The 288,358-nt window shown below is 39.2% G+C and overlaps 6 protein-coding genes and 1 pseudogene across 16 annotated transcripts; 2 read left to right on the top strand and 5 right to left on the bottom strand.

Annotated features, from left to right (window-relative positions):
• Window positions 1–6,614: 6,614 nt before the first annotated feature.
• Window positions 6,615–6,751, bottom strand: LOC136692991 (5.8S ribosomal RNA; annotated as a pseudogene).
• Window positions 6,752–29,545: 22,794 nt separating this feature from the next.
• Window positions 29,546–39,353, bottom strand: rsl1d1 (ribosomal L1 domain containing 1). Its single transcript, XM_066666678.1, has 9 exons — window positions 39,169–39,353; window positions 38,189–38,325; window positions 37,251–37,389; window positions 35,512–35,660; window positions 35,130–35,231; window positions 34,796–34,889; window positions 34,305–34,430; window positions 32,812–32,991; window positions 29,546–29,838 (listed from the first exon to the last, which is right to left on the bottom strand). Exons 1-9 carry the CDS (start codon window positions 39,205–39,207, stop codon window positions 29,695–29,697), a joined length of 1,110 nt encoding a protein of 369 aa, XP_066522775.1. The 5' UTR covers window positions 39,208–39,353; the 3' UTR covers window positions 29,546–29,694.
• A 19,778-nt stretch (window positions 39,354–59,131) lies between these two features.
• LOC136691376 (uncharacterized) lies at window positions 59,132–66,923 on the top strand. Its single transcript, XM_066663934.1, has 9 exons — window positions 59,132–59,204; window positions 63,391–63,489; window positions 63,578–63,628; window positions 63,755–63,802; window positions 64,508–64,546; window positions 64,623–64,720; window positions 65,535–65,586; window positions 65,786–65,889; window positions 66,858–66,923. Exons 1-9 carry the CDS (start codon window positions 59,132–59,134, stop codon window positions 66,921–66,923), a joined length of 630 nt encoding a protein of 209 aa, XP_066520031.1.
• Window positions 66,924–74,907: 7,984 nt separating this feature from the next.
• On the bottom strand, window positions 74,908–180,078 carry gspt1 (G1 to S phase transition 1). 3 transcript variants are annotated; one of them, XM_066663344.1, is made up of 14 exons: window positions 179,508–180,071; window positions 159,937–159,978; window positions 131,074–131,304; window positions 130,870–130,903; window positions 130,671–130,748; window positions 130,076–130,256; window positions 99,599–99,753; window positions 99,053–99,193; window positions 95,421–95,514; window positions 94,262–94,342; window positions 89,722–89,895; window positions 89,537–89,626; window positions 89,265–89,433; window positions 74,909–75,714 (listed from the first exon to the last, which is right to left on the bottom strand). In XM_066663344.1, exons 1-14 carry the CDS (start codon window positions 179,668–179,670, stop codon window positions 75,662–75,664), a joined length of 1,686 nt encoding a protein of 561 aa, XP_066519441.1. In that variant the 5' UTR covers window positions 179,671–180,071; the 3' UTR covers window positions 74,909–75,661. The 3 variants fall into 3 exon arrangements, with proteins under 3 accessions (XP_066519442.1, XP_066519441.1, XP_066519443.1); XM_066663345.1 differs by lacking the exon at window positions 159,937–159,978 and having other exon boundaries at window positions 74,908–75,714; window positions 179,508–180,072; XM_066663346.1 differs by lacking the exon at window positions 74,909–75,714 and having other exon boundaries at window positions 89,294–89,433; window positions 89,537–89,589; window positions 179,508–180,078.
• Window positions 180,079–239,054: 58,976 nt separating this feature from the next.
• Window positions 239,055–260,757, bottom strand: dmc1 (DNA meiotic recombinase 1). Of its 4 annotated transcripts, none has more exons than XM_066664566.1 (14): window positions 260,712–260,757; window positions 259,811–259,868; window positions 259,650–259,694; window positions 251,129–251,275; window positions 250,916–250,998; window positions 249,464–249,516; window positions 249,344–249,385; window positions 249,064–249,136; window positions 248,881–248,972; window positions 240,532–240,605; window positions 240,272–240,386; window positions 239,965–240,025; window positions 239,635–239,751; window positions 239,055–239,511 (listed from the first exon to the last, which is right to left on the bottom strand). In XM_066664566.1, exons 2-14 carry the CDS (start codon window positions 259,865–259,867, stop codon window positions 239,442–239,444), a joined length of 1,029 nt encoding a protein of 342 aa, XP_066520663.1. In that variant the 5' UTR covers window position 259,868; window positions 260,712–260,757; the 3' UTR covers window positions 239,055–239,441. The 4 variants fall into 4 exon arrangements, with proteins under 4 accessions (XP_066520663.1, XP_066520661.1, XP_066520665.1 ...); XM_066664564.1 differs by lacking the exon at window positions 260,712–260,757 and adding an exon at window positions 260,125–260,263; XM_066664568.1 differs by lacking the exon at window positions 260,712–260,757 and adding an exon at window positions 251,975–252,109.
• Window positions 260,758–262,923: 2,166 nt separating this feature from the next.
• On the bottom strand, window positions 262,924–274,985 carry tomm22 (translocase of outer mitochondrial membrane 22 homolog (yeast)). Its single transcript, XM_066665872.1, has 4 exons — window positions 274,683–274,985; window positions 271,579–271,697; window positions 271,329–271,446; window positions 262,924–263,373 (listed from the first exon to the last, which is right to left on the bottom strand). Exons 1-4 carry the CDS (start codon window positions 274,758–274,760, stop codon window positions 263,299–263,301), a joined length of 390 nt encoding a protein of 129 aa, XP_066521969.1. The 5' UTR covers window positions 274,761–274,985; the 3' UTR covers window positions 262,924–263,298.
• A 2,940-nt stretch (window positions 274,986–277,925) lies between these two features.
• Window positions 277,926–285,295, top strand: LOC136690811 (sterile alpha motif domain-containing protein 3-like). Of its 6 annotated transcripts, none has more exons than XM_066662836.1 (10): window positions 277,926–278,171; window positions 278,837–278,927; window positions 281,855–281,984; window positions 282,145–282,327; window positions 282,452–282,539; window positions 282,636–282,803; window positions 282,901–283,116; window positions 283,202–283,367; window positions 283,863–283,942; window positions 284,028–285,295. In XM_066662836.1, exons 2-10 carry the CDS (start codon window positions 278,840–278,842, stop codon window positions 284,322–284,324), a joined length of 1,416 nt encoding a protein of 471 aa, XP_066518933.1. In that variant the 5' UTR covers window positions 277,926–278,171; window positions 278,837–278,839; the 3' UTR covers window positions 284,325–285,295. The 6 variants fall into 6 exon arrangements, with proteins under 6 accessions (XP_066518933.1, XP_066518935.1, XP_066518936.1 ...); XM_066662838.1 differs by having other exon boundaries at window positions 278,837–281,393; XM_066662839.1 differs by having other exon boundaries at window positions 284,006–284,212.
• Window positions 285,296–288,358: the final 3,063 nt, after the last annotated feature.

Below are 288,358 nucleotides of genomic sequence, written 5' to 3'. Positions count from 1 at the left end.
TTTTTTTTATAATGACCGTATAAGCACAGCATTAGAGGTGATAGAATTATGTGGAGAAATTGCACATTTGTCTAAATTCACTGGATATTATCTCTTTATTTTCAAAGTGTCTCAAAAATCTAAAAGGCTCATTGAAGACACAGTATTACAGCCTATAAACATCCTCAAGAATAAGAAATTTTACTGTGGAATTTCTTTTGTAGTGGCCCTGTGAATATAGCATTTGACATGATCTAATATGGAGAAATTGCGCATTTTTCTAAATTCAATGGATATTTTCTCTTTATTTTCAATGAGTCCCAAAAATCTAACAGGCTCACTGAAGACACAATATAACATACTATAAATATCCGGAAAACAGCGACTACCAACCGAGCAAGACTTCCCCTGCCGAATCCACCTCGGGCACAGATTCGGAGACCGAGCTTGCACGGCGAACCTCCCGGGGGAAGCAGCTTGTGGTCCCGCATCGGTTTCGGGACACCTACGCCAGCCGTTTGGTAGACGAGTTCCAGGACTTCTACCTCAGGGCAAACGCATCACCGACAGACGTCGAAAACTCTTGCCAGCGACGGGGCCAAATTATCCGATTCCTGCTTCACTGCGCCCCAGCCGGCTGCGAATTCACAGACCTGTCATTTGTCCATCACTCCAGAGTCTCGACTTGGGTCCAGAGCCTGCAGAAGCTGGGATACACATCGACCACCGTCAAGTGCTATCTCCACAGCGCCAAGGCATTCATCTCGCATGTGGGCGCCTTCAGCCCGGAGATCTCTGGGCTCAGCCCCGAAGAGCTCCAGAGGATTCATTTGACCTTCGCCAAGGCAAATAGGGACCTTGCTCGCACGATTCTGGGCCACATTCAACGCGTGAAGCGGGCCAAGTTAAGTCGCTTGCCACCACCATCGGATTTCAGGGTCTTTCTAAGCCACGCTAAGACCCGAATCCCTCAGCTGATCGAAGAGGCCCGGACGGGGGACACCGTCCGCCGGTCGCCACTACGGATGCTCCAGTGCTACCTCCTCGGGCTGTTGTCCGTGCTAACAGGACATCGGTCGGTGGTATTTCGCAACATGACCGTGCAGGAGCTGAGGCAAGCCAGCGCCACGGATGATGCCGGCTTTGTGATCTACGTCCTCAACCTTAAGACCAGTGCCTCATTTGGTGATGCTCCGAGTGGGTTGTCCGCCACCGAGCTGTCTTGGTTGACTGCTCTCACCGACTTACACGGGACCCAGGACGGGTTCGTGTTCTTGGACCGGGGGGGGGGGACCAGCTGCATAATGCAAACAACCTTCTTTGGCTCGCGTGGCAAGATGCAGGCCTTGGAGGTGTGGTGGCCTTCAACCTCATCCGCACGACTGTTTTGAATCAGGTGAGTGTCGCACTTATGTGGCTCTTGACCCGGCCCTGCCTTCCTATTTTTCTGACTCCTCGTCTCTGTTCCAGATTTCGAACCTGCTGGTCGACGATCGAGATCGAGTGACTACAAGCATGTGTCATTCCAACATCACCGCCTGGGCCTTCTACTGAGCCGGCCTCTCTGCGGCCGATGTGATGCGGGCTCGTGAGAACCATCTTTCCGCCCTCGAAGTGCCCTGAACCGGACCTCTTCAAAGCGCAACCCAGCCGGGATTCACTCCGTGTTTCTGCACCCCCATTGGGCTTTATGTTTTGTGCGAAATAAATAAAATTTATTTCTTAATCTACAACCAAAGTGTTCCCATGTGGTACTTGCTTCGATTGCAGACAGAGGGGGGGTGGAGATTGGGTGATCCTCCCAGAGGGAGACTTTACGAGGTCCGACCGACCTTGTCCGAATTAAGGCTGTAACGATCAGTGGTTAAAGGTTAACTTTGCCGGCGGGCGGCCCGTTCCACCGCCCCGCAAGTGGGAAGTGGTCGGAGGCCTATCGACCTTAGGCAGTCCCCGGGGGTGGGTAAACTACCTTTAGGCACCCGTCGAATTGAAGTAGGAGACCATTCGGCTTTTTTGGCCCCGGAAACCAGCCACTTCTCTGGGCATATATAGAACCAATCCCCCCGGGAGGGGTTGGAGCTATGGTCATTGAAATTAAATGGGTTTAAGAGTTAACTTTGCCGGCGGGCGGCCCGTTCCACCGCCCCGCAAGTGGGCAGTGGTCGGAGGCCTATCGACCTTAGGCAGTCCCCGGGGTGGGTAAACTACCTATAGGCACCCATCGGATGGATGTAGGAGACCATTCGGCTTTTTTGGCCCCAGAGAACAGCCACCTCTCCAGGCATATATCGAACGAACCATCGGGGGCTAAGGGCAGATAGTCAAGTCAGTTCTACCAGTGTTAAAGCTTTGGCATTTGTCGTTGGGACTTAGAGGTTTTTTTTTTTTAATAAAGAGGGGAGGCTGGGCTTACCTCCACCTTAAGCCCAGAGGGTGTCACTCCTCGGGCTTGTGTATTCGCATCACCGGGGTCCATGGAAGTCATTTTAGACCTCCAGAGGGGAGGCAACCCAAATCATCCCCTTAGGTGTTCCACTCCTCGGGCTTGAAATACGCATCACCAGGGTCTACGGATGTCTCGACTTAGGTTTTGAACACTTCCAGAGGGTGGGGCCGGTCTTACCACCACCCTTAGCCCAGAGGTGTGTCACTCCTTGGGCTTGAAATACGCATCACCGGGGTCTACGGATGTCTCGACTTAGGTTTTGAACACATCCAGAGAGTGGGGCCGGACTTACCACCACCCTTAGCCCAGAGGGCGTCACTCCTCCGGCATGAAATTCGCATCACCGGGGTCTACGGATGTCTCGACTTAGGTTTTGAACACATCCAGGGAAGTTGAGCGGACATTCCCATTATTTCAAGCCCATCTGGAAACCACTCCCTTGGGCATAGCATTTCGAATCATTGTTACCCAAACTTATGTCTGATTTAATGCCTTAGTAATATCCCGACGGGACCAGGCTGAGAAACCATATGCCCACAGAATTCAAGGCATCGGAACCTCGTTCGTGTGACCGACAACGATGAACCTCCCTTGGACTCACTACAAGGCTTGAGGGGGTCATGATTTTTCTTAAAATCTCAGTTGCAGGACTTAGAAAATTTTCGCTTGAAAACCAGAGACCTCCAGAGGAGAGACCGGGCTTATCACCACCTTAGCCCAGAAGGCACCACTCTTCGGGCATGTCACTTCGCATCGCAGGGGTCTACGGATGTCTCGACTTAGGTTTTGAACACATCCAGAGAGTGGGGCCGGTCTTACCACCACCCTAGCCCAGAAGGCACCACTTTTCGGGCATGAAATTCGCATCACCGGGGTCTACGGATGTCTCAACTTAGGTTTTGAACACTTCCAGAGGGGGGGCCACGCTTACCACCACCCTAGCCGAAAGGGCATCACTCCTCGGGCATGATATTCGTATCACCGGGGTCTATGGATGTCTCGACTTAGGTTTTGAACACTTCCAGAGGCGGGGCCGCGCTTACCACCACCCTAGCCCAGAGGGCGTCACTCCTCGAGCATGAAATTCGCATCACCGGGGTCTATGGATGTCTCAACTTAGGTTTTGAACACTTCCAGAGGGGGGGCCGGGCATACCACCACCCTAGCCCAGAGGGCGTCACTCCTCAGGCATGAAATTCGCATCACCGGGGTCCATGGAAGTCATTTTAGACCTCCAGAGGGGGGGCCGGGCTTACCACCACCCTAGCCCAGAGGGCGTCACTTCTCGGGCATGAAATTCCCATCACCGGGGTCTACGGATGTCTCGACTTAGGTTTTGAAGACCTCCAGAGGGGGGGCCGAGCTTACCACCACCCTTAGCCCAGAGGGCGTCACTCCTTGGGCATGAAATTCGCATCACCGGGGTCTACGGATGTCTTAACTTAGGTTTTGAACACTTCCAGAGGGGGGGCGCACTTACCACCACCCTTAGCCCAGAGGGCGTCACTCCTCGGGCATGAAATTCGCATCACCGGGGTCTATGGATGTCTCAACTTAGGTTTTGAACACATCCAGAGGGGGGGCCGCGCTTACCACCACCCTAGCCGAGAGGGCGTCACTCCTCGGGCATGAAATTCGCATAACCGGGGTTCATGGAAGTCATTTTAGACCTCCAGAGGGGGGGCCGGGCTTGCCACCACCCTTAGCCCAGAGGGCATCACTCCTTGGGCATGAAATTCCCATCACCGGGGTCTACGGATGTCTCGACTTAGGTTTTGAAAACCTCCAGAGGGGGGGCCGGGCTTACCACCACCCTTAGCCCAGAGGTGCGTCACTCCTCGGGCATGAAATTCGCATCACCCGGGTCTATGTATGTCTCAACTTAGGTTCTGAACACTTCCAGAGGGGGGGCCGCACTTACCACCACCCTTAGCCCAGAGGTGAGTCACTCCTCGGGCTTGAAATTCGCATAACCGGGGTCCATGGAAGTCATTTTAGACCTCCAGAGGGGGGGCCGGGCTTACCACCACCCTTAGCCCAGAGGGCATCACTCCTCGGGCATGAAATTCCCATCACCGGGGTCTACGGATGTCTCGACTTAGGTTTTGAAAACCTCCAGAGGGGGGGCCGGGCTTACCACCACCCTTAGCCCAGAGGTGAGTCACTCCTCGGGCATGAAATTCGCATCATCGGGGTCCATGGAAGTCATTTTAGATCTCCAGAGGGGGGGCCGGGCTTACCACCACCCTTAGCCCAGAGGTGAGTCACTCCTCGGGCTTGAAATTCGCATCGCCGGGGGTCTACGGATGTCTCGACTTAGGTTTCGGGTCACTTCCAGTGAGATTAGGCATAAAACTCACTATATTCATGCCCAGAGACGAACCAGAGCCTTGGGCTTGTCATAGTTACATAGGGTGTACCCAAACTTTCATCATTTCAAAAGTAACCCTAACGTCCTAACGGCACCAATTTGGAAACGCCCGTGCCCTCTGAATTTTAGCCTCTCGAAGGTGCTCCTTTTCGGGCTTGCTACACCTTTTCCTGGGCTTAGATAAGGCTTGCCCCCGGTCACTACCTCCGGGGGCTTATTCACCTAAATGCTCTGGTTCTCTGAGTCGGCCTGAATTTCACTAAGGGCCCCCTACCTCCGGAGCTCCCTATCGGCCAATACATTAAAAACACCTTTTCCTGGGCTTAGATAAGGCTTGCCCCCGGTCACTACCTCCGGGGGCTTATTCCCCTAAATGCTCTGGTTCTCTGGGTCGGCATGAATTTCACTAAGGGCCCCCTACCTCTGGAGCTCCCTATCGGCCAATACATTAAGAACACCTCTTTCTGGGCTTAGGTAACGCTTGCCCCCGGTCCCTACCTCCGGGGCCTTATTCACCCCAACGCGCTGGTTCCCTAAGTCGGCCTGCATTTCAACGAACACCGCCTACCTCCGGAGGCTTTCCCCGCTCTGTCAACATTCCTTTAAGTCTCATTCCGCCCACTGCGAGACCTGAAGTTTTAAACCCGAATTACGGTTCTCTATTGCCCCAGGCTCGGAGCACTTTTCTCGGCCATGGGACCTCCAAGGGAGGCCCTTCTTGACTTTTGAAGGATCAAACGGCGATGTCGCTATGAACGCTTGGCCGCCACAAGCCAGTTATCCCTGTGGTAACTTTTCTGACACCTCCCGCTTAAAACCCAAAAAGCAGACGGAAGGATCGTTAGTGCACCAGGGCGGGCCGGACCTCCGTACGCCCGAAGCTGCCCGAAGTGGAAAGCAAGGCACGGAGCAAGGGAGCGGGGTCACCCCCTCTCCACCTCGCCCGGAGATGCACTCCGCTCCCAGTCACGGAACCCTACGAGCGTGGGGCCGTCCGCCCGGCTGAATCCCCTGAGGCAATCTTCGCGGTCCCCGAACGTTTACTTCTCAACGGTTTCACGCTCTGTTGAACTCTCTCTTCAAAGTCCTATTTCAACTTTCCCTCACGGTACTTGGTTTGCTATCAGTCTCGTGCCGGTATTGAGCCTTAGATGGAGTTTACCACCCGCTTTGGGCTGCATTCCCAAGCAACCCGACTCTGAGAAGCCCGATATACCTGGCGGAATGCGGGACTCGCTACCGGGCTTTCACCGTCTATGGGAAAAAGCCACATTCGCGAGAACTTGGTCCCGCGTCCGCACCGAGACGGATCTTCGGACTTCCGTACGCTACATTTCCCGGCCCACCCCGGTCAGGGGAAAGTGGGATTCAGTGCTGGGCTCTTCGCTCACCGCTACTAGGGGAATCCTTGTTAGTTTCTCTTCCTCCGCTTACTGATATGCTTAAGTTCAGCGGGTCGTCTCGTCTGATCTGAGGTCGCACTCAGAGGCTGTTTTGCGGGGCGAGGACGAGGGGTGAGAGCCCGGTACTCGACCGAACTCCGCACCCCTCGGCCGCTCGCTCACTGCTTTTCGGTGCTTGCCACCCCGCTTCTGACAGCGTGGAGCCCGCTCAGGGAGAGACAATAACGGATGTGGACCCGGACCTACTTGGCTCTCCCTCCGTCCGTACGGAGCTCTCTCGCAACATGGGGTGTGGGTGGCTTGGAACCGAGTCTGCCTTAAGGAAGACGAAGGGCCATTCCGAGGGGGAAGGCCCTGCAAACTTCCAGCCACGGTCTCTCTCAGGGGGGGTGCGGAGACCGATCGATGGGTAAAGCGACCCTCAGACAGGCGTGGCCGCGGGCAATATGCGTTCAAAATTTCGATGATCTGTGTCCTGCAATTCACATTAGTTAACGCAGATGGCTGCGTTCTTCATCGAAGCACGAGCCGAGTGATCCACCACTAAGAGTCGTATTTGTTTTTGCCCCGGCCCTTACGGACCGGGTGAAGCAAGCCTTTGGAACATAGTGAATTTTTCAGTCGGGTGCCTCCCCGGCTCAGGCCTAGGCCGGGCTGGGAGGTCTTTGAACCTGAGCGTCGGCACCGGACCGAGATACGGCCCGGGACGATCGCCCGAGTAGGTGCCCAAGTTTCGGCGCGTCGCGAGCGACGGCCTACGTGCTTTAGAAGAACTGTTGGCTTATAATGGGGGGTGGGCCTCGCCGTTTCCAGCTGTTTCTGATTTTATATCTATAAATTGGACCAATAAAATATGTGTATCTCTGTGTGGACAGTGAGTTGACACAGGTGTTGAAATCTCCAGCAGCACTGCTGTGTCTTATCCACTCATAAGAACTGAGAGAAACTATCATAGTTTCATCATGTTCCTTATTTCCTTGACCATCACCCTCATCACACCTACCCCTCCTCTCACCCCTATTCTTCCTCCTATCCCTCCCCTGATTTCCATTTTCTCTCACCTTTTCCCCCCTTCCTCTGTCTTACACGTTCTTCATCACCCTCATTCTACATACCCCTCCTCTCACTCCTCGTCTTCCTCCAATTCCCTTCCCCCATTACTCCAATGTATATAAGGCCCTCCTAAAATATTTGGTGTTAGACTGGATTGGGAACAGACTGGACTGGCAACAGTCACAGTCTGAATCGGGATCAGACTGAACTGGTGACAAACTGATGACCAAGCTGTGCCCGTGCTTTTCTGCATGCACGTGAAGGAAACCTTTGAACCTCCAGTTTCCAAAACTTCAGATCATCCTGAGATAGACTGAGATCATCCAGCTGTACTCATACATGGTCCTGTGTATGTGTAAATAAACTCCAGTCAACGCCGAACTCCAGTCTCCTGACTCTTCAATGCCGAATTTCTCACAGTTGGTGCCGTGACCCAGATGGCATACTGAATCCTTCTTGGTGAGTAACGCCATCACAAACTAAAGAGAAATTCTGGCAGAACCTTCTCCTATGCAGACTACGATATAAGGAATAAGAGTCAGTAAAATTATCCTGAAATTTTAACTGTGCTGTTACTGTTATCCCCTCAGGTGAGGGAAGACCAGTAGTTTGTAACTGTTATTACTGTTATCCCCTCTATATGAGGGAAGACTGGTATTTTATAAGTATTTAGATTTTCTGATCAAAAGAGGCCTGTTTGTGTTTTGTTGAAACACTGGTGTGTTACTGGTAAAAACCTAGCGTTTTGTGGCTGTTTTATATTCTTTGATCAAGAAAGGTCTGTTTGTGTTTGTTGAAACAGTAGTGTGCCACTGGTAAAAACTTACAGTTTTGTGGCTGTTCTCATATACTTTGATTAGGGGAAAACAATACTTAAAGTTACTGTTAGCTACTGAGGGAAACGTTTGTTTTGTTTGCTTGTTTTGTTGTGTTGCCTCACCATGACTTCAAATGGCCAAAATATTGTAAAGTCTCCTGGAAGCCTATTAACTATAGAAATAGCACATTAGTTAAGGGGGGGACTGAAATGCTTCAGTGGACTGAACCAGATTTTGAAAAGGTAATAGACAGCATAGTCAATAAGCACATCAATGAGCAAAAGAGCAGTCAGTACTTTTTATCTAAAGGCTTTTCTGCAGACACAGAATGGAATCTTGAAGAATGTAGATCAGCTTTAGGATATGGTATCAAACATGACTCTGCTAAATAGTGCCTTTATGTCATTAAGCAGTACTGGAAGTACAAACTGAAGTCCATGGAACATAAGCTAGGAGAATCTGAGGAGAAGGTCTCTGAACTAGCTAATGAGTGTAAAAAGCATAAACAAGCTGCTATTAATACACAGAAAACCTGTGAAAAACTTCAGAGATCACTGAAATCCCTTGAACTGAAACATGGCAAATGTAAAAGTCAGTCTTGTCCTTCACCAATAGGCCATCTACAAAAGAAGTCTTGTTACTCAGATTTAAATCCTCCAGCAACAGGCCGATTGTATCCACAACTGGTTGCAACCAGCATGGGTGAAGAGAGTAACTATTCTGATGGCAGTGACCATTCATCTTCTGAGGAGGACTCAGCATGGGTTAAATACGAGCCATGGTAAAGTGATTGTCAGAAGGAAAGCTGAAATGAGGCCAGTTACAATCACATCCACTGAGGTACTTCACAAGAGAGGTGAAGTTAATAAAACCAGGCTAGACATTGGCCATGTTCCTTTAGATGCAGCAACCCTGGACAAACTGTCCAAGGAGTTTAAACCTCCAAAGCATATGGGTCTTGAATTTATAGATCTCATGCAGAAAAAAAGAATGCTGTACTCTTTGCACCCCAGTGATGCTGTGGCCATAGCAAGCCAAGTCCTCAACTTAACAGACAGCAGACATCTTGCTAAAAAGGTGTCGGATGGTTTGGGTGACAAAAGTCAGAACATTGAAAAAGGCTGGAAAGCTTTCAATGACTGGATTAGCAACAAATGCCGCAAAACTACTGATTGGGGCCAAATAACTAAATGCAGGCAGAAAAAAGAAGAATCAGCTGCAGATTTCTGTGAAAGGTTTGAAAGAGTTTTCTTGCTTCACTCGGGTATAGATACATACAATAGTGGCAACTTTGATGATACAACTGAAGGTCCTCATTTTACACAGCTGGTAGAATCTTTGAGACCAGATCTTAGACAGGCCCTGGTGACATCACTTCCCAACTGGCGTAATGTTAAATGGGGTCAAATTAAAAGTGAACTTGACAGGCTGGACCTTGACTTAGAACCAGGCCATGTGACAGCTTCCATACATGTCCTCTCAGAAAAGAGTTCTAACTCAGGTTCCAGTAAAAAGTTCCCTATCCAGAAGGAGTGCCATTATTGTCATAACAATGGCCATTTTGCAAGAGTCTGTCGCAGAAAGCAGGCAGATAACTCCAAAAAGGGTGTGGGGGTGAATATGAATCTTAATGGTTTTTCACAGGGCAGCACAGCAGGAGCTCCTTTTGAGGGAACTTCACATCAGCAGTTGCCACTGATGATTAAGATAATGCTTGGAGTCACCGAGCAGTTGTCTTTGCAAAACTCTGCTAGGAGTCACAGGGATATCAAACTGACCAACAACAGCTTAAGATCATCTGTGTTCTATAAACTTTCCAGAATCTTTACATTACTTGAGGACACAGATGAAGAGTTCACCATGTTTTTAAACAAACATGCCGTTAATGACCTTCAAGTTAATGATTCCCTGATGATGTAAACTATTGTTACCTGAATAAGTTTGATATATTTAGGGCCTTCGTAGGTCTTGAAAATTTTCTTACACTGATATTTCCAAAACCACTATACGATCTGCTTAACTTGGGTAACATGATATTGTACACTTTTAGTGCAACAAATTTTTTCCATTTGGTCCTGGTGTCTGAACCAAAGGGGGATCATTATTTAAAATAAAGGCAGGGCTATAGGTAGCCATAAATAAATACTGGTCAAGGGGTTATGGTGAAGCAACATGGCAAGCTGTTTTAGAATGTTTTTACTTACTCTAGATGGATAAACATTTTGCCCCAGAATTGAGTGCTAGGGAACGCTGTAGAGGAGGTGGGTGAAGCACAGAGCCTCAGGGAAGATCCATAGTTTTTAGGCTGTGGTGGCTACTGTTGTAGAAAACAATTTTATTACTTTGTGTTTGTTGACAAATATCCTTAAATGATGATTAGTTAAATTAGCATTTATAACTGCATACTCATTGTGTGAAATCCTGTACCCTATATGCATTTATATGAATGACTAACCAGCATTTACATTATGAATTACTTACACATGTAGTTAAACATTTTTGCTTGATTCTGTACTACTAACTCATATGATAATTACTCCTAAAGACATATTATAAGCTAACTTCACTATATGGCATGATAACTTGATATTTACACATTTTTAATTCTTAACGTCTAACCTTGAACAGATGTGCACTCCAGGATTGTAACACACTGACATCATAGTGTTGGTCACGGAGGCGCTGATTTGTAGCTTCTGTTTGTGGCCTTGAAGTGTATATTTCTGACTCCCTAAATTTTAGTTTCTTGGGAAAAGAGGACTGGGAAGAGAGGCCCATTGTCAGCCTGGCCAGATAAAGAATGTCTTCAGGGTCACAACAGGCACCTGAATATTGCATGTGAAGAGCTGAGTACTAACACGTGAAATTATGCATATTAATATACGCTAATCAGCCAGAAAACGCCTCACCACCAGGCTATACGTCATCTGGGGTATAACTGTTGGAGTCAGATCATGTGAGGTCAGAGCTTCACTTGGGAGGGGTATCACACTGTTCTCAATGTGTTAGTTCTCCTGGATCAAGTATTGTTAAATAAATACTTTGATTTGCTTTGAACTTCACTCGACTGGTGTCTGCGATTCTCTCGTGACGGACACGCCTCCCCCGAAGAGGGAGGGTGTATCTTGGACCTTTTTGTTATTTTTTCATGAGTTGGTAAATATTAAATACTTTGAGAACGGTCCAAAGAAACCTTTTTATCTTCACTACCCCTGTTGGTGAAGATTTCAACACACTGTGTGGAACCATACCAGCCCCCTCTGAGGGACATATTGTGGGGCAGAGTATAATTTAATTACAGATAAACTTCTCACCTGTGAACAGTTTACTGTGGAAGTATCTCTTTTGTGTTGGTTACAGATAAACCAGAGCCAGACAGTGCTCCTGCCTACCCAGCATGGTCTGAATGATCTTCACACTTCTGACCAAAACTACAACGGCTGATGAGCTGAGTGACTACAGCTTCAACCAGACCTTAAGATCTCTCATCAAATGATGTTCTTCAAGGCATTATGCACACATCTTGGCCATTTAATGCTTACAGAGCTGAGGGGCTGTAGAGGCATGCGCTACGAAAAATGGACTGAAGGGAAACAGTGTTGAAGCATTTGACCATTTCATACTTGTAATGATGATACAGTTTTGTGATTCTCCATTAAGAGAATCAAAGGGCGGATTGAGAGAAACTATCATAGTTTCATGTCTCATCATGTTCCTTATTTCCTTGACCATCACCCTCATCACACCTACCCCTCCTCTCACCCCTATTCTTCCTCCTATCCCTCCCCTGATTTCCATTTTCTCTCACCTTTTCCCCCCTTCCTCTGTCTTACACGTTCTTCATCACCCTCATTCTACATACCCCTCCTCTCACTCCTCGTCTTCCTCCAATTCCCTTCCCCCATTACTCCAATGTATATAAGGCCCTCCTAAAATATTTGGTGTTAGACTGGATTGGGAACAGACTGGACTGGCAACAGTCACAGTCTGAATCGGGATCAGACTGAACTGGTGACAAACTGATGACCAAGCTGTGCCCGTGCTTTTCTGCATGCACGTGAAGGAAACCTTTGAACCTCCAGTTTCCAAAACTTCAGATCATCCTGAGATAGACTGAGATCATCCAGCTGTACTCATACATGGTCCTGTGTATGTGTAAATAAACTCCAGTCAACACCGAACTCCAGTCTCCTGACTCTTCAATGCCGAATTTCTAATAGAACGCTACACACACTGACCTATGACCAAAATGTCAGTGTCACTGCAGTTCTGAGAATAATCTAAATCTTCTCTGCTTTGTGGGGCTCCTTAACGTCGGGTTAGAATCCAGTGTGAAAGTCCAGAGTGAGTTCTGTGCTCTCTGCTGTCTCTGTAACACAAATCCAACCCTCACCTGTCTGCAGACCAAAAATTCACCCACTCATTCACTACCACTCCCCCTTAAAATCCTGCTCTGCTGAGACAACAGAACACCAAGGATCACATTTAAAAGCACTACAACATCTATCCTAAAGTGTGGCTCCTGTATCAGGAAATGTGATATGCTAACCTCTTGCTCTGCAAAGACTGCTCGCTTTCACCCTGATCTTCAATGGTCAGGACTCCCATACAGCAGGTATGACTCTAGGTGTTGGAGTTTTAAATCCTTCAGCATCACTGCTGGACTGGGAATAGTCCACAATCTAACACATCCAGCAGACAGTGTCCTGTATCCACTAATGACGGACTCAAGTACAAGCAACTCCACATCATCAGCTGTTTGGGGGTCCTGAACATTAGGGTGAGAAACCAGGATGCAACTCCAGAGGGACTTCTGTGCTCTATGCTGTCTCTGTCATCCGCTTGTGATGGAAATTTGTTTATAGAAATGATTCATAATCAATAGAGATATTTTTAATCAGCAATGACCACGACTGCTTGTATAAACTGAAATTGTTTTATTCCTAATTCTCTGTGTGAGACAGCAGACTTATGTTTGTGTGTGAGTGTGTTTCAAATAACATATCGACACCTTCCGTCATCAATCAACTCCCTTTGTCCCCAGACCACAGAGGGGAGATAAGTGAAACCAAAGGGGTAGAGGGGGATGCACAGGGCACGTCTGGAAAGGTGTTAGAAATACAGGAGAGAGTGGAAAACAAATGATGGGAAACTCAGAGTCATGGGAACAGGATACATTGAAAGGTGATTGAAATGTAAAAGAACGAACAGATGGTGAACTTCAAAGGGCTTTCCAGGTATAAGAGACGCTAATCAAGAAACAGTCAGTAGTGTTGTGTGCAGCGTTCCTCTCTCGAGATAATAAAATGCTCTTTTATTTGATGCCAACTCAGAGACTCAGCTTTCTTATTTCTGTCATAAATTTCCACCATAATTTGGCATAGTCGGCGGGATGAGCAACGGATTGTGGCGGAGAGAGGAGCAGTGAACGCGATTATTAGGCCTGTAATTAGACAGTGTACTAGCATCAAGATTTGGTTTCTTGACCATAGGTTTAATAACTGCTAGTTTAAAAGCTTTGTGTACATGGCACAGGCTAAGGGATGAGTTTACTATAGTTAAAAGAGGATTGATAATAGCTGGTAGTACTTCTTTGAGTAATTTTGTGGGAATTGCATCAAGTGTGCAAGTTGTGGAGGTGATAATCTTCTCTAGTTCTAACTGTGGGAGTGGGTAAAAGGTTTCAAGTCTTTGTTTTACAATTACATTATGTTTTATATCAGTCACATTGGGTGGCAGCCAGGTCGGATTTAATCCTGTGGCTTTAGTCTGTTGTCTAATATTCTCAATTTTATTATTAAAAAAGTCCATAAAATCTTTACTGGTGAGAGTTGCTGGAATTAGTTGTTCGGAAGCTGCTTGATTTTTTGTAGTTCTGGAAAACACACTAAATAGTACTCTCAGATTATTTTTATTATTAGAGATCAGCGAGGCCAGATATGCTGAGCGAGCTTTAGTGATATTTCTATACTCTATAAGGCTGTCCTTCCAGGCAGAATGGAACACTTCCAGCTTGGTTGATCGCCATTTCCGCTCTAGTTTCTGTGACGTTTGTTTTAAAGTACAGGTTTTATCATTATACCATGGTGCGAGCTTTTTCTGTCTTATACTTTTATGTTTAAGTCGTCATAGAAGCCCACGCTAAACACCACAAAGGACTTCTCAATACTCTGGAAAAAAGGAAAGAAAAAAGTGGGCAGACACTTTGGACAAAGCCATGCTGACGATTGTACAAGTTGCGACCCTCCCCACCAGCGTTTCACGTGAAGGAGGCCGAGGAAAAGGACAAGGGCGGGGTCGAGGGCGAAGCAAAGGAAGAGGATTGGCAGGCAATGGGCCAGCTTTCCAGCCAAACGTGTTTCAGAGAGATACTTGGACGAATCGGTGTTACAATTGTGGCAAACAGGGACACTTTGTCAGAGACAGCCCGGAGCATTATGCTTAGGAGGAAGAAAAGCCAGAAACAGCACACTACGAGAAGTGTCAGGCCTTGGAGGGGCTGGATAGTAAGATTGAACCCACTGACGCAGCAAAAAGGGAAGTACTCTCTTCTTCTCCCTATTTTTCATTAGTACAACAAATTACGACATGCCCATTAAGTATGCCTAACATAACTTTAAATTTAGAGGGTAAAACTTTGACATTTCTGGTAGACAGTGGGACGGGCCATTCAGTAATAAGAACTAATGAATTTTATTGTGAAACACAGAAGGGAAAATCTCAAGCATTAATGGGAGTAGGGGGAGAAGGTGTCTGTGCCCCTCCAATGTTCTTTAGATGGGAAAATTTTTTCGCATTGCTTTCTGATGTCTTCGGTTTGTCCTGTGAATTTGCTGGCCAGAGATTTGATGTGTAAACTGGGATGTACTCTGATTAGTTCCCCTGAGGGTTTAGCTATAGATTTTTCAGAACAACCATGCATGGTACAGGTAGCGTCAGGAATTCCGGGGTACACTTACATGTGGCGCAGTGTTGATGAACAAGGGGAAATTGTAAAATATATTCTATCAAAAGCTGAGAAAACGGTGCTAAATCCTTTACACTGGAAAAAGGGCGATTTACATTGCACCTCACATATTAGCCTGATTATGATTACGAAAAACATTTTCTCACACCGGGGATAGAACCTCTGTCAATTACAGCACTCATATGGAGCGATAAAATGTTGGCTGCCCTAATTTCACTAACAAAACAACAAGATGCGTCATTCACAGTAGGAAATTCACCCACGTCTTCCTGGCCAGAATTAAACCTACCCTCCCATGGCATGACATCGGACCATGGGCCTTGAGGGTGGCCAGGGCTAATGATTGGGCTGATACACAGGGCCCTAACGTACAGTACAGCTCCTCCACAAAAACATGGAAGAGGTCTTTTCAGTACAGATTGAGAGCTTTCATTTCATCTTATGCTGAAAAAGAAGGTCCCCTGAGAGACATCATACCCAAATAAAGTACTGCAAGACTGCAGTGGACAGAACAGGCAGAGGAGGCTTTCACACAACTTAAGGTCGCATTACATAACATTCCAGCCTTAGGCATACCTAACCCAACTAAGCCCTTCGTCCAGATGGTGGACACCAAAGGAGTGTACATGACATCAGTTCTCAATCAAAAACATGGGGATAAGTTACGCCCAGTGGCGTACTTCTCTGGCAAATTAGACCCCGTAGCTCTAGGCCTACCAGTGTGTCTTAGGGCAGTGGCAGCAGCCGAGAAAGCTCTAGTTGCTTCTAGGAACATTGTAGCATATACTCCCCTCACTCTCAAAGTCCCACACTCAGTGCACAACATTTTACAAGATCAAAAGTTTGCACACCTCTCAGCAAAGAGGTGGCTGCGCTATCACACAGCCTTGTTAGACATGCCAAATGTCACAGTGCAGCATTGCACCATTTTGAACAGAGCCCACCCCAGAAGATGGGGAACCACACGATTGTCAGTTGCTAGCAAAAGACAAAACACTCACGCTCTATACGGATTCCAGATATGCATGGGGTGTGGCTCACGACTTTGGGTACATGTGGAAACAACGTAATTTTTTAACAAGCTCAGGCACAAAAGTAAAACACTACAAGCTAATAAACGGGCTTTCTGCCCTACTACTACCATCTCAGATTGCAGTTGTTAAATGTGCAGCACACACATCAGCAGATGATCCCATCAGCAAGGGAAATGCCTTTGCAGATCATATAGCTAAACACACAGCTTGCACAGCTCCAGTCGCCGCCACACAACTTCCTGTAACAGATCAAGAGAAACCCGCTCTGCAGAATATTCAATCAACTGCCACTGGAGCAGAGCGAGCTCAGTGGTCCAAATCAGGGTGCATTAAGCAAAACAATGTATGGATACACACTGCAACGAACAGACCATGTCTCCCAAAAACATACATGAAAGTGTTAATTGCTATTGCTCATGGGAGAAGTCACATGAGCAAAGGAGGGATGATAAATAAGCCAGACATTGGTATGCACGCGGACTCTCTACACTCACCCAAAATTTTTGTTCAGCATGCCTCACGTGTGCACAAAACACACACAGGCACAAACAAACGCTGTTGCAACAACCTGTAGGTCACCCCCCAGCGACAGAGCCATTCCTACACTGGCAGATAGATTTTATGGAACTAACACTAGCAGAAGGGAAGCAGTTTCTCCTGGTCTGTGTATGCATGTTCAGTAAATGGGTTGAAGCTTTCCCCACAGGTATTCAAGATCGCGAAGCAGTAGCCAAAACATTCCTCAGAGAAATAATCCACAGGTGGGGCCTGCCACAACACGACTTGAGTGATAATGGCACTCCATTTGTACATACAGGCCTAATTAGTCGAACTAAGTACCTAGGAATAGACATGAGAAAATATTGCAGCTACCACCCCGCCAGTGCTGGGGCAGTAGAAAGGGTTATTGGAAGCATTAAAAATGATCCAGCAAAAATGACACAACAAACAGGCCTTAATTGGGTTAAGTGCCTCCCTCTGGTCCTCTGGCAAAGAAGAACCAGACCACAGAAAAGAACTGAAGTGCCTTTAAGATGGCAGGCCTCCCAACACGGGGTTAGGTCCACATCCACTTGACAATCAGTTGCTTGATCTCTCTCTCACAACATATTGCGTCTTATTATATGAGACACTTCTGTCTGTATCTAAGCAGGTGAAAGCAGTGCTACTGCAACCAGCTGACCAACCCTTCCACGACCACAAACCAGGTGACTGGGTGCTGATACAGGACCTCCGCAGATGAAGGTGGAACCAACCCAAGTCGACTGGACCACTCCAGGTGCTCCTAGTGACCCACACGGCCGTGAAAGCGGAAAGACAAGGGATGTGGGAACATCATACTCACTGCAAGAAGGCTCCAACCTCACCTGAAGAAACAACAACTTAAGAGTGATAATAATGGTCAACCCCAAAGGACTAGTAATGATGGCAATAGGACTGGGCTCTCTGCTGGCCATCATAGGGACACTATGTGTTTTAACCACTAAACATGACTTTAATGGCTCTGATGAGGTGTACTTCAGACATCCAGGGAAGAATGTTTTTTGGCAGTATGTCAACTTCACAGCCCATACATCAGTTATAATACTTGTTATGCCTGTGCTCTGATACCACAGGCTGCAGCTGACCCGTTTGTTCTTGAAATATACACAGACAAATATGACACAGTGAACGAAACTTGGCTCAATGGTGTTCATAGGAATGCTGAGGCTTTTCTTAGAGGGAAGCGAGGACAGCCAGAAGCTGATGTTCAGCTTAGAATAACAGACAACAGGGTTTTCCCAATTTGTTTCAGATGCTTCAACAGAGAAAAAAACAGACACAGATTCAGAAATACAAAACGAGTGCATCGAATTGGAGGGTGGGGGTGAAAACTGTACCAGACTAGCAGATAATCAGACTAGTAGCTGGCAAAGGGGTTTAGAGCCTAGTCAAAGAAACAGCACAGTGCATCTGGTGAGAGATACTGGGGGATTAACCACTTTTACACGGGACAGACCCATTTGGATACCTGATTGGTATTGGTATTGTGGCCATAGATTTTTGTTATATCTGCCCAAATTACAGCGGGGTTCGTTGCGCTTTAGTATGTTTGAGTGCACACGTAACATTGTATTCCATACACCCCCGCCTCCGCACCCGACGCGACTCATTACATGACTTAATCGTGCCAGATGAACACAAACTAACTACTGAAGGTGAACGATTTGCTGAAATATTATTCCCAATGTATGGAGTGGGAGCCTTACGCAGGGATCTTAACAGGGTCCACTGGCTACATTTGTGAACCAAACCATTAAAGGACTAGGAGGAGTAAGATCTGACCTAACAGCATTACGGTTCATGACCACACAGGACCGTATGGCACTCGATTTACTCTTGGCAAAGGAAGGCGGAGTAGCATTATTGGTGAACATTGTTGCACGTATATTCCTCCTAACGATGCCCTGGAATGTAATATCAGCACGGTTCTGCGCCAAATGCGTACTGTGGCCGCCCACCTCAGGGATGAAGAGCAGGCAGTTAGTTCATGGTCTTGGGTTAGGGGCTCTATGTTCGCTAGTTTACGGAGCATATTCTTCATGATTTTGCCTATTCTCACACTGCTGGTGTTTTTGCTTTGCTGCGGACCATTGCTATGCAATTGTATTGTCGAAACTTTATCTCATCGTGTTCAAGCAAGATACCAGCTCCTGCAGATCACAAAGGACTCTAAACCTGATGAAGTAGATAAAGACCTGGGGCTGGAACATTTGTTTGATGAAGATAATCTGTAAAAATGATTGATTAAGAATCAAAGGAGGGAAATGTGATGGAAATTTGCTTATAGAAATTATTTATAATCAATAGAGATATTTTTAATCAGCAATGACCATGCATGCTTATATGTATAAACTGAAATTGTTTTATTCCTAATTCTCTGTGTGAGACAGCAGACTTATGTGTATGTGTGCGTGTTTCAAATAACATATCGATACCTTCCGTTCAATCAACTCCCTTTGTGCCCAGACCACAGAGGGGGATAAGTGAAACCAAAGGGGTAGAGGGGGATGCACAGGTCATGTCTGGGAAGGTGTTAGAAATATAGGTAAGAGTGGAAAACAAATGGTGGGAGACTCAGAGTCATGGGAACAGGATACATTGAAAGGTGATTGAAATGTAAAAGAGCGAACAGATGGTGAACTTCAAAGGGCTTTCCAGGTATAAGAGGCGCTAATCAAGAAACGGTCAGTAGAGAGGAAAAAAACAGTGTTGCGCGCAGCGTTCCTCTCTCAAGATAATAAATTGCTCTTTTATTTGATACCAACTCAGAGACTCAGCTTTCTTATTTCTGTCATAATTTTCCACCACACACTACTCCTCCATCTCATGCTACATCTCCAAAGAGATGCCAGAACAGCAAGGACAACCTTATAAACACTACACAAACTTCCCTAAACATCCCCTTCTATCTCAGGACAGCTATAACATTGTTCTTCTACCAGCGAATTTCAGCTTGGAACCCGGGAATTGCCGCTTATTCAGTTTTTTATTTGTTAAAAAAGTTTGACACATCCAATAAATTTCATTCACCTCACGATTGTGTCCCACTTGTTGTTGATTCTTTATGTTTGAAGCCTGAAATGTGGCAAAAGGTTGAAAAGTTCAAGGGGGCCAAATACTTTCGCAAGGCACTGTAAGAGCACAGTTCAAAGTCCCAAACTGAAAATTTTTATAAATATCTGCAGTATCTGACGTATCTATCTTACGTCATTTTGTGGATTCCCTATATGGGGCAAACAAATTCCGTAGGGAGCTGATACATATGGAGAAGTTTTTTATCAAACCAGATTGTTTCCAGTGTAAAATCTCTTTTATATAATCTATCCTAACTCCACTAAACTAAGCTACAATTCGAGCGGCACAGGTAGAGTCGCTGTCAGGGGTTGTGAGTTCGAACCCCACTCTGGGTGACGTTGAGGAGTTTGGTGTGTTGTCTCCGTGTCTGCAACTGCTCCAGTTTCTTCACATGGTCCAAAAACATATGTTGGTGGATGGATTGTCCATAGGTGCGTGTCTGTCTGCGAGGACCTCTAGGGTGTGCTTCCTCCTTGCGCTCAGTGATTCTAAGTAGGCTCCACCACTCTGAATTGGATAAGCGGTTACAGACAATGAATGAATGATAAGCTGCTATTTTTTAAGGTATGTCTGGGAGAGTGATAGTTATATTAAATCTGATGATGATGCATGGAACAATAAAATATTTCCTAAATGTACCTCTGATAATTTTCAAAAGGGGAATATCACTTTTTTATTTTATTATTATTATTAATTATTATTTTTTTTTAATATTAACTAACTCCAATACATTTTCATAAGATGTTTAAAAATGCATCTTCACTTTGCCTAAATGCAATACTGCTGAAGGCAGATTTATGCATATGTTTTGGAAATGTATAAAAATTCAAACATTTTGGAGACATCAAGCTGTTATGGAAATATTGGATAAAACTTTAATAATTGTTTAGGGACTTCAATATACCTAGCAAGACATGCATCTTGCCCTTGTGGATATATCTAATGTTCCCTTACGAATGTGGTTGACACAATTTTTAGATCTCTTCCCGTTAGAGAAGATTACCTTTGAAATTCATAACAAATACATTTTTGTGAAATCTGGCAATCAGTTTGGAAGATATTAGGTGACAAATGAGTTTTCCTTGTATCATGTCTGTTATACTGCTCTGTACATTATTTTGCACTACTATTATTATTTATTTTTATTCACTTTTATGTAGTATGTATATTTTGTATGTAACCTCACTCTGTTATTGTTGTAGCAAGATACTCAATCTTTGTAAAGCTCAATAAATATATAATTTAAAAAATAAAATAAGACCAACTAAAGTAGATTTACTTTGAATTATTTTATTTGGTTTTGTATGGACATTTATAAGCTGTGTAAATTTACTGATTCAAATTATGAAACTTGGTAAGTGAGGTGACCAAGAACCCAAAGGTCACTCTATCTGTGCTCTACATCTACGAATCTGGGCTTTATTGCATGGAAGGAAACACCATAAAAGACACATGAAAGCCTACATGAAGTTTGCAAAAAAGCACCTAAAGAACTCTCAGACTGTGAGAAACAAGATTCTCTGGTTTGATGAAGCTAAGACATAATGTCCGGAGGAAATCAAGCAATGCTCATCACCTGCAAAATAATGTCCCTACACTGAAGCCTGGTGGTGGCAGCATCATGCTGTGGGGTTATTTTTCAGTGGCTGGTCAGAGTTGAGCAAATGATGAACAGAGCAATGTACAGATCTACATCCACAGCACTCAGGGCATTAGACAGGACCAATTTTCTTTTTTAGCACAGTTAATTCTTCTCTTCTTTTGAGGTTCTCTCCACTATTATTACAAATCCGGTCACAAAAAAGGACGCATTTTTATTATGCAACATTTACAGACCACCAGGGCCTTACTTAGAATTTCTGAAAGAATTCAGCGATTTTGCTACAAACCTAGCGGTGTGCAATCATAAAGTTATAATTGTAGGAGATTTCAATATCCATTTTGAGAAGGAAAGTGACCCACTAAAAAAGGCATTTACCTCAATCTTAGACTCTATTGGTATTACTCAAAATGTAACAGGGCCTACACACTACTGCAGCCACACTTTAGACTTAGTTCTGACACTAGGTCTTAACATTGACAAAATTAATATCTTACCGCAATCCTCAGCAATCTCCGATCATTACTTAATTTCATATGAGCTACGTTTTATCCATAATATATGTAAGAACCCTCGCTATTCTACAAGGCGTATAATAAAACCATCTACCGCCCTACAATTTATAGAAAACCTACCAGAACTATCGACCCCAGTTCCAACTCCATCAGACCCAATAGACCTAGATGTACTAGCTGATTACCTAGAAAATACCTGTCGATCTACTTTAGAAAAGGTAGCACCACTTAAACATAAAAGTATAAGACAGAAAAAGCTCGCACCATGGTATAACGATAAGACCCGTACCTTAAAACAAACATTACGAAAACTAGAGCGGAAATGGCGATCAACCAAGCTTGAAGTGTTCCATTCTGCCTGGAAGGACAGCCTTATAGAGTATAGAAATGCCCTCACTAAAGCTCGCTCAGCATATCTGGCCTCGCTGATCTCCCATAATAAAAATAATCCGAGAGCACTGTTTAGTGTGTTTTCTAGAATTACAAAAAATCAAGCAGGTTCTGAACAACTAATTCCAGCAACTCTCACCAGTAAAGATTTTATGGACTTTTTTAATAATAAAATTGAGAATATTAGACAACAAACTCTAGCCACAGGATCAAATCCATCCTGGCTGCCACCTGATGTGAATGAAATAAAACATAATATAACTGTAAAAGAAAGACTTGAAACCTTTTACCCACTCCCACAATTAGAACTAGAGAAGATTATCACCTCCGCAAACTGTACAACTTGCACACTTGATGCAATTCCCACAAAGTTGCTCAAAGAAGTACTGCCAGCTATTATTGATCCTCTTTTAACTATAGTAAACTCATCGCTTAGTCTGGGCCATGTACCCAAAGCTTTGAAACTAGCAGTTATTAAACCTATGATCAAGAAACCAAATCTTGATGCTAGTACACTGTCTAATTACAGGCCTATTTCTAATTTGCCATTTCTGTCTAAGATCTTAGAAAAAGCTGTGGCCCAACAACTTAGTTCATATCTACATAAGAATCATATATATGAAAATTTCCAATCTGGATTCAGGCAACATCATAGTACAGAGACAGCTCTAGTCAAGATAACAAATGATCTTCTTCTTGCCTCTGATCAAGGCCACGTATCCCTGTTGGTGCTTCTTGACCTAAGCGCAGCCTTCGATACAATAGACCACAATATTCTCATAGAAAGGTTAGAAAACATGGTTGGAATCACAGGGACAGCCCTATTATGGTTCAAATCTTACTTAACGGAACGTTATCAATTCGTAAAAGTAAACAATCTAAATTCAAATTATTCTAAAGTAAGATTTGGAATTCCACAAGGCTCTATTTTAGGACCATTATTATTTACATTATACATGTTACCGCTAGGCACAGTTATAAGAAACCATGACATTAACTTTCACTGTTACGCAGACGACACACAATTGTATATTTCAGCCAAGCCCGATGACAAACACAGATTATAACAAAGAAAATAGAGGACTGTGTAAAAGACGTGAAAGGCTGGATGTTGCGTAACTTCCTCCTTCTAAACAGCAACAAAACAGAGGTCCTGCTTTTGGGTCCAAAAGTGACAAGAAATAAATTATCAGACTTAATTTTAAATCTCGCTGACTTTCCAGTTAAACCTGGTTCAGCAGCAAAAAATCTTGGTGTCATAATTGACCCGGATTTATCATTTGATCAACACATAGGTAGTATCACTAGGACAGCTTTTTTACATCTTCGCAATATTGCTAAGATTAGAAATGCCTTATCCCTCCAGGACGCAGAAACATTAGTACATGCCTTTATTACTTCAAGGCTTGACTACTGTAACGCACTACTGTCAGGATGCACCAGCAGCAATTTAAGAAAACTTCAACTAGTTCAAAATGCTGCAGCTAGGGTCCTCACTAAAACTAGAAAATTTGAACATATCAGCCCAGTTTTATCATCACTTCATTGGCTGCCTGTTAAATTCCGCATTGACTACAAAATTTTGTTATTAACATATAAAGCTCTACATGGGCTGGCTCCTGAATATCTTCAAGATACAATTTCCTATTATGAGCCTCCACGTTCACTCAGATCACAGAATACTGGATTTTTAAATGTTCCCAGAATTCAGAAGGCCTCAGCTGGGGGAAGAGCCTTTTCTTATAAAGCCCCCCAACTCTGGAATGATCTTCCAGAAAATGTTCGGGACTCAGACACAGTCACAATCTTCAAATGTAGGCTAAAAACTCATTTGTTTAGTTTATCATTTGGTAGCTAATGCTCCCCCATAGATAAAGGCGGCAGATCCGGGGGGTCCATGGACACAGGGAATTATAGTAAACTGAGACGCTGGTGCTGTCGTCCCGCCGCTTCTCGCGATCACTCAGGTTTGTTGACGGTGGAGCGGAGGGATGCCAGTGTTTCAGGATGCTCCCGTGTCTGTGTGTCCTCCTGGTTCTCTCCTTTTAGTTAATGCTGTCATAGTCAGATCTGCCGGAGTCATTAGCCACACTCTGGAAATTTTCATATTTTCTACTTTACAAACACAAAACAGTTCAAAACTAATTCCATCCCTTTACATCTTTCCGAGTAAACGACTGCCCACCTGTCTGTCTGGACACTGATGGATGACTGTCGAGATCCTCCTCCACGCTTCAGACCAGCTGCCCACGCTCCAGCAACCACCAAGTGCCTTGAAGCTGTCCCTACACTGAAGTTCTCATGGACTACTAACTATCATCACCAGTAGATTGACCAGAGGAGGATGGGTCACCCCTTGTGAGCCTTGGTTCCTCCCAAGGTTTCTTCCTCAGCTGGGGGAGTTTTTCCTTGCCACTGTCGCCCCTGGCTTGCTCACTTGAGGGTTTTACATTTGTCTTTACATTTCATGTGAAATCTTGTCTTACTGGAATTCTGTGAAGCTGCTTTGTGACAACATCAGTTGTGAAAAGCGCTATATAAATAAATTTGATTTGATTTGATTTGATTAATAAAAACATTTGAAAAAAAATTGAAGGGGCTGAAATATTTTATAATGCATTGCATGTGTGCATGCTTTTGTTCCACTGAAGTACAAGCAACAATTAATTAAACTCTTGAAACTCGTTTTTATTTGCTGAATTTCTACGTTTGGTCTGCATTATTATGGTGAAACGAATGAAAATGTAAAAAAGTGAGTGTATTACAGCCAGAAAATACACAAAACGTGTTAAAAATGTAAGTAACGTAAAGTAATATACCTTATAATTGATTTTTCAATATTCAGTACAGGCCAGTTGTCAAGTTGTCCTTGAGCTGAATTATGATTGTTAGCATAGCAAAACCACTGGACTATGGAGCAGTGGTCCTGCATTCTCTAGAATTATGGAGCTTTATCCAAAATCTTGAGATGAGCTGGGGTGGATTTATGGATTCAAAACTAATTATCAAACATCAGTATCCACCCAATAAGATTACTGAGGGAGAATTGCATCACATCTTCAAAGAAATATTCCAGCATCAAGTGTAAAGTAATTTCACTCCCTATTAATATACTTTAAGAAAAAATGTCCACAAACTTGTCCACAATTTATGTTTGGCCATACAGTTTATGTTTGCTTTGAAATTATATAAATTACATTTCATATGAAACATGAATATAAATCCAACATATATTACATATAATAAAATACATAACAAAGTACACTGTATTATACCTGTGCAATTCCAAAAAAGAGGAGCAATACATTTAATATGAATTTCCAGTCTGGTGCATTCTTAACAGTGTAAGGGTGCAGTTTTCCAGAATCACTTTTCATGATACCACTGAAAAAACAGAAACAAACCAGCAAACAGGTGAGCATTACAAATGAATAATAAACTCTGATATAGTTCAAAGTCTACAAAGAACATTGTAAAAGATAAGTTTTATTTGATCTTCCCAAAAAGCCACTTGCAGCCAAAGGTGCACTGTGTAATTATTAACAGCCTGCAAATAAAAAATCAATCAAATAAATAGAATGAAAATTTTCAGTCTGAAAAATAAAGGTGCCTAGAAAGGTTTCTTTGGAGTGGGAGAATATATTTTTTTCCATTAAAAGAAATCCCCACACAACATGTTAAAGTTTCCTTGAAACATGAATTGCATAAAGAATTGAGACACCTATATTTATTAAAGTGTAGTGGCTGTCCAATTCTAGCTTTTAATGTCTGATATTCTGTTACCTGTTAGTTATATTGATAATGGGTCTCTGCTCAAGTTGTTGGACATGTCTACTGGTTGTATATTCATATAGGAGACCATGGAGATAGAAGGCTGCCCTGCTGGAAGTGTCTCATTGATTTCTTTTGGCCAAGAATGTCCACTGGACCTGGCACTCTTCTGAAAGGAATTTCTCAGTCCATTCGAAAGGCAGCTGGAGACTTTATGTACAACACCTGAAATCCCCTTGTTCTTTTTATACAGCAAAACATCATCTTCCAACTCCACAGGAGGCACTTCAATGTTACCAGTGTACCAGAACACCCACCATATCAGGCTCAGAAAAATTATCACAGAGCCTGCATAAATCAAAAAGTCATGGAAGAAAATATCCCAAAATACACCAGACATTAGGACCAGGAGACCAAAAACGTCATGGAAAACAGCAAACCAAAATGCAAATTTACAACGGCCAACTCCTTGGCTACTTTTTTCCATAGTGATCTTTCCTCAGAGCTGAATATTCCTCCACTTTCTACAGATTGAATATAGATTCCACCTTTAATGTACACAAATTATCTGCTAGACTGCAGGTCCACAGCTGTCAATGGCATACTAAGGCATTCGGAGGAATACATGGCAGTAAAAAAAAAAAAAAAAAAAAAAAAAAAAAAAAAAAAAAAGATCAAAGTGCACTTGAAGTAATAAACCCTTACCAAATACCAGCTGGACAAATAATCTTGTATAGGACATTACAATATTCCTACATGTAGTAAGCAGGTAGTAAGCAGTCAAATTACAGTTGAAAGAGTAATTGAAATTAAGTAAAAAAATTAAGTAAAATGCTCCATTCAAACTGTTTAATGCAGGTTAATGGTACCAGGTACCAGGTACCAGGTTAATGTTTATGAATTTGTTACATGATTGTTTTACAACAGCTTTGGTCCATGATACATATGTTCATTTTTGTAAAAAAAAAAATAGTACAAAAAATACATTTACTAAAAAATCATTTATTGAAGACAATAAATGGCCCTGTGTGAAGAAGTAATTGCTCAGTTACATAATCTATTAATCACATTTAATTTATAACAGGGATGAGTTAAACTGAATACACCCTTGACTTTTGTCATCCCTACTGAATATGAATATCTCTTAAATATAATAAATAGTACGTTTCCCTGTAAAGGAGGTTACATAAAAAAATTTAAAAAATAAAAAGAATTATCACACTGTCTCCAAACTAGGTGACCATACATGAGTTGTGTATCAAGAACCTAAAAAAGCCCAAGGGCTCATATGTTTTTTGAATAGTGTATTCAGTGGTCCCATGTGTTGAAATTGGAAGTTTTGGGGGGAGCATAATATAATAAAAAATGAAAACATGACACCAACAGAAACACATGAGTATCTGTACACAATTTTTTTTTCTATTTTCAGAAATTAAATTAAAACAGTTTGAATGCTTTTATTTACATGCCAGTAGCTGATTGGCCATGTGGGTTTACAATGTGGGTAAGCTGAGTATTACAGATTTAAAAAAACAAAAACAAAACAAATATAAGTTTGAGGTGGTACGTCCAGAGTAGACAGTGTATGGGGTCCTGTACATGACCAAAGAGACTCTGAAGATATGTCACTGAGGAAAGCATTCTTGAGAATCTCTTAAGACTCCTTTCTGGAGTTACCTTTAAAAACTGCATTACTGGATGGAAATGTGTGTTTAGAACAGAACATTAGCTCTGAATGGAAAAGTATAGATAACTTTTGGACTACCATATTTAATTCACTAAAAATCATGTAAAAATTTGTGCCCATTGTGGACAGAGGTTCAGCTGTGCACACTGCTCTGGAGCAGCTTGCATATATTAAGACACCATTTAAGTAGATACTGACACTGTTCAAAAGGTTTTTGTCTGTGTTTTGGCCTCGCGTCCATACAAAAATGGCATTTCAGGTAACTGAAATAACTCTCTAAGTTAGAGATTTTTTAAAATGCTGTTGTCACTGTTCTCATGTGGTTGAGGACCACATGAGATTTATATTTTCAGAAATACTGACATCCCAGAGCATGCTTGTCCCTGGCTAAAATTCAAATAGCTTCTTCTTCCCTATTTAATTAATTACATACATCATGGAACATCATTCAGATATTAATAGATTTCTGATTTGTAAAAATTCATAAATATAAATGATGTTGTATTAGTAACTGTGTTTCTCTCATGTTTTTTGATGTTTTGATGTCTATTTTGAAGGGTTTCTATGGCCCTCTTAGGCCCTGACCACATTGATCCCGATATTTTTAAAAACCGAGGTGGATCATAAAGTGGATATCCTCACTCCATCTTTGCTTGTGAATGACTGAGCCCTTCAGGGATGCTCCTTTTATACCCAATCATGACACTCACCTGTTTCCAATAAACCTGTTTACTTGTGGAATGTTCCAAACAGGTGTTTTTTGCTCATTCCTCAACTTTCCCAGTCTTTAGTTCCCCCTGTCCCAACTCTTTTGGAACATGTTGCAGGCCTCAAATTCAAAAGGAGTGTATATATGGGGGGAAAAACAAAACAAAACAAAAAAATTAAGTTTATCTGTTTGAACATTAAATCTTGTCTTTGTAGTGTATTGAATTGAATATAGGTTGAAAAGGATTTGCAAGTCATTGTATTCTGTATTTATTTATGTTTCGCACAGTAAAATTCAATTTTCACGTGGACAGGAGTCCAAAACGTAGACAAAAAAAAATGGTCTCTCTTGAACGATAACATAGAAATTGGGTTAAAAGTCCTACAGAGTACTCCATAGTTGCACTGCCGCTAAATTGGTAAACTGGATTACACCTGAAATTCATATGGAATATTTTTTTGGGTTGTTAATGTACTTAGGAAAACTTGTACTCCTGCACGATTTAACCATGCTAAGCCCATGACTGTGGAAACATGGCAAACTTTTGTGACTCATATTTTGGATTTTTTTTTTCAAGTTATGAAATGAATATGTACACTTCCTCCTTTATTTAATCTGTTATAATTGTACCTGTGATCACTTTTGTGGCATGTTTTTTTTTTATTACTTTTTTTCTATTTTTTTTTTTTTGCTCCCCATCTCATTTTATTTTGTGAAACAACATGTACAACTGTAACTCAGAAATGTTTTCCCTAAAATGTGCAATATTTTATGCATGTATTCTTAATGGGACTAAGAAGAGATAATGAAATGTTAAGATTATTATAAATGTTAGTCCATAGTCCAAGTCCCTATGGTTTGGGCTGCCCATGGTGTTTCATTGGAGGAAAAAATAATCAGTAATCCCCTAATAAATCCATAAATGTTAATGGTATTCACATGAAGAAAAATTAATTGTTAATTCTTTATATAACCTACTTATTCTAAAGGACCTAAACTGACGGCATTTAACAGCCTGTTAAAGCTGGGCCAACAGATTTGAAGCTTCTGTCAGCATTACAAAGGCCAATAAACACTGAATGGTCTACGGAACAAAATGCTACATTACTCGTTCTGAGTTGGCATCAGCTAAGGATGGAAATCATGTATAAACATTATACAAGCAGTCACAAGAGGCATAGTGAATAGGTTTATTGCTTTCACTTCTACAAATCAACTTGTAACAGAATACAGGAATCCTGAAACCTAATTATACAAAGTCCTGCACCTTCATTGTCATAAACAGGAGAATGTGTGGTGGGAATGTAGTAATAACTAAAGCTTTTAAAACTTTTTAAACAGAAGGCAGCTTAGTCTGCACGCTGCCCTTTTGTGCATTTTTGCCCAGATTTTTCTGTCCTCGTTTCTGTCCATGTTTCAAGTTTCTGGTGCTTGCAACAAGCTTTGGTGATTTTGTTGCTCCTGCAGTGTTCAAAGTCTGAAAATATATATAAAAAAATCAATTAATTTTATAAATAAATTGTAATTAAAGTTTATATACATGAAATGTTAAATGTGCAATTACTGGAATTTATACAACATAAAATAAAATGTCTGCATTTAACCCATACGCCTTAAATATGTGCGTGTAATATTTACCAAGGCAATTCATAAAACATAATTTGAAATTTATAAGGAATTATAATTTTCTTATATCTTAAAGACTCTGAGCAGTATTGTTCATTTGAACCCGGTCCTACATTTTTGGAATCAATTTTATTTTTCCTGATATTCAGTATTTGACAAGAGTTGATATTTCACTGAATAATTAAAGATAGGCATATGGAGTCATTGGGGTCACTGGCATGACTCTCATATGGAAAACAGTTAACAATACAATCCATTCCAGTATGAGAGCTATTCACGAAGAGGCAAGTGTCACCACCTGAAAAAGTAATTAGAAAATGGGCCTACCTCTCTGAAAAGCTAAATTTAACTGGTATTTGTATAGGCAGGGATTTTAAATAAGTAAGGGATTTTGCGCAAGACACCTTGATAGCATTTATTCTACAAGAGGGAGAGAGCCATCCACGTAGACATTCACCTTGGCCAAAAGATTTAAATAAATCCCCTAAATCAATGATTCTTAAACTTTTTAGCCTAAGTACCACCCATTATCCAACCAAAACCTCCAAGTACCACCTATGAGGGGTGGGGGGAGACTCCCCTCCAAAAAACTCCCGTAGCTCGAAAACTTTCTGGAGTCCAAATTGAACAAAGGCAATCGAGTTGGTGTAAAAAGAATTTAAGTTTGAGCGAGACTTTATGGTGTAATTATGAGTTGAACACAGGAGAGATTTGTAAAATTCTGCTTTCTGAAAATACATTGAACTCTATGGGAGCCAAAACACTCCTACTGCCGAATAAACCTTCATAACTCAAGAACCATCCCCCGTGGTTCCTCGCAGGCCAAAAGAGTCTTAAAAGCATAAAAAGATGTCAATACATTTTAAATACCACCTTAAGAAAAATTCCACACCCCCATTAAAAATGACCACTTGAAATAAAGGTTAAAATGTTAAAAAGACAGCCAACATATTTTGAACGCTGTGTTCTAAAAAGTTAAGAAACACTGGATAATTAAGACATCCCCCTTAAAAATGTAATTTAAAGTGTTAGAGACTGCCTATGTATTTCTGTGTCCTTCACACCAGGGTTGAACGACCATATTTGTTTAGGGTTCAAGAAAAATTAGAATTTGGACGTTTAGAAGCTGTAGGCAAGGCCGCCCCGTTAGCCATTTTGTTTTAGCTATTGAACCACTGGCTGAGGACATTAGGAATAACAGTTTGATTCATGGATTTCAAATTGGCTCATTTACCCATAAATTTTCACCATTTGCTGACAGTATTTTTACTATATTTATCTAATCATGTAAGGTCTTCGTCAAATCTACTACCACTCGAGTTGATACAGTCTCTTTAGCGAATATAAAATTAACTTCAGCAAATCTGAAATTCTTCCATTTTCTCATATAGACTATAACAATTAACCATAAATGGAGGGGGGGGGGGAGAGACAGACTATTACTGGTATTAGATATTTAGGCATAAACATAGCTAATAATTTAGGGCAGTGTTTCTAATACATAATTATGACCCAATGAAATCCATTTGTGTTGTTGAAAAATGTGCTACTCATACAGCATTGTTGATTCGTCTGTAAGGAAACAGCCGGTGGCGGGGACAGCATTCCTCCGCTTTTTTGCCCAGGTTGGGAATGCAATTCACCAGTTTTTTTTTTTTGTTTTTTTTTTTTTTAAAGAAATCTGTGTAAAGAAAATCCAGCCTGAAAAACACTCCAGAGTCCAGAAGAACTAAATCCAGAGGCAAAAATAGAGAAAATCTAAGCGTGAATTTTAAGCTGTTCTTAGCATGATTACAGCCCTAAAACAAGGTTTAACCCAGCACCCCCCCTCTTTTACCTACTGGTACAAACCAAGAGAGCCGATGTGAGCACTTGTCACAAGTGTCACGTTGTTTTCACTTTTAGCCTAAAAAAAGCACATAACTGATTAAATTAACCTCTTCCGTTTATTTCTTTCAAAACACTTATTGCCCATAAAATTTGTTCTCATAAATGGATTGTGTTTAAAAAAAATTGTTTATGCCTAGTTATTTGTATTTTCTCTATAATTTGTAGAAATTATTTAAAACAATTGTGTTAAGCATGCAAATTTCAAGTAAATAAAAAGCAACAAAAACATGAAAATTTTCAAGCAATATTTTCCGTTATGCCACTGAACAGAGGAAGAACCAAATGTGCACATGTTTTGTGGTAAAAATCATAGGTGGTACTTTGAGGTTTTGGTTGGATAATGGGTGGTACTTGGGCTAAAAAGTTTAAGAATCATTGATTTAGGGGATTTATTTAAATCTTTTGGCCAAGTTTGATGAGATGGATTGCTCTCTCCCTCTTGTAGAATAAATGCTATCGAGGTGTCTTGCGCGAAATCCTTTACTTATTTAAAATCCCTGCCTATGCAAATACCAGTTAAATTAAGAAGGTTATTTTTTGGCATGGTATAACTTCAAACCTCCTTGGTTAAATATTGAAGAAGCCACTCTCTGTGTTGTTTCCTCCTCTGATCTGGTATACATATGGAATTTAAAAATCAGCCAAAAAAAAAAAATAAATCTATTCTTGGGATACAATACCAGATCCTCTTGGGCACAGGGGGTTCTTTTCCTCCAAAATCCATTTATTTATGTTTTACACAATGTCCCAACTTCATTGGAACACTGCTGCCTATATTTGTATTATTTATATTTATTAGACTTTTAATTTACCCTATTGTTTTTTTGAAAAAGCAAAGCAATTTTTTAAAGAAACATTTGAGCTATAGAAAAACAATGCTATTCCCTGCTGACTCAAAGCATTATAAACTGGTGATTTAAAAAACACCCCAAACCTTCAGCTTTCTCTTTTTGCTTGGGAACTCAGCAGGCATAAATTGCAGAGTTTCATCCTGCTCCTCCACTTTTTCCACAGCTCCAGCTTCTATGGCCAGTGTTTTCTTCAGAACTTTTTCTGTATTCTTTTTCTTCGAAAGAGTTTCTGTGTTCTTTTCATTTTTCATTATCAGGGCACCCTTCAGAAATGAGGGAAAAAAATGCTACAGGGTTAATGTGCAAAATAGCATAGCCCAATAACACTTGACCACATTCAAGACTTAATTATTCTGTATCCCAATAAACAGAGCACTACAAGTTGCATTAGCCTTATTTCAATTAGTGATGAGTCACGTTTTCACAGTTGTCGATACAGACATGAGCTATTTTTTACTTTTAATATTGTTGTTGGTTTTGTTTTTAATATCACAAGAGTGAAAGACTGCACAGCACCTCTTAAAACAGATATGCACCAATTTAAAAGCAGTCCTGAAGAATGTTACACTTAGAGGTGTATCTCAATAACTTTGAATTACTGAAGTTAACTTTTAATATTCTATTTAAAAAATTGAAACTCATTATATAGATGCATTACAGTGATCTATTTCAAGTTTTTATTTCTTTTAAGGCTGATGATTTTGGCTTACAGCCAATGAAAACCCAAAATTCATTATCTCAGAATATTAGAATAATTAACACAAAAAACACCTGCAAAAGGTTTCCTAAGACTGGGAATTTGTTACCCACCAGCCCAAGGAAAATATAAATCTCTTCAAAACACTGAGGCAAAGTTATGAGCTGGCTTTGTGAGTCTGATAAAAATAAAATGTGAAAGCTTCTGTAACTTAGATTTTACAAGCAGCATGTTTGTGCAGTGGAAAAGCGCCAACAGTGGAGTCTTCAAGTATAATGAACTTGGGCAATTTCTCTGTAGTCCTTGTAGCTTTTGAATCGTCTGCTGAGGTTTACAGCATTTCTAGACAGCCCCAGCAAAAGTGTACAAGCCTAGTGGTGTCTGTCTGTTAGCTTCTGCTACTCCATGTGAAACCTCTGCAGGAGCTTTATTAAAAGCTCCTTCTATACTTCCACCTGTTGGTATGCCAGGATTACACACAAGTAGCAGTTTTGCTTTTCAGCGAATCCAGACATCTCCAAACAAAAAACATTTTAATCAAACCAACTGTTTTTTCCTCACTCAGATACAGGCTGCAGTTACACTGTTTATGAAAGATATTCAGTGGAATCTGGAGTATTGAGGTCTCACTATGTTCTAATAATTCCAGCAGAAACTGGATCAGCACTGTCTGCCCGTTAGCTGCTGAGCAAAATGTCAACATCAGACCCAATACATATACAGGGTCTGAATACTTTGAGTACTCAGAATTTTCAAAACTCTTGAAACAAGAGGATAAATCATTAATACATTTATTTTGAGAAATCATATTGCATACTTTGAGTTATTACAACAACTAAAGGATGGAGAGCTACCAACAAACTTTTAAAACAGACTTACCTTTGCTAATCTTGCTTTCTTCATCTCCTCTTCCAATAAGGTTAGATGACTCATGTCAGATGTATAGATGGGAAGAGCCACAGAAGTATGACTTTTCAAATGGATGACTTTGATGCTTTTTTCTTTCTGTAAGAAAAATAAAATCAAATCCTATGGCCAGGTAATTTTTTTTTTAAGACCAGTTTTATGTACACATATTCCTGATAGGAAATGGTTAGTATCTGAGCAAGGCATATTTTCATTGATAGATGTCGGCCATAACACTAATTCAAACAAAAACTAACACTGGTAAGATCCACATCATGTGATGGTAAGGCAAGGATTAAGTCCAGCCCTAAAGGGAGGTGTGTGTGTATATATATATATATATAATGTATGTATATATGTGTATATATATGTATATACATATATACACACACACACATACATATATATATATATATATATATATTTTATTTTTTTTTTATTTTAACAAAACTGCACCAACTCACCATATGCAACTTAGATGAAGTGGTGTTAATTGCTGTGACTATGTTTTCAATGATTTCGTCTGTTGTCATTCCCGTGTGGGCCACACGCACCATACTGTGATATTAAAAGAAATTCTGTTAACCTAGACAACAGCTGACAGCAAAGCACTAAAATATGTTGACGGATGATGTTTCAAAAAGTTGCAGAGACAAGCTCCAGTGTCCATGAGGCTTGTCTGGATAAACTCTGGGTTGCTCTGGCAGCATATTAAACCTTTTCCAACACTGGAGCAGCTGGAAAGAGTCTGCAGGTCTGCCACCAGTTGTCAGTAAAACAGAAAATGTTTGGATTTACCAACAGGGGCCTTTCTTTGTTACATTGAGGGTAGTGCCCTGAATAAGACGCTCCATATCTCTGGCTAGGCGTTTGCTTTCTAGGTCCACAGAAAGCGGAGCCCTTAGACAAACAGAAAATACAGGACAATTAGGCAAGTAGTAAAACATAAAAGCTTTCTCACAAATGCATTTGCTTAAACCATAAACAGCTTGGCTTTTTTTTTTTTTTAAACGATGTGGTACATCAACCATTGGTCCCTCACTTAAAACATGGTTTATATGGTCATATGAAATCGGTGAACCAGCTAATTCAATTGCTAAAACCATATCATGTGATAAATTGCTGTTAAATGCTAATACATTCTCAAAATGAAGATTTAAAGCAAGAACATGCATCTTACTTCTTCCGCTCATAAAAATGCTTCCCTATGTGGGATGGTAAACGTCGGCGAATGCGTGCATCTGCGAGAAAGACATCAAAGTTGCCTAGAAGCCTTCTCTTGGCTTCAAATGGCTTATATTCAGTCTTCAGAACATTGAAGGGAATCACCTTATAAACAGATCAGCAATTATAGTTCAAATTAGTTATTACATAGTTAATTATCAATATACACTACCGCTCAAAAGTTTAGATCACTGAAATGTTCTGGTTTTCAATGGAAACACATGAGATTAGGAAATATAGCAAAGAAACAGGACATGCAGACACTGTCAGGGTAAGTAATATTGAATTTAATGGAAAAGAAAACTGGGTACTTCAAATATTGCCTTTATCATAAAAGCTACCTTTTGCAGCAATTACAGCCTGGCTGACCCCAGGCGTTCTAGCAGTCCATTTTTTTTTAGGTAATCTGACGAGATTTCACCCTATTCTTCCTGGAGCATCTCCCACAACATGGATTGACTTGATGCAGTCATCCGCCGTACCAGACAGTCAAGCTACTCCCACAACAGTGCAATAGGTTTCAGATTCAGAGACTGTGCTCACTACTCCTTTACAGTGAGAATTGACACCTTTTGAAAAATCTTGTGGTAGCCTTCCTTCTTCATGGTCCCTCCAACTCTATATAAATCTCCTTTTCTACCACCCTGAAAGCATCCCGAGACCATTATGTTGTCTCCACCATGCATGACAGATGGCATTAAGCATTGGTCTTGCATGTTCTCTGTTTCTGCGCCTCAAACATTCTTATTTGATCCAAAGACCTGAAACCTGGACTCATGTGTACACAACACCTTCTTTCAATCTTCCGGCTTTTTCTTGGCAATTCTGCCATGAATTCCAGCATCCTGAAGCCGCCTCTTCACTGAAGATGCTCACACTGGTGACGGGTTCCATTTAGTGCAGTGGTCGGTTGAAAACCAGTGAGGCATCTTTGTCTCAACCTGCCCACTAAGGTATTTATCTTTTTACACAGTTGTTCATCAGGGCCACCCACTCCTTTTTCTGTCCTTATTAGAATGAGTTTGTACTACTTGCTGAAGGGAGTAGTTAACAGCATGGTAAGATATTTTCAGCTTCTTTGCAATATCTCACATTGAGTAGAACCTTCCTTGTTTCTTTCTGGCCATTTTGAGCCTGTAAGCAAGCCAACAACTGTTGAAGCTTGATACTAAACTAACCTAGAATGTCATGCTCCCTTTTATGTTCCTTTATTAGTACAGTGTTTTTCAGCTGTTCAACCAAAAAAAAAAAAAAAAAGTGTTTCCTGACAATCAATTAGCATAACATTCTTAACTTAAACTGGCAGCCATACTAGGAGACAGGATTTAGAATAGGGTCATATACAAAATAGGTCTTAATGCAAACATTTTCATTCTTTAAAAATCATTTAATACATTTAAATTAATTGTGTGATAGACAAATCGTTTGTGAATTGCATGAAAATGTGTTTGCCTTTGGAAAAGAGGGAAAGTTGCAAGTGTTCTAAAACTTTTGAATGGTAGTGTATAGTAAATTCTGTTATGTTCATAATAGATCTTTTTTTTTGTAAGAACAAGATCCATCTAAGGTAGGTGCTTATATACACACATTCTGTATCACTTGCAGAGTTTTCACATGTTCCACTACAGACAAAAGGACAGGGCCTGCTAGAGTGCCAATACAGCAAACACTTCAATGTAAATTAAACACACATACCTCAGGGATGTTTCTGACTCCACTCTGTCCAAGTAATTTTTTGTAAAACCTTTCCGTTTGGTCTGCAGTCATGTTAGGTTCATCACGGGTGAAGAGGCACACCTCAGCAGACTCTGTACGTAGCCCATGAGGCAACGGGCTGAAGAAAATTACAAAAATATAAAATAGGCCTAGAAAAGCAAAGAATGTCAACATCACCTGGCTGGAGCATAAGTATTTGAATCAGAATTTTAAATATTTATATCTGTCAGAATTTTTTATTTAAACAATACATTAATTTTGAGGTGGTGAAATATTCATATCTGACAATTTCAATCCCATGAATTCAAGTCTTAAAAATTAAGATAGCAAAACCACAAAGCTAGGCCAGAGGTCAAGCAGTAGACGAATTAGGAAAAGTTAACCACCAGAGAGAAATCAAATGCAACATTAACCAATCACTGAACTCTCTCCTCACAGCCACCAATCATACTGCAATATTCCAATTCTGTACTAAACCTTTCTTGAAGTGAGGACATTAATTATGTTGTAAGTAGGAGCAAAAGGGGCACAAGATAAACATTCAACATAAAAAATGTCCGTCCACCTACTAACCACCACTGTCATTGCATCAATGCAACATGACATTACGTTTCTGGAGGTGTGCATCAGGCTACACCGCAGGGTTTGCGTTGTCATCTTGCCTAGGGCGTAGCTTTGACGCAAAATATAAATCCGGATTGGAAACTTGGAGGTGGTGGAGATAGAGGCAGGGAATTATTTAATATTTATTGATATTAAAAGTAATAGAGTTACTTTTAAGCCACATATTTCATTAGGTGATTTCTTCCTAGTAATAGCAAAAATACACAATTTAAAGGGTTTAATGACAGAAACATTTTAATTAGCTTAAGGAACAGTAAGGCTTTCTGTGGCAAAGGAAGGCATGTAAAACTTACACACGTATTGTTTGATCTTTTTTGGGGACCTTCCATAAAGTGATGAGCAGACAGATTTGCTGACTTTTGTCCAGAAGATGATTCTGGCATGAGGTGTTGTCCAAAAAGGCCTGCAATGCCTGAACAGACTTTTTCACCTGTTAACAATTATGCAATTGTTAATGCATACATCTTAACAAAATTGAGACTTTCAAACCATGACAAAAACAGTCTGCTTGACTTTTCCTTTCTAGTGAACAGCTCATATTCACAAATAATAGCTGTTCAATGTAAATAATAATAATAATAAATTATTATTATTATTCTCCAAAAATAGCAACTTTACTAGAGAAGGAAAATCCTTCTTTACTTTCAATGAAAGTCAATGTAAAAAGTAATTTGAGTATATCTATTGAACCATTCATCATGAGGTTCTCACACAATGTGAAGGCCAGCTAGTCCTCAAATCATGTAGTAAATACGTTTTTCATTGGACAACAAACGAAAGGCAGATCTATCCAATGAAGGTCTTTCTGGGAACCTGTTAATCAGCGAAAATCTACAGATTAGACCTTCGGGGCAGTTAAGCCTAATTTCGACAGCGACTCCTCTTTCTACTTAGCAAAACGTGTTTGCATTGTACCATTTAGCCAGTTAGCTAAATTGTACAATGGTGGCCAGGCCTGGAGGCTTCAGGACTACCTAAACGAAAAATGAAAAATAAATTCAAACGTACATTCTACTTGTTGAAATGAAATATCACTGACACAAGAAAATTAAGTTACCTTTCGACGTAACTAATAGTTATATTAATCTGGAAATTACTATTTTGTTATACTTTGGCTTATGCCTCTCACATAAGCAAAGCCATTTAGCCGGTATGCTACCTCGTGGCAAATAAGGTTTAAGCCAAGTACATTTCTCAAACTCGATTTCCATCAGTTAATCAAAATTAGCATTCGCACAATCACGAACAAAACAGAAAAGTGGAGATAAATTACCTGATAAATGTCGAGATTGAACTCTGTTTTAGGCTCCATGGTGCACGTGTGAAAGAACTGAAGCGCGCTAGTTTCGTCCACAGACACTTGGACTGCTATGAAGAAAGGTCCTGTCCCTATAGGGCGCTCTTTGAAATGCACGTCATCGTGAATTCAAAACGGGGGAACAGATCACCCCCGGTTTAACTTCATGACGTTACATTTTTTAAGGCTAGAAGATACAGATCCCTTAAAGGGACAGGAAATAGATAAATAGAGAAAAATATATTCCCGCGATAAATAGAGAAAATATTCAGGTGATTGTTCAGGCAATAATAAGGAGAACCTTACGCGTATTCCCAGCAAACACAGCTACGTATTCACAACGTGGTAAAAACCACTACATTAGTCATTTGGAACGTTGTGTAAATATTGTCAGAAAGTCAAAATGAAACACTTTATAGGGTTGTCACAACGTTTTTGTGCAACATTGCACTACCATTCAGCAACAGATTTGCAACATTCCAGAAGGCCCCTTTCCTGTATTCTGCAACATTCTGACAACCTAAAATGTAATTGCTCATTTATAGTCACAAAGTAGACATAAAGCTACATCACATTATGCAAATACTGTTCTATATTTCTCATAGTAACATTGTCAGTGCATTTTTCCTGATCCACATCATCAATCATTTTTAGTCTGTTACAAAATATGGACATTACTGTGGCCAGAACAGAGATACTTAAAAAACGAGATATCATAATTTAATCTATGTCATCCATTTTGTTTTCATATTTCAGCATAATTACATGATAATGTACTTGTCATAGTTTTGTTTCCAAAATTGCAATGATGCAAAACATAACTACAAGCATTACACAAACATAATAAATATCAGACAATCACAATAAAATTCAGAATGCAGTTTAATCAAAAATAATTTTACAAAAAGAGTATGCACGTTTATACACATTACACACAAACACAAACATACACTCTTTACAACAGTTAAGCTCCATCCACTCGCATTGAAGTTAAGAACAAATTTTAAACACAAAGCACAATAAACAGGAGTCAGTCAGAACAAAGTTAATTTATTCACACAACAAAAACAGTCTGTTGAATTCTAAGGAACAGTGAGGTTGGAAAATGTTCATGTAGAAGTAAAGAAATTATAAGATGGTGATTTAGATTCCACTGGGTCTGAGTTCGCCAAAGGCTGTGGAGGGGAGGAAATGAGACAATTCAAAAGTGATGAACATTGCTTGTATCCCTATAATTGTGCTACAATTGCCATATAAGGAGCACTGTGTAAGATTTAGTGACATGTAGCAGTGAATTGGAAAATCCCTCCCTTCTGGTGCATCCCCATCTTCTCTGCACCTATCCAAGTTTTTAGTGGGGCTCATTCTTTCGTTTTTTTTTCTACTGCACAGATATAAGATATAAGTTTGGTGCATGTACTGAGAGCAAGGCGGAAAACGCATGTCTCGAGCTGCAGCACCTGCATGGCCAAACATCATCATCTATGAAAATGATCACTGAATTCATGTTCTGTGACTCTTGAACATAACCATCTAAAAAACTTTTATCTAATTTTTTATTGCTTTGGAGAGCGGCTCCTTGTTTGCACGTGGTCATGCACTGTGAAATGCCATGCATCCCAAAAGCCCCTGAGTGTTTATATCCAACAAAATATAATGGAAATCAGCATGAAGCTTCCTGTCAATTTGCAAACCTACAGAAAAGTGATGTATGAAATTACGAAATCAATCCAAGGTTCAGATGGAGTTTTTGTATGTGAAAGTAAACCAACTATGAGCTTCTTGCCCAACCAATTCCAGAAACGATCCTAGGTGAGGATTTGAGTATATGGGACTGGAAGTATGAAAGGTTAACAGTAGAAGTGACTGACATCTGACTGGTACAATGATCTCATGCAAGCTGTGCAGTGTTTTTGCCTCCTTAAAGTATGTTTTACTGTCAAACAAATGTTGAAAAAATAAAAATCGGTGCATCCCTACTTCTAATACCTAATGATGCTTCTCATAATGCTTCTAGCACACAGATTTGTAGTTACAGGTGATTATACTCTAATAAGCATATGGTTTTATATTGCATTTCTGCTAATTACTCCCCTAAATCTTACACACTGCATGTTTCACTAGATTTTTACTTACATTCCCTTTTCGTCGTGCAATCCCTGGTGCATGCTTCAGAGTTTCAGCTATGTGAGCCTCAATGTCTGCTGCGTTTGATCCTGGTTGGCTTCTCATCACTGCTTCTGCATAGATGAAGCATACATTTTTAAACCCAATCAACATTGATTTTTTTCCATAAACATCTAAGCTCGCAAGTACAGAGAAATACACTCACTCATTATTACTCTGTAAATGGTTAGATTCTGAAGTGAGATTTTCCCTTTCCTTCCTTTCAGACTAAATGAAGCCCATATTCTTGAGGATGCAATTGTGCGCATTGTACGTCTTACTGAATCTCCAAGGGAATGCCCCCCTAAGGTGGCAAGGTACCTGACCTATGAAGAGAATTGTATAGTTTACAGTTTTAATTTTCCTATTTATTGGAAATATTTCAACTTATAAACAATGGATTGATGGTGCGTATGAGAGGGTTTGATGGTGTGTGTGAGAGAAAGTTTAATGGTGAGTGTGAGAGCGTTTGATGGTGTGTGTGAGAAGTTCAATGGTGTGTATAAAAGGGTTTGATGGTGTGTCAGAGTTTGATGGTGTGTTAGAGGTAAGTTTGAAATGGTTATTTAGTAATGAAAATGGTTTTATATTTACATTGATAAGTCAAAAAAAAAACCTTTTACAGATTAACAATTAAATGGTTCTTTGCATCATGAAGGGTTTCTTCAGATTGATTGAAAATGTGCTATAGATGGTTTCTGTATAGTGCCTTTAAGAGAAGAGTTCTGTATGGCACCAAAAATGGTTCTATTGTTACAAGCTTAACATCATAACAATAGAAGATTACTTTTCTGAAAAGAACCATCTATAGCACATTCTCCATCAGTCTGAAGAACTCCTTCATGATGCAAAGAACCATTTAATCATGCAAAAGGTTCTTCGAGTGTTCAGGGTTCTATACAGAACCATTTCCCTTAATAAAGAATCCTTATAAAACCATCAATTTTAACTGTGTAGTTGTCTATGCTGCATTTAAATTGGATTTGTAATTATGAATTTATTTTATATCATTGGATTAATTGAGCTTGTCACCATTTTTCTTTCTTCTTCTTCATCTTTCAGCTTAATTTCAATCTTATTAAAACCCTCCATATCATCCACAGTGACAAACTCCATATCCATTGGCACCTCACTTCTAGCATTAATCAGCTGTTTAAGGAGAAGGCTTTGTTCCTCCTGCTTCTGCAGTAGCTGGTCAAGTTTCATGAGGACATGCATTTGAAAATCTATGAAACAGAATTTTGTCAATATAATTTCCAAACATAATCAATAACATTAATGAACACTTACAAAGAAACTTACTGTCTCTTTGAGGAGGGCGCTCTGGTTGAATGGGTGGTCCTAAAATAATTGCAGAAAACATTTATATTCTTAATATTCTGTTAAAATTCCAACAGGCAAAGGCTGTGTAGTAAATTATTATTTTACTGGTTGTTTTCCATATAAACAAACATCACTGTCTGAGGGCTAATGCTTCTCATAGTCACAATTTAGCAACTGTTGAAATGCAACAGAGCCATTTCCACAGTATTTGCTATAATGTTTAAAAGTACAAACAAACAATTTTTTTGTTTTTCAGATATCAGCAGCCTGCATTTCTTGTCATTCATGCATGTTCTAAATCATTCCAATCAATGCCCACTCTTAATTATTCTAACTAATGCTGCTCTGTGTGTGTGTATGTATGTGTATTTACTGCCCCTAATCCCTAGTATGAGAGTGTGTTCACTGCCATGAATGAGTTAAATGCAGTGGTCAAACTTTGTTGTACTATTGTACAATCATAAAGCATGTAAGAAGTAGTAAGATGTAATGCTTCAATCAAATCAGCATTTTGGCTTCCAATATTATATTAAGATTCTTCACTGACAAATATAAAAGTCACAATAAAGCCTTAAAACTAGTCAAGTAAACTAGAAAGGGTACACGAAACAATAATAATAATAAAATAAATAAATAAATAACAATGTACATTTTCCATACACGAAAACCAATACCAAACCTGCATCACAGAAAATAAAACAAAATGTATTCTCTGTAACTCACTTTGGGCCATTTCCAGTTCTCTACCCACAACCACAGGAATCTCGGACCCTATAAGTAACATAATAATGTCTACATTATTTCATTTATTTAAACATGCCAGATTTTTTTCCCTTCTATTATTGTTTGTATGTATATGTGCATGTGGCTGTTTGTTATAAAAAGAAAATAACTCACAATTCGGCAAACTTGCTGGTTCTCTTGCCATATCCAACCCTCTTTCCATATCTAACACAGGCAATATAAACATTACATATACATGAATGCATTCAGACATACAACAGTTTTAATATTGATCAAATAAATAATGCCTTACCTTGGTAGAGAGCACATCTTGTTTGTGCAAGAAAGTCAGACAATCTAGGTGGAGATCTAGCTTGAACTTTACGACCCTTGGTAGGTTGGAAACTATCATCTGCAGCACACAGTTAAGTAATATTTACTGATATATTGAACACCAAATTCTTAATATATTAAGACACATTGCCCTTTAAAATACATGCATCATATTAAATATTTACCATCCTCACTGGCAGAGGTATAACACAAATAGTGTGATGGTGGCCTCTTTTCCCTTAGCTTCTTCCCACTCCCATCTGACTCCTCTAAATAAGAAGTGTTCTCTGCCTTCCTCATTAGCTGATGAGCTGTTTTATAATCAACTTTGCAAAGAATTGGTGCCCAAGAGTTAAAATATTTGCTTCTAAACAATTAACAATAATGATTACAATGAGCCTTCAGAAATTGATACACACCTGATGATTTAAAAACTCTGACTTCAAGTTTTTTCCACAACGCTTTGTCGGGCAAAGATCCACGTTGAATCAATTTTTGTTTATTTTTAGGTGGCCAGTAGCAAAAGTGTCCCTAAACATATAAGTGAAGTTGAATTACTTTGATGGGCCTCAACCTTTGTTTTGCAAACTCTCATATTTGCTGCTTTCTAGATTTAATTAAGCAGCGATTTTCTAAGTCATTCAAGTGAGTGTGTTTAAGGAAAACATCAAAATGTGCATGTAAGGGCTACTCTAAAGCCAGAACAGGAAGCCATAAAATTTACTAGCATTTCAAGTTTACTAGCAAGTAAGATCATGTTACATACTTTCAATACTACTCTTGAAACACTGGACAAGCTTTACAGACTGGTGACAAAAATCCAATTTAACAAAATAGTAAATTGCAATACACATGTCTAAAAATGTAAGGAGTATTGTTAATTTCATATTAGTGTTATATATTGAATGATCCTGGGATCAGGGACTACCTACCTTAAATCTACATTCACTGTTCTTTTATTAGCTCCACTGACCATACAGGAGCACTTGGTAGTTCCCCCTGTTATTCAATGGACAGGACCCATACAGGACCCCCACAGAGGGTATGATTTGGGTGTTGGATCATTCTCAGTGCTGCAGTGACACTGACATTGTGGTGGTGTGTTAGTGTGTGTTGTGCTGGTATGAGTGGATCCGACACATCAGTGTTGTCTGAGCTTTTAAAACCTATGCACACATATAAAACCTATGCACACAAAAAAACATATATAAGTTGGTTATCTGATATTCTATTACACGTCATCAACTTAACCTTGAATCCAGTTTCTAGTCCTGAATTTTAAATAATTATGTTTTGCGCTGCCTACCAGTGTTTAGTCTAGTCATTTTAGAATTCAGGAGCAGTAAACTGATTCAGGATTTGGAGTCGAAGACCTGTGCTCTATTATTGATGCTGAATGACAAGCAAATGTAAATATGAGGTACCTGACTTTTTTCTTGGCCACGAAATTTCACAATTCCATTTTACAATTATTGAATTCATTATTTATTCCTTGTTTGTTCATTTACATATATACATAGTTCTTGTTATTGCTGGGACGGCTAGTTACTGAATGCAGTTCATTCATTCACTCCTTATGAAGAAGGGTGAGGTACAAAATATGATTTCCTCTGTGAATTTTGATTGCCCTTTTCATGATTTTATTTTTTGGCACCATCCTTATGGTCATGTCTCCACAGTGAAATGTATATGCTCCAATGAATGTTGAATCACATGGCTCCACAAATATTGGCATTGGTTGGCTATAAATGCGGCACAAATATCCATTCTTTGTGTCATCAACAATTTCACAACACTGTCCATCTACTGACAGAAAAGCATTATCTGGTGTGTGACAAGTGAATGTTTCTCCTCTTTTTTTGGTTTGTAATGCCATTCCTGTCTCACTCTCCCAAATTCTTTTTGCAATCTGCACTAGTGGGTTTTTAGGGGATCTAACCATTTTCTTCAGTGTCTGCATGTAGTTCTCAAAAGGAAATCCAGAACAGTTATCCAGAGAATCATGAATGATTCCATCAGTTGCTATATGTAGCAAAGAATGCACATTGTATATTAAAAACTGAGATCCATATAGGTCCCTGCCTTCAGCTACAAAGTACTCCAAAAGACTTTGTGCATACATCCCATATTGTTTCACGTGGTCAGGACTTAACAAAATGCACAGTGCAACACTGAAACAAAGAAAATGCTCATATAGGTCTTGTCTAAGTACACCAGGCAAAACAACTTTACCTGTATATAGCATAAACTGTCTAAGTTCAGTTGCCTTCCATCTATCTAGGTGTTTCAGACTCCTGGGTCTTCGGGCAAAACATGTGGGAATGTTTATCTGGAGATCTATGAGCCTAGTACTAACAATTTCAACCTGTCCTGCAGACATCATTGTCTCCCTGCTTCGTCCTCTTTCTCCTCTTGTCCAGATGAGTAGTAATTTTTTCATGACACCAAGACAAGTCTGGTGCATATAATCAATTGGAAAAGCTTTTACCATGTCAATTGGTAGTTCACAAAATGGTGTACCACCATGATGGTGTTCAGCTTGGCTCTGTGTACGGAATGTCCTATCTGTTCTGAGAAATAAGTGATCTATTTGTTGGTATGTCACAGTATTCTGCCAGGTGCCTCTCTGGTGACATCTATCACACCCATAGTAAGCAGAGTATTGCTTGGTGTTTTTAACCATTGCACGTGCAGGTGCATCACAGACAACACATTTTATTTTGATTTTGATATTCTTTCCTCCTATGTCAAAACCATTTTGTAGTACATCTTTTAGATCAGAAATGGCATCTTCAAGAAAGGACAAGTCTGTTGGTCTATGGTTTCCTGAGGTTAGAGTGAGAGGGAAGACCAATAATGGATCTAAATGCACTGCGCATAGCACTGGCCACAAGCAAGTTGCTGAGCTCTTAAATAGTGGCAGCCCATCAATATTTAGGGAAAGCTCCAAATACTCTAATGATGCTATTTTGTCCTGTGAATAGCGTTCCATTAGTCTTGACAGTTGGTGTCTTAATTGAAAATGTACATACTGCATTCCAGATTTAATTGTTGTTTCTACAGATCTAGCTGTCTTCAGAAGTGTGCGGGTGGTTAAAGGTACTGTTAAACCAACAGAGCTAAGGATTTTCAAAAGATCATCAACAGCCCTATGTGAAACACTGTTATCATTCACCCAGCATGCAAGCTGTTTCTGTATATCTTGTTTCAGCTCCTTTTTCCTCAGACTTGACTGAGAGGGAGTTGTTGCATTATATGTACATGTGTTACATGCAACACTGCAGCCAATCTCAACAGTGGCATCTTCGCTGTTTGCCTCAAATAAGGAATAATTGCAGTCAGTCTCATTGTCTTCCTGGCTGTATTCCTCAGACAAGTAAGGACTGCAAATTGTCCCTACAATAGGCTCCTGGCTGCTTGCCTCAGATATGAGAGAAGAAATTTTTATCATATTTTTTTCTGTTTTGTTTTCTGAGACCCCTAATCCTCCAAGAATTCTCCTGGCTGATCTCCATCTTTTGAGGTAGTCTTTCCTGCTCCATCCTCTTTTAACCATCCTTAAATATTAAGAGGTCCAATTTAAAGTCAGAAACTCATCAACTGTTATCACAAATCCATTATTATATTGCTGTAAAATAAGAGTGTAGGAGTGACTGGGTCATTAAATAATTTAAAATATAATTTACTCTGACATGCCAAATGTCGTAGAATAGCAGTTTGTGAATTGATTATTAAGTGATGTTACCTTAAAAGACTGTTTGAACGACGTGATAGTGGGTGCCAGACAGATGGGACATAACATTTTCAAAGTTTTGTGGCCATTTAATATTACTCAATCCATTGTACAGGGAATACATCATAGAAGGCATTACCACCCACAGTTTATAGCACAGTGTCCACCCACAAGAAGACCTACCAGAGTGCCTCTGTTCAAACCATGAAACCAAACACCACATTACATGGGCTCAGAAGGTTGCTAAAAGGACGCTAGAAGACTGGTAACATGTGGCTTGGTCCAATGAATCGGTTGTTTTGGACTGATTGTACAGTGTGTATGTGACCCAGACCCCATGAAGACATGGACTGGTGGACCTTGTGCTCCCATATCCTGCTAAAGAACATTGCACTGACCTGTGATCGCTTGTCTTGGTAAAGTCTTCGATTATGTATTCCTTGCACATGTTATACTATAGATAGAGGAATGTTAAATGCCCACTCAACTTTGGAAGTGGAACATGCCATCTGTATGACACATGCTCTCTTGCCTTTTCCAAACTCTGATAATATATGTCGCCTTGACATTAGCATGCAGGCCAATGTTCAACCTCACTCACAGGATAACACCTCACAATGTATACAGGTACGGGCATTGCCAAGTCATCCTCTGAGGTAACACTTGATAATCAATTTACATAACGCTACTCCATGACATTTGGCATGTCACTGTACATTAATAAATATCGCATTGGGAAAATAAATATTCGTGTAAAGACAACATCTCTTGTAGCATACCAAGACGATAACCCTGACCTATATCTGGTACCCAATTTGCTTATGTGCACACTCACTAAAGACATTCACTACTTGTGCCCTAGCAAACCTTTCATTCGTGACAGCGCAAATGGGATCTGTGGCCTCAAGCCTATGATGAGTAATACTCAATGCCCGGTAGTCGTCACACCCCGACGTTTGGTAACCAGTACTCAAGCTGAAATTGTTGGTTGGTTAACCCCCCCTTTAGAGAGGCCCTACTAACATATGATCAACATGACACCTCAGAAAGGGTACTCCTTCCTAGCCAAACCTTCTGGGTAGACGTCCCCGTAAACGCAATCTTACATGTAGGAGACCTGGCCCTGTATCACCTGAACCCTGACCAATATGAGAGCGACATAGAAATCTCAGAGTTCTTCTCCAAACACACCATCGAGCTAGATACTAAAACACTAACTCGCCTAGAATATGAGGGAACCCAAGTCATTGATCTAACCCCCATAGATAACACCCTTGGAGAGTTGTCGTCTCAACCCCTATGGCCAGTTCAGCCTGTCACCTATGCATGGTCCACTCCCGACACCTTACTAGTTACCCTGGTAGGATTAGGATATCTCTTGACATTTAGTATAGCCTGGTTCTATTTCAAACGCACTCGAGCCCTCCAGAGCAGGTTAGAAACTTGGTCTAATAAAATGGTCAAATTCGTTAGACATAAAAGAGCCCAGAGAGGTGAACCCCCAAGTTTTAGATATGAAGCCGAAGGCCATGTCGAAAAATCAGCTCTCGAGGTTGCGTTTGAAAAAGATCTACCCCTAAATAATTAGAATTCCTTCAGCATGCAAACATACACACTCCATATGCACCCATACACTAATAGGAATACATCAGCTCTGGAAATGTGTTTGAATATGCTTGCTGATCTCACCTTCCTCCACAGCAAAAGTTCTTTTCAGCCCCATGCTCCCTGCCGAACCATAAAACTGAAAAGAAAGGGGGGAATGTAGTGGAGTATGGATCAGATAACGAGATCAAAATGAAGAAATGAAAAGTTTTGAATTAAAACTTTCCATTCTGACCAGGATTTTCATCTGCAGCAGAATACAACATTCCACAGGTTGTGTGTGTGTGTGCCTGCGACCAAGTCAGCATTCCACGAACCACAGGGATGCAAAGACCCTGCAGCCCCCACACATTTACATCAAAGACACTTCTCAGAACACATGACCCCGACCCCCTTTCTTTCTTCAGGAACTAAAAGAGATAACCAGTTTATGATGCTTATGAGAAACAGGAACCTAGAACAAAGAGGAGAGTTTTACTGCCCCCTTTTACGACAGGGGCGCCTCCGGGTCTCGTCGCTATCGCTTACAGGATCAACAAATGGTTAACAAAAATGACCTCGGTTGAACCCCCTTTGACTCATCTACACGACAACCAACGCGTTCTCTTTGTTCTTTTCAAGCTCAACCTCTCCAAGCGAGACACCTATCTGTTCTTCACGCCGACGAAGAAACAAAGAAGAACCTTAAAGACTTCATCAAAGCTCACAAGAGACATCTTGAATTAGCTAGAGTATGAAGCCTTACTAATACGTCGAGTGATTTGAATATCTTCTTTTCTTTTAATCGTGTTTATGTTTTATTGCCCCATCTAAGTTTAATCTCACGACTGATCAAAGCAGGTGAACTTATTCGTGGCCAGAGTGAGAAAAACACCGCAGAGATAAAGAAAGTCATAGAATAAGTAAGTTTATTGAATCGATTTTCAGTTCTGGATCTGCAGTAACTAGCGTAGCATATTACCTTTATTACTTTTGGCGCCCACGCGAGGCCAGGAAAAAGGCTTTTTAATGTACAAACTGTAAAACACTGAAACAATCTCAGCTTGGGTTTATGAAATACTTTCCGCTGTTTGTGTTGCTGAATAACGATTGAGATTCAAAGCTTGATGTGGGCAATTTCGTGTTGTGTTTGTTACTTTTGAAAAACTGTTCTGTGGTATATACCGTTGAGAAAAATAAGCTTAGTTGTTTTTGAAGAGCCATTTTGTATGCATTAAATTGAGGCCTGGGTACAACCCCATTACGCGGAACTCCGTTCTGGGATAAGTACCGTCGGATTCGACCTCCCGCCGCGAAATTCCAGCGAAGTGAGACCACCGAACCAAACACCTCCATTCGTTTTAAACTGGGTCGCTACCAGCGTTAATAACGAGATCGCGCACTAGGCGATTGGGAGCTTATTAAAAGAAGCAGCCGAAAATACGGCCTGTGTTAAAGAGCGATCTGCTCTTGTCAGCTGTTCCAGTTAGACTGAACGCAGTTTCAGGAAAGGAACGACCCCTCTGAAGGGGCGGAGCTGAAACTAAGGAGGGAAATTCAAAACGCCCCCAAAACAGAGGAAGACTAATTCCCTCTTGTGGTATAAGCGCGTAATTGCAGGGAAAACTACTTCATAACTAGCGTCTATTGAAGCGTGTCCTCCCGTGCTCCTCCTTGTGGTCAAGTGTGGTGCTACCCTTGACGTTTGATTCCCGTACACCCTCCAGTGGTTGGGAGGTTGTCCGCCGAGGCAACATAAGTGTTTAGCAGCCCTCTGGTGTTTAAAAGTTGTCATTACAGATGAAATTCTTTTAAAGTATCTTAGAGTAAAATCTCTGTTCCCCTTTTAAACTTTTAATTTTAATTTTTGATAACGCCCTCTAGTGTTGAAACTTCCCGCTACAGTGGAAATTCCCATTTGTGTTATATTGTGTCTGCTCGTGCCGTGTTTATTGGGATTTCCACCAGTGCCGACTGGTGTCCATTGCTGCTATTGCATTACAATTTGCTTGTCGCCCTCTGGTGTCCCAGTCTGGTATTACAATTTAAGTTCAACCTAAATACTGAAGCTTGCTGTTGCCATTCAGACTTACCTTCAGTACCCTCTAGTGGAGAAACTTGCTATCGCAATTGAAATTGTCGACCAATTCACACTGATAAGACCTGGTATTACAGCTCTAGTGGCTGTCTCTAAAACTCTGCACATCTGAATAATTACAAGTAAAGGCTTGGAAACATAATAAGTTGATACAACTATAGCAGACAGTGTGCAGTAATTAGAGATTGACACTTTAACTTGATACCAGATCACAAACGCAGTTAAAAGAGAGTCTTTTAATTTTGCTATTCTTAATAATTCTTTAATTCGGAAAATCCTTTTACTTTCATAATTCTTTAATTGGAAATTATACCTAGTAATAAATCTTACTTAATTTTAAAATTCTTTAATCCAAATTTTTCGACAATTCTTTAATTCGAAATTTTTTAAATAATTTTAATTATTGAAAAAAAAAATTTTTTTTTCCTCTCTTCTTTTGCTCACTTGCGTATAGCAACTTTCACTCCACCCTCTGCTACTAACAGACTTCCCTTAGAGATTCACAAGTGAACTCTAACACCATACAGACTAGCAGTTACTCCTAGAGAACGCGGTACAGGTGAATTTAGTTCGGTTTAGTTAGAAAAGGGATTAACGGAATTAATCCTAATTGAATAGAAGAAAGTTACACCTCGCAGGTTAAAACACAGCTAACATGGCAGATAGGACATTTCCCTCGGAAGTATATGTAGAAGGTTTGTGGGATGAGGCATTCTCTGTTCTGACCAGCATCACCAATGATGTGATGCCTGGACTCGCAGAGACGGTGCAGAAAACCTCACAGGCCCATCGTGACCACATGGTGGCTAAGTGGGTAGAGAACCACTTAACCGACATCCTCAAGGGCAAGCCCCGAACTGAGGCATTAGGTCAAATAGCCCTCCTCGCTGTAGTACAGTTCAGGGCCAGTGAACGTGAGCTCGACGTATCACGGCGACAGCAGGCAAAGGTAGAGGCAGAGCTAAGTCGACTTCAAAGCGAAATAGCTGAAGGGAACACACTGCCCCAGGTCACTCCTGACGTGCCACCTAGTGCCGCTATAGGAAGACAGGACCAGCAGGAAGATAGTGAGGATCAGGAACCAGACTCAGGGACCGTAACCTTTAGAGCTGCTGCAGCACCTCCTCTGGTATCAACGGGTATTTCACCTTCCCCTGTGTCTCCTGTCAGCCGTCCCTTACAACGCCCTGCTAGACCCAGAGGACTGCAACCCAGTGTCTGGTCCCCTCAACCTTTACCCTCTCATGGTCCCTCATACAAGGACCTAGATAAAATCGCGCGTAATATAACCCGCTTTAATCCCAAACCTGACGGTTCTAACGATATCTTTTCTTACCTAAAAGATATTGACTTCTACCTCCAAAGGTTCCCCGGGATCACCATAGATGACAGACTATATGTGATTAAACTGACCTCCAACCGAGACGTCAGTAACTTCATTGAACGTCAGCCAGACTATGCAAAAGCGCGATACGATGTGCTGTGCCAAGCATTGGAGGAAGAATTCTCCAATCACCTGTCACAGACCGGACTGGCCGCTGCTTTGAACATAAAACAGCAACGCCAGGAATCCCCCCAGCAATATTATAACCGACTCAGACAGGCGTACTTCGGACCTAGAAATGACTCCGGAATGGAGGAAGAGTTAAATTTCAAATCACTATTTATCCAAAACCTCCATCCCCACACCAGTCATCAGCTGGGAGTCTCAGCTTGCCCTCGCACCCTGTCTAGCAGACAGCTGAGTGATTTAGCACTCAGGGGTTTCCTAAAATCCCAACAAATTCCCAACAGACGGTCCGAAACACCCCAAGTCTTTAATGTCGACTCCAGCTCCCCACATTTAGAGTTGGAAGGTGCCACCCAGGCCGATCCACCAAGATCACCTGGACCCTTCCTCCACTCCGTGGACTAGTGAGGGCCCGAAGCCTCATCTGCCCTCACACCAATACAAGCGCTACCCTCCTCGCAGGCCAGACAGAAATCACGACAAAGATTTCTGGAACCCTCGGGACAGGGCTGGGTATGGTCGTGACTATTACCCTGCAGAAAACCGCAGTGCGGGCCGTGGAAAACCATCACATCCCCATAAGGGATATGAGCGAACAGCTCAGAACCAGCTTTCTGATTCTAATAGAGAAAAGAAAGAGAGATACTGGTATCAAAATAAAGAAAATCACACCAAAGACAAGCTTAAAGGCAAGGAATTCAGCTCTAAGGAGTTAGAGGACATCCGCCGAATGCTTGCAATGATTTGCAAAGAGAAAAAGAAAAAACCTGACGTTCTTTCTATCACCTCTCTGCGGTCCAACCCAAAGCCATCCTCTAACACCCCAGAAATGTTAGAGAATTATTTAGGAGAAGTGACAAGCGAAGCTCCGTCTTCTAGCGCACCGTGCAATCTCCTTGTGACCCAAACAAACACTGAGGACCCAATGATACAGGGGGGTGACTCGCAACCACCCTCCAGTGCTGTTTTGGTTGTTCAGTTAGACGGTAAAAAGGTCTAACACCAAATGACCCTTCAGTCATTGAAGGCGACACACCCGTCCGACAATTCATGGGACACTTAACTGAGAAAGGAGTTGCACGCAAATTCTATTTGTCCACCATTGTGGAGAGAAGGCTAGTACATGAGGCCCTGTTGGACACTGCATCAGATGTCACGCTCATGTCTTCCGCCTTGTTCCACCAGGTTCGAGCCATTGTGCGGCGTGAAAATCGCGAGATACAGCTCCAAAACTGTTCTCTTAAAATTCAGCCGTATTCAGATGCAGGCCTCACTATCCAATCTATGGCACTAATACGCTTAGCCATTGGACCAATGACTTTAGTGCATCCAGTTCATGTGTCTCCTCTCGAAACAATTCCCTTTCTCATCGGTAAAGATCTCCTTAATCGCTTCGAACCACTGATTGACTTCAAAAGGTCAAAGGTCTGGGCACAAGTGCGTGAGCCTTTGCCCATCTGCACCCCACGCCACCGGGAAGCTCAGTGTTGCCGTCTCGAAATCCGGCCTGAGTCAATAGGAGATCCACCAAGTCAGATCCCTCACTTTGAGGAAGAGGAAACTGAGCCCATGGCGGCCACGCCAGAGACTACAGTCTCTCCCTGGCCCCCTAGTGCCATGTTAGAACAACGGAACACATTCCTGTGCACTTTCACTAAACCGTCCACAACAGACGCTCCCGGCCTTCCCATCGTGAATGATCTCACAATGCAGGACTATCATGTGGACAATGTAGTTCTGGCTCTATGGACCGACAAGTCCGCCATCAGCCAAACCCTCTTTAACACTCTGCGCCTCACTCAACCAAATATTCCTTTGGTGAGCAGTCCTTGTCGTTTTCCTCTTAACCCGACATCAAAAGTAATGTCACCCACTGATGGAATTTGCGCTTTAACTATCCAGTGGAACAAAAGGGTAATCACCCATTATTTCTTGGTTGTCCCTAACTTGCCGCACGACGCTTATATTGGAAGTGACTTCTTGGTGCGCCTCGATGTCCACGTAGACACCCTCAATAGTGTGCTGTGGACTTTGACTGATGTTTCAACGGAAACCTGGTCCTCGGATCTCAACAACCTAGGCTCAGGACAAACTATTCCCGAGGTATGTCAGGTCACTAACCAAGGTTCACTTGTGGTACCTGCAAACACCGCAAATGTACCCATCCGCTTAGTCATGCGACCTGGCCAACACTTAAGCCACGGGCATGCACTTTTCCAACCGTCACCTCAGTTCTTCGAACTAGGCCTCACCCTCGAAGCCACACCTTTGGTGGAAACATGAGCAAGATCCACCTATCTGTTCCTACGGAACGAAACCACTCAACCCTTGACGATCCCTCACTCATCTCCTCTGGGTTGGTTAGTCAGTACGAAATTCCATGACTTCGAGTTGCGAATCCCGATCATAGGACCAATGCCTGAATCCCTGCTTCTTGATCATCCAGAATCAAAGGTGTTCTACACTCATCCGACACGAGCTGTTGCTCTCTTCTCAGCTCTGGACATGAGTAAAGACACCATTTGCAGGATAGATCTCGCTGACGACAATCAAATGACGATCATGGTTCTTTCCTTAGATTCATCCCCGGAATCCTCCCGGGAATCACCTCCTCCTCCCGAAGCGGGAGCAAACACTTCAAATTCACGTACTTCAAAAGAACTATCTGACTCTGAATTCCGTATCCAAGTCGAACAAGTTCTAAAGGAGGCCGATGCCCTCCAAAGCAAAGAAGAACATGAGAAACTCTGTGAAGTGCTTCTTAAATATCAGAAATCTTTTGCCAAAGATTCAACGGACTGTGGTCTCACTGATATTCATTCAGTGCGCATTCCCACTCGTCCAGGAGCACCACCCACGTTTGTCCGCCAATACAAAATTCCGTTGGCATCCTATGAACCGGTACAAGAAATCATTGATGACTTGCTGGGAAAGGGCATAATTCGACCCTGTAACAGCACGTACTCGGCACCATTATGGCCCATCATAAAACCAAATGGTAAATGGCGCCTAACCATCGACTATCGGAAACTAAATCAACAGGTTCCCTTGTCTCTGTGGCCGATGACACAATTGGAGCAAGAACTTCCCTCGGTCCAAAACGCTAAATACTTTTCCACCATCTATGTAGCCTCTGGCTTCTGGACCATCCCGGTGCAAGCAGAAGACCAACACAAGCTCGCTTTCACCTTTGCAAACCGACAGTACACATTCACTAGGTGCCCTTTTGGATATGCCAACTCACCCGCGGAGTTCAACATTTTCTTAAACAAAGCATGCCCTGATGCCCGCGAGCGAGGCACCCTCATATATGTGGACGACATACTCATGCGTAACCACTCCCTACAGGCACACATTGAAGAGATTGATCATGTTCTTGACCAGCTTACAACAGCAGGTGCGAAAATATCACTCTCCAAATGTCAGTGGTGCAGAACAAAAGTGAATTATGTCGGTCTGCTCATAAGCACTGATGGTGTTGAACCACAAGTGAGTCGAGTGCAAGGGGTAACAAAGCTCGCAGCACCCACCAATCTTAAGGAACTCCGCAGTTTCTTAGGAGTATGCAACTACTCACGACAATTCATAGAAAACTATGTGGACCTAGCTCGTCCACTTTATGACCTCCTGAAAAAGGATACTCCGTTCACCTGGGGCGAAGCCCAGGAACACGCCATGCAGGCACTGAAATCGAAACTGTGCACGGCTCCATGCCTTGCCTATCCTGACAGTAGCAAAGAATTCTACCTAGAAGTAGGGTTCTCGGACCACTGTCTCAGCTCCGGTCTGTATCAATTACACGACAGAGACAAACGTGTCATAGCCTACGCTAGTAAAACTATTCTGGCTGCCGAAAACAAATACAGTGACTGCGAAAAAGCAGTACTAGCAACAGTGTGGGCAGTCAAACATTTCTCCAACTACCTAGGTGGTCAAAAGGTGATTGTTGAAACTCATCATCAGCCAGTCACTTTCCTAAACTGCCAACGAATTCGAGAGGGTGTAGTAACTAACGCTCGAGTAGCATCCTGGCTAATGGCTCTCCAAAGCTTTGACTTAGAGGTACGTTACGCACAAAACTACAAGAGCCCCCTAGGCACAGGCCTTGCTTCCTGCAGGCGATGCGAAGGAAACGTTCCTTCCCAAGTGCCACAAACTCCAGAAACCCTCTTACCTACCATGGCTAACCACCACTATTTCGATCCTAACACATGCAAAGACCTTGTCACTGCGTATGTAGATGGTTGTTCGCTCTGCCGAGAACACACTCTGATGGCAGGGGTGGGTATTATCGGAATAAACGGATGGCCTCACGAACCCCTAAGTTTCAAATTGGGTGCTCAGTCCTCCCAATATGCTGAAATAGCAGGAATTCTCATCACAATCCAGTCTGCGGTCCAGAAAAGCATAAAAACGTTGGTGATCTGCACAGACTCCAACTACGCGCGCCTAAGCTTCACATGCCACTTGGAAAGACTGTGGAAAACCAACAACTACACCACATCAAACAAAAAGCCAGTCAAACACAAAGAGCTTTTTCGCGGCATGCGAACACTTGGTAGACACACATGACCTGCAGATCTACTGGAAGAAAGTGAAGGGTCACTCCCGAGTCCCGGGAGATGACAAAGAATTCAATGATCAAGCAGACAGCTTAGCCAAACAAGGGGCCGCGAAGGCACATCGTGGACATTTGATCCCTCCCTTTATCCAAACCCACCCGACATCGAAGTCCTAGCTGTCACACGGTCTCGAACTGTAACGAAGGCGTCGCCTGACAATGCTAAACCTACCATTGTCTCTATTAACCCTGCTTTTTCGGACGCTGACTTAGTTACTCTCCAAGCTCGAGACCCATCCATTTCTAAAATGCTTAGCCATGTCTCTGACCCATCTACATATCCCATCACAGCACAAGATCTTGACACCATACCAGGCCTTAAAGACCTATACAGCGCCAGAGCATCCCTCCAAGTCGTCAAAGGCTTGCTAGTTCATGCCACTGACTCGCACACTTCACCTACGTTCGTGGTTCCTCAGTGCCACAGGGGGGTGATGCTGATGCACGCCCATGACTCCCCATCTGCAGGACACAAAGGGGTCAAAGCAACACACCATGCGCTCAGGCAGGTGGCATATTGGCCCCACATGGTAAAAGATGTGGCTGACTACATTAAAGGCTGTCTGGTATGTTGCCAATTTCAACCCTCAAATCCTCTTCATAGAGCCCCCTTACAAAAGAAAGGATTATCCTTTCCTTGGTCAAACCTCCAGATAGACTGGGTTGGACCACTCACTCGAACAGTAAGAGGTAACAAGTACTTCCTCACAGTCACGTGTGCATTCACTAAATGGGTAGAATGCCTCCCCGCACCGAATGACACAGCACTAACCACTGCATACTTACTGATGAACCATGTCTTCTCACGGTTTGGCCTACCCAGCCGTGTCGACTCCGACAGAGGGACACATTTCACAGCTGAGGTCATGCAGCAGCTCTGGCAACTCTTAGGAGTAAAAGCCAGCCTTCACATTAGCTACCATCCTCAAAGCTCAGGTCAGGTAGAGCGAGCCAACCGAACTGTTGTTAGCATACTGAAAAAGTACGTAGCAGCAAACCAACAACACTGGGATGTCAAACTACCCCTTGTACTGATGGCCATACGGGCGAACCCACACGATGCGGTCGGGGTCTCACCCTTTGAATTGATGACAGGGAGACAGATGACTCTGCCTCTACATCTGTTATATCAGCCAGGTGAAGCTAGCATAGCCGTAGCCTACACCACTCATCAGTATATGGAGGATCTGCAGAAAGACCTCAAAGCCACTTTCGCCTTTGCCCAGCAGAAACTGGAAAAAAAGTGCAGAAGGTCGCAAAGCGTACTATGACCACAAAGCATCCCACGAAGAACTCCAAATAGGGGACAAGGTATGGTACTACATCTTTGTCCAACCTGTTGGAAGGTCGCGAAAAACGGGGGAATTTGGCCCGCAAATTCCTACCCCGATGGTCCAGTCCCTATAAGATAACAGACAAACTGTCCCCCGTTGTTTACAGGATCAAAATAAACAAAGCTCAGGACAGCACTGAACTCAAATGGGTCCACCGAAACCAGATCCGACCACACACAACCCCCATGGGACTTGTAGGGGATACTAACACTTGTGTTAGATCATAAACGACAGAACCAAAGGCAGGAAGGGTGTTGGTTAACAAACAAATACAACCTTCTACTCACACCTTAGTTCTCCTATCCCTTTTCCCTTTTTCTCTCACTCTTTAGCAGGCAACGAGCTTCTAACCAGACTGAGGACACTCAGGGTGCAAGACCCTAGTCTCTCATCGTCGATTATTGTAGAGTGTTTACCCTAGGAAACTTTTATCAAAAGGGGGATATCGTGAAAATATTTTAAACAACTCGCCGTCAATACCCTAAGTCTAACCATGAGCATCTCTTCCGGTAGGATGGCCCCGCTGCTCATTCTCCTGATCGTCGGCTCCCTAGGAACCGCCGTACTCCCTGAAGTGATTGAAACGGGTATGACTCAGGAATAATACTGAAAGACCAGCCGGGACTGCTAATTACTAATTGCCGCCTCCATACCCAGAGAGTATTCGTACGGTTGAATCCCGCCGAAGCGTGTAGCAAAAACCTACCAATAACCACTCTGTAGACTGGCCGGAATGGAGTTAGATGGACTGAGGAAGCTATCAGCCATGCTGAAGCCGACGTAACTCATATGCTCCGCCAGCTACAAAAGTTTACCGTGACGCAATCAGAACTAAATGGTTTTAACAAATGACCTAAACGCTTCATAGGCGGATTGCTAATGGCAGCTGCAACTGTGGGATCACTACTGAGTCTCGGAACGTCCGCCGTCAATGTAGCCACTGTTAAACGTCAAGTAGGGGAATTACAAGCTGAAATTCCAAACATTAAAACCCAATTAAACAAACAGCAGCAGCACCTGCAAACAATTGGGCAAACCCTACGTGGTACCGTCGTAGTGCTCAACGCTCACAGTGTCGCTTTGAACAAAACGCTCCAGACGGTTAACTCTATGCTTTCAGTAGTGCAACTTGACCTTGCCCACATCCAGCTTGTGAATATGTTATTGTCTGATATGCTACAAGAAATCAGCTCCTCTGTAGATAGCCTAGCCATGGGGAGAATTCCTCCCTACCTGGTGCCTCTATCCTTAGTACAGGAGATTTTGTCTACAGCAAATCGAGAAGTAGTTACTGATCTCCAGGCCCACCTAGCCTATACCTTTGGTAGCGCCATCCCAATTTACGTTAATCCTCAAGACCGAGAATTAGCATTCATCATTAACCTTCCCATAATGGTGCCTGAAAACATATACCGTTTGAAAGATGTTGTCAACGTTGGCTTCTGGCAAGATTCTGCCTACGTTCGTGTAAAGACAACATCTCTTGTAGCATACCAAGAAGATAACCCTGACCTATATCTGGTACCCAATTTGCTTATGTGCACACTCACTAAAGACATTCACTACTTGTGCCCTAGCAAACCTTTCATTCGTGACAGCGCAAATGGGATCTGTGGCCTCAAGCCTATGATGAGTAATACTCAATGCCCGGTAGTCGTCACACCCCGACGTTTGGTAACCAGTACTCAAGCTGAAATTGTTGGTTGGTTAACCCCCCCCTTTAGAGAGGCCCTACTAACATATGATCAACATGACACCTCAGAAAGGGTACTCCTTCCTAGCCAAACCTTCTGGGTAGACGTCCCCGTAAACGCAATCTTACATGTAGGAGACCTGGCCCTGTATCACCTGAACCCTGACCAATATGAGAGCGACATAGAAATCTCAGAGTTCTTCTCCAAACACACCATCGAGCTAGATACTAAAACACTAACTCGCCTAGAATATGAGGGAACCCAAGTCATTGATCTAACCCCCATAGATAACACTCTTGGAGAGTTGTCGTCTCAACCCCTATGGCCAGTTCAGCCTGTCACCTATGCATGGTCCACTCCCGACACCTTACTAGTTACCCTGGTAGGATTAGGATATCTCTTGACATTTAGTATAGCCTGGTTCTATTTCAAACGCACTCGAGCCCTCCAGAGCAGGTTAGAAACTTGGTCTAATAAAATGGTCAAATTCGTTAGACATAAAAGAGCCCAGAGAGGTGAACCCCCAAGTTTTAGATATGAAGCCGAAGGCCATGTCGAAAAATCAGCTCTCGAGGTTGCGTTTGAAAAAGATCTACCCCTAAATAATTAGAATTCCTTCAGCATGCAAACATACACACTCCATATGCACCCATACACTAATAGGAATACATCAGCTCTGGAAATGTGTTTGAATATGCTTGCTGATCTCACCTTCCTCCACAGCAAAAGTTCTTTTCAGCCCCATGCTCCCTGCCGAACCATAAAACTGAAAAGAAAGGGGGGAATGTAGTGGAGTATGGATCGGATAACGAGATCAAAATGAAGAAATGAAAAGTTTTGAATTAAAACGTTCCATTCTGACCAGGATTTTCATCTGCAGCAGAATACAACATTCCACAGGTTGTGTGTGTGTGTGCCTGCGACCAAGTCAGCATTCCACGAACCGCAGGGATGCAAAGACCCTGCAGCCCCCACACATTTACATCAAAGACACTTCTCAGAACACATGACCCCGACCCCCTTTCTCTCTTCAGGAACTAAAAGAGATAACCAGTTTATGATGCTTATGAGAAACAGGAACTTAGAACAAAGAGGAGAGCTTTACTGCCCCCTTTTACGACAGGGGCGCCTCCGGGTCTCGTCGCTATCGCTTACAGGATCAACAAATGGTTAACAAAAATGACCTCGGTTGAACCCCCGTTGACTCATCTACACGACAACCAACGGCATGGACCAACAGCGACCCCAAATGGACACTGGCGAAACTACGCCTCGCTCGGGGTCGCCTAAACAAATAACGGAAATGAAATCAAATTCTGATTAATGTGCATAAACAATATGTATTAATGTCACTTTAGTGTCCTCCGATGAACGCCCCCCTTCTAATGAAATGATGTGTATTACTGTTGTCAACCATGAAAAGAAGTTCTGTCTCTGATTAGAAAAGTGAATTAACACCAGAATTAATACTTCTAACGTATCATTGTAACTGGGACGTAAACACAACGTACCCAGGATGAAATCTTATGTAAATGTTTGATATTAATAATTCAGTACGCTCATTGTTGTATATTACTAACATGTATAAGGAATTTCAATACGCGAAATTTACATTTCGTTTCTGTGAATCGCTGATTCAAACTCCCCCTCCTCTCTCTCTCTCTCTCTCTCTCTCTCTCTCTCGTGAGAGTCACGTGAACCTGAACTCGCATCCAATCGGAAAAGGACGCCTCCCATTAGGGCGTGACCGCTCTGGCTTTGAAAAACAGTTCAGCTCGGCACACAGACAGTGAAGTGAGTTGAAAAACAAAAGGAGAGTCGAGTTGGGACAGCAGGAGAGAGAACAACACAATTCAGCGGTTCAGCTCAGAAGATCGACTCATCTCAACTCTTTGTCTCGCTCTGACTCTCAATTTCGCTTCCGCGCTGAACGCCTGCACGCGTTCTCTTTGTTCTTTTCAAGCTCAACCTCTCCAAGCGAGACGCCTATCTCTTCTTCACGCCGACGAAGAAACAAAGAAGAACCTTAAAGACTTCATCAAAGCTCACAAGAGACGTCTTGAATTAGCTAGAGTATGAAGCCTTACTAATACGTCGAGTGATTTGAATATCTTCTTTTCTTTTAATCGTGTTTATGTTTTATCGCCCCATCTAAGTTTAATCTCACGACTGATCAAAGCAGGTGAACTTATTCGTGGCCAGAGTGAGAAACACCGCCGAGATAAAGAAAGTCGTAGAATAAGTAAGTTTATTGAATCGATTTTCAGTTCTGGATCTGCAGTAACTAGCGAAACTTCTCGTCCAAAACGTCCATATGGTTGGACGCTCCTGCTCAAGACCGTAAGCCAAAGAGAGGATCCTGCTGCCTGCGTCATCAAGCTCCGAGTACGCCCGAGGCGACTCAACCTACGAAGAAAAACCTCCACGCTGACTCAGCCTGGAAACCTCCGCGAGAGAACCGCGAAACTAAGTGAGACGCCTTCACTCCCAGGACCTCAGAGAGCCTCGGCATTCAACGAGTGGTGAGAATCGACGAAAAAGTAAGCTAAACTTACGCATCTCCAGAGCTGAAAATTGAATCATATCTCTTGATAAATTTTTATATTAATTAAACCCCAGTTAGCAACATTTTAGTCACAAGCCAGAAGTGCCTAGCTCACCTTTAAGGTCAAATCGGTTTCCCCTGCGGTGAGGCCGTGAGATTACAAGGTCATGATATGTTAATTAAATATCTTTATTCTTATTAATAAAACCTTCATTATTTGAAATTACAGTGTGTACAGTTTGTTCATTAATTTTCCTGAAAATCCTGAAGTACTCACTTAGCTTGACTATTATCCATTCTCAAACTAATTATCAACGTTTTAATTACTTAAGCTAATTATAAACTTTAATCAATATCATTAAGTCAATATCAGAGATCATAAGAGTTTGGATAAGGTTAACGCTATAAACACAAACTATAAATATAAATATAGAAATATATTTATATTTATCGACATATGACCAACATACGCTACATATATTAAGAATTTGGTGTTCAATATATCAGTAAATATTACTTAACTGTGTGCTGCAGATGATAGTTTCCAACCTACCAAGGGTCCTAAAGTTCAAGCTAGATCTCCACCTAGATTATCTGACTTTCTTGCACAAACAAGATGTGCTCTCTACCAAGGTAAGGCATTATTTATTTGATCAATATTAAAACTGTTGTATGTCTGAATGCATTCATGTATATGTAATGTTTATATTGCCTGTGTTAGATATGGAAAGAGGGTTGGATATGGCAAGAGAACCAGCAAGTTTGCCGAATTGTGAGTTATTTTCTTTTTATAACAAACAGCCACATGCACATATACATACAAACAATAATAGAAGGGAAAAAAATCTGGCATGTTTAAATAAATGAATTAATGTAGACATTATTATGTTACTTATAGGGTCCGAGATTCCTGTGGTTGTGGGTAGAGAACTGGAAATGGCCCAAAGTGAGTTACAGAGAATACATTTTGTTTTATTTTCTGTGATGCAGGTTTGGTATTGGTTTTCATGTATGGAAAATGTACATTGTTATTTATTTATTTATTTTATTATTATTATTGTTTCGTGTACCCTTTTTAGTTTACTTGACTAGTTTTAAGGCTTTATTGTGACTTTTATATTTGTCAGTGAAGAATCTTAATATAATATTGGAAGCCAAAATGCTGATTTGATTGAAGCATTACATCTTACTACTTCTTACATGCTTTATGATTGTACAATAGTACAACAAAGTTTGACCACTGCATTTAACTCGTTCATGGCAGTGAACACACTCTCATACTAGGGATTAGGGGCAGTAAACACACATACATACACACACACAGAGCAGCATTAGTTAGAATAATTAAGAGTGGGCATTGATTGGAATGATTTAAAACATGCATGAATGACAAGAAATGCAGGCTGCTGATATCTGAAAAACAAAAAATTTGTTTGTTTGTACTTTTAAACATTATAGCAAATACTGTGGAAATGGCTCTGTTGCATTTCAACAGTTGCTAAATTGTGACTATGAGAAGCATTAGCCCTCAGACAGTGATGTTTGTTTATATGGAAAACAACCAGTAAAATAATAATTTACTACACAGCCTTTGCCTGTTGGAATTTTAACAGAATATTAAGAATATAAATGTTTTCTGCAATTATTTTAGGACCACCCATTCAACCAGAGCGCCCTCCTCAAAGAGACAGTAAGTTTCTTTGTAAGTGTTCATTAATGTTATTGGTAATGTTTGGAAATTATATTGACAAAATTCTGTTTCATAGATTTTCAAATGCATGTCCTCATGAAACTTGACCAGCTACTGCAGAAGCAGGAGGAACAAAGCCTTCTCCTTAAACAGCTGATTAATGCTAGAAGTGAGGTGCCAATGGATATGGAGTTTGTCACTGTAGATGATATGGAGGGTTTTAATAAGATTGAAATTAAGCTGAAAGATGAAGAAAAGAAAGAAAAATGGTGACAAGCTCAATTAATCCAATGATATAAAATAAATACATAATTACATATTCTAATTAAATGCAGCATAGACAACTACACAGTTAAAATTGATGGTTTTATAAGGATTCTTTATTAAGGGAAATGGTTCTGTATAGAACCCTGAACACTCGAAGAACCTTTTGCATGATTAAATGGTTCTTTGCATCATGAAGGAGTTCTTCAGACTGATGGAGAATGTGCTATAGATGGTTCTTTTCAGAAAAGTAATCTTCTATTGTTATTATGTTAAGCTTGTAACAATAGAACCATTTTTGGTGCCATACAGAACTCTTCTCTTAAAGGCACTATACAGAAACCGTTTATAGCACATTTTCAATCAATCTGAAGAACCCCTTCATGATGCAAAGAACCCTTTAATTGTTAATCTGTAAAAGTTTTTTTTTTTTTTTTTTTTTTACTTATCAATGTAAATATAAAACCATTTTCATTACTAAATAACCATTTCAAACTTACCTCTAACACACGCTGTCAATCCTCATACACACCATCAAACCCTTTTATACACACCATTGAACTTCTCACACACACCATCAAACGCTCTCACACTCACCATTAAACTTTCTCTCACACACACCATCAAACCCTCTCATACACACCATCAATCCATTGTTTATAAGCTGAAATATTTCCAATAAATAGGAAACTTAAAACTGTAAACTATACAATTCTCTTCATAGGTCAGGTACCTTGCCACCTTAGGGGGGCATTCCCTTGGAGATTCAGTAAGACGTACAATGCGCACAATTGCATTCTCAAGAATATGGGCTTCATTTAGTGAAAGGAAGGAAAGGGAAAATCTCACTTCAGAATCTAACCATTTACAGAGTAATAATGAGTGAGTGTATTTCTCTGTACTTGCGAGCTTAGATTTTTAAACCCAATCAACATTGATTTTTTTTCCATAAACTTCTATGCTTCATCTATGCAGAAGCAGTGATGAGAAGCCAACCAGGATCAAATGCAGCAGACATTGAAGCTCACATAACTGAAACTCTGAAGCATGCACCAGGGATTGCACGACGAAAAGGGAATGTAAGTAAAAATCTAGTGAAACATGCAGTGTGTAAGATTTAGGGGATTTATTAGCAGAAATGCAATATAGAGTACAAAACCATATGCTTATTAGAGTATAATCACCTGTAACTACAAATCTGTGTGCTAGAAGCATTATGAGAAGCATCATTAGGTATTAGAAGTAGGGATGCACTGATTTTTATTTTTTCAGCATTTGTTTGACAGTAAAACATACTTTAAGGAGGCAAAAACACTGCACAGCTTGCATGAGGTCATTGTACCAGTCAGATGTCAGTCACTTCTACTGTTAACCTTTCATACTTCCAGTCCCATATACTCGAATCCTCACCTAGGATCGTTTCTGGAATTGGTTGGGCAAGAAGCTCATAGTTGGTTTACTTTCACATGCAAAAACTCCATCTGAACCTTGGATTGATTTCGTAATTTCATACATCACTTTTCTGTAGGTTTGCAAATTGACAGGAAGCTTCATGCTGATTTCCATTATATTTTGTTGGATATAAACACTCAGGGGCTTTTAGGATGCATGGCATTTCACAGTGCATGACCACGTGCAAACAAGGAGCTGCTCTCCAAAGCAATAAAAAATTAGATAAAAGTTTTTTAGATGGTTATGTTCAAGAGTCACAGAACATGAATTCAGTGATCATTTTCATAGATGATGATGTTTGGCCATGCAGGTGCTGCAGCTCGAGACATGCGTTTTCGGCCTTGCTCTCAGTACATGCACCAAACTTATATCTTATATCTGTGCAGTAGAAAAAAAAACGAAAGAATGAGCCCCACTAAAAACTTGGATAGGTGCAGAGAAGATGGGGATGCACCAGAAGGGAGGGATTTTCCAATTCACTGCTACATGTCACTAAATCTTACACAGTGCTCCTTATATGGCAATTGTAGCACAATTATAGGGATACAAGCAATGTTCATCACTTGTGAATTGTCTCATTTCCCTCCCCCCACAGCCTTTGGCGAACTCAGACCCAGTGGAATCTGAATCACCATCTTATAATTTCTTTACTTCTACATGAACATTTTCCAACCTCACTGTTCCTTAGAATTCAACAGACTGTTTTTGTTGTATGAATAAATGATCTTTGTTCTGACTGACTCCTGTTTATTGTGCTCTGTGTTTAAAATTTGTTCTTAACTTCAATGCGAGTGGATGGAGCTTAATTGTTGTAAAGAGTGTATGTTTGTGTTTGTGTGTAATGTGTATAAACGTGCATACTCTTTTTGTAAAATTATTTTTGATTAAACTGCATTCTGAATTTTATTGTGATTGTCTGATATTTATTATGTTTGTGTAATGCTTGTAGTTATGTTTTGCATCATTGCAATTTTGGAAACAAAACTATGACAAGTACATTATCATGTAATTATGCTGAAATATGAAAACAAAATGGATGACATAGATTAAATTATGATATCTCGTTTTTTTAAGTATCTCTGTTCTGGCCACAGTAATGTCCATATTTTGTAACAGACTAAAAATGATTGAGGATGTGGATCAGGAAAAATGCACTGACAATGTTACTATGAGAAATATAGAACAGTATTTGCATAATGTAATGTAGCTTTATGTCTACTTTGTGACTATAAATGAGTAATTACATTTTAGGTTGTCAGAATGTTGCAGAATACAGGAAAGGGGCCTTCTGGAATGTTGCAAATCTGTTGCTGAATGGTAGTGTAATGTTGCACAAAAACGTTGTGACAACCCTATAAAGTGTTTCATTTTGACTTTCTGACAATATTTACACAACGTTCCAAATTACAAATGTAGTGGTTTTTACCACGTTGTGAATACGTAGTTGTGTTTGCTGGGATTCAAATAAGTAGTCCACACAACCATCAGATATCAGTTCAATGTTTAACATGTACCTTTGAAATTTGAAGTGCATTATTGTATAGATTTTGATTAAATCGCATCCATTTTCCATTGTTTTTAATGAGTTCTGTTTACTGTTTTGTTCATTACATGGTCATTTTTAATAAGTTAATCTGCTCAGTATTTGTTTATCAACAACTACTACAAACATGTTCTTACCAGAAAAGACGAAAGAACTGCACAAGCACTTAGTATTTGAACAACACTAATAGGTTTAGAACTCACCAGTGTTTTGATTTGAACAGCTGAGTCAGTGATTTCCAACTCATTTTACTCCGGAGCTTTGACTGTGTATGGGGAACTCAATTTAGTTAATAGTGAAGTGCATTTTGAATATCGTGGTACTTGTTTATCTCATAAACACAGTTAGAGAAGTTTAATGAAGTACATTGCAACACCTGTACCAAGAAGGTTTTGTGAAGAGAACTCTCCTTAAACATCTCGAGATTCTTAATTACATGAATTTACACTAGCCGGACAATAGGCCATAGGTGGGGAAATGAGAAACAAACGTTTTTGTTCTTTATTGTCTACACTAAGAAGGGTATACTGAACAAGAAACGATTTTTTAAACATTGGTTTGATATGTGACAGGGCCAAAGCTGCTATCCAACGACAACTAAAACGTAATATTAGGCCAACACAAGCCACCCACACTAGTGATGGGAATTTCAGCTCTTTTTGGGGAGCCGGCTCTTTTGGCTCGGCTCTTCATGAAGAGCCGGCTCTTTCGGCTCCTAAATGGCTCTTTGTTTTACCACTTATTTCCACTGGCACATAACAATATTACCTACATTTTACATGACTATATGGACAAAATATTATTGTTCAATATTAAAAATAATAAATAGTGTTGCAATGGCCAATTGTTTTTATGGCTGTCTTGTAATAACTCACTGATTGCACTCACACATTCAATTGTATAAATAACTGGATTTTTATTTAAACATCTTAATAAAAAATCACTTGTAAACTCTGAAATATAGCCAATGGAACCCAAGAGGTAGGTATTACAAAATAGCTTTTTAAATTAAATAATCATCCATTTCTGGGTAATAAAATAAACAAATACTCTGCATTATTGCACTGCAATAAGTGCAAAACAGCAGCATTCAACGGTAGTGATTAAAACAACCACAGCTGTCAACAAACATTTAACTGATTTAACATTTTCTTCACCTATTGTTTGGAAGGCAGATTGGCATTCAGGAAAAGCAAGTGTCTCAGCTTAGAGGTTTGGAGCTTGCTTGTTGTTCTTTGATTGGTTGAATGACAAGCCTTGGCTCGGTCTTAGACGGGAACCGGCTCTCATCGTTCACTTACAAGAGCCGGCTCTTTGAACCGGTTCGTTCGCGACCGACACATCACTAACCCACACCCATTCACTTTGATCAGAAAATCTAAACAGCTGCAAAATACCAGTCTTCCTTCATTTATTTAGAGGGTATAACAGTAACAGCAGTTACAAACTACTGGTCTTCCCTCACCTGAAGTTATAACAGTAACAAAACAGTTACAATTTAAGTATACACTTATAGTAAACTCCAGTCAACATTTGGCATTGACTGGCATTTATTTACATACACAGGATCATGTATAAATACAGCTGGATGATTGCAGTCTATCACTCGATATTATGGAGTTTGGAGACTGGAGGTTCAGAGGTTTCTTCATGTCTATGCAGAAAAGCATGGGCACAGATTGGTCATCAGTTTGTCACAAGTTCAGTCTATAACCAGTCAATTCTGTACCCAATCCAGTCTGTGGCAGTTGCCAGTGCAGTTTGTTCCAAATATTTAGGGAGGGCCTTATATACATTGGAGAAGTGGGGGAAGGGTATAGGTGGAAGAAGAGGAGTTTGAGCAGGGGTGAGGAGGCGTAAGTGGGATGATGAAAATGGGAATACAGTAGAGATGCAGTGGTAGAGATAAAGTGTGATTGGTGGGAATGGGTGATGGGAATATGAGGGGGGTAACAAAAAGACACACAAAGCTACAAAAAACAAAATAGTTTCTCTCACCACCTTGATGTGTGGATTGCTCCACAGAGAGGAACAACGTTGACATAGGTGCGAAATCCCATACTTTATATGTCATGTTTTTATCATACCATATATAATCCTTAACCAGGATCTTATGTTGTTTAAGTATGTTTAAGTATTAGGTATGCTAATAGGAACCATTTCAGAAATATAGTTAAATTGCGGTGACACTACCATTTTTATTACATTCACGTTTCCCCATAGAGATACGCTTACTTTTCTCAAGTTCTCCAATTTAATCTTTATTTTTTGTAATAAGGGTTCAAAATGTATTGCCATAATGCTTGTCGTATTCCTAAATACCTCATTCCATCTAACCGAGCTACGATAACAAGATTTAGATATGGGCATAGCCTCTGATTTATGCCAATTTATTTTATATCCCACTAGATTAGAATATAAGCCTATAGTATTAATAGTAACTATTAATAATATGTCATCCGTGTACAGAAAAAGTTTATGCTCCCTCCCGCCACCATACACACACTTAATTCCTGTATTCTCTCTGATTTGACCTGATTTCTCAATTGCAAGTGGTTCCAAAGCAAGAATAAACAAAAATGAACTTAAAGGACAACCCTGCCATGTGGATCTAGACAGGTTTAAATATGATGACATCATCTCATTGGTTATTACTGCTGCTTTAGGATTTGCATACAATACTTCAAGCCATTTAATACATTTTCAGAAACCAAATTTGCCTGCAACCCCCCCGACTCTATCCTATCAAATGCCTTTTCGGCTTTGAGTGATAGTGATGCAACAGGACTCAAATTTGATTGACTCATCCAAATAAGGTGCCATAACCTTCTCATATTGTCCATCAAAACATTTTTATTAAATCCAACTTCATCCCTATGTACAATATTTGGTATTATGCTCTTTAGTCTAGTGTCCAATGGCTTTGTCAATATTTTTAATTTACTGTTTCATTTAATTTGTCAACTTACCTTTAACAGATTACTTGGATGAAACTTAGCTGGATCTATAATTTCTCAATACGCTTTAGATATAACAGATATTAACTGAGCTTAATTAAAAGTATCAGGCAATATGCCCTGTTCCAAAATTTCTGATTAAACCTTTGTTAATATTGGGGTCAATATATCAATATATATTTTTTAATAATAATCTATAGTGAAGCCATCAGAGCCTGGTGTTTTTCCAGATTTCATGGACAAAATCGTTGTTCTAACTTCCACTTTAGTTATTGACTCATCTAAATATTCCTTTTCTTCGGCGGATACAGTAAGCAAATGTATATCAGAAAAGAAGCAATCCAGTTTGTCCTGGCTTGGGTTAAATTCTGACCTATATAAGTCTTTATAATACTGGTAAAATAAATCATTAATGCCTTCATCAGAAGTGATCAATAAGTCTTCTTTCCTAATAGGTAATAACATGATAATTGATTTGTTGGATTAACTGTCTAGCAAGACGTTTACCTGCTTTTCACCACTCTCAAAATAAGTGTTTTTCAGCCTGAACAACGCATAGTGCATTTTGCAAAACTCATGTAAAATCAATTTTGCTTGACAGATTTCTCTAAAAATCTCATCTATATAATGCTGTGCCAGTTTTTCTAGTGTACAAATTTTTGTCTCCAAGTCTTTCACAATATCAATGCATTTCCCCCTAATATACACTTTAAAAATTTGTAAAAATATTTTATGGCAATTTGAAAAGAATATGTACTCCCTTTCTCTGGAGTTGATCAGTCTTCAAATGTCAGTCAATCCACAATTCTCAGCTAAAGTATGTATGGTGGCCCGATCCCTAGGATTGGACATTATACTTCTTTGATTTTTATCTAAAATACCATCCATAGTTTGATTAATATCAATAATTTGTCATTCAATTTATCTAATCTCATGTTCACTTCATGAAAAAACTCTGCATCCTTCTTATTTGGGGCATATATTTTGCACAAGACCCCTTTAGTACTATTAATTTTTGCTCCCACACAAATTATTCTGCACTTTTGGTCCTTATCTTGATGTAAGAAAGCAAAATATAGATTTTTTATGAAGTGTTTCTTGAATAAAGGATACCAAAGTATTTTCTTCCTCTTACACAACCATTTAAATTCCATGTAATAATATTCATGTAACTAATACTCATTGTATGAAAAGTGGGAAAGTGAGCCCCCACACTTAATGAAAAGATATGGAAAAAATTTTGTAATATTAAACTCAAAACACTGCCGCTAAATGTGTTCTGGAAACCTGTGCTAGCATTTCTCCTGCAGTGTTGCTATCAGTGTGTGAAGAGTGGGAGAAACGGGTTGCATTGACAATCCAACACAACAGGCAGCACTTTGAACACCATTGTTTTTCTTGTGAAATTCCCAATAAGTTTGATGTGTCACATGATCCTCTTCCCATTGCAAAAACAAAAGTTGGATCCAAAATGACAGACTTCAAAATGGCCGCCATGGTCACCACCCATCTTGAAAAGTTCCCCCTTCCCATTTACTAATGTGACACAAACAGGGAGTTAATATCACCAACCATTCCCATTTTATTAAGGTGTATCCATATAAATGGCTCACCCTGTAGATTCAAGATAAGGCCCCAACAAAAGTGTTTTCAATAGCAACAATGGAAAGCATAACAATTCTTCAAGAAAGAAATTGTTCCGAAAGAAAGATGGTTATTTCAAGTGAGTAGTGTCTAAAATTTGTTGGCAATACAAAACTAAATGGAAAAGCTATAAATGAATGGAAAGGTTATAAAAGAATTGCAATGAAAGATGAGTTTGATTTAATTTAGCATCTCCACATGGCAGCTAGCTGATATTACATGGTTTAATTAAGAATTGGGTAAAATTACATGTTTTTCTGTGTTAACATATAATCTTTCATATTGCATCCTAATTACGCGATCTCAAATGTAATCAACTTGTTCTACGCTAGTTTGAAATACCTACACTCATGCAAGAAACTTTTGTTTGGACATAACTGCAATGGTATGATTCAGAGATGTATCAGTTCTGGCCATTAAATTCTAAGGTACCCAATATATCTTTTTCTTGTCAAATGTCATAATTAAATGTCTAATTATATTTGAGAAAGAGGCATGGATTCTATTCCCTTGGTCACAATCAGTCTCTGTAACACAGAGAAGTTACAGAAGAAGCCACAAAAAAGATAAATGTGGACAAAGAGAGAAGAAAGGGGTAAAAAGGGTTATAGTAAAAGGCAATAGTAAATCAGCCAAAGATAATTTTTCTGTTTTTATATTAGCTATTTAGGAAGCTTTTGTTTAGTCCAATGACGCCCGATGACACACCCTGGGCATGAAAGAAACATCTGACTTCTAAACCTTGAAAGTTTTGGAACAAGGCCTTCAGGCTGGGACAGACATGCGTGCCCATGATTTGCCAACGAATGCAGATCCAGCTATGGAGAACGCCACAGACTCCCTTAGAGTTGTTGTCCCACTACTGCTTTGTCTCTGACCAAAGCCCTGGGAAGAAGGGAAACAGCAGCATCAAGGCCAATGGCTACAGAAAGCTCTGTGCGTCTGGGAAGACCTCTGTTCACACGATCTCCAAAGTCATCTCCAAAAAGAAAGTAAGGTCATGTTAATTTCATAACTGAGAGTCAAGTGTATTTCTGTGGTAAACTATTGCTCCCTTTTAGAATTATGTTAGTTAACATAGAGAAATTCCCTCATGTATTATTCTTCCTCCTTCCTCGTGTATTGCTGTAGTCCAATTTATTGTATGTACCATCAATATTCAATATTTGATATTAAATTTAATACAGCTGTAAATTTAATACAGCTGTCCTTGGTTATTTATTTGTGTGCACACTATTCTTGTACGGAACTCTCACTCTGATCAGATTCAATTTGGTGGCAAAGAACCATTCAGCAGATCAATTATAATAAAATAACAATAATTAATTATAACAAATCCTGCTACAGAATAAAGAGGTAAACCATTGATGATGTCAAAAAGCCAGGACAGAAAAGTCAAAGGAACATGAGATTTACATATAGACAAGCCTAAGCACTAAGCTGGAACATTTCTAAGCAAACTACCAGAAAATAAAAATATTTTATCAATAATTAATCTGTTTTAAGGACCAGAGAAGATCTCCATCACAAACAGTACAACATTTTCAATATTTCAATATACAGTGTGAGTCAAAAGTCACAAATGTTGTATTTCTTTGACCACGTTCCCATTGGAAAAACTTGGCCTTGATTCAGTATGGCAGCTTTCAAAATGGTGGCCATATTCCAAACATAGCCTAAAATATAGGTCTCCTTAGCCATTACTTGCTGGGGTATTTAGATAAAAGCGTGTCCTGTGACTTTTGACTCATCATGTATATTATTTACTGTATCTGTCACTGAGTGATGTTGATAACAATGCATTTCTGTTAGTTCATTACACTTATTAATTACTTCAAAATAAGTTATTTTGAAAATAATAATACCCATAAAACCAAGAGGTTCTAATTTAATGTTTATATAATGTTTCTTGTTTGTTCTTGCCAGTTCTTCAAAATTTTTTAATGCTAATATCAATATTGGAATTGTATCATATTGATCAAAATGACAAAAATTGTAATATAAGTTTTGGCCATATCGTCCAGCCCTATGTCACCCTGCCATTTTCTATACTTCTCCTTAATCTTAAATGCATTGCTATCCCAGCAGTTGGTGCTGCAAATAGAAAGAAAATGTAGATTTTGTTTTGGATTGTTAAATGTATACTGACCATATTTCACTAACATGTCTAGATGACAATTTTATCGCAATGCTGTTAAAGTTGAAATTTGAATAAAGGCCAACTAAGTAGGGTGAGATGACCAATTTGTGATTTATTATTTAAGAGGTTTAATGCTGACATCTTAAACAGATAATTCAAAAGTTTGGGCAACTGAAACACAACAGTTAATGTGCATTAGAATGTGTTGTTTTTTTTTTTTTTTTTTATTTTATTATTATTATTTTTTAGTGAATTATATATATATATATATATATTTTTTTTTTTTTTTTTTTTTCCCCCATTAGATTAACCAGTCATTACTTGTTATGATGTGCATGATTTCTGTCCTGTTTGGCTATGTTTAGACAGCAGTCTATAATGAAAATTAACCATTGACTGAGTTAACTTTTTCCTGTTATTGATTGAAATGCATGTGTAATCAAATTTAGCTATACATTTTTAAGTCAGATGCAGAGAGAACAGAGAGATATTAAAGATGTAAAAAGAATTTAGATGAAACTAAACACAACTTAAATTTTCCATGCCATTTCTCTGCTCACTGTCCTCAGTCAGTTTGAAGGTGCCCATCTTCTGGAAATAGAAGGCAATATCAATCATTTAAACACATATGGAACTAATTTCTATTTATTGTCATCAAGATGAGATTTGATTTTTAATTAACAGTACACGTAAGATTTTTTCAGTAACATTTACATTGTCATTTTCTGTATGTATATAGGCCGCTAGCTAAGAAACAACTTAAATCTATCAAACAATAGAGGAGCTAAAAAGCCAAAAATTTAAAACAAGATTGCATCAATTATACTTTTTATTATTATTTTTTTTTTAATCACAGGCCAGTGGAGAGGGGCTGACTTTAAAAATGGGGCTACATGAATGGCATAGATATGCTCTCAATATGAGAAAGCTATCACATTGATTTTTTTCTATAATATCATTCTTTCAAAAACATTTTCTCATATTGTCCTTTTTCAAATATATTTCTCTTGTTTCCTTTAGATTTATCTGTAAATAAGAGAATGAAGCTTGGTGGACAAATCCGGCAGTCCTCCCCCTTATTCCACAGTGCAGTAGAACAGTCCTTCTGTCCTGAATTAGTCCTTTTCTGGTACCAGCTTCAACACCTTGCCAATAGCAATAGTTTTACCTGCAAAAAACAAACAAACAAAAATCCCATAATGACTCTACCAAGCCATGCCCAAGGTAGTCTGACATGACTTGACATTTTTAAACAATAAGCAAAAATAAATAAATAAATAAATAATAATGTGAGAGCAGTAAATATGTCAAACTTTATTTTTTTTTTGTTTAAATCAACCCTAAATTTCACAAAAGTCTATTTTCAAATGTGCTAAAATACTGTGAATTTGTATAGCATGTTTTACAACCTGATGGTGTCACAAAATTTTACAGAAATAGAGAATTAAAATAAAAATCTAATTAATAACCTCAGGTGAGCAAACCAAAGGAGACAGTAGCAAAAATAACTTCCTTGAAGGTAAGTGTTCCAAGGGGGTCACTGCTCTGGTCAACCAAATTATAAACTATAGAGTTTTAACATAAACTGCAGATAGAAGCAGCTATGGAGTCTGTATAAGCAATGGAGGACTTCTGTAAATGTCTGTGCTGAGCCAGTCCTATCAAATTTCCAGGAGCTGCTGCATTGGGACGACAGGAGCCACAGATGTGGTGTGAAGGTATGGAGCCTTCCATCAGTATCCCACCAGACAGTAGGGCAGTCATTAACTCGAAGGGAGTAGGTAGGTGGCTTTCAGTGGCGATTGCTCTAAGACTGCAAGGGAAGCTCAGCTTCCCCTAAAATGTAAAAAAAAACGCGCTCAACTTTTGTTCAGATTTAGCTTCTTATCACTGGTAAAGACGCGGCTTTACTCTCAATCCCCGCAGTTTCACGGTGCTTTAAACAGTGTGGACGCTGAGCATCCACAGAGTCCAATAGCGAAGCAGCGAAGTGCAGCGAAACGAGACGAGTCATTGGATAAATGCTAGGCTTTGTCCCGCCCATCGGATGCTCAGCGTCTCTGGGGGTCTATGGGGCAGTGGGCTGGCCCGGACGCTCAGCTTCTGCATGATGATTGGATGATGTGTCTGAGGCTGAATTCCTTTTTGATTGACAGCGAAATGAGCAAATCAGCGATCCTTTGGTGTAAAGATCCGTGGGAGCACAGGACACACTTCACATGGGCCAAGGCCGTTTAAGCAGCCTAGCTCTGCTGGCCATTGAGAGGACACTAGCCAAGTCCCTGGAAAAGACGCCTTGTTGGTACGACAGGGTCACAGATCATTTTCTTAAAAAAAGGAACGGAGGGTAGAATTTACGTATAAATAAACCAACACATTTTATGATGTAGGCCAAAACTGAACTTCCCCTCCTTGAAAGACCAGCATCCGCCACTGGTGGCTTTAGTTCAGTCTGTATATCTGGATTATAGAGAATATGAACGTTGTCAGCTGTGGCGAGAGACTGGCAGATCTAAATGCCACAGCCTAACTAAAAGGAGATTAAACATACAAGAGGGCAACCGGAAACGCTGGCATCCCCCGCTCCACCGTCAACAAACGTAATCGCAGTTTACCACAAAAATAAATAAAGAAATAAATATTGTAAAAAAAAATAATAAAAATAATTCATTTTTCATTCATTCATTCATTATCTGTAACCGCTTATCCAATTCAGGGTTGCGGTGGGTCCAGAGCCTACCTGGAATCATTGGGCATCTGGAGGGGGTGCCAGTCCTTCACAGGGCAACACAGACACACATTCACTCAGACATTCACACCTACGGACAACTTTGAGTCGCCAATCCACCTACCAATGTGTATTTTTGGACTGTGGGAGGAAACCGGAGCACCCGGAGGAAACCTATGCGGACATGGGGAGAACACACCAACTCCTCATAGACAGTCACCCGGAGCGGGAATCGAACCCACAACCTCCAGGTTCCTGGAACTGTGTGACTGCAACACTACCTGCTGCGCCACCGTGCCGCCATATTAAAAAATAATGATCCAACAAAATAATACAATTTTAGCTTCATATGAGTCCTGGAAAAAAATATATTTTTAAAGCATTCATCTTAGCCTTAAAATTGCAGTAAATCAATAAATAGAAAAATATGGAGAAAACGTAGAAAACATATCAGCCATAATGTGACACAATATATAACGAATGACATAATACCAGCTTCGGGTGAGTGTTTAGAACAGGGGTCTTCTAACTACGACCCTATCGCATGTTGTCTGGCCAAGGGTGTTGGTCTCTATAGCAATCCAGCGACTACTGAATTGTCCATAACAATTATTTTTATTTTGGATGAAGTACAAAACAACGGTCTGTCAGCGTTTTGGTACAAACAGTTAATATCTCATCCTCTACTCTGAGTCCCGCCTCCCAAACACATGCCGTTTCTCCCTGAAGTGTGAGAGGCTGTAGTTATTGGGAGACAGCGCTGTAAATACGCTGCAGCATAAGAAAGGCCGTTCATGTTCACAGTTCACGTCTCGTATTAGAACAGCGCGACCAGCTACGTTTGTGTCTTAGGGCCACTTAAATTCAGCTTTTGATTATCTGTTTTTCAGCGATACGTTTTCGCTGTGCGCTCATTCACGTGTACTGTGAAACTCCATATAATTTAAGTACATATCTCTGCAGGCTATGGCGTTATTTTTGTGCCACAATTCTGCGCGCGATATTTCGAACGAGCAAGAAGGTTTCTGCGCGCGCGCGGATATTTTTGAGTGAGCAAGAAGGTTACTGCGGTCTCTGACCTGCGCGCTCGCTACACACTTACAGCCATTACAAAGAGCCTCAGATTCAGCCAATCAGAAACGTCAAATGACAAAGGTAATTTCTGATTGGATGGTTTTATCCTTGTATTTACCTTGATTAACTGAGCCAGCAACGTAGCTGATATGCTAAAAGCAATGTACATAGCTGAATCTGAGGCACTTTGTAATGGCTGTAAGTGTAGAGCTATCGCGCAGGTCAAAGACATCGCGCGTGCAGAAACCTTGCTCCCTCGAAAATATCCGCGCGCGCAGAAACCTTTTTGCTCACTCAAAAATATCCGCGCGCGCGCAGAAACATTCTTGCTCGTTCGAAATATCCGCCATAGCAAGTGGGCGGAAACCAGCATGTGGGAGGGGCGTACGCAGCAAGTGGGCAGAAACCAGCAAGTGGGCGATTTATGTTTTGTGGGAAGGCGAATGTAGGAAAAGCAGCCTTTGTGATTTGAAAAAAGGGCATAGTTTCTCTCCAACAGTACTAGATACCCTCTACTAGTTATATAGTTTAAAATATTAGGTTTCAGTGAAAACGAAATACATAGCACTTCTGATATTTTAATTATATAATTTTGGTAATCTGATTATGGGGTGAACTGCAAACTTATGATATGAAATCCATTAGGTCTCTCATGTCTACAATCATTATTTTAATTTGATTACAGAACTATATGACTGTATTATTTGTTTTGTACTCAGCACAGTATTGGATTATAATCAGTTTAAATGTGTAAAACCTTAAGTAACACTATAGAAAATGGCCCACTATTCAAATAAATATTTAAAGCAGCTCCTTTCCATTAATGGACATGGTAGAAATGGTGCTAATAATTTGCAAATAATCATAATATTCAGCAAGCCTACCATGAACACTCAGTCATAGTTGGTGTATATGAGATTATAGTCAGTGCATATAGATACAAGTTAGGTGAACTTAATAAGATGGAAATTCACTGTAATGTAGTTATGGTATAATGAATTCCAAGATAGTGGTGCAACCTTTCATAAAATTTGGCTCAACTTAAAACTAAGGATATAATTAGACATTCAGAGAAGTTCACTGTACTTCATCTAGTTCCTTTGCATGGTTTTATATGATTCTTTATAGAAGTATGTCCTTGTTGTAGAGTATTATGTATTACTCTTTGTGTTCAGATGATCACATATGCTTTGATATGGCATCAGAACCAGGTCCTGGAACACCCTACTCACAAAATTAGTTGAATCAAGTTTGTTTGAACAGGTAGAATAGGATCAGAGTTGGATAACACTGGCTTAGACTGTCAGAAAGCCTCCCTTTCTTCTTACCTGGATTGTGCATGTGAATTTGTAGAAGGACTACCATTCATTCATTCATTGTCTGAAACTGCTTATCCAATTCAGGGTCGCGGTGTGTCCAGTCCGGAGCCTATAACCGGAATCACTGGGTGCAAGGCAGGAACACACCAGTCCCTCACAGGGTGACAAACACACACACATTCACTCACACTGAGTCGCCAATCCACCTACCAACTCCTCACAGACAGTCACATGGAGTGTGGCTCAAACCCACAACCTGGAGCTGTGTGACTGCAACACTACCTGCCACACCACCGTGCCACCCGAAGGGCTATCGATTTATTTTAATATAGTTAATTTATTCAGTTTCATTTATTTCAGAAACACACCATATGTACAAATAATTTAGGACAAATTTGTAATGAATGTATTCTACATTAAAAGTTGCAACCGTCACTAACACAGATGTGCAGACGTGCACACACTGACTCTCTAATCCCTGTAGAGAAATACTGACAATAGAATTGGATTCTCTGGAGTAGAGAAACATGAACCTGATGCCAGGTGAAGAATTTATAGCACCCCAGCACTAAGCTGTGCTGATGAACCCATATTTACTGTCATGTCTCTTGTGAGGAAATGAGTAGTAGCCTATATGTAAGCAAACATCATCATTCTCAGCACATGTGGTCTCAGTTAAATGGTTATTCTCTTTTTATTGCAAGAATTTCACATATTAAGCCAACCACAAACAAGTCTGTAAATTACATAATGCTGAAAATGTACTCCATATAATGTACTCAATGTTTACAATGTACAATATTAACAATGAAAACAAAATAGTTATTACATGGTCACCAGGCAACACTCAAAGAACTCACTGACATTCTCTTAAACTTCCAAACAATGCTCAAACAGAGCAATTTGAGCTGCATTAGTTATAGAAATTTGTTAGAAGAAAGAAAATATCTAGGATACCTATTTTGTTCAAGGGCATTTTACACAAAGCAGGACATCACAGTTAATCAGACAGCCTAGGCTTCTAAAAGTATCAAACTATACACACTGTCTGAACTGTGGTGAATAAGGTGCACTGCAGTCTAGTATCCGTGCCTTAAGATTTGAGGTGAGGGGCCCTACAGTCCAGTTTACATGCCTTAAAAATTCTGGGGTGAGGGGCATGGCGTAACCACAAACATTGACCCTGAGACCCTGCTCATCAACACAAGCTTTTAGAAACAGCTCCATATCAGCCCTGTTTTTAAAAACAAATAAAAAGGGTTCTTTAGCTTCTGGGACATCTCCAGAGCCTTTATGTCAACTTCATATCTCAAAGCCAGCGACGTGCTTGAGTCATGCTTAAAATGTTGTTCCGTGCTCACTTGGAGCTGTCTCCGGCCTGCAGAGATATCCTTCTCATATAAATGCGCAAGCAGAACGAACTGGTGTATCTGTAAGTTTTTATTCACTGCTTGAATTAAAACAGTAATTAATATGTAACTTGAGTTGTTTAGCTTTATACACCTAAGTAGCAAAATTTTTATCTCCATTCATGCTTTTCAACATGAGGAGTTATCTCCAATAAAAAGTCCAGATGCTTTGCTCTGCAATAAGAGTCAGAGGTACTGGGCTGCGCACAAGCCAGTGTATCCATACCGGTTTCAGGTTGCTCTACAATACCTCTGCACCCCAGACTCATGTGTCATGTGAGATAGTTTTCTCAAAGGCTAGTGAAATCGTGAACCAGAGAAGAAAAAAAACTTAAACCCAATGCTGCTGAGAAACTTTTATTCTTAAATAAAAATTTGTCAGCATAACTGTTCGTTTCCTTTTCTGTATTATGTTCAGTTACCAGTTAACCACAAGCACAATCAATTAAATTCCACAGTCACTATACCCCAGCAATATGTTTCCTCAGATCATTTTTATATTCCCTATAAAATCATGGTTTCATGATTCACAGAAAAGTGGTTAATTTGTTGCTAATATGACTGATATAATATATAATTTCCATAGACTATAGAATAGTCCTTTTTCAGAACAATCGGGAAGAAGCTCCTAAAGCTTCAATAGGGCTTCATCCACCCATCAGTACTGTAACAACTATTTTAGTAGCAGACCTATTTTATAGTTACATGGAACTCACTACACCTTCCTGTAAATAGTTTCCAATTTCCAACTCTTTTTCTTTCTATTTTTATCTTTTTAGACACTGGCACACTTTTTACTAAATAAACACCCTTGCACTGAATACGATATTGTGGTCTAACTCATTAATGGATTTCTTTATGCAACTTATAATCTTGTTGAAGCACACTTCCCTCACCAGTAAGCAAGGTGTGACATACACACACACACACACACTTTCTGAGCCGAGGGATATTCACATTTGTCACGATTGGCTCTCTGGGCCTCTACATACACCCTCTGTCTTGACACACACACACACACACACACCTTGCTCTTTCTCACTCGCACACAAACACAGACACACACACACAGTGTGCTTATCTGGTTAATGTTAGCATGCGCCACCACTGGCCCTTGTTCAACATTAACTCTCAAAAACCTGATTATTACATTGTGATCAACAACGCTTCAGTTCCACTGACACAAAGTTTAACTCTGGTCATTACAACCACACAGCAACTACAGAAAAGCACTTTTCTACAAGAATCAATGTCTAAGTCTAAAAAGTTCATTAATCAGGCAAAATTTTGCATCAACAAAGCCTGGCTTTGTATCTCTCATAACACCTTTGTCACCAAAGTTCCTCATTAACACATCAAGAATATTATTGCTTACTAGTCCATGTCCTCATGTCTCTTGCAATTCACTCCAATTTGTAAAGTAGGTCCATTATTAACTCTTGTACAGCTGCTCTCACTCTCTCCTCCTTGCTTCCTCTGACAGTTCCGTCTCTTCGCAGCCTCTGCCTTAATAGCCAAACCCAGAATACTGAGCTAGATTCTTCTTGTAGCAAGCTAAACATCCGGGAGAGGTGTGCAATAAAGAATTATGCAGTTCTCGCAGTTCATTACCCCATTATTCTGAAGTTGCATAGTGCAGTTTTTAGAGAGTCAGTCCCAGAGAGCAGAGAGAGGTGCTAATTCTCGCTATTTTCATTTTTGTAAAGCTGTAAAATGTTGTTTACAAACAGATTTCTGAATAATGCAACTCATCGTTATCAACAAATTTCCAGAAAGGAGAATTTTTTTTAATACACACCCCCCTACTTGCAGGCAAGTTAAACATCAACCACAAACTAGGTACAGTTGGTTTCTTCTGTTCCAGACATTGTGTTTAATAAATGAAAAGACAATAATTTATATTGTGCAATTACATTTTTAATGAAGCTGTTACATTTTTCTAGTTCCTGGCCGTAGGCCAAAACCACAGTGGAATTTTACTCCTTAGATACAGGGCTAGTTACAACTGTTCCAGGGTAATACCCACTTCAACTTATTTTCTGACTGAGAATCACACCAGAACATGAGGTTTCCCATCTTTTATTCAGTGTCAAGCATTTAAGGCAAACGTAACTCCAGAAAGTGTAAAGAACAGAACATAGCTTGTTTACAAGCATTAGAGTGTGCATACTAGTGACCGACCGATATATTGGCCGGCCAGTCTCTCCGTCAAACTGTTCGTGAGTAATCCTCATGTTTGTGTCAAGAGTACTGGCCGAAAAAATAGTACACATTTTCAAATATTTAAATATAATATATATATATATATATATATATATATATAATATAAATATTTAAAATATGATCCCCGTGGACCCATGTCACACAAACCGCCGCGTAGCTTAGGCTCTCAGCTTTCCAACGACATGTCAGTCAAGTCTGTAGACCAATCAGGGGCAGAGTTATGGCGATGTGCACCCAAGGAGGAGGGACAAACACGCAGCAGAGTGCATGTTTTCAGTGCCAGACAACGCGAGAGAGACTCAAATGGTTCTATTTGGCAGCCACAAGCTCCACAAACAATAATCAAGTCAATAAACATGTTTCAAAGCTTAGAAGTCTTTTACTAGTTACATTTCCCCCCACTGAAGACATTTAAATGCAGCAGGGGTGTGGGGGAGGTTCCCTTGCTCTACAGCCAATCAGAGTGCAGCTCTCGCCTTTTAACATGTCAGTCATTTAAAGGAACACTGTACTCGGTGAGAAACAAGTGTAAACATCAGAAATAAACTCAGTACATCAGAATAAAACACACCATACCTAAGGGTTGTTACTGTTTGGTGAGGGTAAATGGCCACTTGGTGAGGGACAGGAGACGAGTTTCTCATGGAAAGTAAACAAAAACACTAAGATGTTGACATTAGGTCTAGACAAGATATATACACTATATATAGGAGGTATCAACTCCAAATTTTACCTGATGAAAGTAGACCCCTGGAGAGACAAATTTAAATAGGAAAAAGTAATGGGACTCATGAACTCTTCAGTTTATAGTCACTAACATTTTTTTTCAAAAATAAGACAAGTGCCTATTTATTTGTGGTTTTCATAAGCCTTTGACCACTTCATATATATTTTAAGACCGCTAAATTGTTTCTTTTACAAATTTGAAGGGTTTTCTGTAAAAATAAATCATGATAATGCCTCTAGTTTATTCACTGCCTGAGGAATAGGAATATCAGCCATCAGCCACTACTGTTGTCTAAAAATTGCCATTGGCTATCAAAAAACCCATGTCGGTTGATCACTAGTGCATATACGCACATACAAATTCATCCTCTATCTCTTCTCCTTCTCTCAATGCACATGACTTTTTTGTTATTGGTATAGAAAGATGCATGTTACTTTTTTTTTTTTTACTCATTTATGGTAAGCAATATGTAATATGGTCGTACTGTAATTTCTGTTTTACTAATTTATTTAAGTCATATTCACAGGTTTTATTTTTAATATTGCTTGAGGCAGTAAGTGTTTATTTGCTCAAAACAAGCAAACAAACAAACAATAAATAATACCCAACATTAAAATACAACCAAATATCATTATTTCAGTAAATGTGATATTCTGTGTTTGTTGGTTTAAATTTTTCCAAAACTTTCCTCGTGGCAGTCCATATTATTTGAGGTCATCATCCAATACCCCAAATCTGGAATGATCTTCCAGAAAAAGTTTGGGACTCAGACACAATTGCAATCTTCAAATCTAGGCTAAAATCTCATTTGATTGGTTTAGCTTTTGGTAGTTAATGCTTCCCCTTAGATAAAGACGGCTGACCCAAAGGTCTATGGACACAGGGAATTATAGTAAACTGATCTCACTGCTTCGCGTGATCACTCATTTTTACATTCTCACATTTCATGTCAAAACTTTGTCTTTACTGGAATTCTGTGAAGCTGCTTTGTGACATCAGTTGTAAAAAGTGCTATACAAATACATTTGATTTGATGATTTTACTGGTTAATAAATAATGATTTTAAATGTGTGTTGTTGATTTAACAAATTCATGCAATCAAAGTTTAAATAAAACACAGAAGTTTCTCACTCGCACTCGCTCTCACCAACACATCACACCTATTCTCCAGCATCTTCACTGGCTTCCCATAAAGTACTGTATTCAATTCAAAATACCTCTTCTCACTTACAAGTCTCTAAATATACTTACTCCTTCATAGCTGTCTGCTATTCTCCATCCCTACAAACCCATGCGCACACTCAGGTCTTCCTCAGCCGGGCTGCTCACTGTTCCTCCTTTCAGCCTTCACAGCTAAAGTGATCACGCTTTCTCTAGATCTGCTCCGCGACTCTGGAACTCTCTTCCCCCTTCAGTCCAACATTCTCCAACACTTTCTATCTTCAAATCAAACCTCAAAAAATATATTTTCTCCTTTGCGTATAATACTCCTCAAACTTAATCTTTTCATGCTTGTTCTGTTTGATAATGTTTTTTATTCTGTATTTGCTCTGTTTTGTATGTCTTTGAATGTGTTCTAAGTATTAACTACTGTAAGCATCTTTGAGTTCTTGAAAAGCAGGACAGAACTGATTTCCCACAATCATAGACATTCGCTTTAATTGTTTAATTGAAATATTGATAGAGGACCTGTGCCATACCGGAATCTGTATGATTATGTCATTAATTAATTAATATGCCTTTACTGCACTTGGTTTTGTTATTATATAGTATAGAGCTGTTAATTTTTTCGGCTCCATATGGTTTGTGATGCCCCATGAGAATTTTAATATTTGTGATGTTAAAGTAGACCTTTGCCTTTCACGGTTCTCTTATTCCTGGTTCAAAATTTGTTTTATTATGTTTTGAACAAAGTGGTTATTTTAAAAATAAATTGTTGCATTGTCTATGTTTAGGGCTGAGCACCAGAGGTGCAAAGCCCCCTATTGTTTTTCATGCTGATTATTAGGGGTTCAGGCATGTTGTGCTTTAAACCCTATTTTAACATGTTTGTTTCTTTTTCTGCGTTTAAATGAATCGCACAGCCCTGTAAGGCTTAGAGATTTAAGACTTGGTCAATAGGCATCCCGCTACTCAGGCGCAAAGAATCAGCCACATTGGTCTCAAGAGGGCACTACAGCGAATTTAAATTATTATTATTATTTTTAATATTATTATTATTAGGCGTAGAGACAATTTTTATTCCCCCAATTCCTTGGGTCCTGCCAGACCAAAAAGGCTGATACAACCACTAAGCTCCACCCACTTAGACTTTTTGCTACTTTTTATCAAAGTCTTTACTGGAATTCTGTGAAGCGCTTTGTGACAACATCAGTTGTAAAAAGCGCTATACAAATATATATGTGATATATATTTTTTTTAATTTGACAATATATTGTAAAATCAGTTTGTATGCCATCTATGCACTGGCACCAAAATTAAATCATGCCATTTGATCCTCATATTGATCAAGCATGTAAAGTTTTAGGAAGTTAGCTGAGTTACAGCTGCATTTGTGCGATTTGTGGAATGCATGCTCCAATAATGCTATTTGAAGGTGCCTGGAAGGCACACACTGTTGAAATTCCAATCGTTTTTGATAATTATTTAAGTTCAGGTTATTGGGATTCTGCTGATACAGCTTATGTCCATACTGGGTTAAACCCACAAAGTAGTTTGTGCTCAAAAATGTCTCTCTACATTTCTATCCTAAATTACTATAAACTTATTGCTCCATCTTGTGGCCAAAAATGCTTACAGTTGAATTACCCTGAATGGCTATAACTAGTCAGCAATTAAACATATGGATACATCTTGTGACCAAAGGAATTATTACAATTAAATGCATATCTAACCTGAATGGCTATTAATGTTCACCAGGGCATGAAATAGTATTTAATTCTTCTGCTCCATCTTGTGGCCAAAAAAAAAAAAAAAAATCGGGAAAGATGGCAATACAAGACTTATGATAAAATATTTAATTGATCTAAAATATTGTGCTTAGTTTCATTATCTGCACATGTCAAGAGGTCATAACATATGAACATAAATATTTATCATCATTAAGACCAACAATCTGTAGTTATAGCATGTTCATTCATTCATTCATTCATTATCTGTAACCGCTTCTCCAATTCAGGTTCGCGGTGGGTCCAGAGCCTACCTGGAATCACTGGGCACAAGGCAGGATAACACCCTGGAGGGGGCGCCAGTCCTTCACAGGGCAACACACACACACATTCACTCACACCTACGGACACTTTTGAGTCACCAATCCACCTACCAACGTGTTTTTTTTTTGACTGTGGGAGGCACAGTCTCCCAAACCGGGGCAAACCCACGCGGACACGAGGAGAACACACCAACTCCTCACAGACAGTCACCCGGAGCGGGAATCGAACCCACAACCTCCAGGTCCCTGGAGCTGTGTGACTGCGACACTACCTGCTGCGCCACCGTGCCGCCCAGTTATAGCATGTAACTTGTAGCTTATGGCCTCATTGTGTGGATACTTGCAAATACGCACACTTCGTCAATTAATTAAGTTAAAAGTTATGTTATGTTTTAGGATACCATTTGATCTGACATCACAATTTAGCATAGAAGGCATCTCAATGATTCTATAGTGCCACCTATGATTTAAATGCAAATATGATGATTTACAATGTCGAAAACTCTCAGCAAACTTTTTTTGCAATTTTTTTTGCAGTGGATGTGGACTCCATAGCACCCCCTACAATTCCAAAATGATTTTTATCACTGTGAGTGACTTTAACTAGCGCACACAAATTTATAAGAACATTTTCCTCATTATGATGGAGGTATTAGCTCCACCCAACAGGAAGTTCAACATATTGGAATTTGTGAATTTTTCCCTTTTTTTTATTAACTCTTTGAAACTACTTGAATAGTTCACTGGATTTCCTTAACATACACAGGAAACAATCTAGACATAAATGTCATAACAGTGAAGAAATAATCTCTAACAAGACAGGCAATAGATTTACTTAAGATGCAACTCGAGACTAATTACAAAAGTCCTCACTGTCAGAACCTAGTTGCTTAGAAATTAATTACATTTGGGTTGAAAATAACTGACATTATTACACACATTATAAACATTATAAGTGACTCAGCCCCACAGAAGTCACACATTTTTGAATTTGTGCATTTTTTAAAAACCTCTTTTGACCTCCTCCTTGACAAAATCTGGTTTGAAATTGCAACAGGTCCCATAGTACCTCCTAGTTTTTAAATGCACACTTAAATCCCAGGACAGCTGTGAATCTTATCACCATCTGGATTAACTGCAGTCTGTCCTTCACTCAAAATACCTGTGGCGTAAGGCAATGGAAAAGTTGACATTGACAGCATTCAGAATCAATGCTCATTTATGTACATAATTTACATAATGCCCTTTATGTACATAAATTAATATGTCCCGTCACTGCCCACACACCTCTATTTAATTAGAGTAGATGTTAAGCAATACATCTAATATAGGGCAGTTCAGAGTGAAAAGTCAAACGACAACAATAAACATAGCGACAGTGAACGTCCTGATAATGTAACTTTAATTACCAAAAGTCAATCACTACTCTGCTAGGCTATTAAATACATTAAGACAAGTGAAATTTTCACTTCTCACTTATTTTAGCAGTGGTTGTGTTTTGCTTGAACTATCAGGTAAACTGCCCCCCAAAGTTTTCAGTGGTACTGCTCCAGTCTGTCAATTTATACAGGCGTAATGAATGCATAATATGGACAGAAGTCTCTGTGCATATCTGTATCCATATTTAACACTGGGTATAAATGAGCTTTTATTATGAGCTACACAGAGCAATGTTAGATATAAAAAAAATTAAGTAAATGCTACATTCATTTTTCCAAAACACTATTAGTAGTCAGATTATTATAATATTGATTTGTTGAACATATGTTTGTGGTTGTGTTCTTTACATAATCAAGCTTTCAAGCAGTGTCAAACTTTATCCTAGAGGCACCCTGCCCTGCACATTTATTGCTTTCCTTTCTCCTCAAGTCCTTTGTAGTGGCTGTGCTAAAGCTTGGAAATCACTAAAATGGGCAGGGCAGTGTGCCTCCAAGACCAGGATTGAGAAACCCTGCTTCTGAGAAAAACACCTCTATGTGACCAAAGAGGAGACTGAAAAAAAAACATGTTTAAGTTAGAAATCTTACCCTCATCTCTAAGCGTGAAACGCCCCATCTGTGGGAAGTCTTTAAATGTCTCTAAGCAGATGGTTCCTGCTGTTCTTAGACGGGCAATGCATACTTGGTCTTGTTTGACGAAGCGTGGACGCATCTTGCTCTTCTCTCCTGTTTTCTTGTCCACCAGGCAGATTAAGGCCTGCGAAAATAATAGGTTAAAAAGGCGAAATATCCTCTTACTAATGAAAGAAGTATCAAAAAATTTCATACATTTTTAAAGGAGACAAGCATTAGCTTCTTACCGTTATTTGCACTTCCTCTATGCAGGTATGAATATGTAGGACTGCATTGTAACCTGGACATATAATGGATTTATGTTCAATAATGACAATCTGCAGAAAACAAGAACAAAAGAGAAAAAAAAATAACATGAGGCAAACACATTACAATATCTTCACTCGGCATGTAACTATAGGCAGTGTTCTACCTGGGCATCAAATGTGCGTCCTGAGTGGCAAAGGTTTTCAGCATTGCATAGTATAAAGCCAGGCAAGATCTCCTCCTCTTCAATGCCTTTGAGGCGCAGTTTTAGGTTTTCTCCTGGCCCAACATCATCTGTCTCCATGTCATCAGACAGCAGGCTAAGCACCTCCACTGTGTGCTAGTGTAATTAATGAGAAAAGTTAGGGTGATTGGTGACCACAGCCTATTAACGAGTCACAAGTAAGATGGACGTAGTGTTAGTATCTATTTCTGATTACAAATGAAGTTATGTAAACATAGGACCACGCCCGAACTCCTCCTCTCAGTCCTATATATACCCTGCAAATTCACGTCATTTCTGCGTCGGACAAACTCGCCTCACTTAGTTCAGGACACGGATCTCAACTCGACTGCTCCACGACGTCAGCTCGCTCCTCCGCGCTGGGTCATTCCTGCTGATCCCCATATTCGGAGCCGTGTTCGGCATTAATCAAGCCCACTGAGCTTCCTGTTTTAAACTCGCTCTGGCTAAACATCCATGGGACTGCCCGGTATCTGAAGTTGCGTACGGCCGTTGTCGCGCCTGCAACCGCTTCAACTGTTCTATGCTCTGCTGTCTTACCCGCTCCGGATCGGTGCTCTGTTCTCCTGCTTCTCCTCCGGCTGCATTCGGCTTCCCTAGTGACCCCCCGCATCTGTCTCCGACGCTGGCGCAAGGCTTCGAGCCTCCCCTTAACTTCATCTCCGGCTACGCTGCTACAGGACTGCCTCGTGTTTTGGGGAACGCGAATCTACCGTCGTCACGGCTGCTACTCCACAACTACGAGCTCTACAGAGCCTTGAGACTACCATTTCCTCCTCTCCAGCAGAACAGCCTCGGCGTTCCAGCAACGTGCTCCGAAACAACGGCGTCCCCTTCGTTCACTCACCTAAGAGAGAAATCCGTCTGCCGGTAAGGAGCCCCTGCGCAGCAATGCGATGACGTCACAACCTTCTATCTCCGACTCAACGCCCCCTGCTGGAGCATTCTTCGTCTTCTTGTTACCGTTTCTGGTTGTGTCTAAGCTGGAGACATTAGCCTCAATGTCTTATTGCCTTTGCTGTATCACAGGTCGGTGCCTTAGAGGGCTGTTTTGATAATAATATAATTATCTGAGCTGAATTGGATAATGGCTTAGAATCTGCAATATTTATGCACATCTCCAGGGCAGTAGTTTACCTACACTGCTTGCCAAGATGGTCCTATCTGAAATGTTGGAAAAGAAAGCAGGCAGCATGTTTAAGCCTCCATTCCAAATCGGCTCCTCTTTCCATCTGAACATTGCTTTGATTGACAGTATTGCACCCATTTAGACACAGCCCTCCAAGTTTGTTTTGTTCTGTCTTATCCTCTCTACGCATCATCCCACCCCTCCCTTTCTCTTCCTCTACATCTGTCTCTACGCATCATCCCACCCCTCCCCTTTTTCTTCCTCTACATCTGTCTCTATGCATCATCCCACCCCTCCCTTTATCATCCCACCCTTCCCTTTCTCTTCCTCTACATCTGTCTCTACACATCATCCCACCCATCTCCTTTTCATCCCACCCCTCCCTTCATCATCCCACCTCTTCCCCCGTTGCAGCCGCAGCTGCATGCCTCAGACCTTCTAGCACGCACCCCTCTGTAGGTGCTGCAGTGTGCCTGTCTCCTGTCCAGCGCACTGAGCACTCGACACGGTCTACTCTACGCATCATCCCACCCCTCCCTTCATCATCCCACTTCTTCCCCCATTGCAGCCGCAGCTGTATGCCTCAGACCCTCTAGCCCACACCCTTCTATAGGTGCTGTGGCGACCTGTCTCCTGTTCAGCGCTCTGGGCACTCGACGCGGTCTATTCTACGATCTACTCTACACATCATCCCACCCTCCCTTCATCATCCCACCTCTTCCCCCATAGCTGCATGCCTCAGACCTTCCAGCCTGCACCCCTCTATAGGTGCTGCGGCGGGCCTGTCTCCTGTTCAGCGCTCTGTGCACTTGATGCTGTCTTCTCACTGCATGGCTTCCTCATTGCTGATTTATTTTCTTTCCACCCTCTACCCCTGCTGCTGCTCTATGCCTCCTACTTTCCAGCTTGCATCCCCTCTACAGGTTGCTGTTGCGGGCCTGCCTCCTGCCTGGTGCTCTGGGCATTCTATGCAGTCTCCTTGCTGCACAGCTTCCTCACCCTAGATTCGCTCTCATCCAATCGTCTCATTCTCCCAGCCTCTACATCAGCAGCTTGCATACTTCATGGACGCTCATCCCAACCTCTTCGATTTGCGGCCACTCCATACCCTGCCTCTAACATTACAATTCTCATTTTTCTATTTAGGTGCTGCTGCAGACCCTCATCCTGACTCCTCTGCTGACATGCTTCTCCCACCCTCTGGCTTCCAGTTTATACTCTCTTTTCAGATGCTGCTGTGGACTATCGTACCGGACCCTCCTCTGTGCTGCCTTGCTGCTCACACTCTACAGTTTCTAGCTCCTGCTCTGTTTTCAGGTGCTTCAGTGGACCTTCATCCCCCACTTCTTGCTGCTGCACTACTCCGAGTCTCTGACTTTCCAGCTCATTGTCTTCCCGGGTGCCGTTACAAGCCATGTCCTAATCCTCCCCTTTGCGGCTGTCCCACACCCCGCCTCTTCCTTTACAGCACACCCTCTCTCCTGATGTGAACTTTCATCCTAATCCACTTCCCCTCATGGTTTTGCTGCATCCTGCCTCTTCCTTTACAGCCCTCCTCTCTCATGCCACAGACCTTCGTCCCAACCCCATAGCTTTGCGGCCGCACCACCCACCTCCAACTTCTCAGCTTGCACTCTCTCCTCAAAAACCGCTGTGGACGCTCATCCCTATGCCTTGCCCTCACAAACAAACGGTGCCCTGCGTCCACTGTACGGTTTGCACTCTCTCCTGCTGGATCTTACCTTCAGCTTCCGCTTGCAGCTAAGCTTCTCCTAGCGACTGCACCTCGTAGTACTGTTCGTACTAATTCTTCCAGCAGCTGTGGGCTTTCAACCTGACCTCTCCTCTTCGCGATCATGCCGCTCCGAGCCCCTAAGTTCCAGCTTATGCTCTCTTCTCAGGCATGGCCTTGGACCAGCCCCCCTACACAGCACTCAGGCCCTTGACGCCACCTCATATTCAATTCACCCTCTCACATGCAGCCTTGTCGCTCTCAGCTTCTAACTTTCCAGCTCTCTCCCCAGGATACTTTGGACCAGCACTCAGGCACTTGACGCCACCTCTGGCACCTGTTTTTTCAACACCCTCTAGGCATCTTTGTTATCTTGTAGTCAACTTTCTACCTTGCCTCCTTGCTTGAGCTCCTCAGCACCTTTTGGATTTTTCTCTTTCAGAGTTTTCTCCCGTGTGACAAAATGCCTTCTCTCTCTAACCTTTCCTGTGGTGCTGACCTTTTTGGGCTTCTTAACTGGCCTCATCTGTCATCCCTCTAGATCACCATTCTGTTCTCAATTCCCTCTATGCCATTGGAAAGGCACCACCAGGGCACACCTGCCAACGAAGCATATCTCGCTTTATTAAAGATGCCCCTCTGTAGTACTTGACTTCAAGGCTGCTATTAATCCACTTTTCACCTATTGTTGCCAGCCTCAGACCCCTCACTATTACCCAATTACCATCAATTACACTGAAGTAGAAATTGGACTTAGCAACACTCTGTCCAGTGCATTCCAGCCTGATGCACTATCATGGTGGCCCCAGATAAATGTCACTATTATTGTTACACCGTAGCTTAATGACATTTAGCTGGTGATACTTTAAGATTCTATTATTAGTTGATCAATTTGATTTCTGCCGATGCGATGATCTTGTCCATCTTAAGACCAACTCTGACTCTATATCACTTTTCGCAATCATCACCCCTTTACCGCTGCGGCATCTGAATACTTGAATTACCAGTCACGCTAGAATTTCCGTTATCATAATCAATAAAGGACATTCAACTTACTCATGCTATTTCTCTACCGTCTCACATGACACTCAGTCATGCACCAGTTTATTAAAGGTAGTTCATTCAAAGACTCACTAACCCCTTGATTCACCTACACACAATCAGGATCTGGTCTGGCTTCTTACACATTCATAAGCTGCCCTGAACTCTTCCCCACAAGACTTCTGAGTTCACCTCCCTGTTTCAGCTTCTACGGGCGTGGTCTGTACTAGCAAATTCTATTTTATAACGGCCTATATTTTAATACATTTTATGACAATGGCAATTTACATATGAATATTCGATTTTAGCTAAGTAAAAATCAAGTTGTCTGTAATGATACTCCTCAGTGTACACTGTAGCAAAATGTTTTTCTTCAGGCCTATGCGGCAACAAAGAACAGCAGAATATACAACAGAACTTCATTAAGCTCGATGCATTTGAGGACTGTTGCATAAGGGAAAAAATTCTGTTCAAATTAAACAAAATTCTTCTAAATGTATACATTTCTGGTTTCTTGTTAATAGATGGCTTTGAGTGGTACATTGATTTAATAACCTTACTCTATTTGGCATCATGATGAGCTGCTGTGTTTTGCCAATGGTCCCTGATTCCAGTTTTCCAAGGACCACTGTGCCCATATCCTGCATTGAAAAAAAAAAAAACAATTGGGGGAAAAAATCCAATGTCCTTCTGGTTTTAAGCACCAAAGTAGTGATAATTTTTATGATCGTTTTAATAATTGAATGGTTTCTGAAAACAACCCTAGTTTTAATAATATTTATTGAAACTCACTCAAAATCTAAAGAGTAGTATCAGCATACACACTGTATAAATGGGTCTAAGCCAAATGTGCAGTCATACATTTTAGGGTCAAAATGACTATTAGATTTTGGATTATTTCTGTGAGGACTGGATTTCATTCAGCCATAAGTGTCTACAAACTCAAGTAACTTGATGAAAAAATGGGCTTGATTTGCAACTTAGTTTCCATGTATGGACTGTCTGAAGTGAAGTATTCATGAAGATGTATCAAAAATCTTTTTCCAAGATTAACATACTAAAAATAAACCTACCTATATGGGGAATCCACCAAATATTTGATTAAAAAGTAACTACACCTTAAAGGCATTCATCCATCCAGCCTTAATTAAAATTTGAAAATGTATTTCCAAATTGTCAAAAATATTTTTTGTCATTGTTCCATTTATAGATCATCAGGTCCTAATATACTTTTAACGGACCTATGAGGACATGATTCAGTAAGCAAATTTTTGTAAGTGTAAACATCCACGCACAAAAAAATGGGAACAAAAAAGGCATGCATAAAAAAATAGAGACACACAAAATACCAAGAATAAACAGAGATGCTCAAACAAAGAGAAAAAACAACCCATACAAAAAGTGAAACAGTTAACTAAAAATGGAAACAATAAGTCCTTATGTAACGTTACATGTTTGTTACAGATTAACTCCCAAAGAGCCTATATTTCAGATTCAGGATCAACTCTTGTTTCTCTGTCATGTGGAAATTAAATAAAGCCCCAACCCCATCTACAACACCCCTCACAATGGCCCCTCTCACTTCAGTGTATTTTTTAAAGTTAACCCAGAAGTAGGGTAGCCAAAGCAACAATTTGTAATTATCCATTATTTTAATATTTTAATTACTGGGAAACCTACATAGAAATATTTTACATTACAAAAGTGTTAGTTCCTTACCCTGTATTTATCTACAATGGGCAATCTGACAGGACCATCAGTTGATCTGTTAAAGTTTGGCAAGCTGTCCAGATGTGGAATAAATGGTAAGCCCCTAAAGGAGAAAGCAAAAGCACACACAATAGAAATACATTTTGTATGCTAACCCCTATTTTGTCTGCTAACTGCATAAAGTTAATGACAAACCCTATTTCTGGACATGTTCGTAAGCTGCAATAAATACAAGGATCTGTGATTTTAACTGACAAAATTACATGGAAAATTTTTACAATATTTTTCATAAACCAACTTGAATGTTAGATATTTTAACATTTTTGTCAGTCAATGGTTTAAGAGAATAGAAAAAAATATATAATAATAATCAATCATCACAGGTGCATTTTAATTGCATTTAATTTTAAATATAAGAATCATCTCCAAAATATCAGAATGTTCTCCAAAATGAATAAGGAACAGTAATGTGTTCATTCAGTATCAGAAATGTGCGTGTATCATGGACTAGAATATCAAATTAAAACTCTCTCAAGTTAATCAGACACATGGCCCTCCTAACAGCTGAAGATAATCTAATCAATGAAGGTTTGAAATTATCTGATGGCGTAACCTCTGAAAAAAATCTAAATCTAAAGTTTTCCAACATTAAAAATTAAATCTGTTCAATATGGATTCGATATTACATCCAAACAACGAGACTTCACGTGACAACTGACACCAAATATATTCCTAAAATCAAGAGGAATAGGTTTCATGATTAAAGTTTTAAGAGCCGTGGCGCCCTCACGTGGAACAAGAAATACAATGACATGTGACTTCAAAGGACCTGCTGTTCCTATGCCTGCTAAAATCTCTTGTATATTTTTCTTTTGTATAATGATTAACTTTTAGTTTATCCAGGTTGTATGATCTTACGTCGATCTCTTATGTGACCGACCAGATTTGTAAGATTGAATGTGTTGTTTTTGTGTTTACTGGCGATTCTTGGTCGTCAAGCTCCCCACAGGGGACTATATGAGTCAAATTACTAAAACGTAACTTAAACTTGTTATATTTAATAAGACTAATGACTCAATCAGTAAAATAAAATGTTAGACTTTCATTCTGTAGCCATGTGAATTGAGAAGTCCCCCCTTTTTATTTCACATATTATTCTGTATTTGGGTTAAAACTGTTTTGTTTTTATGCTGTATGTAACAGACTGGAATAATAATAATAATAATAATAATACCCCCAGAAAACATGTTTCATTCCAATATTTTTCTTTTAAGAGAATGAATCGAGACGCTATCTGAATGAAATGTCTTTTCCTGATCCCCGCTGTATTCCTGGTGGGTTCTTAGGACTAAGCCCCACCCTGAACCCCTTTAGGGGCCATTCACCAGCAGCTTTGCAGAATCCTCAGGATCCAGTCAGAGCACAGGCTCCACCCCTGGGAGGGAACAAGAGACCACTGAAAAAGCCTCTTACTGACTGAATGAATTTTCAGTAACATTCAGTCAATAAGAGTAAGAGTTCAGTTCAGATTTAAGGTCGAGTAGAGTTTGGATCTTCAGTTCCAGCATGGAGGATCAACTTCAGAATTGATAAACGAACAAAGGACAATTCACTCCACCAAAGAAAATCTCTGAAAAGGAACTGACACCATTTTATGTATTGGACTTTCTGCAGAAAGAAATAATACTTTTGAGTTAATTATTATTTGTTTTGTTTTATTTTACTTAATCATTCTTTTTCTTTATTGCTCCACATTAGAACTAATGGCCAACCAAGTAGACCACCCTAGATTAGAGATTATAATATTCACTTCAAATCAAGTCACTGAATCTGCCTCTATAATTGTCTACAACCACAGCCAGCCCAAAATGAATACGCCGGTGTCCCCAAGGCTTGAGAAATCTTCTCACCACCAAGACCCAGCTACGCTTTGAGAACTCATTGGATTGCCAATTAGCCCAGTCTATGAAACTTTAATAATTAATCCCATGTTATGAATGTTATTGTTCCAAATAAATAACTTTTCTATATTATACGAGTGTTTTCTGTTTATGTATGTAATGTGCTCATTTAAGCTGAGTGTAAATCTGAGACAAAGACCCCATTCTCACCCAGATAAAGTTTAAATACGGTTGTATTTGTTACGCGCTCAGTGAATCAATCATAATCAAAATTATCAAATTACTAATTAATTAATGACTAATTACACTGCAACATGTGCTACCTTCAAAAGTCAACAATGGTGTGCTTGGTTTTAACATAACTTTATTCTTTCATGAGTTATTTACAAGTTTCTCTTTGTTTACAGCCATTGACCTTTTGCAGAGGTTAACAAGTGAGGAGCGGATAGAAATTGTGTTGATGTCTGGTGACTGGGCGGCATGGTGGCTTAGTGGTTAGCACGTTCGCCTCCCAGCGCTGGGATCTTGGGTTCAAGTCTTATCTGAGTGGAGTTTCCATGTTCTCCTCGTGTCTGCGTGGGTTTCCTCCCACAGTCCAAAAACATGGAGGGTAGGTGAACTGGCTTCTCTAATAACTGTCCTGGTGTGTGAGTGAATGAGTGTGTATGTGAATGAATGTCTGTATATGTGAGTGAATGTGTGTCAGCCCAGATATGGATTGGCACTCTATCCTGGGTTAAAACCTAGTGCCCGATGCAGTGCTCCAGGTGGACGGTCATTCCTGGTCGAGAGTACGCTGTGCGCGTTTGGCTGCTGCTTCTCACCAGTGTGTATGTGGATTGAGCGTTCTGAGCAGTGTGGATTGTAAAGCATCCTTGGGTGTCTAGAAAGGCGCTATATAAGTGTAAAGATACATTCATTGAAAAACCAAAAGTTGGATCCAAAATGGTCACCACCCATCTTGAAAGGTTTCCCCCTTCCATATACTAATGTTCCACAAACAGGAAGTTAATATCACAAACCATTCCCATTTTATTAAGGTGTATCCATATAAATGGCCCACCCTGTACACATTTATTTCTACAGTAAAATTCATTCAATTATTCATTATCTGTAACTGCTTATCCAGTTCATGGTCGCGGTGGGTCCGGAGCCTACCCGGAATCATTGGGCACAAGGTGAGGACACACCCTGGAGGGGGTGCCAGTCCTTCACAGGGAAACACACTCAATCACTCACACCTATGGGCACTTTTGAGTCTCCAATCCACCTACCAAGGTGTGTTTTTGGACCGTGGAAGGAAACCGGAGCACCCAGAGTGAACCCATGTGGACACGAGGAGAACACACCAAACTCCTCACAGACAGTCACCCGAAGCGGGACTTGAACCCACAACATCCAGGTCCCTGGAGCTGTGTGACTGCGACACTACCTGCTGTGCCACTGTGTTGCCCCTACAGCACAACATTGTTTTTCTTGTGAAATTCCCAATAAGTTTGATGTGTAACATGACCCTCTTCCCATTGAAAAAACAAAAGTTGGATCCAAAATGGCCGACTTCAAAATGGCCACCATGGTCACCACCCAAGTTTTCCCCCTCCCATATACTAATGTGCTACAAACAGGAAGTTAATATCACCAACCATTTCCATTTTATTAAAGTGTATCCATATAAATGACCCACCCTGTACTAAAAATGCACAGCAATAAATTAATGCACTACAGTCCACATATACTTACGTAAACCAGGGACACAGCTCAGAAGGTTCCTTTAAGTTGGCTCCAGTCAATCCAGAGCAGGGCAAAAACTGGATGTCTTTCTTTGGGTTAAAGCCCACCTTCTTTAGAAATGGCACTAATTTCTCCTTACATTCCTCATACCTGCAGAATAAACAAAGTATTTTAGATTAGATTAGAGTTTAGATTATTGCAAAATGCTAAAAATAACCAATGAGTTGATTTAAATTGACAAAAAAAATTATTTATACAATATTCTTACTTCCCATCAGGTTGATCTGTCAGGAAATGTTTTGATATGACAGCATGAGAGTGCTACTGTTTTGCTTAGAGTACTTTTTTAGCTATATAGTTTACATTTGTCCATTTATTATATAATAGGATATACTATAGTGCCTGAATGTGACAATTTGAGGCAAGTTTTAATAATTTAGGCATGCAGCTTGCACTGAGATAAATGTTTAAGCTTTTTTTTGGGTGCCCAGTTATTCATTTCTGCCCAGTTATTTCTCTAATTTCATACTGAACATTATGTAAAACTCTGTTTACCTATCCAAGCTCCAGTCCACAGTAGGATCATCCATTTTGTTGATGAGAACTATCAGGTGTTTGACTCCAGCAGTTTTGGCCAACATAGCATGCTCACGTGTTTGGCCCCCCTTTTCAAAGCCTGTTTCAAACTCTCCTTTTCTTGCAGATATAACCTAGCAAAGAAACAGAAAGAGAAAACTATATATAAACCAAAGAAAAAGTAGCTTAAAAAATAAGAAAAAATAAATAAATATCTATTACAAAAATGTATAAGCTGGAAGATACTAAAATCTACTAGTGAATACAGTTTCTATAGAACCTGTGTGTGACTGCAGCTCACCAGTGGTAGATTCCGCTTACTATTACACATACCTTACATGGGAATTAAAGCAGTGCTAAAGCCAATGTTATCCTAAAAAAATCCTTACACTGATTATAGCAAAAGTAAAAATATACCCAATATGTTTTTTTCAGGTGGCAATAATAATAATAATAATACATTGTATTTGTAATGCATTTTTCAGTTGCCAAATCCATTACATTTCACAATAAGTATCTATGTTATGATGGCAAATTTGTAGGTGTGAGATTCTGTGTACTGTGTGAAACTGACTGGCAGTGTCTGTCTTGTTTCTGGCAGTTAAAACTTGTGTCAAACATTCAGCTGGTCATTTTATGTAAACCATTTAATAATATTTGAACAAATGCTGTACAAAAACCATACACTGGATCACTGAGAAAAACTTAGGCACAGTATTTACAGTGCCTTGGGAAAGTATTCAGCCCCCTTGAACTTTTCAAACTTTTGCCACATTTCAGGCTTCAAACATAAAGATATAAAATTTTAATTTTTTGTGAAGAATCAACAACAAGTGAGATGCAACCGTGAAGTGGAAGGAAATTAATTGTATGTGTCAAATGTTTTTAACAAATAAAAAACTGAAAAGTGGGGCGTGCAATATTATTTGTCTCCTTTACTTTCAGTGCAGCAAACTCACTCCAGAAGTTCAGTGAGGATCTCTGAATGATCCAATTTTGTCCCAAATGACTGATGATGATAAATAGAAATCACCTGTGTGTAATCAAGTCTCTGTATAAATACACCTGCTTTGTGATAGTCTCAGGGTTCTATTCAAAGCGCAGAGAACATCATGAAGACCAGGGAACACACCAGGCAGGTCCGAGATACTGTTGTGGAGAAGTTTAAAGCCGGATTTGGATACAAAAAAAATTCCCAAGCTTTAAACATCCCAAGGAGCACTCTGCAATCAACCATATTGGAATGGAATGAGTATCAGACCACTGCAAATCTACCAAGCCCTGGCCTTCCCTCTAAACTTTCATCTCGAACAAGGAGTAGACTGATCAGAGATGCAGCCAAGAGGCCCATGATCACTCTGGATGAACTGAGGTGAGAGAGTCTGTCCATAGGACAACAATCAGTCATACACTGCACAAATCTGGCCTTTATGGAAGAGTGGCAAGAAAAAAGCCATTTCTCAAAGATATCCATAAAAAGTCTCGTTTAAAGTTTGCCACAAGCCACCTGGGAGACACACCAAACATGTGGAAGAAGGTGCTCTGGTCAGATGAAACCAAAATCTGTTTGGCCACAATGCAAAATTATATGTTTGGCATAAAAGCAACACAGCTCATCACCCTGAACACACCATCCCCACTGTCAAATATGGTGGTGGCAGCATCATGGTTTGGGCCTGCTTTTCCTCAGCAGGTACAGGGAAGATGGTCAAAATTGATGGGAAGATGGATGGGGCCAAATACAGGACCATTCTGGAAGAAAACCTGTTGGAGTCTGCAAGAGACCTGAGACTGGGATGGAGATTCATCTTCCAACAAGACAATGATCCAAAACATAAAGCCAAATCTACAATGGAATGGTTCACAGATAAACATATCCAGGTATTGGAATGGCCAAGTCAAAGTCCAGACCTGAATCCAATCGAGAATCTGTGGAAAGAGCTGAAGACTTCTGTTCACAAACGCTCTCCATCCAACCTCACTGAGCTCGAGCAGTTTTGCAAGGAAGAACAGGCAAGAATTTCAATCTCTCAATGTGCAAAACTGATAGAGACATACCCCAAGCGACTTGCAGCTGTAATTGCAGCAAAATGTGGTGCTACAAAATATTAATGCAAGGGGGCTGAATAATATTGCACACTCCACTTTTCAGTTTTTTATTTGTTAAAAAGGTTTGACACATCCAATAAATTTCATTCCACTTCACAATTGTGTCCCATTTGTTGATTCTTCACAAAAAAAATTAAATTTTATTTCTTTATGTTTGAAGGCTGAAATGTGACAAAAAGGTTGAAAAGTTCAAGGGGGTCGAATACTTTCGCAAAGCACTGTAGGTATTTTCATTTACAATCTTGCAAAGTTAAGTGTATCTATCTTAAAAGCTACAGGAGAAACGTTTAGCGATGAGTAATAAAAAATCAATATGAACTGTATACATGTGAACAATATAAACTAATTATAAACTGCAAAATCCTTGTTCCAGACAATTTTCCTTGCTACATACAAATTCTCAAAACTCTGACATAAGTCACTTAACCAATAATGTTATTTAGGTAAACACAATTTGTCAAATCAATTTGATGCATACACTGTGCAGACTGAGCATAAATTGTTTGTTTTATTTAAATCAACAAGTACATTTTGCAAATGCAACTGCTCACACTTAACAAAATTGAAAATTTTGTTGAAAATTGAAAATTAGCAACATTGAAATCTATGAGGATTTGTACTCTCATATCAGCTGAACAAATGCTCATATCTCAAAATTATATGTTACATATATATAGCGCCTTTCTAATACCCAAGGTCACTTTACACAAAGAGGAAAATAAAAAAGTGCAGAAGTACTGAGAAAAGAGATAGGTCTTTAAAAGCAGGAAATGAGGAGCAGAGGCGAAGACTTAGCGGTAAAGGATTCCAGAGCTTGGGTGCCATGACACTGAATGATCTACCTCCAGCAGTAACTAATTTGAATTTGGGTATGACAAAAGACTGCTCTCAGAGGACCTCAATGATCCTGAAGGACAGAAGGGGGGGAAAAAGTTCTGAAAGGTAGAACTTGCAGAGCTTTGTATGTGAGCAGGAGAACTTTAAACTGAATACGGAACTGTGGTGTTCCAAAAACACAGAGATAAATTATTTTATTCATTTGGAAGATTTTAAATGCTAGGAGACTTTTATTTTGGTGTTGATCTGTGGTGAGGTCTTTTGGAGTGGGCTTTTGAAGAGTCCGTGGGAACTGCACCCTTGAAAGTGGAAGGCTCACGCCTTAGCGAAAATGTTCAATAAATTTCTGTGCTGGGTTTACTTCTAAATTCTGCCATTGTGTTCTTCCAGTTGTCTGCTTAAACAGTCCTGAACATAGTGGTGGATAAATACACGACAGTTTTGGCGACAAGGATGGGATGTTTAAGTTGGAAGACACTGTGTTAGTATGTCAAGCGACTCCGAGGCATTAGAAAATCCAGAAGAGCCGGAGAGACGTTCGTTGAGTGAAAGGACCGTTGAACAGAAAATGGCATTTGGGAAGCCTGAAGATTTTCACTTCAAGGAAAGTGAAGAAAGTTTTGATAGTTATCGTCAGAGGCTAGAGCAGTATTTTGCAGCTAATGGTCTGGATACCAAGGAAGGGAGAAACCAAGGCGGTTTTTCTTACGGTGGTAGGGAAGTGGGCGTATAGCTTGCTAATGGATTTGTGCGTGCCAGAAAAGCCTTCTGAAAAAAAATTATGAAGATTTGGTGTAACTGCTACAAAAAACCAATTTCATCGCTGAAAGATGCAAGTTTCACAGAAGAAACAAGAAGGAAAACGAAACAATAAGTGAGTACATTGCTAGTTTGAGAAAGTTAGCTGCTACATGTAAATTTGGGAAATTCTTAGACGAAGCACTGAGCGATCGGTTCGTGTGTGGTGTTAAGAGCGCTGAACTGAGAGATCGTTTGCTCAAAGCAGTTCACGCTAAAGACTTAACGTTGCTGGGTGCAGTTGAAATGGCGCGTGCATTTGAAGTAACAAAAGACAGTGCGCAGCAGTTTTCACAGAAAACCTACAAAGCTAATGTGGTTGATAAGAAAGCTAAAACGAAGCAGAGTGAGGCTACGGGAAAGCCTACAGCTAGTGGAAAGCCTTGCTATCGTTGCTGTAGTAAAGGACACAGGCCAGATGAGTGCAGATTCAAGGATGTGGATTGTCACGACTGTAAATAAAAAAAAAGGACACATCACAAAAGCCTGCCGTTCACGCAAAACAGGAGGCAATAAAAGTGGAAAAAAAACATTTGGAGAACAAGATGCATTGCAACACTCTCAAGCAGGCAGCCTACAGTGGCAAAGCTTCCCAGCGTGAGAGAGACCCTGATTTCAACGCTCGCCAGCACAGAAATGATCAACCACTACAGACAGCTTGTGGTTTTAGACAGCTACAGCTCTCTGATGACCAAGAAGTCGGTTGTGTGCCATCCAGGTGCATGGCTGATGCCCCGTTTGACAGTGGAGGTGTTGATCTTTTTGCAGTGGACTCAAGTAAAAGTGACATTGTGAAACCATATTATGTGTATGTCAGTATAAATGGTTCCAAGGTAAAAATGGAGGTTGATACTGGCGCAGCTGTGTCAGTGATATCTGAAGGTCTGTATCAGCGTAGGTTTAAATCAGTGAAACTTAGCCCAGCTAACTGTGTCCTGAAAACTTACAGTCAAGAGTCATTGCAACTGGTAGGTAAATTCACAGCAGAGGCAATTGCTATAAGACTGCAAGGGAAGCTCAGCTTCCCCTAAAATGTCAAAAATAAGTGATCAAATATATACTGTTGTGTATACATGTCATTGAATAAATTTAGCTTCTTATCTAGTTTTTTAAGGGGTAATTTCACCAACTAACTACAGTGAATGGGCAGCTCCCATAGTTTGTGTACCTAAAAAGGATGACAGTGTACAAATATGTGGGGACTACAAGGTCACCATAAATCCTTGGTTGAATGTGGAACAGTATCCACTACCCCGAACACAGGATCTATTTTCTAAATTAGCTGGGGGTCAGCAATTTACCAAGCTAGACTTATCAGCAAGTGCAGTTAGAGGAAAACTCAAGACGTTATCTAACTATCAACACGCACAAGGGCTTATATCATTACAATAGACTACCATATGGTGTCGCCAGCGCCCCTGCAATTTTTAAAAAAATAATGGATCAAGTACTTCAAGGAATGGATGGTGTCATCTGCTATTTAGATGATATCTTATTAACTGGAAAAGATACAGACAGTCACCTAGCTAACTTGGAAGAAGTTCTTAGGAGGCTAGAAGCTTCAAATCTCAGGGTAAAACGAGAGAAGTGTGAATTCATGAAGAGCAGCGTGTCATACTTGAGACATGTTCTAGATAGTATGGACATTCACCCAATGAAGGAAAAGACAGATGCTATCCAGAAAGCTGCAGTTCCGAAAAATGTGACTGAACTCAGGTCATTTCTAGCACTGTTAAACTATTATGGGAAGTTTATCCCTAATCTGTCTACCTTGATTCAGCCCATGACAGCACTACTTCACAAAGATGTCGATTGGGAATGGTCAGAGAAATGTCAAGGTGCATTTGAAAATGCAAAGCAATCTTTACAGTCTGACAAATTGCTAGTTCATTATGACTCTGATTTACCTCTCATTTTAGCCTGTGAAGCCTCTCCGTATGGGGTTGGTGCTGTAATTAGTCATAAAATGAAAGATGGAAGTGAGAGGCCGATTGCATTTGTTTCGAGGACGCTGACAAAAGAAGAGAGAAATTATTCACAAATTGAGAAAGAGGCTCTTGGTCTGGTTTTTGGTGTTATGAAATTTCATGACTACCTATATGGTAGGACATTTCTGTTAGTGACCAATCATAAGCCATTGTTGAAAATCTTAGGGCCTAAAACTGGGGTGCCAACACTCGCTGCAGCAAGAATGCAAAGATGGGCTATAATTTTAGCAGCATATACATATGAAATTCAATACAAGAGGTCAGAGTAGCATAGCATTGCTGATGCTTTATCGAGATTACCTGTGAAGCCTAGAGGGGATATGGTATGAAATCCAGTGTACAGAGTTGCCTATCTTGAAGATTTGCCTATCACAGCGAGAGAAATTGCCAATGAGACAGATAAAGATCCTGTCATGAAAGTAGTTAAGCAGTTGGTTTTCACAGGTTGGCCTAAACATGTGCAGGACGAGGCACTGAAGCCTTATTTTCAGAGAAAATATGAACTGACAGTGGAAGATGATTGTCTTTTGTGGGGGTTACGAGTGGTTGTTCCTGAGAAACAGACTACTGTCTGAACTACATGAACACCACTGGGGAATAGTTAAAATGAAATCCCTGGCTAGAAGTATGTTCTGGTGGCCTGCATTAGATGAGAGCATTGAGCGTGAGGTGAGTGTGTGTAGTATTTGCGAGCAACAGCGCAGTATGCCTGCAACTGCACGAGTACATACATGGAAATGGTCATCATGTCTATGGGAGAGAATACACCTTGATTTTGCTGAGGACCACAATCAGATGTTCTTAGTAGTGATGGATGCTTATGGTAGATGGCCAGAGATTATTCCCATGCACACTACTACATCAGCTAAAACAATAGAGGCACTGAGAACCTTGTTTTCAGCTTATGGTTTACCAAAAGAAGTAGTAACAGATAATGGGCCTCAGTTCATATCAAAAGAGTTTGAGACATTTCTTACTAGAAATGGAGTGAAACACATTAAATCGCCGGCATATCACCCTGCAAGCAATGGGTTAGCAGAAAGATTAGTGCAGAACCTTAAGAAATCACTTGCAAGAATAAAGCAATTGGTGGCATGACACTGCGTAGCAAATTTTCTTTTTGGATACAGAAATGCACCCCACACTACAACAGGTAGCTGAGCTGTTTTTGAGAAGACAGATATGAACCAGATTGTCATTGATCAAACCTGAGTTTTCACATAGAATGCAAAATGTGCCTGAAACAAACCTTCCTCAGGTTAAATTTTTTACTACGGGTCAACAGGTCTTAGTAAAGAATTACAGGGGAGGGGAGAAATGGTTGAATGGTGTCATAAGTGAAGTATTGGGTCCTGTGACTTACAATGTTGAAGTAAATGGAAAGTGTGTGAAAAGACATGTAAATCTGATGTTGAGTACTAAGGCAAATCCTGCTCAGTTGACACAAGTGGCCTCTTGTGCAGAATCATTTCAAGACTTTTTATATTTACACAAGTAAAACCCATCTATAAAGCTTGACTTCTAAAGAAGTTATAGTGACCTCGTATATATATATGTGACTAAATGTAACCCAATTTTAATGTAAATTAATTTAAATTAATGACTTAATTGATGTTATTAAATAGACAGTTCAGACACCAACATTAGACTTGGCTTACTGTTCGTTAATCCTCAGGCCTCAGTCGGCTAGCGTTGATGACGGTTCCGCTGGTCTGTGATGAATGGTGTGCCTTCGGCACCACATGGGTAGATGGTGATTCGGTCACTCCTTCACCCTCGCGCCTTAGATAGAGGGGGAATCGGGACCGTAAGGGTGGAAACGTTCAGGGGGCCATCGTCCACAGTGATGGGTTGAAAAACCAGAGTTGAGAACTTTGCATTTAGTGTAGGCTGGGTCCGGAACGGGCCTCAGGTCTAGTTCAGAGATGGTGCCTTGTGTCCCTTCTCCCTGATGTATATACTAATCTTAAACAGTGGTTCCCGTTTTTTGGCCACAAAAATGGGTTTCACACGCTTTAATCCTGGTTGGCAAAATTTAACTTGTGTAGCAATAAACAAAAACACATCATAACTCGTTGCATGTTGTGTATTGTTTTATGTTCTATGTCTTTTGCACTTTAATGTGTGTGCACTGTTTTATGTTTTGCACTAGTTGCACTTTAATGTTGTGTATTGTCTTATGTAGCACCTTGGTCCTGGAGGAATGCTATTTCGTTTCACTGTACTGTAAACACTGTATACTGCTGAAATGACAATAAACTTCTTGAACTTGAACTTAACTAACGAGACACTCAGCAAGACTGGGTAGTTTATATTTTAGTCTCTAAATCAGGAAAGACGTCCCTTTTCCTGGTCAGTTAGGATGGAAAGAATATGCAGAGCCTCTTCAGTTAGAATTTAGCATGCCACATGGGTTACTTAGTTGAGTGTTCTGTTCGGCGTTAGTAGGCACTTCTCAAGAGCATCTCAAAAAAAAATGCGTGTCTCAGAAGGCTCTAATTTAACTCTAAAAATGAAAACCAAAAGAAACAAACTAAACAAAACAAAAACAAATAAAAGACATTTTCAAACAAATGACTGAGCTCAAGCCTGGGCATCAGCAACTTCTTCATATTTCGCGCCCTGCTTTATACCAGATTGGGACTCCTCCCTCTGGGCTCCAGCGTAGTCTCTGGTTGACTCTTGCGCTCAGGGGCATTTTATATCACTTGATTCGTGCTCATGTGAGTCAAATATTATCATGCGCTTATAATACTTTAATTCCTATTGTGTAAAAGAATAGAAACGTCTTAATGCCAATAGATTTGGCAACTGTCAGATGAGTATGTCTCAGACAGAGATTAGTTGTTACATGTTGTTATAACAAAGACATATGCATTAATATGAGAGTAAAGAATCAAGTTTCCCTGGGTAGATTAAAACAATTCATATAAAGATATAGATATAGGCACACTTAGATTAGACTAGACAATTTATATTTCTTTAGGTTTATCAATGTAAGGCACAAATTACACTTTGTGGATAGAAAAGACATTCAGGATATATAAGTCACAAAATTCTGTGTGCGTGCTTTTGGAGAAGTGTTGTTATCTCAGCCATCCATCGGGGCACTGTTGAGCCATGCTTGATTGTTTCTCTGGCAAGCTGAATAAAAATCTGATTTCGGTGTCTTTTATGAGGCAATGGAACAAGTGTAGTGGAGTATGGATCGAATAAAGAAATTAAAAGTTCTGAATGAAAAACTCTCCACTCTAATAAGGAATTTTGTTACCTTATCGTATGCAAGATCAACAGATGGCTAACAGGATTGACCTCGCCCTGAACTCCTGTTAACCCATCCGCACAGGACGATCAGCATGGACCAACAGCGACCCCAAGTGGACGTTTGTGAAATCACGTTTCGCCCTGCGGCCATCTAAAAACATTAAGGACTTAATCGAATTTTAATAAATATTTTTATGCAATATGTATGAATGTGACTCTCTGTTGTCCTCAGATGAATGTCTACCAACTAATGAAGTGATGTGTATTACTGTTTCAATCATGAAGGAAAGTTTCTGTCTCCGATTAGGAAAACGAATTAGTATCTAACCTCTAACATAATATTGTAGTGAGATATAATCGTAAAATACCCAAGATATATATACATAGATGTTTGATATTAATAATCCAGGACACTCATTGTGCTATACCACAAATATGTACAAGTAATTTTTGTGTATACGTGAATCTTTTCTCTCTCTCTGAAACGTGAAATAAGTCACTCACTCGCGACTTCATTCTTCCTTACGCCGACGAAACGACTCAAAGACTCTAAGAAGGACCGCACTCAGCTCCAAGGGACGCCTTGTGCCAGTTAGCAGTGTGATACAGAAACTACAACGTAACGTCGAGTAACTCTAAGTAATCTTTGTGTAATCGTGTTTATGTTTTATCGCCCAATCTAAGTTTAATCTCACAACTGATCAAAGCAGGTGAAACTTATTCATGGCCAGAGTAAGAAACACCGCCGAGATGGAAGAAAATCGTAAAATAAGTATAAGCCTATTGACTCGATTTTCAGTTCTGGAGACTGCAAGAACCAGCGAAACTTCTCGTCCAAAGCTTCCATATGGTTGGAACCTCCCACTCAGGACAGTGAGCCAGAGGGAATCCTTTCGTCTACGTCACCATGCTCGGAGTACGCCCGAAGCAGCTTGACTTGCGGGTGACTAAATCCACGATGACCCAGCCTGAAAACTTCCACGGAAGAACTGCGGGAACTAAGCGGAACTCCTCTCTTCCATAACCTCAAAGAGCCTCTGTACCTGTCGAGTGGTTGAGATCGGCCAAAAAGTAAGCTAAAACTACGCACTTCCAGAGCTGAAAATTGAATTAAGTCTCTTGATAAATTTATACGTTAATTAAATCTCAGTTAGTAACACATTAGTCACAAGTCATATCACCTAGCTTATCTTTAAATTCGAATCGGCTTCACCTGCATTGATGCCGTGAGATTTTGAGATTATGCTATGTTAAGTAAATATTCTTTTTTCCTTTTAATAAAATATTTCCATTATTTGAAATAACAGTGTATGGAGTCTGTTCATTAAAAGTCTGAAAATCCTGAAGAACTCACGTAGCGATGACAGTATTCATTCTCTAACTACTTGTTAATGTTTTTGTCATTTAAGTCAATCATAACAATAAACAATTATTACCATTAGTCAAAACGTCAGTAACCAGAGAGTTTGAATATGGTCAAACGCTACAACCACAATATATAAATGTATATATTATATATATATATTACAGTGTATACACAACATACACTACATATATTATTTTTGGCGCCCACGCGAGGCCAGGAAAAAGGCTTTTTAATGAACAAACTGTAAACACTGATAAATAATCTCAGCTTGGGTTTATGGAAATGCTTTCCGCTGTTTATGTTGCTGAATAACGATTGAGATTCAAAGCTTGATGTGGGCAATTTCGTGTTGTGTATGTTACTGTTGAAAATCTGTTCTGTGGTATATACGGTGAAAAAAAATAAGCTTGGTTGTTTTTGAAGTGCGCGGCTCTGCGCGATTTTGCATGCATTAAATTAAGGCCTCGGCACCCCCATTGCGCGTATTCCGCGAAGGACCACCGAACCGAATTCCTCCATTCGTTTTAAAACTGGGTCGCTACCAGCGTTAGTAACGAAATCGTGCACAAGGTGATTGGAGATTAATAAATAGAAAGCCGAAAATACGGCTTGTGTAGAGAGCGGTCTGCTCTTCTCAGCTCTTTCTGCCGACTGAACGCGAACCCCTTTGAAGGGGCGGAGCTGAAACTAAGGAGGGAAATTCAAAACGCCCCCAAAACAGAGGAAGACTAATTCCCTCTTGTGGTTAAAGTGCGTGATTGCAGGGAAATCACTTCATAACTAGCGTCTATTGAAGCGTGTCTTCCCGTGCTCCTCCTTGTGGTCAAGTGTGGTGCTACCCTTGACATTTGATTCCCGTACACCATTTGGGGTTGGGAGGTTGTCTGCCGAGGCAACCTTAAGTGTTTAGCAGCCCTCTGGTGCTTAAAAGCTGTCATTACAGATGAGATTCTTTTAAAGTACCTTAGTGTTTAAAATCTTGGTCCCATTTTAGATTTTAATTTTGATAAACTACCTTAGTGTTTAAAATCTTTGTCCCATTTGAGATTTTAATTTTGATAACGCCCTCTAGTGTTAAAACGTCCTGTTACAGTGGAAATTCCCATTTATTTTACATTGTGTCTGCGCGTGCCGTGCTTATTAGAATTCCCACCAGCGCCGACTGGTGTTCATTGCTGCTATTGAGTTATAAACTTGCTTGTCGCCCTCTGGTGCCCCAGTCTGGTAGTACAATTTAAGTTCAACTTTAATACTGAAGCTTGCTGCTGACATTCAGATTTACTTTCAGTACCCTCTAGTGGAGAAACTTGCTATCGCAATTGAAATTGTTTGACCAGTTCACACTGACAAGATCTGGTATTACAAGTCTGGTGGCTGTCTCTAAACTCTGCATATCTGAATAACAACGATTAAAGGCTTGGAAACATAGTAAGCTGATACAGCTATAATAATGTGCAGTTATTAGAGATTGACACTTTAACTTGATACCAGCTCATAAACGCAGTTAAAAGGGAAAGTCTTTTTTTTATTTTCGTTATTCTTAATAATTCTTTAATTTGGAAAATTCATGTACTTTCATAATTCTTTAATTGGAAATTTTTATGTAGTTTAATAAAATTTGAATTTTTTTTATTATTCTTTAATCAGAATTTTTGACAATTCTCTAATTCCAATTTATTGATTTTTTTATAACTCTTTAATTACTGAAAAAAAAAAATCTTTTTTTTTTTCGCTCACTTGCATATAGCAACTTTCACTCCACACTCTACTACTAACAGACTTCCTTTAGAGATTTACAAGTGAACTCCAACACCATACAGACTAGCAGTTACTCTTAGAGCACTCGGTACATGTGAATTTAGTTCGGTTTAGTTAAAAAGGGATTAACGGAATTAATCCTAATTAAATAGAATTAAGGTACACCTCGCAGTTAGACACAGCTAACATGGCAGAAGGGACTTCTCCCCCAGAAGTATATGTAGATAGCTTGTGGAACGAGGCATTCGCTGTTCTGACCAGCCTCACCAGTGATGTGATGTCCGGATTCACAGAAACAGTGGAGAAAGCCTCACAGGTCGGTCGTGACCACATGGTGACCAAGTGGATAGAGAACCACTTAACCTACATGGTCAAGGGCCAATCCCTAACTGAGGCATTAGGTCAAATAGCCATCCTCGCTGTAGTACAGCTCAGGGCCAGTGAAAGTGAACTTGATGTATCACTGCGACAGCGGGCAAAGGTGGAGGCAGAATTAAGTCAGCTCCAGCATAAAATGGCTGAAGGGAACACACTGCCCCAGGTCACTCCTGATGTGCCACCTAGTGCCGCTACAGAAAGACAAGACCAGCAGGAAGATAGTGAGGATCAGGAACCAGACTCAGGGACCATAACCTTTAGAGCTGCTGCAGCACCTCCTCTGGTATCAACAGGTATTTCACCTTCCCCTGTGTCTCCTGTCAGCCATCCCTTACAACGCCCTGCTAGACCCAGAGCACTGCAACCCAGTGCCTGGCCCCCTCAACCTTTACCCTCTCCCGGTCCCTCATACAAGGACCTAGACAAAATTGCGCGTAATATAACCCGCTTTGATCCCAAACCTGACGGTTCTAATGATATCTTTTCTTACCTGAAAGATATTGATTTCTACCTCCAACGGTTCCCCAGAATCACAACAGATGACAGACTATATGTGATTAAACTGACCTCCAACCGAGACGTCAGTAACTTCATTGAACGTCAGCCAGACTATGTGAAAGCGCGATATGATGTGCTGTGCCAAGCATTGGAGGAAGAATTCTCCAATTACCTGTCACAGACAGGACTGGCCGCTGCTTTGAACGTAAAACAGCAACGCCAGGAATCCCCTCAGCAATATTATAACCGACTCAGACAGGCGTACTTCGGACCTAGAAATGACTCTGGAATGGAGGAAGAGTTCAATTTTAAATCACTATTTATCCAAAACCTCCATCCCCACACCAGTCATCAGCTGGGAGTCTCAGCTTGCCCTCGCACCCTGTCTAGCAGACAGCTGCGTGATTTAGCACTCAGAGGTTTCCTAAAATCCCAACAAATTCCCAACAGACGGTCCGAAACACCCCAAGTCTTTAATGTTGACTCCAACTTCCCACATTTAGAGCTGGAGAGTGCCACCCAGGCCGATCCACAAAGATCCACCCGGGACCCTTCCCCCACTCCGTGGGCCAGTGAGGGCCCGAAACCTCCTCCGCCCTCACACCACTACAAGCGCTACCCCTCCTTGGAGGCCAGACAGAAATCGCGACAAAGATTTCTGGAACCCTCGGGACAGGGCTGAGTATGGTCGTGACCACTACCCTGCAGAAAACCGCAGTGCGGGCCGCGGGAAACCAGCACATCCCCATAAGCACATCCCCATGAGCGAACAGCTCAGAACCAACTTTCTGATTCTAATAAAGAAAAGAAAGAGAAATACTGGTATCAAAAATAAAGAAAATCACGCCAAAGACAAGTTTAAAGGCAAGGAATTTAACTCTAAGGAGTTAGAGGACATCCGCCAAATGCTTGCAATGATTTGTAAAGAGAAAAAGAAAAAACCTGACGTTCTTTCTATCACCTCTGTGCGGTCTAACCCAGAGCCATCCTCTAACAGCCCAGAAATGTTAGAGAGTTATGTAAGAGAAGTGACAAGTGAAGCTCCGTCTTCTAGCGTACCGTGCAATCTCCTCGTGACCCAAGCAAGTTCTGAGGACTAAATGGTACAGGGGGGTGACTCATAAACACCCTCCAGTGCTGTCTTGGTTGTTCAGTTAGATGGTAAGGAAGGTTTAACGCCAAACGACCCTTCAGTCATTGAAGGCGACACACCCGTCCAACAATTCATGGGACACTTAACTGAGAAAGGGGTTGCACGCAAATACTATTTGTCCACCATTGTGGAGAGAAGGCTAGTACCCTGCTGGACACTGCATCAGATGTCACCCTCATGTCTTCCGCCTTATTCCACCAGGTTCGAGCCATTGTGCGGCGTGAAAATTGCGAGATACAGCTCCAAAACTGTTCTCTTAAAATTCAGCCGTATTCACATGCAGGCTTCACGATCCAATCTATGGCACTAATACACTTAGACATTGGACCAATGACTTTAGTGCATCCAGTTCATGTGTCTCCTCTTGAAACAATTCCCTTCCTCATCGGCAAAGATCTCCTTAATCGCTTCAAACCACTGATTGACTTCAAAAGGTCAAAAATCTGGGCACAAGTGCGTGAGCCTTTGCCCATCTGCACCCCACACCACCGGGAAGCTCAGTGTTGCCGTCTTGAAATCCGGCCTGAATCAATAGGAGATCCACCAAGTTAGACCTCTCACTTTGAGGAAGAGGAAACTGAGCCCATGGCGGCCACACCAGAGACTGCAGTCTCTTCCTGGCCCCCTAATGCCATGTTAGAACAGCGGAGCACATTTCTGTGTACTTTCACTAAGCCATCCACAACAGACACTCCCGGCCTTCCCATCGTGAATGGTCTCACAATGCAGGACCATCATGTGGACAAGTAGTTCTGGCTCTGTGGACTGTTGACACCCTGCGCCTCACTCAATCAAAAATTCCTTTGGTGAGCAGTCCTTGTCGCTTTCCTCTCGACCCGACATCAAAAGTAATGTCATCCACTGATGGAATCTGTGCTCTAACTATCCAGTGGAACAAAAGGGTACTCACCCATTATTTCTTGGTCGTCCCTAACTTACCGCATGACGCTTACATTGGAAGTAACTTCTTGGTGCGCCTTGATGTCCACGTAGACACCCTCAATAGTGTGCTGTGGTCCTTGACTGATGTTTCAACGGAAACCGGGTCCGCAGATCCCAGCAACCTAGGCTCAGGACAAACTATTCCCACGGTATGTCAGGTTACTAACCAAGGTTCACTTGTGGTACCTGCAAACACCGCAAATGTACCCATCCGCTTGGTCATGCGACCTGGCCAACACTTAAGCCACGCGCATGCACTTTTCCAACCGTCACCTCAGTTCTTTGAACTAGGCCTCACCCTCGAAGCCACACCTTTGGTGGAAACACGAGCAAGATCCACCTATCTGTTCGTACGAAACGAAGCCACTCAACCCTTGACAATTCCTCATTCTTCCCCTTTGGGTTGGTTGGTCAGTACGAAATTCCATGACTTCGAGTTGCGAATCCCGATTATAGGACCAATGCCTGAATCCCTGCTTCTTGATCACCCAGAATCAAAGGTGTTCTCAGCTCTGGACATGGGTAAAGACGCCATCTGCAGAATAGATCTCGCTGATGATGATCAAATGACGGTCATGGTTCTTTCTTTAGATTCATCCCCGGAATCCTCCTGGGAACCATCTCTTCTTCCCGAAGCGGGAGAAGACACTTCAAATTCACGCGATTCGAAAGAACTATCTGACTCCGAATTTCGTATCCAAGTCGAACAAGTTCTAAAGGAGGCCGATGCCCTCCAAAGCAAAGAAGAACGTGAGAAACTCTGTGAAGTGCTTCTTAAATACCAAAAATCTTTTGCCAAAGATTCAACGGACTGTTGTCTCACTGACATTCATTCAGTGCGCATTCCCACTCGTCCAGGAGCTCCACCCACGTTTGTCCGCCAATACAAAATTCCGTTGGCATCCTATGAACCGGTACAAGAAATCGTCGATGACTTGCTGGAAAAGGGCATAATTCGACCCTGCAACAGCACGTACTCGGCACCATTATGGCCCGTCATAAAACCCAATGGGAAAGGGCGCTTGACCATCGACTATCGGAAACTAAATCAACAGGTTCCCTTGTCTCGGTGGCCGATGACACAATTAGAGCAAGAACTTCCCTCGGTCCGAAACGCTAAATACTTTTCCACCATCGATGTAGCCTCTGGCTTCTGGACCATCCCGGTGCAAGCCGAAGACCAACACAAGCTAGCTTTCACCTTTGCAAACCGACAGTACACATTCACTCGGTGCCCCTTTGGATATGCCAACTCGCCAGCGGAGTTCAACATTTTCTTGAACAAAGCATGCCCTGATGCCCGCGAGCGAGGCACCCTCATATATGTGGACGACATACTCATGCGTAACCACTCCCTACAGGCACACATTGACAAGATTGATCATGTTCTTGACCAGCTCACAACAGCAGGTGCGAAAATATCACTCTCCAAATGTCAGTGGTGCAGATGGTGTTGAACCACAAGTGAGTTGAGTGCAAGGGGTAACAAACCTCGCAGCACCCACCAATCTTAAGGAACTCCGCAGTTTCTTAGGAGTATGCAACTACTCAGGCCAGTTCATAGAAAACTATGCGGATCTAGCTCGTCCACTTTATGACCTACTGAAAAAGGATACTCCATTCACCTGGGGCAAAGCCCAGGAACAAGCCATGCAGGCACTGAAATCGAAACTGTGCACGGCCCCATGCATTGCCTAACCTGACAGTAGCAAAGAATTCTACCTAGAAGTGGGGTTCTCTGACCACTGTCTCAGCTCCGGTCTGTATCAATTACATGACAGAGACAAACGTGTCATAGCCTACGCTAGTAAAATTATGCTGGCTGCTGAAAACAAATACAGTGACTGCGAAAAAGCACTACTAGCAACAGCGCTTTCCTCGCCTCGTCAAGTACTTCATCACAGTCATGTGTGCATTCACTAAATGAGTAGAATGCCTCCCCGCACCGAATGACACAGCGCTAACCACTGCATACTTACTCTTCTCACGGTTTGGCCTACCCAGCCGAGTCGACTCTGACACAGGGACACATTTCACAGCTGAGGTCATGCAGCAGCTCTGGCAACTCTTAGGAGTAAAAGCCAGCCTTCACATTAGCTACCATCCTCAAAGCTCAGGTCAGGTAGAGCAAGCCAACCGAACTGTAGTTGGCATATTGAAAAAGTACGTAGCAGCAAACCAGCGAGACTGGGATGTCAAGCTACCCCTTGTACTGATGGCCATACGGGCGGACCCCACACGATGCGGTCGGAGTCTCACCCTTTGAGTTGATGACAGGGAGACAGATGACTCTGCCTCTACATCTGTTATATCAGCCAGGTGAAGCTAGCATAGCAGTAGCCTACACCACTCATCAGTATATGGAGGATCTGCAGAAACACCTCAAAGCCACTTTCGCCTTTGCCCAGCAGAAACTGGAAAAAAGTGCAGAAGGTCCCAAAGCGTACTATGATCACGAGGCATCCCACGACGAACTCCAAATAGGGGACAAGGTGGGTCCACCGCAACCAAATCAAACTACACACAACCCCCATGGGACTTGTAGGGGATGCTAACGCTTGTGTTAGGTCATAAACAATAGAAACAAAGGCAAGAAGGGTGTTGGTTAACAAACAACTACAGCCTTCTACTCACACCTTAGTTCTTCTATCCCTTTTCCCCTTTTCCTCTCACTCTTTAGCAGGCAACAAGCTTCTAACCAGACTGAAGACACTCAGGGTGCAAGACCCTAGTCCCTCATCGTCAATTATTGTAGAGTGTTTACCCTAGAAATTTTTTATCAAAAGGGGGGTACAGTGAAAAACTTCATAACTTGTCTAAAACGACTCGCCGTAAATACCCTAAATCTAACCATGAGCATCTCTCCCGGTAGGATGGCCGGCTGCTCATTCTCCTGATCGCCGGCTCCCTAGGAACCGCCGTACTCCCTGAAGTGATTGAAACAGGTCCTGACTCTGGAATAATACTGAAAGACCAGCCGGGACTGCTAATCAATAATTGCCGCCTCCATACCCAGAGAGTATTCGTACGGTTGAATCTCGCTGAAGCGTGTAGTAAAAACCTACCGATAACCACCTTGCAGACTGGCCGGAATGGAGTTAGATGGCCTGAGGAAGCTATCAGCCATGCTGAAGCTGATGTAACTCATATGCTCCACCAGCTACAAAAGTTTACCGTAACGCAATCATAACTAAATGGTTTTAACAAACAGTCTAAACGCTTCATAGGCGGATTGCTAATGGCAGCTGCAACTGTGGGATCGCAACTGAGTCTCGGAACGTCCGCCGTCAACGCCATCAATGTAGCCACTGTCAAACGTCAAGTAGGAGGATTGCAAGCAGAAATTCCAAACATTAAATCCCAATTAAACAAACAGCAGCAGCACCTGCAAACAATTGGGCAAACCCTACGTGGCACCGTCGTAGTACTCAATGCTCACAGTGTCGCTTTGAACAAAACGCTTCAGACGGTTAACTCTATGCTTTCAGTAGTGCAACTTGACCTTGCCCAAATCCAGCTGGTGAATATGCTATTGTCTGATATGCTACAAGAAATCAGCTCTGTGAATAGCCTAGCCATGGGGAGATTTCCTCCCTATCTGGTGCCTCTATCCTTAGTACAGGAGATTTTGTCTACAGCAACTCGAGATGTAGTTACTGATCTCCAGGCCCACCTAGCCTATACCTTAGGTAGCGCCATCCCAATTTATGTCAATCCTCAAGACAGAAAAATAGCATTCATCATTAACCTTCCTATAATGGTGCCGGAACACATCTACCGTTTGAAAGATGTTGTCAACATTGGCTTCTGGCAAGATTCTGCCTATGTTCGTGTAAAGACGACATCTCTTGTAGCATACCAAGACGATAACCCTGACCTATATCTGGTACCCAACTTGCTTATGTGCACACTCACTAAAGAAATCCACTACTTGTGCCCTAGCAAACCTTTTATTCATGACAGCGCAAATGGAATCTGTGGCCTTAAGCCTATGATAAGTAATACTCAATGTCCAGTAGTCGTCACACCCCGACGTTTGGTAACTAGTACCCAAGCTGAGATTGTTGGAAACCGTTGGTTGGTCAACACCCCCTTTAGAGAGGCCCTACTAACCTATGATCAACATGACACCTCAGAAAGGGTACCCCTTCCTAGCCAGACTTTCTGGGTAGACATCCCCGTAAACGCAATCCTACATGTAGGAGACCTGGCCCTGTATCACCTGAACCCTGACCAATATGAGAGTGACATAGAAATCTCAGAGTTCTTCTCCAAACACACCATCGAGCTAGATACTAAAACACTAACTCGCCTAGAATATGACGGAACCCAAGTCATTGATCTAACCCCTATTGATAACACTCTTAGAGAGCTGTTGTCTCAACCCCTATGGCCAGTTCAGCCTGTCACCTATGCATGGTCCACTCCAGACACCTTACTAGTTACACTGGTAGGATTAGGATATCTTTTGACCTTTGGTATAGCTTGGTTCTATTTCAAACGCACTTGAGCCCTACAGAGCAGGTTAGAAACTTGGTCTAATAAAATGGTCAAATTCATTAGACATAAGAGAGCCCAGAGAGGTGAACCCCCAAGTTTTAGATATGAAGCCAAAGGCCATGTCGAAGAACCAGCTCTCGAGGTTGCGTTTGAACAAGACCTACCCCTAAATAATTAGAATCCCTTCAGCATGCAAACATCAACACTCCATACGCACCCATACACTGATAGGAAGACATCAGCTTTGGAAATGTGTTTGAATATGCTTGCTGATCTCACCTTCCTCCACAGCAAAAGTTCTTTTCAGCTCCATGCTCCCTGCCGGACCATAAAACTGAAAAAGGGGGGAATGTAGTGGAGTATGGATCGAATAAAGAAATGAAAAGTTCTGAATGAAAAACTCTCCACTCTAATAAGGATTTTTTTTTTGGAACAGAACCCCACATTCCACAGAATTGTGTGTGCGCGTACAGACTCTGCTCCCCTCCCCACACACACACACGCACACACCTAAGGTCTGCATCAAAGGACGCCTGGCTATGACCCCCTCCTCTAAAGATAACACACCCAGTTTATGATGCTTTTAGGCAAAAAGAAAATCAAACAAAGTGGTGAAGACTAGGATTAACAATCCAGTTTTATGACGAGCGGCGTCAAGATGGCAAACCTTATCGTATGTAAGATCAACAGATGGCTAACAGGATTGACCTCGCCCTGAACTCCTGTTAACCCAACCGCACAGGACGAACAGCATGGACCAACAGCGACCCCAAGTGGACGTTTGCGAAATCACGTTTCGCCCTGCGGCCGTCTAAATACATAAAGGACTTAATTGAATTTTAATAAATATGTTTATGCAATATGTATGAATGTCACTCTCTGTTGTCCTCAGATGAACGTCTACCAACTAATGAAGTGATGTGTATTACTGTTTCAATCATGAAGGAAAGTTTCTGTCTCTGATTAGGAAAACGAATTAGTATCTAACCTCTAACATAATATTGTAGTGAGATGTAATCGTAAAATACCCAAGATATATATACATAGATATTTAATATTAATAATCCAGGACACTCATTGTGCTATACCACAAATATGTATAAGTAATTTTTTTGTATACGTGAATCTTTTCTCTCTATCTGAAACGTGAAACAAGTCACGTGAGCCTCAGACCCAGGATCCAATCAAAGGAAGGATACCTCCCAATTGGGCGTGACCGCGCCACCTTTGAAAAGAGAGTGCCCGGCTCATGTCGTCCTCTCTCGCTTCCTCTTCTCGCTCTTCTAACTTCCGCTCTTCTCAGAGCTCTTCTGCCGCTCTCCAGTGACCTTCTCACGTTGCGCTCACTCTCTTCAAGTGCGACGCTTTTCATTCTTCGAAACGACATTCTTCGAAACGACAACGTAACGTCAAGTAACTCTAAGTAATCTTTGTGTAATCGTGTTTATGTTTTATCGCCCAATCTTTAATCTCACGACTGAAGCAGGTGAAACTTATTCGTGGCCAGAGTAAGAAACACCGCCGAGATGGAAGAAAATCATAAAATAAGTATAAGCCTATTGACTCGATTGGCAAGAGCCAGCGAAACTTCTCGTTCAAAGCTTCCATATGGTTGGAACCTCCCACTCAGGACAGTGAGCCAGAGGGAATCCTTTCGTCTACGTCACCACACTCGGAGTACGCCCAAGGCGGCTTGACTCTTGGGTGACTAAATCCACGATGACCCAGCCTGAAAACTTTCACGGAAGAACTGCGGGAACTAAGCGGAACTCCTCTCTTCCATAACCTCAAAGAGCCTCTGTACCTGTCGAGTGGTTGAGATCGGCCGAAAAGTAAGCTAAAACTACCCACTTCCAGAGCTGAAAATTGAATTAAGTCTCTTGATAAATTTATACGTTAATTAAATCTCAGTTAGTAACACATTAGTCACAAGTCATATCGCCTAGCTTATCTTTAAATTCGAATCAGCTTCACGTGCATTGATGCTGTGAGATTGCTATGTTAAGTAAATATTCTTTTTTCCTTTTAATAAAATATTTCCATTATTTGAAATAACAGTGTGTGGAGTCTGTTCATTAAAAGTCTGAAAATCCTGAAGAACTCACGTAGCGATGACAGTATTCATTCTCCAACTACTTGTTAATGTTTTTGTCATTTAAGTCAATCATAACAATAAACAATTATTATCATTAGTCAAAACGTCAGTAACCAGAAGAGTTTGAATAAGGTCAAACGCTACAACCACAATATATAAATATATATATATATATATATAGAATGAACGCTGATATATATGGAATGAAAGTTGATATATATAGAATGAACTTTGATATATATAGAATGAAAGTTGATATATATAGAATGAACTTTGATATATATAGAATGAACGCTGATATATATAGAATGAAAGTTGATATATATAGAATGAAAGTTGTTATATATAGAATGAACTTTGATTTATATAGAATGAAAATTGATATATATAGAATGAACGCTGATATATATATAGAATGAAAGTTGATATATATAGAATGAACTTTGATATATATAGAATGAACGCTGATATATATAGAATGAAAGTTGTTGTATATAGAATGAACTTTGATATATATAGAATGAAAGTTGATATATATATAGAATGAACTTTGATATATATAGAATGAAAGTTGATATATATAGAATGAACTCTGATATATAGAATGAACGCTGATATATATAGAATGAACTTTGATATATATAGAATGAACGCTGATATATATATAGAATGAACGCTGATATATATATATAGAATGAAAGTTGATATATATAGAATGAAAGTTGATATATATAGAATGAACTTTGATATATATAGAATGAAAGTTGATATATATAGAATGAACTTTGATATATATAGAATGAAAGTTGATATATATAGAATGAACTTTAATATATATAGAATGAACTTTGATATATATAGAATGAACGCTGATATATATAGAATGAAAGCTGACAGGGGTTGGACAATGAAACTAAAACACCTGGTTTTAGACAACAATAATGTATTAGTGTGGTGTAGGGCCTCCTTTTGTGGCCAATACAGCAGCAATTTGTCTTGAGAAAGTCCTGTACAGTGGTCAGAGGGATTTTAAGCCATTCTTCTTGCAGGATAGTGGCCAGGTCACTACGTGATGCTGGTGGAGGAAAACGTTTCCTGATTCGCTCCTCCAAAACACCCCAAAGTTGCTCAATAATATTTAGATCTGGTGACTGTGCAGGCCATGGGAGATGTTCAACTTCACTTTCGTGTTCAACAAACCAATCTTTCACCAGTCTTGCTGTGTGTATTCGTGCATTGTTATCCTGATACACAGAATCACCTTCAGGATACAATGTTTGAACCATTGAATGCACATGATCCTCCAGAATGGTTCGGAAGTCCTTGGCCATGATCATTCTATATATATCAGCGTTCATTCTATATCCCCCATACTCAAATAGCGGCCTCCATTGGGCATCTAGTTCTGGCACGAGAGCTGTTTTGAAAAAATTTTTTTTTATTATTATGATTTTTATTTTCAATCGCACTGTCCGCTCTTATTTTGAAATCGCGCACCGCGAGGCTGGTGATTGCCTCCATGGCAACAATAAACAGATAGCAGTAAAGCCTTCGGAAACGAGACAGTCAATGTTCATTCTATATATATCAGCGTTCATTCTATATATATCAGCGTTCATTCTATATATATTAGTGTTCATTCTATATATATCAAAGTTCATTCTATATATATCAAAGTTCATTCTATATATATCTAAGTTCATTAAATATTTCCTGTTTGGCTTGCTATATATCAAAGTTCATTCTATATATATCAGCATTCATTCTATATATATCAGCGTTCATTCTATATATATCAACTTTCATTCTATATATATCAAAGTTCATTCTATATATATATCAGCTTTCATTCTATATATATCAGCATTCATTCTATATATATCAAAGTTCATTAAATATTTATATATATATATTACAGTGTATACACAACATACACTACACAAGCCAAACAAGGTATCATTTTAATCGTCATTTCAATTCCCATTGTCTGATGTAGGTGGTACTTTTGATTGATTTTGAATGAAAAATGAATTTCAGCATGGAGTCCTATTGTTCTCTGTGAGTGTTTTAGTGAGTGTTTGAGCAAAGGAATTGTAGAGATGGGAAGCTCATTTGTTTCCGAGAAGGGTGATTGCTGGGGGGAAACAGCATGTGACCAGGCATTAAGGTTCCGCTTTACCAATGATCATCCAACAGCCTATTAGACTATTGATCAATGAGTGATTTGAGTTAAGTGGGGTGCAAACGGCTTTTGGCCATTACTTCTGGTGGCCATTGACCAAATATGGTGGCTAGAGTCTGTGTGTGTCCGCATGTGTGTTTGATGTCCCAACAGAAAGAGGGGGTAGTTTCTCTGCCTTGGTGAGGGGCAGAGCTGGAGATCAAGGGTCAACTGTAGTTCATTCTTGATTAATGCCTCTGTTTCCAGATGAAATAAATAAATGGTTACTCCTCCTGACAATACAACACCATCACATAAAATAAGCTGTTTGGCATTGGCAGAGAGGATTTGGCAAATTTCTCATGGGCGCAACCCTCATGCTCTACTGCTCATCCCACAAATGCATGTTCCTTACAAATGTGGCAACTGACTGAAGAAGGGCAGAAAACAATTGAAGTTCAATAGATTTGATATTACGGAAGGAGACAGTAGATGTACTGCACTGACGTGCAAACAAGATGATAACAGATTCTTTAACAAGCTTGTGGTCAGAAATACCAACAATAGAGCCAGAGACAGAGGTAACAGATTAGACCAGAAGAACAAATTAAATCCAATGTGTGTGGGGAAAATCAACATGTGTCAGGCTAAAATAGTCCAACAAAGACTCAAATTCAGTTGTCAATTAACAGATAGCATCAACATGGGTGGTTAAAATCCTCAAGCATGTTCAAAGTTCTGTGAAGTCGTCAGAGGAAGCCTTTGTGGGCAATAGATTAACAGAAACTGCACAGGGGTTGAGCAGAGCAGTTTCAGAGCCATGTATTCAAATGACTTTACCTCATGAAACTCACAGTGACATACATTAAGTGAATCATCAAAAATAACATCGAGACCAGCCCTTCCCCTGTGGCCTGGGCTTAGCTAAATATCTACAATCACTAGGTGCTAACAGATTAAGATGTTCACCAGGTTTTTGCCATGTCTAAGTGAGGAAAAACACACTGATGTGGTTCACAACCATGAGATCATTAAGTAAAGGAGATTTTTCTGTGATACAACAAGAGTTAAGTAGTCCAAGTTTGACGTGTTGGAGCAGTTCATCGATGGCAGTGGGGTGGCTCGAGGGACAGACTGTAAGGTGTTGCGAAGTGCTGGTGCCCACTAGATCATATGACAGGAATAGCAGAGTCCGAAGAACAATACACGGTAAGTCGAGGTCTTGGGAGCGTTAATGTAGCGTGGGTGCCAGATAGGCGTGGCCAATATGGCCCTAAAATAATAAGATGATATTTCAGGGTATTTTGCTGATAATGATATTCTTGGCGATAATGAAAAGCATACATTTCCAGAACACACTATTGCAACAATTTTTTTATAATATTAATTATATTCAATTAATAATATATTTTATTTATTTAATTATGTACAACATTTTGTTTTCATACATGTCTAACAATTTCATACGTTCAGAAGGGACAACAAATAAATGTGTAAGCATTTGCTTATTTTGTAAAGAACTGTAACTTACCAGGGTTTTGACATTGTAACAAAAAATAATATATAGAATATGAATATATTATATCCAAATCACCTCCACACGACTGAAGTCACTCGTCTTTTGGAGCAAATTCTTTGAACGCAGAGCAAATTTCAATCTTACCTGTTGCTGTGCCTAAATTACATGTAACTGCACAACGTCATTACGTAAACAAATCAGAATGACGATAATCATGATAGATTTTTTTATTATTTGACAATTTGCGATATTATTGCGCACAATATGATACAGCACAGCCCTAGTGCCGGGTTATGCCAAGTGACTGACATAACTTATATATAGAACTGTCCAGCTGAGACTCGAGCAGTGATAAGCAGATAGACCAACCACAGCTAGCCCAATATTTAAAAATAATAATAATAAATAAATAAATAAATAAGGAAAAAGCAGTGATCGGGGAAACACCATTTGTAGATCATTTTGTAGGGGAGGCAGCCAGCCAATCAGAATGTCCAAAAAAAAAGAAAACTTAAGTGAGAACTCCCGTGGGAGACACTCAAAGCTTGCCACGTTAGCCAGCCCGCAGCACCAGACAGCCACGACGCTGACAACAACCATACAGATCTATAACTAGCAGCCAGAATCTTACAGAATGAGTGGAGACTCACCCAGGAGAGAAGCAGCTACAAGTGAAAAACAGAGGGAAGAGAGCTCGCAGCAGAGGTAAGGGAATGCACGTATATAGCACAATGCATTTCAGCGCATCAATGTAAACAAAACAGAGTCCAGAGGATCCACTGCAGAAGCAGCAGTAGTAGAAGTTAAACAGTTAAATGGTAAATAAATAACCGGAGGTGCAATGTGTCCAATGTTGCATTTGAAATTAAACACCATCCCCCCATTATGTCCCCATATTAGATATATATCATTTCTTCATCATTTGTCATGACATGTTTATTTCAAGAAAGCCTAATTAACTCTGTTCAGGTAGGCGACCACAGTTATAAATTAAAAAATGGCCTCACTCAAGTTAAATGACAAAAGAACTGCACATTTATAAGAAAGTTTATTATAGGTGGTTCTATTGTGTCCCTTCAACACCGTTAGGCTAAAATATTATGTCAGATAAAGTGATGTCCTAGAAAACATGCATGTGTAAAATTTAAAAGAGATTTCGTTCATTGTAAGACCTTCAAATCACCAAGCATATTCAAGATGTATAAACTTCTTGTTTGCTGCCCTCGTTTTCATACGTCATCATTTGAGTAATTGACTATTCCTTCTGAATTTATCATTATAAGTGTATCCTGACCAAATTTTGAGGTAATCTGGTCAAGATTTTGAATGAGTTGGCAAAAAATAGATCAAATTCCAATATGGCTGACTTCCGGTTGGGTGGAGCTAATGGAAGCCAATAAATATATTTGCAATAGGTTCCTACAAAACTTGGTAACAACAACTAAAAAAATTATTTGAAATTTTGGGGGGCGCATAAAGTAATCTAGCTCCACACACAGGAAAATATCAAGATCCTCAAAATGCCATGTGAATTTTCAAAATTGAAGCATTCCACCAACTCCCTGATGAGCAGTCTCTCAAACAAAACAAAGTGATTTTGTCTTGTTTGGTAAGATTTATAAACTTAATATATTTGATGCTTATTCGACCAGGTTAATTCCCATTATTGTCTGCATTTGGGGTAGCTATGCCCATCCTCTAACCTTTAGATTTTTTTGGAAGCTTGATTGATACCCATGTTGTTGTTTGTGCTGATGATGAGTTTTGTTTTTCCTACATGACAGCTGCAGCAGTAGCCTCCCTCTATCTTCTCTGTGTTTACATGTGTGCCAGACAGCGCTCTGTCCTCCTCTTGGTCATTGTCAAGGAATGTCATAGGATATGTAGGATTTGTCAGAGTAGGCGAAACAATCCTAAAAATTCTAACACGCTAGACGTTTCATTGTGTTGTCTAGGGTTGTCCCAGATGCCACATCACTGTTCTTTGATTATGTCATGCTATATGACTGCTACTTGCCCGACTCTCAAATTCAGTTCCAACATTGGAAATTTGTCCGATACGACAAAACTGTGCCAAAATTGGGCTAAATTCATGTAGTGTATGTCACTGGTGCTTATACCTTTGAAATCCTAGATGTTGACATAAGAACATTTTGCAAATCATTTCTGGTCATGATAGACATACTTAAATGTGAGATAGGTCTAATCCTTGGATAAGAAATGAGATACTCAAACCCAAATCCAAAATGAGATACTCGCTCCAACCCAAATACTGTCCAAACTCTGACAAGCATTTAAAAACCATTTTGTAGCTGCTGGACATTTATTTGACAGTGCTAATACAATAGACCCCCAAATGAAATTACATACTCCACTTGCTGTAAGCCATGGTCTCTAAATTGCACATAGCCTCTCCTCATATGGTTGCTAAAGTCCTAAGCATTATCAACATTATAAAAGTCACAGGTGAAATTTTAGAACCTTATAGACCTGTGACAAATAAAATCAGAACTGCTACAAATCACTAAGGGTGTCCCATAAGGATCAATTCTTAGACAGACTCTTTTTAATCTTTATATAAATGATACTGGCACTTCCATTGTTGACTGCAAAATACATCTATTTGCTGGTGACACTATTTTATATTGCTCAGCTGACCACATTAATAATGAAGTGAATGAACTTACTGCCTAACAGTCTGCTTTTTCTAATCATGAACTTGCTGAGAAATATGCTGAGAAAACAAAATTTATGCGAGTTTAAATCTTGTAAAATCATAACCCTAAAGGGATCTGACATGGAAACAGTTAGTGCATAAGTACCTTGGTATATGGCTATATGATAAATGTATTTTTTTCAGTTTGTAAACAAACACAGATAAGCTGATGCAAAAACTTCTTTATCTGTGGCTTCCTTTATCAAAAACAAATCATGTTTTCAAACACACAAGGAAAAAGATGCTGTTTGTACTGGGTTATGGTGAAGCCATTTACAGACAAGCATCTACAGCTACATTGAAAACATTAGATTCTATATAACATTCGGATTTAAGATTCATTACTGGTGACCCCTATAGCACACATCACAGTTTATTATTTGAAAAGGCTGGCTGGTCTTCTACAGTTGTGTGCCGAGAAACACACTGTTATTTATTTATTTATTTATTTATTTATTTTTAATATTTAAAGCACTTTCTGGCCATATGCAGTCATATAATCTCAACAATGCTCACTGAAAATAACACAAATTACCAGACAGACTCCAGTGATAGGATCAACCTTCAGGTACCAAAAGTTTTTACTGAACTGGGAAAAAGTGCTTTTATCTACAGTGCACCAGCGAGCTGGAATTCACTACAGGAAATACTAAAGCTAATCTCAGTGGTGTAATTTAGTCATTTTAAACTCTTAATTTCTAATCAACTCTACACATGTTAGTGGTTTGTTTGATTTTAGTTAACATTTGTATGATATGCGGTATATTTTAACTTTTTACATTTTCTTTTACCTTTTTTTTATTGTATTATAATTATTATTTCATTTTTAGTTTTTTTATTATTATTTTCAGTTATTACTTCGTTTAATATTTTTAGACATTACTTCTGTTTTTACTGCTGTTGGTCTTAGGTTTTTATGTTCCACTCTTATTTATTAATTTATGACTTTTTGAGATTTTTATTCTGACTTTAACTTATATATATATATATATATATATATATATATATATATATATATATATATATATATATATATATATATATATTAATTAAAGTCAGAATAAAAATCTTTAAATAAAAAAGTGTTTTCTGAGGTCCAAGGTCAATGCAGCCATCTACCAGGAAGTTTTAGAGCACTTCATGCTTCCTGCTGCGGACCAACTTTATGGAGATACAGATTTCATTTTCCAACAAGACTTGGCATCTGCACACATTGCCAAAACTACCAGTACATGGTTTAAGGACCATGGTATCCCCGTTCTTAATTGGCCAGCAAACTCACCTGACCTCGTATTGTGAAGAGGAAGATGCAATACACCAGACCCAACAATGCAGAAGTGCTGAAGGCCAATATCAGAGCAACCTGGGCTCTCATATCACCTGAGCAGTGCTTCACTGCTATCACTGATTGACTCCATGCCATGCCACATTGCTGCAGTAATTCAGGCAAAAGGAGCCCCAACTAAATATTGAGTGCTGTACATGCTCATACTTTTACATGTTCATACTTTTCAGTTGGCCAGCATTTCTAAAAATCCAATTTTTGTATTGGTCTTAAGAAATATTCAAATTTTCTGAGATACTGAATTTGGGGTTTTCATTAGTTGTCAGTTATAATCATCAAATTAAAAGAAATACAAAAAGTCATAAATTAATAAATAAGAGTGGAACATACATACACACACACACACACACACATATATATATATATATATATATATATATTCTTTCATTAGTTTTTGTTTTATTCTTGGTTTTATTTTTTTATCATTATTATTTTATTATCCATAATTTTTTTTTCAATCCCTTTGTTGTAAAATTGTAATGCTTGGCTACACTGTAAATGAGGGTTTCCCCTAAATGTACATTTTTTACAAAATTTTACAAATGGACTTGTTGCACAGGTTGAATCCTATCACTGTACCATGCTAGGATTCACTAAGCTCCTGAGAGTGACCCATACTCTCACAAATGTTTATACAAGCAGTCTGCATGCCTAGGTGTTTGTTTTTATACACCTGTGGAAATGGAAGTGATTGGAACACCTGAATTTAATGATCTGAATGGGTGAGTGAATACTTTTGGAAATATAGTGTATTTCAGCCTCATGGTGTAACCTTAAATACAAAACCTACTAAAATAATGATAATATTACAATAAAAAGAACTCTTGTATTGGAACCTATATCAGTATCTGCAGTTGTGTATCTGAATCAAACTTAAACTGAAAAACCTGGATCTGCCATCACTATATGCTAGGACATACATACATGCATACTGTTACAGCCATCTAACTAAAGGTTAAAATGTCACCTACAATATTAAGCTATTAGCAGAAAACTAAAATAATATTTAAAAAAAAATCAAAAACAAACCAGCACAGCCAAGTCAGCCTGCGAAGCACCACCGATCATGTTGGGTACGAAGCTCTTATGACCGGGTGCATCCAAGATGGTAAAGTGCTTTTTTTCTGTTTCAAAGTAGGCTCTTCCCACTTCTACAGTTTTTCCTTTGTCTCTCTCCTCCTGGTTTGTGTCTAAAGCCCAGGAAAGATACCTGTAAAAAATAAAAATAATAATAGTAATATTACTCCAAAACTCAGACTAGATTAGTTTTAAAAATTAAAAAACGTTAAAACATGGGGAAAAAAGCACGAACATGTTACTGTCATTGAAACAGAGATTCCACATTTAATCTATCTGTAGCAACACACACACACACACGTGAGCAATCTAGCCAGTACAGTGTCTAGGAAATAGCTGGAGGTCGGTTGCCTTGCTAATGGGCACTTAAGCAGTGAATGCTGAAGGAGGAGATCTGTACTGATCTGTCACTCCCTAAGCTTCCATATTTCCTACCATTCTAGGGGATCATAATGGCAACCCTTCAGTCCCAGTATTTAGTAAAGAAATACAACTTAACAATGTGTTCCAAAAAAAAAAAAAACAGAAAACATTAAAACATTCCTACCACGTCTCTCTGTTCTTCTCTTTTGCTTCTTTTTCATATTTTTCAAGAGTTCTTTTGTCCACCATACCAGTCAAATACCTGAATGAAACATTTTAGATGTTGTATTTTGTTTACAACATGCATCAACATGAAATATTTGATTTATCATTAACATGTATGAAGTTTCAATCATATCTGAAATAATATACAAATTACTCACATAATCTGTCCACCAATTGTTGACTTGCCAGCATCTAAAAAATAAACAAAAAATAGTAAAAAAAAAAAAAAGAAAAGAAAAGAAAAAAAAGGAAGGCACTAGTCAGCATAATGTTAGCCATACAAAACTTCTTTGTGATCAGATTAATAAGTGTGTAAATAAATTATAGAGTGCCAGTGGTGAATGCTGCACACACTAACGCACCTACATGTCCAATGAATACCACATTAACATGCTCCTTTTTTGGGGCATCTGGGGGAAGAGGTGGCAGTTTAGGAGCAGGCATCTCTTCGTCTTCCTCCATCATCTCATATTGGGCCTCATCTCCAAGGCCTCCAGCTTCTTCCATAACACCATCTCCAGGCTCTGTCTCATCTGTCTCCTCCTTTCTCTCCCATGTCTCCACTGTGTTGGTCTCTCCATTTTCCAAAGCAACTATGGGGATTAAGCAAGCTCCTTAAAAGCAGTTTCAACCTCATGCATTTATCTCACATCAAAGAGTCTAGTCTCTGGTCATGAATGTGAAACTACAAATACACATTTTCCATCCATCTACATATGCAGATAGCTGCATTTCACGGGATAAAAAAAGTAATGTCTGAAGTGGGTTTCACAAAGTTGGATTTCTCAATTTAGCTGGATAACACAAGTTGTCCAAAAGAAATGTCCTTTGTCACTTTTCTTACTGGACAGAACTGACTCTGGGTACATGTATTCAAATGAGAAGCACTTTCATAGATCCTGCCCATTTGGAAGTAATGATCAGAAGCAAATAGAAACATACTTGTAAAAACCACTGGCCAGATAAAGGCTCCATATAAAAAAATGCATTTCCTGAAGGAAAACATGCTAAGAAGCAATGACATCTGTGCTGCAAGCAGTATATTCCCCTGTGAGGAGTGCCCGTTACAGAGCGGAACTCTATTGGTGATTCGGCCTGTGATCCTGCCCTCTGGCCGATCACAGTAAATTTTACATAACCCGGGTTGCCAAGTATGACACACAATGTCAGACAAAAACAGTGTAATAGAGCAATGGAAGTGGATGAGCAAACAGACATAATTTTAGATAATCTAGATCTAAAAGGCCTCAGGATCCTTCTATGAAGACCCATGAATAGAGACAGAAAAAAGAAAGAAAATACTGGCAATGTATAAGAATAATGGAGGCAGCTTAGAGCCCAGCAAAACAGATACAGATACAGATTTGGCTATTTCCTCCTTAATCAAATCAAATCAAATTTATTTGTATAGCACTTTTTACAACTGATGTTGTCACAAAGCAGCTTCACAGAATTCCAGTAAGACAAAGATTTGACATGAAATGTAAAAAAATGTAAAAACCCCCAAGTGAGCAAGCCAGGGGCAACAGTGGCAAGGAAAAACTCTCTCAGCTGAGGAAGAAACCTTGGGAGGAACCAAGGCTCACAAAGGGTGACCTATCCTCCTCTGGTCAATCTACTGGTAATAATAGTTAGTAGTCCGTGAGAACTTCAGTGTAGGCGCAGCTTCAAGGCACTTATCCTTAACAGGTTATCAAGTAATTTCCAAAAAACTACAGAAAAAGTACAGACAAAAAAGTACAGACAAAAAAGTACAGACATACATATTTGGATAAAAGGTGTCAAATAAGTGGTTTGGTTGTTTTACACAAAGTCAGTATTGAGAGCATATAACAAATGTAAATTCTGCACTTTGTGTTTTAAACAAATAAAATGAGTAATAATGGCAGATAAGGGATGTAAAGTCCATGGTTTGTGTGTCTTAAATGAATAAAAAATGTAGAATTGAGAGCAGATAATTGGTGTTAACTCTGGGGTGTGTCTGTTTTAAACAAATCAAGTAAATTATGAGGGCAGGAAAGTAGCTAAACACAGGTTTGTGGGGTTTAAATGAATATTTAAGTGAATAACATGAGCAAATTAAAGGGTACATCTACAATTGTGGGGAAACACTGTTCTCTCTGGCTTATATATTTTCAGAATCCCTGTGTTTATTTTTTAATGTGAAAAAGTTTACCTGAGGAAAAAAAATCAATGTTTGAATTACCACAAAAACGCATTTGTAACGCAAGTTATATGGTTTTGTAGCACTTTGCAGTAATGCAGTTAGCCGTCTCTTGAATTTAGACATTTCCACCTTAAGTAATCTGAAACAGCAAAATTAAGTCAATATTACCCACCTATGAATGCCTTTCCTTTGTAGTGAGCCAAGAGAAAGAGCATACTGCATACTGAGGCAGTATGTTGTTTTGCCTATTTACTGACACCAGGGCTTCACACAAGACCCGTTTCAAGCAGGCATACAGACTAGAGAGCTAGCACATGGTGAGGAAACATTCTCAGAATTTTATAAAATGGGGGTTTTGTTTGTTTGTTTTTATATTTAAATCATGGATGTCATTTTATGGACTTTTTAGCTGTGACTGTCCAAAGTTTCCGCATGAGCTTTACTTCTGGTGAGGAGGGGGCAGACACCTTTTTGAATGCGAGATGCAATAACCTTTTTTACATATGAGTATAGAGGAAAAGTTCAGGGAAACATAGGAAGTATATGTACTACTATATACGAGGAGAATAGCCTCGACTGACCTGTACGGGGGGTTGGCCGTGTTAGTTGGCGCTCCTTTGAGGAACGGAGAGGGCGGGTGCTAACATATGGTTTTAAGAGTCCATTGAGGTAGATGGGAGCAGAGCTAGTGAATACTCTGTAGACCATCATTAGTGATTTAAATTTGATGCGAGCAGCTAAGGGTAGCCAATGCAGCTCAACTAATAGGGGGGTGACGTGCTCTTTTTGGCTAGTTGAAAACCAGACGTGCTGCAGCATTCTGGATCATCTGTAGCGGTCTCACAGCACAGGCCGGAAGACCTGTCAGGAGGGCGTTGCAATAGTCAAGACAGGAGATTACTAACGTCTGAACAAGGAGCTGTGTTGCATGTTGAGTTAGGTATGGCCTAATCTTCCTTATGTTGAATAGGGAGAAGCGGCACGATCGAGCTACAGCGGTAACATGATCTGCGATGGTCAGCTGGTCATCAACCATGACACCCAGGTTTCTTACAGTCTTGGTGGGAGCCACTGATAGGGACTCTAGCTTGATGCTGATGTTGCGGGGAATAGCTTGCTTGGCTGGGAGGACCAGCAGTTCAGTTTTGGATAAATTCAATTGGAGGTGATGTTCCTTCATCCATGTAGATATGTCAGAGAGACAGTCAGAGATTCGAGTTGCCACTGAAGTGTCACCTGGAGGAAAGGATAAATAGAGCTGTGTGTCATCTGCATAGCAGTGATAGGAGAAGCCGTGTGAATGTACGACTGGGCCTAGAGAGGTGGTGTACAAGGCAAAGAGGAGGGGTACCCGCACTGAGCCTTGGGGCACACCTGTGGTGAGGTGGTGTCGCGCTGATGTTTGTCCAAGCCATGACACACTGAAGGATCGTCCAGTGAGATAAGACTCAAACCAGGAGAGGTCATTGTTCTTAAAGCCCATGTTAGTAAGTTTGTTTAGTAAGATGTGATGGTTGACCGTATCAAATGCTGCTGATAGGTCAAGCAGGATGAGAACTGAGGACTGACCTGTCGCTTTGGCATCTTTAAGAGCTTCCATTATTGACAGAAGCGCAGTTTCCGTCGAGTGGCCGCTCTTGAAGCCGGATTGGTTAAAGTCAAGGAGGTTATGTTGGGAGAGGAATTTTGTTGCCTACTTGCTTGCTTGAAGGTGTTTGGAAATATTCCCGAGGTTAGTGAAGAATTGATTATATGAGTGGCTGCGGACACAATGGACGGAGCTATGGTTTGCAGTAGGGTGGTAGGAATGGGATCCAGTGGACAGGATGTAGGACGGCTGCCTCTAAGAAGATTTGATACCTCGTCTTCTGTGAGAGGAGTGAAAGAAGGGAAGGAAGCAGCAGGTTTAGGAGGATTCGAAGGGAGAGCTGGAGGCTCTGTAGAAGGGTCAGAAAACCGGCTGCTAATCGCAGCAACTTTGCTGGTGAAGAAGTCAGCAAATGCGTCAGCAGTGGGGTTGGTTGCAGGGTGTGGAGGCGGTGGGTTCAGTAGAGACTTGAATGTTGAAAACAGCTTCCGGGTGTCAGTAGCGTTGTTGATTTTGTCTTGGTAGAATTTCTTTTTTGCTGAGGTGACGTTTGATGAGAAGGCTGAGAGCAGAGATTGCAGTTGTGTCAGGTGTGATGGGTCTTTTGTTTTTCGCCATCTCCTCTCAGCAGCTCTGAGGTTAGCTCGCATTGATCGAAGGGAGTCAGTAAGCCACCGGTGGGGCTGCATGGGTCTTGCAGGTCTGGTGGTCAGAGGGCACAGGCGATCCAAGCAGGAGCTCAGTGTTGTGCAGCGTGACTCTGTGGCGTCATTGACCTCAAGAGATGAGAAGGTGCTGGGGGGTGGGAGAGCAGAAGTCACAAGGGCAGAAAAGTGGGTGGGAGATAGGTTGCGGAGATTGCACCAGAAGGGGACAGAGGGAGCGGACACAGTGGGTTGCTGAGGGAGACAAGCATTGAGCTGAATACAGTAATGGTCAGAGAGATGTAGAGGAGTAACTTTTACAGAGTTAATTAAGCAGTGTTTGGTGAGAATGAGATCAAGTGCATTACCTGCTTTGTGAGTTGAAGTGGTGCATACCTGCTGTAGCTCAAAGGAGTGGGTCAGAGAGAAGAAATCAGCAGCGGCCGGAGTGTCTAGGTGGATGTTCATGTCACCGAGAATGAGCATGGGACAGTCATGTTCAGGGATGGAAGAAAGCAGGGTGTGTAGCTCTTCTAGGAAATCGCCCAGTTGCCCTGGGGGACAACAACCACATACATTTTTACAGGTGCAGTCATCAGGATGGCATGGTATTCGAAGGAGCTGTACGAGACTGATGATTCAAACTGGGTATATTTCCATGTGTTGGAAATCAACAGCCCCGTACCACCACCTCGTTTAGCAGGATGTGGGTATGGGAGAATCTGCGTGGGGTATGGGAGAATCTGTAGTTGATGGAGAGAGCAGGGGGGGTAGTGCTGTTTTCCAGTTTGATCCAAGTCTCAGTGAGGGCTAGGATATCTAGCGTAAGATGGTTTGCATAGGCAGAGATGAAGTCTGCTTTGTTTACCGCAGACCTATAGAGAAGGAATTGGTTATGTGTGGGGATGTGTGATATAGAGGGCGATGGTTGTCGAGGTTGTGTTTCCGTCTGTGGAAGTAAAAGCGCCTGTGAGTTCCAGAGAGAGCAGAGATGGGGACACATTGTGGAAAGAGAAAAATTAGGCTTTGTTTGTTTGTTTGGTGGCCTCGCTTGGGGGACACGTTATGTCTTTACCCCATAATGTCTTCACACCAGAAAGGCTGAACACAAAGGCTGACGCTTCAGAGGGATCACTCTTTGTAATGGAGATCTCACACAGCTGTCCTGTGTTGGTGATTGATTATCTCGGCTGAGACCGCCCGCTGACAGTTTGGTAGAGAACAAAAGGCCTGAGGGAGTGGTCACAGCTGAAACTCCCTCGAGCTGATTGTTTCCCTAATTGAATCAGTAGTGCTACTTAACACCTTTATAATGGGTTTCAGTTGAGACTTACAGTCAGGTGACTGGAGCCACAACACAGGAAGTCCACAAGATCAGTTAAGTTGGTAAATAAATACAGAATGCACAAGCATGCACTTACTCAGGTTATGTGCCTGAAGTTCCTCTCAGACGCAGAAGAGACATATTGTTTAGACAGAGAGATTGATAGTTGTTCAGGCAGACAAGTAATTGTTCAGACAAAGTAAAGAGACAGGAGCCCCTTTCATATATGCACTCTAAAGAAACTCTAGAGAAACTCCAGAATATCAGCTCTTAAGATGTCCCAGAGTGCTTCTATGGAAGCTCATCCTTGGTATCCCGGATGTGTACTCTGAATTTTTTGTAACTCGTATTTTGGTATCTGAATTTCGTCTACCAAATTTGAGCAACTTGAAAATATATTTTTTGAAATTTTTTGAGCTTGATTTTTTTTTTTAATTTATTAACCTTGAATAATAACAGTGAAAACATGTTATTTAAAATTCACGAGTTCTATTCAAGAGCAATTATATTCAGATGCATAATTTCAGTGCAAAAAAAAAAAACAACATTCAGTGCTACAAATTCAAAGGTGGTAATATTTCAAAGTCTGATGAGACAGATTTGTATCCACATGCTACTTTTACACATGCAATGCACAATGTGTTCAGACCTCCACCGACTCTGACTTCACCCCAACCACAACCCACCCAACTACAGCACTAGGAGGATCAAGCCCACAAACAATGTTGTGGGTGTAAACTTCAGAATAGTTCTAGGTTATCATTCATGTGTGAAAGGGGCTAAACAGAGACAAAAAGACAGTTTTTCAGACAGACAGTTGACAAATAGAAAGACAGACAGAGACAGGCACATAGTTATTTAAAAGACAGACACTGTGATTTTGGGTCAGTTTCCCGGAATTTGACCACCAATATGAAACAATATACATACTTTACATACCCAAGACCTGTGGCTTCCTACTAAGGCAGTGAATAAATTAGAGGCAGTTTCAAGATGTAAAGTTATTGACAGCCCTTCAAATTTGTAATATTAAATGATTAATTTTACTGTAGGGGCAGCACGGTGACGCAGCAGGTAGTGTCGCAGTGACACAGCTCCAGGTACCTGGATGTTGTGGGTTAAAGTCCCACTCCGGGTGACTGTCTATGAGGAGTTTGGTGTGTTCTCCCTGTGTCCGTGTGGGTTACCTCTGGGTGCCCCGGTTTCCTTCCACGGTCCAAAAACACACCTTGGTAGGTGGATTGGAGACTCAAAAGTGTCCGTAGGTGTGAGTGATTGAGTGTGTTGCCCTGTGAAGGACTGGCGCCCCCTCCAGGGTGTGTCCTCACCACCTTGTGCCCAATGATTCCAGGCTCCGGACCCACCGTGACCATGAACTTGATAAGCGGTTACAGATAATGAATGAATGAATAAATTTTATTGTAGAAATAAAAGAGTATAGGGTGGGCCATTTATATGGATACACCTTAATAAAATGGGAATGGTTTGTGATATTAACTACCTGTTTGTGGCTCATTAGTATATGGAAGGGGGAAAACTTTTCAAGATGGATGGTGACCATGGTGGCCATTTTGAAGTCTGCCATTTTGGATCGCTTTACAATCCTTACTGCTCAGAACGCTCAATCCACACACACACACACTGGTGAGCGCCAATCCATATCTGGGCTCACACACATTCACTCACACATACAGACATTCATTCACATACACACTCATTCACTCACACACCAGGAAAATTATTAGAGAAGCCAATTCACCTACCCTCCATGTTTTTGGACTGTGGGAGGAAACTGGAGACCCCGGAGGAAACCCACGCAGACATAGAGAGAACATGGAAACTCCACCCAGATGGGACTTGAATATGGGAAGAGGGTCATGTGACACTTCAAACTTATTGGGAATTTCACAAGAAACAATGGTGTGCTTGGTTTTAACATAACTTTACTCTTTCATGAGTTATTTACAAGTTTCTGATCACTTATAAAATGTGTTCAAAGTGCTGCCCATTGTGTTGGATTGTCAATGCAACCCTCTTCTCTCATTCTTCACACACTGATAGCAACACCGCAGGAGAAATGCTTGCACAGGCTTCCAGTATCCATAGTTTCAGGTGCTGCATATCTCGTATCTTCACAGCATAGTCAATTGCCTTCAGATCACCCTAAAGATAAAACTCTAAGGGGGTCATTCAACTGGCCCACGGGAGATCTTGGGGGCCATTCAACTGGCCCATGACGACCAATCCACTTTCCAGGAAACTGTTCGTCTAGGAATGCTTGGACCTGACACCCATAATATGGTGGTGTACCATCTAGCTGGAAAAACTAGATGGAAAAGGGAACATGCCAACTTCAGTGCATAAAGAGGGAAACACATCATGTAGCAATTTCGCATATCCAATGGCCTTGAGGTTTCCACTGATGAAGAATGGCCCCACTATCTTTGTACCCCATATACCACAGCAACTGAAACTATGGATACTGGAAGCCTGTGCTAGCATTTCTCCTGTGGTGTTGCTATCTGTGTGTGAAGAGTGGGAGAAGAGGGTTGCATTGACAATCCAACACAATGGGCAGCACTTTGAACACATTTTATAAGTGACGAGAAACTTGTAAATAACTCATGAAAGAATAAAGGTACATTAAAACCAGCATTGATTTTCCTTGTGAAATTCCCAATGTGTCACATGATCCTCTTCCCAATGAAAAAACAAAAGTTGGATCCAAAATGGCCGCCATGGTCCCCACACATCTTGAAAAGTTTTCCCCCTCCCATATAATAATGTGCCACAAACAGGAAGTTAATATCACCAACCATTCCCATTTTATTAAGGTATATCCATATAAATGGCCAACCCTGTATATTTCTTAACATCTAGTATCTCACAATGTTTTTCTTTATCTTCCATAAGAAACTAGTGTAAAGCACTTCTCAAAGTGGCCTTTTACCCTGAGCAAACAGGAAAAATCGTTTCTTTTATTATATTTTATTCGGAGTTCCCAAGTTTAATTCTGACGTTTACACTTGCTTCTAACCCAGTATGGTGTCCCTTTAAATGCCAGATGTGTTGGACGGCGGGAGCTTCATAGGACACCTTAATATTGAAAATCATTAAAATATATGAGGATGTTGCTCCATTTCTGCACTCTATGTTGGTAATATTGACTTATTTTTGCTGTTACAGGTTACGTAAGGCAGAACTGATGCCAAGTTCGGGATGCTAAGTACATGAAAGTAATCACATACGGAAAGTGCTACTAAACTGAACAGCTTGAGTTACAAATGAGATTCTGTGATCATTCAAACAGTGAATATAAACTAACAGAAAATTAATGTTTATCCACTAACAAGGTGCAGTCCATTTCTTACACAAACACATTGTTTCATGAGATATAGCACTTCTGAACAAACAAAAGGGGGAGTTTGTTTTGTAGTGAGAATTGTAGCTTTAAAGAATCAACAATGTTGACTTTAAAAGACCCATTTGTCTGAGCAGTGTTTATCTGCTCAAAAATAAATAAATTAAAAAAAAATAAATAAATAAAGACAATATTACAACAAACTTTTGTTGAGATATATACATATATTTGTTGACATTGAGACAAACACCAAGATGTTTAGACACAGACAGACAGAGACACTTGTTGAGATAGATTTGTTGAGATATAAATAGATAGATAGATAGATAGATAGATAGATACTATCTATCTAGCAACTTCAACCGATTTGGGAGACTCTCGACTACATTAAACAACGAATGGATTCTCACTCATAAGACATATCTGAACTGCATGCATAAGGGATGAACAGTGACAGACACTTCATGCTGCTTGCAAGAAGGGATGGGCAAATATTGAATTTTTTTGGGATGAAATCATAACCAGTAATTAGCACCTTGTTGTAGGTGATAGCTGATCTTATTTTTAAAGCAAATTCACAATGGATTAAAGCAAAACAAATACTTTATCACAGGTTGTTTTAGGACAAACAAGCATTTCTATAGGTTTTAAGTGTATCTAAAATTGTTTAGGTGTAGTTCATTTATACTGTTACTGACTTTTACTGATGGGAACCACAAGAATGGTTTCTAGAGTCTCAATAATATAAGTGCAACAGTGCATAGCTGATATTTTACATTAGTTTTATTTACACATTTTTAACCTCAAAACTACCAGTAAAACAGGAATCTGTCCCTGCCCCCACAATTTAAAACAAATAAATTTATCAACAGTTAAACTGGGTCAGTCCAGTTTTTCACTCAGACTATAATACAAGAGCTTGAGGTGTCTCCATCGTTTTTAATAAAAAGATACAGTTTATACCTATGGATACTATTTCCAATCAGCACAGAAGCTATATCACTACTTTTTCAAACCCCTGTGCTGTCAGATAATTTGCCGTTGATGGATAATAAGGTTCTGTTTTGTTGCAGTGTGAGCTTTAATATCTTAGGCGAAGGTATAAATAACAAGCAAACATTTGCAACACCTGCTTGCAGAAAAGAAACATACTAGTTAAACTAACACTAATACATTACTTATAGTTAAACTAGGCCTATCAATGCCACAAAGCCTCCTCATTCTCCCCTTCTGGAGCAAAGCTTCAGGTTCATAGTTTTACTGCCAAAACAAATGCAATTTGTATAGCAATTAAATTGAAGATGTTATTTAATACTGCTGGTGTTGGTAGTGTTTTGAGGTATTGTTTTCTTCTCTGGTTATTAAAAAAACATGCACTGTATTGAATTGTTTCTTTTCTTCTATCTGAATTGAACCATTTCTAATGTAACATTTGGACTGTTTTAGAGATCACACATTCTCTGTCTTAAACACACCTCTGAACAGCTGTTAACTTTACGACAGTGCACCAGGAATTCAGATGACGTTTATGGCCTAGGTTGTTTATGGCTTGTTTACTACAGTGATGTGTTACAACAGTTCCTGGTGCTTTCAGATCCTGTTTAGTTTATGATCAATCCTTGTGTAAGGTTGTAAATTGGGTATAAAGATGTGTGCCTCTTACAAACCATTAGATCAGTCTGAGATTCAGCCTGTGACCAGATCAGTCTGAGGTTCAACCAGAGCACTCAATAAATAGCATTTTTATCGAGACTGGTCTCCTCTCTTCACTTTGAAACCACCAGAAGACAAGTTAACAACAACTGGAAAAGTATGTAAACAGTTTATTTGTCAAGCCACATTTACTTCACAGATTTAAAACAGCATTGAAATCACATATTGGCCAATAATAGAAAAGCGTTTTGAAAGCTTGTTCAAAAATATTCTTCCCATAAAAAACAGTTGGTACTTGTGTTTTAAATAAAGTGCAAGTTAAAGCCTTTTACAACTTGATGGTTGCTTTGGGAAAAAATGTTGTGTGGATTGGTGCATAAATATCTTAATTGACATCACACTGTTTCCACATTTTACATAAAAACCTTTAGGAATTCAGAATCGTATATCAGAATCCTATATCAGAATCAGAAGAATTTTTTGCTTAAACCCATGTGATATACATTTGTGGTCATGGCTACAGAGAACAAGTCAATAGCCAAAGCACAGGTATTTCATTCAGTGAAGCATGAACACATAAAATGCAGTGTTAATTCCAGAACCGCTCAGAGAAAGAACAGGCACCTCTTTCTTTTCTGATGCAGTGGAATATAAAAGACACTGTGAGCTCCAGTTAGTGTGTCAGTTCCCAAGAAGTAATTTATTGAACAGTTCAGTAAAGATTACACAGAATATTTTTTTAACATCATGCAAGTGATACAGTAATACTAGGATTAATAGCCAATATCAGTTTTTCTGTTTACGCTTAAAGAGGAATTTTAAAATAAGCTGTGTGGGGGGCGTGGAAGTTTTTTTTTCTTTTGTTACTCAGGTACATAGAAAATATTCCCATATAGATAACTTGTGTGGTATATGTGGAGTGAGTATTGGCTCAGTTCACATATAGTTACTATGCTAGTTCACAATTTGTCCATGTATAGTTACTAAGTATCTAAGCAATTGTTGTAAAACAAAAATGTAATTAATTTAAGATGAACTAATAATGGGAGCATATGATTCTGTCTTAAGTCTGTTCATAGGCATAACAACCTACTTGGTATCAGTAGTTACTGTATTTGTTCCTTGTATAGTGGCTAGGTCATTACAATATCCTTATTGTAAAGTGTTACTTGAGGATCTATTCCATACTATAAGTTAATGTTTTCAGATTTTATACATAAACACAATGATTTGTAGTGGAAATGGATATGCACTACATAGCGGAGTCAATGATAATTAATGGTTAATAATAATAATGGATAATTATTTGGTTAATAATTATGTCAGGAGCGAGGGGTGGATTGAGGGAGGCGGACACACTCGCTAAAACACGGTATATTTAATAAAGGAAAACAACAAAACAAAGAGACTTTAACAAAACGAAAACAAACAGGGAGCCAAGCAGGCTAAACTAAACAAGGGGAGCTAAACAGGGCAAACGGGACTGACAGACTAAAGAGTAAACGAAGGCACGAGAGAGGAAAAGAAACTACGACACGAAACAACGACTAGGGAAACAAACACGGAGAAACTGTGGAGACAGACGGACAGACTACAAAACACGACCGACTAGACATAGGATAAATGTGAAATGTACGACCAACAGGACGTGAAACGAGAGGGCTTAAATACAGACACAAACGAGACACACCTGGACAGATAACGAGGACGGGTTAACACATGACACCGACGAGGAGGCGGGACGAGGGCAGAGACAAGGATATAAACAAAACATAGCCATGTGCTAAAAGCACATGGCCGGGGACAACAGACATGACAGGACAAAGGCGTGACAGATGCCCCCCCCCCCAAGAACGCTCGCAATTCCCGGGCGCGTACTCCTAAACCCCCCAGGAGCTGGCACAGGAGAGGGCACGGAAAACAAGACAGGACAACAAACCAACGGGTGACAGGACTCAGGACAATACGGGAACAGACACTGGAGCTGGGGACACAACAGAACCGAATATACGAGACGGGACATGGGACATGACAGGTGACTGACAAAGGGAGGTAATAAAAGACTGGAACGGACTGGACATGACGGGAGTGGACACATGAGACTTGACAGGGTTTTTGACATTGGACATGACACTGGATGGAAACAGGGACTGGACAGAAGACGGGACAGGTGACAGGACTTGGTGCTGGGACTGGACGGGAGCAGAGACTGGTGACAAGACACTGGACAGGATAGGAACGTTAGACTGGACAGGGGTACATGACTGGACAGAACACAGACAGGTGACATGACACTAGACTGAAACGGAGACGGGACTGGAGACTGGATAGGGGATTGAAAGGGAAACTGGACCGGAGACAAGACAGGTGACTGGACATTGGACGGATACGGGAACTGGACGTGAGACAAGACAGAGGGTTGAAACGGGGACTGGACAGGACTAACAGGGGACTGGACAGGAGACAAGACAGAGGGTTGAAACAGAGACTGGACAGGACTAACAGGGGACTGGACAGGAGACAAGACAGAGGGTTGAAACAGAGACTGGACCGGAGACGGGACTTGAGACTGGACAGGGATTTGAAACAGAGACTGGACCGGAGACAAGACGGGTGACTGGACATTGGACGGATACGGAGACTGGACATGACTAACAGGGGACTGAACAGGGGGTTGAAATGGAGACTGGACAGAACTTGACAGGGGAACAGGGACCAAGACAGTCACAGGGACTGACACAAACACAGTGACCGGGACAGGGACAGAGACAAAGGCTGACACGGGCACAGGGACAAGGACAGAGACAGGAACCAAGACAGGGACAGACAGGGGAACCAATATAACAGGGGGGTGCCCAGGACTGGCTAATGTCTGTGGGGCAGTCTGAGGAACCAGCCTGGGCACAGTTCTGGGGATCGGCCCTGAAGTCCTTCGGGCCGACCTACGGACATGGACAGGAGCGGCCGTAGCCACAGTCACGGGTACAGGAGCGGCCGTAGCCACAGTCACGGGGACAGGAGCGGCCGTAGCCACAGTCACGGGGACAGGAGCGGCCGTAGCCACAGTCACGGGGACAGGAGCGGCCGTAGCCACAGTCACGGGGACAGGAGCGGCCGTAGCCACAGTCACGGGGACAGGAGCGGCCGTAGCCACAGACAAGGGGACAGGAGCGGCCGGTGCCGCCATCACGGAGACTGGAGCGGCGGGTGCCGCCATCACGGAGACTGGAGGCCCTGCAGCGACGTCCACGGAGGCAGGGGAACCTGCGACGACGTCCACGGAGGCAGGGGAACCTGCGACGTCGTCCACGGAGGCAGGGGGACCTGCGACGTCGTCCACGGAGGCAGGGGGACCTGCGACGTCGTCCACGGAGGCAGGGGGACCTGCGACGACGTCCACGGAGGCAGGGGGACCTGCGACGACGTCCACGGAGGCAGGGGGACCTGCGACGACGTCCACGGAGGCAGGGGGACCTGCGACGACGTCCACGGAGGCAGGGGGACCTGCGACGACGTCCACGGAGACAGGGGGACCTGCGACGACGTCCAAGGAGACAGGGGGACCTGCGACGACGTCCAAGGAGACAGGGGGACCTGCGACGACGTCCAAGGAGACAGGGGGACCTGCGACGACGTCCAAGGAGACAGGGGGACCTGCGACGACGTCCACGGAGACAGGGGGACCTGCGACGACGTCCACGGAGACAGGGGGACCTGCGACGACGTCCACGGAGACAGGGGGACCTGCGACGACGTCCACGGAGACAGGGGGACCTGCGACGACGTCCACGGAGACAGGGGGACCTGCGACGACGTCCACGGAGACAGGGGGACCTGCGACGACGTCCACGGAGACAGGGGGACCTGCGACGACGTCCACGGAGACAGGGGGACCTGCGACGACGTCCACGGAGACAGGGGGACCTGCGACGACGTCCACGGAGACAGGGGGACCTGCGACGACGTCCACGGAGACAGGGGGACCTGCGACGACGTCCACGGAGACAGGGGGACCTGCGACGACGTCCACGGAGACTGGAGAACGTGCGACGACGTCCACGGAGACTGGAGAACGTGCGACGACGTCCACGGAGGCAGATGAATCTGCGACGTCGTCCACGGAGACAGATGAATCTGCGACGTCGTCCACGGAGACTGGAGAGGCTCGCGTCGCGCTCACGAAGACAGGAGAGGCGCGCGCCGCGCTCACGTAGATAGGCGCGGCTAGAGGTGCCGCGCTCTCGAGGACAGGAGTTTGTGCTGCTCGCCGGGCTCACGCTGGAGCTGTAAAGGGTTTAGGGGGTTTCACAGGCGCACCCATTAGATCCCCTCGAGGTGCGCCCCTGTTAGCCTCACTTCCGTAGCTCTGAGGTCGGAGGCTAACAGCCCCTACCCTTAACGCCCCCCCAAAAATTTCCCCGGAACTGAGGGGGTAATCCCCCAGCGAGGGGGGGACTCCAGCACGCTTCTTCCGCCGACTCTTTCGACTCCCGCTGGCGCAACTATTCGATTCACGAGTCGACTCCTCCGGTATATGAATCGGAACAGCGCCAGGCAGGAGCTGGAGCCGGCGACTCCATTCCGAGGCCGCTTTCAAAGCCTCCCCCACAGGATCTTTGGGGCCTGTGCGGAATGGAGTCCGGCGAACGGCACACCCCTTAAGGTAATAGTCCGAGCTAGCTGCGTCCTGGGAGTTCATACATTCTGTCAGGAGCGAGGGGTGGATTGAGGGAGGCGGACGCACTCGCTAAAACACGGTATATTTAATAAAGGAAAACAACAAAACAAAGAGACTTTAACAAAACGAAAACAAACAGGGAGCCAAGCAGGCTAAACTAAACAAGGGGAGCTAAACAGGGCAAACGGGACTGACAGACTAAAGAGTAAACGAAGGCACGAGAGAGGAAAAGAAACTACGACACGAAACAACGACTAGGGAAACAAACACGGAGAAACTGTGGAGACAGACGGACAGACTAGAAAACACGACCGACTAGACATAGGATAAATGTGAAATGTACGACCAACAGGACGTGAAACGAGAGGGCTTAAATACAGACACAAACGAGACACACCTGGACAGATAACGAGGACGGGTTAACACATGACACGGACGAGGAGGCGGGACGAGGGCGGAGACAAGGATATAAACAAAACATAGCCATGTGCTAAAAGCACATGGCCGGGGACAACAGACATGACAGGACGAAGGCATGACAAATTACTTATTTAATTCATTTTGCTAAGCTCCATGTTTGGAAGCAATTAAATAATATGTAGTGTCTTTATAATAATAATTTTTATAAATTTTTAAATAATAATAATTTTTTTATTTGAAAGCGCCTTTCAAGTGACCCAAGGACACTGTACAATAGATAATAAAAATAAAAAATAAAAATGAAAATACCTGTCCAATTTTAGCTTAAACAAGTAGGTCATCATGTTAGATGACTTTACATATTATATAGCAGAATTATTAATGAATTATGCTCATTGACCCACCTTAGGTTCTTGACTCTGAAATTGAATCTGAACTAGAAGTAATAACTCTATACAAGAAAGGTGCACACACAAGCAAATAACCAAGGATTGGTTTTATCACACAACTGGTTTATTATTTGTATTATCAAATAATGAATACTGATTATACATTCATATAATGAAATGGATTACAGCGATACATGAGGTAACAGGGAAATTAATATATGAAATCTCTATGATAATGATTCTAAATTCTAGAAAAGGCTATTGTTGATCAGAGCAAGCATTCAGCACCAACCCTGAGCAATGAAAGAAATGAGACCATGTGACCTTATGTATCCGTGGAGATGGACTGGAGATAGCTGGGAGTATGTCGCTGACATGCGGTGCTTTCCGGCACGACTTCCTGGAGAATTGCAGCGGGCCTTGTAGTTTGCAGCCGTGGGCGTTCCTTTTCTCCCCCTTTTCAGACACAGCAACTTCTCCATCTTCTGAAGTTCTCTGTGGGGATTCTCCGACATCGCTGATCCACTGCCTTGTGAGACACTTCCAGGCCTGTCTCTCCTGGGCAGGTCTCTCCTCATCTCAGAAGATCATTCTGAGGGTGCATGTGGCCGTCTTCATCGTTGCTGATCCGGAAGCTTTGTCGTCCTTTTTAGGGTCAGAGGTCTAAGGTTTCCTTCATGCTCTGGGTGTGGCATTGAATTTTTGCTAGAGTTAAACTATAGATTTTCTTAATCTATAGTTTTCTATCTGGACCATGCTTGAAGGACCCAAGACTGTTTAAGAAAGCCACGAGTCTGACACCTGCAGAGGAGCCTGAAGAGCCATTTCAAAACGCGAGTAATTTTCTTCTTTAGCCTTGAAAAAGGCTAAAAGAGAAAAAGTGTGAAGTGAAGCGAAGAAGCCCGAAGTGTCTGAAACCTTGAAGTTGAAGTGTAGAGAATGGTACAGAAGGGAAGAGAAGGGTGTGTCATTTGGTGCCACTGGGTTTTAACCAGAGTTTAGAAGACCCGCCTTTAATACCGATTGGATAAGATTGGAGCCTCTCTTGCTCCTGATTGGCTGTTTCCCTGTACCTTGGTAGTGACATCACATAAAATTTTGACTCTTAACAAGGCAAAGACTTGAAGACCACCCCCTTTTTGAATGAATGTCTCAGGATTCTGAATCATACTTTGCAATATAAAAGATTATATGTTAACACAAAGTAATATCATTAAGACAACCATGTTTCATAATTATTAAGCAAATACACACATAATATGTGGCTACCTTGGTTCTACATAAATTCATATAAAACAAAAATGACTGTAAACCCATGTATATTAATCCCACCCATTTTGATTGTCCAAATGGAATTAATTTCAAACAGTTGTGCACATATGTAACTTCAAATTGTTTTAAACCAATGGGAATTAAGGTCTAATTCTATAGTTTGAGAAGTTCTTCATTAAGCAGTTTCATACAGAGCATAAACTGATCCTCAGAAGTGTCTCCCAAAAGATTCTTTTATTGACCCTGTGGGTCCTTGGGTCATAAAAAAAGGTTCTTGGAGAGTGATTTACGAGCCTGCTCTGTGTTATCTGAACATTCCATCTGGGCTTGTGTGGCTTGGAGATGTCTCTGAAACCAGCTGAAGTTTGGGTATTTAAAATAAACTCTCAAAGTCACAATTTCCTATTAGAAATGAATACACATTCATCATATAACACTACAGATTTGAACATTGACTGGATAAATTCTTCAAATAAAAGCATATATGAAACAGTGAGTGATGAAATGTATGGACAGAATTTTGAGTTTAGAGAACTTAATAAACAGGAAAATAAAATATGTTTAAAAAATATACGTAGCAAAAATATATCTGAGACAATAAGAGATACAACCTGGTTAAATGCAGTAAAGAGATTGCGCGTTAGACTTTTAGTTAAATGGAGTTGTTTTATCAAAACCATAAAATGTGAAAATGCCTTTGTGTCAAGAGGAACAATCTCTGGAACATTTTTATTGGTGTGTTACAGGTCTAAAAAAGTGTGGGAAAACGTGAAGGATATTAGTTTAACTTTGATGTGAATATTACATGTATATATTATGGATTTTTTGGTTAAATGCAGTTTTATCTGGTACATGTCTGGTAAAATCTAAGTTGTGGAAAACGACCACAAATGACCACAGAACAGTTTTTTGTTTCTACTGATGTAATTATGAAGAGCATCAGGACTGAATTAAAAAGACAAGACTATTAATGTACTTTTTAAAGACTCTTCTCTGGGACAGTGGCGATTGCTCTAAGATTGCAAGGGAAGCTCAGCTTCCCCTAAAATGTAAAAAAATAAGTGATCAAATATATACTGTTGTGTGTACATGTCATTGAATAAATATGCACTACAACGCGCTCAACTTTTGTTCAGAATCAGCTTCTCATCACTGGTAAAGATGCGGCTTTCCTCTCAATCATTCCCGCAGTTTCACAGTGATTTAAACAGTGTCCACAGAGTTCAATAGCGAAGCAGCGAAACGAGACAAGTCATTGGATAAATGCTGGGCTTTGTCCCACCCATCGGACGCTCAGCGTCTCTGGGGGTCTATGGGGCAGTGGGCTGTACTCGGCTGGCCCGGACACTCAGCTTCTGCATGATGATTGGATGATCTGTCTGAGGCTGAATCCCTTTTTGATTGACAGCGAAATGAGCGAATCAGCGATCCTTTGGTCTAAAGATCCGTGGGAGCACAGGCGGACACACTTCACATGGGCCAAGGCCATTTAAGCAGCCTAGCTCTGCTGGCCATTGAGAGGAACTAGTCAAGTCCCTGGAAAAGACGCCTTGTTGGTACGACAGGGTCAAAGATCATTTTCTTAAAAAGGAACGGAGGGTAGAATTTACGTATAAATAAACCGACACATTTTATGATGTAGGCCGAAATTGAGCTTCCCCTCCTTGAAAGACCAGTATCCGCCACGCTCTGGGACATTCTAAATATATGAGAATATGTGTGTTTATGTATGCAGTAAATGCCTACGTGTATGTGCATATATTTTATGTAAGCTGGATTTGAAAAAAATCTGTACATGAATTGTACAATAATGTAAAATAATTTTTTGTACTGATTAATAAAGTTTATTTAAAAATATATATTTTTATGAGCATTCATTAGTGTCCTTGAGTTAAAATGTAACTGGAAAATAAAACTAAATAGCAGCTAATCTTACAGTTCAGTTAAAAATCTGTCTCCATTAAATAAGCATCACCCCCACATATGTCGTGATGTATTTATTTGTACATTTCTCTCATATTATTGCCTAAATTAACACAGGACATGCTCCTCAGACAGTCTCCTCCATTCCATTTTTTTTCCTCCCCTCCATCTGGGATTTGTGCACCAAAGGAACCATGTGAGTGAAACTGATTTCCTATGGTAAACCACTGAAGTCACTTAAGGCAGTACTTAGGACTTAAACTATTCAAATTCTTCTTTAGGAATAAAATGAGGCATAGGCAGTTTGACTCCTATTCCATGGGGATAGTGGATCTTGATAGGATAATATCGGAAAAATCTACCTCTGAATGATTATTATCTTACTTAGATCTCAGAGCACAGTTTAATTTACAGTCCACTAAAGAAGCAGAGGCCCTTATTCAAGGCTTAGATATAAATATGGGGATAAAGGTAGTCAACTTTTGGCCCATTAGCTTCAACAAGCTGCTAGCTGATACCACAGATTATGGATTCTAACAGCAACCTAATATCAAATCCGAAACAAGTGTTTATGGACAATTACTCTCAATTATATTCATCAGAACCCCCTTCTGACCCTGTTATATATTCCTTTTTAGATAGACTACAAATTCCCACAATAGATCCAGCCATTGCGCAAAGACTTAAATTTCCTTTCTTCAAAAAATTTCAGACATTATCAGTTCTATGAATAGTCACAAAGGCCCAGGCAGATTTCAATGAGATTTTTATAAAGAATTTCAAGCTAAATTGTCACCACTCCTGTTGGCTGTCTATCGTGAGTCATCTGAATGGGTCAGCTTCCCCCATTGTTTACTCATGCTACTAATTCACTTCTGAGGAGAAATAAAGTCCGGGTACTTTGTGGCTCTTATCATTCAATTACTCTCCTCTGTAACAAACATAATATTCAATTACAAATTGGTTGAAATGTTAGAATTAGTTTTGCCCCTTCATATCTCAGATGATCAAACCGGTTTTGTTAAAGGACGCAACTTATTTCAAACATTATTAAAACTTAATTATAACTCTTCCTCTTCACAAACTCTGGAAGCATTCTACACGCTCAAATGACTTTTCCACATGTAGGTAGATGAATGGGACTATTTATTTGCTCTTTTGGATAAATTCTGTTTCTGAACAAAATGTATTTTTGGGATCAGACTCATATATACTTTACCCTCATTTGCACTAATTTTTTCCTCTTATTTTCCACTGTATCGCAGTACTCGTCAATGTTACCCAATAAGTCCAGCCTTGTTTGCACTAGCATTGTAGCCCCTAGCATTGTTGCCCCTAGCATTGTCGGGGGCAGCCGTGGCCTTGAGGTTATAGAAGAAAGCTGGAGGCTGGAGGGCTGCCGGTTCAATTCCTGGGACCAGCAAGGAAATATTCAATCACGGCTGAAGTGCCCTTGATCAAGGCACATAACACCTAAACTGTTCCACGGGCGCTAAGTTGGATGGCAGCCTGCTCTGGTTGTATGCATGTTCACTGCCCCTAGTGTGTGTAAAGAATTGCTTACTAGTGTGCATTTGTGTGTCCACTACCACGAATGGGTCAAATGCAGAGAAGTAAAAGTGTTTCTTCTTGTTCTTCTATAAATTGCCCTTAGTCACAACTCCTCATGGCACAGAAAAAAAGGGTGTTTTAATACAAACCGGATTCCAAAAAAGTTGGGACCAATTGTGAATAAAAACTGAATACAATGATGTGGAGATGGAAAATGTCAATATTTAATACATAATAGAACATAGATGACAGATCAAAAATTTAATCTGAGTAAATGTAACATTTTAAAGGAAAAATATGTTGATTCAAAATTTCACAGTGTCAACAAATCCCAAAAAAGTTGCAATAAGTGGCTGGAAAGGGGAAACTGAGCATATAATGAACAGCTGGAAGCCCAATTAACACTAATTAGGTCAATTGACAACATGATTGTGTATAAAAAGAGCTTCTCAGAGTGTCAGTGTCTCTCTGAAGCCAAGATGGTAAGAGGATCACCAATTCCACCATTGTTGCGCAGAAAGATGCAGCAATACAAGAATGGTGTTACCCAGCGTAAAATAGCAAAGACATTTATGTTATCATCATCAACCGTGCATAACATCATCAAGTGATTCTGAGAATCTAGAACAATTGCTGTGCGTAAGGGTCAAGGCCAAGGCCGTAAAACTCTACTGGATGCTCGTGATCTCCTGGCCCTTAAACTTCACTGCACCTCAAACAGGAATGCCACTGTCAAGGAAATAACAGAATGGGCTCAGGAATACTTCCAGAAAGCATTGTCAGTGAACACAATCCACCGTTGCCAGCTGAAACTCTACAGTGCAAAGAGGAAGCCATTTCTAAGCAAGCTCCACAAGCTCAGACGTTTGCACTGGGCCAGGGGTCTTTTAAAATGGAGTGTGGCAAAATGAAAGACTGTTCTGTGGTCAGATGAGTCACGATTTGAAGTTATTTATGGAACACTGGGATGCCATGTTATCCGGACCAGAGAATGACAAGGATAACCCAAGTTGTTATCAACGCTCCGTTCAGAAGCCTGCATCACTGATGGTATGGGGTTGCATGAGTGCTTGTGGCATGGGCAGCTTGCATGTCTGGAAAGACACCATTAATGCAGAGAACTATGTTCAGGTTCTAGAACAACATATGCTCCCATCTAGACATCATCTCTTTCAGGGAAGACCCTGCATTTTTCAACAAGATAATGCCAGACCACATTCTGCAGCAATCACAATATCATGGCTATGGATACCGGATACTGAAATGGCCAGCCTGTAGTCCAGATTTTTAACCTATGAGAACATTTGGCACATCACAAAGAGGAAGGTGCGACAAAGAAGGCCCAATACGATTGAACAGTTAGAGGCCTGTATTAGACATGAATGGGATAGCATTCCTATTTCTAAACTTGAGAAACTGGTCTCCTCTGTCCCTAGACGTCTGTTGAGTGTGGTAAGAAGAAGGGGGGATGCCACACAGTGGTAAAAAAAAAAATGGACTTGTCCCAACTTTTTTGGGATTTGTTGACGCCATGAAATTTTGAAACATATTTCTCCCTTAAAATGATACATTCTCTCAGTTTAAACTTTTGATCTGTAATTTGTGTTCTATTCTGAATATAATATTAGATGTTGGCACCTCCACATCATTGCAGTCAGTTTTTATTCACAATTTGTTTAGTGTCCCAACTTTTTTGGAATCCAGTTTGTACACGGTCTCTCTAAAAGCATTGGTTTTCTCTTTGTGGTCTTCTTGACACACTCCAGAGCCGCACTCAATGTATGGACTCAATTCTGTCAAATGTTTAATTTTCATAAAACTTCCATTTTGGGTCCTATATGCAATAACCATTTATTCTCTCCCTCTTGCTTTGATAATATTCATTCATCTGTAACCGCTTATCCAGTTCAGAGTCGCGGTGGGTCCAGAGCCTACCTGGAATCATTGGGCACAAGGCGGGAATACACCCTGGAGGGGGCACCAGTCCTTCACAGGGAGCTTTGATAATATTTTTAAATATAATTTGTGGAAGAGCAATTTTAGAGACATATGCTAAGTTGATAACTGTACATTCCACACTAAACAACTTATATTTTTAATATTTTCATTCTGTGCTTTTGCCTTCCACACTACATGACTGATCATTGACATATAGTCACGGATGTCTGTCTGGTATCTGAAACCATAATTATAAAACACATTATGAAAACACACTTGTGACATTTTTTGATGCCAACTTGAGTGTTTTCTTTTAAAAAAAACACACATTTTAAAAATAAAAAAAAATAAGGCATTTATTTATTTATGGTTGGAGTTGATTGTATATACTCTATGTTTTTCTGGATAAACAAATAAAAAGAAAGGAAAAGTAACAATTGGTACAGATCTATCCTTTGACAAACACAGGTAACATTACTAGGACAGCTTTTCTTCATCTCTGAAGAAATATTGCTAAAAGCCTCATCCCTGTAAGATGCAGAAAAATTTGTACATGCATTTATTACTTTATTACACAGGTGTGTTTTCATAATGTGTGTTAAAATGTCAGATGTCCCATCTCCCTCAACACTTGCTGGTGAACTTTTACAGAGCCACCATCGAGAGCATCCTGACATACTGCTGCACAGTGTGGTTCACCAGTTGCACAGCACAGGACAGGAGAGACCAAAAATTATAGGAACTTCACTACCCCCCCCTCAGCGACATTTACAACAGCCGACTCCAGAAAAAGGCTACCAGCATTTCAATGGACATCACTCACCCTGGACACACACTGTTTTCTCCCCTCCCCTCCAAAAAGAGATTCAGGCAATTAAAAGCAAAGACAAACAGGTTGAAACACAGCTTCTTCCCCCAGGCTGTGAAAGTCATCAACCCATCAGCCATCAACCCCCCCAACTACTTTAACCAACCCATCCTGATTGATAATCAGTAGTATCAACAGACAACCACCCATTCTAATGGACAAGCAATTGCACATGGTACTTTTAAATTATGCCTGTACATCTCTTCTGTATTAATGCCTCTGAACAACCTGCAATTTTGCACATGTATAGATTTTATATTTTAACTGCTGCCTGAGAGAGGATGCTAAAACTGTATTTCACTATTTTAACACTGTTCTGAACATCGTTTTCTCAGCGACAATAAAAGCTATTCTATTCTATTACTTCAAGCTTAGATTACTGTATATATATATATAATATATATACAGTAATCTAATGTCCCAAAAAAAACAACAACATGCATTACATAACTAAGCTATGCATTTTGTTTTTAAATCAAAGCCCTTCTGTTTCTGTTAGTGGCAATTTTTTGTGACTACATGGTTGGGGTGGAGGTGCATATTCTGGTAGTGAAAATCAAACCAAGTACCTGCTACCAAAAAAGTGAATACAGTGATGTAAATACCATGCAATGGAAAAACAGTAAACTTCAGCTGGTTAGAAAGTTGCAGCCAGGGTAAACTAAGCCAAAGCAATCTGATATATCAGCCCAGTTCAATCAAACCTGCAATGGCTTCAAGTTAAATAACATTAATTATAAAATTATTTTATTAATACAAAGCCCTGTATATCCTTACCCCTATAAACCTGCAAGAACTTCAATGGTACACTTCAAAGATAGCTGGTTTACAGCTAGTTCCAATACATCAGAAAGTTTCAGTGGGGGAAAAGCCTCTTCATATTTATTAAATGATACATATTTATTATTTTTTTTTTTTTTAAGTGTTATTGGAGGTTATCTTCCAATAAATAGGTTTACCAGTTAAAGGCGATGTTCATGATTGTACAAACCGGATTCCAAAAAAGTTGGTACACTAAACAAATTGTGAATAAAAACTGAATGCAATGACGTGGAGGTGCCAACATCTAATATTTTATTCAGAATAGAACACAAATCACAGATCAAAAGTTTAAACTGAGAGAATGTATCATTTTAAGGGACAAATATGTTGTTGCAAAATTTCATGGCGTCAACAAATCCCAAAAAAGTGGCATCCCCCCTTCTTGTTACAAGACTCAACAGACGTCTGGGGACAGAGAAGACCAGTTTCTCAAGTTTAGAAATAGGAATGCTCTCCCATTCATGTCTATTACAGGTGTAAATTAGTGTCCCAACTTTTTTGGAATCCTGTTTGTAATTACTTTTTATAAAATTCAGATGTTTTCTCACCATTTGCTAGCTCTCAGGTCTCTCTGCATGTATGAACCGGTATATTGTATTTGTGGAGCCCTGGTGTAAATGGCTTGAAAAATAAATAATTAATTAATTTTTAAAACATTTTAAAAAACATTTGGTCTGGTATGATATGCGTTGTAGTGGAGATGAACAGAGTATTAATTTTTAATAAAAGAAATGATACTTTTTTGGACTTAATATGCCAAAAGTCATCTAATTATGCTGAAAGACCTCTCTTCACTCAGAGAGATCTCCTTACACAGCTCAGATCAGAATGTGAGATAACACACCCAGAGAAGAGTTGTAAACCACCCTCCAGGGACCTTTTTTTTTTTTTTTTTTAAGTGGCACAAGGTCTCCTCTGGAATGCAAAGAGGCACACGGACTCAACCTTGATTAAAACTGTCCTCTTACACATTTGAAAGTCTGTTAAAACACACATTCCTTAATTCCTAAATTTACCTGGTGAACAAGTTGTATATGGTTACCACTGTGTGAAATTAATTCCCTTTGGACAATCAAAATGGGTGGAATTAATTTACATGTGTTTAAAGTCACTTTTTTTATATGAACTTATGTAGGAACCAAAGTAGCCACATACTCTGTGTGTTATTTGGTTAAGAATTATGTAAAACATAGTTTGTCTGAATGAATTTACTTTGTGTTAACATATAATCTCTTATATTGCAAAATGTCCCTACCAAGGTACAGGATGCAAGAGATGCTCCAATCCTCAATCCAGGATCAGGTATTCAAGGCAGGTCTCTCTCTCCTGCGTCCAGCGGGCAATACTTCTCAGCTAAGGGTAGTCAGTTAAGGGAGAGCCCTGGCTCTCTCTAGAGCTCTCCAGCTCTCAGACTCTCTTATGGCTATCTCTTAAAACACAGGGGTTGGGCTCCTCAAGCGGGGTCCAGATAGAACAAACCCAGAACTTCCATTTTAATTTTATCTCTAGTAGAAAACTATAGTTAAAATGACTGTAGTTATTCCATCAAAATTCAATGCCACTCCCAGAGCATGAAGGAGACCTCAGACCCTCAAAGTGATGACAAAAGCTTCAGGACCAATGACGGAGAAGGCCACACGCACCCTCAGAATGACATTCTGAGCAGAGGCCCATGAGAGACCTGCATGGACGTGTCTCTCACCAGGAGGCAGATAAGTGATGATGGAGAACTCCCACAGGGACCTTCAGAACGCCACCAGCTGAGTGGTCGCCGTGTCTCTGGCCAAGAAGGAGAAGAGGAAAACCGGCAGCTGCAGTGCTCCAGAAAGCCCCGCGGCGGAAAGCCCTCGCCAGAAAGCACTGCGAGTCAGTGACATACTCCCAGCTATTTCCAGTCCATCTCCAGGGATACATAAGGTCACATGGTTTCATTTCATTCATAACTCAGGAAGTTGATGCTGAACCTTTGCTGAAATAAACTGTAAAATTTAGGGTATATATTAGACAAACTCCCTCATATATTAATCTCCCTGTTCCCTCATGTATCACTGTAATCCATTTAATTATATGAATGTATAATCAATATTCATTATTCGATATTAAATTTAATAAACCAGTTGTGTGATAAAGCCAGTCCCTGGTTATGTGTTTGTGTGCACACCTTTCTTCTACGGAATTATTACTTTTAGTTCAGATTCAATTTCAGAGCCAAGAACCTACAGCGGGTCAATGATCATAATTTATTAATAATATTTAATTCTAGCTAATTCTGCTATATAATATGTAAAGTCATCCAACATGATGACCTACATGTCCAAGCTAAAATTGGACACGTAAAAACACGACATATTACTTAATGGTTCCCAAAGATGGAGCTTAACAAAATGAATTTAAAAATTTAATAATCAATTAATAATTAATTATCATTGACTCTGCTATGTAGTATTTATGCTGGGGCAACATGGGGCATAATTATTCCACTACAGCGTTATCTTTCTCTGCTCATGGTTGTGAAAAGACATCTGGAGATTTTTGGACAACAGAGAGGAGGATATTGCTCTATTCCTGCTCCAGAGGAGGGTAGAATTGAATTATTTTTGCTGTTTTGGAATACTTGTAAGAAATATATACAAATACGGGACACAGCTAACTGCATGAAAGTAAACAGACAAAAAGGTACTACAAAACTAAACAATATATACATAAAGTGCTATGAAAAAGTGTTTGCCCCTTCATGACTTATTTTTTTTTTTGCCACTCTTAAATGCTTCAGATCATCAACCAAATTTAAATATTACACAAAGCACAAAATGCAGTTTTTAAATGAAGATCTTTATTATTAAGGGAGGAAAAAAGTCCAAACCTACATGACCCTGTGAAGCTGTTTGCACCCCCAGTTAAAATATAACTTAATGAATTGTTCTTTATTACACCTGAGTTCAATTTCTCTAACCACACCCAGGCCTGATTACTGCCACACCTGTTCTCAATCAAGAAATCATTTAAATAGGACCTGCCTGACAAAGTGATGTAGACCAAAAGATCCGCAAAAGCTTGACATAATGTTTTTATTAATGACATAATGAAATTAAGGAACAAATGAGAAAAAGTAATTAAGATTTGAGTCTGGGTTATAAAACCATTTCTAAAGTTTTGGGGCTCCAGCGAACCACAGTGACAGCCATTATCCACAAATGGCAAAAACGTGGAACAGTGTTGAACCTTCGCAGGAGTGGCCAGCCGACCAAAATTACCCCAAGAGCGCAGCGACGACTCATCCAAGAGATCAAAAAAGACCCCAAAACAACATTCAAAGAACTGCAGGCCTCACTTGCCTCAGGTAAGTTCATCATTCACCATAAGAAAGAGACTGGTCAAAAAATGGCCTGCATGGCAGAGTGCCAATACAAACTGCTGAGCAAAAAGAACATTAAGGCTTGTCTGAATTTTGCCAGAAAACATCTTGATGACCCCCAAGACTTTTGGGAAAATACTCTGTGGACTGACGAGACAAAAGTTTAACTTTTTGGAAGGTGTGTGTCCCAATACATCTGGCATAAAAGTAACACCGCATTTCAGAAAAAGAACATCATACCTACAGTAATATATGGTGGTGGTAGTGTGATGGTCTGGGGCTGTTTTGCTGCTTCCAGACCTGGAAAACTTACTGTGATAAATGGAACCATTAATTCCGCCGTATCCCAAAAAATCCTGAAGGAGAATGTCCGGCCATTCTGTCCATGGCCTCAAACTGAAACAAACTTGGGTTCTGCAGCAAGACAATGATCCAAAACACACCAATGGCTGAGGAAAAACAAAGTGCAGACTGGTCAAAGTCCTGACATGAATCCTATTGAGATGCTGTGGCATGACCTTAAAAAAAAAGCGGTTCATGCTCGAAAACCCTCCAATGTGGCTGAATTACAATTCGGCAAAGATGAGTGGGCCAAAATTCCTCCACAGCACGGTGAAAGACTCATTGCAAGTTACCAGAAACGCTTGATTGCAGTTGTTGCTGTTAAGGGTGGCCCAACCAATTAAGTTTAGGGAGCAAACACTTTTTCACACAGGACCATGTAGATTCAGATTTTTTTTCTCCCTTAATAATAAAATCCTTTAATCCATTTAATAATCTGCATTTTGTGTTTACTTGTGTGGTCTTTGACTAATAATTAAATTTGTTTGATGATCTGTAACATTTAAGAGTGACAAACATGCAAAGAAATAAGAAACCGTGAAGGTGTCAAACACTTCTTCACACCACTGTATTCTCTAAGGCTTTCTCGCTACTCTGTTCCGAAATAATGACCAGTGCAAAAACCCCCTTGTCTGGCACAACTCTGATGGAAGACTGAGCATTAGGGTATCCCGCTCACAAAGTTTGAGACCAGTTATCTGATGTTCATGCCTATCATCTGCTACATACCTCTACTATACATCTTGCATATCTGTGGCATCTGTCATCCCGATGCACCAAGTCTTTTATATATGATCGTTCAAACTATGTAAGCTGCTAACATAGTTAGCAATTATGCTTTTGGGAAACGTATCCCAGGGTAATGTCACACTGATGAGTTTCAACATTTTAACTGACAGGAACATAACCACCGTAGTAAAAGACACTTACCCTCTTGTCCTGAAATATCCATATTAGTGACTGTGTCTGCACCTAAATAGAGAAATAAGTTTTATTTTTATATCAGATTGCTATGGAACAAGACAGCCCTAATGCTGTTAAAAGAATATTCCAAAGAGTTTTCCAAAGTTATTCATAACTAAAACGTTAAGATTAAGTTAAAAAATTCTGTGGTCTTTTGTGACAATAGTAATTCTGGAGAAAATTCATGAACCAGATCTGTTTACAGAGACAGTGGTAGGTACAAGATAATTGTTTGCCTGACGCCTAAACTGATGTTAATTTTGAAATACATTTATTAAAGTAAGAGAAAATATATTAGTGCATACAAGGATGAAGTATGCTATTTATATTTTTGTCAGCTTTATTTGTGAATTTTCCAGTCCACATTAAACAGATCAACAACTAAAGTAAGTCTGTGGTGGAATGTGAAGTCTACCACAAAAACTCTTTAGATGCTGTGCAAACACACAATGTGGGGTTTAAACAACAAAAAAAAAAATCCACAGTAAGAACTGTCTGTTGAATATTGTACTGAACCATATACAAAATCATCTACACAAAGGACAACTTTGTATCCATTTGCCATGAACTTATTTTGTTATTGCTTCGAGCAAACACTGACAACAAAGACTGAATGAACCTTGAAAGTCTCACACCACTGAAAGTTCTGAAGCCCAAACAGTTTTCTGTTAAATGTAACAGTCAGGTATGGTACACAAATGAGTATTCAATCATTTTTTTCTATATTAATTAACATCTATATTTATTACAATATGAATATAGTATATATAAATATATTGTGGAACACTGTCAACATATTTGTTAAACAGGCAGAGAAAAAACACCAAATGTTCATTATATATACAGGGGTTGGACAATGAAATTGAAACACCTGGTTTTAGACCACAATAATTTATTAGTATGGTGTAGGGCCTCCTTTTGCGGCCAATACAGCGTCAGTTCGTCTTGGGAATGACATATACAAGTCCTGCACAGTGGTCAGAGGGATTTTAAGCCATTCTTCTTGCAGGATAGTGGCCAGGTCACTACATGATGCTGGTGGAGGAAAACGTTTCCTGACTCGCTCTTCCAAAACACCCCAAAGTGGCTCATTAATATTTAGATCTGGTGACTGTGCAGGCCATGGGAGATGTTCAACTTCACTTTCATGTTCATCAAACCAATATTTCACCAGTCTTGCTGTGTGTATTGGTGCACTGTCATCCTGATACATGGCACCACCTTCAGGATACAATGTTTGAATCACTGGATGCACATGGTCCTCCAGAATGGTTCGGCAGTCCTTGGCAGTGACGTGCCCATCTAGCACAAGTATTGGGCCAAGGGAATGCCATGATATGGCAGCCCAAACCATCACTGATCCACCACCATGCTTCACTCATGTCTGGGTGGTACGCTTCTTTGGGGCTTCTCCACACCGTAAGTCTCCCAGATGTGGGGAAAACAGTAAAAGTGGACTCATCAGAGAACAATACATGTTTAACATTGTCCACAGCTCAAGATTTGTGCTCTTTGCACAATTGAAATCGACGTTTGGCATTGGCATGAGTGACCAAAGGTTTGGCTTTAGCAGCTCCCGATGGACAGTTCTGGTGGAAACAGGAGAGTTGAGGTGCACCATTTAATTCTGCCGTGATTTGGGCAGCTGTGGTTTTTTGGATACAATCCGGGTAAGCACCCGAACATCCCTTTCAGACAGCTTCCTCTTGTGTCCACATTTAATCCTGTTGGATGTGTTTTGTCCTTCTTGGTGGTATGCTGACATTACCCTGGATACCGTGGCTCTTAATACATCACAAAGACTTGCTGTCTTGGTCACAGATGCGCTAGCAACACGTGCACCAACAATTTGTCCTCTTTTGAACTCTGGTATGTCACCCATAATGTTGTGTGCATTGCAATATTTTGAGGAAAACTGTGCTCTTACCCTGCTAATTGAACCTTCACACTCTGCTCTTACTGGTGTAATGTGCAATTAATGAAGATTGGCAACCAGGCTGGTCCAATTTAGCCATAAAACCTCCCACACTAAAATGGCAGGTGTTTCAGTTTCATTGTCCAACCCATGTATGTATGTGTATATATTATATTTCATATATATATGAAAATAATTTATTTTAAATCAGAATATAATATAGTGTGTCAAAAAAGTCACAGGACAGCCTTTTATTTCTTTGATGTGTAACATGACCACCTTCACAGGATAAAAACTTTATCAAAAATGGTGGCTTTCAACATGGTGGCCATTTTCCAGACAACCTAAATCCAAGATAGATTTCTGCAGGTTCTCTTATCATATTGTAAGGCTACAAACAAAAGTTAAGGCTCCCTCAGTTTGATGATGGTGATACAGTTTACAGGATGGTGGGCAAAAGTACCCTTCAAAAGCTTGATGCCCTGTACCATTCTGCTCTCTACTATGTTACAAATGCTCACTTTATAAATCATCACGGTTTCCCTTACACTCTGGTTAATTCGCCATCATTACACACGCTTCGCAATATACGCTGTTTTACACTTACCTACAAAACATTTCTTGGTCAATCACCACCTTACTTACAAAACCTGTTGGAGCCAGTATTTGTTACGTACAACACCAGGTTTGTAAGTCCTACAAACCTGCCGTTTGGTCAACTGGTAGTAAACCATCCTGCTGCTCAGGCGCAAAGAATCAGCCCGATCAGCCTGATGCGACTATATCAACGCGAAACGCATCATCGTCTGTATCTCCTACCCCGTGTGACTTAGAGACTAAATTCTTTTTTTTTCCCCCCGATTCCCCAGGTCAGATCCTACAAAAAAAATCCTCAAGAACCCATAAGCTAAGCCTACTTAGATTTTGAGCTAATTTTCATAATATGCAAAAATCACACAAATGTTTGAGCAAATTTGTAATTACAACTATTGCTAAAAAATGCATTGTTTATCCACAGTAGTCAGGTATGTGAAAATGGAGCTTTTCAAACTCCTCTCTGGAAATTTGTCTTATCAATAAACAACTGGTATTTTTACAATCTGTATAGATTGTAGGTAAATAATTATCAAAAAGAGTTAAAAAAAAAACAGTGTGGCAAATGTGACCACATTGCACAGAAAGGGGGCACTACAATTAGACAGCAACTGGTTGCATAGGTTATTAATTTATTAATCCGCCACCGGCAAGATGAGATAGATATATTCTGAAGACCGTGGGAAAGGAGCTTGTGCATTTTCATAGCATATGACCCCTCCCCCCTGCCAGTCAAAGAGGGACACAGACATATGAATGCAGATCTGCACCAATCAACCCTAACATGACCACCTCCTTAATTCTACATTCAGTGTCAAGGTTTTGAGCTCCACTGTCCACCAGGGCACTAGATCTAAAATTACAGAGAGGGGTCAACCTCTTGCTATGCATGCTTCATTGCTCCTTTTCACATGTTCTTCAATGGCCAGGATGCCCACACAGCAGGTATGTTGAGAATGTATGAGCTACTGTCTCTGCCTTTATATCTATAATGTGGACCAACAGAGTAGGTTTGTTTAACCCCAGCTTGAAAGGTAGATCTGGGCCAATTCTGGCTCAGGCTCGGCACTGTCAGCTGGCTGTCGTCTTGGCGTGAACGCGGCCCACCGCGTCTGGCCCAATTCTGTCTGCACGTTGGCACTGTCGGCTGGCTGCAATCTCGGCGCAAATGTGGCACCATGTATGTGGACAAGGTACGGCTGCACGTTGGTACTGTCGGCTGGCGAGGCGATTGCCATTGCAGTTAGCACACTACACTGAGTATTTTATTTTACTGCGTATTAATTGTATGTGGCCCACATCTAAAAATAAAAGACAATACTGGTAACTGTCTGGAAAACTAAGTAAAAATGTTAAATAAATAGAATAATTATTTTAACATGTTATTCAGCTAAATAACTACAGGGTGAGTCAAAAGTCGCCATCCCATCCATTCTGACCCAAGATAGTGCTGAGCATCTAGGATCTGGTCGAGCCTGTAATGAACAACAAAATTTCTACATTTCTAGTTAATAATTTTTGAACAAGTTAATAGATATTGTAAATCTGAGTGCTGCAATCGATTTCTGAGACAATTCTGGTCTTCTTTAATATACTACATGACCACATTCCCATTGGGAAAAACTTGCCGTTTATCCAATATGGCAGCCATATTCCGGACATAGCCTAAAAGATAGGCCCCCCTCACACATTACTTGCTGGGATATTCAGATATGTCATATCACTTTTTGAAATTAAAGGGCATCCTTTGACTTTTGACTCACACTGTACTTAGTGGGGATTGTCTGTGTTTAGCTGCCTCCTTCAGGCACAGTGCTAACAAACAAACAGGAGAAAGAATTGAGGAGTGCAGTACAAAATTCTTAGTTGAAAGCAAACAACCATCTCAACCTAGTAAAACAAAATATGTTATTCATCAAAAAAAAAAGCCTATGACAAAGAAGTATAAATATATATTTCTTGTCCCCTCAACTTGTCTTTTGAGAAGACACTTAATTGTACTTATCACCTTATTGACTATGGTCTTCTTAATATCAAATAGAAAAAATTAAATCTGAATTTAAATCTGAATGGCCCTAATAGATAATTAAAATCTTTAAATATGAAAAAGTTTAGTATACAGGTTTTTAATTATTGCCCTCTGAACTTGCCTTACAAAAAGAAGAATCATATTTACTACCTTTTTTGTTGAGTCTTTCTACAGTCTGTTAAATCTGACATTAAAATAATTAAGATAGATCTAACAGACTATTCAAATCCTAAATATCAGGGAATTTTACTGTACAGGTTGAAGAGGTTATACACTGAACAGTGTGCCAGTGAACTGTGGGTCTTTATGCACTGACCCAATCAATCACCCAGTCATACCTGTGTACCATTTCACACAGCCACTTACCAACAAGTAATTTTGGACTGTGGGAAGAAACTGACTTGAGGCAAGGACTGAATTTAAGACCCTGGAAAAGTGTGGCAGTAACACCAACTGTAGCACCAACAAACTGCCTTCTGACATCAATATTTCCCACCATATAATTATATAAAATTGTTAAATAGAAATTTGGATATATATGATTTTTCTGTAATGTCATTTCTGAAATCAGAGTGTTCTCTATAAAAGGACATCAGAAATTATTTTACTACCTTTTTAACACAAGAAAGGAAGGTTCATTGATTTCCCTTTCACACATGCACACTAATCCAGAAATGTTCCGGAGTTTACCTGGAGGAGCTGTATGTGCAGAGCCCGACCAGTCTAAAAGCTCACCCTGCAAATTAACAAAGGCCTCCTTGCCTCAAGTTAGGGAGACTTAGTGTATCATCAAAATATGTAGCAAAACTATCCTTTAGATAAAATACTCCATGAGACTGAGCTGCAGGAACAGCTGTGACTGTTCTTCTTGAAGTTGGATTGTTAATAAATAATAGTCTAAGAAGATAGCTGTGGAAACATATTTAGAAGCGGTGTGCAATGCACAGCTGCTCTCCACAACTTTAACAGCCTCGCAGCGCCACAATACCATGAAACAAAAATTGAAGCAGAGAAGTGAACTTATACTGATGTTTTTATACTTTCTAGTACTAATTTAAACTTCCCAAACACATGAGTACACTCTAAAAGTTCCTATTACATTCTAGTTTTTTTAAAAAATGACAGTTACTTCCAAGTGCTAAGTTGAGTTCTTTGAAGTCTCAGTTCCACATTAAATTCTGTGCACGATATTCACATAATCACAGTAACATTAGCATATATGCCGTTTTTGTTACACCTTAAACAGTGAAGCATTTACAGGTGCCATATATAATAAATATAGTTTAATAAAATAAATAATAAATATAGTTTGTTTACACTTCATTTTGTTCTGTATATGGCTGTTTATTCTTAAGCCAAAGAAGGAGGGAGAATACAAGTTTAGAATTAGGTGCAACTGTCAAAAAAAATGGTCAGGGTCAAAATATGAATTAGGGGCCCGTGAGAATCTGGATCAGTTCTGTGTGTGTGAGAGCATCCATAGCACTTGTCTTAGACCTTACCCAGACTTTATCCTTCTCACGTCCTAGTTAAGACTCCAGGTAAATTTAGAGCCAGCGCATGTGAGGAGTTCTCCTCCACACAATGTACAAACCGGATTCCAAAAAAGCTGGGACACTAAACAAATTGTGAATAAAAATTGAATGCAATGATGTGGAGGTGCCAACATCTAATATATTAAGAATAGAACACAAATCACAGATCAAAAGTTTAAACTGAGAGAATGCATCATTTTAAGGGAAAAATATGTTGTTGTAAAATTTCATGGCGTCAACAAATCCCAAAAAAGTTGGGACAAGTCCATTTTTTACTACTGTGTGGCATCCCCCCTTCTTACAAGACTCAACAGACGTCTGGGGACTGAGGAGACCAGTTTCTCAAGTATAGAAATAGGAATGCTATCCTATTCATCTCTAATACAGGCCTCTAACTGTTCAATCGTCTTGGGCCTTCTTCGTCGCACCTTCCTCTTTATGATGCGCCAAATGTTCTCTATAGGTTAAAAATCTGGACTTCAGGCTGGCCATTTCAGTACCCGGATCCTTCTCCTACGTAGCCATGATGTTGTGATTGCTGCAGAGTGGGGTCTGGCATTATCTTGTTGAAAAATGCAGGGTCTTCCATGAAACATCTAGATGGGAGCATATGTTGTTCTAGAACCTGAACATAGTTCTCTGCATTAATGGTGCCTTTCCAGACATGCAAGCTGCCCATGCCATAAGCACTCATACAACCCCATACTATCAGTGATGCAGGCTTCTGAACGGAGCGTTGATAACAACTTGGGTTATCCTTGTCCTCTCTGGTCCGGATGACATGGCATCCCAGTGTTCCATAAATAACTTCAAATCGTGACTCATCTGACCATAGAACAGTCTTCCATTTTGCCACACTCCTTTATAAAAGACCCCTGGCCCAGTGCAAACATCTGAGATTGTGGAGCTTGCTTAGAAATGGCTTCCTCTTTGCACTGTAGAGTTTCAGCTGGCAACGGCAGATGGCACGGTGGATTGTGTTCACTGACAATGCTTTCTGGAAGTATTCCTGAGCCCATTCTGTTATTTCCTTGACAGTGGCATTACAGCCTTGACCCTTACGCACAGCAATTGTTCCAGATTCTCTGAATCTTTTGATGATGTTATGCACGGTTGATGATGATGATAACTTAAAAGTACTTGCTATTTTACGCTGTGTAACACAATTCTGATATTGCTGCACTATCTTTCTGCGCAACAATGGTGGAATTGGTGATCCTCTTACCATCTTGGCTTCAGAGAGACACTGACACTCTGAGAAGCTCTTTTTACACCCAATCATGTTGTCAATTGACCTAATTAATGTTATTTGGTCTTCCAGCTGTTCGTTATATGCTCAATTTCCTTTTTCCAGCTACTTATTGCTACTTGTCCCAACTTTTTTGGGATTTGGTGACACTGTGAAATTTTGAATCTACATATTTTTCCTTTACATTTTTACGTTACATTTACTCAGATTAAACTTTTGATCTGTCATCTATGTTCTATTACGAATAAAATATTGACATTTGCCATCTCCACATCATTGCATTTAGTTTTTATTCACAATTTGTTTAGTATCCCAACTTATTTGGAATTCGGTTTGTACATTCGCTGTGCCATGCCTAAAGCACGCGTTTCATCTCCCGCTGCGAGATTGCGCCTGAGGCAGAAAAACACCCATGTGTGTTGCATGTGTGAACGACCAGTCCAGGACATCTCTGGATCCAGGGCCGGACTAGGACACTTGACCTGGCCAGGAATCACGATATTACTCAGGCTACACACATGGAGTGGAGTGGCTCACTGAGTGGAGATCTGGCAACCCGTTTGGCTGTTTCTGTACCCGTTTGGAAGCTGTTTTGATCGCTCGGGTTTTCCTGTTTACTCGTTTCCATTGTTATTTCTATATTTATATCTGTTTTTATAACCTACTAACCATCCATAGATCTATCTTTTAGATTTTCTCCGCAGGAATATTCATTACAGAGGCACTAAAACTGCCACCGGACCCTGGAGTAACGTTCTTGGTGTAAGTTACTAAAATTCACTAAAAGCGGTAAGTACCTGCAATTCCATGGCTACTACTGGCTGTTTTGCCTGCTCAGAGTGTGGCATGTTTAGTTTAACGCCCTTTTCCACCTCTAGCGATAAATATAGTGGTTGTATTTGTAGTAAGTGTCAGCTAGTTAGCTCTCTGGTGGATAAAGTGGACCAGCTAGAAGTGCGTATCCGGAGCTTATTATTGTTGAGGGATAAACAGCGAGATTCAGTGTTAGCAACTCCGGGTGCCTTAGGGAGAGTTAGCACCCCCACGACTACGGCATTAGAGCCCTCACAGCGGGGTGAATGGGTGACGTCTCGGCGTCATAGCCGGAAAGCTAAGGCTGATGCTAACGCTGAGGCCAAAGCTAGCCCACCGGGACACCACGCTCCTCCAATTCGCGTGTCAAACAGGTTTGCCCTGCTCAGCGAAGCACCCGCTGAGGAGCCTGTTAAGAGTGCTCTGGTTATAGGAGACTCTATTGTTCGACACGTGAAATTAGCTACTCCTTTAGGGGCGCTGGCAGTAACATTTAGCTGTTTATCGGGAGCCAGAGCGCCGGATATTAGTGGCAACCTTAGACTGTTAGCTAATAGGAGATATTCGAGGGTAGTCATTCATGTAGGGGCCAATGATATTCGTCTGCGGCAGTCTTAGGTAACTAAGGGTAATATTACAGAGGTGATTAAACTGGCCCAGACGATGTCCGATGCCGTAATCTGCTCTGGCCCCATACCAATGCGGCGTGGCGACGAAGCTTACAGCAGACTTTGGGCGTTAAACTGCTGGATGTCCAAGTGGTGTTCCGAAAATCAAGTGGGCTTTATAGACAATTGGTTACGTTTTGAGGGCAAGCCTGGTCTTATAGGTAGGGATGGTATCCACCCCACGCGGGAGGGTGCTGCCTTACTTTCTTGCAGTATAGCACATAGTCTTTTAGTTAGTCAGCAGAGTAGTGTAGATAGCTGCTGACAATCCAGAGCCGGGACCAGGCCGCAGACAGACAGGCTAAACCGACCGTCTGCGAACTGTCTTGAGACGTCACCCAGGTTCAACTGTATTGAGACTGTGTCTTTCCCCCGAACTAAATGTAAAAGTAGAAAAACAAAATCAGCCTGTTTCAGCAACCTAATCAATATTAAATCATACACAACACCTAGCAGCAACACCTCAGAACTAAAATTTGGGTTACTCAACATAAGATCACTAAACTCAAAAGCACTCATCGTAAATGATATTATAAGTGATCATAAATTCAATGTTTTCTGTCTCACGGAAACGTGGGTTAAACCAAATGAATATTTAGCACTAAATGAAGCCACCCCCCTAGGCTATAATTATGCACATAGCCCAAGAATATCAGGCAAAGGAGGTGGATTATGTGTAATTTACCAAAATACCCTAGAAATTAGTCTTAAACAATGTGACACCTTCTCTTCTTTTGAGGTTCTCTCCACTATTATTACAAATCCGGTCACAAAAAAGGACGCATTTTTATTATGCAACATTTACAGACCACCAGGGCCTTACTTAGAATTTCTGAAAGAATTCAGCGATTTTGCTACAAACCTAGCGGTGTGCAATCATAAAGTTATAATTGTAGGAGATTTCAATATCCATTTTGAGAAGGAAAGTGACCCACTAAAAAAGACATTTACCTCAATCTTAGACTCTATTGGTATTACTCAAAATGTAACAGGGCCTACACACTACTGCAGCCACACTTTAGACTTAGTTCTGACACTAGGTCTTAACATTGACAAAATTAATATCTTACCGTAATCCTCAGCAATCTCCGATCATTACTTAATTTCATATGAGCTACGTTTTATCCATAATATATTTAAGAACCCTCGCTATTCTACAAGGCGTATAATAAAACCATCTACCGCCCTACAATTTATAGAAAACCTACCAGAACTATCGACCCCAGTTCCAACTCCATCAGACCCAATGGACCTAGATGTACTAACTGATTACCTAGAAAATACCTGTCGATCTACTTTAGAAAAGGTAGCACCACTTAAACATAAAAGTATAAGACAGAAAAAGCTCGCACCATGGTATAACGATAAGACCCGTACTTTAAAACAAACATTACGAAAACTAGAGCGGAAATGGCGATCAACCAAGCTTGAAGTGTTCCATTCTGCCTGGAAGGACAGCCTTATAGAGTATAGAAATGCCCTCACTAAAGCTCGCTCAGCATATCTGGCCTCGCTGATCTCCCATAATAAAAATAATCCGAGAGCACTGTTTAGTGTGTTTTCTAGAATTACAAAAAATCAAGCAGGTTCTGAACAACTAATTCCAGCAACTCTCACCAGTAAAGATTTTATGGACTTTTTTAATAATAAAATTGAGAATATTAGACAACAAACTCTAGCCACAGGATCAAATCCATCCTGGCTGCCACCTGATGTGAATGAAATAAAACATAATATAACTGTAAAAGAAAGACTTGAAACCTTTTACCCACTCCCACAATTAGAACTAGAGAAGATTATCACCTCCGCAAACTGTACAACTTGCACACTTGATGCAATCCCCACAAAGTTGCTCAAAGAAGTACTAACAGCTATTATTGATCCTCTTTTAACTATAGTAAACTCATCGCTTAGTCTGGGCCATGTACCCAAAGCTTTTAAACTAGCAGTTATTAAACCTATGATCAAGAAACCAAATCTTGATGCTAGTACACTGTCTAATTACAGGCCTATTTCTAATTTGCCATTTCTGTCCAAGATCTTAGAAAGAGCTGTGGCCCAACAACTTAGTTCATATCTACATAAGAATCATATATATGAAAAATTCCAATCTGGATTCAGGCAACATCATAGTACAGAGACAGCTCCAGTCAAGATAACAAATAATCTTCTTCTTGCCTCTGATCAAGGCCACGTATCCCTGTTGGTGCTTCTTTACCTAAGCGCAGCCTTCGATACAATAGACCACAATATTCTCATAGAAAGGTTAGAAAACATGGTTGGAATCACAGGGACAGCCCTATTATGGTTCAAATCTTACTTAACGGAACGTTATCAATTCGTAAAAGTAAACAATCTAAATTCAAATTATTCTAAATAAGATTTGGAATTCCACAAGGCTCTATTTTAGGACCATTATTATTTGCATTATACATGTTACCGCTAGGCACAGTTATAAGAAACCATGACATTAACTTTCACTGTTACGCAGACGACACACAATTGTATATTTCAGCCAAGCCCGATGACAAACACAGATTAAAGAAAATAGAGGACTGTGTAAAAGACGTGAAAGGCTGGATGTTGCGTAACTTCCTCCTTCTAAACAGCAACAAAACAGAGGTCCTGCTTTTGGGTCCAAAAGTGACAAGAAATAAATTATCAGACTTAATTTTAAATCTAGCTAACTTTCCAGTTAAACCTGGTTCAGCAGCAAAAAATCTTGGTGTCATAATTGACCCGGATTTATCATTTGATCAACACATAGGTAGTATCACTAGGACAGCTTTTTTACATCTTCGCAATATTGCTAAGATTAGAAATGCCTTATCCCTCCAGGACGCAGAAACTTTAGTACATGCCTTTATTACTTCAAGGCTTGACTACTGTAACGCACTACTGTCAGGATGCACCAGCAGCAATTTAAGAAAACTTCAACTAGTTCAAAATGCTGCAGCTAGTGTCCTCACTAAAACTAGAAAATTTGAACATATCAGCCCAGTTTTATCATCACTTCATTGGCTGCCTGTTAAATTCCGCATTGACTACAAAATTTTGTTATTAACATATAAAGCTCTTCATGGGCTTGCTCCTGAATATCTTCAAGATACAATTTCCTATTATGAGCCTCCACGTTCACTCAGATCACAGAATACTGGATTTTTAAATGTTCCCAGAATTCAGAAGGCCTCAGCTGGGGGAAGAGCCTTTTCTTATAAAGCCCCCCAACTCTGGAATGATCTTCCAGAAAATGTTCGGGACTCCGACACAGTCGCAATCTTCAAATGTAGGCTAAAAACTCATTTGTTTAGTTTATCATTTGGTAGCTAATGCCCCCCCATAGATAAAGGCGGCAGATCCGGGGGGTCCATGGACAAAGGGAATTATAGTATACTGAGACGCTGGTGCTGTCGTCCCGCCGCTTCTCGCGATCACTCAGGTTTGTTGACGGTGGAGCGGAGGGATGCCAGTGTTTCAGGATGCTCCCGTGTCTGTGTGTCCTCCTGGTTCTCTCCTTTTAGTTAATGCTGTCATAGTTAGATCTGCCGGAGTCATTAGCCACACTCTGGAAATTTTCATATTTTCTACTTTACAAACACAAAACAGTTCAAAACTAATTCCATCCCTTTACATCTTTCCGAGTAAACGACTGCCCACCTGTCTGTCTGGACACTGATGGATGACTGTCGAGATCCTCCTCCACGCTTCAGACCAGCTGCCCACGCTCCAGCAACCACCAAGTGCCTTGAAGCTGTCCCTACACTGAAGTTCTCATGGACTACTAACTATCATCACCAGTAGATTGACCAGAGGAGGATGGGTCACCCCTTGTGAGCCTTGGTTCCTACCAAGGTTTCTTCCTCAGCTGGGGGAGTTTTTCCTTGCCACTGTCGCCCCTGGCTTGCTCACTTGAGGGTTTTACATTTGTCTTTACATTTCATGTCAAATCTTGTCTCACTGGAATTCTGTGAAGCTGCTTTGTGACAACATCAGTTGTGAAAAGCACTATATAAATAAATTTGATTTGATTTGATACTCACAGCTACTGTATCTACATGAACATAGCTAGTTTTTTTTTAATGTGTATATTAAAGCCAAAACATTAAACGCTTTATAATTAGCCACTCACTCATCAATTAATTAGAAATATATATTTATATATGAGCAGAATGGTGGTGCAGCATCCCCAGGGACCACCTTTCCTTTGTCTATTTAAGCCGTGCTAAATACTCGGCACCATTATCGCGTGCATGAGAGGAATAGTTTTTTTATATATTTATTTTTACATGCCACGTCACAGCAGAAACACGCTGTGTTCTCCATTCACAGGGTTTTTGCAAATTATGAAAATGTGCATAATATCCTGAATGGATAAAACCCTAAATTTGGAAAAAAGCCAGATATTAAAAAAGGTGGAACACTTAGAATATAAAAATGAGAAAAAGAGTGATGGAAAGGGGGCGGGGGTTCTAAATTAACAATAATATTTCGGCTGGTTGCTCATGCTGCACAGCTGGATTGAGCCACTTTTCGTGTGACCATAGATGTATAACAGGCTCTACTTGCCTTTCTCTTCACACTTTAGAAGCACTCTTTTCATACCAGCACACACTGAGCTTCTCATTTTAGAACGTATGTACAGCACGGTGCAAAAGTCAGAGACCACGTAACATTATGTTCATGTCAAAACATTAAGAACAAGTTATATGACAGAAATAAGCCCCAACAAAAACATTAAACGAGACCTTTTGAAATAAGTTTTGTTTTTGATATAGACTTATGTAAAAAACATACTGATCAAAGCAAACCTCACTCAAATCGCTTCATTTACCTGGTTTCGATGCTGCCCCTGATCATGGAGCCGTCAACTGATATTTATTTACAAGTGGATCTAAACATGATTCATTTTGACATGACGGACGCAGAGAGGATGCTAAGGACAGTTGAAAGTAAATCTTCATAAGGTTCATAGATTCGTAAAGTATGTAGAAAACAAACTGGTTGAGGCAGAGTCAAAGTTAAAGAAAGAGCACTGTATTCGTTTACGAATTCATTGTCTGTAACCACTTATCCAGTTCAGGGTTGCGGTGGGCCCAGAGCCTACCTGGAATCTCTGGGTGCAAAGCAGGAATACACCCTGGAGGGGGTGCCAGTCCTTCACAGGGCAACACACACACACACACTCACCCACCTACCTACCTGTGTTTTTGGACTGTGGGAGGAAAACAGAGCACCCAGAGAAAACCCACACAGACACCGGGAGAACTCACCAACTCCTCACAGACAGTCACCCGGAGCGGGAATCAAACCCACAACCTCCAGGTCCCTGGAGCTGTGTGACAGTGACACTTCGTGTAAGAATTCTCCTTAAGAAATAGAAAAAAAATGACGACATGTACACCAAATCACATACAATTTCTTCCTGTGGCCAATGCATTACATTTGCATCACAGTGAGGAGACAAGAATTCAACAGAAAGGACAATTATCAATCTTCTAAGACCCTAAAATCTTCAGATTTATGATGCGTCATAATTTGAGTTATTCATTAACTTCTCTAAGCACTTCAAAATGCTCCGGTTCACTGTTGGTCTGGAGCCTACCCGGAATAACCGGGTGAAAGGTAGGAAAACATTTCGGATGGTGTGCCAGTCTAGGCACAGGGCTAAATACTCACAGTTATGGACACATATAAATAGACGATCCATCTATCAACATGCATTTTTGGTCTGTGGGAAGAAGTTGGCACTTACAGTGGTTTAGGAAAATAAATCTTTAAACCGGTAATTTTCCATGTAGAGAAGATGTGGTAAATAATATATATATACAATCTGGATATTATGTATTCACACACACAGATGTGAAAAAATTAGGACATCCTATGAATGCATGTTTTTTTTTCTTTTATACATTTGTATACATGGAAATAAAATATTAATTTCAACAGTACCGAGCCTCAAGTAATATAACTAACAGCAATACATTAGGACACCCTCATATTTATTCCCATATAAAATGGCTTTAGTTTATTTAAAAAATAAATAAATAAATAAATAAATAAATAAAAATAAAAAAATAATCATCACAGTTGTATCACATCAGGTGCACATGATTAGAAAACTTACTTAGCATTTTGAAGGGGACTTGCCTTACTTAAACCTCGGACATTTGGTGTGCTACTGACTTTTGAAGTGAGAGTGAACACCATGGTAAAATTAGCTATGCCACTGTCTGAAAATAGCCTATAAGTGGAGGACATTCAAAACAACTGCCAACAGGCCCAGATCTGGCCATCCAAACAAGTTCACCCCAGGAGCATGCATAAAATAAAACATGTTTGGGGTAAACTAAATTAATATAAAACATAGGGTGCAAGAAATTATCCTTAGACTTGAGTACAGCAAAACAGTACAGCAAATCTTTTGCGATAATGTATTGATTCTCAAAAACACAGTATCGATTTTAGTTAATGGTTTAGAAGCAAAGATTTGTGACAAATAGTGGTTAGTTTTGTTGTGTCTAAACTACTATGGCTCACTCCAAATAATGCTGCAACTTGGCTTTGGGGAACACCAGCTTGAAGTTGCCCTATCGTACGAGCTCTCTCCAGATCAGTCAAACGTGGCATGCAGATTCTTGGAGCAGACACCCACTGACCAGTGTAGCAGGGCCCATGCTCACACGTGCTTATTTGGCACCTGATCAACAAGTGTCAATACCAACAGCAAAATAAGCTGTTTGGCATTGGCAGAGAAGATTTGGCAAATGGCATGGGTGCAACCCACATACTCAACTCTACTGCTCATCCCACAAAGAAAGAGTCTACCAAACATAAGTTTCCCTACGTTTATATTACTACTCTGAAATAGCCTGTCAAATTTTAACTGCTCACACATTACATACATCACACAGGAACTGACACACCTCACAGACTCTCAGACACACATCACAAACACAATCAGCCAATCCTCACACAGAAAATCAGACACATCACACAGACCTACTTGGCTCAGTGTCCTAACAGTTTTGCCATAGCAACAACTGTCAAGACATCCTTTCCCAACCGACGTATACTTCAGGAGTTGTCAGATTTGACTTTGTTGCCCTAGTAAGCCTGTTCATGCTTGAACCCTCAGATAGCTGCTAGCGGCTATATTTATTTATATATATAAATCAGGAATCTTGCAATCTCTTTTATTTCTGAGATAAAATTTCTGATTACATTTTAAATTGTAATACCATTCCAGCTTAAGAAGTAGAGTTATATTGGATGTTACTATGCAAATACTATGCATTTCCTTTTATCAACTGATTGAGATTGAGAAAATAAAAACTGGTTTACATATTACAGCAAAATGTGAACCTTTTAAAGCAGGATCCAAAATAAGCCACACTTCAGCTCTGTACACTTTTCTTTTAATCAGAACACTGGGATCTGCATGTACCTTTATCTCTGTAACATCCAACATTAGGGCACTACTTTTTTCTGCAGTCTGAACAAATTAAAAGTGGCATATATTAGTTCAAACAAACAAATAAATAAATGTGCTTGCAGGATTCTTTAAATTAAGAAATTAAGAAAATAGAATTAGAAGGCGACCACATGCTCCCTCAGAATGATCTTCTAAGACCATGTTTCTGGCCAAATGGGAGAAGAGGAATGGCCGCTGCTGTAATGCTACAAGGCCTGTGTCTACAATGCTCCGTGGATACATAAGGTCACATGGTTTCATTTCTTTCATAGCTCAGGAGACTGGTGCTGAATGCTTACTATACTATGGCCTTTTTAGATTTTAGGGTAATTATCAGAGAAATTCCCTCATATATTAATCTCCCTGCTCCCTCAGGTATCGCTGTAATCCATTTCATTATATGAATGTATAATCAATATTCATTATTTGATATTAAAATTAATTAATAAACCAGTTGTGTGATAAAACCAGTCCTTGGTTATTTGCTTGTGTGTGCACCTTTCCTGTACAAAATTATTAATTTTAGGTCAGATTCAATTTCGGAGCCAGGAACCTACAGCGTAAGCATAAAAGCGTGAGCCTAATAATTCATTAATAATAATTAATTATAGCTAATTCTGCTATATTATATGTAGTCATCCAACATGATGACCTAATTGTTCAAGCTAAAATTGGATAGGTAAAGACACTACATATTACTTAATTGCTCCCAAACATGGAGCTTACCTTAATCAAATAATTAATTATCACTGACTCCGCTACATAGTTCACAGTTTGTGTTGGTCATCCTCTAGTCCAGAGGTTCCCGAACGTTTTCTGCCATTCTCTCCTTTTGAAGATGAGACTATTTTTAATCCCCTCATGTCAGTGACTGGTATGAATTTGCTTTGAGATATGCATCATCGTGCCCCCCCACCCCCCGTGCAACAGCTCCGGCCCCCACTTTGGGAACCACTGCTCTAAAATAAATGTACAGTAAAATTACTGATGTAGCATTTTTTACATTAAGAAAACCGGACTCAACATGTCTGTCATTTCATAAGCCATACTGTACCATAAAAACTTGCAACTCAACCTGCCAGCAATTCTGTTTCTCACAAGCCAAGTGATTTATGAACAGATCACACATATTCAGATTCAGTTTCAACATTGAACACCCTCACTGATAACGTGGCAACTTTCTCTACATATAATGCAGGAGTATAATAATTTGTGTACAATACCTTATTGTCAGACTCAACAGATAGCCATTTAGCTTCAGGACTTGCTCATAATGTGTAATGGTGTGTGACATTCAACAAGTAACGTTCTTATACTGCCGTGCTTTAATCCAGCTCTTGTTTATTGCTCAATCTTTGCTGTCAGACTCAGAATATTCAATCATGCAGTTATGCTAGCAAGAGAGCAGACTGCTTGAAACAAATAAGTACAACACATTTTGTTACGTTACAAATGTTATCCACTTGTATAAAAAAAAATATCACATTCTACTTGTGCTACTGGTAGCACAGGGTTTACCTATAAAAGCATTTTAGTACTAGACTTGCCATCTACACATGTCAGAATATTGACCGGAAAACTTGAGTACACACCTGCAAAATGAATAACGAGTTAACTAAGTTAGCATTGAAACATATATATATATATATATATATATATATATATATATATATATATATATATATATATATATACACACACACACACATATATATATATATATGTATATATTAAATTCTATATCAGCTCAACATATGAAATCACAGACGACTAAATTTATGACGCTGAAGTTGGCTCCTTATTCACGGCTCCTGATTCGTTTATTTGCAGCCTCTTATTCGCAGACTGAAGTTAGCTCCTTATTTGCCGATGCAGATTCAGTGAGACGCAGTGAACGAAAGGGAGTGTTCAATGTGCACATTATGCTGCGCACATTGCTTTTAACGCTTCATTGACAAACGAATAGCACTAAATACAGAAAGTATAAACTGTTAGCCTCACAACAAATAAAACAATCCAAATAGTGATTAAGGACTTCAAATTCCCTCCAGAATATCAGTCTCATACATTTTTGTGTACATATACTCAATATGCCATATTGCCAGTAAAAATAAAAGATAGAAAATAATATTTGTCTTCTATAACCACTTTCTCACCTTATTTCATGTCAAGAAATGTCTTAATATGACTTGTTTCTAGAAAAATTAAGCCAGGGCCTGACAAAATACAAGCTTTTTTGCATTAGAGCTGTTTTTAGGATGAGACTTAGTGTCCCAACCTGATAGTATGTTCAATACTTCCCTCAGTTTAATATTTAAATAACCTACCAGCCATGTGTTATTTTTATTGCCCAATTTTTAAAAATGAATCTAAATTAACACCTTTTAAATCTTTATATTCTATACAAAATATTTTATGTATTAAAATGCTTTAAAGTATTTAAACTGCAGAAACAAATAAATTAATAAACAAAAACAGCGAAGATGTAAAGAAGAAAATATTTCGTACATGTTTTGTTTTATTTTATGTGTTGTGAGGGTAACAGTTTGTTACTTTCCGTATTTAGTGCTATTCATTTGCCCATGATGTGTTAAAAGCAATGTGCGCAGCATTGTGTGCACATCGAACACTCCCTTTCGTTCACCGCGGCTCACTGACTCTACATCGAGCTAACTTCAGTCTGCGAATAGGGAGCCATGCGTATCGGTAGCTGGAAATAAAGAAGCAACTCCAGCCTCGTGCTATATTTGCAGTACAATATCACAACACTTGGTTCCTATCGTCAACCACCACAAAGAAATCTGAATCCGTAAATGTATTTTAAAAGCGCTATAAGCATTACATTTTATAATAACAGTGCTAAATTATACTACGTAATGAACAGCAATTTATGCTAAATTAACTCTACAAAGTAAAGGACAATTCTACTTAACGTGAAATCTTCTAATAACCAGCGTTACCAGGATCATTTTAATACGTTTACTAACGTTGGCTGAATTGTAATGTTTCAGCTAGAGATCAAACTTGTAGTTACAAGACTTCAACGTCACGCTTCTGTTCGTAAACCATACAGACTCATGTATCTGTGTATATGTACGTTTCATAAGATTTTTTTTTTTTTTGGATTACATGCTGTTGCAGCTTTGTCTGTCCAGTTCGCTAGCTAGCAGTTAATATATTTCAGAGCGTTGTCATATGTGCTAACGTAAGCTATCTAGCCTAAGCAACGAAACTGTTGGCTTCGCTTAAGCTGACTGCTTTTACCGTCGTGGCCGATGTTTTCAGGGTTTCCTCTTGTGATGAAGGAAGGAACAAACTCCGGAGCATTCACGTTAAGGCGGGTGAAAGCTGACTGTAGCTCCGAGTCTGTGGCCTCCACATCATCCTCCTGTTCCCAACTATCTGGGGCTGTGTCTCCGGAGTCCATTTGTGCAGTCAACGACAGATTTAACCAAATCTCACCGTCAATACAATCAACGCCTATTTTACTCTAAAATTACCAACCCAATTTTTTTACCGACTATTCCAGAGTAACTTGCGAGATAAGAGATTCTTAACAGAAGACGTCTAAAGTATGAGACACATGATATTTCCCCTGCGACAGCGCCAGAATCTTTCATGGGGGAACAGTGCGTGGAGTGTGAAAACAGCGACAAAACCCAACGTTCGATATTCGCCAGACATTCACCCACGAATATCCCGGTTATTAAAGAAAAACAGAATGTACACGCCAAATGACTTTCAGTGTAATTACTATATATTGTGAACTTATTCACACACACTGGCGTTCAATGTTTTTACCGCTGTAAGATGTTGATAGATATCATTATGTGAATTGCAGATAAGTTCTTTCTGGCGGAGAACAGCTTTAGCGACGCAACTTCTTTTCAAAATAAAGGTCTTTGGTATGAGGCATTTAAATATCAGCTTTTAAATACGTAAACCCTGTAACACACTTTTGAAAGCTGATTTAACATCAGCTTCCTAATGTGTTGTATGTATACCTTGTAACAAATTTGTTAAAACAGATTCTATATCAGATTTTCAATATTTTCTGTTTCTGGACCAGAAAAATAGGTTTCACAATTAAACAACATGACCCACAGTCCCAATTTCGGGCCTATGATGTAGTACACCCAAGGACCAATACATTTCGTGCTCAGTTGGACATGTGAACCTTTTAAAACCTTGTAACAAATTTGTGAAAAAATACTATGTCAGATTTCCTATATTTTCTATGGGTTAATGGGTGTCACAATTAAATGGCATGACTCACAGCCCCAATTTCGGGCATATGATGAAGTACACCCAAGGACCAATACATTTCATACTCATTTGGACATGTGAACCTTTTAAAAATGTCTGAAATCAGATTCTATGTCAGATTTCCTATATTTTCTGTTTCTGGACTGAGAAAAAATGGTGTAACAATTCAATGACATGACTCACAGCCCCAATTTCGGGCCTATGATGAAGTACACACAAGTACTAATACATTTCATGCTCATTTGCACATGTGAACCTTGTAACAAATTTGTGAAAAAATACTATGTCAGATTTCCTATTTTTTCTATGGGTTAATGGGTGTCACAATTAAATGGCATGACTCACAGCCCCAATTTCGGGCATATGATGAAGTACACCCAAGGACTAATACATTTCATGCTCATTTGGACATGTGAACCTTTTAACAAATTTGTCAAAACAGATTTTGTGTGAGATTTCCTATATTTTCTGTTACTGAACTAGAAAAGATTGGTTTCACAATTAAATTACATGACCCACAGACCCAATTTCGGGCCTATGATGTAGTACACCCAAGGACCAATACCCTTCATGCTCATTTGGACATGTGAACCTTTTAACAAATTTGTGAAAACACATTCTATGTCAGATTTCCTATATTTTCTAAAGGATGATGGGTGTCACAATTCAATGACATGACCCACAGACCCAATTTCGGGCCTATGATGAAGTACACCCAAGGACAAATACATTTCATACTCATTTGGACATGTGAACCTTTTAAAAAATTTGTGAAATCAGATTCTTTGTCAGATTTGCTATATTTTCTGTTTCTGAACTAGGAAAGATGGGTTTCACAATTAAATGACATGACCCACAGACCTAATTTCAGGCCTATGAAGTAGTACACCCAAGGACTAATACATTTCATGCTCATTTGGACATGTGAACCTTTATCAAATTTGTGAAATCAGTTTCTATGTCAGATTTCCTATATTTTCTATTTCTGGACTAGGAAAGATGGGTGTCACAATTCAATGACATGATCCACAGCCCCAATTTCGGGCCTATGATATAGTACACCCAAGGACCAATACCCTTCATGCTCATTTAAACATATGAACCTTTTATCAAATTTGTGAAATCAGTTTCTATGTCAGATTTCCTATATTTTCTATGTCTGGACTAGGAAAGATGGGTGTCACAATTAAATGACATGACCCACAGACCCAATTTCAGGCCTATAATGTAGTACACTCAAGTACCAATACAATTCATGCTCATTTGGACATGTGAACCTTGTAACAAATTTGTGAAAACACATTCTATGTCAGATTTCCTATATTTTCTATGGGTTAATGGGTGTCACAATTAAATGACATGACTCACAGCCCCAATTTCGGGCATATGATGAAGTACAGCCAAGGACCAATACCCTTCATACTCATTTGGACATGTGAACCTTTTATCAAATTTGTGAAATCAGTTTCTATGTCAGATGTCGTATATTTTCTATTTCTGGTCTAGGAAAGATGGGTGTCACAATTAAATGACATGAATCACAGCCCCAATTTCAGGCCTATGATATAGTACAGCCAAGGACCAATACCCTTCATACTCATTTGGACATGTGAACCTTTTATCAAATTTGTGAAATCAGTTTCTATGTCAGATGTCCTATATTTTCTATTTCTGGTCTAGGAAAGATGGGTGTCACAATTAAATGACATGACTCACAGCCCCAATTTCAGGCCTATGATGTAGTACACCCAAGGACCAATACCCATCATGCCCATTTGGACATGTGAACCTTGTAACAAATTTTTGAAAATAGATTCTATGTCAGATTTCCTACCTTTTCTATTTCTGGACTAGGAAAGATGGGGATCACAATTAAATGACATGACTCACAGACACAATTTCAGGCCTATGATGTAGTACACCCAAGGACTAATACATTTCATGCTCATTTGGACATGTGAACCTTGTAACAAATTTGTAAAAACACATTCTATGTCAGATTTCCTATATTTTCTATGGGTTAATTGGTGTCACAATTAAATGAAATGACTCACAGCCCCAATTTCGGGCATATGATTTAGTACACCCAAGGACCAATACATTTCATAGTAATTTGGACATGTGAACCTTTTAAAAATTTCTGAAATAAGATTCTATGTCAGATTTCCTATATTTTCTGTTTCTGGACTAGGAAAGATGGGTTTCACAATTAAATGACATGACCCACAGACCCAATTTCAGGCCTATGATGTAGTACACTCAAGTACCAATACAATTCATGCTCATTTGGACATGTGAACTTTGTAACAAATTTGTGAAAACACATTCTATGTCAGATTTCTTATATTTTCTATGGGTTGATGGGTGTCACAATTCAATGACATGATTGACAGCCCCAATTTCGGGCCTATGATGAAGTACACCCAAGGACCAATACATTTCATGCTCATTTGGACATGTGAACCTTTTAAAAAAATTGTGAAATCAGATTCTTTGTCAGATTTCCTATATTTTCTATGTCTGGAATAGGAAAGATGGGGATCACAATTCAATGACATGACTCACAGACACAATTTCAGGCCTATGATGTAGTACACCCAAGGACTAATACATTTCATGCTCATTTGGACATGTGAACCTTTTAACAAATTTGTGAATACAGATACTATGTGAGATTTCCTATATTTTCTGTTTCTGAACTAGGAAAGATGGGTTTCACAATTAAATGACATGACCCACAGATCCAATTTCGGGCCTATGATGTAGTACACCCAAGGACCAATACCCTTCATGCTCATTTGGACATGTGAACCTTTTAACAAATTTGTGAAAACAAATTCTATGTCAGATTTCCTAAATTTTCTATGGGTTGATGGGTGTCACAATTCAATGACATGACCCACAGACCCAATTTCGGGCCTATGATAAAGTACACCGAAGGACCAATACCCTTCATGCTCATTTGGACATATGAACCTTTTATCAAATTTGTTAAATCAGTATCTATGTCAGATTTCCTATATTTTCTATGTCTGGACTAGGAAAGATGGGTGTCACAATTAAATGACATGACCCACAGACCCAATTTCAGGCCTATAATGTAGTACACTCAAGTACCAATACAATTCATGCTCATTTGGACATGTGAACCTTGTAACAAATTTGTGAAAACACATTCTATGTCAGATTTCTTATATTTTCTATGGGTTGATGGGTGTCACAATTAAACGACATGATTGACAGCCCCAATTTAGGGCCTATGATATAGTACACCCAAGGACCAATACCCTTCATGATCATTTGGACATGTGGACCTTTTATCAAATTTGTGAAATCAGTTTCTATGTCAGATGTCCTATATTTTCTATTTCTGGTCTAGGAAAGATGGGTGTCACAATTAAATGACATGACTCACAGCCCCAATTTCAGGCCTATGATGTAGTACACCCAAGGACTAATACATTTCATGCTCATTTGGACATGTGAACCTTTTAACAAATTTGTGAAAACAGATACTATGTGAGATTTCCTATATTTTCTGTTTCTTAACTAGGAAAGATGGGTTTCACAATTAAATGACATGACCCACAGATCCAATTTCGGGCCTATGATGTAGTACACCCAAGGACCAATACCCTTCATGCTCATTTGGACATGTGAACCTTTTAACAAATTTGTAAAAACAAATTCTATGTCAGATTTCCTATATTTTCTAAAGGATGATGGGTGTCACAATTCAATGACATGACCCACAGACCCAATTTCGGGCCTATGATGAAGTACACCCAAGGACAAATACATTTCATGCTCATTTGGACATGTGAACCTTTTAAAAAATTTGTGAAATCAGATTCTTTGTCAGATTTGCTATATTTTCTGTTTCTGAACTAGGAAAGATGGGTTTCACAATTAAATGACATGACCCACAGACCTAATTTCAGGCCTATGAAGTAGTACACCCAAGGACTAATACATTTCATGCACATTTGGACATGTAAACCTTTATCAAATTTGTGAAATCAGTTTCTATGTCAGATTTCCTATATTTTCTATTTCTGGACTAGGAAAGATGGGTGTCACAATTCAATGACATGATTCACAGCCCCAATTTCGGGCCTATGATATACTACACCCAAGGACCAATACATTTCATGCTCATTTGGACATGTGAACCTTTTAAAAAAATTGTGAAATCAGATTCTTTGTCAGATTTCCTATATTTTCTGTTTCTGAACTAGGAAAGATGGGTGTCACAATTAAATGACATGACCCACAGAGCCAAATCCATGCCTATGATTTAGTACACCCAAAGACCAATACATTTCATGCTCATTTGGACATGTGAACTTTTTAACAAATTTGTGAAATCAGATTCTATGTGATATTTCCTATATTTTCTGTTTCTGGACTAGGAAAGATGGGTTTCACAAATCAATGACAAAACCCACAGACCTAATTTCGGGCCTATGATGAAGTACACCCAAGGACCAATACATTTCATGCTCATTTGGACATGTGAACCTTTTAAAAAATTTGTGAAATCAGATTCTTTGTCAGATTTCCTATAATTTCTATTTCTGGACTAGGAAAGATGGGTTTCACAATTCAATGACATGACCCACAGATCCAATTTCGGGCCTATGATGTAGTACACCCAAGGAACAATACATTTCATGCTCATTTGGACATGTGAACCTTTTAACAAATTTGTGAAAACAAATTCTATGTCAGATTTCCTATATTTTCTAAGGGATGATGGGTGTCACAATTCAATGACATGACCCACAGACCCAATTTCGGGCCTATGATGAAGTACACCCAAGGACCAATACATTTCATGCTCATTTGGACATGTGAACCTTTTAACAAATTTGTGAAAACAGATACTATGTGATATTTCCTATATTTTCTATTTCTGAACTAGGAAAGATGGGTTTCACAATTATATGACATGATTCACAGCCCCAATTTCAGGCCTATGATATAGTACACCCAAGGACCAATACCCTTCATGCTCATTTTGGACATGTGAACTTTTTATCAAATTTGTGAAATCAGTTTCTATGTCAGATTACTTTTACTTTCTATTTCTGGACTAGGAAAGATGGGTGTCACAATTAAATGACATGACCCACAGACCCAATTTCAGGCCTATGATGTAGTACACCCAAAGACCAATACATTTCATGCTCATTTGGACATGTGAGCCTTTTAACAAATTTGTGAAAACAGATACTATGTGAGATTTCCTATATTTTCTGTTTCTGAACTAGGAAAGATGGGTTTCACAATTAAATGACATGACCCACAGATCCAATTTCGGGCCTATGATGTAATACACCCAAGGACCAATACTCTTCATGCTCATTTGGACATGTGAACCTTTTAACAAATTTGTGAAAACAAATTCCATGTCAGATTTCCTATATTTTCTATGGGTTGATGGGTGTGACAATTCAATGACATGACCCACAGACCCATTTTCGGGACTATGATGTAGTACACCCAAGGACTAATACATTTCATGCTCATTTGGACATGTGAACCTTTTAACAAATTTGTGAAAACAGATACTATGTGAGATTTCCTATATTTTCTGTTTCTGAACTAGGAAAGATGGGTTTCACAATTAAATGACATGGCCCACAGATCCAATTTCGGGCCTATGATGTAGTACACCCAAGGACCAATACCATTCATGCTCATTTGGACATGTGAACCTTTTAACAAATTTGTGAAAACAAATTCTATGTCAGATTTCCTATATTTTCTATGGGTTGATGAGCGTCACAATTCAATGACATGACCCACAGACCCAATTTCGGGACTATGATGTAGTACACCCAAGGACTAATACATTTCATGCTCATTTGGACATGTGAACCTTTTAACAAATTTGTGAAAACAGATACTATGTGATATTTCCTATATTTTCTTTTTCAGAACTAGGAAAGATGGGTTTCACAATTAAATGACATGATTCACAGCCACAATTTCGGGCCTATGATATAGTACACCCAAGGACCAATACCCTTCATGCTCATTTGGACATGTGAACCTTTTAACAAATTTGTGAAAACAAATTCTATATCAGATTTCCTATATTTTCTGTGGGTTGATGGGAGTCACAATTCAATGACATGACCCACAGACCCAATTTCGGGCCTATGATGAAGTACACCCAAGGAACAATACATTTCATGCTCATTTGGACATGTGAACCTTTTAAAAAATTTGTGAAATCAGATTCTTTGTCAGATTTCCTATATTTTCTGTTTCTGAACTAGGAAAGATGGGTTTCACAATTAAATGACATGACCCACAGACCCAATTTCAGGCCTATGATGTAGTACACTCAAGTACCAATACCCTTCATACTCATTTGGACATATGAACCTTTTATCAAATTTGTGAAATCAGTTTCTATGTCAGATTTCCTATATTTTCTAGGTCTGGACTAGGAAAGATGGGTGTCACAATTCAATGACATGATTCACAGCCCCAATTTCGGGCCTATGATATAGTACACCCAAGGACCAATACCCTTCATGCTCATTTAAACATATGAACCTTTTATCAAATTTGTGAAATCAGTTTCTATGTCAGATTTCCTATATTTTCTATGTCTGGACTAGGAAAGATGGGTGTCACAATTAAATGACATGACCCACAGACCCAATTTCAGGCCTATAATGTAGTACACTCAAGTACCAATACAATTCATGCTCATTTGGACATGTGAACCATGTAACAAATTTGTGAAAACACATTCTATGTCAGATTTCCTATATTTTCTATGGGTTAATGGGTGTCACAATTCAATGACATGATTGACAGCCCCAATTTCGGGCCTATGATGAAGTACACCCAAGGACCAATACCCTTCATGCTCATTTAAACATATGAACCTTTTATCAAATTTGTGAAATCAGTTTCTATGTCAGATTTCCTATATTTTCTATGTCTGGACTAGGAAAGATGGGTGTGACAATTCAAAGACATGACCCACAGACCCATTTTCGGGACTATGATGTAGTACACCCAAGGACTAATACATTTCATGCTCATTTGGACATGTGAACCTTTTAACAAATTTGTGAAAACAGATACTATGTGAGATTTCCTATATTTTCTGTTTCTGAACTAGGAAAGATGGGTTTCACAATTAAATGACATGGCCCACAGATCCAATTTCGGGCCTATGATGTAGTACACCCAAGGACCAATACCATTCATGCTCATTTGGACATGTGAACCTTTTAACAAATTTGTGAAAACAAATTCTATGTCAGATTTCCTATATTTTCTATGGGTTGATGAGCGTCACAATTCAATGACATGACCCACAGACCCAATTTCGGGACTATGATGTAGTACACCCAAGGACTAATACATTTCATGCTCATTTGGACATGTGAACCTTTTAACAAATTTGTGAAAACAGATACTATGTGATATTTCCTATATTTTCTTTTTCAGAACTAGGAAAGATGGGTTTCACAATTAAATGACATGATTCACAGCCACAATTTCGGGCCTATGATATAGTACACCCAAGGACCAATACCCTTCATGCTCATTTGGACATGTGAACCTTTTAACAAATTTGTGAAAACAAATTCTATATCAGATTTCCTATATTTTCTATGGGTTGATGGGAGTCACAATTCAATGACATGACCCACAGACCCAATTTCGGGCCTATGATGAAGTACACCCAAGGAACAATACATTTCATGCTCATTTGGACATGTGAACCTTTTAAAAAATTTGTGAAATCAGATTCTTTGTCAGATTTCCTATATTTTCTGTTTCTGAACTAGGAAAGATGGGTTTCACAATTAAATGACATGACCCACAGACCCAATTTCAGGCCTATGATGTAGTACACTCAAGTACCAATACCCTTCATACTCATTTGGACATATGAACCTTTTATCAAATTTGTGAAATCAGTTTCTATGTCAGATTTCCTATATTTTCTAGGTCTGGACTAGGAAAGATGGGTGTCACAATTCAATGACATGATTCACAGCCCCAATTTCGGGCCTATGATATAGTACACCCAAGGACCAATACCCTTCATGCTTATTTAAACATATGAACCTTTTATCAAATTTGTGAAATCAGTTTCTATGTCAGATTTCCTATATTTTCTATGTCTGGACTAGGAAAGATGGGTGTCACAATTAAATGACATGACCCACAGACCCAATTTCAGGCCTATAATGTAGTACACTCAAGTACCAATACAATTCATGCTCATTTGGACATGTGAACCTTGTAACAAATTTGTGAAAACACATTCTATGTCAGATTTCCTATATTTTCTATGGGTTAATGGGTGTCACAATTCAATGACATGATTGACAGCCCCAATTTCGGGCCTATGATGAAGTACACCCAAGGACCAATACCCTTCATGCTCATTTAAACATATGAACCTTTTATCAAATTTGTGAAATCAGTTTCTATGTCAGATTTCCTATATTTTCTATGTCTGGACTAGGAAAGATGGGTGTGACAATTCAATGACATGACCCACAGACCCATTTTCGGGACTATGATGTAGTACACCCAAGGACTAATACATTTCATGCTCATTTGGACATGTGAACCTTTTAACAAATTTGTGAAAACAGATACTATGTGAGATTTCCTATATTTTCTGTTTCTGAACTAGGAAAGATGGGTGTCACAATTAAATGACATGACCCACAGACCCAATTTCAGGCCTATAATGTAGTACACTCAAGTACCAATACAATTCATGCTCATTTGGACATGTGAACTTTGTAACAAATTTGTGAAAACACATTCTATGTCAGATTTCTTATATTTTCTATGGGTTGATGGGTGTCACAATTCAATGACATGATTGACAGCCCCAATTTCGGGCCTATGATGAAGTACACCCAAGGACCAATATATTTCATGCTCATTTGGACATGTGAACCTTTTAAAAAAATTGTGAAATCAGATTCTTTGTCAGATTTCCTATATTTTCTATGTCTGGAATAGGAAAGATGGGGATCACAATTCAATGACATGACTCACAGACACAATTTCAGGCCTATGATGTAGTACACCCAAGGACTAATACATTTCATGCTCATTTGGACATGTGAACCTTTTAACAAATTTGTGAAAACAAATTCTATGTCAGATTTCCTATATTTTCTATGGGTTAATGGGTGTCACAATTCAATGACATGATTGACAGCCCCAATTTCGGGCCTATGATGAAGTACACCCAAGGACCAATACCCTTCATGCTCATTTGGACATGTGGACTTTTTATCAAATTTGTGAAATCAGTTTCTATGTCAGATGTCCTATATTTTCTATTTCTGGTCTAGGAAACATGGGTGTCACAATTAAATGACATGACTCACAGCCCCAATTTCAGGCCTATGATGTAATACACCCAAGGACTAATACATTTCATGCTCATTTGGACATGTGAAACTTTTAACAAATTTGTGAAAACAGATACTATGTGAGATTTCCTATATTTTCTGTTTCTTAACTAGGAAAGATGGGTTTCACAATTAAATGACATGACCCACAGATCCAATTTCGGGCCTATGATGTAGTACACCCAAGGACCAATACCCTTCATGCTCATTTGGACATGTGAACCTTTTAACAAATTTGTGAAAACAAATTCTATGTCAGATTTCCTATATTTTCTAAAGGATGATGGGTGTCACAATTCAATGACATGACCCACAGACCCAATTTCGGGCCTATGATGAAGTACACCCAAGGACAAATACATTTCATACTCATTTGGACATGTGAACCTTTTAACAAATTTGTGAAAACAGATACTATGTGAGATTTCCTATATTTTCTGTTTCTTAACTAGGAAAGATGGGTTTCACAATTAAATGACATGACCCACAGATCCAATTTCGGGCCTATGATGTAGTACACTCAAGTACCAATACAATTCATGCTCATTTGGACATGTGAACCTTGTAACAAATTTGTGAAAACACATTCTATGTCAGATTTCCTATATTTTCTATGGGTTAATGGGTGTCACAATTAAATGACATGACTCACAGCCCCAATTTCGGGCATATGATGAAGTACAGCCAAGGACCAATACCCTTCATACTCATTTGGACATGTGAACCTTTTATCAAATTTGTGAAATCAGTTTCTATGTCAGATGTCCTATATTTTCTATTTCTGGTCTAGGAAAGATGGGTGTCACAATTAAATGACATGACTCACAGCCCCAATTTCAGGCCTATGATGTAGTACACCCAAGGACCAATACCCATCATGCCCATTTGGACATGTGAACCTTGTAACAAATTTTTGAAAATAGATTCTATGTCAGATTTCCTATCTTTTCTATTTCTGGACTAGGAAAGATGGGGATCACAATTAAATGACATGACTCACAGACACAATTTCAGGCCTATGATGTAGTACACCCAAGGACTAATACATTTCATGCTCATTTGGACATGTGAACCTTTTAACAAATTTGTGAAAACAGATACTATGTGAGATTTCCTATATTTCTTGTTTCTGAACTAGGAAAGATTGGTTTCATAATTAAATTACATGACCCACAGACCCAATTTCGGGCCTATGATGTAGTACACCCAAGGACCAATACCCTTCATGCTCATTTGGACATGTGAACCTTTTATCAATTTTGTGAAATCAGTTTCTATGTCATATGTCCTATATTTACTATTTCTAGACTAGGAAAGATGGGTGTCACAATTGAATGACATGACTCACAGCCCCAATTTCAGGCCTATGATTTAGTACACCCAAGGACTAATACATTTCATGCTCATTTGGACATGTGAACCTTTTAACAAATTTGTGAATACAGATACTATGTGAGATTTCCTATATTTTCTGTTTCTGAACTAGGAAAGATGGGTTTCACAATTAAATGACATGACCCACAGATCCAATTTCGGGCCTATGATGTAGTACACCCAAGGACCAATACCCTTCATGCTCATTTGGACATGTGAACCTTTTAACAAATTTGTGAAAACAAATTCTATGTCAGATTTCCTATATTTTCTATGGGATGATGGGTGTCACAATTCAATGACATGACCCACAGACCCAATTTCGGGCCTATGATGAAGTACACCCAAGGACCAATACATTTCATGCTCATTTGGACATGTGAACCTTTTAACAAATTTGTGAAAACTGATACTATGTGATATTTCCTATATTTTCTATTTCTGAACTAGGAAAGATGGGTTTCACAATTATATGACATGATTCACAGCCCCAATTTCAGGCCTATGATATAGTACACCCAAGGACCAATACCCTTCATGCTCATTTTGGACATGTGAACTTTTTATCAAATTTGTGAAATCAGTTTCTATGTCAGATTACTTTTACTTTCTATTTCTGGACTAGGAAAGATGGGTGTCACAATTAAATGACATGACCCACAGACCCAATTTCAGGCCTATGATGTAGTACACCCAAAGACCAATACATTTCATGCTCATTTGGACATGTGAGCCTTTTAACAAATTTGTGAAAACAGATACTATGTGAGATTTCCTATATTTTCTGTTTCTGAACTAGGAAAGATGGGTTTCACAATTAAATGACATGACCCACAGATCCAATTTCGGGCCTATGATGTAATACACCCAAGGACCAATACTCTTCATGCTCATTTGGACATGTGAACCTTTTAACAAATTTGTGAAAACAAATTCCATGTCAGATTTCCTATATTTTCTATGGGTTGATGGGTGTGACAATTCAATGACATGACCCGCAGACCCATTTTCGGGACTATGATGTAGTACACCCAAGGACTAATACATTTCATGCTCATTTGGACATGTGAACCTTTTAACAAATTTGTGAAAACAGATACTATGTGAGATTTCCTATATTTTCTGTTTCTGAACTAGGAAAGATGGATTTCACAATTAAATGACATGGCCCACAGATCCAATTTCGGGCCTATGATGTAGTACACCCAAGGACCAATACCCTTCATGCTCATTTGGACATGTGAACCTTTTAACAAATTTGTGAAAACAAATTCTATGTCAGATTTCCTATATTTTCTATGGGTTGATGAGCGTCACAATTCAATGACATGACCCACAGACCCAATTTCGGGACTATGATGTAGTACACCCAAGGACTAATACATTTCATGCTCATTTGGACATGTGAACCTTTTAACAAATTTGTGAAAACAGATACTATGTGATATTTCCTATATTTTCTTTTTCAGAACTAGGAAAGATGGGTTTCACAATTAAATGACATGATTCACAGCCACAATTTTGGGCCTATGATATAATACACCCAAGGACCAATACCCTTCATGCTCATTTGGACATGTGAACCTTTTAACAAATTTGTGAAAACAAATTCTATATCAGATTTCCTATATTTTCTATGGGTTGATGGGTGTCACAATTCAATGACATGACCCACAGACCCAATTTCAGGCCTATGATGAAGTACACCCAAGGAACAATACATTTCATGCTCATTTGGACATGTGAACCTTTTAAAAAATTTGTGAAATCAGATTCTTTGTCAGATTTCCTATATTTTCTGTTTCTGAACTAGGAAAGATGGGTTTCACAATTAAATGACATGACCCACAGACCCAATTTCAGGCCTATGATGTAGTACACTCAAGTACCAATACCCTTCATACTCATTTGGACATATGAACCTTTTATCAAATTTGTGAAATCAGTTTCTATGTCAGATTTCCTATATTTTCTAGGTCTGGACTAGGAAAGATGGGTGTCACAATTCAATGACATGATTCACAGCCCCAATTTCGGGCCTATGATATAGTACACCCAAGGACCAATACCCTTCATGCTCATTTAAACATATGAACCTTTTATCAAATTTGTGAAATCAGTTTCTATGTCAGATTTCCTATATTTTCTATGTCTGGACTAGGAAAGATGGGTGTCACAATTAAATGACATGACCCACAGACCCAATTTCAGGCCTATAATGTAGTACACTCAAGTACCAATACAATTCATGCTCATTTGGACATGTGAACCTTGTAACAAATTTGTGAAAACACATTCTATGTCAGATTTCCTATATTTTCTATGGGTTAATGGGTGTCACAATTCAATGACATGATTGACAGCCCCAATTTCGGGCCTATGATGAAGTACACCCAAGGACCAATACCCTTCATGATCATTTAAACATATGAACCTTTTATCAAATTTGTGAAATCAGTTTCTATGTCAGATTTCCTATATTTTCTATGTCTGGACTAGGAAAGATGGGTGTCACAATTAAATGACATGACCCACAGACCCAACTTCAGGCCTATAATGTAGTACACTCAAGTACCAATACAATTCATGCTCATTTGGACATGTGAACTTTGTAACAAATTTGTGAAAACACATTCTATGTCAGATTTCTTATATTTTCTATGGGTTGATGGGTGTCACAATTCAATGACATGATTGACAGCCCCAATTTCGGGCCTATGATGAAGTACACCCAAGGACCAATACATTTCATGCTCATTTGGACATGTGAACCTTTTAAAAAAATTGTGAAATCAGATTCTTTGTCAGATTTCCTATATTTTCTATGTCTGGAATAGGAAAGATGGGGATCACAATTCAATGACATGACTCACAGACACAATTTCAGGCCTATGATGTAGTACACCCAAGGACTAATATATTTCATGCTCATTTGGACATGTGAACCTTTTAACAAATTTGTGAAAACAAATTCTATGTCAGATTTCCTATATTTTCTATGGGTTAATGGGTGTCACAATTCAATGACATGATTGACAGCCCCAATTTCGGGCCTATGATGAAGTACACCCAAGGACCAATACCCTTCATGCTCATTTGGACATGTGGACTTTTTATCAAATTTGTGAAATCAGTTTCTATGTCAGATGTCCTATATTTTCTATTTCTGGTCTAGGAAACATGGGTGTCACAATTAAATGACATGACTCACAGCCCCAATTTCAGGCCTATGATGTAGTACACCCAAGGACTAATACATTTCATGCTCATTTGGACATGTGAAACTTTTAACAAATTTGTGAAAACAGATACTATGTGAGATTTCCTATATTTTCTGTTTCTTAACTAGGAAAGATGGGTTTCACAATTAAATGACATGACCCACAGATCCAATTTCGGGCCTATGATGTAGTACACCCAAGGACCAATACCCTTCATGCTCATTTGGACATGTGAACCTTTTAACAAATTTGTGAAAACAAATTCTATGTCAGATTTCCTATATTTTCTAAAGGATGATGGGTGTCACAATTCAATGACATGACCCACAGACCCAATTTCGGGCCTATGATGTAGTACACCCAAGGACTAATACATTTCATGCTCATTTGGACATGTGAACCTTTTAACAAATTTGTGAAAACAGATACTATGTGATATTTCCTATATTTTCTTTTTCAGAACTAGGAAAGATGGGTTTCACAATTAAATGACATGATTCACAGCCACAATTTCGGGCCTATGATATAACACACCCAAGGACCAATACCCTTCATGCTCATTTGGACATGTGAACCTTTTAACAAATTTGTGAAAACAAACTCTATATCAGATTTCCTATATTTTCTATGGGTTGATGGGTGTCACAATTCAATGACATGACCCACAGACCCAATTTCAGGCCTATGATGAAGTACACCCAAGGAACAATACATTTCATGCTCATTTGGACATGTGAACCTTTTAAAAAATTTGTGAAATCAGATTCTTTGTCAGATTTCCTATATTTTCTGTTTCTGAACTAGGAAAGATGGGTTTCACAATTAAATGACATGACCCACAGACCCAATTTCAGGCCTATGATGTAGTACACTCAAGTACCAATACCCTTCATACTCATTTGGACATATGAACCTTTTATCAAATTTGTGAAATCAGTTTCTATGTCAGATTTCCTATATTTTCTAGGTCTGGACTAGGAAAGATGGGTGTCACAATTCAATGACATGATTCACAGCCCCAATTTCGGGCCTATGATATAGTACACCCAAGGACCAATACCCTTCATGCTCATTTAAACATATGAACCTTTTATCAAATTTGTGAAATCAGTTTCTATGTCAGATTTCCTATATTTTCTATGTCTGGACTAGGAAAGATGGGTGTCACAATTAAATGACATGACCCACAGACCCAACTTCAGGCCTATAATGTAGTACACTCAAGTACCAATACAATTCATGCTCATTTGGACATGTGAACTTTGTAACAAATTTGTGAAAACACATTCTATGTCAGATTTCTTATATTTTCTATGGGTTGATGGGTGTCACAATTCAATGACATGATTGACAGCCCCAATTTCGGGCCTATGATGAAGTACACCCAAGGACCAATACATTTCATGCTCATTTGGACATGTGAACCTTTTAAAAAAATTGTGAAATCAGATTCTTTGTCAGATTTCCTATATTTTCTATGTCTGGAATAGGAAAGATGGGGATCACAATTCAATGACATGACTCACAGACACAATTTCAGGCCTATGATGTAGTACACCCAAGGACTAATACATTTCATGCTCATTTGGACATGTGAACCTTTTAACAAATTTGTGAAAACAAATTCTATGTCAGATTTCCTATATTTTCTATGGGTTAATGGGTGTCACAATTCAATGACATGATTGACAGCCCCAATTTCGGGCCTATGATGAAGTACACCCAAGGACCAATACCCTTCATGCTCATTTGGACATGTGGACTTTTTATCAAATTTGTGAAATCAGTTTCTATGTCAGATGTCCTATATTTTCTATTTCTGGTCTAGGAAACATGGGTGTCACAATTAAATGACATGACTCACAGCCCCAATTTCAGGCCTATGATGTAGTACACCCAAGGACTAATACATTTCATGCTCATTTGGACATGTGAAACTTTTAACAAATTTGTGAAAACAGATACTATGTGAGATTTCCTATATTTTCTGTTTCTTAACTAGGAAAGATGGGTTTCACAATTAAATGACATGACCCACAGATCCAATTTCGGGCCTATGATGTAGTACACCCAAGGACCAATACCCTTCATGCTCATTTGGACATGTGAACCTTTTAACAAATTTGTGAAAACAAATTCTATGTCAGATTTCCTATATTTTCTAAAGGATGATGGGTGTCACAATTCAATGACATGACCCACAGACCCAATTTCGGGCCTATGATGAAGTACACCCAAGGACAAATCCATTTCATACTCATTTGGACATGTGAACCTTTTAAAAAATTTGTGAAATCAGATTCTTTGTCAGATTTGCTATATTTTCTGTTTCTGAACTAGGAAACATGGGTTTCACAATTAAATGACATGACCCACAGACCTAATTTCAGGCCTATGAAGTAGTACACCCAAGGACTAATACATTTCATGCTCATTTGGACATGTGAACCTTTATCAAATTTGTGAAATCAGTTTCTATGTCAGATTTCCTATATTTTCTATTTCTGGACTAGGAAAGATGGGTGTCACAATTCAATGACATGATCCACAGCCCCAATTTCGGGCCTATGATATAGTACACCCAAGGACCAATACCCTTCATGCTCATTTAAACATATGAACCTTTTATCAAATTTGTGAAATCAGTTTCTATGTCAGATTTCCTATATTTTCTATGTCTGGACTAGGAAAGATGGGTGTCACAATTAAATGACATGACCCACAGACCCAATTTCAGCCCTATAATGTAGTACACTCAAGTACCAATACAATTCATGCTCATTTGGACATGTGAACCTTGTAACAAATTTGTGAAAACACATTCTATGTCAGATTTCCTATATTTTCTATGGGTTAATGGGTGTCACAATTAAATGACATGACTCACAGCCCCAATTTCGGGCATATGATGAAGTACAGCCAAGGACCAATACCCTTCATACTCATTTGGACATGTGAACCTTTTATCAAATTTGTGAAATCAGTTTCTATGTCAGATGTCCTATATTTTCTATTTCTGGTCTAGGAAAGATGGGTGTCACAATTAAATGACATGAATCACAGCCCCAATTTCAGGCCTATGATATAGTACAGCCAAGGACCAATACCCTTCATACTCATTTGGACATGTGAACCTTTTATCAAATTTGTGAAATCAGTTTCTATGTCAGATGTCCTATATTTTCTATTTCTGGTCTAGGAAAGATGGGTGTCACAATTAAATGACATGACTCACAGCCCCAATTTCAGGCCTATGATGTAGTACACCCAAGGACCAATACCCATCATGCCCATTTGGACATGTGAACCTTGTAACAAATTTTTGAAAATAGATTCTATGTCAGATTTCCTACCTTTTCTATTTCTGGACTAGGAAAGATGGGGATCACAATTAAATGACATGACTCACAGACACTATTTCAGGCCTATGATGTAGTACACCCAAGGACTAATACATTTCATGCTCATTTGGACATGTGAACCTTGTAACAAATTTGTAAAAACACATTCTATGTCAGATTTCCTATATTTTCTATGGGTTAATTGGTGTCACAATTAAATGAAATGACTCACAGCCCCAATTTCGGGCATATGATTTAGTACACCCAAGGACCAATACATTTCATAGTAATTTGGACATGTGAACCTTTTAAAAATTTCTGAAATAAGAATCTATGTCAGATTTCCTATATTTTCTGTTTCTGGACTAGGAAAGATGGGTTTCACAATTAAATGACATGACCCACAGACCCAATTTCAGGCCTATGATGTAGTACACTCAAGTACCAATACAATTCATGCTCATTTGGACATGTGAACTTTGTAACAAATTTGTGAAAACACATTCTATGTCAGATTTCTTATATTTTCTATGGGTTGATGGGTGTCACAATTCAATGACATGATTGACAGCCCCAATTTCGGGCCTATGATGAAGTACACCCAAGGACCAATACATTTCATGCTCATTTGGACATGTGAACCTTTTAAAAAAATTGTGAAATCAGATTCTTTGTCAGATTTCCTATATTTTCTATGTCTGGAATAGGAAAGATGGGGATCACAATTCAATGACATGACTCACAGACACAATTTCAGGCCTATGATGTAGTACACCCAAGGACTAATACATTTCATGCTCATTTGGACATGTGAACCTTTTAACAAATTTGTGAATACAGATACTATGTGAGATTTCCTATATTTTCTGTTTCTGAACTAGGAAAGATGGGTTTCACAATTAAATGACATGACCCACAGATCCAATTTCGGGCCTATGATGTAGTACACCCAAGGACCAATACCCTTCATGCTCATTTGGACATGTGAACCTTTTAACAAATTTGTGAAAACAAATTCTATGTCAGATTTCCTAAATTTTCTATGGGTTGATGGGTGTCACAATTCAATGACATGACCCACAGACCCAATTTCGGGCCTATGATAAAGTACACCGAAGGACCAATACCCTTCATGCTCATTTGGACATATGAACCTTTTATCAAATTTGTGAAATCAGTATCTATGTCAGATTTCCTATATTTTCTATGTCCGGACTAGGAAAGATGGGTGTCACAATTAAATGACATGACCCACAGACCCATTTTCAGGCCTATAATGTAGTACACTCAAGTACCAATACAATTCATGCTCATTTGGACATGTGAACCTTGTAACAAATTTGTGAAAACACATTCTATGTCAGATTTCTTATATTTTCTATGGGTTGATGGGTGTCACAATTAAACGACATGATTGACAGCCCCAATTTAGGGCCTATGATATAGTACACCCAAGGACCAATACCCTTCATGATCATTTGGACATGTGGACCTTTTATCAAATTTGTGAAATCAGTTTCTATGTCAGATGTCCTATATTTTCTATTTCTGGTCTAGGAAAGATGGGTGTCACAATTAAATGACATGACTCACAGCCCCAATTTCAGGCCTATGATGTAGTACACCCAAGGACTAATACATTTCATGCTCATTTGGACATGTGAACCTTTTAACAAATTTGTGAAAACAGATACTATGTGAGATTTCCTATATTTTCTGTTTCTTAACTAGGAAAGATGGGTTTCACAATTAAATGACATGACCCACAGATCCAATTTCGGGCCTATGATGTAGTACACCCAAGGACCAATACCCTTCATGCTCATTTGGACATGTGAACCTTTTAACAAATTTGTAAAAACAAATTCTATGTCAGATTTCCTATATTTTCTAAAGGATGATGGGTGTCACAATTCAATGACATGACCCACAGACCCAATTTCGGGCCTATGATGAAGTACACCCAAGGACAAATACATTTCATGCTCATTTGGACATGTGAACCTTTTAAAACATTTGTGAAATCAGATTCTTTGTCAGATTTGCTATATTTTCTGTTTCTGAACTAGGAAAGATGGGTTTCACAATTAAATGACATGACCCACAGACCTAATTTCAGGCCTATGAAGTAGTACACCCAAGGACTAATACATTTCATGCACATTTGGACATGTGAACCTTTATCAAATTTGTGAAATCAGTTTCTATGTCAGATTTCCTATATTTTCTATTTCTGGACTAGGAAAGATGGGTGTCACAATTCAATGACATGATTCACAGCCCCAATTTCGGGCCTATGATATACTACACCCAAGGACCAATACATTTCATGCTCATTTGGACATGTGAACCTTTTAAAAAAATTGTGAAATCAGATTCTTTGTCAGATTTCCTATATTTTCTGTTTCTGAACTAGGAAAGATGGGTGTCACAATTAAATGACATGACCCACAGAGCCAAATCCATGCCTATGATGTAGTACACCCAAAGACCAATACATTTCATGCTCATTTGGACATGTGAACTTTTTAACAAATTTGTGAAATCAGATTCTATGTGATATTTCCTATATTTTCTGTTTCTGGACTAGGAAAGATGGGTTTCACAAATCAATGACATAACCCACAGACCTAATTTCGGGCCTATGATGAAGTACACCCAAGGACCAATACATTTCATGCTCATTTGGACATGTGAACCTTTTAAAAAATTTGTGAAATCAGATTCTTTGTCAGATTTCCTATATTTTCTATGTCTGGACTAGGAAAGATGGGTGTCACAATTAAATGGCATGACCCACAGACCCAAATTCAGGCCTATGATGTAGTACACTCAAGTACCAATACAATTCATGCTCATTTGGACATGTGAACCTTTATCAAATTTGTGAAATCAGTGTCTATGTCAGATTTCCTATAATTTCTATTTCTGGACTAGGAAAGATGGGTTTCACAATTCAATGACATGACCCACAGATCCAATTTCGGGCCTATGATGTAGTACACCCAAGGAACAATACATTTCATGCTCATTTGGACATGTGAACCTTTTAACAAATTTGTGAAAACAAATTCTATGTCAGATTTCCTATATTTTCTAAGGGATGATGGGTGTCACAATTCAATGACATGACCCACAGACCCAATTTCGGGCCTATGATGAAGTACACCCAAGGACCAATACATTTCATGCTCATTTGGACATGTGAACCTTTTAACAAATTTGTGAAAACAGATACTATGTGATATTTCCTATATTTTCTATTTCTGAACTAGGAAAGATGGGTTTCACAATTATATGACATGATTCACAGCCCCAATTTCAGGCCTATGATATAGTACACCCAAGGACCAATACCCTTCATGCTCATTTTGGACATGTGAACTTTTTATCAAATTTGTGAAATCAGTTTCTATGTCAGATTACTTTTACTTTCTATTTCTGGACTAGGAAAGATGGGTGTCACAATTAAATGACATGACCCACAGACCCAATTTCAGGCCTATGATGTAGTACACCCAAAGACCAATACATTTCATGCTCATTTGGACATGTGAGCCTTTTAACAAATTTGTGAAAACAGATACTATGTGAGATTTCCTATATTTTCTGTTTCTGAACTAGGAAAGATGGGTTTCACAATTAAATGACATGACCCACAGATCCAATTTCGGGCCTATGATGTAATACACCCAAGGACCAATACTCTTCATTCTCATTTGGACATGTGAACCTTTTAACAAATTTGTGAAAACAAATTCCATGTCAGATTTCCTATATTTTCTATGGGTTGATGGGTGTGACAATTCAATGACATGACCCACAGACCCATTTTCGGGACTATGATGTAGTACACCCAAGGACTAATACATTTCATGCTCATTTGGACATGTGAACCTTTTAACAAATTTGTGAAAACAGATACTATGTGAGATTTCCTATATTTTCTGTTTCTGAACTAGGAAAGATGGGTTTCACAATTAAATGACATGGCCCACAGATCCAATTTCGGGCCTATGATGTAGTACACCCAAGGACCAATACCATTCATGCTCATTTGGACATGTGAACCTTTTAACAAATTTGTGAAAACAAATTCTATGTCAGATTTCTTATATTTTCTAAGGGTTGATGAGCGTCACAATTCAATGACATGACCCACAGACCCAATTTCGGGACTATGATGTAGTACACCCAAGGACTAATACATTTCATGCTCATTTGGACATGTGAACCTTTTAACAAATTTGTGAAAACAGATACTATGTGATATTTCCTATATTTTCTTTTTCAGAACTAGGAAAGATGGGTTTCACAATTAAATGACATGATTCACAGCCACAATTTCGGGCCTATGATATAGTACACCCAAGGACCAATACCCTTCATGCTCATTTGGACATGTGAACCTTTTAACAAATTTGTGAAAACAAATTCTATATCAGATTTCCTATATTTTCTATGGGTTGATGGGAGTCACAATTCAATGACATGACCCACAGACCCAATTTCGGGCCTATGATGAAGTACACCCAAGGAACAATACATTTCATGCTCATTTGGACATGTGAACCTTTTAAAAAATTTGTGAAATCAGATTCTTTGTCAGATTTCCTATATTTTCTGTTTCTGAACTAGGAAAGATGGGTTTCACAATTAAATGACATGACCCACAGACCCAATTTCAGGCCTATGATGTAGTACACTCAAGTACCAATACCCTTCATACTCATTTGGACATATGAACCTTTTATCAAATTTGTGAAATCAGTTTCTATGTCAGATTTCCTATATTTTCTAGGTCTGGACTAGGAAAGATGGGTGTCACAATTCAATGACATGATTCACAGCCCCAATGTCGGGCCTATGATATAGTACACCCAAGGACCAATACCCTTCATGCTCATTTAAACATATGAACCTTTTATCAAATTTGTGAAATCAGTTTCTATGTCAGATTTCCTATATTTTCTATGTCTGGACTAGGAAAGATGGGTTTCACAATTCAATGACATGACCCACAGATCCAATTTCGGGCCTATGATGTAGTACACCCAAGGAACAATACATTTCATGCTCATTTGGACATGTGAACCTTTTAACAAATTTGTGAAAACAAATTCTATGTCAGATTTCCTATATTTTCTAAGGGATGATGGGTGTCACAATTCAATGACATGACCCACAGACCCAATTTCAGGCCTATGATGTAGTACACCCAAGGACTAATACATTTCATGCTCATTTGGACATGTGAACCTTTTAACAAATTTGTGAAAACAGATACTATGTGAGATTTCCTATATTTTCTGTTTCTGAACTAGGAAAGATGGGTTTCACAATTAAATGACATGGCCCACAGATCCAATTTCGGGCCTATGATGTAGTACACCCAAGGAACAATACATTTCATGCTCATTTGGACATGTGAACCTTTTAACAAATTTGTGAAAACAAATTCTATGTCAGATTTCCTATATTTTCTAAGGGATGATGGGTGTCACAATTCAATGACATGACCCACAGACCCAATTTCGGGCCTATGATGAAGTACACCCAAGGACCAATACATTTCATGCTCATTTGGACATGTGAACCTTTTAACAAATTTGTGAAAACAGATACTATGTGATATTTCCTATATTTTCTATTTCTGAACTAGGAAAGATGGGTTTCACAATTATATGACATGATTCACAGCCCCAATTTCAGGCCTATGATATAGTACACCCAAGGACCAATACCCTTCATGCTCATTTTGGACATGTGAACTTTTTATCAAATTTGTGAAATCAGTTTCTATGTCAGATTACTTTTACTTTCTATTTTTGGACTAGGAAAGATGGGTGTCACAATTAAATGACATGACCCACAGACCCAATTTCAGGCCTATGATGTAGTACACCCAAAGACCAATACATTTCATGCTCATTTGGACATGTGAGCCTTTTAACAAATTTGTGAAAACAGATACTATGTGAGATTTCCTATATTTTCTGTTTCTGAACTAGGAAAGATGGGTTTCACAATTAAATGACATGACCCACAGATCCAATTTCGGGCCTATGATGTAATACACCCAAGGACCAATACTCTTCATGCTCATTTGGACATGTGAACCTTTTAACAAATTTGTGAAAGCAAATTCCATGTCAGATTTCCTATATTTTCTATGGGTTGATGGGTGTGACAATTCAATGACATGACCCACAGACCCATTTTCGGGACTATGATGTAGTACACCCAAGGACTAATACATTTCATGCTCATTTGGACATGTGAACCTTTTAACAAATTTGTGAAAACAGATACTATGTGAGATTTCCTATATTTTCTGTTTCTGAACTAGGAAAGATGGGTTTCACAATTAAATGACATGGCCCACAGATCCAATTTCGGGCCTATGATGTAGTACACCCAAGGACCAATACCATTCATGCTCATTTGGACATCCATCCATCCATTATCTGTAACCGCTTATCCAATTTAGGGTCGCGGGGGGTCCAGAGCCTACCTGGAATCATCGGGCGCAAGGCGGGAATACACCCTGGAGGGGACGCCAGTCCTTCACAGGGCAACACAGACACACACACATTCACTCACACACTCACACCTACAGACACTTTCGAGTCGCCAATCCACCTGCAACGTGTGTTTTTGGACTGTGGGAGGAAACCGGAGCACCCGGAGGAAACCCACGCGGACACGGGGAGAACACACCAACTCCTCACAGACAGTCACCCCGAGCGGGAATTGAACCCACAACCTCCAGGCCCCTGGAGCTGTGTGACTGCGACACTACCTGCTGCGCCACCGTGCCGCCCTTCATTTGGACATGTGAACCTTTTAACAAATTTGTGAAAACAAATTCTATGTCAGATTTCCTATATTTTCTATGGGTTGATGAGCGTCACAATTCAATGACATGACCCACAGACCCAATTTCGGGACTATGATGTAGTACACCCAAGGACTAATACATTTCATGCTCATTTGGACATGTGAACCTTTTAACAAATTTGTGAAAACAGATACTATGTGATATTTCCTATATTTTCTTTTTCAGAACTAGGAAAGATGGGTTTCACAATTAAATGACATGATTCACAGCCACAATTTCGGGCCTATGATATAGTACACCCAAGGACCAATACCCTTCATGCTCATTTGGACATGTGAACCTTTTAACAAAGTTGTGAAAACAAATTCTATATCAGATTTCCTATATTTTCTATGGGTTGATGGGAGTCACAATTCAATGACATGACCCACAGACCCAATTTCGGGCCTATGATGAAGTACACCCAAGGAACAATACATTTCATGCTCATTTGGACATGTGAACCTTTTAAAAAATTTGTGAAATCAGATTCTTTGTCAGATTTCCTATATTTTCTGTTTCTGAACTAGGAAAGATGGGTTTCATAATTAAATGACATGACCCACAGACCCAATTTCAGGCCTATGATGTAGTACACTCAAGTACCAATACCCTTCATACTCATTTGGACATATGAACCTTTTATCAAATTTGTGAAATCAGTTTCTATGTCAGATTTCCTATATTTTCTAGGTCTGGACTAGGAAAGATGGGTGTCACAATTCAATGACATGATTCACAGCCCCAATTTCGGGCCTATGATATAGTACACCCAAGGACCAATACCCTTCATGCTCATTTAAACATATGAACCTTTTATCAAATTTGTGAAATCAGTTTCTATGTCAGATTTCCTATATTTTCTATGTCTGGACTAGGAAAGATGGGTGTCACAATTAAATGACATGACCCACAGACCCAATTTCAGGCCTATAATGTAGTACACTCAAGTACCAATACAATTCATGCTCATTTGGACATGTGAACCTTGTAACAAATTTGTGAAAACACATTCTATGTCAGATTTCCTATATTTTCTATGGGTTAATGGGTGTCACAATTCAATGACATGATTGACAGCCCCAATTTCGGGCCTATGATGAAGTACACCCAAGGACCAATACCCTTCATGCTCATTTAAACATATGAACCTTTTATCAAATTTGTGAAATCAGTTTCTATGTCAGATTTCCTATATTTTCTATGTCTGGACTAGGAAAGATGGGTGTCACAATTAAATGACATGACCCACAGACCCAATTTCAGGCCTATAATGTAGTACACTCAAGTACCAATACAATTCATGCTCATTTGGACATGTGAACTTTGTAACAAATTTGTGAAAACACATTCTATGTCAGATTTCTTATATTTTCTATGGGTTGATGGGTGTCACAATTCAATGACATGATTGACAGCCCCAATTTCGGGCCTATGATGAAGTACACCCAAGGACCAATATATTTCATGCTCATTTGGACATGTGAACCTTTTAAAAAAATTGTGAAATCAGATTCTTTGTCAGATTTCCTATATTTTCTATGTCTGGAATAGGAAAGATGGGGATCACAATTCAATGACATGACTCACAGACACAATTTCAGGCCTATGATGTAGTACACCCAAGGACTAATACATTTCATGCTCATTTGGACATGTGAACCTTTTAACAAATTTGTGAAAACAAATTCTATGTCAGATTTCCTATATTTTCTATGGGTTAATGGGTGTCACAATTCAATGACATGATTGACAGCCCCAATTTCGGGCCTATGATGAAGTACACCCAAGGACCAATACCCTTCATGCTCATTTGGACATGTGGACTTTTTATCAAATTTGTGAAATCAGTTTCTATGTCAGATGTCCTATATTTTCTATTTCTGGTCTAGGAAACATGGGTGTCACAATTAAATGACATGACTCACAGCCCCAATTTCAGGCCTATGATGTAATACACCCAAGGACTAATACATTTCATGCTCATTTGGACATGTGAACCTTTTAACAAATTTGTGAAAACAAATTCTATGTCAGATTTCCTATATTTTCTAAAGGATGATGGGTGTCACAATTCAATGACATGACCCACAGACCCAATTTCGGGCCTATGATGAAGTACACCCAAGGACAAATACACTTCATACTCATTTGGACATGTGAACCTTTTAAAAAATTTGTGAAATCAGATTCTTTGTCAGATTTGCTATATTTTCTGTTTCTGAACTAGGAAAGATGGGTTTCACAATTAAATGACATGACCCACAGACCTAAATTCAGGCCTATGAAGTAGTACACCCAAGGACTAATACATTTCATGCTCATTTGGACATGTGAACCTTTATCAAATTTGTGAAATCAGTTTCTATGTCAGATTTCCTATATTTTCTATTTCTGGACTAGGAAAGATGGGTGTCACAATTCAATGACATGATCCACAGCCCCAATTTCGGGCCTATGATATAGTACACCCAAGGACCAATACCCTTCATGCTCATTTAAACATATGAACCTTTTATCAAATTTGTGAAATCAGTTTCTATGTCAGGTTTCCTATATTTTGTATGTCTGGACTAGGAAAGATGGGTGTCACAATTAAATGACATGACCCACAGACCCAATTTCAGGCCTATAATGTAGTACACTCAAGTACCAATACAATTCATGCTCATTTGGACATGTGAACCTTGTAACAAATTTGTGAAAACACATTCTATGTCAGATTTCCTATATTTTCTATGGGTTAATGGGTGTCACAATTAAATGACATGACTCACAGCCCCAATTTCGGGCATATGATGAAGTACAGCCAAGGACCAATACCCTTCATACTCATTTGGACATGTGAACCTTTTATCAAATTTGTGAAATCAGTTTCTATGTCAGATGTCCTATATTTTCTATTTCTGGTCTAGGAAAGATGGGTGTCACAATTAAATGACATGAATCACAGCCCCAATTTCAGGCCTATGATATAGTACAGCCAAGGACCAATACCCTTCATACTCATTTGGACATGTGAACCTTTTATCAAATTTGTGAAATCAGTTTCTATGTCAGATATATTTTCTATTTCTGGTCTAGGAAAGATGGGTGTCACAATTAAATGACATGACTCACAGCCCCAATTTCAGGCCTATGATGTAGTACACCCAAGGACCAATACCCATCATGCCCATTTGGACATGTGAACCTTGTAACAAATTTTTGAAAATAGATTCTATGTCAGATTTCCTACCTTTTCTATTTCTGGACTAGGAAAGATGGGGATCACAATTAAATGACATGACTCACAGACACAATTTCAGGCCTATGATGTAGTACACCCAAGGACTAATACATTTCATGCTCATTTGGACATGTGAACCTTTTAACAAATTTGTGAAAACAGATACTATGTGAGATTTCCTATATTTTTTGTTTCTGAACTAGGAAAGATTGGTTTCACAATTAAATTACATGACCCACAGACCCAATTTCGGGCCTATGATGTAGTACACCCAAGGACCAATACCCTTCATGCTCATTTGGACATGTGAACCTTTTATCAATTTTGTGAAATCAGTTTCTATGTCATATGTCCTATATTTACTATTTCTAGACTAGGAAAGATGGGTGTCACAATTGAATGACATGACTCACAGCCCCAATTTCAGGCCTATGATTTAGTACACCCAAGGACCAATACCCTTCATGCTCATTTGGACATGTGAACCTTTTAACAAATTTGTGAAAACAAATTCTATGTCAGATTTCCTATATTTTCTATGGGATGATGGGTGTCACAATTCAATGACATGACCCACAGACCCAATTTCGGGCCTATGATGAAGTACACCCAAGGACCAATACATTTCATGCTCATTTGGACATGTGAACCTTTTAACAAATTTGTGAAAACAGATACTATGTGATATTTCCTATATTTTCTATTTCTGAACTAGGAAAGATGGGTTTCACAATTATATGACATGATTCACAGCCCCAATTTCAGGCCTATGATATAGTACACCCAAGGACCAATACCCTTCATGCTCATTTTGGACATGTGAACTTTTTATCAAATTTGTGAAATCAGTTTCTATGTCAGATTACTTTTACTTTCTATTTCTGGACTAGGAAAGATGGGTGTCACAATTAAATGACATGACCCACAGACCCAATTTCAGGCCTATGATGTAGTACACCCAAAGACCAATACATTTCATGCTCATTTGGACATGTGAGCCTTTTAACAAATTTGTGAAAACAGATACTATGTGAGATTTCCTATATTTTCTGTTTCTGAACTAGGAAAGATGGGTTTCACAATTAAATGACATGACCCACAGATCCAATTTCGGGCCTATGATGTAATACACCCAAGGACCAATACTCTTCATGCTCATTTGGACATGTGAACCTTTTAACAAATTTGTGAAAACAAATTCCATGTCAGATTTCCTATATTTTCTATGGGTTGATGGGTGTGACAATTCAATGACATGACCCACAGACCCATTTTCGGGACTATGATGTAGTACACCCAAGGACTAATACATTTCATGCTTATTTGGACATGTGAACCTTTTAACAAATTTGTGAAAACAGATACTATGTGAGATTTCCTATATTTTCTGTTTCTGAACTAGGAAAGATGGGTTTCACAATTAAATGACATGGCCCACAGATCCAATTTCGAGCCTATGATGTAGTACACCCAAGGACCAATACCCTTCATGCTCATTTGGACATGTGAACCTTTTAACAAATTTGTGAAAACAAATTCTATGTCAGATTTCCTATATTTTCTATGGGTTGATGAGCGTCACAATTCAATGACATGACCCACAGACCCAATTTCGGGACTATGATGTAGTACACCCAAGGGCTAATACATTTCATGCTCATTTGGACATGTGAACCTTTTAACAAATTTGTGAAAACAGATACTATGTGATATTTCCTATATTTTCTTTTTCAGAACTAGGAAAGATGGGTTTCACAATTAAATGACATGATTCACAGCCACAATTTCGGGCCTATGATATAGTACACCCAAGGACCAATACCCTTCATGCTCATTTGGACATGTGAACCTTTTAACAAATTTGTGAAAACAAATTCTATATCAGATTTCCTATATTTTCTATGGGTTGATGGGTGTCACAATTCAATGACATGACCCACAGACCCAATTTCAGGCCTATGATGAAGTACACCCAAGGAACAATACATTTCATGCTCATTTGGACATGTGAACCTTTTAAAAAAATTGTGAAATCAGATTCTTTGTCAGATTTCCTATATTTTCTGTTTCTAAACTAGGAAAGATGAGTTTCACAATTAAATGACATGACCCACAGACCCAATTTCAGGCCTATGATGTAGTACACTCAAGTACCAATACCCTTCATACTCATTTGGACATATGAACCTTTTATCAAATTTGTGAAATCAGTTTCTATGTCAGATTTCCTATATTTTCTAGGTCTGGACTAGGAAAGATGGGTGTCACAATTCAATGACATGATTCACAGCCCCAATTTCGGGCCTATGATATAGTACACCCAAGGACCAATACCCTTCATGCTCATTTAAACATATGAACCTTTTATCAAATTTGTGAAATCAGTTTCTATGTCAGATTTCCTATATTTTCTATGTCTGGACTAGGAAAGATGGGTGTCACAATTAAATGACATGACCCACAGACCCAATTTCAGGCCTATAATGTAGTACACTCAAGTACCAATACAATTCATGCTCATTTGGACATGTGAACCTTGTAACAAATTTGTGAAAACACATTCTATGTCAGATTTCCTATATTTTCTATGGGTTAATGGGTGTCACAATTCAATGACATGATTGACAGCCCCAATTTCGGGCCTATGATGAAGTACACCCAAGGACCAATACCCTTCATGCTCATTTAAACATATGAACCTTTTATCAAATTTGTGAAATCAGTTTCTATGTCAGATGTCCTATATTTTCTATTTCTGGTCTAGGAAACATGGGTGTCACAATTAAATGACATGACTCACAGCCCCAATTTCAGGCCTATGATGTAATACACCCAAGGACTAATACATTTCATGCTCATTTGGACATGTGAAACTTTTAACAAATTTGTGAAAACAGATACTATGTGAGATTTCCTATATTTTCTGTTTCTTAACTAGGAAAGATGGGTTTCACAATTAAATGACATGACCCACAGATCCAATTTCGGGCCTATGATGTAGTACACCCAAGGACCAATACCCTTCATGCTCATTTGGACATGTGAACCTTTTATCAAATTTGTGAAATCAGTTTCTATGTCAGATGTCCTATATTTTCTATTTCTGGTCTAGGAAAGATGGGTGTCACAATTAAATGACATGAATCACAGCCCCAATTTCAGGCCTATGATATAGTACAGCCAAGGACCAATACCCTTCATACTCATTTGGACATGTGAACCTTTTATCAAATTTGTGAAATCAGTTTCTATGTCAGATGTCCTATATTTTCTATTTCTGGTCTAGGAAAGATGGGTGTCACAATTAAATGACATGACTCACAGCCCCAATTTCAGGCCTATGATGTAGTACACCCAAGGACCAATACCCATCATGCCCATTTGGACATGTGAACCTTGTAACAAATTTTTGAAAATAGATTCTATGTCAGATTTCCTACCTTTTCTATTTCTGGACTAGGAAAGATGGGGATCACAATTAAATGACATGACTCACAGACACAATTTCAGGCCTATGATGTAGTACACCCAAGGACTAATACATTTCATGCTCATTTGGACATGTGAACCTTTTAACAAATTTGTGAAAACAGATACTATGTGAGATTTCCTATATTTTTTGTTTCTGAACTAGGAAAGATTGGTTTCACAATTAAATTACATGACCCACAGACCCAATTTCGGGCCTATGATGTAGTACACCCAAGGACCAATACCCTTCATGCTCATTTGGACATGTGAACCTTTTATCAATTTTGTGAAATCAGTTTCTATGTCATATGTCCTATATTTACTATTTCTAGACTAGGAAAGATGGGTGTCACAATTGAATGACATGACTCACAGCCCCAATTTCAGGCCTATGATTTAGTACACCCAAGGACTAATACATTTCATGCTCATTTGGACATGTGAACCTTTTAACAAATTTGTGAATACAGATACTATGTGAGATTTCCTATATTTTCTGTTTCTGAACTAGGAAAGATGGGTTTCACAATTAAATGACATGACCCACAGATCCAATTTCGGGCCTATGATGTAGTACACCCAAGGACCAATACCCTTCATGCTCATTTGGACATGTGAACCTTTTAACAAATTTGTGAAAACAAATTCTATGTCAGATTTCCTATATTTTCTATGGGATGATGGGTGTCACAATTCAATGACATGACCCACAGACCCAATTTCGGGCCTATGATGAAGTACACCCAAGGACCAATACATTTCATGCTCATTTGGACATGTGAACCTTTTAACAAATTTGTGAAAACTGATACTATGTGATATTTCCTATATTTTCTATTTCTGAACTAGGAAAGATGGGTTTCACAATTATATGACATGATTCACAGCCCCAATTTCAGGCCTATGATATAGTACACCCAAGGACCAATACCCTTCATGCTCATTTTGGACATGTGAACTTTTTATCAAATTTGTGAAATCAGTTTCTATGTCAGATTACTTTTACTTTCTATTTCTGGACTAGGAAAGATGGGTGTCACAATTAAATGACATGACCCACAGACCCAATTTCAGGCCTATGATGTAGTACACCCAAAGACCAATACATTTCATGCTCATTTGGACATGTGAGCCTTTTAACAAATTTGTGAAAACAGATACTATGTGAGATTTCCTATATTTTCTGTTTCTGAACTAGGAAAGATGGGTTTCACAATTAAATGACATGGCCCACAGATCCAATTTCGGGCCTATGATGTAGTACACCCAAGGACCAATACCCTTCATGCTCATTTGGACATGTGAACCTTTTAACAAATTTGTGAAAACAAATTCTATGTCAGATTTCCTATATTTTCTATGGGTTGATGAGCGTCACAATTCAATGACATGATCCACAGACCCAATTTCGGGACTATGATGTAGTACACCCAAGGGCTAATACATTTCATGCTCATTTGGACATGTGAACCTTTTAACAAATTTGTGAAAACAGATACTATGTGATATTTCCTATATTTTCTTTTTCAGAACTAGGAAAGATGGGTTTCACAATTAAATGACATGATTCACAGCCACAATTTCGGGCCTATGATATAGTACACCCAAGGACCAATACCCTTCATGCTCATTTGGACATGTGAACCTTTTAACAAATTTGTGAAAACAAATTCTATATCAGATTTCCTATATTTTCTATGGGTTGATGGGTGTCACAATTCAATGACATGACCCACAGACCCAATTTCAGGCCTATGATGAAGTACACCCAAGGAACAATACATTTCATGCTCATTTGGACATGTGAACCTTTTAAAAAAATTGTGAAATCAGATTCTTTGTCAGATTTCCTATATTTTCTGTTTCTAAACTAGGAAAGATGGGTTTCACAATTAAATGACATGACCCACAGACCCAATTTCAGGCCTATGATGTAGTACACTCAAGTACCAATACCCTTCATACTCATTTGGACATATGAACCTTTTATCAAATTTGTGAAATCAGTTTCTATGTCAGATTTCCTATATTTTCTAGGTCTGGACTAGGAAAGATGGGTGTCACAATTCAATGACATGATTCACAGCCCCAATTTCGGGCCTATGATATAGTACACCCAAGGACCAATACCCTTCATGCTCATTTAAACATATGAACCTTTTATCAAATTTGTGAAATCAGTTTCTATGTCAGATTTCCTATATTTTCTATGTCTGGACTAGGAAAGATGGGTGTCACAATTAAATGACATGACCCACAGACCCAATTTCAGGCCTATAATGTAGTACACTCAAGTACCAATACAATTCATGCTCATTTGGACATGTGAACCTTGTAACAAATTTGTGAAAACACATTCTATGTCAGATTTCCTATATTTTCTATGGGTTAATGGGTGTCACAATTCAATGACATGATTGACAGCCCCAATTTCGGGCCTATGATGAAGTACACCCAAGGACCAATACCCTTCATGCTCATTTAAACATATGAACCTTTTATCAAATTTGTGAAATCAGTTTCTATGTCAGATGTCCTATATTTTCTATTTCTGGTCTAGGAAACATGGGTGTCACAATTAAATGACATGACTCACAGCCCCAATTTCAGGCCTATGATGTAATACACCCAAGGACTAATACATTTCATGCTCATTTGGACATGTGAAACTTTTAACAAATTTGTGAAAACAGATACTATGTGAGATTTCCTATATTTTCTGTTTCTTAACTAGGAAAGATGGGTTTCACAATTAAATGACATGACCCACAGATCCAATTTCGGGCCTATGATGTAGTACACCCAAGGACCAATACCCTTCATGCTCATTTGGACATGTGAACCTTTTATCAAATTTGTGAAATCAGTTTCTATGTCAGATGTCCTATATTTTCTATTTCTGGTCTAGGAAAGATGGGTGTCACAATTAAATGACATGAATCACAGCCCCAATTTCAGGCCTATGATATAGTACAGCCAAGGACCAATACCCTTCATACTCATTTGGACATGTGAACCTTTTATCAAATTTGTGAAATCAGTTTCTATGTCAGATGTCCTATATTTTCTATTTCTGGTCTAGGAAAGATGGGTGTCACAATTAAATGACATGACTCACAGCCCCAATTTCAGGCCTATGATGTAGTACACCCAAGGACCAATACCCATCATGCCCATTTGGACATGTGAACCTTGTAACAAATTTTTGAAAATAGATTCTATGTCAGATTTCCTACCTTTTCTATTTCTGGACTAGGAAAGATGGGGATCACAATTAAATGACATGACTCACAGACACAATTTCAGGCCTATGATGTAGTACACCCAAGGACTAATACATTTCATGCTCATTTGGACATGTGAACCTTTTAACAAATTTGTGAAAACAGATACTATGTGAGATTTCCTATATTTTTTGTTTCTGAACTAGGAAAGATTGGTTTCACAATTAAATTACATGACCCACAGACCCAATTTCGGGCCTATGATGTAGTACACCCAAGGACCAATACCCTTCATGCTCATTTGGACATGTGAACCTTTTATCAATTTTGTGAAATCAGTTTCTATGTCATATGTCCTATATTTACTATTTCTAGACTAGGAAAGATGGGTGTCACAATTGAATGACATGACTCACAGCCCCAATTTCAGGCCTATGATTTAGTACACCCAAGGACTAATACATTTCATGCTCATTTGGACATGTGAACCTTTTAACAAATTTGTGAATACAGATACTATGTGAGATTTCCTATATTTTCTGTTTCTGAACTAGGAAAGATGGGTTTCACAATTAAATGACATGACCCACAGATCCAATTTCGGGCCTATGATGTAGTACACCCAAGGACCAATACCCTTCATGCTCATTTGGACATGTGAACCTTTTAACAAATTTGTGAAAACAAATTCTATGTCAGATTTCCTATATTTTCTATGGGATGATGGGTGTCACAATTCAATGACATGACCCACAGACCCAATTTCGGGCCTATGATGAAGTACACCCAAGGACCAATACATTTCATGCTCATTTGGACATGTGAACCTTTTAACAAATTTGTGAAAACTGATACTATGTGATATTTCCTATATTTTCTATTTCTGAACTAGGAAAGATGGGTTTCACAATTATATGACATGATTCACAGCCCCAATTTCAGGCCTATGATATAGTACACCCAAGGACCAATACCCTTCATGCCCATTTTGGACATGTGAACTTTTTATCAAATTTGTGAAATCAGTTTCTATGTCAGATTACTTTTACTTTCTATTTCTGGACTAGGAAAGATGGGTGTCACAATTAAATGACATGACCCACAGACCCAATTTCAGGCCTATGATGTAGTACACCCAAAGACCAATACATTTCATGCTCATTTGGACATGTGAGCCTTTTAACAAATTTGTGAAAACAGATACTATGTGAGATTTCCTATATTTTCTGTTTCTGAACTAGGAAAGATGGGTTTCACAATTAAATGACATGGCCCACAGATCCAATTTCGGGCCTATGATGTAGTACACCCAAGGACCAATACCCTTCATGCTCATTTGGACATGTGAACCTTTTAACAAATTTGTGAAAACAAATTCTATGTCAGATTTCCTATATTTTCTATGGGTTGATGAGCGTCACAATTCAATGACATGACCCACAGACCCAATTTCGGGACTATGATGTAGTACACCCAAGGGCTAATACATTTCATGCTCATTTGGACATGTGAACCTTTTAACAAATTTGTGAAAACAGATACTATGTGATATTTCCTATATTTTCTTTTTCAGAACTAGGAAAGATGGGTTTCACAATTAAATGACATGATTCACAGCCACAATTTCGGGCCTATGATATAGTACACCCAAGGACCAATACCCTTCATGCTCATTTGGACATGTGAACCTTTTAACAAATTTGTGAAAACAAATTCTATATCAGATTTCCTATATTTTCTATGGGTTGATGGGTGTCACAATTCAATGACATGACCCACAGACCCAATTTCAGGCCTATGATGAAGTACACCCAAGGAACAATACATTTCATGCTCATTTGGACATGTGAACCTTTTAAAAAAATTGTGAAATCAGATTCTTTGTCAGATTTCCTATATTTTCTGTTTCTAAACTAGGAAAGATGGGTTTCACAATTAAATGACATGACCCACAGACCCAATTTCAGGCCTATGATGTAGTACACTCAAGTACCAATACCCTTCATACTCATTTGGACATATGAACCTTTTATCAAATTTGTGAAATCAGTTTCTATGTCAGATTTCCTATATTTTCTAGGTCTGGACTAGGAAAGATGGGTGTCACAATTCAATGACATGATTCACAGCCCCAATTTCGGGCCTATGATATAGTACACCCAAGGACCAATACCCTTCATGCTCATTTAAACATATGAACCTTTTATCAAATTTGTGAAATCAGTTTCTATGTCAGATTTCCTATATTTTCTATGTCTGGACTAGGAAAGATGGGTGTCACAATTAAATGACATGACCCACAGACCCAATTTCAGGCCTATAATGTAGTACACTCAAGTACCAATACAATTCATGCTCATTTGGACATGTGAACCTTGTAACAAATTTGTGAAAACACATTCTATGTCAGATTTCCTATATTTTCTATGGGTTAATGGTGTCACAATTCAATGACATGATTGACAGCCCCAATTTCGGGCCTATGATGAAGTACACCCAAGGACCAATACCCTTCATGCTCATTTAAACATATGAACCTTTTATCAAATTTGTGAAATCAGTTTCTATGTCAGATGTCCTATATTTTCTATTTCTGGTCTAGGAAACATGGGTGTCACAATTAAATGACATGACTCACAGCCCCAATTTCAGGCCTATGATGTAATACACCCAAGGACTAATACATTTCATGCTCATTTGGACATGTGAAACTTTTAACAAATTTGTGAAAACAGATACTATGTGAGATTTCCTATATTTTCTGTTTCTTAACTAGGAAAGATGGGTTTCACAATTAAATGACATGACCCACAGATCCAATTTCGAGCCTATGATGTAGTACACCCAAGGACCAATACCCTTCATGCTCATTTGGACATGTGAACCTTTTATCAAATTTGTGAAATCAGTTTCTATGTCAGATGTCCTATATTTTCTATTTCTGGTCTAGGAAAGATGGGTGTCACAATTAAATGACATGAATCACAGCCCCAATTTCAGGCCTATGATATAGTACAGCCAAGGACCAATACCCTTCATACTCATTTGGACATGTGAACCTTTTATCAAATTTGTGAAATCAGTTTCTATGTCAGATGTCCTATATTTTCTATTTCTGGTCTAGGAAAGATGGGTGTCACAATTAAATGACATGACTCACAGCCCCAATTTCAGGCCTATGATGTAGTACACCCAAGGACCAATACCCATCATGCCCATTTGGACATGTGAACCTTGTAACAAATTTTTGAAAATAGATTCTATGTCAGATTTCCTACCTTTTCTATTTCTGGACTAGGAAAGATGGGGATCACAATTAAATGACATGACTCACAGACACAATTTCAGGCCTATGATGTAGTACACCCAAGGACTAATACATTTCATGCTCATTTGGACATGTGAACCTTTTAACAAATTTGTGAAAACAGATACTATGTGAGATTTCCTATATTTTTTGTTTCTGAACTAGGAAAGATTGGTTTCACAATTAAATTACATGACCCACAGACCCAATTTCGGGCCTATGATGTAGTACACCCAAGGACCAATACCCTTCATGCTCATTTGGACATGTGAACCTTTTATCAATTTTGTGAAATCAGTTTCTATGTCATATGTCCTATATTTACTATTTCTAGACTAGGAAAGATGGGTGTCACAATTGAATGACATGACTCACAGCCCCAATTTCAGGCCTATGATTTAGTACACCCAAGGACTAATACATTTCATGCTCATTTGGACATGTGAACCTTTTAACAAATTTGTGAATACAGATACTATGTGAGATTTCCTATATTTTCTGTTTCTGAACTAGGAAAGATGGGTTTCACAATTAAATGACATGACCCACAGATCCAATTTCGGGCCTATGATGTAGTACACCCAAGGACCAATACCCTTCATGCTCATTTGGACATGTGAACCTTTTAACAAATTTGTGAAAACAAATTCTATGTCAGATTTCCTATATTTTCTATGGGATGATGGGTGTCACAATTCAATGACATGACCCACAGACCCAATTTCGGGCCTATGATGAAGTACACCCAAGGACCAATACATTTCATGCTCATTTGGACATGTGAACCTTTTAACAAATTTGTGAAAACTGATACTATGTGATATTTCCTATATTTTCTATTTCTGAACTAGGAAAGATGGGTTTCACAATTATATGACATGATTCACAGCCCCAATTTCAGGCCTATGATATAGTACACCCAAGGACCAATACCCTTCATGCTCATTTTGGACATGTGAACTTTTTATCAAATTTGTGAAATCAGTTTCTATGTCAGATTACTTTTACTTTCTATTTCTGGACTAGGAAAGATGGGTGTCACAATTAAATGACATGACCCACAGACCCAATTTCAGGCCTATGATGTAGTATACCCAAAGACCAATACATTTCATGCTCATTTGGACATGTGAGCCTTTTAACAAATTTGTGAAAACAGATACTATGTGAGATTTCCTATATTTTCTGTTTCTGAACTAGGAAAGATGGGTTTCACAATTAAATGACATGACCCACAGATCCAATTTCGGGCCTATGATGTAATACACCCAAGGACCAATACTCTTCATGCTCATTTGGACATGTGAACCTTTTAACAAATTTGTGAAAACAAATTCCATGTCAGATTTCCTATATTTTCTATGGGTTGATGGGTGTGACAATTCAATGACATGACCCACAGACCCATTTTCGGGACTATGATGTAGTACACCCAAGGACTAATACATTTCATGCTTATTTGGACATGTGAACCTTTTAACAAATTTGTGAAAACAGATACTATGTGAGATTTCCTATATTTTCTGTTTCTGAACTAGGAAAGATGGGTTTCACAATTAAATGACATGGCCCACAGATCCAATTTCGGGCCTATGATGTAGTACACCCAAGGACCAATACCCTTCATGCTCATTTGGACATGTGAACCTTTTAACAAATTTGTGAAAACAAATTCTATGTCAGATTTCCTATATTTTCTATGGGTTGATGAGCGTCACAATTCAATGATATGACCCACAGACCCAATTTCGGGACTATGATGTAGTACACCCAAGGACTAATACATTTCATGCTCATTTGGACATGTGAACCTTTTAACAAATTTGTGAAAACAGATACTATGTGATATTTCCTATATTTTCTTTTTCAGAACTAGGAAAGAGGGGTTTCACAATTAAATGACATGATTCACAGCCACAATTTTGGGCCTATGATATAGTACACCCAAGGACCAATACCCTTCATGCTCATTTGGACATGTGAACCTTTTAACAAATTTGTGAAAACAAATTCTATATCAGATTTCCTATATTTTCTATGGGTTGATGGGTGTCACAATTCAATGACATGACCCACAGACCCAATTTCAGGCCTATGATGAAGTACACCCAAGGAACAATACATTTCATGCTCATTTGGACATGTGAACCTTTTAAAAAAATTGTGAAATCAGATTCTTTGTCAGATTTCCTATATTTTCTGTTTCTAAACTAGGAAAGATTGGTTTCACAATTAAATGACATGACCCACAGACCCAATTTCAGGCCTATGATGTAGTACACTCAAGTACCAATACCCTTCATACTCATTTGGACATATGAACCTTTTATCAAATTTGTGAAATCAGTTTCTATGTCAGATTTCCTATATTTTCTAGGTCTGGACTAGGAAAGATGGGTGTCACAATTCAATGACATGATTCACAGCCCCAATTTCGGGCCTATGATGAAGTACACCCAAGGACCAATACCCTTCATGCTCATTTAAACATATGAACCTTTTATCAAATTTGTGAAATCAGTTTCTATGTCAGATGTCCTATATTTTCTATTTCTGGTCTAGGAAACATGGGTGTCACAATTAAATGACATGACTCACAGCCCCAATTTCAGGCCTATGATGTAATACACCCAAGGACTAATACATTTCATGCTCATTTGGACATGTGAAACTTTTAACAAATTTGTGAAAACAGATACTATGTGAGATTTCCTATATTTTCTGTTTCTTAACTAGGAAAGATGGGTTTCACAATTAAATGACATGACCCACAGATCCAATTTCGGGCCTATGATGTAGTACACCCAAGGACCAATACCCTTCATGCTCATTTGGACATGTGAACCTTTTATCAAATTTGTGAAATCAGTTTCTATGTCAGATGTCCTATATTTTCTATTTCTGGTCTAGGAAAGATGGGTGTCACAATTAAATGACATGAATCACAGCCCCAATTTCAGGCCTATGATATAGTACAGCCAAGGACCAATACCCTTCATACTCATTTGGACATGTGAACCTTTTATCAAATTTGTGAAATCAGTTTCTATGTCAGATGTCCTATATTTTCTATTTCTGGTCTAGGAAAGATGGGTGTCACAATTAAATGACATGACTCACAGCCCCAATTTCAGGCCTATGATGTAGTACACCCAAGGACCAATACCCATCATGCCCATTTGGACATGTGAACCTTGTAACAAATTTTTGAAAATAGATTCTATGTCAGATTTCCTACCTTTTCTATTTCTGGACTAGGAAAGATGGGGATCACAATTAAATGACATGACTCACAGACACAATTTCAGGCCTATGATGTAGTACACCCAAGGACTAATACATTTCATGCTCATTTGGACATGTGAACCTTTTAACAAATTTGTGAAAACAGATACTATGTGAGATTTCCTATATTTTTTGTTTCTGAACTAGGAAAGATTGGTTTCACAATTAAATTACATGACCCACAGACCCAATTTCGGGCCTATGATGTAGTACACCCAAGGTCCAATACCCTTCATGCTCATTTGGACATGTGAACCTTTTATCAATTTTGTGAAATCAGTTTCTATGTCATATGTCCTATATTTACTATTTCTAGACTAGGAAAGATGGGTGTCACAATTGAATGACATGACTCACAGCCCCAATTTCAGGCCTATGATTTAGTACACCCAAGGACTAATACATTTCATGCTCATTTGGACATGTGAACCTTTTAACAAATTTGTGAATACAGATACTATGTGAGATTTCCTATATTTTCTGTTTCTGAACTAGGAAAGATGGGTTTCACAATTAAATGACATGACCCACAGATCCAATTTCGGGCCTATGATGTAGTACACCCAAGGACCAATACCCTTCATGCTCATTTGGACATGTGAACCTTTTAACAAATTTGTGAAAACAAATTCTATGTCAGATTTCCTATATTTTCTATGGGATGATGGGTGTCACAATTCAATGACATGACCCACAGACCCAATTTCGGGCCTATGATGAAGTACACCCAAGGACCAATACATTTCATGCTCATTTGGACATGTGAACCTTTTAACAAATTTGTGAAAACTGATACTATGTGATATTTCCTATATTTTCTATTTCTGAACTAGGAAAGATGGGTTTCACAATTATATGACATGATTCACAGCCCCAATTTCAGGCCTATGATATAGTACACCCAAGGACCAATACCCTTCATGCTCATTTTGGACATGTGAACTTTTTATCAAATTTGTGAAATCAGTTTCTATGTCAGATTACTTTTACTTTCTATTTCTGGACTAGGAAAGATGGGTGTCACAATTAAATGACATGACCCACAGACCCAATTTCAGGCCTATGATGTAGTACACCCAAAGACCAATACATTTCATGCTCATTTGGACATGTGAGCCTTTTAACAAATTTGTGAAAACAGATACTATGTGAGATTTCCTATATTTTCTGTTTCTGAACTAGGAAAGATGGGTTTCACAATTAAATGACATGACCCACAGATCCAATTTCGGGCCTATGATGTAATACACCCAAGGACCAATACTCTTCATGCTCATTTGGACATGTGAACCTTTTAACAAATTTGTGAAAACAAATTCCATGTCAGATTTCCTATATTTTCTATGGGTTGATGGGTGTGACAATTCAATGACATGACCCACAGACCCATTTTCGGGACTATGATGTAGTACACCCAAGGACTAATACATTTCATGCTTATTTGGACATGTGAACCTTTAAACAAATTTGTGAAAACAGATACTATGTGAGATTTCCTATATTTTCTGTTTCTGAACTAGGAAAGATGGGTTTCACAATTAAATGACATGGCCCACAGATCCAATTTCGGGCCTATGATGTAGTACACCCAAGGACCAATACCCTTCATGCTCATTTGGACATGTGAACCTTTTAACAAATTTGTGAAAACAAATTCTATGTCAGATTTCCTATATTTTCTATGGGTTGATGAGCGTCACAATTCAATGATATGACCCACAGACCCAATTTCGGGACTATGATGTAGTACACCCAAGGACTAATACATTTCATGCTCATTTGGACATGTGAACCTTTTAACAAATTTGTGAAAACAGATACTATGTGATATTTCCTATATTTTCTTTTTCAGAACTAGGAAAGAGGGGTTTCACAATTAAATGACATGATTCACAGCCACAATTTTGGGCCTATGATATAGTACACCCAAGGACCAATACCCTTCATGCTCATTTGGACATGTGAACCTTTTAACAAATTTGTGAAAACAAATTCTATATCAGATTTCCTATATTTTCTATGGGTTGATGGGTGTCACAATTCAATGACATGACCCACAGACCCAATTTCAGGCCTATGATGAAGTACACCCAAGGAACAATACATTTCATGCTCATTTGGACATGTGAACCTTTTAAAAAAATTGTGAAATCAGATTCTTTGTCAGATTTCCTATATTTTCTGTTTCTTAACTAGGAAAGATGGGTTTCACAATTAAATGACATGACCCACAGATCCAATTTCGGGCCTATGATGTAGTACACCCAAGGACCAATACCCTTCATGCTCATTTGGACATGTGAACCTTTTATCAAATTTGTGAAATCAGTTTCTATGTCAGATGTCCTATATTTTCTATTTCTGGTCTAGGAAAGATGGGTGTCACAATTAAATGACATGAATCACAGCCCCAATTTCAGGCCTATGATATAGTACAGCCAAGGACCAATACCCTTCATACTCATTTGGACATGTGAACCTTTTATCAAATTTGTGAAATCAGTTTCTATGTCAGATGTCCTATATTTTCTATTTCTGGTCTAGGAAAGATGGGTGTCACAATTAAATGACATGACTCACAGCCCCAATTTCAGGCCTATGATGTAGTACACCCAAGGACCAATACCCATCATGCCCATTTGGACATGTGAACCTTGTAACAAATTTTTGAAAATAGATTCTATGTCAGATTTCCTACCTTTTCTATTTCTGGACTAGGAAAGATGGGGATCACAATTAAATGACATGACTCACAGACACAATTTCAGGCCTATGATGTAGTACACCCAAGGACTAATACATTTCATGCTCATTTGGACATGTGAACCTTTTAACAAATTTGTGAAAACAGATACTATGTGAGATTTCCTATATTTTTTGTTTCTGAACTAGGAAAGATTGGTTTCACAATTAAATTACATGACCCACAGACCCAATTTCGGGCCTATGATGTAGTACACCCAAGGACCAATACCCTTCATGCTCATTTGGACATGTGAACCTTTTATCAATTTTGTGAAATCAGTTTCTATGTCATATGTCCTATATTTACTATTTCTAGACTAGGAAAGATGGGTGTCACAATTGAATGACATGACTCACAGCCCCAATTTCAGGCCTATGATTTAGTACACCCAAGGACTAATACATTTCATGCTCATTTGGACATGTGAACCTTTTAACAAATTTGTGAATACAGATACTATGTGAGATTTCCTATATTTTCTGTTTCTGAACTAGGAAAGATGGGTTTCACAATTAAATGACATGACCCACAGATCCAATTTCGGGCCTATAATGTAGTACACCCAAGGACCAATACCCTTCATGCTCATTTGGACATGTGAACCTTTTAACAAATTTGTGAAAACAAATTCTATGTCAGATTTCCTATATTTTCTATGGGATGATGGGTGTCACAATTCAATGACATGACCCACAGACCCAATTTCGGGCCTATGATGAAGTACACCCAAGGACCAATACATTTCATGCTCATTTGGACATGTGAACCTTTTAACAAATTTGTGAAAACTGATACTATGTGATATTTCCTATATTTTCTATTTCTGAACTAGGAAAGATGGGTTTCACAATTATATGACATGATTCACAGCCCCAATTTCAGGCCTATGATATAGTACACCCAAGGACCAATACCCTTCATGCTCATTTTGGACATGTGAACTTTTTATCAAATTTGTGAAATCAGTTTCTATGTCAGATTACTTTTACTTTCTATTTCTGGACTAGGAAAGATGGGTGTCACAATTAAATGACATGACCCACAGACCCAATTTCAGGCCTATGATGTAGTACACCCAAAGACCAATACATTTCATGCTCATTTGGACATGTGAGCCTTTTAACAAATTTGTGAAAACAGATACTATGTGAGATTTCCTATATTTTCTGTTTCTGAACTAGGAAAGATGGGTTTCACAATTAAATGACATGACCCACAGATCCAATTTCGGGCCTATGATGTAATACACCCAAGGACCAATACTCTTCATGCTCATTTGGACATGTGAACCTTTTAACAAATTTGTGAAAACAAATTCCATGTCAGATTTCCTATATTTTCTATGGGTTGATGGGTGTGACAATTCAATGACATGACCCACAGACCCATTTTCGGGACTATGATGTAGTACACCCAAGGACTAATACATTTCATGCTTATTTGGACATGTGAACCTTTTAACAAATTTGTGAAAACAGATACTATGTGAGATTTCCTATATTTTCTGTTTCTGAACTAGGAAAGATGGGTTTCACAATTAAATGACATGGCCCACAGATCCAATTTCGGGCCTATGATGTAGTACACCCAAGGACCAATACCCTTCATGCTCATTTGGACATGTGAACCTTTTAACAAATTTGTGAAAACAAATTCTATGTCAGATTTCCTATATTTTCTATGGGTTGATGAGCGTCACAATTCAATGATATGACCCACAGACCCAATTTCGGGACTATGATGTAGTACACCCAAGGACTAATACATTTCATGCTCATTTGGACATGTGAACCTTTTAACAAATTTGTGAAAACAGATACTATGTGATATTTCCTATATTTTCTTTTTCAGAACTAGGAAAGAGGGGTTTCACAATTAAATGACATGATTCACAGCCACAATTTTGGGCCTATGATATAGTACACCCAAGGACCAATACCCTTCATGCTCATTTGGACATGTGAACCTTTTAACAAATTTGTGAAAACAAATTCTATATCAGATTTCCTATATTTTCTATGGGTTGATGGGTGTCACAATTCAATGACATGACCCACAGACCCAATTTCAGGCCTATGATGAAGTACACCCAAGGAACAATACATTTCATGCTCATTTGGACATGTGAACCTTTTAAAAAAATTGTGAAATCAGATTCTTTGTCAGATTTCCTATATTTTCTGTTTCTAAACTAGGAAAGATTGGTTTCACAATTAAATGACATGACCCACAGACCCAATTTCAGGCCTATGATGTAGTACACTCAAGTACCAATACCCTTCATACTCATTTGGACATATGAACCTTTTATCAAATTTGTGAAATCATTTTCTATGTCAGATTTCCTATATTTTCTAGGTCTGGACTAGGAAAGATGGGTGTCACAATTCAATGACATGATTCACAGCCCCAATTTCGGGCCTATGATATAGTACACCCAAGGACCAATACCCTTCATGCTCATTTAAACATATGAACCTTTTGTCAAATTTGTGAAATCAGTTTCTATGTCAGATTTCCTATATTTTCTATGTCTGGACTAGGAAAGATGGGTGTCACAATTAAATGACATGACCCACAGACCCAATTTCAGGCCTATAATGTAGTACACTCAAGTACCAATACAATTCATGCTCATTTGGACATGTGAACCTTGTAACAAATTTGTGAAAACAGATACTATGTGAGATTTCCTATATTTTTTGTTTCTGAACTAGGAAAGATTGGTTTCACAATTAAATTACATGACCCACAGACCCAATTTCGGGCCTATGATGTAGTACACCCAAGGACCAATACCCTTCATGCTCATTTGGACATGTGAACCTTTTATCAATTTTGTGAAATCAGTTTCTATGTCATATGTCCTATATTTACTATTTCTAGACTAGGAAAGATGGGTGTCACAATTGAATGACATGACTCACAGCCCCAATTTCAGGCCTATGATTTAGTACACCCAAGGACTAATACATTTCATGCTCATTTGGACATGTGAACCTTTTAACAAATTTGTGAATACAGATACTATGTGAGATTTCCTATATTTTCTGTTTCTGAACTAGGAAAGATGGGTTTCACAATTAAATGACATGACCCACAGATCCAATTTCGGGCCTATGATGTAGTACACCCAAGGACCAATACCCTTCATGCTCATTTGGACATGTGAACCTTTTAACAAATTTGTGAAAACAAATTCTATGTCAGATTTCCTATATTTTCTATGGGATGATGGGTGTCACAATTCAATGACATGACCCACAGACACAATTTCGGGCCTATGATGAAGTACACCCAAGGACCAATACATTTCATGCTCATTTGGACATGTGAACCTTTTAACAAATTTGTGAAAACAGATACTATGTGATATTTCCTATATTTTCTATTTCTGAACTAGGAAAGATGGGTTTCACAATTATATGACATGATTCACAGCCCCAATTTCAGGCCTATGATATAGTACACCCAAGGACCAATACCCTTCATGCTCATTTTGGACATGTGAACTTTTTATCAAATTTGTGAAATCAGTTTCTATGTCAGATTACTTTTACTTTCTATTTCTGGACTAGGAAAGATGGGTGTCACAATTCAATGACATGACCCACAGACCCAATTTCAGGCCTATGATGTAGTACACCCAAGGACTAATACATTTCATGCTCATTTGGACATGTGAACCTTTTAACAAATTTGTGAAAACAGATACTATGTGAGATTTCCTATATTTTCTGTTTCTGAACTAGGAAAGATGGGTTTCACAATTAAATGACATGGCCCACAGATCCAATTTCGGGCCTATGATGTAGTACACCCAAGGACCAATACCCTTCATGCTCATTTGGACATGTGAACCTTTTAACAAATTTGTGAAAACAAATTCTATGTCAGATTTCCTATATTTTCTATGGGTTGATGAGCGTCACAATTCAATGACATGACCCACAGACCCAATTTCGGGACTATGATGTAGTACACCCAAGGACTAATACATTTCATGCTCATTTGGACATGTGCACCTTTTAACAAATTTGTGAAAACAGATACTATGTGATATATCCTATATTTTCTTTTTCAGAACTAGGAAAGATGGGTTTCACAATTAAATGACATGATTCACAGCCACAATTTCGGGCCTATGATATAGTACACCCAAGGACCAATACCCTTCATGCTCATTTGGACATGTGAACCTTTTAACAAATTTGTGAAAACAAATTCTATATCAGATTTCCTATATTTTCTATGGGTTGATGGGTGTCACAATTCAATGACATGACCCACAGACCCAATTTCAGGCCTATGATGAAGTACACCCAAGGAACAATACATTTCATGCTCATTTGGACATGTGAACCTTTTAAAAAATTTGTGATATCAGATTCTTTGTCAGATTTCCTATATTTTCTGTTTCTGAACTAGGAAAGATGGGTTTCACAATTAAATGACATGACCCACAGACCCAATTTCAGGCCTATGATGTAGTACACTCAAGTACCAATACCCTTCATACTCATTTGGACATATGAACCTTTTATCATATTTGTGAAATCAGTTTCTATGTCAGATTTCCTATATTTTCTAGGTCTGGACTAGGAAAGATGGGTGTCACAATTCAATGACATGATTCACAGCCCCAATTTCGGGTCTATGATATAGTACACCCAAGGACCAATACCCTTCATGCTCATTTAAACATATGAACCTTTTATCAAATTTGTGAAATCAGTTTCTATGTCAGATTTCCTATATTTTCTATGTCTGGACTAGGAAAGATGGGTGTCACAATTAAATGACATGACCCACAGACCCAATTTCAGGCCTATAATGTAGTACACTCAAGTACCAATACAATTCATGCTCATTTGGACATGTGAACCTTGTAACAAATTTGTGAAAACAGATACTATGTGAGATTTCCTATATTTTTTGTTTCTGAACTAGGAAAGATTGGTTTCACAATTAAATTACATGACCCACAGACCCAATTTCGGGCCTATGATGTAGTACACCCAAGGACCAATACCCTTCATGCTCATTTGGACATGTGAACCTTTTATCAATTTTGTGAAATCAGTTTCTATGTCATATGTCCTATATTTACTATTTCTAGACTAGGAAAGATGGGTGTCACAATTGAATGACATGACTCACAGCCCCAATTTCAGGCCTATGATTTAGTACACCCAAGGACTAATACATTTCATGCTCATTTGGACATGTGAACCTTTTAACAAATTTGTGAATACAGATACTATGTGAGATTTCCTATATTTTCTGTTTCTGAACTAGGAAAGATGGGTTTCACAATTAAATGACATGACCCACAGATCCAATTTCGGGCCTATGATGTAGTACACCCAAGGACCAATACCCTTCATGCTCATTTGGACATGTGAACCTTTTAACAAATTTGTGAAAACAAATTCTATGTCAGATTTCCTATATTTTCTATGGGATGATGGGTGTCACAATTCAATGACATGACCCACAGACACAATTTCGGGCCTATGATGAAGTACACCCAAGGACCAATACATTTCATGCTCATTTGGACATGTGAACCTTTTAACAAATTTGTGAAAACAGATACTATGTGATATTTCCTATATTTTCTATTTCTGAACTAGGAAAGATGGGTTTCACAATTATATGACATGATTCACAGCCCCAATTTCAGGCCTATGATATAGTACACCCAAGGACCAATACCCTTCATGCTCATTTTGGACATGTGAACTTTTTATCAAATTTGTGAAATCAGTTTCTATGTCAGATTACTTTTACTTTCTATTTCTGGACTAGGAAAGATGGGTGTCACAATTCAATGACATGACCCACAGACCCAATTTCAGGCCTATGATGTAGTACACCCAAGGACTAATACATTTCATGCTCATTTGGACATGTGAACCTTTTAACAAATTTGTGAAAACAGATACTATGTGAGATTTCCTATATTTTCTGTTTCTGAACTAGGAAAGATGGGTTTCACAATTAAATGACATGGCCCACAGATCCAATTTCGGGCCTATGATGTAGTACACCCAAGGACCAATACCCTTCATGCTCATTTGGACATGTGAACCTTTTAACAAATTTGTGAAAACAAATTCTATGTCAGATTTCCTATATTTTCTATGGGTTGATGAGCGTCACAATTCAATGACATGACCCACAGACCCAATTTCGGGACTATGATGTAGTACACCCAAGGACTAATACATTTCATGCTCATTTGGACATGTGCACCTTTTAACAAATTTGTGAAAACAGATACTATGTGATATATCCTATATTTTCTTTTTCAGAACTAGGAAAGATGGGTTTCACAATTAAATGACATGATTCACAGCCACAATTTCGGGCCTATGATATAGTACACCCAAGGACCAATACCCTTCATGCTCATTTGGACATGTGAACCTTTTAACAAATTTGTGAAAACAAATTCTATATCAGATTTCCTATATTTTCTATGGGTTGATGGGTGTCACAATTCAATGACATGACCCACAGACCCAATTTCAGGCCTATGATGAAGTACACCCAAGGAACAATACATTTCATGCTCATTTGGACATGTGAACCTTTTAAAAAATTTGTGATATCAGATTCTTTGTCAGATTTCCTATATTTTCTGTTTCTGAACTAGGAAAGATGGGTTTCACAATTAAATGACATGACCCACAGACCCAATTTCAGGCCTATGATGTAGTACACTCAAGTACCAATACCCTTCATACTCATTTGGACATATGAACCTTTTATCATATTTGTGAAATCAGTTTCTATGTCAGATTTCCTATATTTTCTAGGTCTGGACTAGGAAAGATGGGTGTCACAATTCAATGACATGATTCACAGCCCCAATTTCGGGTCTATGATATAGTACACCCAAGGACCAATACCCTTCATGCTCATTTAAACATATGAACCTTTTATCAAATTTGTGAAATCAGTTTCTATGTCAGATTTCCTATATTTTCTATGTCTGGACTAGGAAAGATGGGTGTCACAATTAAATGACATGACCCACAGACCCAATTTCAGGCCTATAATGTAGTACACTCAAGTACCAATACAATTCATGCTCATTTGGACATGTGAACTTTGTAACAAATTTGTGAAAACACATTCTATGTCAGATTTCTTATATTTTCTATGGGTTGATGGGTGTCACAATTCAATGACATGATTGACAGCCCCAATTTCGGGCCTATGATGAAGTACACCCAAGGACCAATACATTTCATGCTCATTTGGACATGTGAACCTTTTAAAAAAATTGTGAAATCAGATTCTTTGTCAGATTTCCTATTATTTCTATGTCTGGAATAGGAAAGATGGGGATCACAATTCAATGACATGACTCACAGACACAATTTCAGGCCTATGATGTAGTACACCCAAGGACTAATACATTTCATGCTCATTTGGACATGTGAACCTTTTAACAAATTTGTGAAAACAAATTCTATGTCAGATTTCCTATATTTTCTATGGGTTAATGGGTGTCACAATTCAATGACATGATTGACAGCCCCAATTTCGGGCCTATGATGAAGTACACCCAAGGACCAATACCCTTCATGCTCATTTGGACATGTGGACTTTTTATCAAATTTGTGAAATCAGTTTCTATGTCAGATGTCCTATATTTTCTATTTCTGGTCTAGGAAACATGGGTGTCACAATTAAATGACATGACTCACAGCCCCAATTTCAGGCCTATGATGTAGTACACCCAAGGACTAATACATTTCATGCTCATTTGGACATGTGAAACTTTTAACAAATTTGTGAAAACAGATACTATGTGAGATTTCCTATATTTTCTGTTTCTTAACTAGGAAAGATGGGTTTCACAATTAAATGATATGACCCACAGATCCAATTTCGGGCCTATGATGTAGTACACCCAAGGACCAATACCCTTCATGCTCATTTGGACATGTGAACCTTTTAACAAATTTGTGAAAACAAATTCTATGTCAGATTTCCTATATTTTCTAAAGGATGATGGGTGTCACAATTCAATGACATGACCCACAGACCCAATTTCGGGCCTATGATGAAGTACACCCAAGGACAAATACATTTCATACTCATTTGGACATGTGAACCTTTTAAAAAATTTGTGAAATCAGATTCTTTGTCAGATTTGCTATATTTTCTGTTTCTAAACTAGGAAAGATGGGTTTCACAATTAAATGACATGACCCACAGACCTAATTTCAGGCCTATGAAGTAGTACACCCAAGGACTAATACATTTCATGCTCATTTGGACATGTGAACCTTTATCAAATTTGTGAAATCAGTTTCTATGTCAGATTTCCTATATTTTCTATTTCTGGACTAGGAAAGATGGGTGTCACAATTCAATGACATGATCCACAGCCCCAATTTCGGGCCTATGATATAGTACACCCAAGGACCAATACCCTTCATGCTCATTTAAACATATGAACCTTTTATCAAATTTGTGAAATCAGTTTCTATGTCAGATTTCCTATATTTTCTATGTCTGGACTAGGAAAGATGGGTGTCACAATTAAATGACATGACCCACAGACCCAATTTCAGGCCTATAATGTAGTACACTCAAGTACCAATACAATTCATGCTCATTTGGACATGTGAACCTTGTAACAAATTTGTGAAAACACATTCTATGTCAGATTTCCTATATTTTCTATGGGTTAATGGGTGTCACAATTAAATGACATGACTCACAGCCCCAATTTCGGGCATATGATGAAGTACAGCCAAGGACCAATACCCTTCATACTCATTTGGACATGTGAACCTTTCATCAAATTTGTGAAATCAGTTTCTATGTCAGATGTCCTATATTTTCTATTTCTGGTCTAGGAAAGATGGGTGTCACAATTAAATGACATGAATCACAGCCCCAATTTCAGGCCTATGATATAGTACAGCCAAGGACCAATACCCTTCATACTCATTTGGACATGTGAACCTTTTATCAAATTTGTGAAATCAGTTTCTATGTCAGATGTCCTATATTTTCTATTTCTGGTCTAGGAAAGATGGGTGTCACAATTAAATGACATGACTCACAGCCCCAATTTCAGGCCTATGATGTAGTACACCCAAGGACCAATACCCATCATGCCCATTTGGACATGTGAACCTTGTAACAAATTTTTGAAAATAGATTCTATGTCAGATTTCCTACCTTTTCTATTTCTGGACTAGGAAAGATGGGGATCACAATTAAATGACATGACTCACAGACACAATTTCAGGCCTATGATGTAGTACACCCAAGGACTAATACATTTCATGCTCATTTGGACATGTGAACCTTTTAACAAATTTGTGAAAACAGATACTATGTGAGATTTCCTATATTTTTTGTTTCTGAACTAGGAAAGATTGGTTTCACAATTAAATTACATGACCCACAGACCCAATTTCGGGCCTATGATGTAGTACACCCAAGGACCAATACCCTTCATGCTCATTTGGACATGTGAACCTTTTAACAAATTTGTGAAAACAAATTCTATGTCAGATTTCCTATATTTTCTATGGGTTGATGGGTGTCACAATTCAATGACATGACCCACAGAGCCAATTCCAGGCCTATGATGTAGTACACCCAAAGACCAATACAATTCATGCTCATTTGGACATGTGAACTTTTTAACAAATTTGTGAAATCAGATTCTATGTGATATTTCCTATATTTTCTGTTTCTGGACTAGGAAAGATGGGTTTCACAATTCAATGGCATGACCCACAGACCCAATTTCGGGCCAATGATGTAGTACACCCAAGGACTAATACATTTCATGCTCATTTGGACATGTGAACCTTTTAAAAAAATTGTGAAATCAGATGCTATGTCAGATTTCCTATATTTTCTGTTTCTGGACTAGGAATGATGGGTTTCACAATTAAATTACATGACCCACAGACTTAATTTCAGGCCTCAGATGTAGTACACCCAAGGACTAATACATTTCATGCTCATTTGGACATGTGAACCTTTTAAAAAAGTTGTGAAATCAGATTATATGTGAGATTTTCAATATTTTCTATTTCTGGACTAGAAAAGATGGGTTTCACAATTAAATGACATGACCCACAGAGCCAATTTCAGGCCTATGATGTAGTACACCCAAGGACCAATACCCTTCATGCTCATTTGGACATGTGAAAATACGGTAATTGACAGTTATTTAAAAACTGACAAACGTTGATCTGTTACAATAAAGTGGAATACTGACCCACTGTGTATAACAGGGATAATACCTCCGTGCGCACATGTGGCATAATTCATCCAGATTATCTGAAATAGGTAATTTTGGAGAAAATTCAATTAATATGACATTTTATCTGATTTCTATATCTTTTATTTATCCGGAGTTTTTATTTTAATATATATTATAATTGCTGTTCACTGCCAGTGTTTTTGATTATTTGTAGGATTCAAGCAAATTATTTTGTACATTTTCATACATCACACTAACTATCAAATATTTCAAATAACATTTTTTATAACATGATGAACTTTGCAAGTAAGTACCTTTCCTCCTATTCCTAATGTAACACATTGTGCAGCAATAAATGTAAGTTATTGGAACCTCTACTTGAAAAGTTCATCACAAACTGAAGCAGCTGTATTACAACAGGATCATTAGAGTTGGGAATATATGGAAACTATTCATCAAGAGAAAAATGTTATTTGAAATATTTGATTTAAAAATAAATATACAGTTTGGGAAACCCAAGGTTAGTGTGATGTATGAAAATGTACAAAATAATTTGCTTGAATCCTACAAATAATCAAAAACACTGTGAGTGGACAGCAATTTATAATATATATTAAAATAAAAACTCAGGATAAATAAAAGATCTAGAAATCAGTTAAAATGTCATATTAATTGAATTTTCTCCAAAATTACCTATTTCAGATCATCTGGATGAATTATGCCACATGTGCGCACGGAGGTATTATCCCTGTTATACACAGCGGGTCAGTATTCCACTTTGTTGTAACAGATCAACGTTTGTCAGTTTCTAAATAACAGTCAATTACATGTTTCTTTTTCTTTCGTTTTTTTTTTTTTTTTTTTTTTTTTTACTCTGCAGATACAGTGTAATGTGTGGAATTTCTGGTTCCACCACAAATGTCTGGCAATGACACCAGAAGAATGGGAGACATTCTCTCAAACTGGACAGGACCTGCACTGATGTGTAGTATGTCCCTGTGTGTGTTGATGTAAATAGTTAAATAACAGTTCCTGTAGTTCAGAAGGATAGTGCATAATTTTATGTTCAAAAAATATATTTTAGAGCATCTACAACCAACCTAAATAAAATGTGCACTTTTATGACTTAATTGTGATCCCCATCTTTCCTAGTCCAGAAATAGAAAATATAGGAAATCTGACATAGAATCTATTTTCACAAAGTTGTTACAAGGTTCACATGTCCAAATGAGCATGAAGGGTATTGGTCCTTGGGTATACTACATCATAGGCCAGAAGTTGGGGCTGTGAGTCATGTCATTTAATTGTGACACCCATCTTTCCTAGTCCAGAAATAGGCAATATAGGAAATCTGACATAAAACGGATTTCACAAATTTGATAAAGGTTCACATGTCCAAATCAGCATGAAGGGTATTGGTCCTTGGGTGTACTATATCATAGGCCGGAAATTGGGGCTGTGAGTCATGTCATTTAATTGTGACACCCATTAACCCATAGAAAATATAGGAAATCTGACATAGTATCTGTTTTCACAACTTTGTTACAAGGTTCACATGTCCAAATGAGCATGAATTGTATTGGTCCTTGTGTGTACTACATCATAGGCCTGAAATTGGGTCTGTGGGTCATGTCATTTAATTTAATTGTGACACCCATCTTTCCTAGCCCAGAAATAGAAAATATAGGAAATCTGACATAGAAACTGATTTCACAAATTTGATAAAAGGTTCACATGTCCAAATGAAGTGTGTGAGTGAATGTGTGTGTGTGTCTCTGTGTTGCCCTGTGAAGGACTGGCGCCCCCTCCAGGGTGTATTCCCGCCTTGCGCTCAATGATTCCAGGTAGGCTCTGGACCCACCGCGACCCTGAACTGGATAAGCGGTTACATATAATGAATGAATGAATGAATGTCCAAATGAGCATGAAGGGTATTGGTCCTTGGGTGTACTTCATCATAGGCCCGAAATGGGGGCTGTGAGTCATGTCATTTAATTGTGACACCCATCTTTCCTAGTCCAGAAATAGAAAATATAGGAAATCTCAGATAGAATTTGTTTTCACAAATTTGTTACAAGGTTCACATCTCCAAATGAGCATGAATTGTATTGGTCCTTGGGTGTACGTCATCATAGGCCTGAAATTGGGTCTGTGGGTCATGTCATTTAATTGTGACACCCATCTTTCCTAGTCCAGAAATAGAAAATATAGGAAATCTCACATAGTATCTGCTTTCACAATTTTGATAAAAGGTTCACATGTCCAAATGAGCATGAAGGGTATTAGTCCTTGGGTGTAGTAGATAAGATAGGCCTGAAATTGGGTCTGTGGGTCATGTTATTGAATTGTGATACCCACCTTTCCTAGTCCAGAAACAGAAAATATAGGAAATCTCACAAAATATCTGTTTTCACAAATTTGATAAAAGGTTCACATGTCCAAATGAGCATGAAGGGTATTGGTCCTTGGGTGTACTATATCATAGGCCCGAAATTGGGTCTGTGGGTCATGTCATTGAATTGTGAAACCCATCAACCCATAGAAAATATAGGAAATCTGACATAGAATGTGTTTTCACAAATTTGTTACAAGGTTCGAATGTCCAAATGAGCATGAATTGTATTGGTCCTTGGGTGTACTTCATCACAGGACTGAAATTGGGGCTGTGAGTCATGTCATTGAATTGTGACACCCATCTTTCCTAGTCCAGAAACAGAAAATATAGGAAATCTCACAAAGAATCCATCCATCCATCCATTATCTGTAACCGCTTATCCAATTTAGGGTCGCAGGGGGTCCAGAGCCTACCTGGAATCATTGGGCGCAAGGCAGGAATACACCCTGAAGGGGACGCCAGTCCTTCACAGGGCAACACAGACACATTCACTCACACCTACGGACACTTTCGAGTCGCCAATCCACCTGCAACGTGTGTTTTTGGACTGTGGGAGGAAACCGGAGCACCCGGAGGAAACCCACGCGGACACGGGGAGAACACACCAACTCCTCACAGACAGTCACCCGGAGCGGGAATCGAACCCACAACCTCCAGGCCCCTGGAGCTGTGTGACTGCGACACGACCTGCTGCGCCACCGTGCCGCCCCCACAAAGAATCTGTTTTCACAAATTTGTTAAAAGGTTCACATGTCCAAATGAGCATGAAATGTATTAGTTCTTGGGTGTACTTCATCATAAGCCTGAAATTGGGTCTGTGGGTCATGTCATTTAATTGTGAAACCCATCTTTCCTAGTCCAGAAACAGAAAATATAGGAAATCTGACATAGAATCTGATTTCACAATTTTTTAAAAGGTTCACATATCCAAATGAGCATGAAATGTATTGGTCCTTGGGTGTACTTCATCATAGGCCTGAAATTGGCTCTGTGGGTCATTTAATTTAATTGTGACACCCATCAACCCATAGAAAATATAGGAAATCTGACATAGTATCTGTTTTCACAACTTTGTTACAAGGTTCACATGTCCAAATGAGCATGAAATATATTGGTCCTTGGGTGTACTTCATCATAGGCCTGAAATTGGCTCTGTGGGTCATGTCATTTAATTGTGAAACCCATCTTTCCTAGTCCAGAAATAGAAAATATAGAAAATCTGACATAGAATCTGATTTCACAATTTTTTTAAAAGGTTCACATGTTCAAATGAGCATGAAATGTCTTGGTCCTTGGTTGTACTACATCATAGGCCTGAAATTGGGTCTGTGGGTCATGTCGTTTAATTGTGAAACCCATTTTTCCTGGTCCAGAAACAGAAAATATAGAAAATCTGACATAGAATCTGATTTCACAAATTTGTTACACGGTTACATACAACACATAGGGTAGCTTATGTTCAATCAGCTTTCAAAAGTGTGTTACAGGGTTTACGTATTTAAATGATATTTAAATGCCTCATACCAAAGACTTTTATTTTGAAAAGAAGTTGCGTATCTAAAGCGCTTCTCCGCCAGAAAGAACTTATCTGTAAATCACATAATAATATTTTAACATCTTAAAGCAGTAAAAACATTGAACGCCAGTGTGTGTATAAGTTCACAATATGTAGTAATTGCACTGAAATAGTCATTTGGCGTGTACATTTTGTTCTTTTTAATAACCAGGATATTCGTTGGTGAATGTCTGGCGAATATCGAATGCTGAGCCAACTTTACTGCGGTCAAAAAACCTTTCCTAAATGGCCACCAATCGGGCAGGTTTTCAAACTAAGGGGCAGCCTACACTGCTCTGGGAGAAGATTGGAGGAGTAAAAAATTAAATCTGGACTCCCCCACATTACAGGATAATCTGGAAAGATAATCGTTTAAGATCACCCTAAAATCGCGAGATCTCTTGCGATTGACGAGATTTCAATCAGCCACAAAATCGGTCTGATTATTCTGTAGCGTGAGCCAAATATATATATGGAGAGAGATTATGAATTATGAAAACATGTATTTATGAATGTAACTGTATTTGTAGAAATTGCAGAGATTATGAATTATGAAAACATGTATTTATGAATGTAACTGTATTTGTACAAACTGCAGACTGTGAGACACAGATTGGGATGTATTCGTTTGTGAATAGTAAACATATTTGTGACTTGTGTAAAATTTGTGGATTAACATTTACGCATTTGTAAAGTATTTTGAGACTAATTTCTCTCCAAAATTATAAGCCATCAAGATGTCCGTAAATAACTTTTAGTTCATACGATCTGTAAAACGTGTGTGCTCTATTTCTGAACACACAAAAAACACGGTTTAAACAGTGGGTTTTAATTAGAATGTAACGAATTTATTGGTTGCACTTTAATAAAAAGAAAATTATCATTTGATTATGAACAAAATGTGTTTGAAAATTATAACATAAAAAACCTGTGGATTTTAGTAATATTAAAGTTATTTCTTTACATCTTAAAAAGCCAAGGGACTAGAAAATGATTCAAACATTGTGGGGAGGCATGCTGCATTTTTAAACTTTTAACCCACTAAACTATTTTGACATTTAATTTTTATAACTCTCATAACTCAGTTTATATATATATATAACATAAACCAGAATATTTAACCACTCATTTAACATTGCTGTCTAACAATAATAATAATAATAATAATAATAATAATAATAATAATAACAATAAAACATTAGATCTACATAGTACAAAATAAAAATGGTTTCATTACTCCTTGGCATCTGCTACACCTCCAGGTGTTATGGCAAATGTAGCTTCATTTTCAGGCATGTCAGGGCTAAGAAGAAAGGACAATTGTAATGTAAAAAAAATTATCATTATTATTACTTTTTTAATTAGCCATCATTTTTACCATATTTCATTGGGATAGCCAGCGTTTCACAAAAAAAAAATTAATTACCTGTCAAATATTTTGGCAATTCTCATTTCACCACGTCCTTTTCTTAAACTTAGACGTGTGGTGGAAGCATGTGCTAGGATGTGCCCTCCAATTGGTTTCTTGGGATCTGCTTGAAATCTGCAAAAAAATTTGTTTCATTTATATTTCTGCATCCAAACACATATTTTCATATTTTTTTAATAATGTGTCATTCGTTATATTAAAATATTTACATTCAGTAAGCATTTTGGTGTTCTTTATGTTGATGCAGTGTACAGTTAAAAGTCAACAAACTGGGGAATGACAAAAGGTTACAAAGATTACAAATGGCTTGTTTTTGTAAAAGCTTACGTCAGCCCAGCTCCTGGGTCTGCTGTCATCTGATTGGTGACAAACACTGCAACATTGTACTCTATAGGATCGAAATAAAACAAGAAAATGCTTTAGATTCGACACGAATTTATTACATATCTTTATGTTTCTTAAATACATTACTGTACACAAAAATATATGGTTTGTTGTTTGTGCATTTTAAAAACATACTCCTCCCAAAATAAAACATGTTTATGGGATGCTAGTGATAAGATCTTGAAACTGCACAAATTAACATCAGCACATGGATACGATAAGACAGAAGCTTTTAAAGAGCACACATTACCTTCAGAGATCTTCTGCAACCTGGAAAGCATCTGTGCCAGCTTCTGCTGTCTCTCTGCCAGCTCACCTCTACCAGAGAAGTCCACCCGGAACAGAGCCATGATGGAATCTATAATCTGTTAACATATATCAATAAACATTTAAATCTTTTGACAGTTTTGAAAACTGTATTGAAAGATTTTATGATTTCCTTAATTATCCACACAGGAAAATGTAAGTTTCAGATTTTAAAGTTGTATATATGATCTCTTTGTTACTTGCCAAAAGCTTGAAAACACCTCCTTCCTCATGAAATTTTGCTGCAACAAAGTCTAACAGCTCCATCTGATGTTCACCTTAAAATAGACATACCTAACATTAATGTTTATATTACATTATACAACAATTAGGTTTTACACCTAAGTCTGACATATCTAAAATTTTAAGAAACTGCATAGAATTTAAGTCTTCAACTAATTTTTGTACATCTTTTTGTGAAAGGTTAATGGAAGCTGGAGAAATCTCAGTCTGTGTAGAGCAAGACCAGCACCCACTTTGAATGCCCCAGAGCCCACGGCATGTGTGATATGCATGTGCAAAAGGATGTGGACTTGTATATTGGTGTATATTTTGAAGTGCTATATCTTAAATGCAGAATACAGAGACACACAGACGCAACCTGATTAAATGTCCTCTCACACATCTTGAAAGACTGTTAAAACCAAAATAATCACACATTCCTTAATTCCTAAGTTTACCTGCTGAACAAGTTGCATATGGGTACAACTGTGTGAAATTGATTCCATTTGGACAATCAAAACGTGTGGAAATAATTTACATGTGTTTAAAATCACCTTTTTATATGAACTTATGTATGAACCAAGGTAGCCACATACTGTGTATTATTTGGTTAAGAATTGTGTAAAACATGGTTTGTCTGAATTATATTACTTTGTGTTAACACATAATCTTTTATATTGCTAAGACGCATAAGACGCTCTTATGGCTATCTCTGAAACAGTCTTGGGCTCCTCAAGCAGAAAAAACCCAGAACTTCCAACCAGAAGTTTTATTTTATTTTTATTTGTAGTAGAAAACTATAGTTTAAGAAAAGCTATAGTGTAACTCCAGCAAAATTCAATGCATGAACATGTCCCTCACAAGGAGGCAGATCAGCGATGACTGAGAATTTCCACCGAGACCTTCAGGATGCCACCAGCTCCTATGGAGTGGTCGCCGTGTCTCCGGCCAAGAGGGAGGAGAGGAACGCTGCTGCAGTGCTACAAGGACTGCGTCTTCAGTGCTTCAGGAAGCCGCCACCGGAAAGCACCGCTCATCAGTGACATACCCCCGGCTATCTCCAGCGGGAGCGGGAATCGAACCCACAACCTCCAGGCCCCTGGAACTGCGACACTACCTGCTGCGCCACTGTGCCACCCTAATCCACTACTTGGTTATTTGTTTGTGTGTGCACCTTTCTTGTACGGAGCCAAGAACCTACAGCGGGTCAATGAGCATAATTCATTAATAATAATTAATTCTATCTCATTCTGCTATATAATATTTAAAGTCATCTAACGTGATGACCTACATGTCCAAGCTGAAATTGAACCAGTAAAAACACTACATATTACTTAATGGTTCCCAAACATGGAGCTTAACCAAATTAATTATATAATTATTCTGTTTTGTAAAAGAAAAGAAAGGTAGAAGCTTGTGGGTCACAGGTCACCATTCATAAGATAATATAATAAATTATCTCAGCAACTTTCAACATATAATAACACACTGTAAAGATAAGCCCAGTTTGACTTTAAGCCATGGTGTTTTGCATTTAAGCCATATGTAATGTCCCATTCTGCTCTTAATGCCCTTGCTCATTCTTGGACAATGTCATCAAATATCATCATAGTGCACACTTCCAGGAAGGTCTTGTGGCTGGCAGAAAAAACAAAACTATGCATGGAAATAGTGAGGTCCACAGAGCACATTAACTACTACTGTTGTGCCTGAACTTCTATACTACTTTGTTTATGCACTTTGTCTTGCTTCAATTATTTGTCTTGTGATGTTCTGTGGACCCTGTAAGGTCTCTGAATTACAGAAAAGCACAATATGATATTATTACTATTATTATGGCTCATGTCGTTTTGATAATGTCTGTCTTGATAATGTTAGCTGTTACGAATTTGTTATGAAAATTATGAGCATGGTTGGGATCAGTACGACTTTAGCTCTGAAATAAGATGAGAGGGATATTGGGCAGGGCTGGGCTGAAGGGAAGGGCATTGCCTGAGATCTAGTGTGATCTCCTTTATCAGAATATCAGGTGCACTTTTAAGACACTATCTAACAAGACTCTATGTAACAAGACTCACGCTTAATGTGGATGAACACAGCAGAAATGGCCAAAGATTAAATACAATGAATGATGTTATACCAAGTATTACATACACCCAAGGTGCTGCCCCTCCAAACCAACAGAGGTCGCTGTCTCGTGAGTATTAAGGCCAAATTATGATTCTCTGTTGAACCTATGCCTTAGGCAGTGCCACCTGATTCACACCTCTCGAGAATTTTAACTCATCATAGACCTAGTTTACATAGACCTAAATAATGCACTTTATAGATTCTTAAAACTAATATTAGTACACCACTGCATTGTGCACTTTGCAGTCTCAAACAATACTGCTACATTTTTTTTTACTTTTTGCTTGATATTTGTCTTTGTCATTTGGACTTCTCTTCATCTCTCTGTACTGATTTTTGGGTTTTGGAATATTTCTTCTGGTTTTGACCTCGCTTCATGTATTGTGTTTAATAAGTCTCCAACTGACTCTCAACTGTGGTGAGTGATTTGTGACATCTACATATCCATAAACCATGTATATGAATGAATAGTTGTTACTGATGACTCAAATACAGCCAAATACAAAACGGTACAAATCATTTTGTTAATTCATAACAGTTCTAAGGACTGTAAGTGATTACTTACAGTCTCAAATTCACACAACAGCGACTGTGTTCATTTGTCTCCTAGCAATGGTGTGCTGTGTGTTGCGCAGAGAAGGGGGATTTGTTCACACAAAGAATGCGACAGCTGAAACCCATGTCTTGCATACGTCTGTGCGCGGTGGCTCTTGAACCAATGACTCCAGCTGCAGTCAAGTTTTTGTGAATCTCCCCCACATTTTTGAATGGGTTTTGTTTCACAATCCTCTCCAGGGTGCAGTTATCCCTATTGCTTGTAAACTTTTTTCTACCACATCCTTTCCTTCCCTTTGCCTCTGTATTAATGTGCTTGGACACAGAGCTCTGTGAACAGCCAGTAATAACCTTTTGTGTCTTGCCCTGCTTGTGTGAGGTGTCAATGGTTGTCTTTTGGACAACTGTCAACAGTCTTCTCCATGATTGTGTAGCCTACGGAACTAGACTGAGAGACCATTTAAAGTCTTTTGCAGGTGTTTTGAGTTAATTAGCTGATGAGTGTGGCACCAGATGTCTTCAATATTGAACCTTTTCACAATATACAAATTTTCTGAGATACTGAATTTGGGGTTTTCATTAGTTGTCAGTTATAATCATCAAATTAAAAGAAATAAACACTTGAAATATAACAGTCAGTGTGTAATGAATGAGTATAATATACAAGTTTCACGTTTTGGATGGAATTACTGAAATAAATCAACTTTTGCATGACATTCTAATTTTATATAATTTCATATGTTAACATAGCTGTCACGCCCTTGTCCTTTTCTGTCTGTTGTCCCTGCCATGTGCTCATTTGGCACATGGCTCTGTTTGTTGTTGTCCATGTCTCCACCCATGTCCTGCCTTTGTTCCTCCTCCTGGTCAGTGTCTCCTTTGTAACCCTGCCCCCTCGTTATCTGTTCCAGGTGTCCCTTGTTTGTGTTATATATTTAAGTTCTTTTGTGTGACTCCATCTTTTTTGGACTTTCCTAATTTTCTTGTCTGTCTCTGGTCTGTTTGTCTTATTGGTTCCTCATTCTTATCCCTATCTAGTCGGTTTGTGTCTCTCTAGTGCAGAGGTCGGCAACCCGCAGTTCCAGAGCCACATGCGGCTCTTTGATCCCTCTGATGCGGCTCAGCTTTTGAAAATAATTAATGAGTATTTAATTTAAAAATATTTTATTTTGGTTCGTTCCTCTTCAAAATGTAATTCTATGAAGATTATGGCGATCTTGTAACATCTAAAATATTTAAATATTTTTGTCGCTCATAATACACATCACAACTTCCAATGTGCGACACCTGGCAGTGTGCAGTTTCTTGAACTTTTTGACAGCTGACGGCACCAGTAAAATAATGACGGCACGCAGAGAGAGAGGACAGCATTTTTGTTTGCTGCCAGTGGATAATTTAAGTTCGCCGTTTTTTTTTCCAGTTAAAAATGTTTTGTTGCATGCAGAAATGTTATTTCAATTTCTCTGCAGTCGTTCATTGATTTCATAAATGTAACACAGTATAGTTTGTTTATACATAACACAAAGGCAAAAAAAACCCTGTTATATGCAGTGTTATTTCATTTAGAATTTCAAAAGGCTTTTGTGGCTCCCAGTGTTTTCTTTACTGTGTGAAACGGGTCCAAATAGCCCTTTGAGTGGTAAAGGTTGCCGACCCCTGCTCTAGTCTGACTTTCCCTTGGTATGTCTGTCTGTTTCCTTCTTTTCCTTTGCTGCATGTGCTCGGTTTGTCTATTTCTCTCTCTGGTCTGTTAGTGTTTCCCTTCCTGCGCTTTGTGTAACTTGTGGTTTCTGTCTCTAGTCTATTAGCTCTCTTTGTCTAAGTATCCTGTCGTGTGATCCAAGTCTGTCTGTCCTTGTTTGTTATCTTTTATATAGCAAGTGCATCCACCTCCATCAGTCTGCGTGATCCTGACAGAATGTCCAACCCTCAAAAGGACACAGCAAGCACAGACAGTCCGTTCGCTAGGTGTGCTATTCGCCGGACTCCATTCCGTACATGCCTCCGTGGACGTGTCCGCAGGGCCTCCTGCTTCCGAGGGCGTGTCCGGAGGGCCTCCTGCTTCCGAGGGCGTCTCCGCAGCTGCTCCTGTTACCGAGAGGGCGGCAAACCCAGCTGCTCCTGTCCCTATGAGGGCGGCGAACCCAGCCGCTCATGTTCCTGTGATGGCGGCAAACTCCGCCGCTCCTGTCCCTGTGAAGGTGGCACTCGCCGCTCCTGTCCCTGTGAAGGTGGCACCCGCCGCTCCTGTCCCTGTGAAGGTGGCACCTGCCGCTCCTGTCCCTGTGAAGGTGGCACCTGCCGCTCCTGTCTCTGTGATGGCGGCAACCTCCGCCGCTCCTGTCCCTGAGAAGGCGGCTTCCACAGCCGCTACTGTTCCTGAGATGGCGGCTTCCTCAGCCGCTCCTGTCCCTCTGATGGTGGCGAACCCCGCCGCTCCTGTCCCTGAGAAGGTGGCACCCGCCGCTCCTGTCCCTGTGAAGGTGGCACCTGCCACTCCTGTCTCTGTGATGGCAGCAACCTCCGCCGCTCCTGTCCCTGAGAAGGCGGCTTCCACAGCTGCTACTGTTCCTGAGATGGCGGCTTCCTCAGCCGCTCCTGTCCCTCTGATGGTGGCGAACCCCGCCCCTCCTGTCCCTGAGATGGCGGCCAACCCGGCCGCTCCTGTCCCTGTGAAGGCGGCGAACCCAACTGCTCCTGTCCCTGTTAAGGCGGTGAACCACGCCACTCCTTTTCCCGCGAAGGTGGCCAAGCCGGATGCTTCTGTTCCTGTGCTGGCAGTGTCCTCCGTTGCTCCTGTTCCCACAAAGGTTGCCAAGCCGGACACTTCTGTTCCCATGCAGGTGGCTTCCTCAGCCGCTCCTGTCCCTGTAAAGGTGACACCCGCCGCTCCTGTCTCTGTGAAGATGGCACCCGCCGCTCCTGTCCCTGTGAAGGTGGCACACGCCACTCCTGTCTCTGTGATGGTGGCAGCCTTCGGCGCTCCTCTCTCTGTGATGGCGGCAACCTCCGCCGCTCCTGTCCCTGAGAAGGCGGCTTCCACAGCTGCTACTGTTCCTGAGATGGCGGCTTCCTCAGCCGCTCCTGTCCCTCTAATGGCGGCGAACCCCACCGCTCCTGTCCCTGAGATGGCGGCCAACCCAGCCGCTCCTGTCCCTGTGAAGGCGGCGAACCCAAGTGCTCCTGTCCCTGTTAAGGCGGCGAACCACGCCACTCCTTTTCCTGCGAAGGTGGCCAAGCCGGACACTTCTGTTCCCATGCAGGCGGCTTCCTCAGCCGCTCCTGTCCCTGCAAATGCGGCCAAGCCAACCGCTTCTGTTCCTGCAAAGGCAGCCAAGCCGGATGCTTCTGTCCCTGTGCTGGCAGTGTCCTCCGCCGCTCCTGTTCCCGCGAAGGTTGCCAAGCCTGACACTTCTGTTCCCATGCACGTGGATTCCTCAGCCGCTCCTGTCCCTGTGTTGGCGGCAACCGCCACTCCTGTCCCTGTGAAGGTGGCACCCGCCGCTCCTGTCCCTGTGAAGGTGGCACCCGCCGCTCCTGTCCCTGTGAAGGTGGCACCCGCCGCTCCTGTCCCTGTGAAGGTGGCACCCGCCGCTCCTGTCCCTGTGAAGGTGGCACCCGCCGCTCCTGTCCCTGTGAAGGTGGCACCCGCCACTCCTGTCTCTGTGACGGTGGCAACCTCCGGCGTTCCTGTCCCTGACAAGGTGGCTTCCACAGCTGCTACTGTTCCTGAGATGGCGGCTTCCTCAGCTGCTCCTGTCCCTCTGATGGTGGTGAACCCCGCCGCTCCTGTCCCTGAGATGGCGGCCAACCCAGCCGCTCCTGTCCCTGTGAAGGCGGCGAACCCAACTGCTCCTGTCCCTGTTAAGGCGGCGAACCACGCCACTCCTTTTCCTGCGAAGGTGGCCAAGCCGGACACTTCTGTTCCCATGCAGGCGGCTTCCTCAGCCGCTCCTGTCCCTGCAAAGGCGACCAAGCCAGCCGCTTCTGTTCCTGCAAAGGCAGCCAAGCCGGATGCTTCTGTTCCTGTGCTGGCAGTGTCCTTCGCCGCTCCTGTCCCCGCGAAGGTTGCCAAGCCAGACACTTCTGTTCCTATGCAGGTGGCTTCCTCAGCCGCTCCTGTTCCTGCGAGGGCGGCTTCCTCAGCCGCTCCTGTTCCTGCGAGGGTGGCTTCCTCAGCCGCTCCTGTTCCTGCGAGGGCGGCTTCCTCAGCCGCTCCTGTTCCTGCGAGGGCGGCTTCCTCAGCCGCTCCTGTTCCTGCGAGGGCGGCTTCCTCAGCCGCTCCTGTTCCTGCGAGGGCGGCTTCCTCAGCCGCTCCTGTTCCTGCGAGGGCGGCTTCCTCAGCCGCTCCTGTTCCTGCGAGGGCGGATTCCTCAGCCGCTCCTGTTCCTGCACCCATGACTGTGGCCCCGGCTGCTTCAGTTCGTGTCTGTAGGTTGGTCCCAAGGACTTTGGGGCCGATCCCTAGAGCTGTGCCCAGGCTGGCCCCACAGACTTTTGCCAGTCCTGGGCACCTTCCAGTTGTTTTGGTTCCCCTGTCTGTCCCTGTCTCTGTCCTCGTCCCTGTACCTTTGTCCACTTTTGTCTCTGTCCCAGTCCCTGTCACCATGTTTGTCAGTCCCTGTAAACGCCCTAGTCCCAGTTCCCCTGCCAAGTCCTGTCCAGTCTTCTGGATCTAATCTTGTTCTGTCCCCAGTCTTGTCTCCCTTTTCTGTTCTGTTCTGTCTCAGTCCCCGTCCAGTGTTCAAGCCCAGTCTACCGTCTCGTCTCCTGCCCTGTCTCAAGTTAGGTCCCAGTACCTGGCCTCTGTCCTGTCTCCCTTCCAGTCCCCTGTCCAATGTCAAGCACCCTGTCCTGTCCCCTGTCCAATCACCTGCTCCTGTCCAGTCTAACGTTTCTGTTCCTGTTTTGTCCCCAGTTCAGTCTACTGTCCCCACTCAAGTTTTGTCTCCAGTATGTTCCCCTCTTCAGTCCAGTGTTTTATCACCCTTCTCTAGTCCTGTCTTGTCCCGCATTCAGTGTCCTGTTCTCTTTTATACGTCACCTGTCCAGTCTCATGTTCAGTTTCCAGTCGCTCCTGTCTGTTCCTGTCTTGTACTGAGTCCTGTCTCCCGTTGGTTCATTGTCTTGTTTTCCGTGCTCTCTCCTGCGCCAGCTCCTGGGGGGTCTAGGTGTACACTCCCCGGGAGTTGCTCATTCAGGAGGGGGCATCTGTCACACCCTTGTCCTTTCGTGTCTGTTGTCCCTGCCATGTGCTTTGTCTAAATATCCTGTCGTGTGATGTCGTGTCGTGTGAAGTCTGTCTGTCCTTGTTTGTTATCTTTTGTATAAATAAAAGTATTTTGTGTTATAGCGAGTGCGTCCACCTCAGTCAGTCCGCATGATCCTGACAATAGCGGACATATATTAAAAATATCACTTTCTGATTAATTTTTATTTGATTTGCATTAACATATTAATTTGGAGATGTGGATCTCCTACTAACCCACAATGTTTCATAAATAAAATGCATTATTATTATTGTTGTTATTATATTTATATATATATATATATATATATATATATATATATATATATATATATATATATATATATATATATAAATCCTGCTAAACCTAGACCTAAAATGTTGTAGAACAGTCATACTGGTATAGGCACGTGCATACAGCACATTATCAAGTACAGCTTCATGATCCACATTGAATCTGTCTGCAATTTCCTTCAGCCTGTCTGGACGACTGAGAATAACAGATTAAGGAAAACAAATCAATAGCAATGATTATAGATATACATATTATATACAAGTGCAACCTTAATTCAGAAGGATACAACGTATTTTCAGTATCAATAAAAATTACTTTTCCTCCAGTGTAGCCACCCTCACCAGGAAGCTGAGCTGTAACTTATGAGAGAAAGATTCTGATCATAATAAGGCATTTTATAAAGAAAAAAGATACAGTTGACACAGGGCCTTCCATAATGATTAAATGCATAAAAGATGATTTTAGGTAATGATGCAATACATATTGGATTTCAAAATTAAATAAGAATATTGTGATACTATACAAAAAGATTTTAGATTTAGATTGTATATTTTTTAGTAACTTACCACACAGAGTGTGAGAGAGTTGTGTTTTTCCAGTTCTGAACTCTACATGGAAGTTCCAAAACGGAAACAGATCAGTCAAAAAAGAGTGAATAATTATAATGATGTGAAACTGCAGCTTACCTCCAAATGCTTCAGTAATTGCCATACTCTCTATCCCTCCTCCAAGAAGTTTGCTAAAAAATAAATTCCATAAAATGTTTTCTTTCTGACTGATCTTTTTTATATATTGGCGTACAACTTTAAAATAAGACTACATTTAGACTACATTATATTTTACAAGTAAAAATAAGCTCTGACTTGAAATGTGAAATTAGTCATTTTAGAAATTTCATATGTTAAGTTACACCATAAAAATGACATTGCATCTGTGGTTAATTTATTAAACTTGTTAAATGGTTAAAATTACTAACAAACATGCTGAAGCTAACAGGATTAATGTCAACTGATGGAGAAGTCAAAGTAAGATGAGTACTCTAAGATGTGAACTTTAACAATGTAGATGGATGTGGGTTCACTATTTGGCAAAAACAATTCATATTTCATATTTAAGCCTCAATATATATACAATGTTAATAATAAATTATTAAATATGTATCACCTTTTTTTTTTGAGAGGGACTAAATACATGAGGTTATACATGTTTACATTTACATTTATGCATTTGGCAAACGCTTTTATCCAAAGTGACTTACAAAAGAGGATCTAACGTTGTGCATGAGGCCTGCCAAAGAACCAACCAGAGTTAGCAATATATTTACGCCACATAACATGGTAAAGACTGCCTTTCCGAATATTCATCCACCCTTGTTCCATTCCAGTTCTAAACAGGCAGTAGATTTTTAGAGCTTTTCAATACTATTAACCACATCAACCCTAACCCCGCATTCTGCGGGGTAGAAACACAACTTATATAATCAGCTTTGGAAGTCTTGAATGTCTGAATGCGTCTGTGAGCTCCGTATACCGTTAGAAAGCGCAGATCCTACCGTTTCTAAAAATAGCGCTCTTATCACGGTGCTGTGAAGCCTCTGGGAGTAATCCAGTGTGAAAAAACACCTAAAAATCAAGGTGCTCCTTCAAAATTTTTGTACCATGTTCGTCATGAAATATTCTAATCATATTCACTATAATCAGAAAAGAAGACGCTGCAAAGGAACAAGAAAGACGGTGTTTCCTTTCAGTTTCATTTTGACTCACATGACCTCATCTCACGCTGTCTCTGGGCGGAAAAATATGAGTCATCAGCAAAAACATATTCCTATTATTGATTTATAGTTTTTCAATGTTTTTATAGGTTTCACATCAAATAATAATGCATTAGATCAACAAATGTAAACTAAAAAACTTAAATAATTCTTTATTGTGTATGTTTATCTTTAATAGCTATATACATAGGGTCACTATGTAAATATTGAATGTTTTTTCTGTGGCATATCTTTAACATTTTCATACATTTATATACGCTGAAATACGAGTGGGCCAAGGCTTTAAGTAAAACTGTTTGGTAATAATTGTTATATTGACTATTTGTCAGTGAATTTCTGAATGGTTAAACAGTAAGTTATTGCTTACTCAAACTCCAAACTTCCTGTTGTGATATGGAACACATGCCTCCGTTTCATACTGTATTCAGAAGCTGTCTGAAATCCAGTGATCTACAGATGAAGTAACAATCAAAAATTAATACCCAGTCTCTGTAATGAAGAAACCTAGATTGTAGATGTCTATAATCACAATTTGAAACTTGGCATAAACTCAAATAACAAAAGGTGAATCAAATATTACAAGCAGCTTCCCAGCAGCTTCTTTTATTTTGTCCACTTTTGCTTCAGACAAGCCTTTAACATTGCAGAGCGCACGGCGTGTAGTCATCTGAATCCCTTTTACTGTGCAAATGCCCATAGACTTCAGCTTCTTGATATCAGCCATATTCTGTGAAAATAATTGCAAGAACATGAAAAGAAAAAATATATTTAAGCAAAAAAATTAATTATCACACTATTAGCAGATATTGTGTAATTAATATACATATACTTATATTAACGTATACTCTTTCACCAGCACATTATGTTTTGTTTAAAATTTTTAGATTTTTCCTATTCATTTTCTATAACTTCTTCATCTTGCTCAGGGTTGTGGCAGGCCTATCTGGTATCACTGGGCACAAAGAAGTAACACCTAAGAAGTAAAAGAGGCAAGCCTTTTTAACATTAATTCGTCTAAGATGTCTTACATTCCAGATATCTCTAATTACATTTTTACTAGTCAGAATGGCAATACAAGATATCTCTGATTACATTTTGATAAGTCCATTGAGTTGTATGGAGGTGTGTAATCTGCATGTTTCAAATTAGGTTGTGCACTACATAAATAGAAGAGAGCGAGATTCAGCCATGGGGAGACACAGAACAGCCTGCACCACTGCCTGCACTGTTGGGGTTCTGTAACAGATCATTCATTGTCTGTAACCGCTTATCCAGTTCAAGGTAACGGTGGGTCCCGAGTCAACCCGGAATCACTGGGCGCAAGGCAGGAACACACCATGGAGTGGGCCCCAATCCTTCACAGGGTGACACACACTCACACATTCACTCACACCTACGGACACTTTTGAGTCGCCAATCCACCTACCAACGTGTGTTTTTGGGCCATGGTAGGAAACCAGAGCATCCAGAGGAAACCCACGTGGACATGGGGCGCACACACCAACTTCCAGGCCCCTGGAGCTATGTGACTGCGACACTACCTGCTGCGCCACCGTGCCGCCTGTAACAAATCAGTTAAACAAAAATTAAATTTATAAATATTTCTATAAAATATTTATTCGTTGTCTGTAACCACTTATCCCAGTGACTGCGGTACATGTACCATTGGTGGTACATGAAGCAAAAAGTGACCAAAATGACCAAATAACTTTTGTCATTTATGGAATTTATTCATAACTGAAAATCTAATGTTTTCTTGTGTAAATTACATGATGTTTCACAGTTTTCATAATTATTCCCCAAAACAAAGCTGAGACAAAGCCTGAGAATTGCTCTGAAGTCAAGAAAGACTAAAGCTGCTTTCAAGTGTTTGTCGGGTGGTTTCCTCCGAGACCCAACTCTTCCCCTGACTTTGTCTCGTTCATGTGGTATTTGTGGGGAATTAAAAAGAAAAATATGTCATGTTGATTTTAGCCTTTCTACTTTTTTAAATATAAATATAGCAAAGCAACATATGGGTTCATTTTAGGTTTCGGTTTAAAATTTACTCTTAGAATTAAGTAAAAAATATACATTATTATTTGATATTTTAGTGTTGATGGACTGTTATGCCACGTTAAAAACAGTGTTTGCATCATAACTTGGGCAATTTGTGCTGTACTGAAAATTTATATATGTGTCCAACTTCAGTTTCTGATTTCAGAGGGTGTACAGAGGGACTTTTCCTATAAAACCATCACCACTTGAATGCAACATAATTCCAGAAACACACCCTGGAGAGAGCGCCAATGCTTCAGAGGGAAACACACACCCACACATTCATACACACGCTCATACCTATGAGTAGCCAATCCACCTACCAACTTGTCTTTTTGGACATGGGAGGAAACAGGAGCACCCGGAGAAAAAACCCATGCAATCACAGGGGAGGACAAACCAAACAACTCACAGAGAATCACCTGGAGTGGGACTCTAACTCACAACCCCAGGACACTGGAGCTGAGTGGCAGCGACACAATCCATTGTGCATCCATGCCGCCCTATAAAATACTTAATTCATTGTAAAGCAGTGTAAATTACTGGTGGCAAATATAATACAAATTGCAAAGTAAGTAAAAATAAAACAGCAAAATGCTCTGTCTGTGTGTTCAACTTGAGTTGAGGTTCGTCTTTTATTTTTCTCCACTGGTTTCATTCACCAGAACTACAGGACCACTCTGGAGATATACTCCAAAATACTCACTTTTAACTTAAACAGAGAGAACTAGGCATCATTTACATGTGTATCATATATCACTATCACACCTTTGTACACTGTAAAAAGTGGGACTGGGGTCAATTAATATTTAGTTAAAAACTAATAATAACTTGCACTTAATAAAAATACTTCATGTAGTTTGAAATAAAATTGAGCTAAATTCAACAAATTTGAACAAAGTATTAATTGCAATTTACACAATTTTAGCTAAATACAATTAGCTGGGATATGTTGAATAGAATTTATTCATATTTTATGAGTAACACCAAAGATCCAGAAAATGTAATAGATTTTACACATTGGGAGGTCTTTAATTTTAATCATACACTTCCGCCCAACGCATTTTGAATCTCGTGGACACCAGCATTACTGGGTTCTTAACGTCCTCGGACTTCCCAAAGTGAACAGCTTTTAAATTATTAACAGCAAAAGAACAATGTTTATCTAAAACTGTGTTTTTTTTTTTGAGGCGCTCTTAAATGTGGCGACACGCAGTTCTAAGCTCCGCATTTTTTTAATGTGGATCGGTGTGTTTGGGGGGGAAAACGACAGTTTGTATGTGGATGAAGTTTAACTTGTCTGTAAGTTTTTAATTCACTGATTGAATTCCCAGAGACACTCATTTGTAACTCGAGGTGTCTAGTTGGTAGCACTGTCGGTAATGCAGTTAGCCGTCTCCGGAGTTTGGAGGCATTTCCACCTTAAGAGACCCGAACCCGCAAAACCATGGAGCAGGAACAGAGTAATCCTCATTTCTGTTCGTTGTTTTCAACGTTTGGAGTTCTTTTCTCTGTCTAAAACAACACCAGATGCCTCTGCTATGAGCAGGGAGAGAGACCTAGCAGGTAACTGAGGCGGTTTATTTACTAACACTGGTGCTTCGTAAACTGGAGTCAAGCTATCCGCACTTTAAATCCGAATGCACGTATAGGCGCGTCATTACGGTTTTTCATTGCGGAGAACACCACATCCGCTTTGGGACAGATAGAGAGAACCCCGCGTTTGAGCAGCGATGTCTGTTACTAAATAAATGCACGCAATGCTAAAATGGACTAAATGGGCTAAAATTAACAAGCCATTAGGAATATATTTCGTTTTAAATCACTTTAAAGAGGCAAAACACGCTTTGATTATTTCATACATTTACGTATTTTTTTTTTACTTTTCTATAAACACTTAACTGGCTTTGAATAGTAATCCTGGTGGACATGTAGAAATACAGATTACATTTTACTGTCATTAAACAGAGGTAGCTCACTGTATAATATTCTCATGGATTTATACTGAATACCTATCAATATGGATTTCTCAAAAACTACCCATAATGCCTAAACCATTCCACTGTCATTAAACAGAGGGACCTCGAGGCTATTACCTGTATGATTTTGGTAGAATTTCACTGTGTACTTTTCTCATAAACTCATACTGAATATTACCAATATGGATTTCTCAAAAATTACCCATAATGCCTAAACCACTGTACTGTCATTAAACAGAGGGACCTCTTGGTTATTAGCTGTATGATTTTGGTAAATTTCACTGTGTACTTTTGTCATAAACACATACTAAATATTACCAATATGGATTTCTCAAAAATTACCCATAATGCCTAAACCATTCCACTGTCATTAAACAGAGGGGCCTCTTGGTTATCAGCTGTATGATTTTGGTAGAATTTCACTGTGTACTTTTCTCATAAAATCATACTGAATACATTCCAATATGGATTTCTCAAAAATTACCCATAATGCCTAAACCATTCCACTGTTATTAAACAGAGGGGCATCTTGGCTATCAGCTGTATGATTTTGGTAGAATTTCACTGTGTACTTTTCTCATAAAATCATACTGAATATTACCAATATGGATTTCTCAAAAAATTACCCATAATGCCTAAACCATTCCACTGTCATTAAACAGAGGGGCCCCTTGGCTATCAGCTGTATGATTTTGTTAAGATTTCACTGTATACTTTTCTCATAAAGTCATACTCAATGTTGCAAGAGTTGAATAAGTGTTTACCTGGTATTATTTTTATGCATATTGACCTGTTGACTCGAACATGGCACGAAAAGGACATATTAAGTAGATTTAACATAAAAAAATTATGGCAACAAAGTGACACGGGATATTATTGAATAGATGTAAAGTTACTATAATTAGTAATTAGAAACAAGCTTTCTCCAGAAACCTAGTACATGCTACTCAATTTTTGCCAGATATTTAGTAAATGTAAATCAATACTTGCAAGATATTTAGTAAATATTAATTAAGTTTACTCAGATAAATAGTCCTTTCCTTGTGAAATTAAGTTGTACTTACTCAATATTCTTGAGCTATATTAACTCATATTTAGGCATGTTATTACTAAATTTTATTAACATTTACATACATTTCTTGCTTAAATTTAGTTAATTTATTCAATGAATGTTACTTATAACTCATTAATATTACGTGTCACTTTGTTGCCATAATTTTTTAAAGTAACTAATGGGTCACATTTTTTACAATGTAGTAGGTGTGAGTGAGTTTGAAGAACAATGTTTTGTTCAGAGTCTCCTTGATTGCATGACTTTGTTAAATCAACAGCACACATTATTTAAAATAATTATTTATTGACTGGTAAAATTAGGTATTGGATGATAACCTCAATATGGTCTGCCACGAGGAGAGATTTGGAAATAGTTAAACCAATACATCCACACACAGAATATCATACTTACTGGAATAATGTTATTTGGTTTTATTCTAATATTGGTTGTTACTTGTTGTTTGTTTTTGTCTGTTTGTTTTTAGCGAATAAACACTTCTACGACTGCAGAGCACAAGTGCCCATACCTCACATTTTACTTGGGTTGCAGCTGACATCACATTGTAGACTAGACACCTTATTGGGAACCAACTCATTACTCAAACACAACTCAAATAAAAACTGTGATATTTAAACTGTTTTATTGATTCTGTGAACAATTCTTTTTCTTTTTTGTTCCCTCACATTGATATATGAAAGGCGCTACATAAGTTTAACTTATTATTATTATTATTATTATTGTTGTTTTAGTCCTCAAATAGACACTAAAATGAAAGAATATAAGTATGGATCCCTGACAAATTTATCACATTTGTGTCACATTTGTAACTAGGAATATGCTTGTCTAAGTCAGTCTGTAGATGATCTTGGGCCATGTACCTATGTAGCACCATACTAAACACATGTGTACATCACAGATAATAAAGCTAATAATACAGAAAAGAGAAAACTTACAGAAAAGGAGAACTATTTTTTGAAAGCCAAACCAAAGAAATAATTAAGGCAGACTGTAGTGATAAAACATCCTCCCAAACCCTGTATTGAGTGCAGGGACAGCAGGATCAGATTAGTTACCCTGCAAACGGGGAAAAAAATGAAAAAGAAGAATGTGTGTTTCTGTAGTCTATAAAACACAATTGAAATAAGATGATTACTGAAGCTTGTATATGATCTGTGCATGTTCTGTATATGAATAATATGAAGTGAATTTTGTGTCAAAAGTTCTACAAAAGCAAAAATAAATCTGCAATCAAAATTCTTAGAATCAAAAGCAGAAAGTATATGCTGTGAATGCAAAAGAGAAAATATATATTTAAAGTGTCTTTTTTTTTAAATACTTGGTTACTTTATTATTTTTGCATCTATTTGATACTTATTTTCATTTGAATTTTTTCAGTTTTTGGTTTTATTGTTTTTTTTTTTTTTTTTTATTATTTTGGATTTTTCCAGTAAGGTTTCCAAAAGTAAGGCTTTTGCTTCTGGAATCTCTCTTTGCTTCTGCTTCATTCTTTTGCTTCTAAATGTTGAAACACTTTTCACAGGTGGGAGGGACACAGGTGGAAAGCATTAACCTTGTATCTCCATTGGTTACTGATTCTGGACTGACAGGTTTCTCTGACAGCCATGCCGACACTTCCAGCTTTTGACTGTTTTCAAACACAGGGTATAGGCTTTTTTTCACAGAGATTAAAATTCTTCGCCGCTTCAATGGATTTCCTACACAGTACACTGTTACCCACTCAGTGGCGTCTTGTTGTTGCTATTGAGTTTCAGTGTATTGTGGTTTGTGTTTAAAATATTAATGGCGTGTTTAACTATCAGAATATAAGTACAAGCGGACATTTGCTACACCCACAGGCAGAAAAGAGAATTACAGTTTTGAAATTCAGGAGAAATAACACCGTGAATTCAAATTAAACTAACCTTCACCTAAATAATTAAAAACAAATTGGGGATCCTAAATTAATAAAAGGGACAATTCTGTTAAAAGTCACGAATTCTATCCATTGCAAACACTGTTTTTTTTTCCGGTCATACACCTGAAACGTGTATGGTTGTAGCAACATTTCAGGCTCATGGTTTCCACTTTCAAAGCACAATTACAACAAGAACTGAAGAGGCTTCTGCAGTTAGCTGTGTTTAGAGAAAATGTTTTCTTGTCTGGTTTTATAATTACACGAAACAGGCACTGAAAATTTATGTATGCAATTGACTGTCAAGCTACTTTTTTCACAAAATAAAAACATCATTAAAATCATGTATAGTCCTAGAAAAACTATTCAAAAACATATTATTCCCCTAAAACACCACTGGCACACAAATATTTCAATAAACTGTAGGTTAAAACCTTTTTACAACTTAATAGTTGCTTTGGTAAAGTGAATTTTAGCATTAAAATGTTCATATAAATGGTTGGTAGGTTCTTTTTCTAAATTTCTTAATGAATGCATATGCTTATATTTCAGTCAGTGTTTTCTCTCTATACAGTTCAAAAGCTCACATTAGTGAAATGTGCTAAATATTTATGATTATGTTTAATGTAGTTAATACACCATGTAGACGAAGGTTTATACAATTTTTGTGGTCAAATTCATAAAAGGACACATTTATTAACACATAATATATATATATATATAATATTAAGTTAATCCAGAATATAATTCTTTATTTTAACTAGCCACATGTTTATGTGTGGAGAAAAAAATTATCAATACAAAAATGCACAAAAAATCGATATTACTTTACCTTTTAGATACCTTTTAGGACTAGTCAAAATGTAATTACAGATACCTTAAAATTCCATATTGACTAGTCAAAATGCAATTAGAAATATATCTGGAATGTTTGTCATAGGATCACACCCTGGACAGGGCAACAGTTAGGATGGCCACTTTCATTACCCCAAAAAAGAGGAAACTACACCACAAAAACATAATACCTGAAACAGGAAAGCATGATACAACAACCCATATAATTCATTCATTCATAACCACTTATCCAGTTCAGGGTTGTGGTGGGTCCAAAGTCTACCCGGAATCACTGGGCACAAGGCGGGAACACACCCTGAAGGGCCACCAGTCCTTCACAGGGAGACACATACTGACACCTACAGACATTTTTGAGTCACCAATCCACCTACCAACTCACACACACACACACACACACACACACATATATATATATATATATATATATATATATATATATATATATATATATATATATATATATATGTGTGTGTGTGTGTGAATGTTTACGAAAGTCCCGGTGTCAGTAAATGAGTAAAGAAAAACAGACGTGTGTCATCCAGTATGCTAGGCTTTCCCCCTCTCTCTGCTCATGGCATGAAATAAGCATCTGGAATCTTTGAATTTCTGAAAAGCATGAACTGAGATCAGGATATTGCTGTATTCATGCTCCATTGGTGTGTAATAATGACTTATTTTTTTCTGTTTCAAATTACTTAAGGTGGAGATGTCTCCAAACCTTAAAGGATGAGGAGACCAGAGAAAACCAGAGAGAACAGTGTTTTTCCTCACAATTGTAGACACCCATTTAAACCAAATAAATACAATGTATTTCCTCTGACATATGTATGAAACCAATAACAACAAATAAAACCATTCCAAAGTAAAAAGTCTGACTACCTTGTTAAAAAAATGAGGACTATTAAACATCTGTATAAGTGTTGTGCCGAATGGACGACAGGGCCATCCAAATATTAGTCAAACAAGTACCAGTGAATATCTCATACTCCTTCACATATCTGAACATTTTTAAATAGCCAGTTTACCTACTAGCATGTTTTTGGCATGGCTTGAACCCAAAACCAGGACCTTGATGTGACAGTGACACTACCTGCCGTGCTATGGTGCCTTTTCATATTTTTATTATATGTTTAACTGTAAATCCTCATAATAAGTTTTTCTGCCCTTTTTCCCCAGGTATGACACTGTATGTCTGTAAAGCGTACTTAAACTTGGAAAAGGTGCTATACAAGTAAAATTTATCATTCATATTAGTATTACTTACAATCCCATATTTCTGTAGGAGATCTATATCTTGGAAGAAAGATACCTGAAAGACAACAAAGTTACACAATAAAAGATGATAAGATTGTTAATCCTTATACCATGGAATTGGCTGCTTTAGCTGAAGTTACTGAAGTTAACTTATTATACCCCAGCCCTCACCTCATCATCTGCATACCCTGCCTCGTCTTCCAAAACCTGATCCTCCACTGACTTCATACTATAAACAAAAACCTGAATTAATTTGTGCAGGGTTGTTTTTTGTCAAATGCTGCGAAGTTCATATAAAACCATTTTAACAAGAGAGCAATATAGTACAAAATATAATCAGAAGAGTGCCAGCTAGCTAGCTGTTACTGGCTAGGTGAATAGTTGTTTTACCTTGTTACTAAAACTAATAGCATGCCCACAATTAAGCAAACTATAAAAACTACTGCTTGTGGATTTCTTTAAAAAATATACAACATAAAATATACCTGTAAATCACGCGGTTTAGTCTTAATGAAAACTCTGACACACAGGACAAAACTGACAGAATTGATCTCAGTTAGATATCTATCACTAGCTAGCTAATCGTTTCCTCACAGCTTGTGAACCAACACCAAAAGAGTTCCTGTGCTGACAGATATGGCGGGAAAATAAATAAAGACGTGTAAATAAATGTAAAAAAAATGATGAAATAAATAAATACTTAAAACGTTTTTTGTCATTAAGAAAGGTGTATTTATTGTTTGATTTTGTTTGTATATTTACTTATTCCTGTATATTTCTACATTTGTCTTTCCACGTTTATCTATGTAGTCCCATATTTCGCCATTTAATCATTTCTATATTTTCACTTTTTTCCATTTAAAAAATTCCGTATTTGCGCATTCCTTCATTTATTTATTTATTCTGCATTTCCACGTGGAAATACCAAAAAACCGTTTAGTTGTTATTTAATGATAAATTATATTTTGGGACATAGGTCGATCCGGCTCTTTAACCAAGCTCCCGAAAGCAATTTTTTGCGTTCTTAGTAAAGTCGCATTTACTACTTAACCACCCGGAATATATACCCTACCGATGAGCACCCGAACGTTCCCATTTGTGAATTGCGTCCACACAGCCGACAGTTAAGTATTAAGTATTTACCACTAGTGAACTCATGAGGTATGACGTATATCGCGAACTTTTACATCTTCCCTGTATGTTTTGTTCTGTAGATAAAAATCAAACATTAGGATTGTTATTACTTAAAAAGCACTTCGTTGTTATTTAATGATAATTCACTTAAGAGGGACATTTGTGTATTAGTGTGCGGATTTTACGCAAGCACAACGGAGTAAATTCGTACCTGGTATGGAAGATAGCAGAAAGTAGTATACTTCACTGCCTTCTGGTGATTTGCTGAAAATCCGCCCCCTGTATACAAAATCCCCAAGAAGTGATTTATCATTAAATAACAACCAATAGCTTTTTGAGTAATAACAAGTCTGATCATTATATTTGACTTTTATTTACAGAAAACATACACAATGAGACGATTTTCTCCAGGAGAAGTAAAATGTCGTGATATACGTAACAGCTCGTAAACTCATGTATCTAGATTTCCGTGTTTAGTGGTAAAAACGACTTTGTCTGCAGTTTACAAGTCGGAAATCGGTATTTTCAAGTTTTCGACACAAGACAAGACATGTTAAAGACGTGTCAAGCCCATCCTGTCACTAGGTGACTCAGGTCTGTAAATTTCTAAACACTCAATTAAGAAAAGTCATCTCAGGCTAATCCAGTACCTCAATAACCACACAAATCAAAACAAATTTATTTGTATAGTGCTTTTTACAACTGATGTTGTCACAAAGCAGCTTCACAGAATTCCGGTAAGACAGAACTACACTTTGCCAACAGTCATTTAAACAGAATAATTAAATTAGTATTTCCCCTGTCTCATGGCATATTCATTGATTTCTTACGTGTTGATTTATTTTATGTGTTTAAAGTTTTTGAAGAACCAAAATTATTTTCAGCCTGTAAACAAAAACTAGAGGTCACTCACTGAGAGATTCAGAAACTGGTCAAATTGTTACTTGAGTTGAAGACGCTATTTACAGACTGGCACCTAAACCATCCAGTGAATGATCCTTGCCAGTACTTGCCACGCTCTGTCACCCAACAGCGGTTTAATTTAGGGGCACGCGACCATTTAACCCACTGACATAAACACAATATTGATAAATCAAGAGATTTGGAAATATTAAAATGTTTAAACAGTGGAAATGCAGAAATAAATTAAGAAACTTAGAAATATATTAGTAGAAATGTACAGGAAAATTATGTTATAAAAAAAAAGTAAATAACCATAAAAAATCCAAAGATGTAATTATTAATTACCCTGACCAAAACCTATTTATGTACTTATAATTTTTTTTTATTTGAACATTTAATTTATACTTGTCAAATTTGTCCTAAGAAAACTGGTGATAAATATCACTGTAGTTGAAAAGGTAGTCATTACTTTTAGTCATTCAAGCTGCTACTTGTATTACTATCCATTGTGCTAAGCCATTATTCATCAAGCATTTATTTATTGGCTGGTTTTAAGGGTACACCACAACTGCCCTAGTTACATTCACTGAGCTCAACTCACCATACAGGAACACTAGTTTGATAAAAACAGGTGGTAGTCCATCTGTGGGCAACACAGTGGTATAGCAAGCAAGATGATCCACGGTGGTGCCTCACAGCAAGACGATCCAGGTCCAAATCCCGACCGAGGCTTACCATGTGGAGTTTGCATGTTGTTTGCAAAGGTTTCCTCCAGGTACTCTGATTTCCACTCACTGTCCAAATACACGAACATTAGGTTGATTGGTCTCTCTAAATTGCCCAGTGTGAGTGAGTGTGTCTGCTGACAAGAGATTGGATGCTCAATCAGTTTATCTACTCAGATAGAACACCATGAGTACAGTGAACGCCTGACTCTTCCATGCAGTCAACCATCGCAAAGCAATGACATTGATATATGTATGTAGCTTCTGCATGCTGTTGCTTCTGCATGCTTTATTTGCCCTCTTTCACCCTGTTCTTCACTGGTCAGGATCCCAGAGAGCAGGTTACTAAACAAGATTACTAAACAAGACATTGCAAAATCTATTCTGATCTATAATTATTATGCCTTGTCACTGCATTTCTTTACAGTGATGTTCAGATATGATACAAATGCCTAAATGCCCATTAGTAAACTTAACAGGCTTAAATCATTAATCAGCTTAAATATATCATGGAAAATGAGGATACTTGAGTCTTGAGAACAGCTTTCATGTGGTATTTATAGTCCAGTAATCAAACATTCACAGAGAACACATTTGTAACATCTATAAGAAAATGTTAAATGGACATTTCATTGGGAAAACTTGCATTAAATATAAAAACAGAATACTAGATGACATCACTTTCAGAAAGACAGGTATAGACAGCTGTTTAAAAATGTCAGTGCTCAGATTTGTATGTTTGTTGCTGTGAAGCTCTTTGAAAATGACAGACACCCTCCCCATTCATTTGAATCCTGTAGATTGTTGTCAGACATGCCATTTCTCCTCTCAGTCCACTCTGTCATGTCCAGCTTCCCGGTGAACAGCAGAATAGGATTGTGCAGGAGCCATTTATTTTCAGAGCTTTCCAGGACCAGGAGGCATCATTCCAGGCATTCCACCAGATATCCCAGCATTTGGACCCAATAAAATCTGTTGACATAAAACTCAAATTATTATTGAGCTACTAAAAAAAAAAACTATTGAGCTACAAAGCTGAAGTGACACTAACATATTTACCCACTTAAATTAGCTGACATTTTTCCACAGATTTACTGCAACTAAAACTCAAGTTACTACAGAAATGTGGAGAGTGGTTTATGTGCCTACAGGTATCTATATTCAACTAGTCTTTTTCTCTCTTATGCTCTTTTTCTCTTAGTCTTTCTTTTCTTTTTGGGGATTTGAACACTGAATTTAATCTGGACCTTAGAACTGTTTTTTTTGTGCATGAACACATCACTATCCATGGATAAATCACCAACAGCAGCAACAGTGAGCTTGTCACACTCAGTTTGCTGCTCGTCTGCACTCCCAGAATAGGAGGTTATGGTCCGAGAATTTCTGCTTTTGAGTCATTTCCCTATTCCAAGCAGCACTCTCCTCCACGTTTCCATCAGGCAGAGCTATTGGGAGCTGCTTCAAAGTCAGAGAAAGGCACGCATATGGGGTTCATCATATTCTATAAAAATGGCATCAGGAGTTCCAGCACCTTATTAAAGTTCTAAAGATGTTTAACTAACTAGAAGGTACTGAAATACAGAGGCTCTGCTTCCGTATGTTGCTCCTTTCATTTGTTTGGTCTGCAACCATTACAATGAAGCTGATTGGTTATCTTTTTTTTTAAACATCTGAACAATGCAGAAAATAGAACCGGCTGTGAATGAAAAATTAATGAAGCATAGTTTGACTCAATATGCGTGTTAATTTTCAGAATTTGACATGCTTTTTTTTGTAAGACTTCATGTGAATAGGCCTCATTGTGATTGTATTTTCCCCAATAAAATATAAAAAATTTAAAATTTGATGATTATTTTTATAACTGAACAATAAAAATAAATAAATAAATTGACTAGTTGGTGTATATATATATATATATATATATATATATATATATATATATATATATATATATATATATATATACACACAAATATTTCTATAATGCCTTAATAAAATGCTTTAAATTCTTTTAAAATGGTGGCTAAATAGCTCATCTTGTTCATAGCAGAACACAAAAGCTTAAAACAATGAACACACTGACTATTAAAATGTGGTGGTTAAAGAAAATATAATCTTTTATAATGATTGGAGGAACATGCAAAGCAGAGCCTCAAATTCCCCAATGACCTACAAAAACATTGCTGAACTCCATGTTGTTCTTTAGACTGGGGTGAATTCAGTGTGTCATTTATTTGAAGTGCTTAAAATAAAATAATATATTAATAATCACTACTACTCATTCATTCATTATCTGTAACCGCTTATCTAGTTCACGTTCGCGTGGGTCCAGAGCCTACCTGGAATCACAGGGCACAAGGCAGGAATACACCCTGGAGGGGGTGCCAGTCCTTCACAGGGTAAGACACACAGACACTTCTGAGTAGCCAATCCAACTACCAACTGTGGACTGTGGGAGGAAACTGGAGCACCCGGAGGAAACCCACGCGGACACGGGGAGAACACAAACTCCTCACAGACAGTCACCCAGAGCAGGAATCGAACCCACAACTTCCAGGTCCCTGGAGCTGTGTGACTGCGACACTACTCAATGAACTAATTTTCTTCTTCCTCTTCCAGCGTCTTCCCACGATTTCAGAATGTTGTGACAAAAAAATAAAAAATAATCTGCCTGACTGGTGTTAAGTTTCAACCACAAAAAAATAATAACTGCACCCGTATTTTTTTTGCGATAAAAAATAAAAATAAAAACACTGTAAACAGGCCTTTTTGAGATATTGTTAAAATGTGCTGAAAAGTTAAAGTACTGATACTTAAACTGAATGACAAAAAATTGTTTAAGGAGCCAATGACATCAATAGTTTGTATTATTTTCGCCAGCACCGACTTCAGACCTCTAAATTAAGCACCAAATTTTACAAAAGTTTTAGGCACCTAAGAAAAATTTGACTTAAAAGCCTATTTATCTGAGCAGTAAGTTTATTTGCTCAAAAAAATAATTATAATAGACAATATATAGTATGTAGTGATATTGTGTATCACTATTGGTATAAATTGGTTTGTTACATTTTCCAAATCTCTCCTTGAGGCAATCAGTATTATTTAAGGCTAACATCCAATACCTTGATTTACTCAGGTTAATTAATACTGACAAACAATGAGAATATCTGGGTACAAGCTTTGTTCTTCATGCTAGATCACAATATATGTAGTCTCTTTTTAAGATATATATGTATTTTGAACACGTCCCCTACTGCTTTTTGTCTACGTCACTGAAGCTATTTGTGTGTATTGCTTTGTGTGCTAAAGGTGTTGTTTTTTTCAAGATCACACACTGTGCTTCTCAGGCATAGTCTGGGACCTTCACTTTTTTTACCACTACTTCCCCGATGTTAATCTAGCGGTTTCTTCTAACTCTACGATGACGCTGGTAACCTGCTGCTGTCGCGTCTGTTTGTACTTGTATAACTTTGTATGTGACAATAAACATCTATCTATCTATTTATTGTAATTATATGCAATTTTATACAAACACCATGCCTACTGACAAGTTTTAAATATCTCAAAGTGTGTGGTGATGTACTCTGATGGAAACCTTTGTATCCTCTGCATACTCGATATAACGAATATGGTCATTTACAAAATTGTGTAAAAATACTATGCAAAGAATCGATATATCCCAGAGCTTGATTTTAGCTTGAATTGAAGTCACGTTCACGCATGTAAATTAGAAGCTTGCGCTTACATCACAATATCACGATATGGCAAAAGTCTTATCGTGTGTGTAGTGTGCAATGATTGTGTTGTGCATGTAGCAATTGTGTTGTGTCTATAGTGTGTGGTGATCGTATTGTGTGTGTAAGGGCTGGGAGGTATATTGATATGTTAAAATATATCGGGATAGAACAGAGTGGGATATGGAGTGAGGCTATATTGTTATCGATGTTTGAAGTTTTTAAGTTTCTCTAAGCCTAAATCTTGTACAGAGCCATTAATTTCTCTCACTAAGGGTCTGTGCTGTGCTCAGCTTATCTGCTTCGCTCTGTTCACAGCCCTGCCCCCATCCACATTCTCTCACTCTCTCTCTCTCACACACACAAACAAACACAATGGAGGTGAATAACACTGACTGAAGAGTTAGTCATTAAAAAGAGCATCGGTTCGGTTATATGGAAATGGTTCAGAATTAACCAGTCAGATGATGGGCAGAAACAGAATATCTGCAGTGAATGCCAAAAGAAGGTAGTATCAAAATGCACTAGTACTACTGGCCTATTTCACCATTTACAACAGCAGCACAAACTTCTGTACAAAGAAGCTGTCTCCGAGGCTACTGTTGCTACTATTCTGAAGCATTCACGTCCTAGTACCCCTAAACCAGTTCAGACAACATCGCAAGCTTCATTAGCTAATGCTGTTCCTTAAAAAGAACAGTACAAAATAAAGTTGTATTACTAACATGCTAGTTTACTACAGAGCAAAGGGTATGCTCCCCGTCTCAACAGTAGAGAAAAAGGGCTCCAAAAGGCTGATTAAAACCCTTGACTCATAATACCAATTGCCCAGTCACAATATGTTTGCGTGAGAAGCACTGCCTAACGTATATTTAGGTCAGACAGGCCCTTTCCAACTGGCTCGAAAGAATAATCATTTTGCCTTGATGACAGATATATGGTCAAGTCGCACATGTGAGCCTTTATACTGTTCCTAAAAATCACTTTACTACAGACACTGTAGTAATTTGTCATGTACTTCAGTCTTTATTTTGATAAATAAAAATGTTTTCCTGACATTGTTTAGCTTTGCAACTGAATTGTTTTCACTATATGGGGAAAGTTAAAACCTATGAAAACCTTTGTCTTAAACATATTTAAACATGGACATTTGATTGTCATTTGAATATTGTGAGATGAGATTGAGATAACACAAAGCTAAATGTTCCACTTATAAAATGTTTATAAAACATTTTTTCCACATTACTTTCCACAATGTATATAATATCACATTTTGTATATAGTCATTCAGTTAAAATATATCAGGATATGGATCAGGATTTTTTTTCCATATTGCTCAGCCCTAGTGTGTGTTGATTGTGTGTGTGTGTGTGTGTGTGTGTTGATTGCGTGTTGATTTTGTGTGCGTGTGTATGTGTATGCTGACTGTGTTGATTGCACATGTAGGTTGTTTGTGTGTTGATTATGTATTGATTGTGTGTGAAGTGTGTAATTGTGCGCGTGTGTTAATTGCGTATGTGTTGATTGTATGTCTGTGTGTTGATTATATGTCTGTGTTTTGATTGTGTATGTTGTGATTGTGTGTGTGTGTGTTATGATTGTGATTTGTGCTGTGTGTATGTGTGGGGAGATTGTTGTTTGTTTGTATGGAGATTGTAGTGTGTGGTAGTGATGGCGGTGTGATTTTGTAGTAATGGTGGTGCGATTGTGTGTAGCGTGCAGAGTAGTGATCGACCGATATGGGTTTTTTGACGGCCGATGCCGATTTTTAAACAGCAATAGTGGCCGATGGCCGATATGTAAAGCCGATATTCCCATTCCTCAGACAGTGAATAAACTAGAGACATTATCATGATTTATTTTTACAGAAAACCCTTCAAATTTGCAAAAGAAACCATTAGAGGTCCTGAAATATATATGAAGTGGTCAAAAGCTTATGAAAACCACAAAAAAAAAAACGTAGACGCTTGTCTTATTTTTGAAAAAAAAAAAAAAAAAAATGTTAGTGACTATAAACTGAAGAGTTCATGAGTCCCATTTCTTTTTTCTTTTTAAAATCATGTCTCCAGGGGTTTACTTTCATCAGGTAAAATTGGAGTTGATACCTCCTACTGATCTGAAGTTATTCAAGCTGGAACAGACAGTGGACAGATGGCCTCTCCAAGTATCTCTTTAGACCCCAAGCTCTCCATAAGGAAAATGATTACTTTTACTGCAAAAATACAGTTTATATATCTTGTCTAGACCTAATGTCAACATTAGTGTTTTTCTTTACTTTCAATGAGAAACTCATCTCCTGTCCCTCAGCAAGTGGTCATTTACCCCTCACCAAACAGTAAAAACCCTTAGGTTTGGTGTGTTTGATTCTGACGTACTGAGTTTATTTCTGATGTTTACACTTGTGTCTCACCAAGTAGTGTTCCTTTAAATGACTGACGAGTTAAAAGGCGAGAGCTGAACTCTGATTGGCTGTAGAGCAAGGCAACATCCCCCACACCCCTGCTGCATTCAAATGTCCTCAGCGGGGGAAACGTAACTAGTAAAAGACATTAAGCTTTGAAACATGTTCATTGACTTGATTATTGTTTGTGGAGCTTATGGCTGTCAAATAGAACCATTTGAGTCTCTCGTGCGGTGTCTGGGTCTGTTAGGCGCTGAAAATATATGCGCTCTGCTGCGTGTTTTTCCCTCCTTGGGTGCACATCGCTATAACTCAGCCCCTGATTGGTCTACAGATTTGATTGACATGTCGTTCGAAAGCTGAGAGCCTAAGCTACGCGGCAGCAGGACAAGGGTCATATTAGTTATTTTCTGAAAATGTGTACTTATTTTGGGATTTTTTTTCAGCCAGTACTCTTGACACAAACATGAGGATTACTCATGAACTGTTTGACGGAGTGACTCGTTTTAAAGGGGACTATCTAAGGTAAGCGCTGCTTTGCTAACTTTGTGTGAGAGCCGCTTGTGGGCTCTTCAGACTTCAAGAAGCAGCGGTTTTGTCATTGATGAGGAAGAATCTGAAGTTTGGAATATCATATTTTTTTGGCTTTTATTCCTTAGTCCTACATTTTAGTGTATATCTTTGTGATCCTGAGAGTCTGACCGTTCGATTGGTGTATATGTACACATTGACTCAAATATGGTGACATGAAAAATCTGAAAATCTGTACTGTCACAAATTTTTTCTTAATTTCCAATAACATAGCAAAAATACTTATTGATCAAGTGAGATTATATATAAAATGATTAAATCAATGAAAATCAGTGACTTTAAGCTTTAATTTGTTACATTAACTGTCGACTTTGGACCTGTATTATTTGAGATACTGACTGATATAACTGAGTGATTTTTTTTTTATAGGCGCCGGCGACCAATGAGCAAAATAAGAGGCTAAATAATGCTGGGTTTCTAATGTTACAACCATCAACTCAGTCGTTTATGATAGCAGATTATTGAGTGCAAGTTACAAAGAGCAGCCAGTAACAAATAGTGAGAGCTGAAGAAGAGAAAATAATTCATACCGTTTTCTCTGATGAGACAGCATGCAGCTACAGGTTGGAGGCTTGTACTCCTGTACTTGTGCTAAATGATGTCTGCCCGTAAGATGGCAAAATGGACGCAAGGTACGCTCTAACAGCCAGAATGATGGAGCTGCCCACAGCATTGCCTGTGTGCATTGTGTAAACATCGGCCTCTTGCGCTAATATATTAATCGGCCGGCCGATATCTGTCGATCACTAGGGCAGAAATTGTGGTGTGTGTAGATTTTGTGTGAAGGTGAGATTTTGTGTCACATGCAGTGACTGTAGTTTGTGTGTGTGTGTGTGTGGATTGAGGTGTTTTGAGCCCATGCTGTGGTGTGCTAAACCTCAAGTTCCTGTTGGTGCCAGCTATGCTTCTAAACAATGTAGAACCGTCTTATTTCACTTATTTTCAAATTCTTCTGTTCCTTCAGCACCAATTGCTGAAATTTGCTTTCTCAGAATCTGTTTTTTTTATCATCATCACGTGTCGGTGTGCACTATCTGGCTATTTTTAGCTAAATTTAATTGACTTTGTGCTCACAGATAAAAGGCTCAGACATAGCACCCCCTCTCCATGGTAATAAAGTATACTGCGATAATATTTTGAGATGGTATGACAGTGGATACCGCCCATCCCTGGTGAATTTTGCTGTGTGTATGTGTAGTATGCCGCGATAGTGTTGTGTAGGTTGTTGAACTTTTTTCTGATGTTTGGAACTGTAAAGATGCTTTTTTAATTTTTACTGGCTTGTTTAATTATTAATTGATTTTCCAGCAGCTGCTGCTGAATGGTGGCTAGTGGCCAGCTAACTTTATTGCCAATGTAAATAGAGTGATCCCATTTCCAGTTAGTGGCTTGTTAAAACTGCTAGAACTTACAATGACTGTCAGTTTATTGAGCACATTTCAGTCATGTGGATTTGTGCTGCTCAACAGCTCAAAAATATCTGTGGTATTTTGTTCTTTCTGTATTGTTGCGGTTTGATTTGCCCTTTACTTTTGATTGTACTATCTTTGACAGGGTTCTGAGTTCTTGAAAAACACTATGGAGTGGAGAGGGAAGGAGGAGAGAGAAAAAAGTATTATTATTATACCCTCAGTATGACCCTCTTTGCTTTTAAGGTTTACTGCATTTGTTGAATACTCCAGTTATATATTTACATTTCCCTAGTTTTTTTTTCCTGATGACAATCCAACCAGACAATGATGGATGACTAACTGCCAGGCTCTCCTGTTACCCGCTTCTGTCCAGCTACCCATGCTACAGCTACTGCCACTTGCCTCGGACAAGCTGCCTACCCTCCACAAGTCTTACTATTATTACTGCTACTATTACCACTAGCATTATTGCTTTCATTATTTACTATCACTATCAGGACACATGAGCATAACTGCAGAATTATGTGGTTGCACATTGACCTTTTTTTTCTTTATAATTTGACCTTCTGTCAATAATTTGTAAGTAGAATGACAAGAGGAGGAGTTTACTTAATTTTAGAAAAAATATGTTAATAATTTTGCTGCTGCTCTGTATGATAAGAACTTGAGCGATTTAAAATTAGTATCTGAGGCTATTACACTTGACAGGAACTACAGAAATGACAGCTAAACAGCTCAGTATAACCACCACTTGTGTCTTTATGAAATTCTTTTTGCTGCTCATCATACCTGTCTCTGCTGTTGTAACTGCTGCTGTTCCAGCTGTAGTCGCTCTGTCTCAAAGACAACTGGAAGAACCAAAATCATAAAAGAAGTGGTGCCAACCCAAAGTGCAGTGCGGGAAAAACTGGAACAGAAATGAAACCAAACATATTTCAATGAATATATAAACATTAATTAAATGAGTCAAGGACGGTTAACAGCCTCTACTATGAACATCTATCGATATGAGGTCTACTAGGCAAAACCTGGAAAATACCTGAAAAGTTTCTTGGTTACGGACACTGAGCACCGTGCTGATACTTCAGCTGCTGACCGCAGTGTGTCTGGAAACATCTCAGTTAGTCCCCAGAGCCTCTCAACTAAGGTCTCATCCAGCTGATAAAAAGGTACACAGGCACAAGAGCAATGAGCACACAGCAAAAAACTGGCAAGAATTTGTGGGGGCAGATGGATGGACAATGTATATGACACCAGAAATTACATAAAAGAAAGGTGTTAAGCTGAACCTCTGCCACTGTACAACAGCTTTTAGTAGCTTCTGAATGTTTTAGATATCAGTCCTCAAACAAAAATATACATCTTGATTATGTTGATTTTTAGTTTTCAACCTCCTTTAAACACAGCTTCTGTCCTTCACCCTGTGTGAAAACTTAATTATGAATGGAAAATTTGTGAAAAGTTACCTGATAAATGCTCCAAAATTATTATTATTTTTTTTACATTGACTTACATTGAAATTTAAGGATATTCCTTCTCCTATAAAGTTACTATTTTGGACAGATATGGTGTTCTTTGTATAGCGACGATTTATGTTACCCTCTGCCCTCTGTTACCTGAGCTGCCTTCATGTTGGCTCAGACAGAGACATTACAGAGCAGCAGCACTATTGGTTAAGGATGTGAATTTGCGTGTCAGAATTCACAGACACAAACCCTGTGACATCACGGATTTATGTTTAACTAGCTAACAAACCACTGTGGATACAGAATGATGTAGCTATAACTTATGCTAACTATACACTAGACGACTTTGAAAATACTTTTAAAAGACTAATGTGTGACACTCAATCACATATAAAGACAATGTCACAGAGTTTTTGCAAAGACTGAAAATTTTGCAGTGTCAATAATTACCAGACTGCAATAACTAGATTCCTCAGTTTCAGAAAAACTGTCACTTGTACATATTAAGTTGTGTTGATTTAAACACACCTTTTCATCTCCAGGGCTTATAATATATTATATTATTTTTCACATATTATAACGAAAGCTTACAGTTATTCATATCTCCTAAGATGTTGTTTAGGGAACACAACTTGACTTTAAAACCATTGCAGCACCATTAAAAGTACATTTACAGTACCTTATACACAAGTTGGATCACTGCGTCAAGTGGCGAGCTGACCACTTCACCCACTACACCACTATGACATATTAGTGACTGCCCTAATAAAACTTGTCAACTACAGCTGCTTGGTCAGGAGGCCCTTGCGTCAGGAATCAACTTAGTGGGGCTCTGTTATTGGATGTGCAAGGTAGGGGTGTCAAGCGTGAGGTGCACGTTGGAAGATCACACTTTTTTAAATAGTCAGTCTCACAGAAATCCTCCTGAGCTCTTAAAACCGCTCTCCTGAGCATCTCACACCAAACGATCGAGACGAAGGTATCGCGATACAACTCCAGCAAGTATCACGTGATTTTACTCTAACTCTGTAAAATTGTCTTTGACAGTAAAATCGTTTGAAAAGTTGTTTGGTGTAAGGCCGGCATTAAACACCATAACTGAATCAGCCGTATAGTTTAGCGCGACAGAATGCATAATCTTGGAGATCGACCTAACTGGCTGACAATCACTCGTGTAAAGTCTGTCATATTTTGCTAATGTCTGCTCTCAGAAAACATTTATTTAACAATCAATAGGCATATGATTGTTATTGTTATGTTATACTCAGTGTCTTGAAGAGGAAGATGCAATATGTCAGACCCAACAATGCAGAAGAGCTGAAGGCCACTATCAGAGCAACCTGGGCTCTCATAACACCTGAGCAGTGCCACAGACTGATTGACTCTATACCACACCGCATTGCTACAGTACATCAGGCCAAAGGAGCCCCAACTAAGTATTGAATGCTGTACATGCTCATACTTTTCGGTTGGTCAGCATTTCTAAAAATCCTTTTTTTGTATTTGTCTTATGTAATATTCTAATTTTCTGAGATACTGAATATGGGGTTTTCATTAGTTGTCAGTTATAATCAGCAAATTACATTAAATAAACACTTGAGATATATCAGTCTGTGTGTAATGAATGAGTATAATATACAAGTTTCAGTTTTTGAATGGAATTGCTGAAATAAATCTACTTTTCATGATATTCTAATTTTATGACCAGCACCTGTAGTTTGTTTCTCCTTTAACATGAATTACAGCATCAATTTCAGCAGCCTTTATATGGACATACACACCAGTGATCAATAATATTATGACCACCTCTGTTTCTACACTCATTACCCAGTCCATCAGCTGACCACAAAGGAGCATATTGTAGAACGACAATTACAGAAAGCCCATTGGTTTCTCTGTACACGTTGTTTGACCCCTTTACCCAGTTCTTCAAATGGTGAGGACCATCAAAGTTTAGACGACATTTGGGGTGGTGGATTGTTTTCAGTGCTGGAGTGACATGGACATGGTAGTAGTGATGTGTTATAGTTGTTTTATGCTCCTATGTCAAAATGTATGCTGTAGCCAGATGCGCACCTCCCCAGAAACACAATGTGTAGCATTGACACAGACTGCAAGGACTGATTAGTCCACAGTCAAATGGACACGAATCTAATTGAACTGAGGAAATACAGAAACATGAATTCCCCCACTGTACAGAGACAGAGGAACGATTACATTTGTGGAACAAGTAAAACATGCACGTGTCTCTCATTAAGGATAAATTAGAATTTCATTTGAATCAGATGTGCTAATATTGTAAAAGATATTCGCAGTAAGATGTATGGATGCATAACAATACACACAAGTATGGACTCCTGCAGGTCTACATGGACAATCGACTGAATAAGTATTTGCTACATTATTATTATTATTTTTTAATGTGAGGCAAATTCATGACCTTGTGTGCACTGGCTTCTTCAATGAGGCAAACTGATTGGACCGCTAATATAACAAATCTAGAACATAAAACAACCGAATAATTATTGTTACACACAAAGCAGTCGAGAAAAATTCATTAAGACCAACTGCAAAACAGACAGCATTGCATTAACTTCCGGAAAAATCAAGATATACTCGACAATATTAAGCAATGCGTAAGACTGCTAAACTAATGCAAGGCTAAATATGAGCTTACGTCTTCGTCTTCTCCCTCGATATCATCTTCATGCGGCCGTGTTTCCACAGGCCCCGCGTCTGGAGAAAGAGACTGCATCCCAAAAGTACTTCTTCACCAAGGAGACTACGGGCTTACAACTCACCTAACGTGATTGTTGACGTACAAACGTGTCTTTATACATTAAACAAAGTTTGAAAATATATAAAGCACGAGAGTATAAATCCTGCGCTGTAGTGCTGCACTAACTGGAGGTCAACTCGGTTACATGTGTTTGAAGGAAGAGCCACTTTGTGAAGACGCCTCAGAGCCTAGCCGCTGGTAGGGATATGAAATGGCAACAGCGCCCCTAGCACAGAAGATGACTTATTACAGTGCGGGGTCTGACTGCTCTGCTCCGGTGTCTCGCTGCAACCCGTAGGAAGGCGGAGTTGGACATCCTACTCCTCCCACATCCAATTCCGCCCATATCCAGCCACGCCTTCTAATACTGACGTGTTCAAGAAGCACTGTGTGGCACTTGAACGCAGACATGTTTAGCGACACTGAGTATCAAATCAAATCAAATCAAATTTATTTATATAGCGCTTTTCACAACTGATGTTGTCACAAAGCAGCTTCACAGAATTCCAGTAAGACAAGATTTGACATGAAATGTAAAGACAAATGTAAAACCCTCAAGTGAGCAAGCCAGGGGCGACAGTGGCAAGGAAAAACTCCCCCAGCTGAGGAAGAAACCTTGGGAGGAACCAAGGCTCACAAGGGGTGACCCATCCTCCTCTGGTCAATCTACTGGTGATGATAGTTAGTAGTCCATGAGAACTTCAGTGTAGGGACAGCTTCAAGGCACTTGGTGGTTGCTGGAGCGTGGGCAGCTGGTCTGAAGCGTGGAGGAGGATCTCGACAGTCATCCATCAGTGTCCAGACAGACAGGTGGGCAGTCTACTCGGAAAGATGTAAAGGGATGGAATTAGTTTTGAACTGTTTTGTGTTTGTAAAGTAGAAAATATGAAAATTTCCAGAGTGTGGCTAATGACTCCGGCAAATCTGACTATGACAGCATTAACTAAAAGGAGAGAATCAGTAGGACACACAGACACGGGAGCATCCTGAAACACTGGCATCCCTCCGCTCCACCGTCAACAAACCTGAGTGATCGCGAGAAGCGGCGGGACGACAGCACCAGCGTCTCAGTTTACTATAATTCCCTGTGTCCATGGACCCCCCGGATCTGCCGCCTTTATCTATGGGGGAGCATTAGCTACCAAATGATAAACTAAACAAATGAGTTTTTAGCCTACATTTGAAGATTGCGACTGTGTCTGAGTCCCGAACATTTTCTGGAAGATCATTCCAGAGTTGGGGGGCTTTATAAGAAAAGGCTCTTCCCCCAGCTGAGGCCTTCTGAATTCTGGGAACATTTAAAAATCCAGTATTCTGTGATCTGAGTGAACGTGGGGGCTCATAATAGGAAATTGTATCTTGAAGATATTCAGGAGCAAGCCCATGTAGAGCTTTATATGTTAATAACAAAATTTTGTAGTCAATGCGGAATTTAACAGGCAGCCAATGAAGTGATGATAAAACTGGGCTGATATGTTCAAATTTTCTAGTTTTAGTGAGGACCCTAGCTGCAGCATTTTGAACTAGTTGAAGTTTTCTTAAATTGCTGCTGGTGCATCCTGACAGTAGTGCGTTACAGTAGTCAAGCCTTGAAGTAATAAAGGCATGTACTAATGTTTCTGCGTCCTGGAGGGATAAGGCATTTCTAATCTTAGCAATATTGCGAAGATGTAAAAAAGCTGTCCTAGTGATACTACCTATGTGTTGATCAAATGATAAATCCGGGTCAATTATGACACCAAGATTTTTTGGTGTAGCACATTAAATACGCATATATAACGTCTTTCATTCATTATTATCCTGTTCAGGTGCTTTTTTGTTTTTCCGCTGAGGGCATCTGTTAAAAAGATTACCTGATTTATACCTGATTTGATTTAACTTTTGTTATTGTTGTCAATGCTTGGCAGAATATTATTGTGAATGGTAGGGTGAACAGAGGATATCGTTCAGGATTCATTAAAATATTGTTCTCCATTCAGTTAATATATTTTCCCAAAAATCGTTAATTCTGTTATTCATAATGGTTATTCTCAGCCACAACGAGGGGTAATGTTATGCCAACTATGACATGATGGATTGTTATGTACACTCTTAAAAAAAAGGGTTCTTCATGGGTTCTTTGCTACAGGCAATGGTTCTATATAGAACCATGAATACTCAAAGAACTCTCTGAATACCTAAATGGTTCTTTGCAGCTCAGGAAAGGGTTCTTTGTTTGTGTTATTGTGTAATTATGCTACAGTATGCTGGCATTGGGGGTCAAGTATATGTTTTTATGTGTTGTCCTGAATTTATTTTACTTCTTTATGCATGTTGTCCAAAATGTATTGGTTCTTACTGCTATGGGCTCATTAAAGCTGCAATAATAATAATAACAATAATAAGTCATTATTATTTATGCAGCTGTAATGAGTCTGTAACAAAACGAACCAATACATTCTAGACAATATATAAATTATTGTTGTTGTTGTTTTTATTCATTATTAATATTTTTATTATTATTATTATGCTTATTATTGTTGTCTTTTTTTATTTACATTTTGGAACAATTTCTACAGTTAATTTTGGCAGCTGATTTTGATTTAGCTTAAGGCTTTTGACTAAAATGTGAATTAATCAATTAACATTAATAACAAATAGCCTAATTTTAGCGATGTAATTTTAAAGTTTTACTATATTTTAGCTATATTTTAATAATAACCTTAATAAACAAAAGCTTAAAATGATATTACATTTAAAAACGTTAACATCTAAAAATAAGGAAATATGGAAAAAATTGCCATTTTTCTTCAAATACATTTTTCATTTATTTAACATTTACAATTAAAGTTTAAAGTGCTCTGCATATAGAGACTGAGTCGACTCTAAGAGATGGAACTCTATGAATCGTTGGCCTAGAATTTATACGAGCGACTCTCAGAAGTTGGAAGAATCGATTCTTTGGGAGTCAACTCCTCTTCAAATGTTTTATTTCCTTGCGATTTTCTGTTTTCAAAATCAGAAATAATGGGTCATTTATCATTCAATTTTTGGTTAGTGTTTATTCGTTGAGGAAAATGGCAAAACATGGTTGCCTGGTTTTCGTTGTGAAAAAAAAATTAAAATTGCTTTTCTAGTTATCTTGATTAAATACTTCGCAAGCTTCACAAAATAGTTCTTTATTTTCCATCTGTGCCAGCTGCAGCTTTGTGAGACTGAACAGTAAGTTATAACACTGAACGTCTTAGATATGCTGGTCTAGACATGAGTCTCTCTCTCGGTGCGAAGTTCAGTTCGCTGCGGGACCAGTTTGGCGTTGTCTCTGGGCGCGGGAATGCGCATGTTCAGCGCGGCTGCCGGTGAACAAACGCCGCAGCTCGAGCGCGCTACCCTTCACACTTTTCTGAGGTAAGTCCACAGTCTGTAAACACAAAGTAATTTATCGCCAGGCTTAGAACCCGCGGCTACATTTAGCTGGAAAACTTTCGTGTTAGACTGACTAGGTGCGATGCCAGACAATGTAATAATAGCTAACGATTTATTTAATTTTTAGTTCGACATTAGAAGACTGTTAGCTTAATGCTAACTCGCTAGCGGTCGTTATTTTAGCCGTTGTTAATATTCAGATGTAGTTTAGCTAGCTAGATTTTTGCAGTTGGAGTTGTTTGTAAACTTTGACAAGAATAATAGTAATAATGTAGCTAGCGACAACTATCTGAATGAATATTTCATATGGAGCTGCCGAAATGTCATTTAACACTGAATATTTTATTTGCTAGAAAGAATGGTTTAAAAGGAATGCTTACTTAGGCAAGTTTGTATTTTCCTTGGTGAGGATGTTGTGTTTACAATGTGCAACTGTGATAAAAAAAAAAACTAAAAGTATGATTTTACTTGCTATAATATCAAGTGCATCAAGCCACATTAACTTTCACTGGAAAGGTTTTTTATAGCATGTTATAGCTAGTGTTCTACCTCTGAACATGACCAAAAATCAAGATTTGAGTGATTTTGATGAAAGACAAATTGGAAATTACAGTAATGTTATGCCTGTGTGTTTTCTTTGTTTATAGACAATGAGTGACTATACATCTTGGACACCTGCGGAAGTATGCCAGTGGCTAGAGAGAAACAGTTTGGGTGAATTCTCTGATGTTTTCATGGGTGAGATCCACCAAACAAGATCCTAAAGGACTGTCCTGCTCCATGTACTATTGCCCCAACTGCTCTGTTAAGAAACATTCATTATCAAAATATTTGAGGCATTTGCAGTATTTTCATGAAAGTGAACCTAACTTCTCTGTCAAATGTGGACTTGACAATGGTTGTCCTAATGTTTACAAGAAAATAAGTTCTTTTAAGGTTCATATTTTCCGTAAACATAACTCAATCAAAGAGAACTTGGACAAAGAGTGCAAGCTGCCGTATGTTAATGAAGACGAAGGTGGTGACGAAGACAGTGATTATGATGAAATTGTCCATACAGAATTGCTCTCTGAAAAGTTAAGCCATTTTACAGAAAATGTTCAGAAACACTTTGGCCTGTTTTGTTTAAAGCTACAGGAAAAACACATTGTTTCTAAGACTGTTACTCATAGTATTTCACAGGAGGTAAAAAGTTTAATTGAGCTGTTCAATGAACAGTATCGAGCTCTGCTAAAGACTTGCCTTCAAGATGCACATACAGAGCTTGATAGCCTTTCAGATCTTAAAGCACTAATTGAAGACAATCTATTTGGAAAGTGCTTTGAGCATGTAACTTCAGACTATCAGTTTGAACGGTACTGCATAAAAGAATTTGGATTGGTTCAACCTGTTGAGTATATACTTGGAACTGACCAGAGAGGGAAAAAAGACACTTTTCAGTACATACCTATTTTGGAAGTTCTTTGTCATATTTTAAAGAGGAAGGAAGTGTTCTTGTTTGTACAAAAGGAGAGAGTTTCTGATGGCGATACATTAACAGATTTCACTGATGGGTCTTTTTCTAAGAAGAAGCATGTGCTTCTTTGTTGCAGAAAGTCAGACAAATTGTTAAAATTGCAGTTGTACACAGATGAGTTTGAAATTTTGAATAGCCTTGGCTCCAAAAAATTGATTCACAAGATAGCCTGTTTCTATTTTGTTGTTGGAAATCTACCACTAAAGTACCGTTCACAACTTCAGAACATACATGTTTCTGTTTTAGTTCGAAACAAGTTATTACAAAAGTATGGTTATGAGCCTATTCTTCAGCCGCTCATCCGTGATCTCATAGAGCTACAAAACAAAGGAATATCAGTCAGTGTTGAGGGCCAAACTCATGTCCTGAAAGGAGCACTTTTTTCAATTTCAGCTGACAACCTATCTGCCCATTCCCTAGCTGGTTTCAGTGCATGTTTTAGTCATGGCTTCATTTGTCGATTCTGTATGTGCCATCATGACAACATGTGTGATTCAACTGATGAGTCATCCTGCTCCCTTCGGACCCCTGATGACCACAGAGGCCATTTAGGAGTACAAAATTCAAAATCTCTCTATGGTGTTGCTGAGCATTGTCCATTTGAAAAAATTCCTCATTTTGAGGTGACCGAATCTTTTCCACCAGATCTTATGCATGATGTATTAGAGGGTGTAATTCCACATGTTACAAGGTTAGTCTTAAAGAATCTGAACAGTGATAAACTTATCACAATTCAGCAGTTGAATGAACGACTCCAGGAGTTCCCTTTTGGACAAAATGATGTTACACACAGGCCGGTGTTGTTGAGACAGACAATCCTGCAGGGAAGTGGAATTCAAGGAAAAGCTGTTGAAAAATTTGTATTGTTTCGTCTTCTACCCTTCCTAATTGGAGACTTTGTTCCTAAACGGAATTCATACTGGGATCTCTATCTGTTGTTGCGATCAGTGTGTGACATCCTTCTTGCACCTGTCATTAAAACAAGTTGGCTAAGTCCTCTGACAGCTTTAATAACAGAATTTCTGACAAGTTTTCAAAGATTGTTTCCAGATGATTTCATACCAAAGATCCATTACTTGGTTCACTACCCACGCTTGATAGAGAATTTTGGACCTCTAAGGGCACACTGGTGTCTTAGGTATGAGTCAAAGCACCTCTATTTCAAACGACTTTCATCTGTGGTTAGCAACTACCAGAATATTGCAAAAACTCTTGCAAAGCGCTACCAAATGAGACAGTGTTGGGAGTCCCAATGTAGTACCAGTTGGAATTCAGAAGCAGTCCCTCACAGTGTAACAGAAATACCTTTGCGAGTGCTCCCTTCTCAACTGAGGGAAATTTTTGTAAGTGATACTGCAAGTTTCGCAGACTCTGTTTGGAAAACAAAACACTTGGAACATGACAGAGTCCAGTACAAAGTTGGAGATTACTACATTCTTGATCTTTTACATGCTGAGGAGATTCCAGTTTTTTTTAAACTGATTCACATAATTAAGTTCCATGGTGAGTGGAAACTGTGTGGGAGGATTTACCAAAGTTCCCACTATTCAGAACATTTACATGCCTATGGTGTGAAGTCTACTACCCATTGGATGGTTCTGTACCCTGGTGAAGAAGTAGACTATCATCCGCTTGACTGCTACACAGATGGGAAAGGCGAACTTTACATCACCCTGCTTCATCGTCCTGTGAGAGAAAACTTAATCCTAATTACAAAATGATGCACTGAAATTTACAATGTCAAAGTGAATAGCGTTATTTATTCTTGCATACATGGCCAAGTTAACTAGCCAGAACATGTGGAGATGTAGGACTAGCATAGTTAATTAGTAATTCACTTTTACCAGAATATATGCCAAATCACTGTTGAATTTGTTTTTAAAAATTTACATGATTAAATGTTTAAGTACAGAATATTATGATTTTTATGTATTTTTACATATGTCAAACTTTGTTGTATTTGAGTATGCCTCAAATTGCGTAGTTAATAACAAAATGAAAGATTTTTACACACTATTAACAAATTAACAGTCTTTTACTTAGGTGACATTATTTGTATTCTGTGTTACACTTTTCCACAGTAAACTGTGAAATCCATGTTTTTTTGTTTTTTTTTTTCTTGAAAAAATGTGTTCTTATTTTCCCTTAGAGCATGAGATCGATGGAGCAACTTTAGGGGTTTTCACAGAGCGAATGGCAGAGAGACTGATACCCATAATAAAGAAGCAGGTCATGTTTATTTCTCTTCTGGATAAATTGAAAGCAGGTGAATCCCACAAGTAAGTACTTATGAAAAGTACATCTCAGATGTACTGTACATTGTAAAGTGGCAACATACATTTGTCCATTCTAAATATAATTCAGTTCTCATTGTTTGCTTACAAGTCGGCAACCTCAGAAAAACAGAATAATTATCATTTTGTCTCATTTGCATCATAGATCTTTGATTGAGTATACACACGGATGTGGCTCAAAAACACAGGGTTCATCTCATTTTGCCTTCCCCCCATTGTTGTTGGCTGCGCTGGAACGGAGAGACCCTGAACTCAAAAGCTCAAAGAAGTCAAAAATAAGGACTCTTCTATTGCAGGCTCTATTTGACCAGCTGTCTAGTAAAACACTGTAAGTGTATTCTGGTACTTGTCTTTATCCATACAAAAGGAGTATTTGTTAGTATTTTCATTCATGTCAGATCAAACATTAAAAATGCTGTAATATTTTAATTATTCGCTTAATCTTATCCAAGGTACCCTTCACACAACCAGTATGTTCAGTTGTTGTCTTCACTCATAACCATATACCCATGCCTGAGAGAGAACTTTGGATCAGGTTTTGTAAGTAGTTAATATTTTCAAAATGTATTTACTCACTTATGTTTTCAGTGTAAATTGATTTATGAGAGCCATGTGTTTGCCATGTTTTTCTGTTAGGATGCTCTGCACGAGTCCTTAAAGAACAAGTTCAAAAAGGAGAGACGCCCGCTGATCAGCGATGATGAAGTTCTCAGGATGAGAACAAAGTTTGCAATTCCAGGTTCTGGCAGAAAGCGTACATCTGAGGTTGTCCAATTACAATTTAAAGCAGGGAGAAGACTTGCTGTACGTACAAAAGAACGTTCACTTTGTACATGGCTATATTCACATGTCACTTATTGTCTCTTGTGTAAGTTCAAGTTGGTTGTGTGAATTCATATAGGTTAATGGTGCTGTTGCAACTGAAGTGTGTATGGAGGAGAGAAACATAACCGAAATTGTCAAGACAATGGCTGAGGAGGTAAAGAAGGTCCGACCAGATATGCTGTTTCTACAAGAGCAGATGACAAAGACAAGAGGATACAGAAGAACATATATCTCCTCCCATTCTACAAGAGAGATTTTAATGGAATTCCCTTGCCTTAAGTTGCCTGAAATTGTATGTTTTATGTATTTGTTAGTCTTGCAATTAACACGTTTTTTTACATGGTAACATTAATAACTTGGATATTGAACACCAACAGCTGCTTTTGGAAATGAAAGATCTCCAACACATTGACATAGACAAGCAAGTCACTACAGTGCTGAGCAAAATGGCCCCCATGATTTTACTGCGAGCATCTCGCACTGCAGTGATTAAGAGATGTCTGGAGACCATTGAGGACTGCCAAGAAGGTCCTGTAAAAAAAGGTGAGAACATCCGAACTTCCTTGTTTTAAATAGTACAACCGTTCATTCGTTCATTCATTCATTCATTCATTCATTCATTGTCTCTAACCGCTTATCCAGTTCAGGCCTACTCTGAATCATTGGGCGCAAGGCTAGTGCCATGATGGTGGCAAAAACATTATACCATTACCTGCAATATTTATGTGATTTTGCCAAATATTCCCATTGATTAACCAGTAGATCATGACAACTATTGAAATGACATATTATGCCATCAAACATGTAGTAAGTCATGTAGCTACAGTGGGATCTGCAAACGTTAGGTTTTTTTTATGCTCACTTGAAAAAGATGCATGGGAAAACTGAAGCTAAAAGACCAATGAGGAATTTAAAGTCTATTTGGAGAAATTTTGCCCTTCCCTTCCAAAACTTTGTGCAATGAGTTCAAGCTTTTGTGTCTTGAAAATGACTTGGGAGTGGCACTCCTTGATTTAAAATATTTTTAATTGATTATAGGTCTGCAGTTAGAGGCAGCCATCCTGTGCCTTCCGTCTCTGTTCAGTGAGGATTCCTCACTTCTCTTCACAGCTGAGGAAGTAAGCTTCTTTTAAAAAGTCAAATGTAACATTTGGATATGTTTGTTTATTTAATGTGACCAGGTCATTTTCTGTTTCTGTCTAGTCAGACACATTAGATATCGTCACACCACAGATTATTTTAAGTGGCTGTAAGGAGGGAGTTCCCTTGCAGTACAGTTTGGTGAAAGTCACCATGGACAAGGAGATCATGGTGGACGACTGCACAGATGTCTCGCTTGCCCTTGGTGTACTCTTCAGCACTTACTTTGTGTTTGGGGTGGAGTACCCTAAAGGACTTAAAAAAACTCTTACATTCCTTGAAGCATTTGTATTTAAAATGAAGGAGGAAAGATTCCTTCCAATTACGCTGAAGCGAGTATTCAATTCTCTCTGTGAGTAGACTTTACATTTGTTTTTCAGATATTTACTTGAGCTTCTCACAGTTGAACATGTTTATTGAATGTGAAATAAGATTCAATATTTTGCAAACTTTAGTATATCATCCAGTGTAGTTCAGGTTTTTTCTGCATTTCTGTGTCATATGTAATGTAAGTCCTGCAGTTTTTCCCCCCACAGATATTATTAGGATTGTTTGGACAAATCACAAGTTTCAGTGTTTAGTAAGTTTGGGTGCTTTAATTGTAAATTTAAAATTTTAAGTCATTCTTGTAAGTATTTGAATTTAAAATATATAAAGAATGTATATATTCCTGTTATACTTCAACGGTCTTCAATGTACTCACTGACCACTTCATTAGGTACTTCTACATTATATCACGTTGTAGTTATACAGTTACAGACAATGGTCCATCTGTTTCTCTGCATACTTTATCTCCCATTCACCTTGTTTGTCCATGGTCAGGACTCACATATTACCCCCACAGGGTAGGCATGATTTGGGTGGTGGATCATTCTCAGCGCTGCAGTGACAATGATGTGGTGGTGGTGTGTTAGTGTGTGTTGCACTGGTACAAGGATGCTTTTGGTTGGTGGACCATTCGCAGTCCAGCAGTGACACTGAGGGCTTTGAAATCTCCAGCAGCACCGCTGTGTCTTGTGACATAATCACCATGTCACTGCAGTGCTGAGTTTGAAATTTTTCAGAGAAAAAGACGGACTACAGTCTGTGATTATAGAACTACAAAGTGCTCCTCTATAGTAAATAGAGCTGATAAAATGGAAAATGAGTCTCGATACATGCTAGATGTACATAATGATATGGCCGGTGTGAATGTGTGTGTATACATGTTGGAGGAGTCTTTGCTTCAACATGACAATACATTTTAGTATTGTGAATTGACAAATGCCATTTTGATGTATTGAATGAAATTAAATTGTTTATTATGAATTAACTCAATAAATAAAAATATTTACTAGTATATGGTCTCCTGTTATTTCATGAAGTGATCTATGCAGTAAAATATTAAGTTTGTACATTTTAAAGAATTTGCAATTAAATTAAAAAAGTCATGGAAACATGGTTCTTTATAGTATCATTAACGGTTCTATATAGAACCCTTGAAAAGAACCCTTTCATAGGGTTCTATATAGAACCCTTTTCATAGGGTTCTATATAGAACCCTATGAAAAGGGTTCTATATAGCACCAAAAAGGGTTCCACTATTATTACAAGCCAAAGAACCCTTTTTTGGTACTATACAGAACCCTTTTTGCTAAGAGTGTAGTGTATGTAGTGCACAGCTGACTGCAAAACAATAATAAAATCCAGTGCTATTAAGTGTACAGTGATTCATTCATTCATTTATTATCTGTAACCCTTATCCAGCTCAGGGTCGTTGGGTCCAGAACCTACCTAGAATCATTGGGCGCAAAGCGGGAATACACCCTGGAGGGGGCGCCAGGCCTTCACAGGGCAACACAGACACACACACACACATTCACTCACACACTCACACCTACGGACACTTTTGAGTCACCAATCCACCTGCAACGTGTGTTTTTCGACTGTGGGAGGAAACCCACGCAGACACAGGGAGAACACACCAACCCCTCACAGACAGTCACCCGGAGCAGGAATCGAACCCACAACCTCCAGGTCCCTGGAGCTGTGTGACTGCGACACTACATTAAAGAGATAATGATGCTAATGACAATATTCCAAATGTCCAAGTGAAGAAAATGCTGCAATAAAATACATAATACATGTTCAGATGTCCAGTTGTGCAGGATTGGTTTCAATAAGAAGAAAGAGAAACACATTACACAACTTAGCACTCCATTCACAACTCCCTACATTCGCGGTTGCTTGAAATATAGTCAAATAGAATATCCTTATTGGCATTGGCATGAAGAACTCTAAAATGTGGTTAAGTCACAGGTGTGCAGTCTGTATTAAAGACAAGGAAACACTGGCACAGTAGTTTTATTTTTTTATTTTCAAGCCTTTGCAACATATATATATACACACACACTCACACCCCACACAAACATTGGCTCACTCACACACCCAAATCTTCATAAACTTGTTGGCAGAATGGGCTGCAGAACCCAGGATGCATGTCCTCGCTGTAATACCCCACAAGTTCCCCATGTCTCCCATTCCCAAAGCAGTCTGTGGACAACAAATAATAAACAGAAGCATACTTTTAATATGTTCTCTTATTTTACTTCATTATCTTGTCTGTCTTTTGATGTTCTTGGTACTCTGTATCATAATGCATGCAATGCGTTGAGTCCTTGAAAAATGCTGTATAATTAAAATGTATTTATTTTATTATCATTATTATTATTATTATCATTATTATTATTATTATTATTATCAAAGCCAGCAACACTGCTTTTGACTGCAAATTTCCAACAAAAACTTTCTGATCATAAAACATTTATTTGTCAACTTTTTTGCAAACACTGGCAAAAGAAACAATTCTCAAAATTCATACACAGTACACAAACCCGGTAAACAGTCTTTATATGTCCCTCTACAGCACAGGCAGCACTCCAGTCAATGCATTGTGCGAAACTGTTGTTTGTATTCTGTGCTGTAGAGTTCCAAGTCACAACAGCTGTATGTGTCGAATTTGAGAATTAATAAACAGATTACCACCTCTTCTTTTAAGGAATACAAACATATTAAAATAAAGTTTACTGAAATACAATAATGCACTTTATACTTACTGTCAAGCCACTGAAAATGTGCTTGGGCCCGGAATATGACTGCCTTCCAACAGTGTTCTGGAAGAGGGGACACACCAGTGAGAGCTTTAAAAAAGCTTGGTCACCCACTTCCAGGACACCCTCTAATAGAATCTACTCCAGGAAGAGGCATCTGTTAAAGACATTATAGAAGAGTGCAGATATTGTTTTACAGTTTATTTAAATTTAGTGAAACAAAAAAGCTAAATATAAATTTACCACAGAACCTACATTCCAATTAAAGTTTTTAAAATAAACCACAGTTTTCTCATTTGTGAAGTCAATTGCACATTAAGCAAAATGAAAGTTGAAATGCCCAGTTCAGCTTCAAGAACAGACACATAAATACCTGCTCAATGGAGATGGTAAACATTCTATCTCCTTTACTGTTAACAGAAAAAAAAAACAAGTTGAAATCCAGACTGAAACTAATAAATACTATTTAACGATGGACCATGTCTAATTTGAGCTTATCAGATGCTATAAATAACTGCTTTTAAGTCAGACTAGTTACACACTGACATGTGCCCTTATAAATTCAAATAAACCATTATACCTTGAAAGCTCAGTCTTTCCCTTCTTGTGCTTACTGGCCTTTCCTTGTACATTAGAGCTCACTATTCTAAAATACAGCTGGAATTTAAATGATGTAAGTTAATTGAAAATTAGGTTTATCAGCTACATTTACAAACATTACGTTGTTTGCAATAAACCAATCAAACAAAAACAATTTAAATAACTCAATACAACGCCTTTAACAAGTGGTCTCTCCAAAATGCAAAACATCATAGTACAATGTACAATGTGTCTGAAGAGAAAGCTGCATGTATGTGTAAATATTTTTGTTTGAGTAACAGATGTATATACCTTGCAGGTGACATGGTCCCTAAAAGTAACCGGCACCACCACCTACGGAGCTGTTGGATGTCACTCTAACAGACAAATGACAAAGTTTAGAATGCCGTTTAATGCCTCACTGGAAATGTATCCTCAAAAAAGTCATAATTTGAAGTAATCACCTGACTGAATTCAAAAGGCCAACCAAGGGCCATGTAGAGTGCATACTGAAACATACCATAGATACAGCTGAGAACACTGAACATTGAAGGGTCAAAAGTGGCCTGAACCTAGGCTGGATGCTGAAAAAAATAAAACAATAAAACATAAAAGGAGATTACAGTTTATCTGTGATATGCATGTTCATAGTAACTACATTTGTAAGCTTTTCTTTAAGTCAAAAGTCTTGTTACTTACACGGAGGCAATATTATAAGCAAGTTTT

This window comes from Hoplias malabaricus, chromosome 3 (assembly GCF_029633855.1).
Source record: "Hoplias malabaricus isolate fHopMal1 chromosome 3, fHopMal1.hap1, whole genome shotgun sequence".
Taxonomy (NCBI): Eukaryota; Metazoa; Chordata; class Actinopteri; order Characiformes; family Erythrinidae; genus Hoplias; species Hoplias malabaricus.
The sequence above is the reverse complement of the archived record's forward strand: the minus strand, read 5'-3'. Positions and strand labels throughout refer to the sequence as shown.

Excerpts from the sequence above, each read along its gene's own strand:
- rsl1d1 (XM_066666678.1), bottom strand. The coding sequence starts at position 39,207 with ATGGAGCCTAAAACAGAGTTCAATCTCGACATTTATCAG. Across the intron at positions 37,390-38,188 it reads AAAGATCAAACAATACGTGT|CCCGTTGCCTCATGGGCTAC; the intron begins GTAAGTTTTACA and ends AATTTTCTTCAG. Across the intron at positions 29,839-32,811 it reads GCAAAAAGAGAAAGCTGAAG|ACTTTGAACACTGCAGGAGC; the intron begins GTTTGGGGTGTT and ends ATATATTTTCAG.
- LOC136691376 (XM_066663934.1), top strand. The coding sequence starts at position 59,132 with ATGGCCCCGCTGCTCATTCTCCTGATCGTCGGCTCCCTAGGAACCGCC. Across the intron at positions 63,803-64,507 it reads AGAACTGGAAATGGCCCAAA|GACCACCCATTCAACCAGAG; the intron begins GTGAGTTACAGA and ends CAATTATTTTAG. Across the intron at positions 65,890-66,857 it reads TTGCACGACGAAAAGGGAAT|CCTTTGGCGAACTCAGACCC; the intron begins GTAAGTAAAAAT and ends CTCCCCCCACAG.
- gspt1 (XM_066663344.1), bottom strand. The coding sequence starts at position 179,670 with ATGGACTCCGGAGACACAGCCCCAGATAGTTGGGAACAGGAGGATGAT. Across the intron at positions 130,904-131,073 it reads GGTATTCATTGGACATGTAG|ATGCTGGCAAGTCAACAATT; the intron begins GTGCGTTAGTGT and ends TTTATTTTTTAG. Across the intron at positions 95,515-99,052 it reads GAGCTGTGTCCCTGGTTTAC|GGGCTTACCATTTATTCCAC; the intron begins GTAAGTATATGT and ends TTTCTCCTTTAG.
- dmc1 (XM_066664566.1), bottom strand. The coding sequence starts at position 259,867 with ATGAAGTCAGTGGAGGATCAGGTTTTGGAAGACGAGGCAGGGTATGCA. Across the intron at positions 249,137-249,343 it reads ACTCTCTCACACTCTGTGTG|TTACAGCTCAGCTTCCTGGT; the intron begins GTAAGTTACTAA and ends TTCTCTCATAAG. Across the intron at positions 240,387-240,531 it reads GAGGTGTTTTCAAGCTTTTG|ATTATAGATTCCATCATGGC; the intron begins GCAAGTAACAAA and ends ATATGTTAACAG.
- tomm22 (XM_066665872.1), bottom strand. The coding sequence starts at position 274,760 with ATGCAGTCTCTTTCTCCAGACGCGGGGCCTGTGGAAACACGGCCGCAT. Across the intron at positions 271,698-274,682 it reads TCGAGGGAGAAGACGAAGAC|CTGGATGAGACCTTAGTTGA; the intron begins GTAAGCTCATAT and ends CCTTTTTATCAG. Across the intron at positions 263,374-271,328 it reads AGTTACAACAGCAGAGACAG|ATTTTATTGGGTCCAAATGC; the intron begins GTATGATGAGCA and ends TTATGTCAACAG.
- LOC136690811 (XM_066662835.1), top strand. The coding sequence starts at position 278,916 with ATGTTTTCATGGGTGAGATCCACCAAACAAGATCCTAAAGGACTGTCC.